Below are 275,702 nucleotides of genomic sequence, written 5' to 3'. Positions count from 1 at the left end.
GGATCACCATCCAGGACTGACTTTTGAGGAGCCTGAGAGTAGAAGCAAAATCTCTTGTTTTATGACCAGGAAAAGCAGAAAACAAAACAAAAACAAACAAACAAACAAAAAAGCAACTGGCCATACACTAAGAACAAGTCAATGTCAGAGCCAGAGCTAGTACTGAAGGCATCTAATATGTCTTCTATTGGTCCTTCTATGACCCTTAGTGAGCTAGATGTATGTAGTCATTTAAAAGAGGTCAGTGTCCTTATCAGGATTCTTTCAGGGACGGTGGATTTGGTATCCTTCCTGAATAAGGGTAGCGATGAAATTTCAGTGTTAAACCAAAGCTGAGAAGCTGTACCTGTGGTTTGTCACATCTTAGAATCAAACTTTTTACCGCTCTAAAAAAATAGAGATCTAATCATTCAAAATTGCAGCAGGAAAAAAATAATAAAACCTTGTGTTATGGGTTGGATTGTGGCTCCCCAAAATTCATATGTTGAAGTCCTAATCCCCAGTACCTCAAAGTATGACCTTATTTGGAAATAGAGTAATTGCTTGTAATTAGTTGAGGTCATACCAGAGTAGGGTGGACCTCTAAACCAATGTGATTGGTGTCCTTATGAAAAGTGGATATTTGGGGGGCGCCTGGGTGGCGCAGTCGGTTAAGCGTCCGACTTCAGCCAGGTCACGATCTCGCGGTCCGTGAGTTCGAGCCCCGCGTCAGGCTCTGGGCTGATGGCTCGGAGCCTGGAGCCTGTTTCCGATTCTGTGTCTCCCTCTCTCTCTGCCCCTCCCCCGTTCATGCTCTGTCTCTCTCTGTCCCAAAAATAAATAAAAAAAAAAAAAAAAAAAAAAAAAGAAAAGTGGATATTTGGTTTTTAAAATTTTTTGTTAATGTGTATTTATTCTTTGAGAAAGAAAACGCAAGCAGGGGAGGGGCAGAGAGAGGGAGACACAGAATCTGAAGCAGGCTCCAGGCTCTGAGCTGTCAGCATCAAGCCCCATGCAGGCTTCCAACTCATGAACCGCAAGATCATGACCTGAGTGGAAGTTGGACGCTTAACTGACTGAGCCACTGAGGCACCCCCTTTTGTTTTGTTTTGTTTTGTTTTTTAAGAGAGAGAGAGCACGAGACGGGGAAAGGGGCAGAGGGAGAGTGAGAGGGTGGGAGAGAGAGAGAGAGAGAGAGAGAGAGAGAGAGAGAGAGAATCTTAAGCAGGCTCCATAGCTCAGTGCAGAGCCCAACATGGGGCTCAATTCCACAAACCTGGGATCATGATCTGAGCTGAAATCAAGAGTCGGATGCTCAACTGACTGAGCCACCCAGGCACCCCATAAAGTGGATATTTGGATACAGACATGCACACAGGGAGAACACCATGTAATGATGAAAGCAGAGATTGGTACAATGAAGTAGAAGCCAAGGAACGCCAAAGATTGTGAGCAAACCCCCAGATGCTAGGAAAGTGGCAAGGAACAGATTCCTCCCTCGCGGCTCTCAGAAGGAACCCACTCTGTCCACACTTTGGTCTCAGGCTAGAAAGCCTCCAGAACAGTGAGATGATACATTTTTGCTGTGTAAGCCACCCAGTGTGTGGTATTTTGCCCCAGGAAACGAATACACCTGGTAAATTTTCTCTCCACCAATTCTGCTATTGCTCTCTGGAGACAACTTCAATGCTTTGTTTGGTGATTTGTTGGAATAAGGGCCAGGAACAATTTGAGGGGTGTGACAGATTTGTTGGAAGGTTTTTTGCCAGGTTGCGTTGGTAACCTAGGATTTGTAAAATACATAGGATAGGGATTAAAAGCATCCTGAAGTCAACACTGCCTGGATTCGAACCCAGTTCTACCACTTATTAGTTCTGTTACTTTGGGGAGGATATTTGATTTTTCTGTGCCTTAGTTCCCTTTTCTGTAAAATGGGTGGAATAGTACTACCTCCTTTAAAGGATGTTGTGAGGATGAAATGAAAGGCACATTGAGCTGCTTAGAATAGTACCAGAAACCTAGTAAGTATTCAATACATTTCTTCTTATTATTATTCAACTGTTCTATAATAGGTAAATGTCATTAAGAACCAAGAGAAAAGCAATTATTTCTTGTAGGGTGTGTATGTGAGAGAGAGAGAGAGAGAGAGAGAGAGAGGGAAACAACTTTTAACTCATTTGGTCCTAAAATTGGGAATAGGAAACACTTTTAAAATATTTGAAGCAACAGAAACTTGAGGTAGTTTAAGCAAAAGGAGTTAATTCTAGAGATACAGGGGTATCTCACAGAGGTCAATGACAAGAATGGACTTTATGAGAGACTCGGACAAGACAATGGAAATTCATTGGGAGTCTGGAGTATCACCTCTTCCTTGTCCCTGAGACAGCTCTTCATTCTTTTCCTGAACGTTCTCTTCTACACAGTCCACACTGTGGAAAACAGTTGCCAATACCTCTCCTCCTTTCAAGAGATCAAGCCAGGACAAGATTGGACTCTTAGTCTTAATACTGACAGGGATTCCACTTCCCATGCTAGTCCCTCAGCTGCGGTCATAGGGTGGGGAGGAGGTTCACACAGCACCTAGGTAGCTGCTAGAATCCCAGTTCTGAGACCCTAAGGCTGGCAGAGGTAAGGGTGGTCAGTGGGAGGCAGTCACAGGGAAGAGAGGCTGGGTACTCCACACACACTCACAAACGTGCTTTTATTTCAAAGTTTGGCCACGTAAAGAATAGCATTCTTAGGGATGCCAAGAGCAAAAAGGACAAAGGGGCTGAGAGGGAGGGAGAGGACCCGCTTCTTGCTGCCAGACTCAGCTCTGAGAAGCCACAGACTGGGCAGCAGGGGCTGCGTCTTAGCAGGAACGGGTCTGTTGAGTCAAGGGCGAGAATAAAAAGCTCAAGTCTTTTGGCTCTTTCAAAAAGAAACTGTTTCTTGCTTCAAGCTGCTGTTCCCTGCTTTAAGAGTGAGAGTAAAGGCGTGTGAGGTTGGAAGTTCAAAGGAAAGCCAGTTCGGTGGTTTGCTCTTTGTTTGGCTGATCTTGGGTCATTAGCAGCCCGCTGCTCATTTTGAGTATTAAAAATGAGGGTAATTGCATTGTTAATAAGTTGCTCCCTCTCTTATGGACATTATGCTTACATACTTCACTGGATTCCTTTCCGAAGAACCCAGAGCCTAACTTTAGTTGTTTTAGGGGTTGTGTAGTAAATCGAGGGTCACAGTCTGGAGGGGAGTTTGGTGGTGCAGTGAACTGAAGAAATATTTTAGGGAAAGGACAGTGTCTTAGATAGGGCTATGATATCAAAATATCACGAACAGTGTAGCTTATGAATGACAGAAGTTTCTTTCTCACAGTTCTGGAGACTTGAAGTCTGAGATCAGGGCACCAGCACGATTGGTTTCTGGTGAGAGCCTCTCTTCAGATTGCAGACTTCAGACTTGTATCTTCGCACGCGGCAGAGAGCAGGGAGAGGAGGCAAGCTCTCTCCTGACTCTTTGAAAGGCACTAATCACATCGTGAAGGCCCCACCCTTGTGTGACATCATCTAATCCTAATCACCTCCCAAAGGTCCCACCTCCTAATACCATCATATGGGGAGGAGCTGTAACATGTTAAGATTACAACACGTGAATTTTGGTGGAAAACATTCAGTCCAAAACAGACAGCAATGGGATTATGTCCAAGCCCTCTAATGCTACAACCAAGTGAAATACTGCCACTTCTCATCCAGTGGAACTTAGATCTACAGGTTTTGAGGTAGAAAAGGAGCTCTTGTAGGAAGATGGAGTCAGGCATCTGCCCAGAGGGGTTCAAGAAGATGTCCCGCACCCTCAGGACTCTCCTCCTTGCCCAAACCTGGATGTGTTCCTTGATTGCATGACCTATTGTGGCCTGGCATCCTTTGGGACCCCATGAGGAGTTCAAGGCTCTTCCCTGCAGGGGCCCCTCTCCTGAGGAAGCACAGGATATGGTAAGTGATAACAGCACCACAAGGCCCTGCTCTGTGTGCATCTCTTGTTAAGTGCTTCATCAGAAGTAGCTGGTGGAGAATTATGATTGAGGTTTTCTTATCTCTTTTTCCATCAGATCATGACTAACAGTAAGAATAAAATTTAAGAGTCTCTAGTGTAGATAATTAATAAAGAGCCCACCCCCCTCACTTGGATTGTTCATTTATCTCCCCCCCCATCTGTTGAGCACCTCTTGCATAGCACATACAGTGCTGTGTTAGAACTAGGACCCTGCACTCGGGTCCTCAGAGATGTGCTTAATATTTCTGAGCACCTACTATGTGCTTAACTTACATTATCTCATGTATTTATCACAATGTCTTGATGGCTTTTATTTATTTTTTAATGTTTATTCATTTTTGAAAGACAGAGAGAGACAGAACACAAGCAGGGGTGGGGCAGAGAGGGGGACACAGAATCGGAAGCAGGCCCCAGGCTCTGAGCTGTCAGCACAGAGCCCAACGTGGGGCTCGAACTCACAAACCACAAGATCGTGACCTGAGCGGAAGTTGGATGGTTTTCATTTTTTACAAGAGAGAAAATGATGTGCTCAGCGGGTAGGTGACCCCCTAATGTCACACGGCTTTAAGTTTCAGAAACTGGATTTGAACCCAGATCTCTGACTCAAAAGCATGGTCCCTATCCATTCAAGGGGGAAACAGACATTTCAGCAGATAACAAGGTGAGCGCTCTTAAAGAGGCAGACATGAGCAGTGGCAGTGGCTGGCTGCCTGGAGAGACTGGAGACACTGGCAAATGATTTATTCTTCAGGACTGGGAGGCATATGGGAACAACACCTATTCCGTTCCCTGAAGGCACATTCAGGGTCTGGACTAGCTCCTCTCTGTTTCCCTCCTCACCTCTGTGACCTAGTCCCTCTTAGTCTGCCTATTAATTATAATCAGCAATAACTACATAATCCCTGGCCTATGTCTGGCTTGCCAGATAAAATACAGGATGCCCAATGAAATCCGAGTTTCAGATAAATGAATAATTTTTTACTTTAAGTATGCCCCCAAAGTTGCACGAGATAACAATTATGCTAAACAATTATTCAGTGCTTATCTGAAATTCAAATTTCACTGGGTGCCCTGTATTTTTGCTAAATCTGGTGACTCTAAAAGCCATCCAGAGGCCTCTTATCTCATCCTGACTGTCAGCAGCCTTGTTAACCCTTGACTTTTCTGCACGTTGCATCCTGATAGCAGCCTGGCTGGGCTCCTGGTTCCCATCTAAGCACTCTTCATCTGTTGCCATACACGTCCCAGCATGACAGCTGGGTCTACTGCTGCGGCAGAGGAAAGTTTTCATCATATTTTCTTGCTTTGCTTCCTCGGAGAGCACCTCGTTGGCACCACCAGTCAGGCTGGCACCACAGGCTGAGCCTGAAGGTAGAAATCGGCAGAAGTTCATCTCAAAGGAAATGGCCCAAGAGGACAAAGTGTTGAAACAGCAGAATTTTGTGGCTTAAACTCAAAACATGGCCGGTTGTAAACATCCGTCACTTTGCACGTTGGAAAGAAACAGATGTTTTTAGTTACTTGATTCTTTCCTCACTTAGAGTTCTTGGCTTCTCTCCTCTCCCCTGTCCAGATACTTATTAAGGACCTACCATGGGCACCACATTATCAGGCAGGCAGAGAGACAAGTAAAGCTTTGCCCTTAGGGATCTCATGGCCCTGAAAGGAAGCCAAGACCTGTCTAAACACCTGTAACATGTGTTAGAAAATAAGGCCCAAGGAAAATGCAGAGAAAATGCTGTGGGACTTCAGAGAAAGAAGAGGGCATTTTGGGGGAAGGGAGGGGTTCAATCCAGGCAGCCTCAAGGAGGAAGTGTCATTTGAGGAAAGGATATTTATCTTTTGTTTTCTTTTTTCTTTTGTTTTAAAGTAGGCTCCACACCCAGCATGGACACCAACATGGTGCTTAAACTCACAACCCTGAGGTCAAGACCTGAGCTGAGATAAAGAGTTGGCCACTTAACCCACTGAGCCACTCAGACGCCCTGCAAAGGACATTTACCAAAGGATAAATAGTGTTTAAACATCTCTGAATTTGCTAAATATCAAATTGTTGAACACTGGCTCATTAATAGTAACTTATCAATTTGTCAAATGATGAGCTCACTAAAACCTCGTTTCTTTTAAGTATTTGTAGAATCTATAGCAATTTGGTTTTTTTCACCATGGCTTCCAAATAATGAATTTAGTCTTTTTTTTTTTTTTTTTAAATCTCAGGCCATGTTCACATCAAAAATATTATACAGTTGATTTCTTTCTTCCATCCAATCTAAACTCCATCCTGCTCCCTCCCTGGGTTTGTGTGACTGCACGGACTTCATTCTCATTGGTAGCCCCTGCTACTGACACATGCTGGAAACTTTCTCTATCCTGTGACTATTCCTTTGTAATTGTGATATCTTTGAAATAAACACAAGTAAAGAGAATAACGATAAACTTGTGCCCGCTGTTCAGAGGTAACAAATCTTAACATTGTCCCATATTTGTTCCAGATCATTTTTTCCCCAGAAACAAAAACTACAGATACAATTGAAGCCCCTATGGGCCCTTGCCTGTGATTTGATTCCTTTCCTTTCCCTTCCTCTCCAGAATCTGACAGTTCTCATTCCCATGTTTGTTCTTATTCTTTTCTACATATGCGTGATTCCATAAAGAACGTTTATTGTTTTGCATCTTTACAAACTATACGTATATAATACTGTTTATATCCTTCTATAACATTATATCCTTGTGATTTATCCATTCTTAAACATAGAACTGTTAATTTATTGTAAGTTACTGAATAGTATTCCATTTTACAAATATACTACAATATATTTATTCTTCTGTTGATGACCATTTAGGTTATTTCTCACTTTGTATTATTTAAAATATTTTCTTTGTTAATGTTTATTTATTTTTGAGAGAGAGAGACAGAGCACAAGCAGGGGCAGGCAGAGAGAGAGGGAGACAGAGAGTCCAAAGCAGTCTCTAGGCTCTGAGCTGTCAGCACATAGTGCAATGCAGGGCTCGAACCCACAAGCAGAATATATTTCTAGAAATGGCACTCTTGGGTTATAGGTTATGTTCAGCTTCACCTTTGTTAGATATTGCCTAACTGTTTATCAAATATTTGAAGCAATTACTCTCATGAGCAATATTTCTGTTTATCAAGCCAGGGGCAAGGGCAACTCCTACAGATAATACCCAATAAAAGCATGTGCCAACTTGCAGGTATAAGGGGATATATATAGTACCCCAAATTCTGACCATTTCATTGGCAAGTGCACTCAGGCCAGGCACAGCTGGATACACCATGTACTATTGCCTCACATGTTTTTAAAGGAGTATGGAGGAAATCAGGATCATCTGACCAAGCTGGCTGTGTGATTAAGGGGTCAGCCTTCCTGGCATGAGAAATGTGTTAGAAACAGGGGCGCCTGGGTGGTTCGGTCAGTTAAGTGTCCGACTTTGGCTCAGGTCATGATCTCGTGGTTTGTGAGTTCGAGCCTTGCATCGGGCTCTGTGCTGACAGCTCAGAGCCTGGAGCCTGCTTCTGATCCTGTGTCTCCCTCTCTCTCTGCCCCTCCCATGCTCATGCTCTGTCTCCCTCTGTCTCTCAATAATGAATAAACTTAAAAAAATTTTTTTTTAAAAGAAAAGATAAATGTATTAGAAACAGCCCAAATAATTCAGAGAATTTATAAGCCAGAGGCTTTGCAGCCCACGGCAAAGAGCCAGCTTATTGCTAGGCTGTCTGAGAGAGGCTCACAATGGTTATCCAGTTGAAAACCTGGTTTATCTCTCTGCATTATGCCTCAGCCCTGGGAACTTGTTAAATAGAGGCCTTCCAACCCAAGGTGTTTACTAGTTGATAACATTGTGATGTGTTTGCATCATGGGCTGTGAGAGGTATTTTTATAAAAAGGTATTTTGAAGGTTTGTCCTTTCTGTAATACAAAGGGAGAGTGTTTAAACATTTTTCAACATAGGTCTTCAATCTATCTAGAACTTACTTGTATTAGGAAGAAAGTAGAAGTTTCATTATTTAAAACAGTGAGATTAACTTTTAATCCTGTTTATTGAATGATTTATGCTTTGCTTTATCGACTTGCAATGCCTTCTCTGTCGCTTACCAATTTTCCATATATGCATGGGTCAGTTTCTGGACGCCTCGTTCTATTCTTCTGGTCTATTTATCTACACATAGGCTAACACCATCCATTCTTAGTTATTCTTACTTTATAAATCAGTCCTACCATCATTTTTGAAATAGCAACTCCCTCAAACTTGTAATTAAAAAAAACTGTTTTGATTAGGGGTAACTGGCTGGCTTAGTCAGTAGAGCTTGTTGTGAGTTCAAGCTCCATATTGGTTGTGGAGATTACTTAAAAATAAAATCTTTAAAAAAATGTTTTGATTATTCTTTTTTAATTTTTTATTTATTTTTTATTTTTTTAACGTTTATTTATTTTTGAGACAGAGAGAGACAGAGCATGAACAGGGGAGGGTCAGAGAGAGGGAGACACAGAATCGGAAACAGGCTCCAGGCTCTGAGCTGTCAGCACAGAGCCCGACGCGGGGCTCGAACTCACCGACCGTGAGATCATGACCTGAGCCGAAGTCGGATGCTTAACCGACCTAGCCACCCAGGCGCCCCTGATTATTCTTTTTTTAAATGTTTATTGATTTATTTAGAGAGAGAAAGCCTGCGTGCACGTGTGGGGGAGGGGCAGAGAGAATCCCAAGCAGGCTCTGTGCTGTTAGCACACAGCCAACACAGGACCCCATCCCACAAATGGTGAGATCATGACCTGAGCTGAAATCAAGAGTTGATTGCTTAACCAGCTGAGCCACCCAGGCACCCCGGTTTTGATTATTCTTGGCCCTTTTGCTCTTCCCATTTGATCGTTAGATGTAGCTTGCCAAGTTATCTGAAAATTCTGTTACGATTTGTATTGAAAGTAGAAAATATAAATCAATATACATATTAAATTAATAACCTTGGGAAGAACTGATATCTTTATGATAAAGAGTATTCTCATCCATTATCATGGTACATCCCACCATCTTTTATCTCTTTCAGTATTACCTTTGAGTGTACAATAATTAAATAGGATTCCCCACTTAGGTTTGGAACAAATTGAGGAAAAAAAAGGAATAGTACCTGGGAGGCCAGAATTTTACCTTCACTGCTGATAGAGACCATGTTGGAGGATGTGGCTTTAGGTTAGATAACCAAGTGATTGGTAGTTCAAGCCAACAAATATTAGTAAGCATTCAAAAGATTTATGCAAACAATATAATAGACTTAGCTATATATAGGACACTGTCAGCAGTTGCTCCCCAAGAAGAAGAAAAACAGAACTGAGCCTGGCATGCCCAGATTATTCTCCCTAAATGTACTATTTAATGTCACCCTGTCCTCCAAGGAGCAGAATGAGTAAAGGGGCAGAGAGACAGAGTGCAACACCAGTAGAATTCCTTTCAAATGTATGAAAATCTTACAGGTAGGGAAGAAGTATTCTTCCTGACAGGCACCTAGGGTGCTTGGTTTCATTAAATTAAGAATGGAATTTGTTTCCCATTACATTTTCTCATTGGTTACTATCAGCACATAGAAATTCTACTGGTTTATCTATGATGACCTCATTTTCAGCAACCTTAGAACAATTTTATGAGATAATACACCTTTATCATTTCTCTTCTATATGAGGAAGCTGAGGCGATGAAGAGTTTAGGTAGCTTGATCAAGGTCACAAGCCTAGAAAGTGGTAGAGACTGGCTCTGGTGTAGGCAGTCTGATTTCAGACTCATCACACTAAATCCCCAAAGATCCATTGGATGACCCAATGTTTATTTACCCAGTCCCTGCTGGTGGGCATTTAGCTCATTCTGTTTTTCCTTATTACAGATACACTGCAATAAATAACCTTGTACATGTGTCATTTTAAACACGTGGGATAGATTTTTGGCACATAGATTTGCCCTTATTCTTGAATATGTTTGACTAGTGAAACAAATTCTGAGTTAACAGTTCCTTTTCCTTAGCACTTTGAAAATATTACCTTATTATTTTCTGGCATGAATAGCTGGTAATAAGAAGTCTGCTGTCAGTCTAATTATTGTTTCTCTGTAGTTAATCTTTTTTTCTCTGATAGCTATTAGGATATTTTCTTTATCCTAATTATTCCACAATTCCACTTCAGTGTGCCCAGATACAAATTTGTTTTCATTTGTCTTACCTGGTACTCAGCATGTGCTTTTTAAAATAATTGAATATAGTTCACACACAATATTACATTAGTTCAGGTATACAACATAGTGATTTGAAGTTTATTTCACTATAAGTGTAGTTACCATCTGTCCCCATATTACAATGTCACTGGCTATGGGGTGCCTGGATGGCTCAGTCTGTTAAGCATCTGACTTTGGCTCAGGTTGTGATCTCACACTTTGTGAGTTTGAGCCCCGCATCCTGCTCAAAATAAATAAATACACATTTAAAAAAAAAGAATTAAAAAATACTTATAAAAAAAACCAATACCACTGACAGTATTCCTTATGCTGTGCATTTTATTCCCATGACTTATTTATTCCATAATTAGAAGCCTGTATCTCCCACTCCACTGCACCCATTTTGCCCAACCTCCCTCCCCACACCTTCTGGCCACCATCAGTTTGTTCTGTGTATTTATAGGTCTGATTCCTCAGCATGGACTTTTTATATGAGACCTTATGTTTTTCTTCAATTCTAGACAATTTTCAACTATTTTTTTTAACTTTTTTGAGATATAATTCATATACCGTAAAATTCACCATTGTAAAACACACAATTGATACTTGATTCCTTTTTATGTTGTATAATATTTCATTGTATGTACATACCGCATTTGTTTATCCATTCATCAGTTGATAGACATTTGGGTTTCCACTTTTTGTTTTGGTTATGAACACTTGTGTACATTTTTTTAAATGTTTTTTTCATTTTTTAGGGAGAGAGTCGGAGCATGAGCAGGAGAAGGGCAGAGAAAGAAGGAGACACAGAATCCAAGGCAGGCTCCAGGCTTCAAGTTGTCAGCACAGAGCCTGATGCAGGGCTCAAACTCATGAGCCATGAGATCATGACCTGAGCCGAAGTCGGACGCCTAACCGACTTAGCCACCCAGGTGCTCCTTGGGTACTTGTTTTTATGTGAATATATGCACAAACCTATGCTTTCAATTCCCTTGGTTGGAATTCTCTAGAAGTAGTATTGCTGGGCCGTCTGGTAACTCTATGTTTAAATTTTAAGGAATGGCCAGACTCTTTTCCATAGTGGCTGCACCATTTTACATTCCGAAGAGCAGTGTATCATGAGGATTCCAATTGCTCCACGTCCTTGTCAACATTTGCTTTTTTAATTTTTAAATTCTAGTCATTCTGGTGGGTATGGAGTGGTATCTTGTGGTTTTACATGATGTTGAACATCTTTTTATGCACTTAATTGGCATTTGTATATGTTCTTTTTTGAGAAATGTTTATTCAACTCCTTTGTCCATTTTTAAATTGTAAAATTTGTCTTTTTAATTGTTGAATTGTAGGAGTTCATTACATACCCTAGAATGATGGTGTCCTTTTGAAGTACAAAAAATTTTAATTTGGTGAAGTCCAATTTATCTGTTTCTTCTTTTATCAGTTGGACATTTGGTGTCATATCTAAGAAACATTTACCTAATCCAAGATCACAAAGATTTACTCCTTTTTTTTTTTTTTAAGGGCTTTATAGTTTTAGCTATTACGTTTAGGTCTATGGGAATTTGGAGTTAATTTTTTGTTTATGGTATGAAGTGGGGGTCCAACTTCATTCTTTTACATTCAGATGTACATGTGAACTATTAATTTAAAAAATTCTTCTTGGGGTACCTGGGTGGCTTCGTCGATTAAATGTTGAACTTTACCTCAGGTCGTGGTCTCAGCGTTCATGAGTTTGAGCCCTGCATTGGGGCTCTTTGCTGTCAGTGCAGAGCCTGCTTCAGATTCTCTGTCCCCCTCTCTCTCTCTCTCAAAAATAAATTAATATTAGGGGCGCCTGGGTGGCTCAGTCGGTTGGGCTGCCGCCTTCGGCTCAGGTCATGATCTCACGGTCCATGAGTTCAAGCCCCACGTTGGGCTCTGTGCTGACAGCTCAGAGTTTGGAGCCTGCTTCAGGTTATGTGTCTCCCTCCCTCTCTGCACTTCCCCCATTCGCACTCTGTCTCTCTCTCTCTCAAAAATAAAAAAAACATTAAAAACATTAAAAAATTAATATTAAAAATATTTTTTAAAAAGATATATTTAAAAATAAATAAATAATAAAAAATTCTTCACCGTTCTTTCCATTCTTTTCTTCTGAGACTTCTAAAAGAGATTACATTAGACAATCTATTCTTCATGTTACTTTGCTGTTATTTAACTTAGAGACAGAGACAGAGCGTGAGCAGGGGAGGGGCAGAGAGCAAGAAGGAGACATAGAATCCAAAGCAGGCTCCAGGCTCTGAGCTACCAGCACAGAGCCCGACACGGGGCTTGAACTCACAAACTGTGAGATTATGACCTGAGCCGAAGTCGGACCCTTAACTGACTGAGCCACCCAGGAGCTCCTATTTAAGTTTTTTTTTTTTTTTTTTTTTACATTTATTTATTTATTTTGAGAGAGAGAGAGAGAGTACACAAGCGGGAGAGGGGCAGAGAGAGCGGGAGAGACAGAGAATCCTAAGCAGGCTCCACACTGTCAGGGCAGAGCCCAACGTGGGGCTCAAACTCAGGAACCAGGAGATCATGACCTGAGCCAAAATCTAGTCAGATGGTTAACCCACTGAGCTACTCATGTGCCCTCCTTTGTTATGTTCCAATTCGTTTATTTTCTTTTTGTGCTTCTGTCTGCTGTATTTTTTAAAACATCGAATAAATATTATGTTCCCAAGATTTCGAATCCAATTTTTTCTGATTAAGAAATTAAACATTTAGGGGTGCCTGGGTGGCTCAGTTGGTTGAGCGTCCAACTTTGGCTCGGGTCATGGTCTCGCAGTTCATGGGTTCCAGCCCCGCTTCGGGCTTTGTGTTAACAAACAGCTCAGAGTCTGGAGCCTGCTTTGGATTCTGTGTCTCCCTCTCCCTCTCCCCCTCCCTTGCTCATGCTCTGCCTCTCTCTGTCTCTCAAAAATAAATAAATGTTAAAAAAAATTTAAAAAAAATAAATCAAACATTTAATTAATTTATTATTATGCAATATAAGCTTATACAAAATTCAAAAGATACAAAATATAACTAAGAGGTTATTGGGTTTTTAAGATATCTATCTACCTGTTCTTGTTTCATTTTTGTCAATTTTTGTTTCATAATTTTGTATCCATATAATGCACATAAGTCATTGGGCTGTTGGGAGGAAGGAGGAGAGAAGCATTGACACTGAAATGACAGTGGGAAGGAAAGGAGGGGCAGGGAGAGTTTGAGAACCATGAAGGGTTCAGGTAGATAGGAACACAGCCTGTGGAAAGAAGACCAGTGGGAGGCAGTGGCTGAAAAGGTAGGTGTCGGGGTCAGTCTGTGGACTTTGGAATAAAAAGTGAGAAAAGCATAGGTGAAGATTTTCAACACTATTTTCCTAGCCATGTATGCAGTCGATGAAGATTTTTTTCCCCACACAATAAACACTATGCTTTAGGAAAAGTAATATGTTTCAGATATGCCAAAGGGAGAAAATGGGTATTCTAGGCCTCATTAAAAGCCTTCGTCTTGGGGGATCTCTCCTCCTTGCTCTGTCTTGATCTCTTTTAATAGGCCTATGTACTTATCATAAGCCAGATGTTTCAGACACTTTACCCATTCGAGTGTTTCTGTATTTAAAATACTGTGTTTTAGTGTCTACTCCTTGGAGTATTTTAAATGCCCCTGATGTGGAAAGGCATTTCCTTCTAAAGCATTCTTCTTCCCTGGGTCCCGCAGGGTTCTCCCAGCAGGGGGCGGCAGTGGCACACTTCAGGTGCTATGGGAAGGGTGGGGTGTTGTGAGGTGCCCTGTGGGGAGGAACTTGTAGGAGGAAACCCATAGAGTGGAAAAAGTTAACTAGTTACTCAGTCCCACCTCAGAGCCAAACCCACACCCTGTGGTGGGTGACGCCACAAACACCATGTTTTCTGTAAAGCTGACAGTCTTTTCCTCTGGAGGGAAGAGAATGCTCTCAAAGGTTTTGGGTATGTAAGCAATGAATCACAGGAATCTACCCCCAAAACCAAGAACACACTGTATACACTGTGTGTTAGCCAACTTGACAATAAATTATGTTAAAATAAATATATAAAAGAAGAAAGAAAAAAAATAGGTTTGAGAACCTGACTTTTCGTTCTTTGCTTTTTCCTGACACTTTATCTTCTGCTTTTGCTCATGAAAGTTCTAGTTCCTCCAGCTTTCTTTCTCCCATTCTTTCATTTCCTCTATTTTCCCACTGCCATGATCATTAACCAATCTACATAATCACCTTACTGACACCCAGTCATTCTGGGAATGGAGATGCAGTGAGAGGGAGAGGCAAAGCCGGCTGCTCCCCTAGCTCTTTACCTCCCCCAGAAGTATCACATTTCTCTTCAAGACTCTAATCACCTCTATCAAAGGCCTTGGACAATCTCTAACACGTCTTCACTCACTTGCTGGATGCTCCACCTAGACGGGATGAGAATGTGGGGACCCACTTGCAATGTGGCCTGTAGCTTGGTGTACACATGCCGCGTGGGGAAGGAATCCGGGGGAGCAGCACATGTGGGAATCCTGGGGATCAAAGCACAGTAGTGAGGGGTGGTTTTGCAGGGATCCCAAAAGAATGTAACCCTCAGACCTTCTCACTGCTTTCCCCCCAAATCCACATTGCCCTTCTACATTATCTCTGTCCTGTCATATTGAAATAGAGGCAGTGTGGGGGATAGAAGTAAACACATGGGAGTTTGTCACCTGGGGGGTGTGGTAGGACTGGCCACAAGCCATACACTGATTTTACTGCTGTTGGTTTGGGCAAATCACTTACCGGCAAGCCTCAGTTTTCTCATCTGCAAATGGAAGTTAACAATGCCCTCCATAACTACCCACAGAATTGAGACAAGCATGTAAGATAATGATATGAAAAGGTTTTATAAACAATAGGATGCTTCCAAAACAACATATATTATGACTATTTGTTTTTCAAGTATTCTTTGGCTCCTGTTTCATGGGCACAGAGTCAGGTATTGGGACAAATTGGATTCTTGAAGGTTCCAGGGCTATTGAGAGGCAAGACAGGACAGAACAGAGTGGGAGTATTTCCAGGGACTTGGCTCCTAGCCTTCTGTGAGAGGAAGGGATTTCTTTTCTTCTTTTTCTTTTTTTTTTCCTGTGGCCAAGGAAATCTAATAGGGAGATCTACTTCTAGAATTCTGGTGTGGACAAGACCACCAGAGAGTCATCAGTCTTAGACCATTTCCCTGTCCCTCACTTAAGCCTGCATCTAAATTACACCAGATATGGGGCACCTGGGTGGTTCAGTCAGTTAAGCCTCTGACTCTTGATTTCAGCTCAGGCCATGATCTCACAGTTTGTGAGTTCAAGCCCTTCATCGGGCTCCATTCTGACAGCACCAGGGCCTGCTTGGGATTCTCGCTCTTTCTCCCTCTTTTTCTCTCTCTCTCCAAATAAGTAAATAAACTTAAAAAAAAACAACAAATAATAAATACATAAACTTAAGAAACAACAACAACAACAACTATACCAGATGGATAAGAAAGAATATGGCAGGTAGTCTGTTTGTTAGGTGTTTCCAGGGAAATTCCATAACCTCTCCTGGTAACTCAGAACAAAGTATATTTTACAGTGAGTCTGTATATTTTATTTTTGCCCTTTGGCTGCAGTTGAAGGTTTGGAAGGCTCTGAGGGAAGGAAAGCCTCTATTGATTTTCAGGTCCCATCTAATCCCAGCACAAAATGGCCCTGATGTTGACCTGATCTGTATTGTTCTGACCTCACCAGAGCTAGAAAATATACTGGTCTCCATCCTTGAAATATAGTATTTGCAAAGTTCAAAACAACCTTTGCAATAATTTGGCTTGCTACTTCTCTCCTAACTCTCCCTCCTTTGGGGACCAAGTGAGATACGAGTAGGAACTGGCAGGACTGAACTCCCATTTGTGATCAAGGACAGGCCCCATTATGGCTTGGCTTGGACTCTCCTCCCTTTCCTTATCGCATGAAATCAGCCATTGCAGGAAATTGGCTTCTCCAGATTGTGAGCGACAGGAAGCAACGCTAAGAAGCAGGGTCCAAGAGGGAAGCCAGAGATTTAGCACACGGTCCAGCCCCGTCATTGCCTGGCCCTGTCCCCACTCCTCCTTTCTTGCAGTTCTGTCTTGTTCTTCACCACCTCTGGCCTCACACACCCTTTCCCTGGGGCCTGGCGTGGGAGGCTGAAAAGGACTGTATAAGTCAAGGCCCACGCTCTCAAGTCTTCCAACATGTGCTGGACTCTTCCAGAGATGGGAGTTGTGCTCTTTCCCCAAGAAATCAGCTTCATTTTGCTTTTTATCCAGCTGACAGCTGCCTTTGTAGTCCTTACTGCCCTCTCTTCTCATGGGACAGCTCTTCAGGTGCCTTAGTCTCCAGGCTGACCATCCCCCACCTCAGGGAGATCCTGATAAAAGCTTGAGTTTCTCAGAAACTTAAAAACCCAAAGGGAGTCAGAACAGGAACCTAAGTGGGAAGGAAATGCTGAGAACAATGCCCTTAGTGAGCTCTTTCCTTGCTGAGGAGACCTGGGGTTTACGCTGATGTTTACTACAACTTTGACATACTGCCTTTTCCTCTTCCTGTGTGCCCAGTGTCTTCTGGGAAGATATTTTCCCCCCATTCAGCTCACTTTATTAATGTTTGCTAAAATATTTAAAAGTATTTTTAAAGACATCATGGCATTTTGCTCCTAAGTACTGCAGTATATGTCTTTAAAACATAAAAGGGGCGCCTGGGTGGCTCAGTCGGTTGAGCGTCCGACTTCGGCTCAGGTCATGATCTCACAGTTCGTGGGTTCAAGCCCCGCATCGGGCTCTGTGCTGATAGCTCAGAGCCTGGAGCCTGCTTCTGCTTCTGTGTCTCCCTCTCTCTCTGTCCCTAACCCACTCGCATTCTGTCTCTGTCTCTGTCAAAAATAAATAAACATTTAAAAAAAATTTTTTTTTAAAAAAACATAAGAATATTTTCTCGGCAGAACTGAAACCAAAATATAATACCTAGCAAAATTATTTACAATGATCTAATACTTAATCTATATTCATTTATTTATTTTTAAATGTTTATTTCTATATTTTGGGGGGAGGCAGAGAAAGAGGGAGAGAGAGAATACCAAGAAGGCTCCCCGCTGTTGGTGCAGAGCCCAACATGGGTCTCGATCTTCACAAACTGTGAGATCGTGACCTGAGCCAAAATCAAGAGTCGGAGGCTTAATCGACAGAGCAACCCAGGTGCCCCAATCTATATTTAAAATCAGACCAATGCTTGGATGTCTTCATCTTTGCCTTGCTCTTGAGAGGCTACACAGCCCTCAGCCAGCAAACTTGGCCAGTCATTGCTTTTTTCCTCTGCATGCTATCCCTTCGTGACCCAGACTGGTGTCCCTGAGACTTTGGGTCCCTCAGCTGGTTGCTTCCAGTCACGTGGCCCAGGAGCCAAAGCTCCTGCCAAGCTGAGCACCACGCCATACAGTTGTGCTGGGTCACTGCAAAGAGCACCAAGCAGAGGGGAGGAGCGAAGGCTCAAATCTGCCCACTCTTTTACACGTGGGCTGTGTCTGGCTGGAGGGCATTCCTTGTAACTCACACAGAGACACTGTATGGCAGAAGCCCTGCCCCTGGAGATGTTGGTGGTACTGCCAACCTAGTAGTTAATCCTTTCGCCAGTACTTCATTGTGCAATTTAACCTTCATAGAATCGTAGTCTCAGGGCTGAGGGGTTCCGAAGTTCTGAGCACTTAGTCTATCCCCAAAACCAATAAGGTGTCCAAATCCCTTCTGAATGAGGCATGGTATTTTGAATTCCCCAACCTCCCCCTCCCTTCAAGCACTTAGATTCTTACATTATGCCTGCAGCAATTCCCCCCCATCTCTCTCTCTCTCTCTCTCTCTCTCTCTCTCTCTCTCCTTCTGACTCATTGCTTACCATAGCCTCATGAATTCTCAACAAAATATAAACTACCTTGAATCTTTTATCCGGTTCATAATGACTATCACTGACAGACACAATCAACAGAACATGAAACTGACAATTGCTTATAATGAGACATTTAAAAAGTTGTAACTAAATACTGGAAATAAAAATTTTAACAAAATTTGGGCCTGCGAAATTTGAATCAGAAAATTTGGACTTCATAGGGGCGCCTGGCTGGCTCAGTCAGAAGAGCGTCCAACTCTTGACCTTGGGGTGGTGAGTTCAAGCTCCATGCTGGGTGCAGGGATTATTAAAAAAAATAATAAATGAATAAATAAATAAACTTTAAAAAAAGAAAATTTGGACGTTGTATACATAATGGCCATGTAAACAACTCACAGTGGTCATTAAGGTAATTTCAGCTGCAAGGAATAAAGAGTTCAACTGAACGGGCTTAAAAGGGGGGAGCAGAGAGGGGATTTAATGACTGTACAATAACCATAAAATCCATAAAATAGCTCTTTTAGATGTAGTTTGATCACTTTTGTTTCCATGGAGGCCCCTACGTCCTGCCCCTCTCTGTGTGCTGGTTTAGTCCTCAGCTGGTATTTCCTCATGGCAACAAAATGGCTGCAGTGATTCTAGGCTTCACATCTTCACACAACCCTAGGCAGAGGAAGAGAAGGGACCTGCTTTTCTAGAAGCCCCCACCAAAAGTCTTTTTCCAACCTCATTGGTCTGAATTAAGTCATGTCCTACATCCTGCCATAATAACATTCCAGTGCATCAGCCAGGAATGAAGTTAGCTTTCCTCAAAGTTCCTGGATTGCCTGGTGAAGATATGGTTCCTGGACAAAAGCTGGGGTTGTCACTAGGAATAAGGAAATAGATGTAGGGGTGGGGGGGCACGGAGTACAGTCACAATGTCACCTAATATGACAGAAACTGTGGTAAAATTTGATGTAGATCTGATACAGATAAAGAAACTGAGCAATGAGACAAAACTTAACTTAAAATTTTAAATGGAGAAGAATTGATCCTGGTGAAAATGTCTCAGCTGACTAAAAATAAAAACAGATAAAATGGAAATGTGTCAGTATCATAGAAAGATGAACAAAGAATTAAAGTGGCTTAGTGTTTGTTCCAGAAAACACAATCCTGATGAAAATTAATCAATGTTGGTAAAATTCATTTGAAGTGTTTGCATTGAAAAGCTCCTTGGGGACACGATGGAAAGGATCAAAATGTTCTCTAGCTTCCTACACCAGCTCCTAGTGACCACTGTCCCTTTGAGGTGCCCACGAACCATCTCATTAATAATCCATTTTGGTTCTGGGGATGGAAATAAACACAATGGTTTGTGGTGTGTAGAATTGAATTTCCTCACTGTTTTGAAAATTGTAATGTGTCTGCCTCCACAGGTCTGTCCCTTAGACAATGCTACAAGGGTAATTCATTTACAAGTCTTCCCAGACTCTGAAAGATAATTTGTTCTGGTCAGATTCCTGGAATTCATATAAAGTCACTGGGTTTGTCTCTTGCAACTTTTTCTCCCACCTTGGGTTAACTTTTCCTCTGGGTGTTTCTATTCTAAGAACATTCCCTTTGACAGAGAAAACAGAAGCAAAACACAAATTGAAGAGTTCTGCTTTCTCTTTGTCACCCACTAACATGACAACATTGACCACAAACAGTGTATCCCCTTTTTGCTTTGAATATGACTTTATGAAGCCCTTTATGGGTCTCTATTCATGTGAGGCTTTCACTTTCTCACAAGTCCATTGGGCATCCGTTCCATGTTTTTGTGTTTATCAGTGGATATGCACCTCTCTGTTCATCTTGGGCTTACTTTCTCATACAATCAAATAAACAAACATACATGCAACTGTTTGGTTTCTTTAAGCTCCTTTCCCTTTTTCACTGATGTGGGATTTTACAGGTAAAGTGAATGTTCCTAAGAAGTACTGAATTCAGGGTACCTGGGTGGCTCAGTCGTTTAACCGTCTGACTCTTGGTATCGACTCAGGTCATGATCTCACAGTGATGGGAGTGAGCCCTGAGTCGGGTTCTGTGCTGACAGCGAGGGGCCTTCTTGGGAGTCTCTCTCTCTCTGCCTCTCTCTCTCTGCCTCTCCCCTGAGCATGTGTGTGCTCTCTTTCTCTCTCAAAAATGAATAAACAAACTTAAAAAATAAAATAAAATCGAGGGAACACATCTCAGTGTGTGCTGTCATTTTTCTCACCACCACGAACTGCAAGAAGACACAGTTTCTTTCTTCCAAAGGTTCCTGTCACTTCCACTCTGCCAACCAATTCCTCCTTTTGGCCAAATTTAGGCTCAGAGTGGCAGTTCCCCTTATCACTTCCTCTGTGCTCTGGAAGATGAAATTGTCAGCAAGCAATAATAATAGCTAAGGTCTATTGAGTGCTTGCTGGTTAAGGGGCACCATTCCTATGGGGAAGCTGAGGCCCAAAGAAGGTAGGTGTCTGCTCAAGTTCATCCTCTTTGGCAGGTGCTAGAGCCTGGACATTAGAGCCAGAGTCTGACTCTAGAGCCCAAGTTCTGTCTCTGGTTAAAAAGCTTATCACACTCACACTTGGTCTTAGTTGGACAGACTTTTAGCCAGACTGACGATGTAAAGATCTCTTCATCAGCATCTCCCTACTTCTGGGCCATTTTTATGATGTGGAAAGGCTAGCGGTCAGCTTTCTGGATCTCTCCTCTCGTCCTACCCTCAGTCTTCGATCCTTGTGGCCTATAACCTGATAGCCTTTCCACTCCTGACATGGGTTCCTTGGTTACTTCCCAGGATGCCTTCATCTCTTCCCCCAACAAGTCAGGCAGAGAGGTTTCTTTAATTTTATTTATTCTTTAAATGTTTATTCATTTTTTGAGAGAGAGAGAGAGAAAGAGAGAGAGAATGAGCGAGGGAGGGGAAGAGAGAGAGGGAGACACAGAATCTGCAGCTGGCTCCAGGCTCTCAACTGTCAGCACAGAGCTGGACACGGGGCTCAAACCCATGAACCCTGAGATCATGACCTGAGCCAAAGTCAGATGCTTAACCCACTGAGCCACCCAGGCCCCCGTAGAGAGAAGCTTTTTTAAATGCCTTTGCTTCCTCCTGCTGACAGATCATCTTGCACTCCTCATAGACGTGGTAGGGGAAAGATAACAGGGCACACCTCTGGGGGCCACTTGAGGTTGTGATTCCAAGTAGTATGGCTATTCCTGTGACTCCTCCTTCTGCTCTTTTGTTTCTTTCTTTTTCTTTTTTTTTTTTTGGGACAGAGAGAGAGCATGAACGGGGGAGGGGCAGAGAGAGAGGGAGACACAGAATCGGAAATGGGCTCCAGGCTCCGAGCCATCAGCCCCAGAGCCCGACGCAGGGCTCGAACTCACGGACCGCTAGATCGTGACCTGGCTGAAGTCGGACGCTTAACCGACTGCGCCACCCAGGCGCCCCTTGTTTTTGTTTCTAAAGTTAGGTAGGTTGGAGAGTGTTGCACCTTTTCGGTTTCTTAAGTAACCCTGTTTCAGTTAAACTGCTGCCCAAGCCTGTTTCTGTTTCCAGTCATCAGGAGTACATCTGACTTTACCCCAAGTAATAAAAAGCCTAATAATCACAATCTGTATGATTGAAGAGATAAGATTGAAAGGAACATTTCATTGAAATGATCTCAGGGGCGCCTGGGTAGCTCAGTCAGTAGGGTGTCCGACTTCGGCTCAGGTCATGATCTCACGGTTCATGAGTTCGAGCCCCACGTCTGGCTCTGTGCTGACACCTCAGAGCCTGGAGCCTGCTTTGCATTCTGTGTGTGTGTGTGTGTGTGTGTGTGTGTGTTTGTGTCTGCCGCTCCCCTGCTCACACTCTGTTTCTCTCTCTCAAAAAAAAAAAAAGAAAAAAAAAGAAATGATCTTAATTCAGTATTGCCAAATTTAAGCTATAAATCACTATAAACTTAGAATTATTTTCTTGTTGATAATTCCAATTGTAATAACTGTGATCACAATTACATAGAATGATAATTTCAGAATAGTTTAAATAGTAATTATATAATAGTATATATTATATGTTATATATATTAATATATAATAATAACCCAAATCACAAGAATTTTTATCACATAATCATAAGCCAATCTTCTCAATTCTTAATTTGAGCTGATATTATTTCACCTGTAAAAATTTATTGGTTAGGAGTGCCTGGGTGGCTCAGGCAGTTAGTGTCCAACTTCAGCTCAGGTCATGATCTCACAGTTTGAGCCCCCCTTGTCTCCCTCTCTCTTTGCCCCTCCCCTGCTCACACTCTATCTCTCTCTATCTCTCAAAAATAAATAAATATTTAAAAATTTTAAAAAATATTGTTTATTAATGTTTCCACTAATATCTTCGGCATGTTTTATTTATGCATTTATTTATTTTTCTCCATATCATTGCAATTTTAGCATATGTGCTACCAAAACGAGCACTGGCATGTTTTAAATATGTTAGGTTTCCTGTATTATTATCAAGTTTTGGCTAACATTTAACTCTTGTTCTTGTATGTGTTTCCAGGCCTAACTCACCCAGAAGTATACCCCAAGACACTATTTCAGGCTATCAGACACACTCTCTCTGAAGACAGCTCTATCACTCACGTAACTCATTTCCTTCTAGGGTGGGGGACTCTAATTTTTGACTGGTGCCAGTTGGATTGCAGTTCATATTTCCTTGGGGTCCAGCAGCTTTGCTCACAGCTGCACATCATGTGGTCCTATTCTTTTTTTTAAATTAAAAAAAATATTTTTTTTAACGTTTATTTATTTTTGAGACAGAGAGAGACAGAGCATGAACGGAGGAGGGGCAGAGAGAGAGGGAGACACAGAATCAGAAGCAGGCTCCAGGCTCTGAGCCACCAGCCCAGAGCCCAACGCAGGGCTTGAACTCACGGACCGCGAGATCGTGACCTGAGCTGAAGTCGGAGGCTTAACTGACTGAGCCACGCAGGTGCCCCTCATGTGGTCCTATTCTAACAGGAGTTGTTGCCGTCATTGCTTTCTGCTAGTTCCAGGAAAATCCTTATTTTTACCTTTCCAAATCCCAATACCTCCTTCTCGCCACTGCCTCTCCTCTTTCCCCCATCAACTTTTCCAACTTACAGAGGTTTTTTTTGTAATCCCCTCCCCCCCACCATTTGGAGGGGTTCTTGAATGCAAGTGTTCCTGACTTCAACCAACAGAAACTGTGCATCCTTTGGGCAGGAAAGGAATTCTTGGAAGGACAGTAGGTAGGTGTCAATGTGAGGCTGAAGATCTTGGTGAGCAAATGAACAGCACCAAGGGGAGGTGGGCAGCTGTAAGCACAGCCGTGGTCATGCCATGGGGACAGCCTGCTTGGAAAGCTGTGTCACTGTGGCTGCTGAGCACTGCCCCTGGCACTGCTGCCATCATTGCCTCAGACATCAGAGGCTGCCGCTGTCACCTCTGGAGCAGTCAGCTTCTTTGCATCGCTTCCTCCAGACCCATGGTTCTAAGCACAGACTCAGATGGTTGAGCCTGGATCATGCAATCATACGCTAATTTCCAAGGCATGGGGCTCTGTTTCCTACCACGGCCGTGCAAAGAAAGACTACATAGTAAGGGGGTTTGGATGCTGACCACTTCTCAAAAACAACCCAGCAAATACTATTATAGATCCAAGTCTTAGGTAAATGGTGTTCTTTTCCCCAAACAGAAGAAGGGAGTCATTTCTGCTCTCAAAGGGATGAGTGTCCCTTTCTCTTTCACAAGGAATACCAGCTGCCTGTAGTTTTCTGATATATACTGACATATAATTAATTTTTATAGTTAAACGATATGAATTTGTAAATATTTATATGTTTATTATCTTTATATTACACTTAAAATAACTGGATAATATATTATATTAATATAGTATAATTAATCTATGTTAATGGTCTCCTTAGCAACCATCTCCAACATAGGATTAGGATAATTGTATTTTAAATAAGAAATGTACGGTACTCGCTCCAGCAACCCGTATGCTAAGATTGGAATGATAAATAAGAAATCTATAACTTCAAAATTTCTAAAACGTAACATTTAAAAACATTTAAACAGGGGTGCCTTGGTGGCTCAGTTGGTTAAGTGTCTGACTTTGGCTCAGGGCATGATCTCTCCGTCCGTGAGTTCAAGCCCTGCTTCAGGCTCTGTGCTAACAGCTCAGAGCCTGGAGCCTGCTTCAGATTCTCTCTGCCCCTCCCCCACTAGTGGTCTGTCAATCTCTCAAAAATAAATATGCATTTAAAAAAATGTTTTAAACCACATTTAAACAGATGTTAAAGGGAGTGTTCAATAGTAGGGAAATATTTTTGCTTTGGAAGGCTAAATGTATGTACTTGCAATACTCCACAGCTACAAAGAGAAACTCTGCACACTTTCAAGGATAGTGTGGTCAAATACTACGTCTGTCACTTAGCATAAGGTTTTTGAGCATTAAGATGTTGACAGTCGCTCTAATATCTCATCTGCTTTAGAGTGCAATAGTTAGGAAACAAGATGTTTTCCATAAATGTATTTTCCAGGTAACTGGGTATCAACCTCAGCACTGATTTTTTTCATTCTGATTGTTTAAAATTCTTTTTTTATGTTTATTTATTTGTTTTGAGAGAGAAAGTGTGTGCAGGCATGCTCACACACACAAGCAAGGGAGGGGCACAGGGAGAGGGAAAGAGAGAATCCCAAGCAGGCTCCCCACTCAGAGCCGAGCCCACGCAAGACTCAATCTCACAACCACAAAATCATGACCTGAGCTGAAATTAAGAGTTGGTCGCTTAACCCACTGAGCCACTCAGACAGAGGGTTCACAGAGTTGTACACCCATCACCACAATCAATTTTAGAACATTTTCGTCACTTCAGAAAGAAACTCCATACCCATTAACGCTCTCTCCCCAACACTCTTCAAGCCCCAGACCTACGTAACTGCTAATCTTTCCATTTTTATAGATTTGCCTATTCTGGACATGTCATATAATCGAATCATGTATGTGGCCTTTTGTGACTGACTTCTTTCACTTAGTATGTTTTCAAGGTTCATCTGTGTTGTAGCATGTATCAGAACTTTATTCTTTTTATGGTCAGATAATATTCCATTGTACAGATATACATTATCTTTCTACGTATCCTTCAATTTTGTCTTTCTATGTATCCTTCAATGGTTGTTTTGGCTGTTTCCACTTTTTGGCTATCGCAAATACTGCTGTTATGAACATTCGTGCATATATTTTTATATGGCCCTATATTTTCATTTCTTTTGGGTACCTACAAATGGAATAGCTGGGTCATGTGATAACTCCATGTTTAACCCTTTGAGAAACTGCCAGACAATTTTCCAAAGTTTCTGCACCGCTTCACATGCCTGACAGAGACGTGTGTGAGGGTCCCAGTCTCTCCCCATCTTCGCCAGTACTTGTTATCCGTCTTTTTATTTTAGCCATCCTGGTGGGTGTGAAGTGATATCTCATTGTGGTTTCGAGTTGCATTTTCCTGGTGACAAATGATGTTGAGCGTCTCTTCATGTGCTTATTGGTCATTTGCATATCTTCTGGAGAAATGTATGTTCACATTCTTTGCCCATTTTTTAATTGGTTTGTTTGTGTTTTTGTTATTGAGCTGTAAGAATTATGTAAGTTAGTCTGTTCTTGATGACCTAGAGCCCTGTTACGAGCATCAATGACTGAGGGTCACTGCGCATGGGTTATGGACCCCTGCAAGGCTGTCTGCCCTATTTTATTTATTTTTTTATTTAAAAAAAAATTTTTTTTCCAACGTTTTTTATTTATTTTTGGGACAGAGAGAGAGACAGAGCATGAACGGGGGAGGGGCAGAGAGAGAGGGAGACACAGAATCGGAAACAGGCTCCAGGCTCCGAGCCATCAGCCCAGAGCCTGACGCGGGGCTCGAACTCACGGACCGCGAGATCGTGACCTGGCTGAAGTCTGACGCTCAACCGACTGCGCCACCCAGGCGCCCCTGTCTGCCCTATTTTAAAGGGCAACATGGCATGGTCAGGAGGAACTAAAAGCAGTTACAAGAGCATGCCCTCGTATATTTATGTTTCTTTTTTTCTTACTCTCTGCCATCACCCCTTATTCTCAAAGGGGATAAATAAAGAAATATTTATTATTACTCTAGGTAGAGGCTGAGGATGACTCAGTTTATCCCATGTATGAGGTGCCCATCTTTGAGACAGCATTCTGCTGTGTTTTGGTTAATGATAGTTGCCAGAAATTTGATTTCTGGAAGAATTAGGTGGCATTTTACATAGGCAGAGGTAAGAAATTGAATGCGATGGGATTAATTAGGGCAGGGTTTGGGGGAGGTGAGTCTTCAGTGAAATCACTAAGGTAGTGATAATAACCTGGTAGAGAAGAGGAGATCCCTGCAGGAGGGACTTTGCAAGATGTGTATGGGAAATGCATCATGGGTGCAACAGATCTTGGTAACTATGGTGAGAAGCAATGAAGAGGAAGAATGTCCTTCAGAGTGGTGAAATTTGCCCGAATTCAGCCTTTGCACTCAGTAGTAATAATCGGTTCTGACAGGTCAATCATCCTCTTCTGCTAGTGTGAGGAAAAAAAAAAAAAAGATCACTCCTCCCTGTTTCCGCTCACCAGCTTCCCCTCCTCTGCGGACCCCACCCTGCCCCCAGCTTGTGGCTAAACTGCCCAACTGCCAATTAAAACCCACACTTCCCAGCATGCCTTGCACAACCCAGAAGCCCCCATCCCCACCATTCATTCTGTTTATCAGCTGAAAGCAGCCGTAGCAAATCAGCTTCCAGATTCAGGGCGCCTACCACAGGGCCTTTCGCTCTCTGGGGGCCTCTCCTCACTACCTCCCCTGACTGTGGCTGAACCTGCTACCACTTGATAGCAAACCACACTTGACACAGGAACAGGGAGGAGAATGGGGCCCATTGCTCTGCTCCTCTACAAAATCAACAAAGTTGTGCTTCTTCTCCTCCCACAACAGGCTGCTTCTGAGCCTTCCGCCCTTCCTTCCTCTCTCCCAGGGTCTCAGGAGGCCTGGCAGGGCCCCCAGTGGCAGTCTTCTTTTTGACGTGTAGAGCTTCTGGGGGTGGGTGCGAGTAAAATGAATTTGAGAGCTTTTGACTGGTGCTCTGTAGCAGTTTGTATGCGCTTTGCCCCACGCCAAGGCCTCTTGGGTCTCCAGAACCAGCACTTTCTTCTCTCTCTGGTGCTCCCTCCCTTCTAAGGAACCCGCTTCTTGTCCTATAGCTGACCTCCAGACCTGAACCCTCCCTGTTTGAGGAATCCCACCACCAATTTTTTTTTTTTGTTTTTTTTTGGATTCTTTTGCTTCCTTGAGCAGCCAGGACCTTGTCTCATGCTTAGGCCTTTCCTTCTCCTGGCATGCTAGAATGCCCTAGCTGTTGGGAAACACGGGCAGACTGTGGAGCAAGCCAGGCTTCAAATCCTGACATGAGTCCACCATTCTGAAATCTCTGAAAATCAAAGGTGTTTTTGTTTGTTTTGCTTTGTTTGTTTGTTTTTGGTGTCTTTTGTTTTGTTTTGTCTTGTTTTGGTGAGTTTGGCACAAACTTACTGGGTTGCAAAACCTGACCTGAACTGACAAAACCCTATTTTGCTCACTTTATCGTTTGCCCACTTAGTATAAATATTCATGTTTATTGAAAAAATATTAATTTGTTGATTTCGGGGTGTGGTTCTATACCCTGTTGAAAGAATTAGCTAGCATATGCACTGTGTTACCCTTGTAAATCATGAAAGAGCATGATTTTTTGAGACAATTTTGGCCCCAGAATTTTAGGATGGGTTATTTTGGACCTGTACTATAATGCCACACAGAAGAGGACTGGATAATTGTAGACATCCAAGTAAGAGAACACCACAGAGCTGATCAAAATCACAGCCATGAAAACTTAAGGGTATAGGAAAATAATTGCAATGCATTATTATAAATTATTTATGTAAATTTTTAAAAGAACACATGGAATCTGAACTTTATATTTATTTCTGAGAGAGAGAGAGAGAGAGAGAGAGAGAAGAGAGCGTGCACAAGCGGGGGAGTGGCAGAGAGAGAGGGAGACAAGGAATCCAAAGCAGGCTCCAGGCTATCAGTACAGAGCCCCATGCAGAGCTCAAACCCATGAATTGGGAGATCATGACCTGAGCTGAAGTCAGTTGCTTAACTGAATGAGCCACCAGGTGCCCCTAAACTTTATATTTAAAAAAACATATTACTTATGCATAGAAGAAGCTTGGAATGCAACATACCATAATGTTAATAGAGAGTTGTCTCTGTATTGTGCCTCCATGGTTGATTTTCTTCTTTTTAGCCTTTCCAGTGTCTATGTAATGCTGTTATAGTCAGCAATTTTTTTTAAAAAACCACTAACTTACTAAAAACAAGTTGGTACTAACACTTTTTACTTTGTGGCCTTGGGCAAGACATGTGACCAACCATATGACCCCAATTTTCTCATCTGTAATTTAAGACTATTAGTACCTACTTCACAGAGTTGTTGAGGGACAATGTATGTACCTAGGCAGGTGGCCATGATTTTTGGACCTCATGTCAAGGTCTGCTTTATCCTCCACCAGGCGTGGGCTGCCCATTGTTTTCTTACAATAGCACAGGGCAAGTTCCCCACACCTTGCCTGCTATGACTCCTTGTAAGCAAGGATGATCAATCAACAGTCGATTCAGGTCTGTCAGTTGCCTTGCCGTTGTTGTAGTCTTCTTCTTCTCCTTTTTCTTCTTCTTCTTCTTCTTCTTCTTCTTCTTCTTCTTCAAGTTTATTTCTTTATTTTGAGTGAAAAAAAGAGAGCAGGAGAGGGACAGAGAGGGGCCGAGAGAGAGGGAGATGGAATCCCAAGCAGGCCCCATGCTGTCAGCACAGAGCCCAATATGGGGCTTGAACTCACAAACTGTGAGATCATGACCTGAGCTGAACTTGGCTGCTTAACCGACTGAGCCACCCAGGTGCCCCACGTTGCCTTGACTTCTGCCACACGCAGAGGGTTTTCCACTCTGCCAAGTCTTATGCCAGTTGTGGACTCGATCCCATCTCTGCTCATCTCAATCTGATCCCTCTGCCAGGGAAAATAGATATATTTATATGACACCGCATGCTTTGCAAGAGATATTCAGCACTGACCCTTCCTTTCTTTCATTACCTTATTTCTTGAAAGAGCAGTTGTCCCTCCCTGTGTTTATTTTCATATGCCTAGGCACTAATTAACCAGCACCCTGGCTCCTGACCCCACCCCTCTACTTAAAAACTGCTGCTTTGAAGATCATTCATTCGCTAGTCCACGTACACATACAAGCACCTGATGTGTGTCAGCAGTGAATAAAAGTTCTTTCCTTCAGGGGCACCCAATCTAGTTGGAGAGGCAGACAAGTAGCGAGTACATTTATAAGATGTTAGCCAGTGACATGAATTTAAAAATGTTATGAAGAAAAATTAAAGTAAGGGAAAAGAAAGTGATGCAGGGGTGCCCTTTTAGATGCTATGTTCAAGGAAAGCCTCCTTGAGGAGGTGACATTTGAGCAGAGGCCTAAAGGAAATTAGGGAGTGTGGTGTTGGGCTATCTGGCGGAGGGAGAGGGCATTCCAGGCCTAGGAAAGAGCAAATGGCAAAAGCCCTGAGACAGAAGCCTGCTTGGCTCAAATGAGGAGCTATCAGGAGGACAATATGCTCTGCGTGGAGCAAATGAGGAGGAAAGTGTTAGGGTATGAAATCAGAAGGACAGAGAGGGGACCTGTAGGTTCACAGCCCTCCCAGGAGGGTAATCTGAAAGCCCTCCCTCGTGTAATCTGAAACTGGCCCCTGTACTCAGAGGGCAGGGAGAGACCTAAGAAAGGGCAGGCTGCTCAGGGTTGGTAGGTGGCAATGTTAATAATAGGTACGGGAACTTACATACAAGTCCTGTCCTGAGCAGCAGCAGCAGCAAGATGAATGGATCCCTGCACCCGCCCTCCAATCTGAAAAGTTTATAAGGAGGACCTGACTGGGCACATAGATACCATGCAGGTGTTTTCAACATCACATCACCATCTCAAGGCTCTGTCCTTGGAGGAGACTCTGGAAGTGGGAAAGGAAAGTGGAACCCATATTCCAAAGGACAGGGGAGGGAAAGAGGAGCCTGTGAGTGCCTAGGTCCAGCTCATGGGTCTGTCAGTGATCATGTCTTTTTTGATCACATTCCCCAACAGAACCAGATCACGCAAGGCATTGAGCCCATGATAAAGACTGAGATTTATTTTATTTTATTTTATTTTATATTTTATTATTTATTTTGAGAGAGAGAGAGGGAGAGAGAGAATCCCAAGCAGGCTCCACCCTGTCAGCACAGAGCCCAACGTGGAACTTGATCACGACCCAAGCCAAAATCAAGAGATGCTTAACCAACTGAACCACCCAGTTCCCCCAGTAAGGACTCAGATTTATATTCATCAATTGTGAAAAAGGATTTCTCAATGACCAATAAGTGACTTTTCTTAAATCTTCAACCTCTCCAACTGCTCTAGAGCAAATGACACTTCAACCTTCATTCATTTAAGAAATTTTCTGTTGCTAGAGGCACCTGGGTGGCTCAGTAGGTTGAGCTTCTGACTTCGGCTCAGCTTGTGATCTCACAGTTCTTGAGTTCAAGCCCCATAATGGGCTTGCTGTTGTCACACTGTCAGCACAGAGCCCACATTGGATCCTCTGTCCCCTTCTCTCTGCCCCTCCCCCACTTGCGCTCTTTCCAAAAATAATAATAATAAACATTAAAAAAAATTCTGTTGCCAAAAAACAAAACAAAGAAACAAAGGTTCCCCGGATGGTTCAGCCCATTGGGCATCAGACTCAATTGGGCTGGGGTCATGATCTCACAGTTCATGGGATAGAGCCCTGCATTGGGCTCCATGATGGCAGTGCAGAGGCTGCTTGGAATTCTCTCTCTCTCTCTCTCTCTCTCTCTCCCCCCACCTCTCTCTATGCCCCTCCCCTGCTCTCTCTGTCCCTCTCAAAATAAATAAGCATTCAAACAAACAAACGGAAACAGACTCATGCAGAAAACAATCTGGTGGTTGTGAGAGGGAAGGGGTGGGGCGATGGGAAAAATAGGAGACGGGATTTAAAAGGTATAAGATACATCAAGGAGATGTAGTGCACAGCATTAGGGAATATAGTTAACAATATTGTAAAAACTTCGTATGGTGACAGGTGGTAGCTAGTCTTCTCACAGTGATCACTTCTTAATGTATGTAGATATTGAATCACTATATCGTACCCCTGAAACTAATACAATATTGTATGTATTGTTCGCCAACAACACTTCAATAAAAAGAAAGAAAGAAAGAAAGAAAGAAAGAAAGAAAGAAAGAAAGAGAAAAACCTTTGCTGGGCACCCACTAGGTGCTAGACCAGGTATTGCTAGGGATGCATACCAATGTGAACAAACCATAGTCCCTGCCTGTCAGGACCCCCTGCCCCCGGAAAGGCAGAAGTGGAACAAGAACTGCCCGTGTGCAGCACTGGACAGAAGAACCTTGATCAGACTCCTGCAGACGTGCAGAGAGATGCCATCACCTCTCCTACAGTCTCTCCTTGGCATGACTTTATCTCATGCATCACCTTCCTGATCTCTCCTTCGGTCTTTGACCCCACACCCAGTCCCATCTTGTAAGCATGCAGTTCAGACGCTGCCTTTTCCACAAAGCTTCCTTTGGAGTCACCCAATAGTCATGCACCTTTCTCCCATGACTCTCCCAGCACCTGTCTTTCCATGATTCATTCCCTCCCAACTCTGCCCTGAACTGAACCATGCCTATCGTGTGTGTCCCTCCCCATCAATGTCACAGTGCTAGCTTCACCTTGGCACTGACAGGATACTTCTGCAGGAATCTTGTCATCTTTGCACCACACGAAATCTTTGATCATATGTTGATACTGTCAGTATTTCTAGAAAAGGAAGAGGCAGGGGCAGGGTCCACACGGAGGTCAGTTACTGGAATTAGTGGCTGAGTGAGGCCATGGGCTCATTATCCTAGGAGAGCTTTGTGAGTTGTGTAGGTCCCCACCTCGTAGGCAACAAGGAGCAAGAGGAGCTGACCTGAGGATTTGAGACCCACCCCCTCCCCCAACGGTTACAGCAGAGGAGTAAACAAGCCAAGAAGGACCTTCAGCCAAGCCACCCTCCCTCACCCTCAGTCGTTGCATTGAACCCTAAGCTTTTCTAGGACGGGCATCATGAGGGGTTGAGTGGTTCCACCGTGGGCGGTGGCCTCTCCTCTTTCCGTTTTTGACTTTTGGTTCTTAAAAACTACATTCCAAACGAGGGAAATGAAACTACTGAAGACTCTCCCCCAGCAGCCGGCTGATGTGGGGCAAGAGAACAATTCCCAGTTAAGGCCCCAAAGGAAATCCCCTCCCTGTCATGTGCCGAGGCCAGGAGAAGTGGGGGAGGCACCAGCTCATCGCTTGGCCAGGCCCAGCTACCAAGGTATAGGGCCAGATGGAAGGGCTGCCCTGTCTGTGGTTGGGGCAGAGAACCCAAGGTGGACTAGAAAACACCACAGGGAGATCTCGGTGGGGAGGCTTTGCAGAGGAGGGGAACCCAAGCAATGCCTTGGGGATGGGGAGGGTTGGGGTAGGCGGAGGAGAGGCCATTGCAAATAAGGGAAGCCTCTGACAGAGGGAATACAGAGTGGGAAACATTTGTTCTGTGTTTAGGGAAATTGTGAGCAGACCAGATTGGATGAACCCACTCTCTTCACTGAAAGGAAAGAAGGCTAAGAGGAAGAAGGTAGTCCCAGCCCCTGCTGTCGTCAAAACTCAGGAGGCCAAGAAGGTGGTCAATCTCCTGTTTGAGAAAAGGCCCACAAATTTTGGCATCAGATAGGACATCCAGCCCAAAAGCGACCTCACCTGCTTCTTCAAATGGCCCCACTACATCTGGCTGCAGAGACAAAGGCCTTTTCTCTAGAAACGTCTAAAAGTGCCTCTCATGGGGGTGACTGGGTGGTTCAGTCAGTGGAGTGTCTGACTTTGGCTCAGGTCATGATGTCTCGGTTTGTGAGTTCAAGCCCCCGCGTTGGGCTCTGTGCTGACAGCTCGGAGCCTGGAGCCTGCTTTGGATTCTGTGTCTCCCTCTCTCTCTGCCCCTCCCCCACTCGCGCTCTGTCTGTCTGTCTATCAAAAATAAATAAAATGTAACAAAAAAAAAATTTTTTAAGTGCCTCTCATGATTAACCAGGTCACCCAGGCCTTGGACCGCCAAACAGCTATTCAACTGCTTAAGCTGGCCCACAAATACAGACCAGAGACAAAGCAAGAGAAGAAGCAGATATTGTTGGCCTGGGATGAGAAGAAAGCTGCCAGCAAAGGGCATGCCCCCCCTCGGTGGCCACCTGTCCTTCAAGCTGGGGTTAAAACTGTCACCACCTTAATGGAAAATAAGAAGTCTCTGCTGGTAGTGATTGCATATGATGTGGATCCCATTGAGTTGGTTGTCTTCCTGCCTGCCCTATGTCATAAGATGAGGGTCCCCCACTGCATTATCAAGGTGAAGGCCAGACTAGGGCATCTTGTCTACAGGAAGACCTGCACCAATGTTGCCTTCACACAGGATAACTTGGAAGACAAAGGTGCTCTGGCTAAGCTGATGGAAACCATTAGGACCAATTACAATGACAGAAATGATGACATTCACTGTCACTGAGGAGGTAACGTCCTGGGTCCAAAGTCGATGGCTCACATCGCCAAATTGGAAAAACCAAAGGCTAAAGAACTGGCCACCAAACCGGGCTGAGTGTGTGCTGTTGAATGTTCTGTACATCAAAGTCATAAAGAGTTCTCTTTCAAAAAAAAAAAAAAAAAAAAGACTGGTTGAAACCCACTTGTAGACACATGTTGAAGTGTGGGAGGTAACAATGACGAGAGGCTGGAGGCAAGATCAGGCTACAGGAGGCACCTGGACTTTCTCCCCCAGTTGACAAGTGTCCAGCTTCTTGCTTTCACCTCACATCTCCTCGGAAACCCTGGTGTCCTGCTTGACACTAAATTTGGCTTTGTTACAGTTGAGCAGGAGATGGGTTCAAACTCACATATGGAGCAGGCTCAAAGAAAAAGGCTCAGAGTCCCCCAGACTGTCACCATCCCGAGGAGGGATGTGCTTGGCCAGGGCAGGGCTGGATGCACGGTTGAACTCCAGAGGAAGTACCCTGATCCCCTCTGCCTCGACCAGCCTGCTTGGGAAGGGGTCTAATCCTGGGCTCTGCAGCCAGGGCTACAGCCTTGCTGGCATGAAAAGTGATCTGTTTTCAGCTGCAAAGCAACATTGGTTTCAACTGGAAGTCTTAGGTCCTTCCAGCTCGCTCTAGAGCTGTTGGTACAATTTGCCAACAGACTGGCCTGTCTCCACACATCCATGAAGACCACTGGTTTTGTAACCGTTTTTGTTTTTGTTTTTTGAGGGGGTGGCCACTGCCTTTCTTAAGAGAAATTCTGTGAAGAATCTCAAAACATAAAACATTTAAAAGTGGAATTGTTTGGGATGAGGAGGTAATGAAATGCCCGGAGTCCCACCAAGCAGTCCTTAGGCGCCTCTGAGGAACCCCTAAACTCACTGAACCTGGTTTTAAAGTAAGAAAGGCAATGGCAAGCCGTGAAAGTGCTTTAAGCAGGGAGTGAGATGATCGGATACACATTTTAGAAAGATGCCTGTGGCAACTGGGTGGAATCTACATCGGAGACAGAGAGCCCTGACAGAGAGACAGGAAGCTACTGAAATGATCCAGACAGGAATTGATGAATCTAGACCCAGGACAGTGGCAGAAAGGATGAAGAGTAAGTTTGGATTGCGCGTTAGAATCAGTACGAATGGGTGGCCAATTGGCTGTGAGGGGTAAAGTCTTCCCATGAACAGTGACAGCCAAACAGGGAGAGAAACTGGCTGGGACAAAGGATAAAAATTCAGTTTAGGATATATTGCGTTGCAGCCACTATGGGAGGAGTTGACTGACCAGCAGACAGTTAAAAACAAAAGTCTGGATCCTATTGGGAAGATCTTGGGAGAGAACGTTGGAGCTGGAGATTGTAATTCAGGAGTTATCAACATACAGGTTGACACAAAAGACACATGAGTAGAAAATGCATCCCACAAGAAGAAAAAGGCCTGGAAGAGAAACTTCTTTCTCTTCCATTTGACTTTTATTGAGTTTTTTCATTAATGTCATCATTATTACCATTATGAATGAATATTTTACGGAGCAAAGACAATTTTCTGGGTATTTGGAGAAGGAACGACTTACTCTTGTTCTCTTAGGATGGACATTCCAAGAATAATAATGCCATACAGAATCACAAATCAACAGGCTACAAGAGATGAGAGCCAACCCTCCAGGACACTTTAACCCTCTAGCTCTGATGGGAAAGAACAGAACTGAAGATCCCTTCCCTGACTCCTACTGTGGTTGCCTGCATTTCTCACTTGGGATGCAGCAGACACTATAAATATTTTGCCTTCTCCACTAGATTCAAGTTCCTCGAGAACAGGAGCAATGAGGTAATGCACAGAAAGCTCTCAGCGTAGTAGTGCCTGACAGCCGATGGTGGCTATTATTAGCTCAATTATTCTTTTGACCTCTTGGCAAGAGCTAGCAGGGAAATTTGTACATATAAGGAAAAAAAAACTTAATCCATGCAACCTATGATCAAGAAGTTCATGGCACTTGATGGGGAACCTGGTGGCTCAGTCTTTGGCTCAGGTCATGATCTCACAGTTTATGAGTTTGAGTCTTTGGCTCAGGTCGTGATCTCGTGGTTCATGAGTTTGAGTCTCATGCTGGGCTCTGTGCTGAGAGCCTGCTTAGAATTCTGTGTCTCCTTCTCTTTCTCTCTGCCCCTCCCCCTCTCACATTCTGTCTCTATCTCTCACAAAGTAAATAAACATTAAAAAAAAATTTTTTTAAGTTCATGGTACTCAAAAGTTCACCACAAAACAATTTCTGTGTCTTTTTCTTTTTTTGATATGTGGGACACATAAAAGGAGATTATTAATAAACTATCTGAGTGGATGACTCTTCCAAAGGTGGACTCTCTCCTGATCGGAAAAAAATGCATATCCTACCCATATCCCAAGTCTGCTCCTGCTTGACCCTGGGCTATAACCATGGGGAAGAGTTTCTGGGTCAGCAGAGCTCATAGGAATTGGTTCACCACCCCTCAAAATCTCTAAGGCAAGAGAGTCAGAATGGATTAAAGACCTAAATGTGAGACCTGAAACCATAAAAATCATAGAAGAGAGCACAGGCAGTAGTTTCTCTGACACTGGCCGTTGCAACGTTTTTCTAGATAGGTCCTTTGACGCAAGGGAAACAAAAGCAAAAATAAACTGTTAGGACTATGTCAAAATAAAAAGCTTCTGCCCAGCAAAGGAAACAAGCAACAAAACTAAAAGACAGCCTACTGAATGGGAGAAGATATTTGCAAATGACATCTGAAAAAAGGTTAATATCCAAAATATATAAAGAACTTACACACCCCAACCACCCAAATAATCCAATTAAAAATGGGCAGAAGACATGAACAGACATGTTCATCATTACTTATCAGGGAAATGCAAATCAAAACTACAATGAGGTATCACTCATATCTGTCTGAATGGCTAAAATGAAAAACATACGAAACAACAAGTGCTGGCGAGGATGTGGAGAAAAAGGAACCTTTGTGCACTGTTCGTGGGAATGCAAACTGGTGCAGCCACTGTGGAAAATAGTATGGAGGTTCCTCAAGAAGTTAAAAATAGAACTACCCTATGAGCCAGCAAAATACTGGGTATTTACGCAAAGAATCCAAAAATACTAATTCAAAGGGACATATGCTTCCTAATGTTTATAGACTCATTATTTACAATAGCCAAACTATGGATGCAGCCCAAGTGTCCATCAATTGATGAATGGATAAAGATGTGGTATATATACCTAATGGACTATTACTCAGCCATAAAAAAGAGTGAAATCTTGCCATTTGCAACCACATGGATTAAGCTACAAAGTATAATACTAAGCAAAATAAGTCAGAGAAAGACAAATACCATATGACTTCGCTCATATGTTAATTTAAGAAACAAAACAAATGAGCAAAGGGGAAAAAAAAGAGGGAGAGGCAAACCAAGAAAAACACTAACTATAGAGAACAAACTGATGGTTACCAGAGGGGAGGTGGGTGGGGGAATGGGTGAAAATAGGCAATGCGGATTAAGGAGTGCACTTGTGATCACAAGGGTGATTAAAATAAAACTAAAAAAAAAAAAAAAAAAAAGGCTTTAAGGCAAGAAAGCCTGGGTAACCTTGGTTAGCAGTCCTGGGAGACCCCCCAAAACAACCAGACTCGTGGCTAACGTGCAGGCGGCCTGCGCGGGGTGGGGGGCCCTGCGCAGCCGCCCTCTCCCATCCCCCTGTCAGCACCGCAGGGCAGTTCCCTCTAAGATGCCTGCTCTTGCGAGTGCTGAGTCGCTGAGCAGCTTGCTCTCCATGTGACTTCAGTTTCCGTCCGTTCCTTCCGCAAGTGCTAAAATAATCTGATGCCCCAGGGAGAGGAGGCAGCCCAGCCCCGCGTTCGGCTGCTCTCGAGGAGTCCGAAGCCCCGGGAGAGGATGCACCCCGCGGAGCCGCCTGGGCCTGCGGGAGCCGTGAGTATTTCCTGCGGGACGGCCCTGCTGGGGTGGGCGAGCTGGCGCGCGGCTGGGTGGTAGGAGGTCAGCGTCCGTGGCTCGCAGCTCGGGACTGACCGGGAAGTTGTGGCTTGCTGCATCCAAACGCCACCGCTTTTGTGCTCGGTTTGGGGGCCACAGCTCCGGGTAGGTGAAGAAACCTCCTTCTGGGAGCACTTACAGCCGAAAAAGGTGGTGTGGTGCAGTGAAAGCAATAAAGGCTTCGGATTCCTCCTTTGGGGGTTTGAGTCGTGGCTCTCTGGGGAGAACACTTGAGCCTCAGTTTCTTCATCTGTGAAATGGGAACACTAATGCTCCCTTCCTGGGCTGAGTGACTGGAGGAGGTGATAAGACTCTACTGTGAACACTCAACATGCTGAGTGCTTGGACGGATCTCCTTTCTTGTCCCACGACGTGGATTGAGAATCACCATTTCATAGATGAAGGCACTGAGACTCATTTACAGCGACACATATTTATGGATGTCTTACATGTGTCGGTGCCTTCAAGGTATTGGGGATAGAACTCGAATAAGACAGGCAAAGCCCATTCCCCAGAGTTTTTGTCCTTGGGAAATTCTGTAGGGTGTTGTTACTCGGACCCACAGCTAGTAAGTATCAGAGGGAACCTAGATCCCAGGCTTTTCTGGCCTCTTGTCCAGTGCTCTTCTGTAGTAGCCCTGGTGGCCTATCCATGTGGGCCAGATTATAGAGGTTCAGCTTGTATCCCTGTGCACTTAGGAGCTGTCATAAGTAAGGAGCCACTGACCAGGCTTTACCCCAGAGAGAAGGTGGCCACGTGCCCAGCTATGGCTGGAACTATAGGAGGCTGAGCAGGATCTTAAGAATGGAGCCCCTGGAGAGGGCTAGTCCTGAGTGGTGCACTTCCAGGGGACCCCACTGGAGGTTTCTTCCCTGATGGGTGCAGCCTATTGGAGTCTGATGGGAGAAACATTCAGTACACAGAGCCGGTCCTGCGAGCCCCCATGTTGTGCCCCCTTCACCTACTGGCTGCGCTGCAGTAGACGCTGATGGTTTGCTGGGTTTTATAGCCCTGAGACTTATTTATTTTTCTTACACGCCCCATAGGTTTGTATATGTATGTCTGAGAGTTCCTAGGGTGATTAGAAAATCATGGGCCAAGAAAAAAAAAATAGAATAGAACAAAACAAAACCTTGATTATTGCCTTTAGGTTAAAAGAAAACAAAAGAAAAGTCTGTTTCACAAAGAGGGTGCTTCATCTAGTGGGTGCCCTTATAGGAACTTCATGAAAACCCATATAAACCTGATCCCACATAGTGCTTAAACCATTCATTCAAGAGCAGGGACTTCCCAAACAGAAGGCAGGGCCTGGGGTCTTTGGCCTGAGGCCTTTTTAGGAATGCACTGGCCTCTGTCGCTGTATTGTTTCTTCCTCACAGAAGAGTGATGCCAGTACCCGTTACAATTTTCATTCTGACTGCAGTGTGCATCCACACCACACAGTGTAAACTAGACTCTTGGATGGACAACTAGATGTACCTCACGCTATCCTCAGACCCACATTATAACCACAGAAGTTAGGGGACAGTGGGCTTTCAACCATGACTGAAAAACCTTATCTTGCTCAGGACATGCTATATGCTCAGTGATGCTTACTGACATGCCTGGATATTAGTGACGAATCTTTTTTGCCTTTGATAGAACTTCTTTACTATACTCATTTCCCACCCCTCAAACTATTCTTCGCAACATCACTGATAAAATGTCATGTGCTCAATGTGTAGGGGCTTCTGGGCTAGGTGAGGGGATGATCTCTGAAAGCTCAGAGAGGAGAGGAGAGGGAAAAAGGACACTGGCACTTGGATCTTGTCAAGCTTCACAAGCAACTGTAAACCTGAGTTCAGCGGTCTTTTAGTTAGAAATGACAAAAACCTAACTCAGCCTGGCTTCAGGGAAAAAAAAAATATTGTTTCAAATAAACAAAAAGCCTGTGTGAAATAGCTTCAGGCATGGCTGGGTCCAGGTGCTCAAACACTGCCAGCTTTGCCTTTTCCTGTTATTAGGCAGGTCCTAAAGTTGGTGGCAAAGATGATCCCATTCCTCCATGAATTCAAAGAACTACAGCTCCAAGCTTAGTTCCCACAAGTTTGGCATCTGAAGGCAAGAACAGAAAGCCTCTTTCCCAATAGTTCTAACAACAGTCCTTCTCTTGATTGTCATGGGCTTGTCATCTGTGATGTACCCAATGTGAACCCATCACTGTGGTTAGGGAAATAGGGGGCTCTGATGGGCCTGGTCTGAGGCCTCGTGCATAGGCCCCTCCTTGGAGCCAGGGATTGAGGTCAAACCCAAACAAATGTGGGCTTCTTAAGAAAGGAAGGGGGTTTGTTGCATGACAATGGAAATGTACTTAACACTATTGAGTTTTACGTTTAAAAATGGTTAATGGGGCGCCTGGGTGGCTCAGTCAGTTGAGCGTCCAACTTCAGCTCAGGTCATAATCTCCCAGTTCATGGGTTCGAGCCCCGCATTGGGCTCTGTGCTGATAGCTCAAAGCCTGGAGCCTGCTTCAGATTCTGTGCCTCCCTCTCTCTGTCCCTCCCCACCCGATGAATAAACATTAAAAAATAAATAAATAAAAATAAAAATGGTTAAGATGGTAAATTTTAGGCTATGAGTATTTTACAATTAAACAGCAACAAAATAAAAAAGGAAGAAAAAGGAAGAGGTGGTTTCCTCAAAGGGGAATTGAGGAGATGTTACCAGAAGGAGACATGAGTGTGGGTAGGAAAAACCAACTGATTTCCAGAGCAAATGGAGTCAGGTGCTGACACCAAAGCACATGTATCTTCTTGCTCTAATGCATGAGTGATTTCAGACCAACAAAGGGAATAAAGGAGGAAGTAGAACCCTGTCGTGTTCTCACCAGCGAGGTAGGCATAAGGAGCAGAGCTAGCGCCTATGATGGGCTGAATGTGGCCACAAAGTCCTGTGAGGACACAGGGATGCCCCACATCCAGCCCCGACCCAGAAGGTCACTGTAGTCAGGTGCTAGCTGTGTGCCCCAAGAAACTTTCTGCTGCCACCTCCAAGAAAAAAAAAGAATCAGGAGGGGATTTCTCCACAGAAGATAGCACTTGGGGCTCTGTCTTTTTCCCTTGACTCTGTCCTTTTACCTTTTTACCTTGGGGCTCTGTCTTCTCAAGCAGGACCTAAATGTCTGAGGCAGCCCAGCACCCACAGTGCCGGCAGGGGCTCATCTTGATGTGCACATCATGTTCTCCAGTAACTTCATGTCACTCCTTTCTAGATGTCAGGCTGGACACTGGTTCCTTCTGGTCCTTCCTGTTGTTACTCCTCGTCTAGACCAGCTATGGTCCCTTGGGTCTCTCCTGCCTTTCCAACGTCTCCTTGGGGGTCCTACCAGATGCCAAGGCTGAGCTGTCTCTCTCAGGTCTTTCCTGGGTTGGCCCTGGGTCACCTCCTTCAGCTTTCAGACACGCTAATGGTCTCCTTATCACTGTCTAGGCTGACAGCTGTAGACCTCCTCATGGGACTCTCCTGATGGCCTTTCTCTTGTTCTAGGTTCTCCAGACTTTCCCCAATCCCTGAACTGAAGCTTCCATTATATTTAGTAATACTGGCTTCTTGTTTCCTTCTAAATTCCCAGGTTTTTCCCAGGCTTTGTAGCTCCTTTTGCAAACCTGTAAAGGCCTTCACCTTTGTCATAGTTACACTTCATGGCATTGACAGGTTACCCACAGAAGACCATGGCCCCATGAACACTCAGGGGTACTTACTATTCAGAATATCAAACACTATGGCACAGGCACTGACCAATCAGAATGGACATTGTCATTAGAAGCAGAATCGTGGGGCCCATGTTGGGTCAGGTGTTAACCTCCCTGGCTGCTCGATCATGGTGGGGCCTGGAAGTTCCAAGAGAGGGGCCAGGCTCATGGGATACCTATTTGCCAACAAATACAAACTTGTGCAACCCAGCTGAACATTCACTCAACATATATTCGTCCCAGGCAGGTGCACATCCAGCACCTCCTACCTGGGCCAGAACTTGGGTTTTGGCTTGTTGAACAATTGATTTGGGTCTTTCTGAGCCTTGGACTTCTTATCTATAAAATGGAGATAATAAGCAGGGACTTGAACATAGATTTTCATTCCAGTATTCATAGAAGTCTTTTTTTTTTTTTAACATTTATTTATTTTTGAGATAGAGAGAGACAGAGCATGAATGGGGGAGGGTCAGAGAGAGAGGGAGACACAGAATCTGAAACGTGCTCCAGGCTCTGAGCAGTCAGCACAGAGCCCGATGCGGGGCTCGAACTCACATACCGCGAGATCGTGACCTGAGCTGAAGTCGGACGCTTAACCGACTGAGCCACCCAGGCGCCCCGGTATTCATAGAAGTCTTATTCACAGTGGCCAAAAGGTGGAAATAACCCAAATGTCCGTTGATGGGTGAATGGATAAACAAAATGTGATCTATACATACAATGGAATATTATTCAGCTATAAAAAGGAATGACATTCTCATACATGCTATGACATGAAGGGACTAGAAACCTGATGCTAAATGAAATAAGCCAGGCACAAAAGGGCAGATATTACATGATTCCACTTACACAAGGTACCTAGGGTAGGCAAATGTATAGATAAAGAAAGGACTGTGGGAGTACCTGCGTGGCTCAGTCGGTTAAGCATCTGACTTCGGCTCAGGTCATGATCTCACGGTTTGTGAGTTCAAGCCCCGTGTCTGGTTCTGTGTTGACAGCTCGGAGCCTAGAGCCTCCTTCAGGTTCTGTATCTCCCTCTCTCTCTGCCCCTCCTCCACTCATGCTGTCTCTGTCTCTCATAAATAAATAAACTTTAAAAAATTTTTAAAAAAGAAAAAGAAAAAAGAAAGAACTGTGGTTACCGGGAACTGAGGGGAGGGGGAATAGACAGTTCCTGTTAAGTGGGTACCGAGTTTCCATTTGGGATGCTGGATAGGTCTAGAGAAGGATTATGGTGAGATCTCATGGCAAAGTGAATGTATTTAATGCTACTGAGTTGTACACTCAAAAATGTTTAAAATGGTAGCTTCTATGGGTATTTTACCACAGTGAAAATGGAGACAGCAATGCCTATTTTATAGAACTGTTGTGAAGTACTAAACGAGATCCAAGGTCGGTAAGAAGACTTTGCAACTTCATGCTGTTATTGCTATTATTATTCAATAGTGTTAAGTTATAATCTAATTGTTTTGGCTTTATCCAAGAATCCCCTAAGAATCATTGGTATTGGGCACCTGGGTTGTTTATTCAGTGAAGGTCTTGGTTTCGGCTCAGGTCATGATCTCACCGTCCGTGAGTTTGAGCCCTGCATGGGGCTCCACGCTGACATTATGGAGCCTGCTTGGGATTCCCTCTCCCTCTCTTTTTGCTCCTCCCCCGCTTGCGGATGCGCTCTTTCTCTCTCAAAATAGATAAACTTGAGAAGAATATTATTTTAAATATCATTGTTATTTTTGGCGGAGGGGATTTCTTCTCTTAAAATCACATTATTCCCATTCCTCTGTGAATTCAAATAAGTTGTAGTGAAAAAAAAATCAGCCTTAGAACAGGCAGCCACCTTGTCAGTGCAATTTGGGGGATTTTGAGAAAGACAAAAATCATCTCCCCTACCGTCCTGAACCTACACCATGAAAACTTTATTATATTTCATCATTACCGATATAAAAGAGCCTTGTATTAAAGAGCATATCCGTGTAAAGAGCTGTGAAGTGTAAGATATCCATTAAAGAGCAGTGTATTAAAGGGATATCAGTCACTTACACTGCAGTGTAGACAGCTTTCCTCCTAATTCTGAGGACTCTAAAGCAGTGATTGTCAAATCTTTTTTTTTTTTTTAACAAGACAAACTTTTCTCCAAATAGCTGACTTTGCAATCTCGATTAAATTAATTAGATTGATCTAGAAGGTTGAACAAGTAGTAGCTTCATTTTTTGTTAAATCGCTTGATATGCATTCTAAAGTTTTTAGGGGGAAGTATACTGATGACTGCAATCTATATCTTTTTTAAAAGTTTGTTTATTTATTTATTTACTTATTGAGACAGCACAGGGGAGGGACAGAGAGAGGAAGAGAGAGGATCCCAAGCAGGCTCTGCACTGTCAGCACAGAACCCAATGCGGGGCTCGAACTCACAAACCATGACATCATGACCTGAGCCGCAGTCAAGAGTCCGACGCTTAACCCCAGTGAGCCACCTAGGCGCCCTGACTGCAGTCCATTTATGAATGCATCAAAAAATGAGACGACTTGAGCTCCTAGGTGGCTCAGTCAGTTAAGCATATGATTCTTGGTTTCAGCTCGGGTCATGATCTCACAACTCGTGAGTGCCAGGGCCATGTCGGGTTCTGTGCTGGCAGTGGGGAGCCTGTTTGGGATTCTCTGTCTCCCTTTCTCTTTGCCTCTGTCTCGCTTGTGCTCTCTCCGTCTCTCTCTCTCTCTCTCTGTCTCTCTCTCTCTGTCTCTCTCTCAAAAGTAAAAAAACAAAAGATCTTAAAAAAAATAAGATGAATTGAAGGCTGGATAGAAGGATAGGTAGATCGATAGCTATGTGATAAAAACAAATATAGTAAAATGTTAATAGCACAATCTGTGTGATGGGTATACCAGCAATCACTGTCAAATTCTTTCAACTTTGCTGTGTGTTAAAAATTTTCACAATAAAATATTGGGGAAATGTCAAATTACTCACAATACCTGGTAACTGCTCATTTTGCTTTTAATAAACATAAAAATCAAATAACAAAAATATCAAAAAACTTCAATAAGAGTTGTAACTCTATGATATATTATTATGTTATATGGATCATTGGATCATTGCTCGACTGAACTATTAGAATGAGATGAGGAGCGTGGGGGGCTCAGTCGGTTAAGCGGCCGACTTTGACTCAGGTCACGATCTCGTGGTCCGTGAGTTTGAGCCCCGTGTCGGGCTCTGTGCCGACCGCTCAGAGCCTGGAGCCTGCTTCCGATTCTGTGTCTCCCTCTCTCTGACCCTGCCCTGTTCATACTCTGTCCTCTCTCTGTCTCAAAAATAAATAAATGTTAAAAAAAAAAAAAAAAAAAAAGAATGAGATGAGGAGGTGACATATGCACTGGGCCTTGAAGGATGAATAGGAGTTTGGCAGCTGGAGAAGACCAGAAAAAGGACCTTTCCCACAAAGGAAACAGTGTGTGAAAATATACAATTTAGTCATGGATAGCAAGTATCCCAGGTGGCTGGGCTTGTGGCACTGGGTTGAATTTTGCTGGATTCACAGACTAGGTTTGAATCGCAGCTCTGACATTCTCTAACTATATGGCTTGAACCTTTGTGAGCCTCAGTTTACCATGTGTAAAATGAAGATGATAGCATTTATCTGCTAGGATTTTGTGAGGATTATTATATGTAAAGCACCTGGCATAGCACTTATCCCAAGGTGAACCCTCAATAAACATTAGCTATTGCAATTGAGAGCCTGGGAAGCAATTTGACAGCTTGAATACCACCCCACTGAGCTGGTCCGTTGTCTGGAATCTACATCATTTCTTTCCTCAGTTGGGCTCTTTTTCAAGGGAACCAAGGTTGGAGGGGCGGAGGCAATATAGTTCCACTCTGGGCCATAAGCCTTGGTTCTCACCTATAACCCCTTCCCTGCCTATAGTCTCCCACAGACTTTGGGTGGTCTCTCCTCTTCCGAACATCTCCAGATCCACACTCCACAGCTCAGACGGATGGGAGAAGGTTCTGCCACTCTTCTGTTTTATTTATATCAGTATGAGCTCCCTGTTTGCACAGAGGAATTCTGTGTTTAATTCTGACATGACCTTGTCTTACTAATGAAGTCTGCAACATTTCCTTATATTGACAAAGTTCTTCACACACATTCTCTCATTCGGTCCTGAAATAACCCTGTGAGGTCAGCAAGGCAGGTATTGTTGTCACCTATGACCACATTGGAGTGTGAGAGAGAAACCTGTGATATTGAAAGGAAATAACAAGTTTGAAACTAATGCATTGTTGGTAGGGTTCCTGTCCACAGAGATTACGTGGGTCTCTCCTAAACGAAGGTGACAACACATGCCCACTACCACTAGCCATGTAAGAGCAAGGTGTTATGGCCCCAGTGGGAGCATATTTGCATTTTTTAAAACCTGTGGTCATGGAACAGGACAGAGCGAACTGACCTCCATTGGTTCTAAAGGGCTGACCCTGACCACATAGGGAAGCCGGCTGACTCATTTATAACCCTGAGGCCGCAAAATCGGGCAGGATAGTGTTTAAGCAGCATTCCCTCCACACCGGCTGCCAGGAATTGGTTATAGGTAGAGCCCAAGAGAAGAAAAGCTGCTGTGGCCTCCAGCTTCCCTCCAGGCAGAGACAGAACCTAAGCCATTCCCAGATGAAGACCCTTCCCCCAAGAGTGGGTAAAGCTTGGCTGATCACGTGTGCTAGGCTGTGGTGCAAACAAGAGATCTATCTGTATTTTAAACCAGTGCTTGGAAACCACGGCACGGTGTTCCCTGTGGCACCTTGTCCATATCATCCCATCTCTCTGGCCTGAGTGTTCTCATCTCTAAAATACTGGCGGGTAGTTCCTTCAGAAATGCTACAATTCTCCTGAAGAAAAAAAAAAAAAGTCAGTTACTAGATTTGAACGAACATGCACGTGACAGAAGAGTCATGTGCAACAGAACTGTCCTTTCTCACATAAATTCTTGGGGCCACACATCCAAGGAGCATTCTAACAAATTCAAATGATACTCCTCGCTTATTTGTGCAGGGGATCACGAGTTCTAGAAGTGGGATCCGAGTTCTGGAAGCAAATGCAAGCGGTATTTGCACAACCAGCTGCTTACAAAGCAGTGAGCTCCCACCTTGGTTGTGTTTAATGCCACAGGCAGGTTGATTACCTGCCAAGGATGACACTTTAAAGATGACAAAGACTATTTTTGAACCTTCTTTTAAAACTTACCTTAATATACTAGCAACCCTACCACACAGGCATTATGATTCCCATTTTACTGGGGAGGAAATCGAGGCCAAGAAATTGAGTGATGTACTGAAGGTCAGAGCCAGGCTTTGAACCTGTTCCATTTGTCCCCTTAGCCTGGACTCTTTCTTCACCCTTACAGTCACCTTTTTAGAAGCTGGACTAAGAACACGCAGCCCAAAATCTAAATCCCTGAGGCCCTAAAAAAGAAAAAGAATTTCTATAAAACAACTTAGTTATTTTAGTTATTAGTCAATGATATTTTTCCTCCATTAACTCCAAATATCTCTTTAAGCACACTTACAATAATTTCAATTTTAAGCACCTATAAGAAATTCTCTATTTTTGTGATATTTGTTAGGCTCTGATTATAACATATATTTGAATTTCAATTAATAGTATATCGATTCTATTCTTTTAAAACTTGTCTTGGGGCACCTGGGTGGCTCTCAGTTGGTTAAGTGTCCAACTTTGGCTTACGTCATGATCTTGTGGCTTGTGAGTTCGAGCCCTGCATTGGGCTCCGCTCTGCTTGGGGATTCTCTCTCTCTGCCCCTCCCCTGCTGTCTCTCTCTCTCTCTCAAAATAAATAAATAAACTTAAAAAAACCCTTGTCGATATAGTAATTGAAGTTGATTGTTGGAAAATTAGAAAACACTAAGAAACAAAAATACAGATGTGGAAAAAGTAAATATTAGGTGCAGTTCTCTCCACTGTTGAGATTCAGCTGTGTACCCTTTCAAGTATTTTCCATGCACATGCACATGAGTGCAGATTCCTTTAGCACACTTGGGATTATACCATACATTCTGTTTTGCATCTTCCTTTTTTTCTTAATATTTTATTATGACCATCTTTCCATGTCGCTAAATATATTGCCACTGAAACATTTTGAATTGTATCATATGTTGTATCATAATGTATTTAGCCAATCCTTTCATTGTTGGACTTATAGATGGTTTCCGCTTTTTAAAATATTATCACTAATATCTCACTGAATATCTCAGTAAAAATATCTTTGCATACATTATAATTCCTTAGGATAAACCCCTAAGAGGGGAATTATTGAATCAAAAATAATCTACATTTTCAACGTCTTTGATAAATTTTGTAAAATTATCCTTCAGAAAAAGTGTGCCAATTTTCCCTCCCACCTTCAGGGTCTAAGACGATGCTGGAGGTGATGGGGACTCAAAAGCTATTGTGTTGCCTATGTTTTAACAAGTTCATTATTAAGAGAGAAAGCCAGAGAAGCAAATTGTGAGGTCTGAATTCACACATCACAGTTCTAAATGCCATGTTGCCCCAATCCTCAGTATGCAAGTTCTTTTTTAGATGTGTTCACCATCTGAACATTGATTCTATGCAAAATATAGGAATGTACTAATTCAACCAAAGATTACAGCTGGTTCTTCACTTTTATGACTCTTCTTTATTTTCTTTCACATATAATACCAAAACCAAATTTTAAAAAATCTTTGGATTTAAAAGTCCACTGTTTGGACATTTATCCAAAGATATAGAAATAAGTCAATAAAGCCATGTGACTGTTCAACATTATTAGCCATTGGGGAAATGCAAGTTAAAATCACAAAGAAGCCACCTCACACCTACTAGGATGGCCGGAATACAAACAACAGAAAATAACCAGTGTTGATGAGCACGAGAAGGAAATGGAACACTCCTGCCCTGCTGGTGGGAATATAAAGTGTGCAGAAACTGGAAAACATTCTGGCAGTTCTTCAACGTCAAACAGAATTACAATGTGACCCAGCAATTTCATTCCCAGTATGTATAGGCAAGAGAATTTAAAACATGGCCACACAAAGACTTGTACATGAATGTTCACAGATGCATTATTCATAATAGCCAAACGGTGGTAACAATTCAAATGTTCATCAGCTAATGAATTCATAAATGAATGTGGCAAGTTTGTCCGGACAATGAATATTATTCAGCCATAAAAAGGAAGGAAAAACCGATTAATATGTGCTGCAACATGGATGAACTTCGAAAGCATTATTCTAAGTGAGAGAAGACAGACACACATTGTATGATTCAATATACATAAAACATCCAGAATGTACAAATGCATAGAAATGGAAAGTAGACTAGTGTTTGCCAAGGGAGGGAGGAAGTGACTGCTAATGAGTAAAGGGTCTCATTTTGGGGTGTTGCAAATGTTCTGGAATTAAACAATGGTGATGGTTGCACAACGCTGTGAATATACTAAAAACCATTGGTGAATTACATAGTATGTGAATTATGTATCAATTTTTAAAGTATATCTGTGGCTTATTTGCAGGAAAAGAGAGCACAGAGTATCTTTAAACCTTTTTTAGACATGTTTAGCTTGATAGCTAGTTATCAAAGTAATCCAAACTCACTGTTCAAAAGTTGAATAGTTTTTATCTTGAATTTATGTGTTTGTTTGTTTGCTTATTTATTTATTTATTTATTTATTCATTCATTCATTAACTTACTTACTTATTGCCTCAATCAGAAGGACTCCCCCCCCCCCCCCCTTCGCCTTCTCATCTTGAATTTAAAGTTTGAATCAATGGGGCACCTGGCTGGCTTAGTCAGTTAGAGCATGTGACTCTTAATCTTGAGGTTGTGACTTTGAGCCCCACATTGGATGTAGAGATTACTTGAAAATAAAATCTCAAACAAATCAAAACAACAACAACAAAAAACCAACATAAAGTTTGAGCCAAAATGTCATTCTTGCTTTTCTTTTTTTTTTCCTTCCTTCCCTTTCTTCTTTCCTTTTCCAGACTACATTTTAAGCAATAAATATATCTTGCTAAACCATTTGCTTGGTGTCAGTACAATTCTCCAAGCAAAAGTCTTGCAAATCAAGTTAGTTTTATGTGCAGATTCTTATAAAACAGAAATAATGTCTATAGTCATCTAACATGATGATTTGTCAGTACTCAAAATAAGTCAGTTTTCCTGTAACAAGAATCTAATTAGTTTTGGAGTGCACTTTTTAAAAAATTTATTTTGAAAGAGAGTGGGGGAGGGACAGAGAGAGAGAGACAGAGAGAATCCCAAGTCAACTCCATGCTGTCAGTGCAGAACCCAACTGGAGGCTGGATCCCATTAACTGTGAGATCATGACCTGAGCAGAAATCAAGAGTTGTTCACTCAACTGACTGAACCACCCAGGTGCCCCTAGAGTGCACTTTTAAAAACCATTTGTGTTTTTATGTGTTAATTTTTCATAACTTTTAGCTTTAAGTTTATTTATTTATTTTGAGAGAGACAAAGAGAGCGCACGTGCATGCAGGAGCATGCAAGTGGGGGAGGGGCAGAGAGAGACTCCCAAGCAGGCTCCACACTGTCAGCCGAACTCAATAGTCAGACGCTTAACCAACCAAGCCACCCAGGTGCCCCCATAACTTTTATCTTTGAAGCCGTTTCTAACTTACAGAAAAATTGCAACACAACTAAAAGAATGCCCATAAATTCTTCACCTCTGTTCACCAATTGTTAAACATTTTGTCATATTTGTTTTCTTTCCCTCTCTCTCTCTATTTATTAAATATATATATATATATATATATATATATATATATATATATATTTCTGAATGATTTGAGAATAATGTTGCAGACATTATGCCCCTTTACTTCTAAATAATATAGTGGGTTTTTTTTCTAAGTATAAGGATAGTCTCTTACATAAATGTAATCAAAATCCAGACATTTAACTGGATCTCCACCATAAAACTGTTATTTTCACCTTTGCAAAATTAGTAAGTAATCTGTAGAGAGATAGTTTAAGACTACTGTCTTGTTTCCCAACAAATTTTTGCTCTTCAGTTTTCCTTTTCCTTGATAAGTCTTGCCTATGGATTGCACTTGGAAAAATACATTGCTAGCTTTCAGATTTCAGCCACTGTCTCTAATTTTCAGGTAGCATCATGAACCTTGCATGCATCTATTGTCCAGTTTTATCCTTTGGGTTTAAAACTTACTAAAGAGCAAGTCCTATTTTAGTTGGCTCCTTTTTGTTGGCAAGATGCAACAGTAGGGCCAGACTTTGAGGGGTGTTGTTGGGTACTATCATGAGAAAACATGGAGGTTGGAAATGGATCTGACCCTGCAGAGAACCATCAGGAACCCTAGAGGCAGCCTCAGAGCCCATTCTCACCACCCAGCCTGGAGGGCCCATCCTCCTGTCATTCTTCCTATCCTCCCTTCTCTGATCTCTGTTGAGATGAATGTTGACTGTTTTCATTCTTTTCTGTTCACACACCTTGTCATCTGACTCATAGCTTCTGCTTCCTCACAGCAAGATCCCTCAAAAATTCAATTCTACCTTCTCTCTGTGGCTTTTAGTTCCAATTTCCACTGCCAATGACCTAATTGTCTCCCTTGTCTCTGCATTGGGATCACACATAGGGTGCTGGCTGCATGTAAGGATTGACCTCGTCTGGTCAGATGCTTCCCCAAGATTCTATTAGCTTGTTGGAGGTGGAGGTGGAGGGATAGGTAGAGATGGAGGTGAGGTCATGTGTCTCCCTTGAGGGCTGCCTCGCCAGAGGGACTGTAGGTGTGGTGGACAGAGCTATCGACCTGGACAGTGGAAGTTATATTAGTACATCAGGTCAGAACACGTGATCTACCACTCTAGGGCTCTTTTCAGATAGGAGAGAAGCAGCCTGGAAGCTCTCGTTTGAATGTCAAATGTTCCAGTTTTCAGGATATCTTTAAGGTTGATGTGTATGTGCATTTTTAACTTAACAAATGTTTACTGAACACCTTTCTGAGAAGAATATTTGAAAAATATATGTTCCAGAAAATGCTGGGACAGAAAATTACCATAATTCTCCCTCTCCCTTTAGAAACCCCAACATTTATTTCATTTTCCCTATTAATTTTTATTTTGAAAAATTTCAAACTCACCGGAAGGTTAAAAGAAAGTATCATGCTAAATTTATCAGTTGGTAATATTTTCTTTAATTTTCTTCCTTCCTCTCTCCCTCCCTTTCTCTCTCTTTCTCTCTCAGGCCATTTGAAAGTAGGTTATATAAGTTGTAGACATCATGAAACTTCACCCCTAAATACTTCAGCGTGCATTTCCCAAGAATAAGAGCACTTTCCTACATGACCAAAAAATCATCACCGCACCTAAGAAAATCAGCAATAATTCGATAGTATCATTTGTACATAATACCATCTGAAAGCACATTATTCAGTACACATATTACCTCAGTTGTCTCAAATTTTTCTTTTAGAGATTTTTAAAAATCCAAAATCCACTCAAGGTACATGCATTACACTTGGTTATTATGCTCCTTTTTTTTTATGTTTATTTATTTATTTTGAGAGACTGAGAGAGCGTGAAAGGGGGAAGGCAGAGAGAGAGGGAAAGAGAATCCCAAGCAGGTTCCACACTGCCAGCGCAGACCCCGACGTGGGGCTCAGCCTCACGAACTGCAAGATCATGACCTGAGCCGAAATCACGAATGGATGCTTAACCGACTGAGCCACCCAGAAGCCCATTAAGCTTCTTACTCACTTGTAATCAAACCTCCCCCTTTTCTCCTCCACTGCCTTTTTTTTTAATTAAAAAAGTTTTTTTAATGTTTATTTATTTTTGAGAGAGAGAGAGAGACAGACAGACAGATCACAAGCAGGGGGAGGGGTACAGAGAGACAGAGACACAGAATCTGAAACAGGCTCCAGGCTCTGAGCGGTCAGCACAAAGCCCAGTGCGGGGCTTGAACTCACCCACTGTGAGATCATGATCTGAGCTGAAGTCGGATGCCACCCAGGCGCCACACCTCCACTGCCTTTCTTTCTGTTTCAAGACTTTGACTTCTTTGAAGGGCCCAAGCCAATTGTCTTATAGGATGATGTATAGCCGGGATCTGTCTGATTGTCCCCTCATGACTGGGTCCAGGGCAAACATTTTTGGCAAGCGTACTGCCAAGATGGGGCTCTGTGTTTCCCAGGGTGCCACATCTGGAGGCTCAGAGTGTCAGGTATTCTCACTACGGGAGATGCTAAGTTTGAACATTTGGTGAGGGCTCAAGTCACTTCAATTTTTTGCTATGATCAAAGAGACCAAAGCTGTTTGCCTGGGGCTTTCAAATACTTCTTGGTAGTAGGAATGATTTGAAGTGTTCACAGACTGGTGTTTCTGTTTTTTATTATCCATTCTCTGTGGTGTGTGACCAGCTGCCCTTCCCTCTCTCCCAGGACCCCAGGTGGGATTTGCTCTTTTCTTTTTAAACAAAGGCAGACTGCCTTCCTGTGGAACCCTCTAGCTAGCAACTGTACCTTTCTTCAAGGGTGTCAACGTCACACATTCACACCCCACGCTCTGCCTCTAGAGATTTCCTCCCCTCAGGCCAGTCTATAAATATTTGTTTCTGAGACCGGTACCTCTGAGAGTTACCATCTTTCTCCAAAGTCCTCTTTCTTTAAAGCATTTTCAGCTATTTGATTACTTTGAGGAGGAAATTCTCAATGACATGCTAATGTATGTATCACATTCTTAACACTGATAGCGCCTTTAGCAAAGAGCGCGCAGTGTGCAGTCGCAGCTCTGGGGGCAGCGGCTAGAGTAGCAGCGGTGACGGGAGGTGGGGAGGTGAGAGTGTGGGAGTGAGGTGATATTCGGGGTGTCCCTGAATGTTAGAAATCCAGCATCCTTGCCTGAAAATGAAGCGGAGCTCTCCCACATTCATGTCAGGGTTACTCCTTAGCATTCCCAAACTTTTCGTACGAGGAGATCTTTTTATGGACAAAAATACCTGTAGATTAGCCTTTACTTGTGGTTGTGTTTCACTCCCAGCTGGTTAAGACATTACATCACGACAGAAAGCTACTTGAAATTAATAACACTTAAAAAAAAAGTTTTATTTTTTTTTGATTAATACAGGAAAATCGACATGCATTTGGAAAACAAGCAGTGTACATATATGTTTAAGTGTTAGGGGGGTCTAATAATACTAAGTGTGCTGCTGCACCCCTGGATGATTTTGATTTTTGTGAGGACAGGGACATGGAAATTTCAGGACTTCCAGAAGCAGAGACCAGTCAAAAGATTTCACTCACCCTCTCCTTCTGTCCTTCGTAAAAGCAAGCAATCTCCCACACGTCCCCTTGCTGAAGCCATTCTTTGGCCTGCATGCCGCCACCTTCTTCCACTAAAGTCGTCCTGAGCCCAGAACTGATGTGGTCACAGGGATGGATATGGAAAGCGCTCACCCAGCATACAGTCAAGCTGCTGCTGGCAGGATCGGGACACCCTGTCCAAAAGGAATAAATGTTCCCACCCCTTTCAGCCCACAGGGCCACCTACTCAGTCTTCTTTGACCTTACTTGGCTCATTGAAGCAGGACCTTTTCCCTCCTACCTTGTGGAAATAGAAAAAGCGTTTGCTTTCTAAAACAAGGAGGAACTTTTACAGCTGATGTGCATTCTTCTTCCTCACTATTCGTGTTCTCTTGCTGTAGAATACAGTCTCGATTCATGTTGTTTTTGTGAAGTGGATCGGTTTTCACCACTTATTTATGTTCATACTAGGTATGAACAGAGAAAAAATAGACAAAAAGCCATATTGTATTTCTGCCTGAAAAGGAACACTGTGTAGGGTAGCCTGGCTGGCTCAGTCAGAAGAGCACGAGACTCTTGATCTCAGGGTCGTAAGTTTGAGCCCCACATTTGGCACAGAGATTACTTAAAATAAATAAATAAACTTGTTTTTTTTAAAAAAAGGAACACTGTATGCACATGGGATTGATGTGGGTTGAGTCACAGTTTTCCATGATAGCCGATTAGAATGCATAGTCTCAAGACCATTGGTTGCATAGGGGATGCCGTTAAGCATCGGAGGTCCTGATATTTCAAGGACTTCTAAGAGAGGTTTGTGATGACTGGACACAAACAGAACAGTTAGAAGATAAAGAAGAAATGTAAATTCAATACTACGAGGACTTCATTCTAACAGAAGGGTAGGATTTATAATCTCAATATCTCCAACTCAAATGTGTTACAGACACAGTACAGTACTTACGTCCTGCTAGCACCCGAGTCAATAGTGCCTTGTCTTTGAAAGCTTTTCACTGATTAGAAGCTGACAATCTCTGGCATTCCATGATCAGGAAAACCATGACTGGATAAGACATAGAGAGACCTTAGAGAAATTATTAACTGAATAAAAGAATGTAGGATTGTAGATTCTATATAGAAGAGAACCGGACTTACCATTTGCTGCCTCTACACTTAGAAGGAACTCTTCAATTTTGTTACCTGGCTTAAGAAGATATGAGCTGAGTCTGTTAATGCCATCTGCCTCTCATGTCAGGATCTCAGCTTTCATATAGGGGAGTTTCCCAGTGGTCACCCAGACCAGGAGACGTCATACTTATTCAGACCCTACTTAGGGAATGATTTGCAGTTTCTTATGGCTCCATTTCCTCTGTGGCTCCTCAGTGGTCATAGTCCATGAAATGGAAACCATGAATCCAGGACCTTTTAATTATAGTGAGGGGAGGTTCCGGGTTACCTCATTTAAATTATTAATTTCAAACGGCGCCTGGGTAGCTCAGTCGGTTAAGCTTCTGACTTTGGCTCAGGTTATCATCTCACAGTTTGCGAGTTGGAGCCCCGTTTCGGCCTGTATGCTGACAGCTCAGAGCCTGGAGCCTACTTTGGATTCTGTGTCTCCCTCTCTCTCTGCCCTCCCTCACTTGCGCTCTGTCTCTCTCTCTCTCTCAAAAATAAACATTAAATTTTTTTTTAAAGTATTAATGCCACACTCTTGTGTCCTCCATTATAATTATTTTCCTTTCACTTCCCTTTCTCTACCCAAAGTGTAGTTGAGGTGATTTGGCTTAAAAAATGGATGTATTTTCTAGAAGATGCCAGAGAGATTGGAGTGAAGTGGGACAGTTACTTATTTGCCACAAGCTTAGATGCTCTCTTATAGCTCACCCAACTAAGGTTAATTGTGAGGAGGGGAAGCAGTCCTGTGTACACAGCAGAGAGTTCATGCGATTTCCAGTGAGATTTGCCATCCAAACTCATCTTGTACTCTTTGCAGCTCCATGGCTCTGAGGAATCCTTCTGCATACTCTTGGAATAGCGTTTCTCAACCTGACTGGTTGAGAGAGAATAAAAAGCCTTTTATTCTTTTCAGGGTCACTATATACCTTTTTTGTTTAGGACTGATCCAAAGCCATTCTCACTTACATCATTGAATCTGCCAGGGTCCAACCAGGAAACAGAAACACCCAGATTATTTGTTAAAGAGAAAATTTAGTGCAGGAAATTGGCTACACATGAAGAGGCTAAGAAGCTAACCAGCAAATAGACAATCAACCCAGAGGTTAGCAGTTTCAGGAAGCTATGATCTTCACTAGTAGGGGAAGGATAAAGTAGGGAAAGGATGGTGTTACTAGAGTCTAGGAGTCACCAATAGAAGCTCAAGGACTTCTCAGTCCAAGGCAGGGAGAGATGGAAAGATTCAGTCCTCCTTCTGCTGTCTAACTTCCCATAGTTCCTCCCACTGACCAAACCAGCTGGAGGCCAGCTGACACCCAGAGCTTGGGAAATAGGCTTCAGAAGTCAGTTCCCTATGATACAGAGCAGGGTAAGGCATCTATCTGAGGACAAACAGCTCTCAACCAGCATAGTCTTCTGTTACTGGAATTAACCTTGTTCTGGAATTTATTAACATAGAATTTTTAATGCAATCTTCCCGCATACCTTTCACACACCAGTTGGTATAATGATATATTCATTCTTACATCCAGATTTTTCATTCTTTTCCCTTCTTTGTGTAACTCGAATTACCTTGGAGATGACACGTAACAGCCACTCAACCAGCTCAATGGTGTTTGAAACTCATAAATAATAATTATGTCATTAACTACCTTCACAGTTAATGAAGCACTTTCACATATACTGGTTGATCTCATAAAAACTCTGAATAGTTATTATTATCCCCATTTTATGGACATTGGAGTCTTGGAGGCTTTATATGAATTGAAAAACAAATCCTGGAGCCAGAATTCAAACCCTGGTCTGTCTGGCTCTAAATCTGATAATTTTTCCACACTGCCTCATGAAAGAAGGAGTTGCCCAGAGGGAACAACAGTAGTTTTTCTGGGCTGGTTGGCTGATTTTAGGAGGAAGGAGAAAATATATTTTAAATTTGCAAAAATTTTCTCATTGACCCAGAAATTAAAATTATGCTCAGGGCATGACTTCGGGCCTATCTAACATTCCAGTCTAAAGAATTATATTCTCCCTGAAGAAATCACAATCTTTCCCTGTACATATCTAGATTTGGCATTTCAGTATAAATTGAAATGGCTGTTCTAGAAGGGTCATTGTCACAGCAGCATGTACCATCCCAAGCCTGACAGAGGAGGTGAGGGAGGAAGGCAGTGGGGAAAGTCCTTGGTTTCCATTTCCCTGTCTGTTTTCAATAAAATATAGGACACCCAGTGAAATTTGAATGTCAGGTAAACAATGAATTTCTTTAGTGTAATTATGTCCCAAATATTGCATGGGACATATTTGCACTAAAAAGTTATTTATTGTTTATCTTACATTCAAATGGCATCTCGTAATTTGCTAAGTCTGGCAGCCTTATTTCCAGTTGGGCAGTGATCCCAAGGTTGTTTTGTGTGTGTGTGTGTGTGTGTGTGTGTGTGTGTCCTGTGCAGATCCTAAGGACAAAGCCCATATGGCTGTGCTTCTGCCATCTGTGCCCTGTACATGCCATGAGGTAGTACTTCCTGCACAGGTGCAGAAATGGAAGGAGGGCCGGGAAGGGGATTCCCAGTGTCCAGCAAATACTGATGAATTCTCAATTGGAGGTTCCCTTTGTGGTAAGGAGCGCTGACCTGACCTGAAGTGAAGGTTAAAGTTAATTTACCTGGTTTCGCTTTGCTTTTCTGTTAGTCTGTTTTCACTGGTGAGTATTAAAATCTGACCATGAAGTTAAAGTTAACCTCAGAGATGTGTAAACTTATTCAAAGAAAGAGGAAGAGGAAGGGGCCCAAGATGGCCTGGGTGTGTGAGGCAGAAAGGTCTGTGGGTCCCATGGAACGGGTGAGGAGGTTCATTTCAGTGCTGGTGCTGCTGGCCTGGGAGAAGCCTAGGGAGCAGGTCCTGTGGTCCCTTCTGGGGAGATGTCAAGGAGAGGATGGAGCAGAAGAAATGCTGGGGCCAGGCACTTGCATCAGTTTGTGAGGAAGCAGAGCTGAGAAAGGAATGTCATTGGGCTATAAGCCCTCCCAATAGGAGGGCAGTCAGTTCAGCAGCACCCTCAGGGAGAGAAATTATGCTGGTTACTCATCCTGGAGCTCAGGGGAGGGGACCTCGGTGGGGGCTGCTCTCAGCCCTGCTACTAAGTTGATCTGGAACCTTAAATAAGCCCTTAGTGTCTCTGGGCCTTTGAATGTTCTCCTGTAAAAATGCAATGGCAGAGAATATAATATATTTCCATTATGGTTTTGCTTAGTTCTAAAATTACATTGGTATATGTATAATTTTAAGCCTTCTCATGGTTCCTGTTCTGTGTTCACTGGCCAGGTAAGAGGGCTGGCAACCACACCTCATCAATAATCCTTATTATACCTGAAGATTACTTTTCATTTGCCCCTTAGTTTTTTTTCTCTTATTCAGGCAAACTATCAAAGTCCTTTTTTGCAAAAGGTTGTATTCAAATGAGTCAAAACCAATGAGACCTACCCTCCGAAAAGCCTCATGTCAACACAGCAATTAGTAACTCTACAGGACCAGAAGCTACAATTAGTATTTCAAACCCGGTTCACCATTCTTTTGTTCATTCATTCATTCATTCATTCATGCAGCAAATATTTACTGAGTTCAGGCAATGCATCAGGCAGATTTGAGCTTTGGGAGGAAAACTTCAACAGAACTACAAAATGTGGCAAACTCTGGGTGACCTGAGATCCGGTTCCTCAAGTCCTTTGCCTCTCTCTTCTGTTGGTGGGCTCTTAGAAGTTTCAGTATTCAGCCACCTGTCCATCAAGTGGTAGAGGCAAAACAAAAATAAGTTCTTGTCAACAGTTGTAGTGAAAGGTTGAAAGTGTTGGCTAACTTGAGGTATTTGAATGATCTGTGGGTTTCCACCTCCTGATAGCTGTGGGCCTCTAAGACCAGACATAGCTGGGAACTGGCTCCTTCTACCAAGAGTGCAAAGCAGCCCTCTGGGATGTCCTTCTCTTACTCACTTCTTCCTTGCCCTCTGTCCACAGTGCTGCACTTGAGATGGAGTTACTGCCCCTCTGGCTGTGCCTGGGTTTTCACTTCTTGACAGTGGAATGGAGGAATCAAAGTGGAATGGCCACAGCAGCTTCCCAAGGGGGCTGCGAGTTGGTGAGTTTTCCAGGAAACTCTGTCTGTTGGTTTTGTCCTGACAAGGTCTGGTCTATTGGAAGACTGATGTATTGTCAGTCAAAGAGGGCAGGGAATCAAAGAGTCTGAATCACTCTGTAGCTGCCTAGCATGAAGCCATGTGCAAGCTGCTCCTTAACCAAAGGTTCAGATGACACCTGAGAAAGACCAGGCAGTCCCTGCCTATCTTCCTCATACCTGCTGAAGCCAGGAGGCCCCAGAGACAGGCACAGGTTAGTCACCTGAAACAAGAGCACCCTGTTAAAAATCTGGATGATTGAGCTCTACTAATGGTATCAGAATCCCTGAGTAGGGCGTAGTAAAATTGGATAAGCCCTGACTCAGAGCTTGTATATGAGCCAATAGCAAATGCTCAAGCAGCTGTACTGCAGAGCAACATTCTTGATCACATTCAGGCTGAAGACGATCAAGGGAGTGGATATCTGAGCTTTTACAGTTTACCCTCTCCAGGGCTTTCAGCCTCTATCTGGAAACAGACCTGGCTCATAACAACTGGGCACATTTCTGGAAAATTTCCGCCTTGCCTATAAGTCAAAAGTCTGCTTGAGAAACATATATTTCAAAAACATTCCTTGAGTCCTATTATATACTAGGTACTAGAAAGACAAATTGGATGTCGGGGTTAATACCTACAATCAGAATTGTATTCTTAAAGCTGATAAATTTTAAAAAACCCAGTTGGTCATGGTTCTTAACCACCTTTAGTAACCTCTGACCACTATGCTGTAGTATACTCTAGTACAGAGTGGGGGTTATGAGCCAGACCAGGTTTAAATCCCAGCTTGGGGCACCTGGGTGGCTAAGTCGGTTAAGCGTCTGACTTCAGTTCAGGTGGTGATCTCACAGTTTGTGGGTTCGAGCCCCGCGATGGGCTCTGCGCTAACAGCTCAGAGCCTGGAGCCTGCTTCAGATTCTGTGTCTCCTTCTCTCTCTGCCCCTCCCCTGCTCGTGCTCTGTCTCTCTGTGTCTCTCTCAAAAGTAAATAAACATTAAAAAAAAATTGAAATCCCAGTTACTAGCTGGTGACATTGGTGGGGGGGGGGGCACTCTGTGTCTCAGTTTCCTCATCTGTAAAATATAGAATAGTGGCACCAACCAATAATACCATAACACTGCATTGCTATGATGATTAAATGAGCTAGTGTATATAAAGCACTCAGAACAGGGCCTTGTTTGTACTAAGAGCTATGTGTTTTATCTGTCATTATTGTTGTTAGTCTCTGTTACTACAGACTTCCATTAATTCCTTACAGAGGCTATTAAAAATTAACTTCAGGGCCTCCTGGGTGGCTCAGCTGGTGAAGCATCTAAATCTTGATTTTTGGCTCAGGTCATGATCTCACGGTTCATGGGATTGAGCCCCACATCGGGCTCCGTGCTGACAGCTCTCTCTCTCTCTCTCTCTCTCAAAATAAATAAATAAATATTTAAAAACAACATTTAAAGGTTAACTTCACAGTAGCTAAATCAAGAGGGAATCAGAAAGTATGAGTTCTTTGATAGCCTTTCAGGGTTCAGGCTAGACTGCCTGTCTGACCCTCTCCAGCCTGGTGGGCAAGAGCAGGGGTCAGCTGCCAGGGGGTTCAAAGAGTGGATCACCCACGGCTCTTGGAAGGCTGAGAGTTTGAGGGTCCAGGTATCTCCGGTGCCCCGCCTTGCCTAAGCCACATGTTATCATAAAGTGGACATGGTGAGATTTTCTTGGGCTCTGACAGCCACGTGGTCCTTTTGCAGCTCTTTGGTGGGGCCACAGGGAATTGCAGAGGTTGACCCCATGCTTACAGCAGCTGTGGTGAGACAGGGTCTCATGGCTTGAGGAAAGCCCCTCACCACAACATTCTCCAGAGAGTCCCTGTCAGGGGCAGACCAACACTTACACAAATAAAGAAATGCACCTTGTTTCTGCATGGAGGGATTCAATTTTGTAAAGATGTCAGTTATCCCCCAATTAACCCATAATTGTAATGTAATCCCTGTCAAAATTCCAAAGATTTTTGAGGGGAGGGGAAGTGTGAAAGGAAGTGGGCAAATTCACTCTGACGTTCATCTAGAAATTAAAAACAACTCAAACGTGCAACAACAGAGATTAACTAATCAGATCTTGCTAATCATTATAGCTAACATTTATTAAGCACTTATGTGCCGGGTTGTGTATTAAGTGTTTTTACGTAAACAATCACAAGGGGAAAAAAAAGCCCTTATGAGAAAATTACAAGTATAATTTCCATGTTACAGGTGGAGTAATGAAGGTCCTGACTGGTCAGGTAACCAGCCCAAAGTCACCCATTTGATAAAAAGCAGAACCAAACTGGACTGACCCTAGAACTCTTGCCTTTGACCACCGTGCTATTCATGCGACAAACTGATATAGAGTTATATAACAGGATGTGATCAAATGTATTTTTGTTGCCAAGACGCTATGTCTATACATATTATCAAAGGTGGTAAAAGTAGATCACTGGACAGTTTGCGGAGTATGGTCTCATTAAAAAACTTTTTTTTCGGGGCGCCTGGGTGGCTCCGTCGGTTAAGCGTCCGACTTCAGCTCCGGTCACGATCTCGCGGTCCGTGAGTTCGAGCCCCGCGTCGGGCTCTGGGCTGATGGCTCAGAGCCTGGAGCTTGCTTCCGATTCTGTGTCTCCCTCTCTCTCTGCCCCTCCCCCGTTCATGCTCTGTCTCTCTCTGTCCCAAAAATAAATAAACGTTAAAAAAAAATTAAAAAAAAAAACACAAAAAAACTTTTTTTTCAACAATCATTGACTTCGTCCTACTGACCAATCCTGGGAAAGGAATGTCATTATTCTTCTATCTGATCACTTAAAACTTTTTTCCTGGACACCTGACACCCTGTGACTGATTGTTTTTGCCAGTCTTGTAGAACATTGCGGTGCGTTAAAGCATCCTAAGGCCTGTGTGACCTCTGCTATGAGAACAGGGTCGTCCCATCCATCCTGCCTCCTTTTGTTGCACAGTTGTGGTAGAACACATCCAGGAAGAGCACTGACTTGGGCATTAGAAGTTCTGGACTCCTGTCCCTGCAATGCCACTGGCTCTTCGCTTCTCTCCAGACCCCACTTCTCTGTACAATTCAGGGTGATGTTGAGGACTAAAGTCCTTTTAAGCTGTAATATTTACCAACCCAGAATGTAGAGGAGCGTCCCAGGCAAAACTCCTTTGGGTGACATGAAGATGCCACAGCACGTTGGCTGTTTTGTGCTAACCCTGTTGGACACACAGGTGTTAGGGTAATAGCGATAACAATACAATAGCGACCCGTTTACATTAACGGTGTTTGCTGTGTGTCAGGCTCTGTGCAGCCTCTCACCTAATCTCACTGCAATCCTCTGGGCTAGCTACTCTCTATCTTCATCTCCGTTTTTTCAGAGGAAATAACAGACTTAGGTTAAGTTACTTGCCCAAGGTCACGTAGGAAACAAATGGCAGAGGTGGGATTCAAACCCAGATTCAAACCGGCAGACAGCCCTGGTCCTCAGTCCTTCTCACAGTTGAAACCAAACTGCAAGCACAGTTGTCACCATGCAGAACCCACGACACAGGTGCTCAGATTTTCTCTGACGTGAGGTGTGTTTTAAGTGAGGCCTGGAACTCAGCTCCTAGCTGACTATTTCAATGTGAAGGTAAAGAACAAAGAAAAGTTCCCTTTTGTTCCACATTTTCCTAGCCTTTGTTTTTTTTTTTTTTTAATTATGATCTCTAGAGTCACTCTCAGAAGCTGCGGTAAAAGTCAAGTGAATGAGTCACATTTCTGTACATAAACTTGTCTGCCTCGGAGGCCCTCCTCCCTGCTGACCAGTGTCTGTCTGATCCTAGGTTGATGGAGTAGCCAATTGCCGAGGGCAGAACCTTGCATCGGTGCCCAGCGATCTCCCTCCCTACTCCCAGATGCTCCTCCTGGATGCCAACCCGCTTAAGATCCTGTGGAACCATTCCCTCCAGCACTACCCTCTCCTGGAGAGCCTCAGTCTGCACAGGTGCCACCTGGAGCGCATCGGCCGCGGCGCCTTCCAAGGGCAGGCCCGTCTGCGCAGCCTGGAGCTGCCCGACAACTCCCTCTCAGAGAACTACAAGGAGACAGCGGCTGCCTTCCACCACCTGCAGGCCCTGCAGAGGCTGGACTTGTCAGGGAACTCCCTGACAGAAGACATGGTGGCCCTCATGCTCCAGAACCTCTCTTCGCTGGAGGCTGTGTCCCTGGCGAGGAACACCATCATGAGGCTCGACGACTCTGTCTTTGAGGGCCTGGGGCACCTCAGGGAGCTGGATTTGCAGAGAAACTACATCTTTGAGATTGAGGGTGGCGCTTTCGATGGCTTGACTGAGCTGAGACACCTCAACCTGGCCTATAACAACCTCCCTTGCATCGTGGACTTCAGCCTCACACAGCTACGGTTCCTCAACGTCAGCTACAACGTCCTGGAATGGTTCCTGGCGTCAGGGGGAGAGGCTGCCTTTGAGCTGGAGACGCTGGACCTCTCCCACAATCAGCTGCTCTTTTTCCCACTCTTGCCCCAGTGCAGCAAGTTGCACACGCTCCTGCTGCGGGACAACAACATGGGCTTCTACGGGGACCTGTACAACACCTCTTCGCCGCGGGAGATGGTGGCCCAGTTTCTCCTTGTGGATGGCAATGTGACCAACATCACCACTGTCAACCTCTGGGAAGAGTTTGCGTCCAGCGACCTTGCGGACCTACACTTCCTGGATATGAGCCAGAACCAGTTCCAATACCTGCCTGATGGCTTCCTAAAGAAAATGCCTTCCCTCTCCCACCTGAACCTCAACCAGAATTGCCTGATGACGCTCCACATCCGAGAGCACGAGCCCCCAGGGGCGCTCACTGAGCTGGACCTGAGCCAGAACCAGCTGTCAGAGCTGCACTTGGCCCCGGGGCTCCCTGGCTGCCTGAGGAGCCTCCGGTCATTCAACTTGAGCTCCAATCAGCTCATGGGTATCCCCACTGGCCTTTTTGCTGATGCCAGTAACCTCACTACAATTGACATGAGCCACAATCAGATCTCACTTTGTCCCCAGCCGGCTGGCTTGGACCTCCCGGCCCCCCCAAGCTGTGTGGATTTTAGGAACGTGGCGTCTTTGAGGAGCCTCTCTCTCAAGGGCTGCGGGCTGGGGGCATTACAAGACTGCTCGTTCCAGGGGACTGCCCTCACCCACTTAGACCTGTCTGGCAACTGGGGGGTTCTGAATGGGACCGTCGCCCCTCTCCGGGGTATCGCCCCCACGTTACAGGTCCTGTCTCTGAGGAATGTGGGCCTCAGTTCTAGCTTCAGGGAGTTGGACTTCTCTGGGTTTGGGAATCTGAGAGACTTGGATCTGTCAGGGAATTCTTTGACCAGTTTCCCACGGTTCAGGGGCAGCCTGGCCCTGCAGACCCTGGATCTCCGCCGAAACTCGCTCACAGCCCTTCCCCAGGGGGCCGTGTCTGAGCAGCTCACGAGAAGTCTGCAGACCATCTACCTCAGTCAGAATCCGTATGACTGCTGTGGGGTGGAGGGCTGGGGGTCCCTGCAGCGCCTGCACGCCATTGCCGATTCGGCCATGGTCACTTGCAACCTCTCCTCCAAGGTCATTCGCCTGATTGAGCTGCCCGGAGGCGTGCCTCAGGACTGCAAATGGGAGCGGGTGGACATGGGCCTGCTGTACCTCGTGCTCATTCTTCCCAGCTGCCTCACCCTGCTGGTGGCCTGCACCGTCATCTTCCTCACTTTCAAGAAGCCCCTGCTTCAGGTTATCAAGAGCCGCTGCCACTGGTCTTCCATATACTGACCTGGCCACGTGCCAAGGTTAGAAATGGGGTCTGTGCGTGCAAGAACCCTTTCTCTGCCAGATTTCCAGATCTGATGCAGAGAACAAATCCAGTGAATTGAGGTTTAAGTGAAAGTTTAAAATGTTTCCAGCCCTTAGTTGCCCCACATTCTTCTTCCATCGTTGTGAATCATCCTCATCATCCTGGTAAAATATTTATTAAGTGATGTTCTGTGAAAATAAAACACGTGTCTCATAAATATTTTTTAAATCAAACTCGCCTTGTGTTTTTTCTTTCTTTAATGTTTTTTGGTAGTTTCACTTAGATTACTTTGCACTGTCCTTCCCTTGGTGACATCCATGGAGCTGGCTAGAAAGGGTGCCAGTTCAGGCAGAAACAACCCCAAGAGCATGTCCTGTGGGTGGTGAGAGACAGTGCCCTGGGGGTTCACCAGTTCACCAAGAACAAGAATTTCAGAGCAGAGCCGGGAGTCTGAGGTGAGAATTCTCACCTCTTGTCTTGGCTTGCGTTGTCGCTGCAGCCAGAGCGGTCCTGTCTGAGTGCCCTGGGTTCACACCTGTGGTCTCTGCAGGCAGGCATGACCCTTTCTTGGAAAAAAGAGAACACCTGGGCCCTGAGTTCATTCGTGTAGTGAACTGAACACCAGGCGCAGCTCTTGTTTGAGCGAAAGTGAAGAGAAATGTAGAAAGGAGCGACTTCTGCTAACTTGTAGGCAGCCCCCACTCTTCACAAAAACCACAGACAACTACTCAGCCGACTTTGAGTATATGTGCACTCACTACATTCCTAGTTTCCTTCGCCTCCTTCCCTCAGTGAACAGGGAACGATTTCTGTGCTCCTCTGTGGGGAAAAGACAATGAAGACACAGGTCTTGCCCTTTAGGTAGTTTAGAATTTATGCTATCCTTGCACTTTTTATCCCTGTTTATCAAATCATAAAGGGGCTACATGCAGGGGTGCGGGGTGGGGGTGGGGGGAGGAGGTGGGGAGAGGATGGAAATCCCACGAGTTGATTACTATTACCGTGAAGACTACATGTCAGCAGAAATGTTTAGGCAAATCAGAGAGATAAAAACAGTGGTCTTAATTTGACAAAGCAGAAACTTCCCTTGGCCGCTCTACAAGGGCAGAAAAGGCCATCCCAGTCAGGCTCCACACCCAAGCACTGTGTCAGCCTGCGTTAGATGTTGCCGGTACTGCCCCTCCATCTCTCCTGCCAGTGTGCCTCTCTCCAGCCGGCACTGTCCCAGCCTCGAGCCTCGTATGTCCCTCAGGTCGCCTTGAAGCCTCCGTCCGGCGCTGTCCTGGGCGAGCCCCGTCACCCCATGTCCATAAGACCAGCCGCCCCTAATTTCTTCCCGCATCAACACAAACACTTTTTCCCCGGGGTTCTGCTGTTTCCTAGGGTGACAACTAGCTAATTAGACAAATGAGTCTATCTGCGGCTTGTACATTTACGGTTTCTCTTGAGCTAATGTGTCACCCCTCCTATCAGTTCATGATCTTAGTTTCTTGCAACTGAAGATGACTCTGATTTAAGCAGCATGGGGGTTCAGTAAAGGGATACTGGGAAGCTCCGGACTTTCTGGGAAGGCTGAGGGACAGAGCTGGGAAATGGGCAGAGACCCGGATGCTACACAGCCGTTCTGACTGCAGCCCAAATCATGCCACAGACAATAAATGTGAAGACATGACTGCGGCCACCCCTTTACTGCTGGGCACCACAGTTTGCCCTGCCACCACTGACCGCTCTGGACAGGGCCACTGCCACAGCTGCCACCCACTGCCAAAATACGTGGCCTCCCAAATTCTGCTCTCTTGTATCACTAGCTCCTGATGCACGGTCTGGAGCAAGTGGACCTGGTCGGTTGACCAGTCCTGGTATGCCCCTGCCCTGGTGGTAGAAAATGGGTTCTGCTTCCTAGAAGTACTATACAGGGTGGAGTTCTCAAAACAGGAAGGGAAGTTCAATGTTGAGAAGACGGAAAAAAAAAAAAAAAAAAGACAAATGTGCACCACACCCTCAAGCAGCATGTACATTTTAGCAGAGGACTTCTTTTTTTTAAAAATTTTTTTTTTCAACGTTTTTTATTTATTTTTGGGACAGAGAGAGACAGAGCATGAACGGGGGAGGGGCAGAGAGAGAGGGAGACACAGAATCGGAAACGGGCTCCAGGCTCCGAGCCATCGGCCCAGAGCCTGACGCGGGGCTCGAACTCACGGACCGCGAGATCGTGACCTGGCTGAAGTCGGACGCTTAACCGACTGCGCCACCCAGGCGCCCCAGCAGAGGACTTCTTGAAGCAAATTCTTAGCATAAAGGAATGACTCAAGTAATGGAAACTTCAGGGAGGCCTTCAGGCCAGCAAGGGAGATAGTCTGGGGTCTGGCAGGCCCTTTGAAGCCACTCAAGTCACACCGTGTAGCTCACCACCCACTCTACCTGTCCTTAGGGCCTAGTCTTGGAGAATGGCAAATTGCAAGGACGTTAGGACAGAGCTCTACTCCTGCCTGTGGTAGTAACTTCAGAAGGCTGTGGCCTTTTCTAAGTTGATTGGTCCATCGCTAGGGTCCAAAGGTGATTTCCTAGGTTTCTTTCAGTATGGTGAGAAGAATGACAACAGCAGGTGGATTTCCGCAGCCAGTCCTGAGCTATGATTCACCAGCAGATTCTGTATCTTTATCCTCTTTTGCCCACCTCTCCCTCCACCTGCAGAGAAGAGTATACTCTACTGTCCACTCTGGATGGGTGATAGGCACGAGGACCCACAGAGCCTGTTCTGAGTTCCCTGTTGGGACCAGAATGGTGTCTGCCTAAGGCCTCCCAGACAGCCAGATTGAGCACCAAGTGGTTCTTCCTCAGTGGATGGGAAGGGGGGGCCACCTACAGCTGCTACATGCCAGAATAGACAGAATCAAAGATACATAATGTCAGAGATTGGACTATTAACATGAGTAATAGTAATTTGGACTTTGAAAACTCAGTCATAAAAAAAAAAAAGCTTAAGATTTTTCTAGAGGCACAAAATGTTACTAGGAGAGGTCAACTGATTTTTTTTTTTTTTGAGGACCCTCATTGCAAAAAATTGGGTAAACTATAACCTTGTTTCATATCACTGGTCATCTTTGGTCATCGTTGATCCATACAGAGCCCACATTTGTTTGTTTAATGCGCCAGTTATCTTGCATTTGCCCTTCCAGATCCACTCACCACCCTTCTCTGTCCTGCCCCAGGAGGTGAACCTAATGGGCTTCCTTGCTCTCTGGTTTCCGATTGTACTTGGCTAAGAAGGAGCCTTGGCAGATCAGAGAGAAGGAAGATAGTGAGGTCAGGGTGTTCACTCTCCTGTCCATTCCCTATGGATTTGTCTCGAACTGGCTGCACTCAAAACCAAAGTTCATACTCCTCTGAAGGTGGTCCTTTCTACACAAACCTCTGCCTTGAGGTTCTAGGAGCCACCAGAGACGGGTAACAGGTTTGTCATTACCAGCCCTGTGTCATTGCATTATGTCTCAGGTTTGACTTTCCCTGCCTGTCCCTTTGTTTTATTTTTTAATTTTTTTTTTTAAAAAAAATTTTTTTTTTCAACGTTTATTTATTTATTTTTGGGACAGAGAGAGACAGAGCATGAACGGGGGAGGGACAGAGAGAGAGGGAGACACAGAATCGGAAACAGGCTCCAGGCTCCGAGCCATCAGCCCAGAGCCTGACACGGGGCTCGAACTCACAGACCGCGAGATCGTGACCTGGCTGAAGTCGGACGCTTAACCGACTGCGCCACCCAGGCGCCCCTATTTTTTAATTTTTTTAATGTTTATTTATTTTTGAGAGAGAGAGAGAGAGAGAGAGACAAAATGTGAGTGGGGGAGGGGCAGAGAGAGAGGGAGACACAATGCTAAGCAGGCTTAAGTTGAGCCTGATGGGGGGTTCAAACTCATGAACCACAAGATCATGACCTGAGCTGAAGTCAGACACTTAACCGACTGAACCACCCAGGAGCCCCTCTGACGGAAATCCACTGTCCCTTTGTAAGCAGTCTCCTTATAAATCCTCCTTCATTTACCCTTGTTTGAATATGGTTCCCACATTTACCCATCTGGTTTCTGTTGGAACCCTGAGCAATGCAGTTTGTTATTTTATTTAGTAATACTGAAGTAAAGAAGTCTCAGTACTTGTGTCAGAAACCCACAGAAGGCTAAGGATGCAGCCTGTGGGTATAGAGGCCAATCCTTTGGAGACAGCTGTCCTTGTGATCTGTTGTGATTGGACATGAGGAAGAAGCTGGACATGAGGAAGATGGCATACCTCATCATTTTACAAATAAATTCAGATGTGGCCCAGATTGGAGATGAAGTTTCCAGCCTTGGAGACCTTCTTTCAAAAGTATGAGTAGGAATGCCTGGGTAGTTCAGTTGGTTAAGTGTCTGACTTCAGCTCAGGTCATGATCTCACGGTTCATGAGTTCAAGCCCTGAGTTGGGCTCTGTGCTGACAGCTCGGAGCCTGGAGCCTGCTTTGGATTCTGTGTCTCCCTCTCTCTCTGTCCCTCCCTTGTTTGCACTCTCTCTCTCTCTTTCAAAAATAAATAAACATTAAAAAAATAAATAAATAGGGGCGCCTGGGTGGCTCAGTTGGTTGTGTCCAATTTCAGCTCCGGTCATGATCTCACGGTTCACGAGTTCAAGCCCTGAGTTGGGCTCTGTGCTGACGGCTCAGAGCCTGGAGCCTGCCTCAGATTCTGTGTCTCCCTCTCTCTGTTCCTCCCCTGCCCGCTCTCTCTCCCTCCCTCCCTCTCTCCCTCTCAAAAAAAAAAAAAAAAAAACAATAAAAAAATTTTAATAAATAAGATAAAATAAAATAAAAAGTATGAGTATTGTGATGGCATGGAGCCAAAGAAAACAGACAATGGGACTAGGAAATAAGTGTTATAAAGAAAAGAAAACGGAAAATACTCCTCGCTAACTAGTCATCTTCTATTCCGTTGTCACCCACAATTACTAAGTGTTTATTTTGTGCTAAGCTTTTGTAAGGATAATTTCTCTTCATTTGGGAAAACCTCAGACTGAGAGCAGTTGAAGTTTTCCCAAGGTCACACTGAACTGTGGAAAGACATTATTAGCATTAAGTTGAAGAAGAGAAAAGAGCTTCGGCAACTTTGTCTTTATCAAGTTCACCGAACTAAGGACAGCACCCCACAGGTGGCTGGTGGCTACTGACCAGCACAGGTTGGCTGATTAAGTGGCGGATGTGGGAGGTTCATATGGGGCATAGATGAGGAAGTCCACAGTGCTTGAAGACCTCCGAGTGCTCAGGCAGCTCTTGGTCTCAGCGTTCCCATGTGTGGTAGACAAGGGCCCCTGAACCCCAGAAAAGACAAACAGAGGAGAATTGCCACACTCAGGCCTCGACATTCCACATGGAGTCTCTCTCACATGATACTCATCAAGGGCTCTTAAAACATTTAGTGACTATTCCCAAGAGCTGCTTGTGTATTTTACACTTTTAACTGTCCCATCGTCATGTCAGTGCAATGACCGTCCTCAGCAGCCTTTTGGGCTGTTCTTGGTCCTGTGGACATTCCTCAGGTGCTCAGTCCTACACTCCTGCCACCTTCAGATCCCTTAATATGCCATATATGGAGGACTAGATTCCAAACTTCTATCCTATTTAAAATTCTTATCCCTGGACAAAACAGTCCCTCCCTTTGCTTATTTCAAGAATGTTTAGCTTATAAAGGGCAGCACATATCATTTTATGTATAAGAACATGCACAGCAATACTGATACCAATTGGGTCTGTATCACAATGATTAATCCCTAGTTACTTTAAGCAACAGTATCTCACATGTTGCTGAAACTGAGAGAAGTTTCTTCCATAATCTCACCATTTTAGGGGAGGTGGCATTAGCAGATCAGTTTGAAAACAACCTTCCCCACAGATGTCCAAAAAACATTACCTAAGAGGAGGGTTTCGGGAAAGTATACAGCCAGACCAAATTGAAATGGGGATAAAATTGGCTTGAACACTGGACTGGCCTGAAAAGTGCAACCCCAAAGGGGCCTCTAAGCCTCCAAGGGAGAAGGGGGGCCAACGTGGGGAGGGTGCAGAGGAGCAGGAGGGTCATGCATTCTGGAGGGTGGGTGTGTTTCTTTCTTTTCCGGCTACTGTTATCGATGCGGTAAGCACATCCCTTCAGCTGAATGCCCTGGAGAGGAAGCCCCGAGCTTCCTGTTGTCTTACCAGTGCTGCAAAATGCAATGTAGAAATAAAGAAAAATGGGGAAAAGAGGAAGAAATGGGAAGCTCCTCTGGCTAGGTCAGGAATTTCCAGGAGGAAACCTAGCTCCTCTTTTCCTGGAAGGGTAGAGGAAAAGGCACATCCTAGACGTCAGCTGCTTCTCACATCAGTCGGGATCCAGCAAATAATCTCTCTGTATAAAAAGGAACTTTATGAGGAACAACAGAATAGACAATAAAGTTGAAGATCTTGAAGGGAAGAATAAAGAAATGTGTATAGGGAGATACTGCCAGAAAAATATAGCCATCCCCTGCGTTAATGCCCTTAAAATCCCTCTGTTTGTGAGACTCTACTTCCAAAGTTTTACAGTGTTGGAAAGAATAGTTTTAATATCAGATTCCGTTTTGTTTTGCTGCAACAAGAACCTTAGCTATCTAGGACATACTTTGCGAGATTTAGCTGAAATAACACCCAGGCCTCCAGGGTGGATTAAACAGGTGGGGACAACAGGTTGTCATACACCTATCTATCTATCCATCTATCTATCATCTATTTGCTTATTTATATCATTAAATAACGTATCACTTAGCAAAATAGTCAACCCTTGCCAGTTTTATCCCCATGAAAATCTTTAGCCATGTACCTTCCCCAAGCCCTGCTCTTGGATAATGTTTTTTGGAGATCTGTGGGAAAGGCTGTTTTCAAACTGCGATTGGCTAATGCCACCTCCTCTAAGACTGGGATGATGCGAGGAACTTCTCTTAAACTTTTCAAGCCAACCCTGACTTTCCTGAACTAGATTTCTTTAACAATATTATCTTCCTCTATTGTCTGTGTTTCACATCACAGAACATCCTTCCTCTTAAAGAGATTAAAAACAACAAAAATTCCACTTTGATCAGAACAGTCGATTAGAAAAGGAAACTCCCTCCAGCTTTCTAACTTTTCAAAAATGTCATACTTTCCCCTTGAAATAGGAATAAGTTTTGCATCCCCAACTGCAAGTCCTACAGTTTTCCTAGCAGGCAAGTTAGGTGACACGTGGTGACAGAGGCAAAGGGGCACAGACATCTGTGTTGCTAACATCACGTTACTTTCTTTTTTTGTTACATCCAGTTTTGTTTCTAAAGACAAAGTTTTCCTACTTCTCTCTACTCTCTTTGACTAGAAGCTCCAACGGTATTTAAATGATCTTCTGGACTGACAGTTCTGAAAGATTATCAGATATTCTGCAATATGAATCACATCCCAGAGAAAAGACCTGATATATACATGTCAAGGGACAACCTGAAGTGCAGAGGGAGGTGCCCAGCTCTCTCAGCTGGTTCTCCTTGGGAGTGGGGAGCATTGCAACAAAGACTAAGTTAAGTTTTCCTTTCTTTTTCACTGTTGACACAAAAAACTGTCATGAATTGCAAAAATGGCTACAAATTCTGCTAAAGCATTAATTGAAACAAATACAATGCAAGTGGTTCCTTAAGAAAGGAAAGACTGTACGGATACAGGGATTGAAAGCTTCCATGATCATGATGTAGAAAAAAAAAAAAGGTGGAGCATCTGGGTGGCTCAGTGGGTTATGCATCTAACTCTTGATATTGGCTCAGGCTGTGGTCTCATGGTTGTGAGACTGAACGCCGCCTTGGGCTCTGCGCTGAGTGTGGAGCCTGATTGGAATTCTCTCTCTTCCTCTCTCTGCCCGTCTCCTGCTCGCACGTGTGCTCTCTCTCTCTCTCAAAATATATAAATAAACATTAAAAAAAAAAGTTTCACATTACGTGGATTGGGTAGTAATGAAAACACAGTGCAACCCATGAGCATGACAAATTTTGAGCAAAATCAGTCTATTTAATGCATCTAGAGAAAGTAGTTGCCCAAGATAAGGCAAAGTCACACAGGCCTTTACCTAAGTTCCGGTTTCACGTGGATTTCAATGCCATTTGGATATGTGTATGAGGATAGACAGATGAAGAAATTGCATGTGAAGACAAAATAAAAGGGGTGGGAAATGGGCTAGATGGGCATTGAGGAAGGCACTTGTTGTGATGAGCACTGGGTGTTGTACGTAAGTGATGAATCACTGAGTTCTATTCCTGAAACCAATATTATACTGTATGTTAACTAACTAGAATTTAAGTTAAAGGATAAAATAATTAAAAAAACAAACATAAAACAAAAACAAAACAAAAAACAAAAAATAGGAAGGTCCACAAATAGAAAAAGTGCGAGATCCCCATTTTATCAATATTAAAGGACAAAAGCTTAACAGAACAGTAGAAATTCAAAGTGTACAAAAAATATGAATAGTTCAGTGAAGATATTATCAATGGGACAAATTAATAACAAAAAAAGATGAAAAAGAGGGAAGAAAGTAAAAATATTCGATTTCATAAAGACAGTTTCATTCAGAAATGAAGGACGGTTTGCAAAAAGAATGTGTTCACAGGGGTGCCTGACTGGCTCAGTTGAAGGAGCATGGGACTCTTGATCTTGGGGTTGTGAGTTCAAGTCCCACATAGGATGTAGATTATTTAAATAAATAATTTTTTTTTAATCCTTAAAAAAAAAAAAAAAAAAGACCGTGTTCACAAACAAGAAGCTGGTATTTGTGAAGTCACTCCCTGAATAGAATCCTGGAGAAAGGCATTCCTGCCACTATTCAGCTTTCTCTACATTTGAGGGGCCCCAACGCCCTACCCACTTCCCGTAGGAGGTAGAACAACTTTGTACTTGAGTTTATTCAGACAAATGGTGAAATCTTTTGACAGCTGGATTTTATTTTCTTCTGATAGCTATTAACTTGAGTACTCCCCCTTTTTAGCATTTAAGATCTTGTATTATAGATACAATTCATTTCTCAGTCCTCAAAGGAAGAATATTGCTGATACTTGAATTATTTGAGAAGCTCAGCCTCTAGTCGCTGGCACTGAATTCCGTTGGGTCATCACTGAATTTATCATCTTTTCTCTTCCTGATTTATTTAATCTTCCCCCCCGCAGCCCCCAAGTTTGTACCTCCTCACTTCCCTTCTTTCACTGTTAGGTGCTCTTCTTGGGTGTATTTTTGTGACTTCATGACCAAATTTTGCTTCTTTTGGGGGGACTTAACTTACCAGTGTTGATTTATTTGTCCCATAATTGTAAGTATCTGAACCCTGGCAAAATGTTGGGCTTACTGTTTATTTTTGTATTTTGTTTGTAGCTTTAATCACTGAGTCATTCAGGGAGATGTATTTCTGTTGCATGGTTACCAAGATAGTGACTGTCATGGCTCGTTTGTTAAGACTTAACTGATGCCTGAACTTTCATGTCCGTAAAGTTTGTTCATTTTTAGAGGACAATTGAAGTTTGAGTTGGTAGATGAAACTACTAGTTCTCATATTACTGGGTTTCAATATTAAATTCTAGGTCCTGCTTAATTTCTGGTGGCGGATGACAGTGCTTGCTCATCACCTCCTTTGAGATGACAGTATAGTCTCTTTTGGGGGCTTATAACAAATGAGGGAGGGTTGCTGTTTGAATGATCCTGCTCCTTTGAGTCCTCGATGACTAACAATTTCTACCTTTCATGGGACGTGGTCTTCTTCCCAATCCCAACCTATTCTCTTCTACATAAATGATTTTTAAACTAATCATTTGATGATAAATTTTTCCACTGTCAGTTCCTGAGCTCTGATAGTAGGAAGGCAGGACAGTCTCAGGTCTGGCTGTTGAATCTACTTTGAAGTTATTCATGATAGAGGAGCAGTACTAGGATAACAGAGGAGTTTTAAACTCGGAGTTATAGCTGAGGTTATAGTCCCAGCGTGGCTTCTAACTCCACGTGTCCCCTTAAATCACATATTTCTCTCCCAGACTTCACCTTCACCACCTACAAAATAAGGAGGTTGAACTAGATTGTCTCTATAGTGCCTTGCAAATCTAACATTCCATGGTTCTTAAGGAGCTTTCTGTTGGACTACGTGAATGAATCCTGCAACTATTATATTTGTAGATAAAATATTAATTTTTACAATAAAATTAGCAACAGTGGGGGTCAGCTTAGGTAAGAAATGGAGTGATACAAAGGTGCCTGGTTTGCTAATGGCCCAAAGATGATAATGAAGCAGCCTTAGCTTCTGCTACACACTTTTATCTAATGGCATGTAACTGTGAGCTTCCAGAATTTTGAGAACACATGGATTTTTCTTTTCTTGTTGTCTATGAGCCTTTTGGCCAATTTTGATCCAGTAACCCTTTGAGGCTGGTGTGTCTCAGGTCTACCTTTCTCCTCAGAGTTCCAGGATCCACCTAAGGGATACTGACCAGAAACTTCCTGCTTAATGCCCCTAAAATGGGCCGGAATTCCCCTCTGCACACAAACCAACTGACAGCAACTGAGGAGAACAGGGCAAGCAAGAGGAAGGTTAGAAGTTACCAAGCATGACAAGGGGTGCTCTGCTAGAGAACTGCCCACAGGTTTCTTGGTATCAGTCAACTGGAGTTTAAAAAAAAAACAACAAAAAACAAAAAAAAACCCAGCTTCATCACCCCACTACCACATCCTTAAATTCCTAATTCCTAATAATTCCGAATCAGGGAATTATAGCTCAGTGTCTTCCCTATGATTTCAACATCATGGACCTTTTAGTTTTGCTAACTTTTAAGAATAGTCATTCATTTTCTTGGGGCTTACTTCAAGTTCAAATGCCCAGAGGAAATACCTCACTCCTTGTTCCATGCCCCTCAGTGTTCTACAGTGAAAGAATGGGCACAGATCCCCACGGCATTCATTTATTCAGCAAATATTTAGGGAGCCTCTGCTCTGTGCCAGGCATTACTTACTTCTTGGGATATATACAAAGCTATTTTTCTTCTCATTGGTTGTCATTTATAAATAATTTTCTTTGGGTGCCTGGGTGGCTCAGTCGGTTGGGCGGCCGGATTGGGCTCAGGTCCTGATCTCGCGGTCCGTGAGTTCCAGCCCCACGTTGGGCTCTGTGTTGACAACTCAGAGCCTGGAACCTGCTTCGGATTCTGTGCCTGCCCCCCTCTGCCCCTTCCCCACTCGTGCTCTGTCTCTCTCTGTCTCTCAAAAATAAATGTGAAAAAAATAAATAAATACTTTTCTTCACTTCCCTCTCTTCAGCCCTCCACTGTTCTTGACTCTCATCAGAATCCATGAGAGCTGAGTCCTGAACTATTCTGGTGACTACAGGGCTGAGGTACTCCTTGCTATATTTGGGCAGTTACAAAAAGAGAGTATCACAAGTGTAGTATACAGTCTTTTCTGTGTCTTCAGTTTTCTTAATTTAATGTGCTCCTGAAAGATGAAAGAGTTTCTGTTCCTGTGCCAGCCATTTATTTGCCACATAATACAAATCTGCACAGTGGCCACTTCTTTACTCTTGATTCTAAAGCTGGGGGACATAGACATTAACCCATCACAGATCCAGTCATCCAAAAGATACTTTAGCCCAGGCTCTGAGACTCAGAATCTCAAAGAAACTAGGAAACAAGTAATATTGGCTTGAGCCCTGGTGCCAGCCAACTGCTTATTTATAGTAGTTTCATATCCATTCTTGACCCTTCCCTGTTTTGCTCTGGATCTATTTGCACTAATATAAAGAAATGATTGAATACGTGAATGAAGAAGAGGAGATAAGTATTCCCCACAGAAGAATTCTAAATAATGCATGTAGATATACACCACTCCAAAAGGCAAAACTCAGCCCCCTCTCATCCCCCTTGCTTTTGAGTGTGGGCTAGCGTTAGTGACTGGCTTTTAAAGAAGATGGAGAGAGAAAAATAACAACTTTACAGTGGAGAGATGTGGTAGATATTACTTGAATCTGAGATGTGGTAGATATTACTTGAAGGGATCAAGGTTAACATCACCAGGCATGTCGTGTGGATATTATGCCTCCTCTGACATGGTGTGATGCAATCGGTACTTCATCTCTGTGGCGTTCTTTCCAAAACCCATAACTTCAGTCTAAACATGAGAAAAACAGAAGACAACCCCAGTTTGAAGAACGTTCTACAAATATCTGACCAGTAGTCTTCAAAACGTCAAGGTCACGAAAAATAAGTAAAAACTAAGAAACTGATAACTAAACACAATGTATTATCCTGGGTTGGATCCTGGAACAGACAAAGGTCATTAATGAAAAAGTCTGGTGAAATATGAGTCTGGAGTTTAGCTAATAGTAACATAGCAATGTTGGTTTCTTAGTTTTGACAAGGGGAAACAAATTTGAAGGGATATGGGAACTTTCTGTGCTATCTTCACAACTTTTCTTGCAAATCTAAAATTATTCCCAAACAAAAAGTTTACTCAAAGAGTTTTCTAGAAAGACTGATTAAGAGGAAAAAAGCACAGATTAGCAATATTGGGAATGTAAATAAAAATACTGCTACAGATACTACAGCATTCAAAAGATAGTAAGATGAGAAAACGATCTTTGTGCAAAAAATGTAATGATTTAGGTGAAATCAGCAGTCCTTGAAAAATACAAGTAAATAAAATTGTTACAGAAGAAAGAAAAAATCTGAATAGTCCTATCAATTAAATCTGTAATTAAAATATTCCCACAAAGGAAATTCCATGTCTAGATAGATGATTTCACCAGTGAGTTACTCAAAATGTTTATGAAAGATACAATGTAAATATTGTTTAAATACTTTCAGGGGCACCTAGGTGGCGGAGTGCAGGTTCAGCTTATCATGTTGGGGTCACCAATTGTGGGTTTGGCTTTCGGCTTTGTCCAGCAAAGCCCAGGACAACAGAAGGGATTACTCAAGACTCCATGCAAGTCAAGAGAGGTGAGAGGGAGGCTAAGGGAAGTCTCCCTGAGCTGCTCTCAAGCTCCCGTATTTATTAGGCATACATTATAGGGAAAACATTGCACAATGTTTTTGGTGACTACGTGCCAGTATGAATGTATAGAAAGTGTGCAAAACAACAACAACAACAACAACCAAACAAGGTGTTCCCAAGACTACAAAAGAGCAGATACCAAAAGCAGGGTGGAGAGCAAGATAAGATATTCCATAGATAATATGGTCTAAGGAATTCTTGAGCACAGGCAGGACTCAGTCCCTAAATATGCATTAACTAGATACCGGTCAGCTGTTTTCAGCAGGGTCAGAAAGCAGTGTAATAGGCTCCTTATAATCTCCTTAACAAGGATATAGCTATTTGATTTCCCACAGTTCAGTCAGACTCTTGATTTCGACTCAGGCTATGAGCTCATGATTCATGAGATGGAGCCCTGCATCTGGCTTTGGGCTGACAGTGCAGAACTTGCTTGGGATCTTCTCTCCCCCTCTTTTTCTGCCCCTCACGCACACTCTCGTGCATGTGCTCTCTCAAAATAAATAAACAAACTTAAAAAAATATTTTCAAAGAGTAAAAGAAAAGGGAATACTTCCCAATCTGTTTTATGATGCTAAGATAATCATGATAGCAAAAAAGGAAAATTACATTACATTACATAAAAGGAAATTTTTAAACATTAAATATATTTCATGAACCTAGATATAAATAGGCAAACCAAAATATTCACAAATAAAATCCAGCAATATACAAATAAATTATATCACATCTTAATCAGTAATGCCATGTTTATTTCAGTAATGCAAGATTAGTATAAAAGTTGCAATCAATTGATGTAAATTTTACATTAAAGATTAAAGGAGAATAACCATGTAACCATCTCAATATGCAAAAAAGTATTTGACAGTTAATGATAAAACACTCAGCAAGCCATTAATTGGAAAAAAAAACTTTTAATCTAATAAATGGTATCTACCTACACAAAGCCTATGAGTATCATCACTCTTAATGCTGAAATATTGAACACTTTCCCCCTGACATCAGAGACATGAATGATTCAATATTGTATTGGAGGTTCTAGCAATTACCATAAAACAAAATAACAAAGGCATACAAATGAGAAATAAAGAAATAAAACTGTGATTATTCACAGTTGACATGATAATATATGTAGAATATCTAAAAGAATCTGCCAATAAACTATTAGAATTCAAAAATGAATTAAGTAAAATTGCTAGATAGAAAAACAATCTGCAAAAACAGTTGTAGTTTTTTTGTCTTATTATTTTAGAGACAGCACTGAAGAGGGGAGAGAGAGAGAGAGAGAGAGAGAGAGAGAGAGAGAGAGAATCTTAAGCAGGCTCCAGGTTCAGCTCAGAGCCTGATGCAGGGCTCAATCAGACAACTGTGAGATCATGATCTGAACTGAAACCAAAAGTTGGATGCTCAACTGACTGAGCCACCCAGGCACCCCCCAGCTGTATTCTTATATGCTTCTACAATCAATTAGAAAGTGAAAATCTTAAAGATGAAACTTATAATAACATAAAAACACCAAACACCTAGAAATAAATATAATGAAGGATGTGCAAAAGCCCTATACTAAAACCTACAAAACATTGTTAAGAGAAATTAAAGACAACATATCAACGGAGAAATATACCATGTTCATGGATTGGAAGACTCATATTGCGAAGATGCTGCATCTCACCAAATTGATCTATAGATATAGTGCTATCCCAATCAAAATCCCAGCAAGATTTTTTTGTAGAAATTGATGGAAAGATTCCAAAATTTATACAGAAATGCAAAAGACCTAGAAGGGTCAATATATATTCAAAAAGAACGAAGTTGGATGAGTTATACTAACATATTTCAAGATTTAGTATAAATTACAATTAATCAAGACTGCATTGTATGGGGGTGAAGACAAACAAATTCATTCATAAGAGAGAATAGAGAATTCAGAAATAGACTTAACACATATACTCTCACTTGATGTATAACAAAGGCACCACTAAAATTTAATGGGGGAAAGATGATCTTGTCAATAAATGGGACTAGAGCAACTGGTTATTCTCACAGGAAAAAAAAAAAAAGATCCTCTAACTCACATCATCTATAACATTTCATTTGAAATAGATCATAGACCTGAGTATTAAAACTAAAACAATAAAATTTCTAAAAGAAATGAAAGCATATCATTATGACCTTGGGGTAGGCAACGATTTTTTTAGGCAGAACACACAAGGCAATAAACAAAAGAAAAAAATTGATGCTTTAGATTGATTAAAATTAAGACTGTTTATCAAAGAAATGCAGTTGAATGAAAATCTACTCTTATACTAGAGATTTTCACATTATGTATAGCCAACAAAAGACTCTTTATCAGAATCTAAAAAGAACTTCTACAAATCAATAAGAAAAAAACCCAACAATCTAATTTTTTTAATGGGCAAAAGACACACAATTTTACAAAAGAGGATATCCAAATGAACAATGAACACATAAAAAAGTTGCTCAGATAAGGAAAGTGCAATAAAGTCCACAATAATTTACTAATTGTCATTCACTACAATGGCTCAAATTTTTAAGAGACTGATAATACCAACTATTGATGAGTATATGAAACAACTGAACTCTATCCTAGTGGGAATATAGGATAACTTTAGGAAATTGTAGAGTAGTATGTACTTATGTTAATTGTATGCCTATCCTACAACCCAGCTATTCCATTCTTAGTATACATCCAAGGAACATCTCCACCAAAAGACATGTGCAAGAACATTTCTAGCAGTTTTGCTTATAAGGGCTGAATACTGGCAACAAGCTAAAAGTGTATCCATAAAGGGCTCTATAAGCCAATTGTGATATATGCATGCAGTGGAATACCACACAGCAATATAAAAGAAGAATTACATACCACAGTGGATTATTCTCACCACCCAATTTTGAACAAAGAAACCAGATGCTGAAGAGTGCATACTGTCTAATTCAATTATATTTAAGAAAAGATGAAAACCATCTATGGTGGTAGTGGTCAGAGTAGTTGTAATCTTTGAGGGGATTGGGTATTGACAAGGAAGGGGCATAAGGGAGTTTCCTGGGGTTCTGGAGATGTGCTACACCTCCATATTGGTGGTATTACATATGTGTATATATGAAAATATTCACTGAACTGCACATTTAAAATTGATGCACCGTGCTAAACTTCAATAAAATAAAAAGAACTATGGAACAACAATAGTAACCAATCTAGACAATAACAACAATATGGACAAGAGATAATAAAAGTCAGGACCAATGCAGTAGATGTGGTGGATGTTTAGGTGGGTGGGGGGCAAGTGTTGTAGTTTCTGAGTTGACGCTTCGGGATTTAGTAGTATCAACAGTAGCAGCAACTCCTTAGAAAGAAAGAACAGTGTGGAAATAGCCATCTTATAATGAGTAAATATATTTATTTCCTTTTCCATCGTATCTTGTATTTTAAGGGAGAATATTCCTTTAAATAGTTTATTTTTTTTCAAAAAATGAATTGCCAAGTGTTACAACGCAGCTTAAGAAAACTTGCCAAAGGGGGCATGTTAATTACCTAACACACATGCAACTCCCTGTGTGAGAAAACAAAAACAAAAAAGGAGGTGTGGGGATCAGGCCTCTGTATAACAGAGGAGAGAAAGATGTTTCCTCTGGCAAGTGGTGAAAGCATGGCGTTAAGTATGTAGGTGACGGCACTTTTCCCTCTTGCAAAAAGGAAAGAGATGCAGATATATTTGTGGAGGGGATTTTTTTTTTTCCCAAAGCAGGGTGTAAACAAGAATATTGTGAACCAACCTAAGGCAATTGGGCTGTTTATCATTATTAGGGTCGCTTTGGTAGATAAGAGATGAGGTTCCTATAATGAAAACAAGTCTCAACCCACAATTGGCCACACACACATAATGTTCATTATCAAGCAGGTTATAAAAGCAGTCTTAAAATTTGTTTCATGGACTTGATGAAGCCGCGGAGCTGTTCCTTTAAGTACCCCATTTCACTTGAAACATGTCAAATATTACTCTCCTGTGAGGATCCAGCTACCATCTTGTCAAACTCAAAGGGCCAGAACTCTTCTGAATCAGCAGCTGGATCACAGGACCACTTAGCAGACAAACCCAGAGTGCCATTCTATGGAGTCTGGGCCACCAGCCTGTGACCCTGAGCTTGCAGTGACAGAGACGCTCTTCAGTATTTCCAGAGAACCCACATCTACTTGGGACACGACTAATTTCAGCAGTGAAACGTTTCTTTCCTTCTATTTTTTTTTTTTTAAGTAGGCTTCACACCCAGAATGGAGCCCAGCGTGGGGCTTGAACCCACGACCCTGAGGTCAAGACCTGAGCTGAGATTAAGAGTCGGACACATAACCGACTGAGCCACCTAGGTGCCCCAGCAGTGAAATGTTTCTAACATCCATTATGCTAGTTGACAAACCTCTGGTGTGGTCTGGACACAGAACTATTGGAAGCCTTTGATGACAGGCTTTGCTCACCACCCCCACCAGGGTATGTGTTCTTGTACAGGACATCCAGCCATTCCTAGCATGTAGTTCAGTTCTAATCCACACATTTATACCATTCTGCTGAAGTCTCTAAAGTAAATCATAGACAACAGAACAGAAAGGATTTCTTAACTGAGAACAGAAAGGCGAGTTTAGTGGAAGAGAACAAGGCACTCTCTGACATTGGGCAAAGGGATGAAAGAATTATGAATGACAAAAATTAGGAATAAGTGAGAGAAAACAAGACACAAGAAGCAGGTATAGAAACATTGTTTAAAGTTTTCTTAATTTACTGCCTTTAATAAAAAGGGGTTGTAAACACTGGGGAAAAAATGTAGAAAACATAGCTACAAACTCAAGTGAATTCTAAAAGAGCCTCCTGGATGAATTACTGAAACTAGTGTTCAAATCCTACCTCTGCCACTCACACGATGCTAGGTTGCCTACTATTTACTTTGCTCTGCCTTAGTTCCTTAATCTGGATAATCCAAACAGAAATCCTTCCGGGAGGAAATTCTCTGAAAGTAAATCCAAACCCAGCAGAGTCAAACGTCTGATATTGGCACACTCCTGCCCCCTGGTGGTGATTTTTAAAACTATGTGGCTTGTGGTAAGGGCACAAATAAAATGCAAAAACAAAAATCATGAGATGTCTTCCTTGTAGTGCACACTAGCTTTTTGATTGTTAATTTTCTTGCTCCTTAGTGCTGTTTCCCTCCTAATACTGGTAGTCCAAACACACACTGCAGGAAATTTCCGGAGTCATCCAATTAGCCCAGAGGAATTGTGGTATATTTGTTTTCATTTGTATATTTGCTTCTCCTCCAGATCACATGGATTTGTGAAGCACAGCCATGTCTTTGTGCCATTAGCATAGCCTTTTTAGGAGGTGTGACCACAGAATTAAACAAAACCATGGGAGATATACAGAATCCACCTGGAGATCATTTAAATATGTAAAATGGCTGTGGCCCTAGCAGGTAGAGAGAATATGAAAAAAATTCAAGATTTAATGAATCAATAAATTGATGAATTGAATTTAATTAAGAATTGAAACAATTGAGTTATGGAACTTCACCCATCCTACTTTGGTGACAAAGTGAAAAGAAGTTCAAAAAATTACCAAGGCTTTTTTTTTTTTTTTTAATGTTTATTTATTTTGAGAGAGAGCATGAGAGAATGAGTGGGGAAGGGGCAGAGAGAGAGAATCCCAAGCAGGCTTCGCACTGTCAGCGAGGAGCCCTACACAGGGCTCAAAACAGGGCTCAACGTGGGGCTTGACACAGGGCTCCATCTCAAGAACGATGAGATCATGACCTGAGCCGAAATCAAGAGTCAGACGCTTAACTGACTGAGCCACCCAAGCGCCCAGAATTATCAGGGCTTTTATTGTACTTAAGGGAATGGGATTATAAATCTGACCCCAATGGTAGAGCATATTTCTTTTTATTTATTTATTTATTTTTTTAACATATTTCTTCTTTTTTTTTTAAGTGTATTTATTTATTTTGAAAGAGAGAGAGAGAGAGAGAGCACTAGCAGGGGAAGGGCAGAGAGAGAGAGAGAGAAAGAGAGAGAATCCCAAGCAGGCTCCACACTGTCAGTGCAGAGCCTGACTCCGGGCTCAAACTCAAAAACTGCGAGATCATGACCTGGGCTGAAATCAAGAATTGGATGCTTAACCACTGAGCCACCCAGGTGCCCCGCAAATTTCTTTTTAAAAATATGTCGGGGCACCTGGGTGGCTCCGTCAGTTAAGCGTACTACTTCAGCTCAGGTCACGATCTCGTGGTCTGTGAGTTTGAGCCCTGCGTCGGGCTCTGGGCTGATGGCTCAGAGCCTGGAGCCTGCTTCCGATTCTGTGTCTCCCTCTCTCTCTTCCCCTCCCCCGTTCATGCTCTGTCTCTCTCTGTCCCAAAAATAAAAAAACGTTAAAAAACTTTTTTAAATATGTATTTTCCTGCTTTACATGACTGTGAATGTGAGTTTGGAGTAAGAGCGGATGCAAAGACAGAAGGGAAAGGAGTAGGAGGAAGGTCTCAGAAATGGGGGTAGGGTGCTGGAAGGGGTGGGAGCAAAGACCTTGGCACTCTGGCCTTCTGGTTGACCAGTACTCCTGTCATCTCACCTGGATATCCCATCTTGGTCAGGACCTCATTGCTACCCTGAACATCTAGAGCTTTTATTGGCTAGACTTTCTTCCACCAGTGCTGATTCAGGCCTAGCCCTGGATAAGATTGTGATGTGGCTGAGGTATCTGGGTGTGATTCAAGAGTCCTGGAAGGAGAATTGAGAGTTTTGGCCTCCAGCTCCAACTTGATGATTTGCCAAACCATAACCTCCTGAAGACTTGATTTCCTTATCCGTAAAATGGATATATCTTTTTTTCTCTAGCTCATAAGAAGTTGTAAAGATCAAATGTGTAAAATACGTGGGCAAGTACTTATAAAAGGCAAGGCTCTTATCACTGTAAAGCAGCAGCATTAATAGCTAGTATGTGATAACCTGCTACCTCCAGCCTCCCCATATCAATTTTATGATATTCTCAGATTCTCCTTCCTGCCTGTCTTCCCCCTACCCCTCACACAGCCTGCTCTTTGTACATAATTGCCATCCATACCTAAATAGTATTAAATCAGAGATGTATACAATTAAATCTGAAGTAGTTACATCTTGTCCAGAAATATTTGGATATTAAACCTTATCTTTATTTGAGCAGTAAAAACATTTAGCCCTTGTCCAAGAAATGTTAATCAACAGTTTGTGGTAAGGAAGAGAAACAAGGTTTTCCTGTGCTCTGAAATCACTTATTTTATGCCTGAATTATCCTATCTAAGCTGGAATTCAGAGCGAACCTCTGGATCAGTATTTTAAAAGGACAGCTTTAGAGAACCTAAATTCCATTTTTTTCTATGCATATAGTTTGTTTTTTAGTTAGGATATTATTACACATACAGTTAACATGGTCCACTGAGAGATGTCCTGGTAAGAGGGCTTAGTGCACAAATTCTGGAGCCAGGTGACCTCAGTTCATATCCCAGCTCTTCCATTTATTACCTGTGTGGCCTTGGGTAGGCCATTTATTTTTTATTTTATTTTTTAACACTTGTCAGTGTTTTACTTTTATTTTCGGGGGGTAGAGGTGCAGAGAGAGAGGGAGCTGGCAGAGAGCCCGATGCAGGGCTTGACTCACAAACCGTGAGATCATGACCTGAACTGAAGTCGAACGCTTAACTGACTAAGACATTGGGTAGGTCATTTAAATGCTGTGTCTCAGGGGCACCTGGTGGCTCAGTTGGTTGGGCACCTGACTCTTAATTTTGGCTCAGGTCATGATCTGACAGTTTGTGGGATCAAGCCCCACGTTAGGCTCTGCACTGACAGTGCCCAGCCTGTTTGGAATTCTCTCTCTCTGCCCCTGCCCTGCTCTCTCTCTGTCAAAATAAATAAAATAAACATTAAAAACCCCCATAAATTTGTGTCTCAGTTTACTTATCAGTAAAATGGAGGGAATTGATAATACCTACCTCCATAGATTTATTGGGAAGATTACAGAAATCAATAGGTCTAAAATAGTGTCTGACCCTTCGTAAGCATTCGCTAGTATTTATTCTAAGTACATGTAAAATAATTCAAACTATTCAGAAATTCAATTTCAAAAATTAAAAATCGCACTTAGGCTTTCAAGCTCCCCACCTCCGGTGTTAACGTCGCTCCCCTTTACAGGAAACTGTTAACAGTTACCTTATGATCTTCTCTCAAGAGTTTTTACTGATACATTTTTTCAAATCATGGGATTATAATACACTCACTTTGGCAACTTGTTTTTCTCATTTCACTGTATAACCAGGAGATTTTTCCAGGTAACTATGTCCAACTCGACCTCCTTTTTCCTATGTGCTTCACACCATGCCACAGCATGGACTCTAAATTTATTTAACTAGTGTTACGTTACGTGATGCTATGTTATGATTTTTCGGTGCCTGCACAGGGACTTGAATAACCAATGTCTTGTTGAGGGGTGCTTATGGTGTTTCCACTTTTCCACTCTCAGGTTCACTTTTCATATATTCTTTACTTTTTGTAATTCAAAAACATCCAGCCGAAGCCCACGAGGGCTTCCTCATTTCACCATAGTAGCTCATTTCCTATTGAGCAAAACTTCTTCCTCAGGTCAGCTCTTGCCACACCCTGCAGGGGTGGGGGCTTTTCCACCGAAAGGAGAAGTGGAATCATCTATCCCGGGCTTTAGGAGTAAACACCCTCATTCCCTTAGTGGTGATGCCTGGGCCACACAGCAGCCCTGCCCCGGGGTGGGGGCTGCAGAACAGCTTAGCGGCCTGATAACAAAGTCAATGTCACTTCACCTCCAGTGCAGTTGGCTGCACTTAGTAAGTGATAACAGTCCTGGCCATAGACAGGATGCCTTCCCATAACAATGCTGCACCTCTTTGTAGAAGAGATGTGTGTGCCAGGGTGAGCCTGTTTCCTTAGTGTCATCCCAACACATGTTCCTGTTTTCAGGGGTCATTGGCTATTGGTTTCTTGTCGGAAAGGCTCCTTCCTTTCCATTCTAAACAGACAAATCTCCCTCTGAGGATGAACTGAAATCGGACCCCTTTTTTGAACATTTCCCAGTTTCTGCAGACTACACTAATCCTTCCCTTCTCTGAATTTCTTCAGCAGGAAGACCTTCTTGGGCACCTGCATACCTCAGTCGGTTGAGCGTCCTCTGACTCTTGATTTTCGGTCATAATTCATGAGATGGAGCCCCACATCGGGCTCTGAGCTGGCAGTGCGGAGCCTGCTTGAGATCCTCTCTCTTTCTCTCTCTCTGCCCCTCCTCCACTCATGCTTCTGCACGTGTACACTCTCTCTCACTCTCTCTCAAAATAAGTAAATAAACTTAAAAAAAGCAACATGAAAACAACTTATCCAGTTAACCTCCCAACCAGTGTCCTTAGACTACTTTTAGGGACAGCTAGATCGTTACTTAACAAAGTCATCCTTCCTATTGCTGGAAGTTTTGATCCTCAGAAAATTCTTCCTTTCATTAAGGTGAGACTTGCTTCTTAAACTTGCACCACAGTGCCTAGATTTTCCCTCTGGTAACACTGCTACATTTTTCTGTACAAAAATTCTTTAAATAATATGCATTAAGGGGCGCCTGGGTCGCTCAGTAGGTTAAGCCTCCGACTTGGGCTCAGGTCATGATCTCATGGCTCTTGAGTTTGAGCCCCGCATCAGACTCAATGCTAACAGCTCAAAGCCTGCAGCCCTGCTTCCAGTTCTGTGTCTCCCTCCTTTTCTCTCTACCCCTCCCCTGCTCATTCTCTCTCTCTCTCTCTCAAAAATAAACACTAAAATAAATAAATAAATAAATAAACTACATTAAAAACAATCTTCTCTTTTGTAGGCAAAAACCCCATCACATCTCCCCATAGATTCTCATGTGACATGGTCCAGTTTGTCAATGTCCCTTTTAAAATGAGGCTCCTGGGGGCGCCTGGGTGGCTCAGTCGGTTAAGCGTCCGACTTCGGCTCAGGTCATGATCTCGCAGTCCGTGAGTTCGGGCCCCGCGTCGGGCTCTGTGCTGACAGCTCAGCACAGCCTGTTTCAGATTCTGTGTCTCCCTCTCTCTTACCCTCCCCTGTTTATGCTCTGTCTCTCCCTGTCTCAAAAATAAATAAAACGTTAAAAAAATTAAAAAATAAAATAAAATGAGGCTCCTGGGGGCACCTGGGTGGCTCAGTCTGTACTTTGGTTCAAGTCATGATCTCACAGTTGGTGAGATCGGCTTCTGTGCTCAGACCCTGGAGAGCCTGCTTCAGATTCTGTGTCTCTCTCTCTCTCTGCCCCTTCCCCGCTCACACTCTGTCTCTCTGTCTCTCTCTCTCAAAAATTAATAAACATTAAAAAAGTAAAAATAAAATAAAATGAGGCTCCTGAAAGAGAACGTGGCTCCAGACAGGATTTGGCCAGATGGCATACAACAGGTCATTCCTTCCCTTGATCTGGACATTGAACCTCAATTAGTGCCGCATGGGATTACATTAGCTGCCTTGGCGCCCGCTGCAGTCTGTTCAGACTGAATCCACTGTCAATTAACCCCCCTCTGTTTCATGTTAATTGCTGTTAAGTGAATTCCATCCCAGCCTGTGCTCCTGCAGTTTATTTTTCTTAATGTAAGCTCTGGGCTCTACTTTGATCTCCATAATATTTCATCCTACTGGTATTAGTCCAGTCACTCAAAATATTATAAAATCATGATTCTGTTGCTCAGTGAGTTATTACTGCCCAGCCTCAGTTGCCTTGAATTTTAGTGTCACTTCTGTACATCTGGAAGACCACCCACCTGTATCCACAGCTTAGGAGAACAGCGGTAGAAGCAAGAGCCTTTTTTTTTTTCAGTTAAAAAAAATTTTTTTAATTGAAGTATAGTTGACACACCAAGTTACATTAGTTTCAGGTGTACAACATAGATATGACACGTCCGTATGTTATGCTGTGCTCACCACAAGTGTGGCTGTCATCTGTCACCACATCCGCTATTACAATAGCGCTGACTCTATTCCCTAGGCTGTACCTTTTCTTCCTGTGACTTATTCATTCCATTAACTGGAAGCCTGCGTCTCTCACTCCCCTTCACTCATTTTGCCCAACTCTCCACACACTTCAGCTCTGGCAACCGTCAGTTTGTCTTCTGTATTTATGCGTCTGTTTCCGCTTTTAGTTTATTTTTTGTTTGTTCCTTTTGTTTCTTAGATTCCACATATAAGTGAAATCATATGATATTTGTTTTTGTCTGTCTTACTTACTTCACTTAGCATAATACCCTCTAGGTCTATCCATGCTGTCGCAAATGGCAAGATCATTCTTTTTTGTAGCTAATACTCCATTGTATATCATGGCTAATATTCCACATCTTCTTTGTCCATTCATCTATTGGTGGACACTTGGGTTGCTTCCATATCTTGGCTATTGTAAACAATGCTGCAATTAACAGAGGGGTGCATGTATCTTTTCAAATTAATGTTTTTGTTTTCTTTGGGTAAATACCTGGTAGTGGAATTACTGGACCATATGGTATTCCTATTTTTAATTTTTTGAGGAAACTCCACACCGTTTTCCATAGTGGCTGCACCAGTTTACATTCCCATGAGCAGTGCATGAGGGCAAGAGACATTTTTTTAAACTTCCATTTATTGAATACTTACTCCTTGCTATATTTTGTACTATGCATACATTATCTTATTTAATCTTCACACTCGTCCAGTGAAAACAGGAATTAACATCTCATTTTACAAATGAGGAAATGGAGGGGAAGGGACAAAGATGAAAGTATTCTATTCTCTGACGGGTTTTTCTCACCCGTCATCAGTCTGAGAGACAACTAGGCACACAGGTGCTCCAACTTGCCCACACACCACGTCAGCCTCCCCCCAAAAGGAGGCTTGGGTTCAGCCGTGGTTGAAAAGTTTTGGCCACAGAGAGGGAGGGCAGAGAAACGAACTCCTGGCTCTTTTTCCTTAGGGTGACATCTCAATAGCTTTTTGAAGAAGATGAAGTTGCACATAGGAATGGACAAAAATTAGAAACAACTAGGAAAAGACAAAATTGGATTTAAAAAAAATTTTTTTTAATGTTTATTTATTTTGACAGGGGGAGAGAGACAAAGCATGAGGGGGGGAGGGGCAGAGAGAGAAGGAGACACAATCTGAAGCAGGCTCCAGGCTCTGAGCAGTCAGCACAGAGCCAGACACGGGGCTCGAACCCACGGACCGTGAGACCATGACCTGAGCCGAAGTCAGACACTCAACCGACTGAGCCACCCAGGTGCCCCCAAAGTTGGATTTTAAAAACAAAGTCTATTGGGCATATAATGCTATAAAATGTGACGTGATCTTGGAAATTGTATTCATGGCTTCATCAGGCTGACAGAATTTTTTCCCCCTTGTTTTCCTTTCTACACTCTGTAACAGTGAATGATGGTTAAGGGAAGGATCAACCCCATACAGCCCTACTTTAATTTACTTGCACAGCATTTATGGTCTTTAAAAAATTTTTTTTTTACAGCATTTATGGTCTTAAGATATGTTTCTTATTATTTCTCCCCACTGAAATGTGAGCTCAATGAATGCAGGGTTCTATCTGCCTTGTTCTCCTCCGTATCACTATTACCTAGAATCTAAGTATGACATAGAAATCCTACCACTTAAAAAAAGATTATTTGGGGCACCTGGGTGTCTCAGTTGGTTAAGTGTCTACTCTTGATTTTGGCTCAGGTCATGATCTCATGGTTTGTGAGTTCGAGCCCTGCATCGGGCTATGCACTGACAATGCAGAGCCTGCCTGGGATTCTCTCTCTCTCTGTCTCTCTCTTTCTCTTTTTCTCAAAATAAATTAATAAACTAAAAAAAAAATAAAAAAAGATTATTTAAAAACAATGTAAAGGCTGAGCAAGTTTCACCCCAGCATTCACTCTACATGTGGGTGTAGGCAAAGTGCTTAAATTTTTTTTTCAACGTTTTTTGGTTTTTTTTTTTTTTATTTATTTTTGGGACAGAGAGAGACAGAGCATGAACGGGGGAGGGGCAGAGAGAGAGGGAGACACAGAATCGGAAACAGGCTCCAGGCTCCGAGCCATCAGCCCAGAGCCTGACGCGGGGCTCGAACTCACGGACCGCGATATCGTGACCTGGCTGAAGTCGGACGCTTAACCGACTGCGCCACCCAGGCGCCCCAACAAAGTGCTTAAATTTTAAGAAAACTTTACTAACATCCTTCCAGCGCTAAGCCAAGCTGCCTTTTGATAGGTAACACACACACACACACACACACACACACACACACACACACACACACTGCCCTCTAATGGTAGTGGGTTTTTTTGTTTTTGATTTTAGCAGCAATAGTTGAATATTCTAGTTCCCTTAAGATGGAAGTATGGCTGTGGGTAATGGCAGAGCCAAAGAGTGGCCTGCGAGGGACTTTAAGATGCACAATGCACTTGCTATATATGTTCAAGACAATTCTCCTGTCTACTACCCTTTTCCCAACCTTTCCAACCAGATTGCTTCCCCCAGCAGTCTTATTCTGGAGTCCGACAGGTTAACTTGGCAGTGCTCGGGTAGGCCTACCCAGAGGTCGAGTCAGGAAGACAGTGACACAGCTTGCTTGCTAGGGCCAGCTGGGACACAAAGTGGGGTGACACTTCATATGGCAGTTGTCCTTTATTTGTTTGACTTCTCAGTTTGGCCTCTTCATCTTTTGCCTGTTTCCTATTCCCAGCTCCTCTCATAGGTGGAAATGTCAAAAGTTGAAAGTTTAAAATATGTCAGCCCATGATACCAAAAGTTTGTCCCCCAAAGACTACAAAGATGTTAATCTTCTTATCACATGGGCTACCAGGTGTCAAAGTATGATTATACAAATTTTTAAAAAGGGGGTGCAGTTGGTTAAGTGGCCGACTTCAGCTCAGGTCATGATCTTGCAGTTCGTGAGCTCAAGCCCCGCATCAGGCTCTGTGCTGACAGCTCAGAGCCTAGAGCCTGCTTCAGGTTCTGCGTCTCCCTCACTCTCTGCCCCTCCCCGCTCACTCTCTGTCTCTCAAAAAATGAATAAATGTTAAAAAACATTAAAAAAAATTTTTTAATGGAGGTGCATGGCTGGCTGTCAGCGGAGCATGCACATCTCAGTCTTGGGGTTGTGAGTTTGAGCCCCACATTGGGTGTAGATATTACCTAAAAATTAAAAAAAATTATAAATAAATAAATACATAAATAAATATTAAAAAATTAAAAACATAATCCTCATAGCAATATAAAATGAACACATGTTGGGGTGCCTGGGTGGCTCAGTCAGTTAAGTGTCCGACTTCAGCTCAGGTCATGATCTCACAGCATGTGAGTTTGAGCCCCGTGTCAGGCTCTGTGCTAACAGCTCAGAGCCTGGAGCCTGCTTGGGATTCTGTGTCTCCCTCTCTCTCTGCCCCTCCCCTGCTTGGCTCGGTCTCTCTCTTTCTCAAAAATAAATAAACATTTTTAAAAATTTGTTAAATAAAATAAAATGAAATAAACACATGTCTAAGATTTATTAAGTTATTGATGAAGGGGACCAATAAGATGGTAAATTAATTCAAAAAGTATTTTGAAGAACTAAGAATTTATAGGCTTCTACAAATTAATGTTAGAATAAGATTGCTAGGTTAACATCCTATAGGCAAATAAACCTATTGATTACCTTCTCTACTGGATGGAATTTTTTTCATTTTTATTTTTTAATTTAATTTTAGAGAGAGAGCACAAGCAGGAGAGAGGGGCAGATGGAGAGAGAGAGAGAGAGAGAGAGAGAGAGAGAGAGAGAGAGAAACCCAAGCAGGCTCCATGATCAACTCAGAGCCGGATGCTAGATTCAAGGACAAGACCCTGGGATCATGACCTGAGCTGAAATCAAGAGTCAGATGTTCAACTGACTGAGCCACCCAGGCACCCCAGAAATTTTTAATTAACATGTAAGTGTACCATATCTGGGCTTTAATCAAACAGTAAACAGCCAAGTCAAACACAAATACATTATCTTAGAAAATTAAGAATCTTTGGGAAAGCTTTTAAACAAGGCTGGCAGTATAATATCGAAAAAGATGAGTGGCCCTGTCCTTTCCCTTATTTGTAAGTTTTAGATAATTTTTAATGCAAGTTTTTATATTTTTCATATACATATGTATTTTTAATATAAATTTTACATTTTTTATATAAAGTTCTTATATATTTCTCCTGTTTGTCTTTTCCCTGTTTTGGAGTGTGCTAGGACTTCTCATATAGTAAATAGTGGATATGAGAAGGAGAAAACATAAATCTCTCCAAACTTCTCTTGTTGTAAGTTGATAACACATTTTAGGAAGAGAGTGTTTGTTGTTGAGTGGCAGAGATCAAGTGAGGGAAGAGATGAAAAGTTTTGGGTAAAATGAACTTTGAGGATTACAATGGATTTTAATGTATCCATTCTATTTTGTAGTTCATGATCAGAAATAATGAATACCTTCGAGCTTCTTGTCAGTGGAGAATGCATTAAATCAAAAATGTGAAAATTATGTAGTATTCAGTATTTAATAACAGGGAAGAAGGACAATGGGATTAACAAATATTCAACAGTGTGATGACAGATGCTTGACTCTGGTTAAAATTTCCTTTTAAGTATCAAAGCATATGGTTAAGGTCAAGAAGGCAGCCCTAATGGAACTTGCTAACCTAAGAGTTCTTACCAGAAACTCAAAGGCTCCTGCACCCATAATCATACATTAGGGTGTCCATATTTAGGTTAGGAACAAGGAGCATTCATTCAAAGAATATCCTGCCTGTGTTGAACATGCACTGCCAATTTTTTGTTTGTTTGCTTCCAGTGGAACAAGCATAAGAACTTTCTGGCTTAAAACAACAACAACAACAAAAACAACACCTAATCTTTTATCACCTTTTTCCTCTGTACTTTTTCTCTCCCTCTTTCTATACATCTACTATTCACTCTGTCCTTTTACATTTTCTTCTTTAAATTATTGATGTTGTTGCCCTGAACCATAGTAAGCATTTTATACCTAACCAATGATTTTAGGATCTGCCTAATTTTCTTCTGCCCTCTGCCCCTCATCAGTCTTCCCAGGACCTTTCAACATGTGAGCTATGGCCCCTCCAACTCTGTAATTTCACAAAAGTCCATAACTCTTTTGATGTTATGGACTTCCTTCTCTACCTGTTTTGGTCTGGAAAGTTCAAATGCTGGATCTCATCACTGCCAGCACTTGCTAAACTTCTGAGATCTCTTAACTCAGTACTTCACTTCTCTGACCCCATTGCTCTGTTTTCTCCCAAGCTCACCTGTCACTACTTGCCAAACTTGCCCTCTGATGCCACCCATTGTAGTACTTTTCATTGCTCAGCTCCTTTCCATTTGACTCAGTTTCCTTCTGCCTCCACAGGATTTCATCCAGCCTTACATTCCAAGGTCCGTGCTTTGTGTTCCCTTTGCCAGGTTCCTGGCCATAGTCAATCCTTTATGCTTTGCTGTCTGTTGTAGCAATCTCTTCCCAGAGATCTCTGGGCCTATCCTTGAAGCACAGGTGGTCCATATTGGGTCCAGAAATGAAAAAGGCTTGTTCCTTGTTAATGGGAGGTTTTTTTTACTGCAAAACCAGAAAAAATCAATTTAAATTGACTTTATTTTTTTTAAGTTTATTTACTTACTTAGATTGAGAGAGAGAGAGAGAGAGAGAGAGAGAGAGCACGTGAGCAGAGGAGGGGCAGAGGGAGAGGGGGAGAGAAAATCCCAAGCAAGCTCTGCACTCTCAGCACAGAGCCTGATGCGGGGCTCAAACTCACAAAGCATGAGATCATGACCTGAGCTGAAATCAAGAGTTGGACGCTTAATCGACTGAGTCACCCAGGTGCCCCAATTTAAATTGACTTAAAAAAAATTATCATTTCATATAATAAAATGTCCAAAGGTAGGGCAGGCTCCAGGTGTAGTATGCCAGGGCTCTGGCCCCCATCTTTCTGTGATTCCCTTTGTTTTGCTCTCATTAAATGGCTAGTGTTATCCTCAGGCTGGCCACAAAAGGACTGCAGTATTTCCAGCTGTCACATCCAGATATAATCATGTCCAGGGAAACAGAGAGGACTTTTCTTTTCTCCAACAGAGAACACCTTTTTCCAAGTCCTCTGGATTCTCTACACATGTTATTGCTATTACTGAGTAACATGCCCATCTCTAAACCAATCACAGACAAAGAAATGGGACCACTGGGATTTATTGAGACCAATCAAAATTTGCTTCTGGATCTGTGACTTATGTGGGAGGAATTATACCTGAACAAATAATATTGGACCTCCACAGGCAATGAAGAAGGGGAAAAGGATAATGGGTAGGTAACCCACAATATCTGCTATAGTGCGAAATGGTGAACCACTGACAGAAGGACTTTATGGCCATAAAAGCTAAAGTTTTTGAGCTTGAAGATTGATTGTCAATTTAGCCATCAACACGCTCATGGTGCACGTGGGTAGCTCAGTCGGTTAAGCATCCGACTCTTGATCTCAGCTCAGGTCATAACCTCAGCGTTCTGAGTTCAAGCCCCGCATTGGGCTGTGCACTGGGCATGAAGCCTACTTAAGAAAATAAATAAAAATAAAAACACTTTTGTAAATTTGACCACCAAAAGTAATTTTGTTTGTTCTTAGAAGAGAGGAAGTGAGGATGGGGAACATCATTTTGTAACTCCTAGATCGCAGATTTTTGTTCAACCTCCACATTCTACTTTCTCTATGTTGAACACAACCAACATTACCCTTCCATATGAACAAAAGTTCTGCTCATTTTCACCCCATCTCCTCAATCTCTCCTCTAGCTCCTCCTCACTATAATCGGATGGCTCTGCCAGGTTCATTTTTTTTTTTAAATATATGAAATGTATTGTCAAATTGGTTTCCATACAACACCCAGTGCTCATCCCAAAAGATGCCCTCTTCAATACCCATCACCCACCTTCCCTTCCCTCCCACCCCCCATCAGTCCTCAGTTTCTGCCAGGTTCATTAAAGAGAAGACCAAAATCATAAACCATAGTCTGCTCCATATCAGTCTTCTGGACTTCAGATCTTCTGTCTCTCTCTCTCTCTTTTAAGTTTATTTATTTATTTTGAGAGAGACTGAGAACAGGCAGAGAGAGAGGGAGACAGAAAGAGTCCCAAGCAGGCTCCACATTATCAGCGCACAGCCCCACGCAGGGCTTGAACTCACAAACTGTGAAATCATGACCCGAGCTGAAATCAAGAATCAGGCTCCACATTATCAGCGCACAGCCCCACGCAGGGCTTGAACTCACAAACTGTGAAATCATGAGCCGAGCTGAAATCAAGAATCAGATGCTTACCTGACTGAGCTACCTGGGTGTCCCTACACACATCTTTAACTCTCTTACTCATTCTTAGAACAAATGATCTGTTGACATTGATTCTACTCTAGTTCCTATTTTTTAAGAGCTTTATTGAGGTAAAACTTACATACCTAAATATATATACACCATAAAATTCACCTGTTTTTAAGAGCACAAATCTGGGGCGCCTGGGTGGCTCAGTCAGTTAAGCGTCCGACTTCGGCTCAGGTCATGATCTCGCGGTTGGTGAGTTCAAGCCCTGCGTCGGGCTCTGTGCTGACAGCTCGGAGCCTGGAGCCTGTTTCAGATTCTGTGTCTCCCTCTCTCTCTCTGACCCTCCCCCGTTCATGCTCTGTCTCTCTCTGTCTCAAAAATAAATAAACGTTAAAAAAAATTTTTTTAAAAAAAGAGCACAAATCAATTATTTTTAGTGAATTTTTAGAATTGTGCAAACATCACAAAATCCAGTTTTAGAGTGTTTCCATCACTCTTATCATCCATCCACTGACCCACGTGCCATCAGTTCCCATTCCTCAGCTCTATCCCACGCAGCCACTAATCTGCTTTCTGTCTCTATAGATTGCCTTCTTAGCTATTTCATGTAAATGGATCATATGATATGTAGTCTTTTGTGTCTGGCTTCTTTCATTTAGCATAATGTTTTATTGCTGGACAATATTCTATTGTGTAGATATTACATTTTTGTTTCTCCACTTGCCAAGTGATGGATATTTGGAGTGTTTCCCTTTTTTGGCTGTTCTGAACATTCGAGAACAATCTTTGGGTAGACATATGTCTTTATTTCTCTTACGTAGATACCAGGGGTGGAACTTCTGAGTAAGTTTTTGTGTAGCTTTTTAAGAAACTGCCAAACTGTTTTCCAAAATGGTTGTACCATTTTACATTCCTGCCAACAATGTTCTAGTTTTTCTGTATCCTTACTAATGCCTGTAATTATTTGTCTTTTTTGATTATAGACATTCTGGTGGGTATGAAGTAGTATCTCATTAGTTTTAATTTTCATTTCTTTGATGGTTGATGATGTTGAACATCATTTCAAGTGCTTATTAATCATATACATATCTTCTTTGGTAAAATGTCTATGCAGGTCTTTTGTTCATTTTTAAATTGGGTTCTTTCTTTTATTATTGAGTTGTAAGAGTTCTTTTTATATGCTGGATACAAGTCCTTTTTCAGATTATGATCTGCAGATATTTTCTCTCAGTTTGTGGATTCTTTTTTCATGTTCTCAATTTTTTTTTGAGTATAGTTGAAAATGTTCTCAATATTGTCTTTAGAATACAAAATTTTAAAATGTTGATGAAGTCCAGTGTATCAATTTTTCCCTTTTATAAATCAGGCTTTTGGTGTCAAGTATAAGACCTCTTTGCCTAAACCTAGTGTCATGCACTAAATATTTATGTTCTCCCAAAATTCACATATTGAAGCCCCAACGCCCAAAGTGATGGTGTTACAAGGTAGGGCCTTTGGGAAGTAATTACAATTAGATGAAATCATAAGGGTGGAGCCCTTATGAACAGGATTAGTGCTCTTAAAATGAGTCCCAAGAGAGCTATGCTCTGCTCTCCACCAAGAAAAGATACTACAAGAAGTGGATAGCTTACAACACAGAGGAGGATTCTTACCAAGAAACAAACCAGGCTGGCACCTGATCTTGGACTTCTAGTCACCAGAACTATGAGAAATAAATTTCTGTTGTTTAGAAGCCACCTGGTTTATGGTATTTTGTTATAATAGCCTAAAGTGAGACAACAAGGTCATAAAGATTCTCTCCTTTGTTTTCTTCTAAAAGCTGTAGTTTTAGCTTTTTCATTTAGGTTTATGATCTTGTGTTTCCTTCATGATATCCTGCAATTTCTATCCTATTCACTCCCTTAAAGTTTCATTCTTTTAAGTTTTATTATTTATTTTGAGAGAGAGAGAGAGAGAGAGAGAGAGAGAGCAGGGGAGGGCAGAGAGATGGAGAGAGAGAATCCTAAGCAGGCTCTGCACCAGTGAGGATTGATCTCACCAACCAGGAGATCATGACCTGAGCTGAAATCAAGAGTCAGACACTTAACTGACTGAGCCACCCAGGTGCTCCCCCCGCCGCCCCCCGCCTTTTTGTAAGTAGGCTCCACGGCCAGCATGGAGCCCAATGTGGGGCTTGAACTCATGACCCTGAGATCAAGAGCTGAGCTGAGATCAAGAGTCAGAAGGGTAACCACTGAGCCACCCAGGCACCCCTCAAGATTCATTCTTGAATATTAAGAGACCTAGCTACCAAATCCAATGGCCTTTCTTCAATTTTCATCTACTACTTTTATCAAAATATTCTGTAGGTGATGAAATAATTACAAAAAAACTTACGAGTAAAATAATTGCAGAAGTGCAAGGGAGACAGATCTGGTGAGACTCTCAGGACATGAGGTTTAAGGTGACCACTCACAGTACCTTGACATACAGGGTGCTTGATAACTCCTTGTTTAATTGGTAGATAGAAAAAACCCTTCAGCTTAATTCTTGTGCTGACCCAGGGATCTTTATACAATTTTGGGTTAAGACTACAGTACACTAGGGGCACCTGGGTGGCTCAATCAGTTGAGCGTCTGACTTTGGCTCAGGTCATGATCTCATGGCTCGTGGGATCAAGCCCCAAGCCAGGCTCTGTACTGACAGCTCAGAGCCTGGAGCCTGCTTCAGATTCTGTGTTTGCCTCTCTCTCTGCCCCTCCCCTGCTCATGCTCTGTCTCTCTCTCTCTTAAAATAAATAAACATTGGGGCGCCTGGGTGGCGCAGTCGGTTAAGCGTCCGACTTCAGCCAGGTCACGATCTCGCGGTCCGTGAGTTCGAGCCCTGCGTCAGGCTCTGGGCTGATGGCTCGGAGCCTGGAGCCTGTTTCCGATTCTGTGTCTCCCTCTCTCTCTGCCCCTCCCCCGTTCATGCTCTGTCTCTCTCTGTCCCAAAAATAAATAAAAAACGTTGAAAAAAAAGTTAAAAAAAAAAAATAAACATTAATCAACAACAACAAAAAACTACGGTAGATTAAGAGGTCCAAACTGAATTGTATTTCCAGGCTCACATGCGAACAAACCTACACCTGTGAATGAACCAGAGATTCTTAGAATAACCCAGGGCCAAAATGAACTATAAGGGCAGCTCTCAAAGTATGGAGTTTCATAGGCTAAGCATGCATCCCTAGTCTAGTCTAGAATTAGACTACAGCCAGATTTGCTCTAAAGGGTGTGGCGGTGGGGGAAGGGTTCAATTTATCTAACAACTAGATAAGCTATAATTTGGTTAGAAATGGTATTAGGTAAATAAAGACAAGGCGATGCGTTTTCTTGTTTTAATATGGCAGGGTCTTGTGCATGTTAACAGACTGCTGAGAATGAACCAGCAGAGAATGAAGCTGAAAATGGGAAAGACAGGGGTAGAGAGTGAGAGAAAGAATATTGGTGAAACAAGGTCACAGAAGATGGGCTCTGGAGCCCTCTAGGGAAGCCAGATTCTCTGCAGAGTGGGAATTGAGTGAAGTTGAGGGGAGAATTTTCCCATTTTACTTTTACACTCTGGTATTTGTCTATATTTTTAAATAATGGGTGTTGATTATATATTCATTTTATAATGAGAAAAAAATTTAAGAGCTCAACAGAATTAACTTTGGATAAGATACATAAAGAAAAAAAACCCACAACTGCTCAGCTCACATGATCTCCACCCCCTCCTGCTTTAGATAGGGTCTCTCTAGCTCATATATGCTAGTTTTGTTGCTTTGGCTAAACTATGTTAGTATCTCAAAGACAAAAGTTATGGCCCATTTTGCATCTTACTATAGCTCTTAATTTGGTGAATATGAGATGTGCTCAATAAACACCAAAAAACATGGATTGGGAAAGTGTGCTACAGATGACAGTAACATAATCAAAAGAGAAGTGTTTTGATACATATGGGAACTTGCACTTCAAATCACTGGGGTTGGGGTGCCTGGGTGGCTCAGTTGGTTGGGCGTCCAACTTCGGCTTGGGTCATGAGCTCACGGTTTGTGAGTTCAAGCCCTGTGTCAGACTCTGTGCTGACAGCTCAGAGCCTGGAGCCTGCTTCGGATTCTGTGTCTCCCTCTCTCTCTGTTCCTCCCCTGCTCACACACTCTCTCTCTCTCAAAAATAAATGAAGATTTAAAAAAATTTTTTTTAATCATTGGGGGAAAGATAGGTAATTCAAAATATAGTAGTGTTGGGACAGTTGGATGGGCATCTGGGAAGAAATAAAGGTGGGATTCACATCTTGTGTCTTATATCAAAATAAATCCTGAGTAGAAAAAATCATGGGATTAAACAAACAAAAGACAAAAAACCTGGGAGTGAGAAATGCCCGTGTATATAAGACAAAAATGCAGAAGCACAGAGAAAAATATTGATTGATTTGACTAGAAAAAATGTGCCTGGAAAAAATGGCATAAACAAAGTCAAAAAACAAATGACAAAGGTGAAAATACCTACAATTCATATCACAAACCAAGGACTATTTTCCTTAATAAAGAACCTTTTTTACAAATCAGTAAAAAGACCAGCATCACAGTAGAAAAATGAGCAAATGACATCTTATTTCATAAAAAATCTCCCTCCAGTGTATGAAGATGCTCAGTCTCCCTCGTAATAAAAGAAATGCAAATTAAAACTCCGAGCTACAAAACAAAAACAAAAAAAAACCCGTAAGGCTATGAGACACCATTTTTAAATTATAAAATTGGCAAAGATCAATGAGTTTGATAACACTGTCTGTTGAGAGCAGATATTCTCACGTACTGCTGACGATTTAAGTTGGGATGACCTTCATGTAAGTACTGTGCATTGGTAAAATACAGTCCAACCTCTCATCTCTTACCATTTTTCTCTTGTTCAATCCAAATTAGCCACAGTTGTGTCCTTGCTCCTCTTCAAATAAGCCAAGCACACTCCAGCCCTAGGTGTCTATGCACTTACCTTTCCCTACTACCCATGAAATGCACATCAATTTTTCCTTACCTCCTTCAGGTCTTTACTCAAATGTCACTTCTACAGGGAGGCATTCTCTGATCATTGTCAAAAAAAGTGGCTCTCAACCCCTCCATCATTCTCTTTTTACCCTGTTTTTAATTCCAGGCACTTAATATATGACATTATTCTACGTGTTTATTATTGCTCCTCTCCCATTAGACTGTAAACCTTGTAAAGGCAAGGACTTTGTTGTGCATACTGCTGTGTACATGGACTCTAGAATAGTACAGGCTCAGCTTGTAATAGGTGTTCATTAAGTACACACACTGAATGAATGAATGAGCAAACTTCTTTGAAGGACAACTTAGCAATTTCTACTAAAATTTAGAATAGAAAAAAAATTTAGAGTAGACATACCTAGCATTTCCCCTCTAGGCATTACATGTAGTTTTACAAAGGCACAAAGTAGAGAATGTACAAGGTTATTTGCTGTGGCATTATTTCTAATAGTGAAAGGATAAACAACCTAAGGTCAACTTTTAAAATAGATCATCTACATCTATACAATGGAATACTATGTAGACATAGAAGAATCTCTGATTCTGAAAATTCTCTTGCTACCTTAGGCAAATATTATACAGATATCACATGACCATCTTAACTCCCTGGTGATATCATTAAGAATGCTACCTGAAGGGCATCTGGGTGGCTCAGTTGGTTAAGTGTCTGACTCTTGGTTTCGGCTCAGGTCATGATTTCATGGTTCATGAGTTCGAGCCCCCTATCAGGCTCTGTACTGACAGTGTGGAGCCTGCTTGGGTTCTCTCCCTCCCTCCCTCTCTCTCTCTCTCTCTCTCTGCTCCTCCCACATGCACACTCCCTCTCAAAATAAATAAACTTAAAAAAAAAAAAGGAATGATCCCTTTAATGGAGTTTTTAATGGTAAAGAGGGTAGGGATAGACAGGTAGAAAGAGTGAATTTTTTAGTTTTATTTAATATTAATTTCCTTGCAGGAAACATAGAATATCTGCCAGTTAAACAATATTCTAAAAGAAGAAAGATGTAACTGTACACATATAACCTAGTTCAACAAAGATCTTCTCTTTGTAGATCCAAACTCATAAATAAGCCTAAACTGGCAATGCCTATTGTTCATTTTAGTATGGGTAGATTTCCCATATTACAAACAAACTTCTGTAGTTACGGGAAGAGCTTCAGGTTTTCAGAATGTCTTTAGAATGTATTTCCTGATCCTGGAGGGGCAGAATTCCCCAGCCATCCATCAGAAGACCTCAACGTGTGGCAGCCGGCGTCCTGCAGGGCTGCTCTTCTCCTCCACGGTTATACATAAAGACATAATGCCTCTGGAATAATCCCCTGTTAACCATTTATCCCCTCCAATCTTAGCAAACTATAATTTGCTTTCTGCTCCTCAAATAAAATATTCTCATCCCTATCTCTTTATCATTAACCTCCTCTTCTTTTTCTTTCTTCCAGTTTCTCTCATCTGGAATTCTATATAAACTTCTATCCAAATACTACCATTTCAAGGGCAGGCAAAGTCCCATCTCTCCACTAAAGGGCAGTCTTTCCTGACTATTCTACCCTATGGTAACCTAGGCTCTGGCCCTCTAACCTTTCTCAAGCATTTGGCTCTAATCTGTTTGCGCCTAATTCTGTTAATTAGCTTTTCACAAGTTTTTGACTTATCTTCCAATTAGATTGTAAGCTCCTTAAAGGCATATTTCTATATTCTGTTTCTCCTATATTCCTCATGCATCTACATAGTAGATAATCTAAAAGTCTCAGTTTTGAAAAGTAACATGGTCAATCCAAACATGACCCAACATGTACGTTTAGTGCTCTTTACAGATTTTTCTAGAGCCATGTTTATACATTCTTTGTATAATTGTATAAGTGTATAATATTGTATTATAAAATTATACAAAGAATGTATAAACATGGTTCTTCTACTAGCCCCATAAATTCTTTGAGTTTCTGGTATCAGAACTCGTCAGCTGACTCTGTGTCCCAGCCACAAGACTGAAGTTGTTCATCCTGTGGGAACTCAACCTCGAGGTCATAAACAAAATTTGGATCATCCTTCTTCTTCTGATTTTTCTCAAAAAGTTCATCCATGATGCTCTTTCTTTTGGCAAGTTCCTTGTCATCTAGTTTGTTCAGGTCTTCCTCAGGATCAATCGTTGTTTCCCGCTGAATTTGTTCCATCGTTTCTGCCAAACTTTGCCCCCACAAATAACCTCGTAAAAAACTGAATAACTTCTCTAGCTGCCTCAGGGACACTTGTTCCAGGTAATTCTTGTGTCGTGGATTATTCTTTAACTGTTCAGCAGCTCTGCTGCAATCTAGGAGGAAGAAACAAAACTATATACCACACATAACACATACACCAAAAATACTGATGTACCACAAACTACTGAAAGCATTACCTGCTATTACAGCCAAGAAGCGAAGTGGCTTTTTCAGAATGAATTATTTTGCAGAACTATTCCTTTATATTGGGATATGTGGGGGGGGGGGGGGAGGGATGTATTTTTTATTTCCTCAATCACTTTGAGGAGATTTTAAATATTTGCAACTGGAGAAAACATCTGAAATGAAAAGGTAGTATTATAGTTTTAGATATTAGTTCTGGTACTAATATCAACACTGCACATAAAAAACACATTTGGAGGGAGAGAAAAGAGTTAATATTACTGAATAATGCTTCTCATTTAACCCATATCCAATTCTGAATGGGTGGGATTATCAATTTCCTTTTACAGATCAGGAAACTGAAGCTCACTGAGAACAAGTGATTTAACTGGGTTCACACATCTACCCTGATAGTCAGGATTTGAAGCTAAGACTGTGTAACTCTGAAGACCATGTCACTTCATTATGAGACTCAAATCATTCTTATTAAGTGACTTAGAGAAGATTTAAGATAGGCAAGATAAAACATGAGATACCTGAAAACTTTGAAAAGTTTCGGATTGGCATGATGCGTTGGCGACTTTTCCCCTTCATTTCATTCTCATAGATTAAGATAATAGCTGGAGGCTGGAACCTAATTCCACATTTTTTGGCAATGCACATCATTTTCACATACACTTCAGGGTAAATCAGAGGAAGTCTGATGACAATGTGTTAGTCACATAATGACTTCCTGCTAAAGGGGAAAAAAACGTAAGTGTTGGATAAACCACACTCCCTAGTACCCCACCTCCCTAGCAGATCTGGCTCTAGTCCACTTCTAGGAGTGCATTCTTGGCCTATCAAGCCCAATACTTTGAGAGCTACTGTGAAAGTTCAGTTTGGCCCTCAGTTATCAGTAGTCTGTTGGGTCCCTGGTTCACTGAGGTGTGTAGGTTTGTTCACACACGAGCCTGGATATGCAGTTCAGTCCGGACCTCTTGGTGTACTGCACTCTTAATCAAAGATTGTAAATGAACCCCTGCATCAGCCCAAGAATCAACTTATAGGACCTTTTTTTTTTTTTTAATTTTTTTTTTTTAACATTGATTTATTTTTGAGACAGAGAGAGAGCATGAACAAAGGAGGGTCAGAGAAAGAGGGAGACACAGAATCTGAAACACGCTCCAGGCTCTGAGCTGTCAGCACAGAGCCCGATGCAGGGCTCGAACCCACGGACCGCGAGATCGTGACCTGAGCTGAAGTCAGGACGCTTAACTGACTGAGCCACCCAGGTGCCCCTAGGATCTTTTTTATTTACCAGTTAAACAAGTATGCATAAGTACCCCCTATGGCAAGATAGTAAGATTTTTTAACCTTAAACATTACGTCCTGAGAGGTTCACCCAACCAGATCTGTCTCCTCTGTACTTTCCTAATCATTTTACTCATCAAGCTTTTTATGATTACTCATTTAATCATTTACCTACCTGTCTTTCTTTTTTTCTTTTAAGATTTTATTTTTAAGTAATCTCTATAGCCAACGTGGGGCTCAAACTCACAACTCCAAGATCAAGAGTCACATGCTTGGGGTGCCCAGGTGGCTCAGTCAGGTAAGCGTCTGACTTCCTCTCAGGTCATGATCTCACGGTTCGTTGAGTTCAAGCCTCACGTCAAGTTCTGTGCTGACAGCTCAGAACCTGGAGCCTGCTTCAGATTCTGTGTCCTTTTCTTCCTCTGCCCCTCCCCCTCTGTGCTCTCTGTCTCTCAAAACTAAAAATAAACGTTAAAAAAAAAAAAAGAGGCACATGCTCTACTGACTGAGCCAGCTAGACATCCCTCTTCCCCCTTCTATTCTACATGCTACATGAGGTAAGCAACGTATCGATTATTCACCAGAACATCCCAGTATAATACCTGGAATGTAGTAGGCATTCCATACATACTTGTTTGATTTAATGTACTAATACAAGACACAGCCTCTGTACATCCTCTAAGTGTTCACAGTCTAGAAGTCTGATAAAAAATGCAGACTTGGGGTGCCTGGGTGGCTCAGTCGGTTAAGCGTCCGACTTCGGCTCAGGTCACGATCTCGCGGTATGTGAGTTCGAGCCCCGCGTCGGGCTCTGTGCTGACTGCTCAGAGCCTGGAGCCTGTTTCAGATTCTGTGTCTCCCTCTCTCTCTGACCCTCCCCCGTTCATGCTCTGTCTCTGTCTCAAAAATAAATAAACGTTAAAAAAAAAAAATTAAAAAAAAATGCAGACTTGATGCAGATTCAACCTCTACATATACAAGCAATAAAGTTTTACATGGTTTTTATTTCAACTCATTTGTCTCACTATATGTTTTTTCAGTCACAAGAAGCACAGCTATTTTGCAGTTAATACGTTCTATCCCCTCTTCCTGGTGCCCAGTGCCAAAATACACTTAATGATAGGGACTGCCTTAGATAGGACTATGACATTCTCAAGAAGACTTCAAAATGTCAAGGAACCTAGAGGTAAAGCAGCACAGGGTGATGATATCTCCATAAACTTAGTTCTGTTAGAGAATCACTTTAGGAAAATAGTACATTGTAGAAAACTGGGGGTTAGGTGGAAGAGGAGGAGGAGGAAACATATATAAAATAATTACCATTGATTCTTTCCAGTTTTTTTTCTACACATAGTTTTTTTAAATATAGTATTTTTTATATTAAGCATCTGTCTTCTGCCTTTTAAAGAAGGCTCCATACGGGATAGGCTCAAACTCACGACTCTGAGATCAAGAGTCTCATGCTCTACAAATTGAGCTAGCCAAGAGCCCCTATGTCCTGCCTTTTAAGTTTAACCACCTATGTGACTTTGTCATTAGATGTTTTACTAAAATGCAAATTTTTATGTGATAGCCAAGTGTTTTATCCTATGGACATACCATAATCTATAACATTCACCCCTTACTGTTGGACATCAGAATTTTTACTCTTAAAAAAAAATTTTTTTTTTAACGTTTATTTATTTTTGAGACAGAGAGAGACACAGCATGAACGGGGGAGGGGCAGAGAGAGAGGGAGACACAGAATCGGAAGCAAGCTCCAGGCTCTGAGCCATCAGCCCAGAGCCTGACACGGGGCTCGAACTCGCGGACCACGAGATCGTGACCTGAGCCGAAGTCGGATGCTTAACCGACTGAGCCACTGGCTCAGGTCGTGATCGCGCAGTGTTGTGAGTTTGAGCCCTGCGTTGGGCTCTGTGCTGACAGCTCAGAGCCTGGAGACTACTTTGGATTCTGTGTCTTCCTCTCTCTCTGACCCTCCCCCATTCATGCTCTGTCTCTCTCTGTCTCAAAAATAAATAAACATTAAAAAAAAATAAAAAAAAAAAGAAATGACTCATAAAGAACTGCTTTTTCAAATTACTGTGCTCTGCCTCTGATCTGATGTAATAATTTCACCCATCCCCTTCTTAACAAATACTACTCCCAGTTCATCTCACTAAAATCTAGCCTGTTAGTAAGCTTTCTAGGAGATCCCACTGAGCACAATATAAATCCCACACACTCAAGCAAATGCCCGTACTCATGAATGATACGCAATTGATAATAATATAGGGTTTTTTTTTTTATTTACTATAGAGTCTTTTCTTTTTAAAATTTAACTTTTATTTGTACTAAAGTAATGTCTCTTTTCTGTTTAAAATGTAAAATAGCGATCGCTATCAAAATAACACCAACAGTCTTCACAGAGCTAGAACAAACAATCCTAAAATTTGTATGGAACCAGAAAAGACCCTGAATAGCCAAAGCAATCCTGAAAAAGAACACAAAGCTGGAGGCATCACAATTCCAGACTTTAAGCTGTGTTACAAAGCTGTAATCATCAAGACAGTGTGGTACTGGCACAATATTACTGGGTGATTAAAAAGAATGAAATCTTGCCATTTGCAACAATGTGGATGGAACTAGAGTGCATTTTGCTACGTGAAGTAAGTCAGAGAAAGATAAATATCATATGATTTCACTCACAAGTGGAATTTAAGATACGAAACAGATGAATATAAGGGAAGGCAAGCAAAAATAATATAAAAACAGTGAGGGGGACAAACCATAAGAGACTCTTAAATACAGAGAAGAAACTGAGGGTTGCTGAAGGGGTTTTGGGTGGAGTCTAAATGGGCAAGGGACATTAAGGAGGACACTTGTTGGGATGAGCACTGGGTGTTATATGTAAGTGATGAATCACTAAATTCTATTCTTGAAATCACTATTGCACTATATGTTAACTAACTTAACTAACTTTACATTTTTAATGTAAATTAAAAATAATAAGAAATAAAAGAGTGGTCAGAGAGAAGAGTAAGATTATGTCAGGACAAACATATTCCTGCTACAGAAACAGAAACAACCCCCTCCAAGTATATATCAAGTTCAGAACTCTGCTTTGAAGAATAAACAGGAGTTAAACATAGGAGGTGGAAGGAATTCCAGTAAAGGGAATAGCATTGGTTATGCCAAATGCATAATTCTATGGCATTCATTATTGTTGTAACTGAAACATGGATAGGCTTGAGATAATAGGTCAGAATCAGGCAGTAGTAGTCACACCATTCAGAGCTTTATGGTTTGATCTTACTTGGAAGTTCGAGCTTTACCCTAAAAGTTCTGGGGAACTCTCAAAGGACTGGAATCAGAGCAGAAGTGTGGTTCCAGATTGGAGGAGGATTACACAGAGAGCTGGGTATTGGGAGGGATAGTAGTGACCCCAAGTGAGAAGGCTCTGCACTGAGACTGGCAGGGGGTGTTGAAGATTCAATTCCAAAGGTGCTAAAGGGGTAGCGTCTGCTGTCTTGGTGATGTGATTGATTAATTGACTGGATATGGGGATTGAGAGAGAGAAAAGTATAAAAAAATTCAAAGGTTAAAAAAAATAAATCAATCAGGAGCCTGGGTGGCTCAGTTGGTTAAGCAGCCGACTGGCTCAGGTCATGATCTCACAGTTTGTGGGTTGGAGCCAGGCGTCGGGCTCTGTGCTGACAGCCCAGAGCCTGGAGCCAGCTTCAGATTCGGCATCTCTCTCTCTCTCTCTCTCTCTTCCCCTCCCCCTGATGCTCTGTCTCTCTCTTCCTCAAAAATAAATAAACATTAAAAAATAAATAAATAGGGGCACTTGGATGGCTCAGTCGGTTAAGAAGTCGACTTTGGCTCAGGTCATGATCTCATGGTTCATGGGTTGGAGCCCCACATTGGGCTGTCTGCTGTCAGTGCAGAGCCTACTTGGGATCCTCTGTCTCCCTCTCTCTCTCTGCCCCTCCCCCACTGGTGCTTTGTCTCTGTCTCTCAAAAATAAATAAACGTTAAAAAAATTAAAAACAATTAATAAATAAAAGAAATAAAATATAAGACAATTCTCTGAGGATTATAACAAATAACTGCTGTCCTCTGCCCTTCCTCTCTTTACAGGCAACCAGTTTCAATTCTTTTAAGTGTTTCTTCCAAAATCTATCTCCATATTTCTTTTTTTTCAAAAATTTTTTAATGTTTATTTTTGACAGAGAGAGAGAGAGAGAGAGAGAGAGCGCATGAGCAGAGGAGGGGCAGAGAGAGAGGGAGACACAAAATCTGAAGCAGGCTCCAGACTCAGCTGTCAGCACAGAGCCTGACGCGGGGCTCGAACTCACACACTGCGAGATCATGACCTGAGCCGAAGTCAGACGCTCAACTGACTGAGCCACCCAGGCGCCCCTGTATCTCCATATTTCTTTAAAAATTTTTCTTTTAATGTTTATTTTTTATTTTTTAGAGAGAAAGAGAGCATGAACATGGGAGGGGCAGAGAGAGAGAGAGGGATACACACAATCCCAAGGAGGCTCCAGGCTCTGAGTTGCCAGCACAGAGCCCTACCGGGAGGGGGCGGGGCTCCAACTCACCAACTCGAGATCCTGACCTGAGCGGAAGTCCGATGCTTAACCAACTGACCACCCAGGCGCCCCTCCATATTTCTTAGTAGCATGCTTATACTGCTGTTTTCAGTATTTGACAGAACATTCTGGCATCTTTCCTCTTGCAGACACCTGTCCTAGAAATGTCTGTTCCGCTCCAATCTGCATCTAGGCCTACTTGCAGATTCAACTTAATTCATGAAGACAGACGACACATTTACCTAAGTCTTCCACTTAGGCATTAACACTTTTCTCCCCGGGGATCAGTGACTGCCATGACCTTGCTAAACATCCCCTACAGCACCTAAAAGTGTACCGATTCTGCCAACAAGTAGACGATCCTCTCCCTACTCACGTCCCCACCAGGGCAAGGCTGACTTTCTTACCCTTAGAGAAGTACAGAAAGTGCATCTTCTGCAGGGGAAGATCTAAAACCGCCGTGAGGGGGTTGTTTCCACCCAACCGCTGTGCACAGAGGAGCACTTAACTCGACTTTGAGGCCGGGCGCTGCAGGAAGAGTCGACAGCCACAGCCCCGCAGACGTGAATTTCCCTGCAGGAGGCCCGAATCCGCAAGTACCAGTCAGTGCCGGTGGAGACAGGGAGCTCCCGGATCCTGCTGGAAGGAATGCGTCCGGGGTTCGGGGTCTGGATGCAGGCCCAGGCAGGCGTTTCAAAGCAGTAAGACCTGGCATACGTCACGGCGCCTGCGCCGCTCTTCGCCCCGCCCCCGACCAGAGGGCGAGGGGCGGGGCGGCGACGGAGTGAACTAGGCTGACCGTGCTGCAGCCTTCCGCGACGCCGGAACTTTCGGGGGTCCACTGCTGCGGGAAGCCGGGGAACGGCAGGACCGCAGGCGCGCGTCACTGAGTCTTCCGTCCTGGTCACCAACTCCGTGGCAGCACTCTCTAGGAGCGGCGTGAGGCGTGCGCAGGCTCCTCCGTCCGCTAGCTCCTCTGTCTTCACACCGTCCGCACGCGCTCCTTTGGGGAGCGCGTTCTCCAGCGTCCTGGCTGCCAGGGCCGTGGGCGTCCGGGCGGTGGCCTGGCTGCTTCTCTGGGAGGTGGCTGGATTCACTAGCATACCAGCCACGGCCTTCTCTGCCGCTCCCACCGACACTGGTAAAGGGAGGGGCGGGGCTGCGGGAGTGGGGAAGTACAGCCATCAGGTGTCTTGGGATGCATGAAGCTTGTGACCACCAAGGCCACAGTGCCCTGTGGGGTGTGAGAATCCCAGTCCAGAATACAGAGCCTGCCGGGGGTGGGGGCGTGGGAAGGGGAGGACAACTAGTTTTGTTTTACAAATATTTTTTGTAATAGACTGGATTGGGCTGCGGTTTTTCTTATGACTCCGGGCTGGGCAGACGAGTTGATTTCATTTCTTTGGGCCCGAGTTGGGGGCCGCAGTGCTGTGCTAGGTGCTGTGCAAGGTGCTGTGCAATAGTCATGAGAGGGAAAGTCAGTACAAATCAGGTTAGTTTCTCCATCTGTAAAATGAGGATATTAGACTAGTGTCAGTCACTGCTTTTGTGTCTTCACATATTAGGTTTCCAAGTTTATTTGAAGTATTATGAAGCTAAAATGAAGTTTTAAACAACTGGTCTTGGTGATCTTTAAAGACTCTTCCACCACTGATATTTTATAATTAAAAAGAGGTCAATTTCCAGAGCCAGTTCAGGCAACAATAACCAAATAAAGTAATATTTAAGAGGAAAACTCTTGAAGGTGAATTCACATGCAACAACTTCATTTTGAAAATGGTATTTTTGCCTTAAAAATCACAAATAATAATAATATACTATCAGTAAATCAGCCTTTCTTCCAACCCAGGTGAATATGATTTACTATTCTCTAGTGTATATCCCAGTAGAATTTAAGCCGATTAGTATGAACTTTTTTTCCTAATTTAATCTATAGGTAGATATAAACACCTACTCCCCACCCCTATTAAAATTAAACATAATGAAGAAACATCTGAATTTGTACAAGAGATACCTAAAGTTATTTGTGTGAAACAAACAATGGAATAATTTGTTCCCAGAGCAAATACAGATTTCTTTAAATAGCTAGGAGGGTGGAAATATCTTAGGCTTTAAAAGTCAGGCACATCTTGCTTCTAATCAGTCACTTACTTAGTGGTATGGCCTAGAGTCAGAACTGTTTATTTTTTATTTATTAAGTTTTATTTATTTAAATAATCTCTACACTCACTGTGGGGCTGGAACATATGACCCCGAGATCAAGAATCTCATGCTCTTCAGACTAAGCCAGCCAGGCACCCCAGAATCAGTTTCCTTCTATGTGCAAATGGCAATAATTTTGCCTGCATATTTTGCTGGGTTGTGAAAATTAAAGCTTGCGAAAGCCCCAAGTAGATCTATGATATGGATATTATTATTTTTTTTTAAATCTATTTTTGAGAGAGAGGGAAAGAGTGAGCACGAGCTGGGCAGGGGCAGAGAGAGGGAGACAGAGGATCTGAAGCGGGTTCTGTGCTGAAAGTCTGATGTGGGGCTTGAACTCAGGAACCGTGAGATCATGATCTGGGTGGAAGTTGGAAGCTTAACCAACTGAGCCACCCAGGCACCCCTGGATATTATGTAATAAATATTAACCTATACTTTTTTTCAGTCTTTTAATTTTCATAAAATTTTTTCATGTGTCTTTTCAGGAATACATCTAATGGATTTAGCAACACATGATGTTTTGTGGTTTTCTTTGTGTTTGTTTTAATGTTCTTCCTACACACTCCCATCTTTTGAAAATGGAGTAAAATTCCACAGCAAGGTGCCTGGCAGAGTTGATGATCATTAGTTACTGAATTTTTAATTTTATGATGTTAACACCAAGTAATAGTTTTAATATCTAAATTCTGCATGATGTCAGTACAGTGAGATTTCTGGTTATTCTAGGTTTATAAAGGAACCCTTTGAATCTTTGAAAAGCCTCTGCTTTTTGTTTCTCTGTTTTAAACATTCCCAACATCTTCACAGGGCATGAAAGTACCATCTTCTCAGTTTTCCAGGTGCGGATGGTGTACAGAAGTTAGCAGTATGTATCAGACACACAGTTTCAGTGAGCTAGGATTAAAACTGAGATCTCCTGGCTCTTTAGCCATTCTGTTCCTTTTGGTGTCCTGGGATCATCTGAATAAAGTAGTATTAATAATAAATGCCTAGGGGCGCCTGGGTGGCTCAGTCGGTTGAGCGTCCGACTTCTGCTCAGGTCATGATCTCACGGTTTGTGAGTTCAAGCCCCGCGTCGGGCTCTGTGCTGATGGCTCGGACCCCGGAGCCTGCTTCAGATTCTATGTCTCCCTCACTCTATGCCCTTCTGCCGCTCACACTCTGACTCTCTCTCTCTCTCAAGAATAAATAAACATTAAAAAAAAATTAAAAAAAAAAATAAGTACCTACAGTGAGCTCTGTTGTGGTAAGCCCTGTTGCAATTTATTACGTTTTCATGACAACTAGCAGAGAGAGAAACTGTCTTGTAGAAAGTCACATAGCTATTAAGTGACAGACTGGGATTTAAAAGTAAGCTATCTAACTCCAAAATCAATGTTCTTAACCCCTGTGCTGTACTAGAAGTAGCTTTTTTAGGTAGTTTAAATTGCTTAAGTTTTAAAAGCTTTTGTTTATAGGTTGGTTAGATTTTGCAGGCAAGTGAAACCTATTCAAACAATTACTTTCTAATTATTTAAATTTTCTTTCATAGTATGCTTATTTAAAAAAAAATCTTCTGGTTCTTATAGGCATAAGGGCCACTTGTTCTGAAATTATTTTGAGGCAAGAAGTTTTGAAAGATGGTTTCCATAGGTAAGTTGCCCATTGACTTCTACTTACATCAAAATACTGTTTTCATATAATTTAGAGCAAAATCAGTAACTGGAAAATGGATGAACCAAAAATCACTTGCTTTCTTATATTATAAATGACAGGTTTGTCATATGTGGTTCACAGTTTGAAATAGTTAAAATAACAGAGAAGAAAACAAATGTTTATTTTTTTACCATACATGTATATTATATATATATAATACATATATATAACATATATATAATATATATATAATACATATATATATTATATGTATATATAGTACATATATATAATATATAGCTAGAAACTATGTACATAGTATTCATATAACATTCACAATGGATGTGAGATAGATGATACCTTTCTTGCTTTTCAGATGAGAGAACTAGGGCTCAGAGAATTTAATTTAGTAGAAGTTAGGTTGGTAGAGCTCTGACTCAAATTTATGACTGTCATACTCCAAAGCCATGCTATCAAGTACTAAGATGTTATGTCAACCTAAGTCACTGTTTTTGATTTATAATACTTGGTTCCAAATGACCAAGCTGTTTCCAAAATAGAAATTATTCTCAAAAATGAATATTTGCCAGGATTGAAGATATTTAAAAAATGGTTAAAAAGTTGTAGAAGCTGTTCTTTAAGAAAACTTCCCAAACTTTAAAAGCTTTTCAAGGTAATTAATTTGAAATGATTCTCAAACACTTGATTTACAAGTGCTGATACATTTTTGTACATACATTCAGAACCACTGAATTTTATGTCACCTTAAAATGAAACATCTCAGTTTTCACTGTCTTCAAAGTTAGCCTACATATGACTGGCTAGGAGGCATAATGGAAAAAACTTGTTTTTTTGTTTTGTTTTGTTTTTTTGTTTTTTGTTATTTTTTATTTTTTCTATTTTTGATGAGCAGGGGTGAAGGGCAGAGAGAGAGAGAGAGAGAGAGAGAGAGAGAACGAGAACCTTAAGCAGGCTCCATGCTGAGCACAGAGCCCAACACGGGACTCAACGCGGGGCTTGATCCCATGACCCTGGGATCATGACCCGAGCCAAAATCAAGAGTTGGATGCTCAACCAACTGAGCTACCCAGGCACCCCTTGTTTTGTTTTTTAACTCAGACAAATTTAGGCTCAGAGTGTAGCTCTATTATTTAGTAACTGTGTGGCCTTAGTCAAGTTTATTGAAATCTTTGCTACCTTACCAGTAAAATTGGATAATGATAGTATTTCCTCATTAGGGTTGTGAGGATTAAATCTGAGAATATAGGAAAGCCTCTTAATGTAGTGCTTGTCACATAGTACATCCCCAGGAAATGTTAGCTTTGATTATTAATAATGAGATAGGTGGGGGCACCTGGATGGCTCAGTTGGTTAGGATCTGACTCTTGGTTTTGGCTCAGGTCATGATCTCACAATTTGTGAGTTCGAGCCCCACATCAGGCATGCTGCTTTCAGCACAGAGCCTGCTTCGAATATTCTCTCCCCTTCTCTCTGTTCCTCCACGGCTCGTGCTGTCTCTCAAAAATAAACATTTAAAATTAAATAAATAAATAAATAAATAATGAGATAAGTGACCAAGGTAGGCAATACAGTTTCTGTAAAAGAAGAGATGTGACTATAAAGTTGTAAAACTGATTTTGGGAGGGAACTCACTCCTAAAAGGCATTTTTGGCCAAGTTTCAGATATATTTTAGGCAATGTCAGGGTAATTATGCCAAGTAATTAGGAGGGTGCCTGGGTGGTTCAGTCAATTAAGCCTCTGACTTTGGCTCAGGTTATGATCTTGCGATTTTTGAATTTGAGCCCTGCATCGGGCTCTGTGCTGATGGCTCAGAGCCTGGAGCCTGCTTCAGATTCTGTGTCTCCCTCTCTCTCTCTGCCCCTCCCCGACTCATGCTCTGTCTCTGTCTCTGTCTCTCTTTCTCAAAAATAAATAAAAATTTTAAAAAATTTAAAGTAATTGCGATATATTCTCAAAGGGAATGGGAAATACTAAATAACACTTGACAGTGCAATCATAAATGATTCCAATGAGGAATAAAGAAGTACCTGAAGAGGCTGTTGTGACAGCAAAAGTAACTGTCCAATTAGAAGTGCTGAAAATAAAAACTGGGACATAAAACTAAGGGTGAAGAGTGATAGAACCCACAAGAATAACTTCAGAAACTAGAAATCTCAGAGTTATTTGAGACCTTCAGAAAATTCCATAGATCTTTTTTTTTTTTTTTTTTTAATACTTACTTATTTTGAGGGAGAGGGGACAGAGAGAGAGAATCCCAAGCAGGGTTCAAGCTCAGCCAGGAATCCGATGGGGGGTTCAATCTCATGACCTGAGCTGAAATCAAGAGTCAGATGCTTAACAAACTGAGCCACCCAGGTGCCCCACCAGTAATCATTTTTTTAAAAAGGCTTTTTAGTTATTAGAGCAGGTGTAGTCTTGCTGTTAGGGTGGAGGAAGAAACATTAATAGATTATAGAAAGTAAAATTATTTCTGTCCTCTTGTTCAAGAAGTAGTAATTCTGGAGAGGGCCAAGCAAATATTGTTAGTAGGAAACAAGTGCAAAATATGGAAGGGAATTATATAAAAGGACCTTACTATTATAAATGAGTTTAGGGTCTCGTGTGATGAACTATATCTTAGTGCCATACAAGAATTTTCTTAAATGATTGCTGAACTTCTGTTTGTAATCCTTGGATAATCTGGGACTTAGTTGATGTAGATTCTGGGCAAAATTCTAGCTCTGATTATTAAAAGTATGGTTTGTGAACCCAAAAGAGGAAGTGGTGGTCTCTGGGAACCAGCATGATTTATTACAAATTTATGTCCTTTATAGAGATCACTAGATAGGTAGATCAGAGAGTCTTTTCTGCAAGACTTTTGATGAAGTTTTACATGTTGTATTTGTGAACAAGATAAAGAACGTGAACTCGAAAATAGAACAGAGAAATGACTTCATAAAGATTAACAAAATAAAAAAAAAATAACAGATTCATCCAACATGTTCTGATTAATGGATTGAATGTCATCTTGGAGGGAAGTCCTGAAGAGTCTGTCTTTTTTTTTTTTTAATTTTTTTTTTTTTAATGTTTATTTATTTTTGAGACAGAGAGAGACACAGCATGAACGGGGGAGGGGCAGAGAGAGAGGGAAACACAGAATCGGAAGCAGGCTCCAGGCTCTGAGCCATCAGCCCAGAGCCCGACGCGGGGCTCGAACTCGCGGACCGCGAGATCGTGACCTGAGCTGAAGTCAGACGCCTAACCGACTGAGCCACCCAGGCGCCCCGAGTCTCTGTCTTTTTAAATACATATATATTTTTCTAATTATAAAATAGTACATATATTCATAATTACATATACATTATCTGGAAGAAAAATTATAAGTATGTTCTACTTTTATAGAGGTGAAGTGATATAGTGCTAAGAATGTAGGGATTAGAGTATAACTACTGGGGTTTGAATCTTGACTCTTGGATAAATTAGTTTCTTAGTGCTTTGGTTTTCTTTGCTTTTTTTTTTCTTTTCTTTTTTTTTTTTTTTTGAAGAGGGAAAGTATTTTTGTTTCTTCCCATGTAAATACAGAACTTTGGGATTTAATTGATTTGCATATTTTATCCTTAGATTTTATATTACTAGAAATGATATTTTTTAATGAAAATAGAATATAACAATACCACAAATATTATTCAGAATTCTTTTAGTGAATACAAATTATTAGGAAAATAAAATGCTATATGTAAAATTACCTCAGGCTATTTGGAAGAATATAAGCAAAGAAACAAAAATCTCTGTATATTTAGCTGCTGTTGATAATCAGTTCTTTATATGCATTCTTTTTTTTTTTTTTTTAATGTTTATTTATTTTTGAGAGAGAGAAACAGAGTGCAAGCAGGGAAGGGGCAGAGGGAGAGGGAGACACAGAATCCAAAGCAGGCTTCAGGCTCTGAGCTGTCAGCACAGAGCCTGACGCTGTGAGATCATGACCTGAGCTGAAGTTGGATGCTTGACCGACTGAACCACCCAGGTGCCCCTTCTTGTCCATGTTTAAACTGAATGGCTGGTTTGTCATCTTATTATTGGGTTGTAAGAATTCTAATTTTGATGGAGTCCAGTTTATCATTTTTTTTTTCTCGTAGTTCATCGTTTTTGTGTCCTAAGTAAGAAATCCATGCCTATTCCAAGATCATTGAATTTTTGTGTATACTATTAGGTTTTTTTCCTTATGGATATCCAGTTGACCCAGCATCATTTGGTGAAAGGATTATTCTTTCCTCATCAAATTACTTTGACACATTTGTTGAAAATTAATTACCTTATGTGTGAGGATCTATCTGTGCACTCTATGACGCACAAACATTTGGCTAACTGGCTCAAGGCCAAATCCTGCACATGGCTTATTTTGTACTGCCCTTGAGCTTAAAATGATTTTTATGTTTTTGAAGGTTGTTGTTTTTTTTTAAAGGCAAAGAAAAATATGTAACAAATTTTGTAAGGCTCACAAAGCCTGAAATATTTACTGTTAGGGTCTTTACAGAAAAAGTTTGCCAACCCCTGGATGTCCATCCATATGCCACTAATGCACCACCTTGGTAACTATAGCTTGATAATATTATGGCTTCAAATCAGAACGTCGGAGTTCTTCAACTTTTTTTTCCAAGTTGTTAACTTTTGGAATTAATTTGTAGATCTCTTCAAAAAAGCTTCATGAACTTTTCATTAGGATTCTGTCGAAACTCTAGATCAATTTGTAGAGAAGTGATATGTTACCATTCATGAGTATTCCGGTGCATGAATATGGCATCTTCATTTATTTAGGCTTTATCAGTTATCTTAACAACACTGTAACTTGCAGAGTATAAGTCTTGCATATGTTTTGTTAAATATACCCCTAAGTTTTTTTTAATGTAAAAAATATTGTTTTAAAGTTTTTATTTCTGGTTGGTTTTTGCTGGTAATAAAATACAGTTGACTTTTGTATGTTTACGTTGTACCCTAATTCCTTATTGAAATCATTTATCAATGCCTGTGGCTTTTTCATGGATTCCTTAGGATATTCTACATAGGTGATCATGGGTTTGCAAAAGAAAGGCAATCTGTATGATTTTTTTTAAATGTTTATTTATTTTTGAGAGAGTGAGAATGTGCGTGAGCGTGAGTGGAAGAGGGGCAGAGACAGAGGGAGATGGAGAATCCCAAGCAGGCTCCGTGCTGTCAGAGCCTGTCCTGGGGCTCAAACTCATGAACCGTGAGATCATGACCTGAGCTGAAATCAAGAGTTGGACATTTAACCAACGGAGCCCCCCAGGTGCCCCTGTATGGTTTTTATATCCTTACCTTTTTGAACTGGCTAGAAACTCTAATACAATGTTGTTGTTGTTGTTGTTGTTGTTTTAATTTTTGTACTTTTTAATTTATTTTTTCCTAATACAGTATTGAATAAAACGTCCTTCCCTTTCCATCCATCCTTGTTTCTCATCTTAAATGGAAGGTATCCAGCCTTTCACCATTAAATATGGTATTTATGTTAGATATTTTTGTAGGTGGCTTTTATCAGTTGAGGATGTTCTTTTATGTTCCTAGTTTCCTGAAACTTTTTTTCATGATTAATGTTAAGAATTATTAACAGCTTTTTCTGCATCTATTATAAGAGAATCATATGATTTTTCTAATTTATTCTGTCAATATGGTACAGTACAAATGTTGATAATTGGAATAATAAACTTCCCCCTTGGTCGTGATGTATTATTATCTTTTTGAAATATTACTGGATTTGATATGCTAGTATCTTGTTAAAGATTTTTTACTTCTGGGGCACCTAGGTGGATCAGTCAGGTGGGTGTCCAACTTTGGCTCAGGTCATGATCTCACAGCTCATGAGTTCGAGCCCCGTGTCGGGCTCTGTGCTAACAGTTCAGAGCCTGGAGCCTGCTTCAGATTCTGTGTCTCCCTCTCTGCCCCTCCCCCACTTGTGCTGTCTCTCTCTCTCTCTCTCACTCTCAGAAGTAAATAAACATTTTTGAAAAAGGTTAAAAAAATTTAATTTAATTTAAAAAATAAAAAATAACAAAACAAGATAAATAATTAAAAGATTAAAAAAAATAAATTTTAAAAAAGGGATTTTTTACTTCTCTGTTCATGAGGAATATTGGTCTATACTTGTCTTTTGTTGTGATGCTTTTTTCGGGCTTTGGTGTCAGGCCAGTGCTGTCCTTGTAAAATAAATTGGGAAATATTTCCTTCTACTTTATTTTCTGATTGTGCAGCATTGGTATTATTTCTTTTTAAAATATTTAATAGAATTAAACAATAGAGCCATCTAGGGCTGAGGTTTTTCATGCGGGAAGGCTTTAAACTTTTTCTTTTAATTACAAATTCAAGATACAGAGATATTTAGATACTCTATTTTTTCTTTTGTCAGTTCTTGTAATTTTTTCTTTCCAGGAATTTAGCTATTTTAAGTTGTTTAATTGGAGTAAAATTATTCAAGTATTCCCTTATTGTCCTCTTCATATGTAGAGATTGTATAGTAATGTTTCCTCTTTTATTCCTGATATTGGTGATCTGTGCTTTTTCTCTTTCATGATCAATCTAGAGATTTGTCAATGTTACTGATTTTTGGAAAGAAAAGGTTTCATTGATGTTTCTCTGTTGTCTACTTTCTGTTTCATTGATTTCTGCTCTTTATTATTTCTTTCCTTTTTGCTTTAAGTTTAATTTCCTTCTTAGTTTTTTTTTTCTTAAATTTTTTTTTTTTAAACGTTTTATTTATTTTTGAGACAGAGGGAGACAGAGCATGAACGGGGGAGGGGTTAGAGAGGGAGACACAGAATCGGAAACAGGCTCCAGGCTCTGAGCCATCGGCCCAGAGCCCGACGCGGGGCTCGAACTCACGGACCGCGAGATCCTGACCTGAGCCGAAGTTGGACACCCAACCGACCGAGCCACCCAGGCGCCCCTCCTTCTTAGTTTTTTAATGTGGTGGCTTAGGTCATTGATTTTAGAGTTTTTTCCTTAATAAAAGTATCTTTGCATTTAAGGCTATGTTTCCTTCTATGCAGGACTTTAGCTGTATCCTGTAAGTTTTGACGTGTTTGTTTTCATTTTCATTTAGGTCAGTATATTTTCTAATATCCTTTTTGATTTCTTTTCTTACATCAGTTATTTAGACATATGTTGTTTGATTTTAAGGTTTTGGGGGATTTTCCAGAAATTTTTTACTGATTTTTTGTTTTTTTATAGTAACTATTTATTCTAACCTGATCACCTCAAAATAAACTGAACACTAGTGAAATGTTTTCTTTACCAATTTGGAATTATTATAAATGTACAAGTTCTGCTAGCTGTTCAGCACTCAAATAGGTTAGATCATCCTTGACACATAATGGAAATACCTAAAACAATTAGTGCAATATACTGAAGTGGTCAAAATAAAATGAATTCGGAAAATAAGGCTGCAAGATTATTACCAACATATTGCAGCACTTATATTATAGATTACAGGTATGTTGTTTACGATGGTTCTAGCCATACAGGAACAACTGAAGCCCTCTTCCTTGCAAAGAAGGAGAGAGGAAATAATTAGCTGTTTTAGTAACTGTACAGTTTACATACTTTCAAACAACTCTTAATATTGTAGAAAAGTAAACAATATGGACACTACAGTCCAGTACCTTACTTCCAATACAGTTGAAGATGGAATTTAAAATAAGTTTGGGGTGTCTGGGTGGCCCAGTCGGTTAAGCGTCAGACTTTGGCTCAGGTCATTATCTCATAGGTCATGAGTTTGAGCCCCGTGTCGGGCTCTGTGCTAACAGCTCAGAGCCTGGAGTCTGCTTCGGATTCTTTTCTCTCTCTGCCCCTCCCCTGCTCACAGTTTGTCTCTCTCTCTCTCTCTCTCTCTCTCTCTCTCTCTCTCTCTCTCTCTCAAACATAAAGAAACATTAAAAAAATTAAAAAAAAATAAAATAAGTTTGAATGTACATATTGTTAGTGCATCGACTATATTACATCCAAAGGGAACAAAAGCCCCTTTTAGCCCCTAAACGACAAAGCTAGTAGTAATTAAACAGATTCACAGACATCTGGTTTGTTTCATTTTTGTTGAAGAGCCCACATGTTTGCAGGGAGTGCTGTTCATTAAGATGCATTTATCAGTTTCATATTCCTAAATTTAGATGTGGTTGCACTTGATTTTTTTAAGTCTATTTAAAAAATAACAGGACTGGCTATAGTTTAGATGTCATTGATGTTTATTTTTTTCCCCTGAAGATATAGGACTGTTTTCTCATGGCTAATTTGTTAAAATGTGGAATATACACTTTAAATGTAGATACTAGGAGAAATTATCGTTTGTCTGAATTACTGTAGCAAAGTAGAAGTATCTTTAGATCATCCTTTTTAAAAAAGAATGTTTTGGGGTGTGTGGGTGGCTCAGTCTGTTGAATATCTGACTTTTGATCTCGCAGTTCTTGAGATGGAGCCTTGTGGGCTCCGTGCTCATAGCGCAGAACCTGCCTGGGATCCTGTCCCTTTCTCTCTGCCCCTTCCCTGCACACACGGCCTCTCTCTCAAAATAAATAAATAAACTTAAAAAAAAATAGAAATAAATAAAAAAGAATGTTTTTGCAAAGCCTAAGTTAATGAGTTACATGCCTTTTTCATAGAACTGTGGTTAACTATGGGTCCAAATAGTATTTTGTTATATCTCTGGTGATAAGAAATGATTTCCTCTAACCTTCCAATAAAGCAGTGGACAAATCTAGAGATTTGTCAATGTTACTGATCTTTGGAAAGAAGGTATTTCATTGATGTTTCTCTATTATTTGTCTAGTTTCTATTTCATTGATTTCTGCTCTTTATTATTTCATTTATTTCTATTGCTGAACAGAGGGACACGTGTGTTATTAAAAATTAAGTTCAAAACACTTAAAATAATTCTGTATTAGAAACTTGACTCTATCATAAATCTCTTTTTGGAAATCACATTGGACCAGTTAAGTGTACCAGTTTCAGTGTTATTAACATTTAAGGGAAAAAAAAAAAACATTTTAAGAAGCAGAAGAATATTCCAGCTAGCTCAAACTGGAGGTTTAATAACTACAACACTGACTCCTGGTTGGCTGTGTGAGTTCAATAAATTCTGCTGCTCTTCCTCTGGCAGAATTTGCTCCTGGATTTTGTGCTCCATTATTTGGCAGATTTTTTGCTATTACTGTAAATATTTCATTTACATTCATTGATGTTTTAGCTGATGTCTCCATGAATATTAATTTTGTCATCTGCATAGGACTGTGCTTCCTGGAAATCTACAGCTCATTTATTCTAGGTCAGCTTTGTTTCCTGGTAAAGCTATGACAGTGTTAGGACTTGCTTGCCTCTGAACTTCTTTAACCCAGTTTTTTGCTCTTGCAAAGAACTCCTCATTTGAGATCTCATATTCAGGTCTGGCTACCTGTGCTTCTCTGTGGTACATTGGTGCTAGGCTATAGTATGATTCTTGACCAGCTGCGTCCCCTACTTCAGACTTCACAGTTGTATTATCAAGCTAGCCAATTTGGGTTACAGAAGCAGCCACAGCAGTATTCTCTTGAAATTCATGAAACTGGCCCTTCACAAAACAAAGAACTAGGCTTGATTTGCCAAGGGCAGACTCTTCCAGAAGTACTAGTTTGAACTGGCATATTGTATCTACAGTATTTGGCCTGTTGGGTCTTGTTGCTCCTCCATTAGCCATGTCCACATTTGAAAGAGGCCCTAATTTCAATCTCCTAAATGAATTTCCAGGATGCAAGGTGTCCATTTTTTTCTTTCTGGTGGTAAAGAAACCTAAGACTACACATGTAACTGTGAAGCCAAAGCTTCCTGGCAGCAGATCCCAGGCAGAGGCAAAGGAGGAGACTGAGCCTGAGGCTGTGGCTTTGGTGAAGGCGGTTTCTCCTCCTCTTTTGATTTCTAACTCAATTCCCTGTGGTTAGAGACTATACTCAACAAGAGTTCAGTCCTATGAAAACTTCTAGAGACTTCTTTTATTGCCCAGCATATAGATTTTTCTAGTGCAGTGTGCTCATTTGGTAGAACAGTCTATTAATGTCAGATAAACTTGATTGAAGATTGTGAATGCCTTCTATATCCTTACTGATTTTCTACTTATTCTATCCATTATTGAGAGAGGGGTATTAAAATCTCTGGCTGTAATTGCAGACTTGTCTATTTATCCTTGAAGCTTTACCAGTTTTTGCTGTGAAGTAAAATACATGAACATTTTGAAACACTGTTTTTAGATGTTTTATAGCACATTTAGGATTATTATGTGTTCTGATGAATTGATCCTTTTATCTTTTTGTAATGTCCTTCTTTATCCCTGACAATATTCCTTGTCCTGAAATCTGCATTTTTGATGTTAATATAGCAATATTTTTATTATTATTATTTCACTATTTTTATTATTAATGTGTGTCTTATAGATAGCATATAATTGTTGCTATTTTATCCAGTCTGTCAATCTCTACATTCTAATTGGAATGATTAGACCATTTACTTTTTTTTTTTTTTTTTTTTAATGTTTATTCACTTAGAGACAGAGTGTGAGTGGGGGAGGGGCAGAGAGAGAGGGAGACACAGAATCTGAAGCAGGCTCCAGGCTCTGAGCTGTCAGCCCAGAGCCCAACACGGGGCTGGAACTCATGAACTGTGAAATCATGACCTGAGCTGAAGTTGAACACTTAACCAACTGAGCCACTGAGGAGCACCTAGACCATTTACTTTAAAAAAAAAAAAATTCTTAAGTTTATTTTGAGAGGGAGACAGAGACAGAGTGAGCGCACATGTGTGCTTATGTGAGCAGGGGAGGGACAGAGAGGGAGGGAGAGAGAGAATTCCAAACCGGCTCTGCGCTGACAGCACAGAGCCCAACATGGGACTCAATCCCACAAACCATGAGATCGTGACCTGAGCTGAGGTCAAGAGTCAGAAGCTTAACTGACTGAGCTACCCAGGTGCCCCTGGACCATTTACTTTAATATAAATATTTATTTGTTTGGTTTGGTTTAACCCTATCCATTTTGTTACTGTTTTTATATTTGTCCTAGCTAATCTTTTCTCTCTTTCCTTGCCTTATTTTAGATAAATTGAATATTTTTTAAGCATTCCATTTTATCTCCATTTTTGGCTTACTAGCTATACCTCTTTCTTTTTCTAATTGGTTGCTTTAGACTTTATAGTGTACAATTTCAGCTTATCATAGCCTACCTTCAAATATTATTCCACACTAAGAATAATGTCCGCATCTTAGAATCATTCATTTCTTTCTCCTCTTTCTCTTCCTTTTTTTTTTTTAATGTTTATTTACTTTTGAGAGAGAGTGCGCATGCTCAAGCAGGGGAGGGGCAGAGAGAGAGGGAGAGACACAGAGTCTGAAGCAGGCTCCAGGCTCCAAGCTGTCAGCACAGAGCCTGACATGGGGCTGGAACTCATGAACCACTAGATCAAGACCTGAGTCAAAGTCAGACACTTAACTGTCTCAGCCACCTAGGCATCCTGATATGAGCATTTTTGAGTGTGTGGATTTTATCTTCCTTTGAAGGGCATTGGGCTTATTTTTTCTATTAGCAGTTAAATTAACTTGTGTATCAGCTTGATCCTCTTAACCTTTTTTTGTATAGGTCTAAAATTAAAGTGGCCTTTACTGCAAGGCTAATTTAGCTGCAAAGGCCTTGTCGTATTGGTATCTTTACCAAAAGCTATGGTCTCTGTACTTTGGTTGGTTGGAAATGCAGATTTCTCCCAACTTGTGTGAAATTTTAGAATTTCTTATTTTTCAGTTCCCTGGTTATTCTTTGCCCAGTCTCGTGGAATTACACTTTACTCATGCTTTACTTAGTATTCAGAAAAAACTCAAAGGGAGACCAATTCAGATTTATAGAACTCCTACATAGTACTGTCCTCTCTGGAATTTAGCACCTTATCTTCCAGCTACTTCAGTCTCCCTTAACTTGTTGTTGTTGTTGTTGTTGTTGTTGTTGTTTTTTAAGTTTATTTATTTTGAGAGAGAAAGAGAGAAAGAGAGAATTCCAAGTAGGCTATGCACTGGCAGCGCAAAGTCCAACATGGGGCTCAAACTCACAAACCTTGAGATCATGACCTGAACAGAGATCAAGAGGTGGACGCTTAACGGACTTAGCCACCCAGGCGCCCCTCCCTTTACTTCTATCTCTGTTTTATAATTTAAGCAAAACCACTGTGTTGTGCTTTGGGTTTCCTTCCCCATACTTGGTCCAACATGTGCCTTCAGACAGAAAGCTGGGACAATTATACATTTAGGTTTATAATCTACTTCAAATTAATATTTGTACGTGGTATGAGTTTGAGATCAAGGTTCATTTTTTTTCTGTGTAGATTTCTTGTTTCAGTACTACTTGTTGAAAAGACTCTCCTTTTCCTATCAAATTATATTGGCACCTTTATTGCCTATAAACGTGTGTGTCTGTTTTTGGACTCTATTTCTTTCCATTGATCTTTGTTTTCTACTAATACTGTACTGTGGCTTATGACATAAATTCATAAACAATCTCATGAGTGGTTCTGACATGATATAAATACTTCATTTGACTTTATGATTTTCTGAAAAATGAATTTGAAATGCAGTGTTTTTACTAATTCGAATGTAATGTTATGCTATTTCATTTAACAATTGAATGGAGAGATTTATTTTAAATGTACTTATCTTACAGAGACCTCTTAATAAAAGTGAAATTTGGAGAAAGCCTTGAGGACTTACAGACCTGCCGACTGTTAATTAAACAGTACATTCCATCAGGACTTTTTGTGGATCCATATGAGTTGGCTTCATTACGAGAGAGAAACATAACAGAGGTATAACTATTAGAGAATTTTTTTGAGAGAGAAATTATTTTAGGGATGCTATAATTTGGATTAAGGAAAAATAATAGACAAAGCAACATTGTACGCTTTATTCATTTTGTTAAAGCATATAAAGTAATTTCTTTTAGGTAGGATAGGAATATTCTTTAAAAAATGAGTGATAAAGGGGCGCCTGGGTGGCGCAGTCGGTTAAGCGTCCGACTTCAGCCAGGTCACGATCTCGCGGTCCGTGAGTTCGAGCCCCGCGTCAGGCTCTGGGCTGATGGCTCGGAGCCTGGAGCCTGTTTCTGATTCTGTGTCTCCCTCTCTCTCTGCCCCTCCCCCGTTCATGCTCTGTCTCTCTCTGTCCCAAAAATAAATAAAAAACGTTGAAAAAAAAAAAATTTAAAAAAAAAAAAAAATGAGTGATATGTGTCAAACTTGTCAGTAATAAACCAACTAAACTGAACTAGTTAAATGCTTTTTGTCAGATTGGCTCCTAGTTTAGTGACTATTATATGTTTTTGTGAAGATTAATGGTTAATAAATACTGCTTCAGCATTTAACAGTATCGTTAGAGTGACATATACCCTAACATCTGTATAATTTGAATGTGGGAGGATATTGGATATCTATATGCCAGATATCTTCTTTTTTTTTTTTTTAAGGAAGCAAGGTATATTAAGCATTAGAGAAATATGATGTCCCATACCTTCTGCACAGATCAATCTTTATAAAAACCCTAGAAGTATTATCTTTCCAACTTTATAGATAAGGAACCTGAGGCACAAAGAGGCCAAGTAACTTATCCAGGATCACACAGGTAAATGGAAGAGCCAAGAGATAAATCCAGGATTGTCTAATTGCAAAGTTGTTGCTCTTTCCAGAAATGAATCTTATTCCTTAGTTAATGGTTTCCTTAACTTTTGGTAAGAATTACTTGGGGCTGCTTTTTGTGCAGATTATGTCTTTCTGGGAAATCTTAATTCAGTAGATCTAGATTGGACCAAAAATCTGTTTTTAACAACTCAGATGATTCCTATTAAGAAATTTTGGGAAATCTTTGTTCGTAAGATTATAATCTCTATATAAATATAGGAAAGGTAAAATAAATATACTATACTTGGAGTCATATATAATGACATTTTATTTCTAATTGTGGTTTAGGCCAGTTTCTTCATCTGTTTTAATTACTTACTTAAATTTCTTCTTGAATAGGTAATTATATTCTCATGGTTCAATATTCAGGAGGTATGAAAAGGTGTATAATGATGAACTTCCACCTCTCTCAACCCCCATTCACGAAATTTCTTCCTGTGTTCTGTTTTTTTTACACATATATAACAGTTTAGATACACATGTTCACATATATGGCAGTGTCAGTACATATACACATGTGGAAAGACCTCATTGCTTTTTTCCTCATCTGTTTCCTTCACTGAGTCATGAATTTTGAATGAGGCTTTTGAAATTTTAATAATAGGTTTCAAATTTAAACGCAGTTCTTGGCTTGTAGTGACATGGATTGGAATCATATTTAAATTTCCGTAATAAAATTGCCTACCATGTTTTAAGAAAATGGAATTATTTTTGCACAGGAGTGCCCAAAAAGAGGTCACATGCACACCCTCTTGGTAGGGATGAGATTGGGGTATGTGCAGATGATTGTAGCAAGAAAACTGGGCAGGAACAGGATGCCACTCTAGATTGATTGACAAGTTTCTCTTTATCTTGATTTTCTGTTTCCTATTTTTTTTCTTTTTTTTTGGAGAGAGAGTGAGTGAGCTAGTGGCAGAGAAAGAGAGAGAGAGAGAGAGTCCCAAAGCGGGGCTTGAGCTCACCCCAGGCAGGGCTCGAGCTCACCCAACATGGGGCTCAAGCTTATGAACCATGAGACCATGACCTGGGCCAAAGTCAAATGCTTAGCCAACTGAGCCACCCAGGTGCCCCTTGTTTCCTAATTTTCTAATCCTTAATTATAAGACTTTTAAGTGAATTTACTTTTTCATTTGGTAATTTCTAGAAAAATAGATGTCTCATTTGTGACACATAGCTAATTGGAAGTTGATTTCCTGATATATGAGATGTTATTTCCTTCTGCCTAGCTGGGTTGAGACTGTGGCCCAATTATTTGTGCAGAGAAACTCTGTCACAAGAAGTGGTATTAAATGATGAGTATAACTGGATAGAAGTTAATTTATATGTAGTAAATGATCAATGCTTATATATTTAGATAGAGATCTTGACTGTTCCATGAGATAAAATGTGTGACTGCAGCAAATAGAACAGTGGGTTCAAATTAAATGAGTGATGTGTGGCAACAAAATGTTTTGTAAGGAGTTTGTGATGGTTTATCAGCAATTTGAAAATAAAGACAAGCTTTAAATAGGTACATTGGATAAGGCACATCAAATGAATCTCATTTCATTTTTAGATAGGGCTATTAGATATACTTAAAATCTCTCACATTCTTTGAAAACAGCATAATATTAGATTGAAACATTTGAAATTGCTGTTCTTTAGATCAAAATGTAAATGCTGTGTTTTTGAAATCAAGTTTTAATCAAAATATGTAGTATTAGGTTCTATGTCCTGACCAAGTTGGAGGACAGCAACCAGATATACTCTCTCACGTGAAATAACCAAGAAGTAGACAAAATATATGAAATGATGGAAAAGATCATTGACTATCAGACAATGAGGGCAGTGATATGTGAAGTAATTGGGCAATTAATAAGGTGAGCTTTACAACCATCCCAGCTTATTGCTTTGGAGAGTTTTCAGACTATAGCATAGGGAGCAGGAACCCAAGCAGAACCTGGTAGACTTCTTGAATTGAGATGAAGGTGAGATTCTGGGGAGACTGAGGTCAGCAGAATTCACAAGACAGCATGGTAGAGAGGAGAGAATTGCATAGAGACAACTCCAGAGATCCATAAAAGATTCCCCTCAAGTACATAGTTGAGTATTGATTAGTGCATGCATGTGAGGAAACTACTTGCTGCTGGGAAAAGAACCGTATGAAAAAATTAGAGGTTATAGTGTCTGGTACTCGCATAAGGCCAGTAGTAGTGTCTGCTCCCAGCAACCAGGCTAGGAACAGCCTCCTGATTCACTGGGCATTAGATAGAGTAAATAGAAGAAATTTTACTCAGTAGTGGGAGATACTTAGCCCTAGGCTGAACATTATGGCAGTTCTGTTTAATAAATCTTAAAAGCAAGACCTTCAGAAAACCAAACTGTTTGTACGTGACTTTCCTGCATACAAACAAAACTCAAGAATACTTATAGGAATACAGAAGTATCCAGCACCCCATAAGATCAAAATCACAATGTCCTGATTCTAATAAAAAATTAGGAGGTATGAAAAGATGGGGAAAAATATGACCTGTAATGAGATAAATGAATCAATCAAAACCAATCTAGAACTGGCCCAGATAGTAGAATTAACAGACAGGACGTGAAAACAGTTATTATAACTGTATTCATATGTTCAAAAAGGTACGTAGAGACGTGGAAGATATATAAGAGGGCAACATTGAACTTGTGAAGAAAGTAATGGCATTCAAGGATTGCAGAAAAATTAATAAACTTGAAAACATAGTAATAGAAACCACAAAAAATATAAAACAGATTAAAAAATAGAAATGTAAAAAGTAAATGGAGCAGTAGTGAGTTGTGGGACAACTTCAAATGGCCTACTGTCCTGTGATTGAACTATCTTGAAGGGAAATCTCTACCCCATATTCCTTGCAGCATTATTTACAGTAGACAAGCTATGGAAACAACCTAAGTGTCCATCAACAGATGAATGGATAAAGAAAATGTGTGTGTGTGTGTGTGTGTGTGTGTGTGTGTGTGTGTGTGTATACACACACACACACACACACACACAATGGAATGTTACCTATAAAAAAGAAGAAAATCCTGTCTTTGCATCAACACACATGAACCTTGAGTGCATCATGCTAAGTGAAATAAGTCAGACAGAGAAAGACAAATCTCACTTATATGTGGAATCTAAAAAAAACTGAACTCAGATTGGTAGACTGGTGGTGGTTGCCAGGAGCAAGAGTGTGGGAGGAATAGGTGAAGGTGGTCAAAGAGTACAAACATCCAGTTATAAGATGAGTAAGTTCTGGGAACTAGTGTAGAGTATGGTGACTGTAGTTAACAATAATGTATATTTGAAAGTTAACAGAAAAGAGTATACTTTAAGATTTTTCATTGGGGGCGCCTGGGCTGGCTCAGTTGGTACAAAATGTGACTTTTAAGTTTGTTTATTTTGAGAGAGAAAGAAAGCGTACATGGGGGAGGGGCAGGGAGAGGGAGAGAGAGAGAATCCCAAGCAGGCTCTGCACTGTCAGCACGGAGCCCAACTCAGGGTTTGACCTCATGAACCATGAGGTCATGACCAGAGCAAAGTGGGATGCTTAACTGACTGAGCCATTCAGGCACCCAGGAATAGATCATTAAAAAAATGTATGGTTAGAATTAACATCTCAGTGTCAGAAAAGTATTATACCTTTAATTTTTATAAAGTTTTACATTTGTAGATTGTAGAAGTTGTTCAAAGCCACCACTTACTATGCCTTAATTGAGAAGTTTTTTTGAAGAGCTCTAGTTCATGAGAGAAAGATATGGCAAATGTTATTGATATGGCACAATTTCATAGCTTAATTCATTTAACTTAGCTGCAGTGGTTTGTGACATATGTAGTCATATGACAACACTCAACTATTGTCATGAAAGAGTATAGATCCATGTCTGTTAACCAGTGTATGCTCCTTTTGGATTAATGTTTGATGTATAATTTCAGTTTTTTGATAATACATTATTGCTATTTTATCTGCAGTGAAAATGGAATAACAAAATATTTTTTGCAGATCAGTATATAGTCACTAGGCTTTTGGGGGTTGCACTGATAGTTTAGGCACATATTTGGGAAATCTAGCATCCATCCATTGTCCAGATTACTTTTGATTGTCAGGTTATGATATCCAAAAATATTTTTCTCTTGTTTTACATCTAAAGTGATATACACACCTCCAGCTGTCTGAGGTTTTGGTTACCTGTCAATGCATGTACCTACTTGTACAATTTTTTCCCTTTCCCTGTTGTAGGTCAGTTTTAAGAAACTCCTAGCCCAAACTCCTAAATCACCTCTAAGACCTCAAGTTGTTGTTTATGGGTTAGCTTGTGTTGATTCTTAATTGATCTCGGTTTAAAATGGATTTAGGTCTTTGTTGAAGTTCGTGTAAAAAAAAAAAAAAAGATTCTCATTCTAAGAATTGAGATACAATTCAAATCACAAAATTCACCTTTTTGAAATATACAAGTTAGTAGTTTTTAGTATATTCATAAAATTGTACAACCATCACAACTATTCTAGAATATTTTCATTATTTTCCAAGAAACCCTTAAAAGGCTAACTTTTGAGTTTCAATGCCTAGTGTAAAAGTTTTTGAACCATTACCAAATAACTCTTCAACCAACAGAGCCCTCTCTGAAGGCCAAATTGTTATTTCTTCCTGCCTCATTTTCATTATATCCCAGTTTCAATGCACGTTTTAAAAATTCTCAATTCGGAGAACTTACCATATATTTATTTCTATGGGAAAAATAATAAGTAAAAAAACAATATTTAGAGAAGTTGAAGATCATCGTGCCATCATAAATTCTAAGTATCACAATCAGGAATATACTTTATATCAGTTTTACTTATGCTTAATTTTCAGCTACAGGCATATCTCATTTTACTGTGCTTCACTTTATTGTACTTCACAGATACTGTGTTTTGTTACAAATTGAAGGTTTGTAGCAACTCTGTTCAAGCCTATCAACATCATTTTTCTTTTACTTTTTTTTTTTTTTTAACATTTATTTATTTTTGAGACGGAGAGAGACAGAGCATGAACGGGGGAGGGTCAGAGAGAGAGGGAGACACAGAATCTGAAACAGGCTCCAGGCTCTGAGCAGTCAGCACAGAGCCCAACGCGGTGAGATCATGACCTGGGCCTTAGTCGGACGCCTAACCGACTGAGCCACCCAGGCGCCCCTCAACATCATTTTTCTAACAGCATTTGCTCTCTTCATGTCTCAGTATCACATTTTGGTAATAATATTTTTAACTTTTTTATTATTATATTTGTTATGGTGATCTGTGATCAGTGATTATAACTTGCTGAAAGTGTAGATGCTGGTTAGCATTTTTTAGCAATAAAATATCTTTAAGGCATGTACATTGGGGTTTTTTTTAAGGCATAATGCTATTGCACACTTAATAGATTACAATGTAGTATAAGCATAACTTTTATTTGCATTGGGAAGCCAAAGGATTCATTTGATTTGCTTTATTGTGGTGATCAAGAACCAAACCCACAGTATCTGTAAAGAATGGCTGTATTAAATATTAGTTTTTTTGTTTAGTTTAACCTAATTGAATAAGGGAGTCCGTGTGACCTGGCTTTGAATCTTGGCTCCTCTACTTATTCTTTATATTGTTTATTCACTCAGATACTTTGTTTGCTCATTTATATAATAAGGCTAATAGTTCCTACCAGATAGGGTTCTTGTGAAAATTAAAGGAGATAATGTATATAAACCACTTAATGAAATACCTGTCAACATAGTAACTACTCAAAGAAAGATATGTTTATTATTATCATGTCATACATACATAAGATAGATAGAAGGGGTGCCTGGGTGGCTCATCGGTTAAGCATCTGACTTTGGCTCAGGTCATGATCTCACAGCTCGTGAGTTCAAGCCCCGTGTCAGGCTTCGTGCTGACAACTCAGAGCCTGGAGCCTGCTTTCAGATTCTGTGTCTCCCTCTCTCTCTCTATCCCTCCCTCATTTGCTCTGTCTCTCTCTCAAAAATAAATAAACACATTTAAAAAATTTTTTTTAAAGATAGATAGAAAATAAGATGTTCATAAGATAAGACAGAAAATTTTGGGCTGTGTTTTTATTTACACTTAGTTGTATCCAAGGAGAGTTCATTAATAAATTTCTAGCAGGAGGTGTCTAGTAATATTCCTTAGGACTTTGCTCTTGATCCTCCTGGTCAATATTTTTATCCTTAAGTGAAAATACAGAAGACATAGTTACCAAATTCATAAATGTTACATAAATGTTGGTTGACAGGTTGAATTTCAATTAAATCTCAACATCCTGGAAAAAATAGACTGTAGCCAGGAAGATAAAATTTAATAGAGATAAATCTAGGCCCTTCATTTAGTTAGTAATAAGTCAATTATTTGAAAAAATAGTATGGGAGTTTCTTGAATGTTTTTGCAAAATTTTCAAATGAAAGATATAGGGACGAATAGGTGGAACACAGGGTCAGCGAAACTACTTTGTAGGATGCTGTAATGGGAATTTATGTCCTTTTACATTTGTCAAAACACATAGAATCTACAACATAAAGATTGAACCCTAACTTAAATGATGGGCTTTAATTTGTCAAAACCGGCTTATCAATTGTAACAAATGTACCATACTAATGTTAATAGTAGAGAAACCTGTAGGGTGGGGGGTGATACATAGAGATGCTGTATTTTCTGCTCTGTTTTCCTGTAAACCTGAAACTGCTCTGAAAAATAGTCTTAATTTTTAAAAAAAGTACATATATCTTCTATATATGGATATATATCTCACTGAAATAAGGCTGCTAAAATAATCTTACAATTTTTGACTGAAAGTAATATTGCTACTATATACCCTGAGTGTTTCTAAAGGTAACTAATATGATGAATGATTCGGAAACCATATCATGAGAAACCAAGAAAGCTATGAATGTTTCTCTGAGGAAGAGAAAATTTAGTGGAAATGTTTGAGGGACCCTTAGTGAAATAGGGAACAGTTTTATTGTAGGTATTGTAAGCAAGGACAGTTGTGAATGTTATATACCAGAGCATCAAATTTCTACGCATAAAAAAAGAATAACCTAAAAAAAAAAAAAAGAAAAGAATAACCTTTTAACAGTAGATAAAATGAGATGACTTAAAGCAATAAGCTTCCTTTTAGTCATTGAGAGTATTCAAGCAGTGACTGGATCCTTGAACAATGCTCTCATTGGGACAGTGGTTTAATTTGATCACCTTTAAAGTTCATTATGACTCATAAGATTATATAACTCCTTGGCTTTTGCCAGTGAGTTGTTTTTTTCTTATTCCTGTGATAATCAGAGAAGGAAAAACATGTGAAAAAATAAAGTACTTGGTGCTTCCATCAAACAGGAGAATTAGGATGTTTGCCATGATGGGAAGAAGTTAATTCTGTTTTTTTCTATGAGATGTATCTGGGCTTCACATAGAGAATCTAGAGACAAGTTGTATGTGTGTAGGTCTGTACACACACATACACATACACACACACTCACAGATTATGTATAGAGTGCCTATATATGTGTACATATATGTGCATGTGTATATGTGTGTTTATACATAAATGTGTGTGGATGGATATATAATATATACACACACAAACATTATAATTCAGGACTAATTTCGGCAACATATGCATTTTTGCTTTTGGTGTAGAATATCTATTTTAAATTGTTTTTTACCATATTTTTTTAAAGAAGCATTTACTATTTTTCTATTAACTTTTTATACCAAATATGGAAAGAGTGCTGACCTTTGCTTTGACTTCCTGACCACAGTACTCTGTCTTACTCACTGCCATCTTAACTTCTCTGAAGAACAGGAAATTACCAGAATGATAGCAATCATTTCAACCCAATACTGGGTTAACTGTTTTTGTCATAGTTTTCATATTTATTAAATGCTATATTCCCAGAATTTCTCTTTTTTTGGTACCTGTTTTGTCACCCAAGCAAGGTTGATAAAGAAACTACAAATAATTTTTATTATGGGGAAAGTTCACACCCTAGAGTATAATTTCCTCAGTTTACTTTTAGTAAACAAACTTTTAGAGCACATCTTGTGTTTTGCGGATGGCATGGAATGGAAATTGTTTATAAGGGGGGGATTAGACATTTCTGTTCATCTGTATAGCAATCTTCTGGTTTTATTTATTGATCTTCCTCATTCATTTCTTCTTCTGGATTAATATTTGCTGTTTTTTTGACAGGCAGTGATGGTTTCAGAAAATTTTAATATAGAAGCTCCCAATTATTTGTCCAAGGAATCTGAAGTTCTAATTTATGCCAGACAAGATTCACAATGCATCGATTGTTTCCAAGCTTTTTTGCCTGTGCACTACCGCTATCATCGGCCAAATAGTAAAGATGGAGAAACCGTTATTGTGGTCAATAACCCTGATTTACTAATGTATTGTGACCAAGGTGAGGGTTGCAAGTCTTTTCTGAAGGTTGAAAATAAAAGTAAAGATGTGGTGGCAAGTCTGAAGTCAAGGGCAAGGATGACAAAAGCATGTTTCTTTTTTCTTTTTAATTTTTTGATTGTAAAATAAACCATAGATATAGAAAAACTTCACAAATAAATAGTAAATTATTATAAGGCAAATACCCTTGTAATTACCTCCCAGGTAAAGAAATAGAACTTCACCAGTCACCCTAGCAGCAGCTCTGTGTGTCCTGTCTCAATCATTGCTTCCTCCTTTCCTCTAAAACTAATCTACTATCCTGACTTTTAATCACTTCCTTATGTTTCTTTATACTTTTTTTTCACCCAAGTGGGCATTCTTAGAGAATAAAGCTTCATCTTTTCCATTTAAATAAATGTATTACTGTTAAATCTCTTAATTTACAGATTCCTCCTCTTTCCCTTTCTTTTTTTGAAAATTCCCCTTTTGAGGAGCACCTGGCTGGCCCAGTCAGTAGAGCATGAGACTCCTGGTCTCAAGGTTGTGAGTTCAAGTCCCATGTTGGGCATGGAGCCTACTTAAAACAATATAAATAAATAAATAAATAAATAAATAAATAAATAAATAAAAATAAAAGTTAAAATAAAATAAAAATTCACCTGTTGAGAAACCTGGATTTCTCATAGTTGGGGTTGGTGATTACACATTACACTCATGCTGTTCATCTAGCCTCTGTTTCCTGGAAGTTGGCCACTGGCTCCAGATGTGTGATCAGATTCAGCTTTGATTGTTTTGACAAGACTAGAGGTGGTGGTGTGTTCTTGTATGATTAGGCATATAATGTCTAGTGTATTTCTTTTTTCAGCCATTGATCCTCTGTCCCTTTGCTGCTTTCTGTTTCTTCATGCTGATTTGCAGGACTTGCAGCTATTGGTGTTTTGTATCCACTGGCATGGATTTTTGTACTTGGTGGGGATACTTTATCATCTAGTTTTGTTATAAATGTTGGCCATGACTTTTTGGTTTGGGGAATAATTTTTCTCTCTGTTTTACGTTAAAAAATTTTTTTTAAGTTTATTTTATTTTTGAGAGACAGAGCACAACCAGAAGAGGGGCAGAGAGAGAGGGAGACACAGAATCCAAAGCAGGCTCCAGGCTCTGAGCTGTTAGCATAGAGCCCAGTGCAGGGCTCAAACTCATGAACCGTGAGATCATGAGCTGAGTTGAAGTCAGCTGCTCAACCGACTGAACCACGCAGGCATACCAGTTCTTTCTGTTTTTATGTGTGATTTGTGTAAATTAAAACTATGCTTTCCCTATTTGTAGTCTTCCTAGAATCAAGACTTTAAGAAGCTCCTTTCAGATTTTGGCTCTTTGTGTCTCCAAATTTGGGTTGATTGGAATAGTCACAAATTAGTAGCACTAAAGACTGGGAGATTGGAAGTTTTTAATCCTACTCTGCTGCCATCATATTTTTCATGATGAAAAAATAATAAAGTGTTCAATTCTGCTAAATTTGTTCATCCAGCCTAGCTTACTTTCTTTTAATTACTCTAAAGTTTGAAAAAGTGCCCTTTTTAAAAAATATTTATTTATTTTTGAGAGAGAGTATGAGAGTGGGCAAGAGCACATGTATGGGGAAGAGGCAGAGAGAGCATGGACAGAGGATCCAAAGTGGGCTGCATGCTGACAGCAGAGAGCCCGATGTGGGGCTCAAACTCATGAACTGTGAGATCATGACCTGAGCTGAACTCAACCAACTGAGCCACACAGCTGCCCCGAAAAAGTGCCCTCTCTTGAGAGAGCATCTAGGATTCTGGTATTGTTCATTGTTTTTGTTTGTTTGTTTGTTTTTAGTCTGAATGCTCTTTTATATGGGCTTGTTTACTCAATGGAAATTTTTTTGGTTATATGCTTAGTATCTATTCATTTTTCTGAATATATGTTATACTTCAAAAAAATTTTTAATATTTATTTATTTATAAATTTTATTTTAGATTGAATGGAGGAGAGGGGCAGAGGGAGAAAGAGAGAATTCCAAGCAGGTTCCATGCTCAGCACAGAGCCCGTTGTGGGCTTCGATCCCATGACCCTGGGATCATGACCAGAGCCAAATCAAGAGTTGAACGCTCAACCAACTGAGCCGCCCAGGTGCCCCTACATTAAATTTTTAAAATGTGGTACCTACTGTAATGGGATTTGTTAAGAAGTCATGCTTAACTTCTGCACAGTCTTAGTAATTTTGTAATTCCTTAGCATCCATGTAGAGCAGGCTGCTAAAATAAAACAGCATGTGATAGATGGATTCAGGTCATGTACATTGTGTATTAAAAGTTTGAATACTGATATCTCAACATGAAAGACTGGCCTCACCTCTATCTAGTCCAGATGCAGGTTTTCTGATATAATGTTCTACCATTTCTTCTCAGAGTTTCCAATTTTGAAATGCTGGGCTCAGTCAGAAGTGGCCGCTCCTTGTGCTTTGAAGAGTAAGGATATCTGCCAATGGAACAATATGAAATATAAACCAGTGAGTTAATAGTTTATGTTGTTTTTAGATCATGCTGCCTCATTTAAAACTCATAATGTTTCTGCCACATTTAAAGGATTAGCATTTTATATTCTACCATAGAAAGCTGTGTTTGGTTGTTCTCAATGTTTCTTTGCTACTAGTGGCAACAGTGGTTCCTCATTAGAGCCAGAATCATTTAATTTGGGGGCCAGATATTAACGTTAGTTCCATGCCTCATTGGTCCAGAGTTTAAGTATAACTAATATGCTTTTTTTTTTAATGTTTATTTATTTGGAGAGAAAAGGGGGAAAGGGGGGGAGAGAGAGAGAGAGAGAGAGAGAGAGAGATCAAGTGGGGGAAGGGCAGAGAGAGAGAGAGAGAGAGACAGAATCCTAAGCAGGCTCTGTGCTCTGTCAGCACAGAGCCCAATGTGGGGCTCGAACTCACGAACCGTGAGGTCATGACCTGAGCCAAATCAGGAGTTGGATGCTTAACTGACTGAGCCACCCAGTTGCCCCCCCCCCTTTTTTAATGTTTATTTTGAAAGAGATGGAGAGAGAGACCCAAAATTATAAGATTTATTAATTTTTAAACAACAAAATGAGTTAATTTCACTATATTGCACAGAACAAGTGAAAAAAGGAAAATAAGACTCAAAGTAGTATTTCAACTGTGATAAAGTTTTAGATCATTGTATTGCAATTTGTATATCTAAATCTAGGTCGTTGCTGGCCATTTTTATAGTTTTGACCTCCCAACTTGATTTCAGCTAATAAATTAGGTTAAGTATTCATACTTCATTAACTTTGGCTTTGTCTAAGGAGTGTACAGTTTTCTATTTACCTTTAGTTAACATGGTCTACTTCTTTCCTCTCTTCGGAGTGAGTAGTTTTATATAATCCATCTCTTTTCTTTCTCTCTTTTTTTTTTTTTTTCCTGTCCTTTCCTTCCTCTTTTATGGGCTGCATTTTAACTGATGGTTGTAATAACTGTGTTTCTCTTTGTCTCTAATTCTCTTTAAGGCCTGCTTGCTTTGGTTGAGTAGCACAATCTGTGCCATCGTTTTCACAATTTACTTTTACAAGGAGTCAAATGGATTTGCAACCGAAGTAAAGTAAATTTAAAATATTAGGTAGCCTGTGAGTCAGATAAACATAAAGCAGATTTGTTCATATGTTCAATTGTGGATATTTAAATTTGAAGTATTTTCCTTGGAGTTGTGCTTTGAAGTCTGTCTACCAGCTAGCTGAGAAAATAACTACTTAGAGTGCAGGCTTACTGCAAAGCACTGCTATTTTGTTGTGGAGAACTCTCTTAGAACTGACAGTTGGTGAGATGCATGACTGTGCCAATATCTTTTGCAATGTAGAGTTGCTTTTGAGTAGATTTCCATTACCATATGGAACCCAAATTTTTTTTCAAACTCTAAAATATATCTGGAGCATTACATTTGATTTTTTAAATGTGAATTAAGAGTATAATCAGTGTTTATTTATGATTTATTAATTTAAGGGGCACCTGGGTGGCTCAGTCAGTTGAGCGCCGGCTTCAGCTCAGGTCATAATCTCACAGTTCATAAGTTTGAGTCCGCATCGGGCTCTGTGTTGACAGCTCAGAGTCTGTAGCTTGCTTTGGATCCTCTGTCTCCCTCCCTCTCTGCTCCTCCCTTGCTCATGCTCTGCCTTTCTCTCTCTCAAAAATAAAATAAACATTAAAAAAATTAAAATATTGGTAGTGTGTTGGGAATGTAAGCTGGTGCAGCCACTCTGGAAAACAGTATGGAGGTTCCTCAAAAAACTAAAAACAGAACTACCCTACGACCCAGCAATTGCACTACTAGGCATTTATCCAAGGGATTCAGGTGTGCTGTTTCGAAGGGACACATGCACCCCAATAATTTATAGCAGCACTATCAACAATAGCCAAAGTATGGAAAGAGCCCAAATGTCCATTGATGGATGGATGGATAAAGAAGATGTGGTGTAGGGGCGCCTGGGTGGCGCAGTCGGTTAAGCGTCCGACTTCAGCCAGGTCACGATCTCGCGGTCCGTGAGTTCGAGCCCCGCGTCAGGCTCTGGGCTGATGGCTCGGAGCCTGGAGCCTGTTTCCGATTCTGTGTCTCCCTCTCTCTCTGCCCCTCCCCCGTTCATGCTCTGTCTCTCTCTGTCCCAAAAATAAATAAAAAATGTTGAAAAAAAAATTAAAAAAAAAAAAAAAAAAGATGTGGTGTGTATATATATATATATATATATATATATATATATATACATACATACATACATTGGAGGTATATATATACTTGGCAATCAAAAAGAATGAAATCTTGCCATTTACAACTACATGGATGGAACTGGAGGGTATTATGCTAAGTGAAATTAGTCAGAGAAAGACAAAAATCCTATGACTTCACTCATATGAAGACTTTAAGAGACAAAACAGATGAACATAAGGCAAGGGTAACAAAAATAATATAAAAACAGGGAGGGGGACAAAACATAAGAGACTCATAAATATGGAGAACAAACAGAGGGTTACTGGAGGGTTGTGGGAGGGGGGAAGGGTTAAATGGGTAAGGGGCATTAGGGAATCTACTCCTGAAATCATTGTTGTACTATATGCTAACTAATTTGGATGTAAATTTAAAAAAATAAATAAATAAAATGCAGTTCAAACTTCAAAAAAAATATTGGTAGTGTGCATTGCTACAAAATAAGTAATTACCTTATTAAAACATTTTGAATTCAGTTCTTTTAGACCATGTAACTTGAAATAAGAGGTCATAATTAAGCCCTTTGAATGTGTGTGTGTGTGTGTGTGTGTGTGTGTGTGTGTGTGTGCATGTGTGTGTGTTAGTATTGCTTGTTTATATATACCAGAAAAATAGGTGACCATTACTACAATGGTGATCTATACACTAAGGCTTGTTGGTTTAAGACACCATTTTTTTGGTAGGGTGGCTTTGTTACAGATTATGTTGGTAACTTTTTTTTAATGTGAAGTTATAATCCAGATATTTATAAAAAGAAACCAAAAATAAAAGTATTCCCAAGGTACCTAAATTTTAATATTTTTAAAAACTATTTTAACCTATAAAATTTACTAGAGTTTCTAATTGAACCTCTTTATCTTCAAAACTAAATAGAAAATAGAAACTAAGTTGAACATAGGACTTTTGTATTACAGGTTAGTAGGACAACAGATTTGATGTTGTACCAATAAAAGACCCATTCAATTGTGTAATTTGTGAATAACAGACTTTTAAAAGCTATTTTGGTGGAAGAAACAAAAAAACAGGAGTAAATGCATACTTAGCTTTATTGTTTTAATGTTTTTTCTTTAGGGCTTTAACTGTGAGAGAATTCTGTATTCTAATAGGAAACAGAGTAAGAGGAAGTAAATGTTTATATTGATTACAGAGGTGATGATGGGAGATAGCATCTGCAGAAAGCAGAAAAAGTCAAAACTAAGGAGAATTTAAGGATTATTGTGGGGATTGAGTCTGATTCTGTTATATTAAATAAAATGTTGAATACAAAAGAATCACTCAAATAGTAATGTTACATGTAGTGTAGCACTGGCTGGAAGATATTTAAAAGAAACAAATTAAATCAAAAAATTAAAGAAATTGTGGTTTCACCTTAAGGTGTGCATTTTAAATATCTCTAACTTCTCTTTCTTTCTCTCTCTCTCTTTCTCTATAGGTATATAAGAATGTGACTCTACAGGTTCCAGTGGGACTGACTATACATACCTCTTTAGTATGTTCTGTCACTCTGCTCATTACCATCCTGTGTTCTACTTTGATCCTTGTGGCTGTTTTCAAATATGGCCATTTCTCCCTATAAGTTTTACCGAGTTAAGTGCTTTCCATAAACCTAAAAAAGACCTATTTACTTGTGACTAGAAGTGTTCTTCTAGAATTATGTCACTATTTTTGTCTTCATTTATGACTAAAATTATGTCTACTAGAGGAAATTTTGGATCATTTTCAACTAATTCCAAAATTTAGTGCTCTGTTGTATAGACCTTTGGTAATCTTCAAGCTAGTGCCAATAGAGGAAACTTAGTTTCGTTAAATTAATATTTATTTTGTGAGAAGTGATTTTATCTTCATTTCTTTTACAAAAATGGGTACTTTATGTATTAGAGACAAATTATTCTCATTGTGAATAGAAACATTTAAATTTCAGCTAAAAATTGAGAAAATCATTATAAATAAGAATAAAATATTTTGGATGAATCAGTTTATTTAAACGTAAATTTTATGAGAATATTAAAGTTACTTATCCAGAGTTTAAAGAAAATAAAGTAGGAGAGCTAAGAAATTATTAATATCAAAATTGATTATTCCTTAAAGCAATTCCACACTTCTTTTATATTTTATTATACTCTTCTGAGTATATGAATTTACAAAGGGCTTAATGAAACTACGTACTAAGATTTAGTTTTGATTTAATACTGAATTTGTCAAGAAGACAATTCAGATTGTCATTTTAAAGAGTATATTTTATTAAGTTGTACCTGTACAAAAAATCTTTTTTGCATCTTCACTGATTTTTTTTAAACAAAAGCTCTTGATGTACTGTTTTTCTTGGGAAAAAAAGTAGAAAATAAAGTAAGTGCCATAAGCTAGTTAAAAAATAAAAAAGGCAAGCATGTTCTTCTGTTTATTTAGGGCAGTGCATTTAGGACAAGCATATTCCGAAACAGAAGCCAATAAACCAGGGTATGTTGGCAATGTTTGTTTTATATTGAGTAATGGAATGATAAACATTTATATATATCACTGCTTAATTTCCTAAAACATTCTGGTGTTTTTATAGGAATAAATCTTTTGTATTTTGACATGTATGACTTGACCAGTCAAAATAGTTCTTTTTAAAGGTGTGTTTAAGAACTTAAATATTGAAAAAAGCAACCAAGTGCCATAAAACAGAAATATTAGAGATCGATAAAATTTCAACCCGGTCTAATTTTATACTTGTTTAATGTTTTCTTATAAGAAAGAACTCCATGCTTTTTACAAGCATTTCTTTCATACTGGGATTTATATAGTGGCATTGAAGTAAAATTATATGTCAGTCAAAATTCAGTAACATCAACAGACAACATTTTGAAATATGGAGAGGGGAACATGGTACCTCTTAAGAGTATATGTGGAGTAGAGGGCAGAGTGTACATATATCTTTATTTTCTTTTGCATATTAGCACCAAGTTTCATCAGTATTTAAACAAGTTTTCAAGTTAATATTTGAGATGGTGGTTTGGAACATGATTCAGCCACTTACGTATTTATACAGGTATTCAGAAGTGTAATAAAAATGTGAAAGGAAGTGAAGAGTACTTTCATATGACTCTTCTTGCCTAATAAGTGGTTGCTAATGACATTACTTTTGATACAGTGGAACATTTCTGGTTTTGAACTCTTTATATTATCTTCTTTGGATGCTTAAAAAATGAGTAAGCACTTTATTTTTTGTAATTAAAAAAAATTTTTTAAATTAAGCTCTATTCCCAAGGTGGGGCTTGAACTGAGGTTGAGAGTCACATGCTCTGTCTACTGAGCCAGCTAGGTACCCCTAAGCACTTTATTTTATTTATTTGTTTGTTTGTTTGTTTTTATTTTTGAGAGAGTGAGTGAGAGTATAAGAGGAGCAGAGGGAGGGAGAGAGAGAATTGCAAGCAGGCTGTGTGCTGTCAGTGCAGAGTCCAACAGGGGGCTCAGTCTCATGACCTGCAAGATCATAACCTGAGCTGAAATCAAGAGTCAGAAGCTTAACCATCAGAGCCACCCAGGAGCCCCTAAGCACTTTACTTTTGTAATCAGTTTTGTAATTCAGTGTATGGTCTTTTTTGTTTAAAGCTAGGAAAATAGGTACTGTCCTATTGGTCATTCTGTTCCAGTATCTGCTCCACTTTTATGGTTTAGTTTTCTTAAAGTAGTATGTTCTTTTGGATGAACCTAACAGAGACGTGGGTTACCTCAACTGAGGGTGGTGATGGGGCAGAGATTATTTGAGTGTGTGTGTGTGTGTGTGTGTGTGTGTGTGTGTGTGTGTGTATCTAAGCCACTCTACCAAGAATTTACATTATTTAGCTAGATCTCAGGGAAGATGGTATAATATATGACTTGGGAACTGGAAAGATCTATGGCAGCTCTTAATGATTTCAGAATATAATGAGTTTAAGGACTGTTCTAGTAAGATATTCTATTTCAAGCTACTCACCTATATTTTCATAATTAGTGCTTATTGGTAAGATGAGATAAATTAGAGGTGACCAATACCTATCTGCATTATCCTCCAAACTTACAAAATATTCGTTTGGCAGGTTGTTGAATGTAGAGTTGAGAGAATGAAATAATGTGGATTAAGTATGTTCTTCAGGATCATCCTAACCAGTGATGGGATGAGTAGGTTTAGCTATCTACCTGATTTGCATCTTAGACCTTACTTCTAGAATCTGTTTCCTCCTGAAGTGTGTCTTTTTAATGAGTTCCTTTAGTAGGTCCCTGTTGTTGACAACATCTTTTTTTTTTTTTTTTTTTTTTTAGTTTAAGTATAGTTCACACACAATGTTACAGTTAGTTTCAGGTATACAACACAGCTATTCCACAAGTCTATATTTTATGCTATGCTCACAAGTATAGGTACCATTGTCGCAATACAATGCTATTACAATACCAGCAACCTTTTTGTTTGATGATATCTGTATTTTACCCTCATATGACCAATAATTTTGCTACACATACACTTCTAAGGTTGGTTATTTTATCTTGGTGTAATATTTTGGTCATCTTGGTAAATATTTTTCCATTGTCAACTGGTACACATTGTTGCAGTTGAGAAATCTTCAGAAGTTCAATAGTTATTTCTTTGTAGGGTAGGTCTTTTCTTTCTAGTTGCTTTATTTTTGGTATTCTCCAGTTTCATATTGACATGTTTGAAAAGATGTCTTTTCTTTACCCTGGTTGGGCTTCACTTTGCTTCCTGAATCTAAAGGATCTTGTCTTTATTCAGTTCAGGAAAATTCTTGGCCATTATCTCATTATATACTGCCTCTTTTGTCTTCTCTCAGAGTTCTTGCTAAGCATATGATAGACCTTCACAATCCATCCCCATGTCTCTTGATCTTTCTTTCATATTTCCCTTGTCTCTGGGCTATTCTCCATAATTTCTTTAGATCTATGGTCCAGTTTAGTAATTCTCTCTTCAATATATAATCTGCTATTTAACTGAAACATTGGCTTTGATTTCAATTATTAAATTCTTTATTTTTAGAAGTTCTACTTGGTTACTTCTCAAAATTGCCTGGTCACTTTTAAAAAAATACTATTTTGTTTCGGGGCACCTGAGTAGCTCAGTCATTTGAGTGTCTGACTTCAGCTCAGATCATGATCTCATGGTCCATGCGTTCAAGCTCAGCATCAGGCTTGCTGCTGTCAGCGTAGAGCCCACATTGAATCCTCTGTTCCCCTCCCCATCTTGCATGCTCTCTCTGAAAAATAAACATTAAATAAATAGTATCTTGTTTCTTGCTCCTGTATTATTTTGTTTAATCAGTTTAATAAACTCATTGTCTATTCTGTAACCAATAATTCGACTCTCTAAAGTTCAGACTTCATTATTTTGTTCACAGTTTCTGCTGATTCACTTATGGTGCCTTATTTTCTCAGGTATATTGTAGTTATATTTTGGGTGCTCATATTTAGCTTTTGAAATCCTGTTTATCTTTGGGAATCCTTTGAGTCCTGGGTTAAGAGTGAACCTGTGTGGTGAGGATTTGTATTTGTTTCTTCCAGGCCTCCAAGCACTACCAGCCTGGGACCACTTTCTTGTCCTGAGGTTTCCTGGACAGTATAGGTAATGTCAGTTTGAACTTTCAAACACATGTGAGGGAAAGTTTCTGGTTTTGAATTCTAAAGAGAAATTGTTTCCCCCTCCATACCAAGTCCAGACAAACATACTAATGTCTGCTTGTCTCCCAGGGCTGGTGCAGGGGATATTTTTTATCCTCAGTCTATTCTTGGAGGGCATAGCCCTTTGAGTTTCCCAGTCTTATGCAGGATCAATGTCCCAGCTCTTTGTACAGCCCAAGGCCTTGTCTTTGCTCTTCTGTCCAGCCAGTAAAAAAACCAAAACAAACAAACAAAAAACAAAAACAACCCAGAAACAAACAAACAAAAAACCATTTTCTGAGATAAGTATATACCCTCAACACAACCATAGCTTCACTGTCCTGCTTACTACTCAGGTTTTTTGCTGTCTCTTTGGGTTGAGTGTGGGGTTTGGAAGACTGTCAGAGGTATTCCTCCTCCTTTCTTGAAAGCTTAGTTATGCCTTCGAAAGGATGTTCTATTTTATCCAGCATTTCGGTGTGTTTAATAATGGGGCTGTTTTTCAGGTTATCTAATAATAGTGTGCCATATTGGTCTTTGATTCCTTTCTCTCTATATCAGTTTGTATTCTACATGTATAGATAAACACAGTCTAGCTACCTTTTTCCAGTTCTGCTTTCTTAGTATCAGTCATGATTACAGACTTTCTAGTTTATTTCCTTCTATTCTTGCATCTATATACTCCATTCGCCACATAGCAATCTAGTGATCTGAAAATGTAAGCCAGATAAAATCACTTCCCTGCTTAAAACTCTTTAGTAGCTTCTTGGAATGAATCCAAATTCTTTAGCATGGCATTCAAGATTCTTCTTGACCTGAATCTTGTCTACTCTACTGTTTTATCACAGTACATTACTCTTCTTGCTCTAAGCTCAAGCTATACAGGTCTTCATAACTGACCATAGCAAGTCCTTTTCTTCCTCCTGCCTATAATGCTTTCTCCTAGGGGCTTTTCATAGCTCTCTCCTGTTCTCAGCTTAAATGCCCCCTCCTTAAAGATGCTTTCTCTGGCCACCAGATCCAAAGTAATCTCCCCAGTTGTCTCCTCATACCAGATATCACTAGTTTAATAATTGTGCTTGCATATTTGTAAGCTGCACAAAGGCAAAGTGACTCATGTTCACCCTTGTATCCCTGATACATTTTAGATGCTCAAATGTTTGTAGAGTTACTGAATACAATGATGAGCTCCACTGTGGATAAAACATGAAGGCCTTGATTTCAAGGAGATGGGACTTATTTTAGCAGCAAGACATAGTAAGAGTTTGTAAGTAAAATGCAAATGGGTAATGGATGAGTTCCCAGAAACAAATGTTCTGGAGCAGGTTTATGTAACAGCAGTGTCAGTCAGCATCTTTGGTTGGCACAGACCTGACTGGAGACCATGCTAAGTTAAACGAGGAACTGGCTCTCCTTCTCAGTTTAAAGAATATTCCCTAAACCCCGTCCCCAAAAAAAAGAAAGAGAAAGGCGAGAAAAGCAGACTGTACGTCTCCAAACTACGAGTCCCAGCAGCCCCGGGCGAGCCCGCCCAGCGGGAGGTGGTGCCGGTCTCCACCCCGTGGAGCTCGGTGCTTGGGCCGGCGAGGGGGCGGAGTTCTGGCCCCGCCCCTACCCGCTCCCCGCCGTCGCCCTCCCCCAGGGTTGTGGCCACGCGCAGCGGCGGCGGTTGTTCCGCTTCCCCTCTGGCCCGGGCCGTCGCCATTGCCGAAGGCTCCCTGCCCTCCCCTCCCGGCGCCCGCGGGGCTCGGCTGCCGCTCGGCCTTGCGGTAGCAGCGGCTGCGCTCCAGCGCGGCTTGTCTTCCCGCCCCGCTTCCCCCTCCCTCCCCGCCTGCCCTGCGCCTTGCGCTTGCCCGGGGCGGTTCCAGAGCCCGCCGGGAGCTCGGACCGAGGCGCCTCGCTGGGGCGGGGACCTTCCCTCGCCTGGGGTAAGTGTGCAGGCGGGCCGGGACGCGGGCCGTCGCTCTCTTCCTCCTTCTTTCTCCGCGGCCTGGCCGGCGCCAGCGGCCCGCGGCAGCCTACCTGCTCGGAGCAGCGCCGGGGCAGCCGCCACCTGCGTGCCTGGAGCCGTGGCTCCCGGGGCGGTGGCTCATTGTCTGCTCCCTAGGGCTGTTTTCTTCGGCTTCAGCCCGAAATGGGAAGCTTGCTGGGCTGGCGAAGTCTGACTCTTCCTGGACCCAACCCTGCCCAGGGCCGTGTCGCGCCACAGGCTCTGCCCACTCTCGGTCTCCCTTCCCTAGCCTTTCAGCTTCCTCCTGTTCTCAGTTTACTTTAGTGTTCGACCTAACGACTCAGGTTTTAGTCCTCGATGATTTTTCCTGAGTCCCAGCTCCTCCTTGCTACCTCTCTGGTCATCATAGTTTCATTGCTTAGGCATATATGGTCTCTAGTCCCTTTACTCTTTTCTAAACGACAATGTGAAATCTCTTCCATATTTCTATTGGTAGAAACATAGTTTTCCGAGAGTTTGAGGGCCTCACCTAACAACCGAACTTTTGGGTCTTCTCGTGATTCTTGTTTGATCTTCAGCCAGGAGGTGAATATTTGCTTCTTTAGGTAATTTAGGTGAAGGTTGGCTTTTCACCATGTTTGGCTTTCTTGAAATCAAGACACATACGACATTGCTGCAACATCCTCGGTGGACTCAGCCTTTTGAGTATTTCTTTAAAGTCATCCCAGAATTAAAGTATGAGAAGTAATTTCTGTTGTCGGTTGGTGTGGGGCTGTATCCTCCTTGTATCTTCATTTTAATTGGAATACTCTAGGCAGTTGTGAGCGTGATTTGTTTCCTCTTTGATAAATCATGTACAACTTCCATTGATAGTTATTTCATTTCTCCTTTAAAAGTGATCTATAGTTGTTTTTTTCTTTTTAACCTCTGTAAAAGACAATCAAAATGGTTAGGCCTAAAATTAGACTCCGACGAACTGTGTTTTGGATCAAGGTTGTGCACGTCACGTTTTTTCCCCTGCTCTGTTAGACTCTTCCGCTCTTATAAGTAGGCAGGATATTGAAATGTACAAGAATTTGCTTGGGGGGGTTTTAGTTTTGTAGAGTTATCCAAAAAAATAACATTAAATAAAATTAGATTGGGTTGAAGGCAGTGAACAGTAATTTTTAAAGCAGGTTACAACTTGTCAACTCTGCCAGAAACTCTGTGGCATTTGTAAAACACACTCATACTAACTTCTAAATGTTTTTTATGTGTGTATATGTATATACACACGCATACACATATTATATACACACTTATAAGTGGAAAGCTTTGTTCATGTTCTCCTATTAAGCTATTAAGGGTATTGATTTGAGGCAATTCTTTTGCCCTTGGCTTTTAAATCTGTCTAGCTATTAATTATACAAGAACACTGATGTACATTAGGGAAAATGAACCTTAAAATGTTTTTGAACTGTAATATATGTAGGTATTAAGCCTACTTCCAGGTTTTGTTGAAAGTGGTTGATGTAAATTCAGTGAATTTTGTTTTCATTAAATACTCCATTTTTACCTAAGTGTTAGTACTGAGCCTTAATACTGTCATCATTTGATGTCAGTTGTCCTTAACTTAATTGAGAGGTCTTGTTGCAGGTATAAAAATGATAGAGTGTATAATTTGGTGTATAATGCCAGCTTTTCTGCCCGTTTCTATAAGCAGATAGTTGGGTTTTTTTTTTTTTTTTAATATTTATTTATTTTGAACAGGGGGTGGGCAGAGAGAGAGGGAGACACAGAATCAGAAGCAAGCTCCAGGTTTTGAGCTGTCAGCACAGAGCCTGCTATGGGGCTCAAACTCACGAACTGTGAGATCTGTGAGATCTGTGAGATCGTGACCTGAGCCAAAGTCCAATGCTCAACTGATTGAACCATCCAGGTGCCCCTATAAGCAGATAATTTTTACCAAGGAAGAGTTCCTTATTCCTCTTCCCTTAGGGCCTTGATTCCTGGTTTACCATTATTCAAAAGGAGAGTTACTCTTCTCGACTTTGTGACGTTCATTACTAACCTTGCAAACCTAAAATTGTAAACTAATGGTAAGTTTGTACTTGAGGTGTATCTACTAAACAAATGAATTGGGGTTCCTATGGTTCTCTGATCTTTATGATAGGCAGGTTTCCAAGTAGACGTGATTAACAGTGGTGTATATTTCTTTTTTATTATACTTTTTTAAAGAAAAAACTTAGACCTTGTTCAGGTAACTAAGGATAAACTTTCAGTTATTATTATTTTTTTTTAAAGAGAACTTGTTCATATAGACAAAAATAAAATAAGTAGGTACTTTTAAATCCTTATGTTTGTTCTGTCAATATTGATAATTCTAATATTCAAGTATGTTTCTTTTGATTAAAACTTGAAACTGGACCTTGTTGAAGGCTTTAAGCCTTTGAGATTCTGATGTTTGTTTTCAAAAGCCCTCCCAGTTAGAGAGCTAATTCGAGGCTAGTCAGAGGGCTGGTTAAGTTGCTGACAAACCTCGGTTGTCCCTTGTATCCTTCTGGTACCTTGGTAGAAACTGAAAGAAGGAAAAATAGCCCCCTTGGCTTTGAAGAAGTACTGATTGTTTTCTTCTGTGAACAGAATTTTCACTGCTTCTTCATTTTAGGATCACTAACCTATTTAAGAATAGTCATTCCGAACATTCCTGCAGGATTTCAGAGTACTAGCCTATTATTATCTCTGAGGTACATTAGCACTTACCATTTCATGTATCTCAGACGGTTAGATGCTGGAGACCTGGGTTTGAATCTTGGCTCTTCTAGTTGACTCTGGGTAACACATGTTCTCTTTTCAAGATTTGGTTTTCTTCATCTATAAAATGGGGATTGATAGTAATAATCATATAATACAAATTTCATGGGGCTATTTAAAGTAAATGAGATAATGCCGGTAAAGTACTTTGTGAATGTAGTACTTAAGTTCTTTATAGAGGTTAGTTAATATTCCATTCTAAAATAGGCTTTACATTTAATTTCTTCTGTAACAAGCTCCCAAACTTAAGTTTAAGAATGCTTTCTGGAAGAGGTTGGAATCTCAGGACCAAGTTTCTGAAACCATAACTGTTAAAATTATTTTTTGGGAAAAGTTTTGCTACAGATATAAAATATAGGTTTTCTAAGTACATGTTTTTCAGATTTTAAAAAGTATGCATATTTCTCATAGAAAATTTGGAGAGTAGTGAAGATTGTTAAGAAACAGGACAAAAATCACTTTAGCCTCAGATAACCATCATAACAGACTAGTGCTCTTTCCCTTATTTTTAAATTCCAGAAGCGGTTTTTGCTTTTTATAAAAGGTTCCAGCAATTCTGGGCGCCTGGGTGGCTCAGTTGGTTGAGCGTCTGACTTCGGCTCAGGCTCAGGTCATGATCTCTCGGACCAAGAGTTTGAGCAGTGCCTAGAGCCTGCTTCAGATTCAGTGTCTCCCTCTCTGCCCCTCCCCTGCTCGCATTCCCACCCTCCCTCCCTCTCTCCTTCTCTCTCTCTTTCTCTCTCTCAAAAACAACTCAACTATTTACAATAAAAAAAAAAATGAACATTACTCTTTCCTCACTGTCTAGTCCCATTCCCTACAGGTACCCCTGCTAACAATTTTGTTTTCTTTATGAAGTTAGGAATAAGCATTATGTTTGTGGGTTTAACCAATTTTTTTAAAATAAAAGATCTGGTCATTATATTATCTTTTCCGTCCCAATACACATAGCTGTACTTCATCTTTTTAACAGTCATGGTGTAGTCTATTGTATGGTTGCACTTTATTCATGGTAATTTATGTTACAGTGGTCCCCCCTTATCCATGGAGGATACGTACCAAGACCTCCAGTGGATTCCCGAAACCAGGGATAGGCTGAACCTTATATATACCATGTTTTTTCCCATGTATACACATCTGTGGTAAAGTTTAGTTTATCATTTAGGCACAGTAAGAGATTAACAACAATAACTGATAATACAGTAGAACAGTTATTACAGTATGCTATAATAAAAGTTATGTGAATGTGGTGTATCTCAAAATATCTCATTGGACTCTACTAACATTTCTTGTGATGATGTGATGATAAAATGCCTATATGATGAGATGAAGTGAGGTGAATGGTGTAGGTAGACACTGTGATGTAGTGATAGGCTATTACTGACCTTCTGACCAAACCTCGGTAGTAGGATCCAGGACTGCGGTTAGACTGCTGGCAACTGAAACTGTGGAAAGAGAAACCGTGGGTAAGAGAAGACTGCTGTGCAGATCTTCATCAACTTACAATGGGGTTTTGTCTCAATAAACCCACTGAAAGTTGAAAACATTGTACGCCAAAGCATTATAGCTCAGTCTAGCCTACCTTAAATGAGCTCAGAACACTTAGGTTAGCCTACAGTTGGGCAGACCCCTCTAACACAATGCCTGTTTTATACTAAGGTGTTGAATACTTATGCACTTTATTGAATAGTATACTGAAAGTGAAAAATAGAATGGTTTTAAGTGTTTCAGTTGTTTATCCTCTTGATCACATGGCTGACTGGGAGCTGCTGCTTGCAGCTACTGCCCAGTGTCATAAGACAGTGTGGTACTGCATATTGCCAGCCCAGGAAAAGAGCAAAATTCGAAATATGGTTCCTGCTGAATGTAGAAACTTCACTTTCATACCATCGTAAAGTCAAAAAACTGTAAGTTGAACCATGAGAAGTCAGGGACAGTCTGTACTCTCAATTTTGAGCAAGTAAAACTGGAGCCTTAGTGAACTTACTGTATCTTTGTGCACATGTGTGTATACACAAATATTTCCTTAAATAAGATTTTTAAGTGTGCATTTTAAGTTTCGATTGATGCCAAATTGCCATCCTAAAAGGCTCTATCAATCTATACTCCTTAATTGAATTGTTGAAGCTTTTCCTACATAATAGATAATAATCTTTTACTTTCTGTTTAAGCACTTTCCCATTGCATGTTTATCAAAAACATTCTTCTTAATAATTGTCGTATTGGGGTGCCTGGCTGCCTCAGTTGGAGGAGCATGCAACGCTTGATCTTGGGGTCATGAGTTTGAGCCCCATGTTACGTGTAGAGTTTACTTAAATATATAAAACTTTAAAAAAAATAATAATTGTACTATCCTTCTGGAATTAGTGTCTGTGCACAATAGGGGTAAGGAAGAGTTTTAACAATGTAAAATAGCTTGGCTATTGAAGTGAAATATGGGCACAGAAAAAATTTTAGGAGTTTTAGGTTGCTGTGAAAATGGATTATAGAGATTCAGGGTGTAATATTGTAATGGTTTTATTGTAAGCATCACATCTGAAAAGCAAACAAACAACCAAAAAGCCCTTTTATCCCCATCTTTTGTCCTCTACTGATTTCATCCTCATCCTTCAAATTTCCACCTGTGTGTGTAGCTCTCTTTGGCAGTTTTTCTTGAGCTCCACTCTGGTTTAGGTATTCTTACTGTTCTTATATATTTTCTTAACATGTTAATCCATAATCTTTATTTGCAGTGTGGGGAAAGCCTGAGTTATTCTTCTAGAAATGAGAGTTATTTTTCAATTTTTGCCAGTTGAAACTAATCAAAGAGGGAGGTGTAAGGAAGAACTCACTAGTGTTGGTTAAAAGTAATACATGTACTGGAGCCCCTGGGTGGCTCAGTCAGTTAAGCATCTGACTCCTGATCTCAGTTCAGGTCATGATTTCACAGTTCATGAGTTCACGCCCCCCATCCTCATGGGATTCTGTCTCTTCTTCTCTTTGCCCCTCCCCTGCTTGTGCGCACACTCTCTCTCAAAAATAAATAAACTTAAAAATTCTTTTTTTTTCTTTTTTTACATTTATTCATCTTTGAGAGACAGAGAGAGACAGAGCACAAGAGGGGGAGGGGCAGAGAGAGAGGGAGACACAGAATCCAAAGCAGGCTCCAGGCTCCGAGCTGCCAGCACAGAGCCCGAGGCGGGCCTTGAACTCATGAGCCGTGAGATCATGACCTGAGCCGAAGTTGGACGCCTAACTGACTGAGCCACCCAGGCGCCCCCCCAAAAAATTTTTTTAAGTGCTACATGTACATATGCATGTAGAGCACTTTTAGCTTGCACTACTGAGTTCTTCCTCACATCTTTCTGATCAAGCTATTGGTAATGTTTTTTCATGTGAATGTTTAATAGGTTCTGGAAAGCTAGAAGGTTTCATTTTGGCCTTTTATTTCATTAGGACAAGGTGATTTTAAGGTGTATTCTCAGCTTTGAAATTTTTAATTTCTGTTCTTAATTTATAGGCTTGTGAACAAAACAAAATTATTATATAATAAAAATATGAGCAGCAAAAGGTGGGTAAAGCATTTAAAGAAAATTTCAGGTGCTCTAAAGAGTAAATTATTAAAGAAGGAAAAGTTACATTGGCACATATAATAGTGGAAATAGAACTAAATGTTTGATAAAGTATCTCTATTGTAAATTTTAAATTCTTACTGAACTTTTTTCACCTTCCTGATTAAATACTTGAAAAGAATAAAGTTGCTTTTTTTTAACCCCTTATTCCATTATGTATGGATATCAAAATACTGTTGATATTTTGTTATGCTTCCTGCCACTATATGTATATGTATACATACACACACAAATATATATACACGCATATACACATATATATATATACACACATGTATACACGTACCTATATATGTGCGAGAACAGTTATATATATGTATACACACACATGTATACACGTACGTATATATGTGTGTGAGAACAGTTACTTTTATAAAATTGGAATCCTGGTTTTTATAATTTGTTATCTTGCTAAATCTTGAACATTTCCCTTTGTTCTTAAGATCATTTTTTAATGTGGGGCGCCTGGGTGGCTCAGTCGGTTGAGCGTCCGACTTCAGCTCAGGTCATGATTTCGCAGTTGGTGAGTTGGAGCCTGGCGTCGGGCTCTGTGCTGACAGCTCGGAGCCTGGAGCCTCCTTCGGATTCTGTGTCTCCCTCTCTGCCCCTTCCCCGCTCATGCTCTGTCTCTCAAAGATGAATAAACATTTAAAAAAAAAAAAAAAAAGATTGTTTTTTAATGTTTGCCTAAACATTCCATTGCACAGCTGTGCTGTATTTGTTCTTTTCCTATTGCTGAATGTGTAACTTATTTCCTCTTTCTCTTTCTGCCCCTCCATTGTTGGTGCTCTCTCCCTCTCTCTCTCTCAAAATAAATAAACTTAAAAAAATGTTTAAAAAAATTTTTAAAGAAGAGAGGTAATAATTGTTATTCTTAGAATGTCTCTGGTATTTTTACAATTAAGGATGATGGCAACTGTTGGTTTTAGAGAGATAGTGTTATTTTATTCTGTTCCTACCTTACAACAATAGGAATGGCTTCTGAATTTTAGCAGATGTTTTTATGACACTTTTTAGGTGTTGATAAGGTTTTCCTTCTTTTAACTACAAATAAGTGTACATATCATAAATTTGCTAATAGCCAAAGGTATCCAAAGGGACATGTTATGAGGAACCAAAACCCCACTCATATTAGTCAAATGTGCAGAATTTATTGAAAGAGTAGAAAAGAATCTCAGAAATTTAGTTTAATAGTATACAGGCCAAATGGTAACTTACATAGTTACTTCTGTAGAATCTTGAGGAATCCTTTCTTTTTCATGAGTCAGTTTTGATAATTTGTATTTTCCCATTTTATATTTTTAAGATTTTCAAATTTGTTATTATATGGATGTATGTAATATGTTATAATTAAAATCTGGTATTTCTACCTTTTTATTAGTGATTTTGTTATTTTTCTTGATTTGATTTGCCAAATGTTTGTCTACTTAGTTATTTTTAATAACCAACTTTGAGGTGAATTCTTTTGGTTTTCTGATTTCCTGATTTCTACTTTTCTCCTTATTTTGATTTTCTTTTTTTTTTTTTTTGAGCTTTTTCTACTCAAGTTCTTAGTTCCTCTTTTTTTTTTTTTTTTTTTTTTTTAAATAATGAAAGCATTGATGCTCTTAATTTGCTTTTGAGGACTGCTTTGGCTGCACTCTAAAATTTACATGAATCATGTTCTTATATTCATTACTTTCCGAATAGTAGCTCTAGTTTGATTTCCTCTTTGACTCAAGTGATATTTAGGACAGTTCTATTCACTCTGTTTTTATAGTCTTTTAAATTATTTTTTAAGATTTACTGGGGCACCTGGGTGGCTCAGTCGGTTAAGTGTCTAACTCTTGATCTTAGCCCAGGTCTTGATCTCAGGGTCATGAGTTCAAGCCCCATGTTGGACTCTCTGCTGGATGTGAGGCCTACTTTAAAATAAAAAATATATATATTTTTTTGATTTACTGAGTTTTGTGCATGTGTGTATGATTTAAAGGATAATCCAATTTGGTGAATGTTCTGTGAAACTTAAAAACATTTTCTGTTTGGGGTACCTAAGTGGCTCAGTTGGTCTCACAGTTTGTGAGTTTGAGCCCATATCAGGCTCTGCGCTGACAGTGTGGAGCCTGCTTGGGATTCTCTCTCCCTCGCTCTGCCCCTCCCCTGCTCCCTGGCACTCTCTCTCTTTCAAAGTAAATAAGCTTTAACAAAAAAAACCACTTTCTGTTTTCAGAGTATATATGTAAAACTTTATTCAAATTCTCTTATTTGTTTTATTATTCCTTCTTAATAGTTCTTATTAATTATAAAATTTAGTCTTCATTAATTTTTAAATCTTAATATGTCAAAGACTGACAGGGTAGCATTGTTTTTAAGAGCCTTATTTTCACGTTGGGACTTTTACATTTTTGTTTCTTCTGCCTGAATCTTCCCTTCATACATTACTGTTTTGAAGGGGCCTTACCTGATCAGTCTACTAGAATAGTCCCCACCTAGCCCACTTGGTATCTGTCTTCTTGCCCTTCTGTGTCTTGTTTTGTTTTGTTTTGTTTTGTTTTGAACAGTAGGCTCCATGCCCAATGTGGGGCTTGAGCTCAGGACCCTGAGATTAAGATTCACATACTCTACCGACCGAGCCAGCCAGGCATCCCTTTTTGTCTTTCTTTATAGCACTTTCATCTGAAGTTATTTGGTTTCTTTCTTTTTCTTGTTTCTCTGTTACTTTGCTATTCTACTTAGAACACATGAGCTTGCAGTAAGTACATGTTGGTTGGTTGTCGGTTTCTTTCATTTCTAATGATTTTTAATATTTAAGTTAATAGACTTTATATATCAATTTTAGGTTCGTGGCAAAATTGAGTAAAGAATACAGAGTTGCCATATACCCTAAGCTCCCCTGTACTGCCAGCACTCCTTCCCCGACAGTCAACATCTTGCCATGTGTGGTATATTTGCTATAATTAATGAACCAACATGGACACATCAAACAAAGTCCATAGTTTACATCAGAGTTCACTCTTGATATTGTACATTCAATGGGTGTGGACAAATGGTGGATAATGACATGTATCCATCAGAAAAACAGAACAGTTTCCCAACCCTAAAAATCGCCTGTGTTCCACCTATTTATCCCTCCCTTCTCCCTAATTCCTGGCACCCACTGGTGCTTCTACAGTCTCCATAATGTTGCCTTTTCCAGAATATCCTATAATTGGAATCATATAGTACGTAACCTTTTCAACTTGGAATATGCATTTAAGTTTCCTTCATATCTTTTCATGGCTTAATAGCTCATTCATTTATAGCACTGAATATTATTCCATTGGATGTACTACAGTTTGTTTATTCATTTACCTGCTGAAGGATATCTCAGTCGCTTTCACATTTGTCATTTATAGAGTTGCTATAAACATCTGTGTGCATTTATTTACTTATTTTGAGAGAGACAGAGCATAAGCAGGGGAGGGACAGGAGAGAGGAAGAATCCCAAGCAGGCTCTGTGCTGTCAATGCAGAACTTGACACTGAGCTTGACCCCAAACTGTGAGTTGAAACCAAGAGTTGGTCGCTGAACCAACTGAGCCATCCAGGTGCTCCTGTGTTTGGTTTTTGTATGGATAGAAGTTTTCAGCTGATTTGAGTAAATACCAGGGAGCACAGTTGCTGGATTGTATGGTAAGAGTATATTTATTTTTGTAAGGAGCCTTTAAATTGGTTTTCAAAGTGTCTATACCATGTTGTTTTTCAACCAACAGTAGGTGAGAGTTCCTGTTGCCCAACATCCTCATGAGCATTTGATGTTGTTAGTGTTTTAGACTTTAGCTATTTTAATAGGTGTATGTAGTGGTATCTCATTGTTTTGATTTGCAGTACTCTAATGATTGATGTTGAGCATCTGTTTTGTTTGTTTTTTTTTTAAGTTTATTTATTTTGAGAGACAGAACGTGAGTTGGGAGAGGGGCAGAGAGAGGGAAAAAGGGAGACTCCTAAGCAGGCTTCAAGCTGTCAGAGCAGAGTCTGACCTGGGCCTCAAACTCATGAAACTGTGAGGTCATGACCTGAGCCAAAATCAAGAGTTGGATGCTTTGGGGCACCTGGGTGGTTCAGTCAGTTGAGCATCTGACTTCGGCCCAGGTCATGATCTCATGGTTTGTGAGTTCAAGCCCTACTTTGGGTTCTCTGTTGTTAGTGTGGGCCCACTTCCACCCCTCCCCTACTTGTATTTTCTCTCTCTCTCCCACAAAAAAAAGTCAGATGCTTAACCGACTGAGCCATCCAGGTGCCCTGAGCATCTTTTTACATGCTGCTTTTCCATCTCTGTATCATTTTTGGTAAAGTACCTCTTCAGATCTTAGGCCCATTTTAAATTGGATTGTTAATTTTCATATTGTTGAGTTTTAAGAGTTCTTTGTATATATTCACTAACTGTCCTTTATATATCAGATGTTTCTTTTGCAGGTATTTTTCTCCAGTCTGTGGCTTGGCTTCTCATTCTCTCAACTCTAATGATTTTTATCATGTATTTTGATGCAGTATTATTTGATGCATGTGTAAGTTCTCTACTGCTAAAGATCTTCATTATAGATTACACTTAATCAAAAATAATCACCCTGCTTTCTGAGTCTTGTATTTTACTTAAATTGCTGTCTGTCCTAAATTTCTTTGTTCAATAAATTACCCAGCTTTCTCATTCCATGCCATTTTGTTTTAGTTGTGTCTCCTTTTTTTTTCTTTTTCTTTTTTCCTTTAAAGTAGGCTCGAACTCAATGACCCTGAGATCAAAAGTTGGATGCTTCACCAACTGAGCCAACCAGGCACCCCAGCTGTGTCTCTTTTAAATTACATGTGGTTTGTTTTTGTTTTAATTCAAGGTAAATGCTTAAAGTTAGTTTATTGTCATAATGAATTATGTTGGGTGTGTTTCTATTTTATTTTTAATGCTTTTGTTTTTAATGATTAATTGCTGCTTTAATTGTTGTAAAATACACATAAGGTAAAATTACCATCTTGACCACTTTATATAAATCTTTGACATTAAGTACATGTACATTTTGTACACCCATCATCACCATTCATCTCATCTTCCCCAACTGAATCTCTTATACTCATTAAACACTAACTCCCCATTCCTCCCTACCCGCAATCCTTAGTAACCTATCTGTGATCTACTTTATGTCTCTTATGATTTTGCCTATTCTAGATGATTCATATAAGTGGAATCATACAATATTTGTCCTTTTGTGTCTGGCTTATTTCACATGCCATGTATAGCGTGGATTGGTACTTCATTCTGTTTTAAGGCTAATACTCCATTGTATATATATACTTGACCCTCGAACAATACGGGGATTAGAGGTGTCAACCCCCCATACACAGTTTGCATCTCACTTTTGACTCTCCCAAAATTTAACCACTAATGCCCTACTGTTGACCAGAAGCCTTAACCACTAATAATACCCTACTGTTAACTGGAAGCCTTACAAATAACATAAACAATGATTAACACATAATTTACACATTAAATGTATTATAGATTACATTCTTATAAAGGAAGATAAAAGAAAATGTTACAAAGGAAATCATAAGGAAAACATATCTATTGTACTGTACTGTATCAAAAAACTGGCATATAGTGCACAGTTCAAACCTGTGTTGTTCAAGGGCCAGCTGTATACCATATTTTGTTTATCCAGTTGTCTGTTGATATTTTCTGTCTTTTGCATTGTAAATTATATTTGGGTTGCTTTTATCTCAGATATTTGGAATTTATACATCCTGTTTTTAAGTCCACTATTTTATAGTTTATATGAATTCAAGTGTAAATCTAGGTTAAAAAAATAAACCTATCTGCTTTTTCAGTCTGAAAAAGAAAATTATACTTTGACTCCTTCTATATTAGAAGACTAGCTTCTCAACTCCTAACCCACTTTCACTTTATCTGTGTTTTCACTCTATGGTGAGCATGGAACTTCATATAGTTAGTATATTTTTTACCCATTTCATGTTTTTAACTTATCTTTCAAGACTTTTCTCTTGGTAATTACATTGAATGTTAACACAAATTCTTTAAGTTTTATTTAAATGGAGTTGGTGCTCATTGCCAATTTTCTGTATTTTTTTTTTTTAAGTTTACTTTTGAGAGAGAGAGAAGAGGAGAGAGAGAATGCCAAGTGGGCTCTGTGCTATCAGCACAGAGTCCCATGTGGGGCTCAGACTCACGAACTGTGAGATCATGACCTGAGCCGAAATCAAGAGTTGGACACTTAACCGACTGAGCCAGCCAGCCACTCCAACCAATTTTGTCTTAACATTTAAGTTGATTGATCATGTATGTCAACCAGAATTTTCAGCTAATATTTTTAGTAAGAGTAACTAGAAGACATATTTAATAATTACTAGATCACTAACATCCTCAGAAGTTCTGTAGGTGTCGTTCTGTGTTGTCTTGCATTAATCATCTTGCTTCAGAGTTTCCTGTGCCTGGTGGTGATAAAGATTTTTCTTTTTACTGAAATGTTTTGACAGATTATATCTTTTATAAATGTTCATTAATATTGCCTGATACGTTAGTGCCTTATAATCTTTGTACTTCATTCTTTTTTCATTTCCAGATATGTTTTTGGTTATTTTGATCTAGTTCTGTTTTCTTTCTTGAAAATACTTGTAATAATTAGGCTGGCTTATCATTTCTGTCTTTTCCATGAGCTTCTCAAAATGTTTGTCCTTATCACTCATTTAATTTTCCTTTATCTCTTCCGATGTAGGCTTTATTTCTGCTAATGAAATTTTAGCTTCTTTACATCCTTTAAAAATTTGCCCTACTCCCTTTTCTTCTTACTCTGGTTTTATCATTGTCTTTTCTCTCCATATATGCCTGTTTCATAGAGTTTGCCAAACTGGAAGTTAGTTGCGTCTTGAGGTTATTTACCATCTAAATTAGGCTCTGCTTCTATGTGATGGGTAATTATCTCTTGTGCTACATTATTTTTTGTTGGAACCAACAAAAATTGTTGAATATATTTTCTGCTTCTTCATCTTTGAATTATAACAGTTATATAGTATCTGATATGCATTTGTTAGAAATGTTTGTGAATTATCCTTGCTATAGTTGACTGGGATTCTGGTTGAAACCTCTTCTTAGGTGTATTGCTGAAAGATAACACAGCTCCTACTCTGAGTTCCAGTGATTAGTAGATACTCATCTAATATGATAGTTCTGGTGGGATCTTACCCTACCCTGGTTTCTAATATGTACTGTTAGGGCTCTTTTTGATTCTAGCATTCTACCCACAACACAACACTTTGCTTATATAGGACTATACCTCCCAGGAAGCCATGCGCCAATCCATGTTTCTCTGTACTTACACAGCTCCACCTGAACCTTACATGCATACACACAGGCACATAGACACTTCTTGCTTGTTTTCTGGAACTTGCATGGTAGTTTCCTAAATGCATGTAGAAAGATCAGACAGGAAAATGAATGCTGGCTGCCACAAAACCCACCTCTGCATAGCAAGAAACAGCTTAACTAGACTGGCTGATTAGTTTGTTTCTTTGAGGCCGACTTTGGGTCTCTAAATAAAAGGTGTCTTACAGAGAGGACAAGATATCTTCATGTTTTCTCTTAGGCAGATGGTTGAACTTTCTTATATGAAGCAGAGCATGGCTGGGTCATGAATCTTTTCTCAGTTAAGATTGACCTTATAGCTAGTGGAAATCCTTCAGAGATCTGATATAAATTGTTTTCATGGAAATTTGGGATAGACTACATGGGTGGCTTCTGATTTGATACCATTTTTTATGAGGATAAGCTGGCTCCAATTTTTGTTTAACTTAGATAACCACCCAAGGAATTGAGTAAAATCAGTCTGCTATTGACCATTTTTCAGTAAAAGGTCTTATTTTAGATTGATAGATTATCACTTTGATGGTAGGAAATGGTATCTTGTTCCAGTTTGCATCTCTCTTTTCATATATTTATTGCCCTGCTCTTTTTTTTTTTTTTTTTTTTTTTGCTATTTGGTGTTTGTGACCAAAACTTTTTTTCTTTTTAAAGTAGTCTTTGTTGTTCCTTACTTCCCCATTCTCTACCTTACAGGCTTTTTGAAGCATTTTCTGAGTCTTGACCCTTCTTTCATGTTTGGTCACTGTTTCACTTTTTTAGTGTGGTGATTGGGTGAAGGCCTGGGGGAAGAAAAAAAGGATCACATTTAGACTACAACATTTCTTTACATCCTGCTTCCTCTGTGTATAGAGACCTTCCTCTCTTTACTTGCCTGGCAAATTTCTTCTCATCTTTCAAAAGACAAGTCTGATTTCTTGGCCTCATTACTCATATGAATGGGAGCTGTGGGTCCTGTTTTCCATTGCATTCCACTCATCCCTATTGCTCTTACCTTACTTCACAGTAGTCATCTTGTTATTACTTTTCCCACTGACGGCAAGCTCAGAGGGGACACTGAATGGTAGTTATCTTTGATCTCTAGCATCTGACACAGTGTAGGCACAAAATAAATATTTGAATGACTTAGGAGAGCCTGAGGGTGTTTTTCCTTTAACTGTGTCATTTCCCTGCTTCTAGTGTGAAAATATAAAAAACAGGTCTTTCTGGGAAGTGGAATTTAGATTTTATTCTGGTCTGGGTTTTTTTTGTAATGATCATGTACTACTTTTGAGAATAAGAGATGAAAAAAAATACTTTTTTTTTAACTCATTTTTTATTAAAAAATTTTTTTTAATTTTTTTTTTTAACATTTATTTATTTTTGAGACAGAGAGAGACAGAGCATGAATGGGGGAGGATCAGAGAGAGAGGGAGACACAGAATCTGAAAACAGGATCCAGGCTCTGAGCTGTCAGCACAGAGCCTGATGTGGGGCTTGAACTCACGGACCGCGAGATCATGACCTGAGCTGAAGTCAGACGCTTAACCGACTGAGCCATCCAGGCGCCCCTATTACAATTTTTTTTAATGTTTATTTTTTTGAGAGAGAGAGAGAGAGTGTGAGCAGGGGAGGGACAGAGGGAGAGGGAGACACAGAATCTGAAGCAGGCTCCAGGCTCTGAGCTGTCAGCACAGAGCCCGAGCAGGGCTCAAATTCGTAGACTGAGAGATCATGACCTGAGCCGAAGTTGGATGCTTAACTGACTGAGCCACCCAGGTGCCCCTAAACTCATTTTTTTAAAAAGTTTATTTTGATAGAGTACACACGTGTGAGCAGGGGAGGGGCAGAGAGAAATGGAGAGAGAGAATCCTAATCAGGCTCGCACTGTCAACATGGTGCCCAACGCGGGGATCCATCTCATTGTTCAAGAGATCATGACCTGAGCTGAAATCAAGAGTTAGATGCTTAATCACCTGAGCCACCCAAGCACCCCAAGAATAAAAAATACTTAAAACCAAATTTCTCAAACTTCTGGTGCTCCCAGTTGCCCAGCACCTGTGACTTTTTGGCCCCATTCAACAGTCTGACCTTTCACTACTTGCTGCCATATGTCCTCTTGTCTCTTTGCTGTCCCATAAATTAGATCATACTTACATGTTCATACTTGTTCCTTTTGCCTGGAATCCTACCTTCTGAGTAGGAATATGATCTGTTGTAAATTGAGGAATTCTTGTAATAGGGATTGAATCGTGAGAATTTAGACTGTTTAATGTCCTGCTGGTCTTATCCTGAATATATATGGTTGTTAAGGTGAGATTCCTAGATCAGTTTTATCAATTGTGAGGATCAGAATAAATAGAGCGTTTAATTAATTGTCTTAGTTTTCTAGAATAATGACCTGAAAGAAGACAGAATAGTGACTGTATCTTCAAATTTTGCTGGGTCCCTTCTAGCCTAAAAAGGAAAAAACCTTTACTTGACTCTGATGCCATCATAGATAAAACTTTCATTGGTTTATTTATTCAACAATTACTCATGTAAACAGATGAACTGGACACGATTTTAGGTGATGAGGTGGTCAACAAAATAATGGATCCGTGCTTGTGGAGTTTATAACATAGTAAGGGAAGACAGACATTAAAAAGGCAAATCCAGTGTGATGAATGTTAACAAACGAGATAAAATAAGATACATGGGTTGGGAGTGAAGAGATGTTAGAGAAGGTTTTCTGAGAAAGTGACCTGTATGCCAATACTCGACAGGCAGAGGTGGTAGACAGAAAATAGGCTGACCAACTCAGTTGCAGTTTGCCACAGGCTTTCTTGGGTTTTAGTATTGAAAGTCCCATGTCCCAGGAAAGCTCCCTAGTCCCAGGGAAATTAGGATGACCGTTCAGTGAACAAAAAAATCTTCCTGGAAGGTCATGTGTAAAGGCCTGAGATGGCCGTTAGAAAAACTGGAAGAATGGATAAAACTTAAAGCCCGTAGAGGGAAAGACTACAAAGAAATGAGTCTGGAAAGTTAGGGACCTTATCATGCATGTATTGTTGGGCTTTATCTTCAGTATCCCACTTGAAGGCTTTAAATAGGACACTGAAGTGACAAAATTTAATGTACTTCAGGGTTGCTCCCTACAGTGTGAAGATTAGACTGGGAGGGGCTGAGAGTGCATTTAGGGATAATAACTGATTAAGTCATGGGCTGCAGTGACTTAGAAGTTTTGAGAGGCATGGATGATTTTGAGAATTAGGGTAACAAATGATTTTCAAAATTGTTTTCCTCCAAGAACATTAACTTCTTAAAGGAAAAACTGAACATTTTTACTTCCATATTTTTATGTCACCTGATAGAGATTTTACTAGCAGCACACATAATCCAGACAGCTGTTATTTTTTGGTGTTTTTGTTGTTGTTGTTGTTTTGTTACATGATAACTATCAGTCTTTTTCTCACATATGAAGAACAGTAGCATAGAATGTAGGAGGCATGGCTTTGAAGTTACAATGATTCATTTTCTGAACATGGCAAGAAGTGTGACTTTAAATAGTTTTGTCTCCTGGAAAGCTGTCCCATTGAAAGTCTGTATGATCATTCCAGTGATGTTTCTATTCTTCAAATCATTTGTTTAGAAGTCTTTTTTTTTTTTTTTTAATTACTCTAGGAGGCTGCAGCAATTTCTTCAGAGTAGCTTCTTTACCAGAAGTAAACCCTCCATCTCTGCCTCTGTTTCTGTTATTCCCTTTCTGCATCTATATGGCTTCTTTTCCTTTAAATTAAAAAAAAAAATGAAATATAATTCATCTATGATAAAATCCACCCTTTAAAGGGTATACATTTAAGTGGGGGTTTTTGTGTGTTATATATTTTAACTGTATTCATAAGGTTACCTAACCATCACTACTTTTTAATGTTTGCATTACCGCAAATAGAAATCTTGCATCCAATAGCAGTCACTTGTTTTACCCTAACTGCTCCCCCCTTGTCCCAGGCAACCACCAATATGTTTTCTGTTTCTATAAATTTGTTCTGGATATGTAAGTAGATTCATGGAAAATGTCTTATGTGGTTGGTTTCTTTCATTCTAGCACAGTGTTTTCAAGGTCGATTTATATTGTAGTGTGTATGGCTACTTCCATTTCTTTTTATGGCTAAATAATATTCCATTGTATGGGTACACCACATTTGATTTATCTACTCATCTGTTAATGGAAATAGGGCTGCTTTCACTTTTTGACTGTTAGACAAATAGTGCTTCTGTGAACATTTGTATATAGGTTTTTGTGTGGACATACTTTCATTTCTTTTGAGTATATACATAGGGATGGAATTGCTGAGTCATAGGGTAACTCCATGTTTAACCTTTTGAGGAGCTAACAGGCTGTTTTCCAAAGCGACTCTTTTGCAATCCTGCCAGCAGTGTGTGAGAGTTCCAATTTCTCCACATCCTCACTAACACCTGTTATTTTCTTTTTGATAGTAGCCATCCTAATGGGTGTGAAATGGTATCTTGTGGTTTTAATTTGCATTTCTGTGATGGCTAATGACATTGAGTATCTTCCAATGTGCTTATTGGCCATTTTTATATCTTTTGAGAAATATGTATTCAGATCTTTTGGGAAAATATCTTGTGTTCAGCGTTGAGTGGTTTAGAACAGTGCCTCTCAGAATCTTTTGGTACTGGACTAACAACTTTTGTAAAATACTATACAATGGAAATGAAAGAAAAATTAGACATACAAAATACAAGCCCTTTTTGTTGTTGTTAGTGTCAATAGCAAATTACTGTGAGAGTTTCTAAATTGAGTTTCTCTCAATTTTTGTATTCCATTGAGTACTGGTAGAAAACAGTTAGTGTAACTCTTTTTGAGTGGTACTGTTTTACATTACTAAAAGGCATTTGAAAAGTCATGCAACTTTTTCTGTGTTTGAACTCAAGGCAATTGCATGTTTCTTATATTTTCTGTACTTCCAGCTATGACTCCCAATTCTAACTTGCTACTGAGGTAATCCCACAGAGGGCTGGTTTTGAGGCTTGAGGAAAACACGCATTTCATACAGATTTTACACAAGCTAGTTACATTTTACTGGGATAAGCTAGAGTGTACCGTTTCAGCAAAGATCAGGCAAATTAAGTTTGGGGCCAGTGAGGATAGCCTTCTGACCCTTTCCCACTTTCCCTCATAGGACATACTCTCAGTGTTGATGATACTGTGCTTGTTAGAGGGGGGTTTCTGCCAGGTTTCCAAAAGCACAGAAGGCAGCTTTACCATAAAACCTCATCCTCCTTTATTTTACATCCAACCTTATCACCCTGAAATCCCAATGCAGTTATGTTACTTGTTTGTAAATAACTTGTCACTTGGCTGTTTAACATCCTTGTTCTGAGCATAATTTTTTACCTTATTGTTTCACATTTATACAAAAATAAGCATTATTCATCCTCAGTCTCTTTCTGACCCTGTAGCCATGAATAGTCTGTGAGCATGAGCAGTTCATATCTCCTATCTTACAGGGCCTAGGAGGTCTAAGCATGTTGGCTGTTCCAGTCTCTGAAACCTTGTAGTCTAGGGACACCAAGGAGTACATTCTTATGCTATCCTGATTATTTATGGTTTGGTTGGTGAAATTCTGAAACCATTGCGGATCATTAAAAAGTGTTTATTTGTTTATAGCGGTACTAAACTAATGAGGGTGTATAGAGTATTTATGAATCATGTGAAGTGAGTTTAAACATTTGTTAGTCCCTCTGTATTAAAAGAATTATATTGGACAGCATCAGATTGATGCAGCAAATTAAGAAAAATGTTCCTTGCCAGCCATGAGTTTAAAATCTTATAGAGGGGCACCTGGGTAGTACAGTCAGTTAAATGTCCAGCTTTTGATCTCGGCTCAGGTCATGATCTCACAGTTCATGAGTTCGAGTCCCACACTGAGCTCTGTGCTGATGGTGCAGAGCCTGCCCTGCCTGGGATTCTGTCTCTCCTTCTCTCTGCCCCTCCCCTGCTTTTGCAGTCTCTCTCTCTCTCTCTCTCTCTCTCTCTCAAAATAAGTAAATAAACTTAAAAAAAATATCTTACAGAAAGAGAGAAGAAAAGTTAGATGCCGGGTGATTGAAGTTCAAAGAAGTGTGTAAGTGTAAAACTTACAGATGGGACTCTTTCATTCTGGGTCCAATCAGAAGAGAAACCACAGAATCATTTGAACGTGGAATGAATTATTGATTATAACAAGAGGGTAGAATAATGACACGTGAGCTAGTAAGAAGTAAATACAAGTCTGAAGAATATAGTAATAGATATAAGGAACAGCTGCTACCTAGGGCTCATAGCTCACTCGGCACCTAGGAAGGAACCCTCCTTCCCCCAGAGCGGAGATCTAGACCTTGTTGGAGACAGCATGCCTGTGGATACCTAAATAGCAGTGGTGCTGTGTGGGCAGAACTTGCCGAACGTCTGTTCTCTAGGGTACCAGAGAAAGCTGTTGACAGGGAGGTGTTAGTTAACTCCACTACAAAAGCTCCCAAGAAGAGAGTAGGGGGAACCTGGTGGCTGCTGGGTATGCTGCTGGTCACCTTGCCGAATACAAGTCTGATGCTGGAGGAGTCTGGTGAGCAAACACACCAGAACCAGGAAGCAAAACTTTTCTCCTACAATGTCTCTCCTGCGCCCTCTACTGATAAAGCTTAACATCGTGCCCGCTGGCCAAGGAAAAACTTTAAAAGTCCCAGGTCTATTTTCAGAATAGACAGACTGGATGACTTGGAATTGAGAGGCACTAAATCAGTAACCAGCAAGGGAATGGTATTAGTGCTGTCAGAGCTCATAGGAGTAGAGCTTCTATGAGATTATGACAGTTGAAGAAGTAGTAGTATATGAGCAGGGCGCCTGGGTGGCTCAGTCAGTCAATCCTCTGACACTTGATTTTGGCTCAGGTCATGATCTCACGGTTTGTAGGATGAGTCCCACATCAGGCTCTGTGCTGACAGCTTGGAGCCTGCTTGGGATGCCCTTTCTCTCTCTTTTTCTCTGCCCCTCCCCCATGCTCACTGTTTCTCTTAAATTAAAAAAAAAAGTAGTAGTATATGAAGCTCTTGTAAGATCAGTAGGGTTTTTTTTTAATTCAGCTATGATTGACATACAATGTTATATTGGTTTCAGGTGTACAGTATAGTGATTTGACAATTCTGTATATTACAAAATGGTCACTACAATAAGTGTGGTTACCATCTGTCACCATACAGTGTTATTATTACAATCTTATTGACTATATTCCCTATACTGTACTTTTCATCCCTATGACTTATTTATTTTATAACTGGATGTTTGTACCTCTTAATCCCCTTTACCTTCACCTATTTCACCTAAAGTTTTTATTTTTTTAATTGAAGATGACAGCTGTTATTCCTCATTACAAAAACAGTACATGTTCATTTATAAAAATTAGAATATAGAAAAGTATTTTTCTCCTTGTGTATTGTAGAAACATGGGAAAAACATTCAGGTCTATTACTCTTAAAAAGAATCATTGTTAATCATTTGATCAAATATGGCTAGGTAGAGGAGATAGTTGGGAGGGAAAGCTTTCTGTGGTGGTGCTTGCTGCTGCTTTTGTATATTTGTTTACAGAAGAAATTGGCTTTGAAATATAATGCAAAATGGTATATACTAGCATTTGGAGGAACTTTATCTTTGATGTTTATGCAAAATTTATTTATGTAAGTACTTTAAAATTTTTTTATTATATTTTTTGTATTATTATTTTTAATTCCAGTATAATTAACATACAGAGTTATATTAGTTTCAGGTGTACAGTATAGTGATTCAACAATTCTCTGTATTACTCAGTGCTCATCACAATAATCCCTTTCACCTACTTTACCCATGCCCCCTGCCCCACCTCCCCTCTGTTGACCATCAATTTGTTCTCTGTGTTTAAGAGTCTGGCTTTTTGTCTGTCTCTTTTTTGTTGTTTGTCTGTTTTGTTACTTAATTTCCATGTATGAGTGCAATCATAAGGTATTTGTCTTGTCTGACTTAATGTACTTAGCATTATATCCTCTGGATCCATCCACATTGTTGCAGATGGCAAGGTTTCATTCTTTTTTGGGGGGGTAATATTCCATTATATTTATATACCACATCTTTATTCATCTGTGTAAAAAAATTTTTTTTTAATGTTCATTCTTTTTTTTTTTTTTTTAATTTTTTAATGTTTATTTATTTTTGAGAGAGAGAGAGAGACAGAGCATGAGCGGGGTAGGAGCAGAGAGAGAGAGGGAGACACAGAATCAGAAGCAGGCTCCAGGCTCTATGCTGTCAGCACAGAGCCTGACGCCGGGCTTGAGCTCACAAACCATGAGATCATGACCTGAGCTGAGGCTGGACGCTCAGCTGACTGAGCCACCCAGATGCCCCAATGTTCTTTCATTTTTGAGAGACAGAGTGTGAGCAGGGAAGGGGCAGAGAGAGGGAGATACAGGATCTGAAGCAGGCTCCAGGCTCTGAGCTGTCAGCACAGAGCCTGATGTGGTGCTCAAACCCACAAACCGTGAGATCATGCATGACCTGAGCCAAAGTTGGACGCGTAACTAACTGAGCCACCTAGGCACCCCATTCATCTATTGATAGACACTTAGATTGCTTCCATATTTTGCTATTGTAAATTATGCTGCAATAAACTTAGGGGTGCATATATCTTTTTGAATTAGCATTTTTTATATTCTCTGGGTAAATACGCAGTAGTAGAATTGCTGGATCATATGGTAATTCTATTTTAATTTTTTGAGGAATCTCCATACTGTTTTCTGTAGTGGCTCACCCAGTTTGCATTCCCACCAGCAGTGTACAAGGGTTCCTTTTTCTCCATTCTGACAGGTGTGAGATGGTATCTCATTGTGGTTTTGATTTGCATTTCCCTAATGAATAATGATGTTGAACATCTTCATGTACATCTTCATGTGTTCTTTTGTTCATGTCTTCTGCCCATTTTTTAAATTGGATTATTTGGGTTTTTTTGGGTGTTGACTTACATAAGTTCTTGATATATTTTGGATACTAACCCTTTATCAGTTATGTTATTTGCAAATATCTTCTCCCATTCTGTAGGTCATCTTTGTCGTCTTTTAGTTTTGTTGTTTCCTTTGCTATGCAGAAGCTTTTTATTTTGATGTAGTATTTTTGTAACTTTTTATAGAAGCTTGTCAAATAGACAATCTCTAGACATTACTTTGGTGTTCTTTAAATGACCATCAGGAAGTTAATCACATTGTAGTTGCAGTGTAATCACATTGATGAAATGTTGCATCTTAGAAGTCCATCATGCTTTTCTCCTCTTTGCTCAAAGATTTTCATATGAATGCGCCTCTTAGTAAACAGGGTTCTGGCAGACTTAATCTGGGAAAACAAATTGAAAACTGAATTTTGCCTTTGTTGAGGTATAGGAATTAATCCTTGCCTAGATGTCAAAGACTGAAGGATTCTCATGAAAGAAAGCCTTTATAATTCCATATCACTGTTTATTGGCATTTACACTTTAAAAGTTGGACAGTAATTCTAAAGAATGAAAGCAAAGTTCTTGGGTGTTAATTCACAACTGGGCTTATATAAATAAGTGGCCAGGATATATAATGTTAGGCCCATTTTCAGAGATATATTCTATACTACTAAATCTAGACTGGTTCTTGTTGACTTGTCAGCCTTTTAACCAAGTTGGTACAGAAGTGAATTGTTTGCTTTCCATTTTTGATAAACTTAAGAAAAACATTAAAACTTTATACTAAAGTTTAGTTTTTAAACCTTTTCGGTATAATCTTGACTTAGAAATATCTAATATTAAAATAACCACTCTTCCTCTGACTGTGTATGAGTGGTTGTATAGAAGGATTTAGAATAGTGCTGTTCAACTTGAACTTGTTGCCATGATGTAAATGTTCTATATCTCTGCTGCCCAATATGGCAGCCACTAGCCACATGTAACAACCGAGCATTTGAAATATGGCTAGTATGACTAAGTATCTGAATTTTATTTCATTTTAATTAAATAGCCATATATGTCCAGTATATCCACCCATATTAAATAGCGCAGTTTACAGAATGGTACGTTCATACTGAAACAAGTTTTATTTACTTTTTTTAAAGATTTTATTATTGTTTTAAGTTTATGTATTTATTTTTGAGAGAAAGAGAGTGGGGGAGAGGGACAGAGAGAGTCCTAAACAGGCTCTGTGCTGTCAGTGTAAAGCCCCATGAGGGGCTAAAACTCACAAACTGTGAGATCATGACCCTAGCCAAAATCAAGAGTTGGCCGCTTAACCAACTGAGCCACCCAGGCGCACCAAAGGAAAACTTTTCTAAGTATTTAGTTGTTGTTGTTGTTGTTGTTCTTTTTCTTTGTTTTTAAGTAGGATCCACATGCAACATAGAGATTAATTTCACAACCCTAAGATTAGAGTCATGTGCTCTATGGACTAAGCCAGCTAGGTGCCCCTTGAGTGTTCAGTTTTTTAAACCTCTGTATGTAATTTGATACTGCTTAGGAATATATATGTAATATATATATTATATATATCTCCATCATTTTCCAAAAAACATTTTAAAAAATTATTTTTTTTAATGTTTATTTTTGAGAGAGAGAGAGACAAAGTGTGAGCAGGGGAGAAGCAGAGAGAGAAGGAGACAAAGAATGTGAAGCAGGCTCCAGGCTCCCAAGCTGTCATCATAGAGCCAGGCAGGGGGCTTGAACCCACGAACTGTGAGATCATGACCTGAGCCGAAGTCGGACATTTAACCTACTGAGCCACCCAGGAGCCCCAAAAAACATTTTTCTTAAAGCAAGGAGAGATTTTTTTTGTCTGTCTTTGCTGGATTATTTTATTTCATACCCTCCCAGAAGTGGAATGCAGCCTCAGAATTCTAATCACAGCCTACAGGAAGATGTGGCAGCCAGCCTCTCAGGATCATTCACAATCAGTCTGTGAGGTAAAGCCTGTTCACTGCGATCTATAGGTAGTACTGGAGTATCCTTCCCCCATTTTTTATCTGTGGAAACTGTCTATCTTTTATGTCATTTAACAAGTCAAAGTCATGCACTTTCACAAATCATTTTGAGATGGTAAAAGTGATCTCTTATTCCTCTGTACTCATGCATTCATTCAACAGATATTTATGGATTGCCTTGCATGTGGCAAGTTGTGTTGAACCATGAGTAAGGTATGTGACTTGTGGACTGAGACAGTTAAAAGCCCACATGCTCCCTTAGTCTCTCTCTTCCATTTTGGTGACAACTTGTTAAGATAGTAAACTTTAGAATCACAGCAGCCTAGATCCATAAATTATCTTAGGGAAAGATAACTTCCTCAAGCTTAGTGTCCACTAGAAATAAACTTTCTTTGTGTTAAAACATTAAGATTTTGCAATGTTTGTTATCAGCACATAGCCTGGCATATAAAGGGTTGTTTTTGGTCTTTTATTGGTATGACAGTACTACTATAAATATTCTTACAATTTGCATACGTGCAAGAGTTTCTTGGATTTATATCCAGGAATAAAACTGCTAAGTTGCAGAATGTAAAGGCAAACAACTTTACAAGCTAATACCAAATTGTTCTCTGAAGTAGTTTTGCTACTTTGCGCTCCTGCCAGCAGTTATAAAAGTCCTCTTTGCGTCTTGGTAGCATTTGATTTTGGTCAGCCTTCTTAATCGAGAAGATGTAAAATGGTATCTACTAATGGCCTTAACTTACATTTCCTTATCTACTACTGGCCTTAACATTTCCATGATTTTTTATGAGGTTGGGCATGTTCTCATGTATTTTATTCACTTGTCATCTTCCATGAAATGCCCATTCATGTCATTTGCCCATTATTTATTGGGTTGTTTGTCTTTTACTTATTTCTTTTTTGGGGGGTGCTATTTATTCATGACAAGTATCTCACATCCATGATCTTTAGTCAGAAGTTCTTTGAAACGATGCCATCGGCCTTGACCAGAGTGGGGTCGTTTCTCTCACCCATCCTATGAATGGCGCCACAGATAGCGTAGGTTTTAAACTGGCCATTGAACCTGCCCGTCACCTTGTCAGCTTCAGCCGCTTTCATGTGAATGGATGCGTGGTCCTTGGTGCCGATGATGCAGTTGCTAGAGGAGCATTTTCACAGCACATATAGGTCCACGAACTCGCTGGCATCATTTTGCCTGCCAAGGGTGCACCTGCTGCCACTGCCACTAGTGCAAGTACAGAACGTATTTCTTTATAAGAATTCTTTCTATATTCTGGATACAATTTTTGTCAATTTACTTCTGTTGCAGATATCTCCTGGTTTATGGCATGTCTTTTTATAGTATAGAATGTAGTCTATTTATCATTCTTTTCCTTTAGAGTCATAAAAGGTATTCTTCTACATAAAGATATCCTCCTATATAATTTTCTAAAAATGAGAATTTTACGGGGCGCCTGGGTGGCTCAGTCGAGCATCTGACTTTGGCTCAGGTCATGAACTCGCTTTTGTGAGTTCAAGCCCTCCATCAGGCTCTGTGCTGACAGCTCAGAGCCTGGAGCCTGCTTTAGAATCTGCGTCTCCCTCTCTGCTCCTCCCCTTTTCGTGCTGTCTCTCTCTCTCTCTCAAAAATAAATACAGATTAAAATAATAATAATAATAATAATAATGAGAATTTTCCTTTCACGTTAAATCTTTAATCCATCTAAAATTTTATTTGGTATGACATAAGGCAGGGATCTTTCTTCGTCTGGATTCACCAGAAGGCAGAGCATGCAGCAGGAGGCTTATGTATCTTTTCATTATTAGGAAGAATATATCCCAGGGAGCAGAAATAATGGGAAAGAGGGAGTGGAGCATACGTAGAGTGGTAGCCCATATGGAAGTGTAACTGATTGCTCAATCCCATTGTACTGTCCTCCAGGAAGTTATAGAAAGCTTGTCACAGGATCATCCAACACAGGATAGAAAAAGGATCTGTCTAATGAGATGGGATGTCTTCTCATCACAGATAGTTATAGGTTCACCCCTGCACTACCAGATTGCACATGGGTGGGTGGCAATGTACGCAGCTCAGGAATGAAGTGAGGCACTGTTATGTTGTGTATGCATTTAAAAAATGGCCACGTCCATTCCTCAAAAACCTAAAAATAGAACTACCCTACAATCCAGCAATTGCACTATTAGGCATTTATCCACGGGATACAGGTGTGCTGTTTCGAAGGGACACATGCACCCCCATGTTTATTGCAGCACTATCAACAATAGCCAAAGTATGGAAAGAGCCCAAGCGTCCATTGATGGATGAATGGATAAAGAAGATGTGGTATTTATATACAATGGAGTATTACTTGGCAATCAAAAAGAATGAAATCTTGCCATCTGCTACTACGCGGATGGAACTAGAGGGTAATATGCGAAGCAAAATTAGTTAGAGAAAGACAAAAATCCTATGACTTCACTCATATGAGGACTTTAAGAGACAAAACAGATGAACATAAGGGAAGGGGAAAAAAATAATATAAAAACAGGGAGGGGGACAAAACAGAAGAGACTCATAAATACGGAGAACAAACTGAGGGTTACTGGAGGGATTGTGGGAGGGGGGAAGGGCTAAATGGGTAAGGGGCACTAAGGAATCTACTCCTGAAATCATTGTTGCACTATATGCTAACTAATTTGGATGTAAATTTTAAAAAATAAATAAAATTTTAAAAATGATAGAAAAATAAAAAATGGCCACATCCAGCATAGAGCTGGTTGCTGGAGTAGCAGCTTGAATAAGAGACAGGTGAGGCTAAAAGGATTGGAAAATATGCATAAGTGGTGTGGTATCTGGTACAGGATCCAATTTCTTAGATAAAAAATGTCCATAGCAGGGCAAGTCTCTCCACATGATTCTATTTTGGGAGTGTCTTTGCTACTCCTGAGCCTTTGTTCTTCCATATAGATTTTAGAATTAGCTGTCTAGTTTTTCATAAAACCCATTTGGGATTTTGATTAAGATTACTTTGGTATTTTTTGTTTTGTTTTTAATTTATTTTAGAGTGAGTGCATAAGCAGGGGAGAGAGAGAATGAATGAATGAATGAATGAATGAATGAATGAATATCCCATTCAGCATGGAGCCCCACACAGGGCTCAATCCCACAACCCTGGGATCACAACCTGAGCTGAAATCAAGAGTCAGACGTTCAACTGACTGAGTCATCCAGGTACCCCTGATTAAGATTACTTTGAATCTGTAGATTAATTTGAGGAAATTTGGCATCTGTACAGTTTTGAGTGTTAAAATTCGTAAACATTAGTATCTCTCTCCATTTATTAGTTCTACTTAATATCTTTGAGTATATTTCCCCTCTGTGTAAACGTTCTAATTACATGGTTCCCAAACTGATATCCCACTGAGCTCAGAGTCACCATGGGATTTTAAATATTAGAGGGTATCGGTGATTGACATCTGTTGAGCACTGTGTGGACTTTGAGCTCTTGGGAGTTCACAGTTTCAACATTAAGTTGTGATACATTTGATAATGTCTGTCTTTATGAAGCAATTGCTGAGATTAAAAGTACAAAGATCAGCATGGAGCAGGAAATGAGTGTGGGCAGTGTCTGAGGTCTTGAGTTGTGCAGTGCCCATCAGGTGCATGTTTCCCAAAGTTGTTTGGACCTAACTACTAAATAAATGAAACCATTTGGAATTTCTTTTGTCATTGTTGAATAATTACTGGGAATAACAAGGGCACCATGAGTTGAGAAGATTTGGGAACTTCTGTTCTAGGAACTTGGTATTTTTTTATTATGTTATAAATGGTATCTTTTCCCTTTCCCATTTCACTTTGGGAAATGCAGTTGAGTTTTGTATATTCCTCTTTATCTTGGCAAAATTTGTGTTTACCTTAATAATTTATCATAGTTTTGTTGACATTTTGTAGACAATCTTTTTAGTTGCAATTAATAACACTTGTTTCCTCTACCATAGCAAAACCATTGGAGGAAAAGAACTAAATGGTAATAAACCCAGATAAAAACATTTTCAAAGCATTTTTCACACCCTGCAGTCCCCTGTCCCCAGTCACTTCAAAAATAGTAATTCAGGTATTAATACATTTTATAGGTAATTGAATTGAAGGACTAGAGAGATAAGTGAATTGTCTTTCAGTAGTCAACTTGATTAGTTGCAGTAGTTTACTTGCCTAAACTGGCTAACATTGTTTATGTAGGTGAAAAACACATTTTGGTATTCTATGATGTTGACGTATACGTATATAACACTTTGCCAGGTGCTGTTGGGGAGTAAAGAGAGAGATAAAATTAGTACCTTCTCACAAAAGGAGTTTGGTAGAGGAAATATGATACATCATAATAGCTCATAATAGAAGCAGTGTCATAACCTGGTTAATGAGTATTTGCTAAATGTGTAACACATAATGAAGTTCCCATTGTAGATGTTGTAACCCCGAAAGATGTAATAACAGAAGAAAATGGGAATTTTTAACCTCTGCCAAATTGCATTTAATTTTGTACAGTGGTCTTTGTTTCACTTAATAGTAAAGCTAAATAAGTTTCACGTATTGTCTGTGAAGTGAAAAATGTGAGGACATTTTTAGCAGCCAATGGATTATTAGATTGGGTCTCTGTGGTATCTTATTTATTTCAAGTAGTGGTATTCATTCTACTTTTGTTGGTAATTTATTGAGGGGGAGAGAGAGAGAGAATCCCAACCAGGTTCTGTGCTGTCAACTGTGAGATCATGATCCAAGGCAAAATCAAGAATCTGCGCTTAACTGACTGAGCCACCCAGGTGCCCCAGTCCCCCCCTCCCCATTTTGTTCCCTTCCTCCCCCCACAGTAACCAATCGAAGGTTTATCCTTCAATTAAAAAGATAATAAGCATGTGTTAGTGCATATGTGCATGCCTATGTGTTGACATGCCTTTTCTTTCCCCTTAGATAAATGGTAGCATATGATACTTCTATTTTTCTCCCATCTTTGATTTTCATTAGTAGCGTACCCTGAGATCACTCCATGATAGAGTGATTTTCTCATTCATTTTCACATATAATACTTTAGTGGGTGATACATATAGCTAATTAAACCAGTCTCCTATTTATTACTATTTGAGATGCTTCCAGTCTTTTGCTGTTACAGGTAATGCAACCCATTATTTATATATAATAATGTATATTTATATTTTTTTATATTTGTTTATTATATTCATTATAAGAAATAAAAGGAAAACTATAATACACATTTGTAAATACTTGATCACAACTACTCAAAAAATCAGTATGAAGTACCTGTATCTATCTATTCATAGGCTTGACCTAATGCAATCTCATGTAGATGTACTGCCATTGATTACTCATCCAGCATGAGCATGTTGCTTTAAGTGATATGATATTACAGATGGTGAATAAACATCTCAGTAAAAGTGAACTGAGCAAAATGAAGGTCAAGGTCCTCTTGGTTTCATAGTGGTTGCATGGCTGGAAAATTCAGTGAGAGTTAAAACTGTAAAAAATATATTTTAGGGGCACCTGGGTGGCTCAGTCAGTTTAAGCATCTGACTTGGTTTGTGGGTACGAGCCCCACATCGGGCTCTGTGCTGACAGCTCAGAGCCTAGAGCCTGCTTCCAATTCTGTGTATCCCTCTCTCTCTCTGCCCCTCCCCTGCTCAGGTTCTGTCTCTCTCTGTCTAAAATGAATAAACGTTAAAAAAATTTCTTAAAAAATATATTTTATATGTAAAAGAGAACTATGCTCTAGGTTCATATATATATACACACACACACACACACACACCACACACACACACACACACACATATATACGTATATATTTTTATATATAACTAAACCATTGCACAGTGGGACATTCAAGAGTTATGAGGACTTGCTGGCCCATTGCAAAATACTGGTTATCTGTGATCTCTGCTAACTACCAGTAGAACTCCTTTTAATTCCTATGAGTGTTTATAAAGTAAAACTTCAGAACTCTAAGTGTCCTTAAGTGCTTTAATCACATCCGGCAAGTGTGTGTGTGTGTGTGTGTGTGTGTGTGTGTGTGTGTGTGTGGTAAAATATACATAACATAAAACTTAACATTTTCAAAACTTTTCTTATCCCAGACAGAAACTCTGTACCCATTAAACAAGAAGTGCTTATTTCACTCTACCGTCAGGCCCTGGTGATTTCTATTCTTTCTGTCTATGAATTTGACTACTCCAGATGCTTCATGGAAGTGAAATTATACACTATTTGGCCTTTTGTGTCTGGCTCATTCTACTTAATGTTTTCAAAGTTGATGCTCATTAGAGCACATATCAAATTTCACTTCTTTTTTATAGATGAACATACTCTACACTAGGTATATACCACAGTTTGTTTATCCAATCCTCTAAATTTTGGTACATAGCTTTGTCACTCTCATTCAGTTCTAAGTATTTTCTAATTTCCATTATATCTTTTCTTAACCGTAAGTTTTTAGAGATGTTTTAAAATTTCCAAAACTTAAGGTATATTTTTCTGGTTTTCTTTTTGTTCGTGATTTCCAACTTGACTGATTTTGGTTAAGAGAATAGTGGAATTCTAATCTTTTGAAAATTTTCTTTGTCTCAAATTATTTTTATTTTGTCCTCATTCTCAAAAGAGTTTTGTTGAATTGAAGTACGTTGGCACCTTCTCTCTGGACATTGAGAATGTTCCAATGTTTTTTGGCTGTTGTTGGTATCAGGAAGTAAGCTAAAGTCCAATTGCCCTTTTTTCTCCTTTGGCTGATTTTTGGAACTCTTCGCTCTTTGATCTTAATTTCACTCTGATGTGTCTTTACTTTGGTGTGTGTAAATTAATTTTATCCTGCTTTTGATTTATTAAGTTTCTTCATCTTATGGATTTTGTGTCCTTCATCACTTCTAGAAATTTCTCAGCTACTAATTTATCTGGTAAACCATTCCTTCATTCATTATGTCCTTTCTTCTGAAACTCCAAATAGTTATATCTTAGGTCATCCAACCTACTCATCTTACTTTTCTTTCATATTTTCTCTTTGTGTCTATGCAGCATTCTAGTTACTTTCTAAAGAGACCTACCTCACCCAGTTCACTAATTCTTCCTTCCACTAAGTCTGCACTCTTTTTTACTTCAAATGTCAAATTCAAATATTCAGGTATTATGGGTTTTTTTTTAAGTTTTTATTTTTTTTTAAATTTTTTTTTTTTTCAACGTTTTTTATTTATTTTTGGGACAGAGAGAGACATAGCATGAATGGGGAAGGGGCAGAGAGAGAGGGAGACACAGAATCGGAAACAGGCTCCAGGCTCTGAGCCATCAGCCCAGAGCCTGACGCGGGGCTCGAACTCACGGACCGCGAGATCGTGACCTGGCTGAAGTCGGACGCCCAACCGACTGCGCCACCCAGGCGCCCCTTTAAGTTTTTAAATTTGAGATTGAGAGAAACAGAATGGGGTGGGGGTGAGCGGGGAAGGGCGGGGGGGGGGGGGGGAGAGAATCCCAAGCAGGCTCTGCACCGACAGTGCCTGTTGAAGGACTCGAACTCCCGAATCATGAGTTCATGGCCTGAGCCAAAGTTGGACACTTAACTGACTGAATCATTCAGGTGCCCCTTTCCAAAAGTTTTGTATGGTGGTTTTTCATATTTGCTTTTTTTCAAACTTCTAATACATATTCTGTGTCAAATCATTCTACATCTATTTCACCAGTCTGTTTTGGCTAGTTCTGTCATGGTGCTTTGTTTCATTTTCTGAATTTTCACTATGAGATGTTCCTTTTCCTTAGAATTTTATCTTTGGGTATTATTTGAGATCTGAGTAGTACCCAAAAAGATCTAAAGTTCTTGTCGTTTGATTTTACCATTCACTAGCATGACCATATTTAATTAAACCTATTTGGGGGGCGCCTGGGTGGCGTAGTCGGTTAAGCGTCCGACTTCAGCCAGGTCACGATCTCGCGGTCTGTGAGTTCGAGCCCCGCATCAGGCTCTGGGCTGATGGCTCGGAGCCTGGAGCCTGCTTCCGATTCTGTGTCTCCCTCTCTCTCTGCCCCTCCCCTGTTCATGCTCTGTCTCTCTCTGTCCCAAAAATAAATAAAAAACGTTGAAAAAAAAAATTAAAACAAAAAAAAAAACCTATTTGGGAATTTGGGGGACCTCAGAGGTGGGATGAATTCATACCAAAAAACGTACATTTTGTTGTTAGGATTTCTCAGAGATCCTCACCCCCAGCCCCCACTCCACAGTATCACTGGACTCAAAATACTGAAGGTTTTCTTGTTCCGTTTGGCCCAGAGGGATTCATTCCTGATTTACTCTTGAACAGGTTATACTTTTTAGGTCCTGGTCTTGTGTGGAAGGGGCTTCTATTAGATTTTTCAATTCAGGCAGACTTGGCTTTATCACCTGTCCCCTGTGACAGCCATCAAAGTGGAAATTTAAGGTCTCCAAGGGTTAGTCAAAAATCCTTCAAGAATAAATGGATTGGTAACTTGCTTACTCTTTGTTCTTGGTTTCACTTTGCTTTGGGCTCTATGGAAACATCCTTTTCATCTTAACTAGCCTATCCTTACATTTTTATAGATTTGATATATTATCCACTCCTTCATTTATTTGAGTTTGAATCAGAGTTTCTTTACACTTCTTTATTCTTTTCTAGTGTCCCAGTTGTCTTCTGTATCTCTTCCCCACTTTCCTTTTCCTTTCTGGCTTTGCTACTAACAGACCTGATGTTATGGCCATTGCCACCAAATAAAAACACTCCTTTCCTTTTAATTTGTGAACTTGCCTTCCATAGCGTGTGTTGTACATTTGAGGTGATTAGTGATATTTTTAATCGATACTTTCTCTCTCAAAAGCTTTTGAAGCTTTTGTGAGGTGGGAAGGGAGGAGAGGCCAGTGTTTTGGGAGCTCTTATAGCTTATTGAGAGATTGCTAGAAGTCTATCAAATAGTGTTAGATTTTATTTTTAAGGTACTGAAAACTTAAGATTCATTTGTTATTTATATAAAATGTAAGTAAAAAATATAAAGCAAGTTGTGCTTTTCAAATCATTTTTTAGTAGTGTATGGTTTGTACATTAAGTACCATAGTTGATCCAAGTTAGATTTTAAAAAAACTAACGATTTTTGCTAGTTAAGACTGACTAGTTCCAGACACCACTCCTTTTTTTCATTTCTGTCGTATATTTAGCTTCCCCTGGTCTCCTTCAGTAGACAATTGAGGAATTGTTTGTTTTTAAGTCGTGTCACAATTAAACAATGGGCCTGTTAGAAGAGTACAGTGTGTTTTGGGGCTTTTTGTTTCGCCTACTTGTTTTTCACTGAAAAGTAGCAAAAAGTGAACAGATTTAGAGAGAGGCATTATTATCATTTTTTTTTAAGAAAACATTTTTGGGTAATGATGGAGCAAAACACTGGTAAATCAGAATTTTATCATGAATTGTTTTTATATTGTTTCTGGCTAAAATATAAGATGTAAAGAACCTTATCACATCGTCATTTAGCACTTTTTAGGCATTTGACACCATCAGTAGAAGCACCACACAGAAAAAAATAACATTGTTTTATGGAAAAGGATTAAAGACTAACGCCATGAATTAGCTATTAGAGGAAAAGTGTAAATATTTCCAAAGATATTTTTGTTAATATAGGGTAGTTTATATGTTGTGTAGTGAAATGCTTTTTGATAGAGAACTAATAAATTTGGTAAGAATATTTCCTCTGGTGACAGAGTATATAGTACCTTAAATCAGTAACTATTACTGTCTTAATACATACAAGGATCTGTGTTAAACATTAATGCCTTAATACATGCAAGGATCTGTGTTAAAGATTAAAGGAGACAGTACAATATATAATAATAGTGGTGGTGGTGCCTTTCAATTGCTTGAAGTCTTGAGCAGGAAAGATACCTAAAAGAATAATTAAGGATGCACAGTTGTAACTCATTGCCAGAGTCCTTTAAAGGTTTTATTTTTAAGTAATCTCTAGGGGTGCTTGGCTGACTTGGTGGAACTTGTGACTCTTGATTTCGTGATTGTGAGTTCAAGCCCCACGTTGGGTGTAGAGATGACATAAAAAAATCATAAAGTCTTAAAAAAAATCTTTACACCCAACATGGGGCTCAAATTTACAACCTGGAGATCAAAAGTCCTATGCTCCACCGACTTAGCCAGCCAGATACCCTGAGAGTGATCCAATATATTAACATGATTAAGAAAAAAACAACAATGTGAGATTGAGTTGTTACTGACCTTGAATTCTGGTCTTAGTTTGTTAGTAATTAAATTCAGCCTACTTATTTTGGTGGGTGTTGGTCCTTCGCATATAAAATAAGAAAGAGGGGCGCCTGGGTGGCTCAGTCGGTTAAGCGTCCAACTTCGGCTCAGGTCATGATCTCGAACTCTGTGAGTTCGAGCCCCGCATCAGGCTCTGTGCTGACAGCTCAGAGCCTGGAGCCTGCTTCGGATTGTGTGTCTCCCTCTCTCTCTGGCTCTCCCCCCATTCATGCTCTGTCTCTCTCTGTCTCAAAAATAAATAAACGTTAAAAAAAAAAAAAAAGAAAGATGGACAGGGAAATTCTAATCCAGCTTTATTACTTTCTGAATTAGTTTTCCTGTGTAACTTGTATTCAGAGGATGTGAGGGGCCTGTGTGGAGGTGGGGGGGGGGGGTCAGTCTTGTTCAGAGGATTTGAAGGATCATTTTGAACAAGGATAGACAGGAATGATCTTACATAGGAAATAATTCTTGCTGAACATTGAAAGATTTGGTTAGATACAGAAAATAGTGAAGAAAGTTTAAGAATGGAGAAATTTATACACAAAGATGAGTTAGGCCAGAAAATTCTTTGGTGTATTTGGGTAAAATGAGGCATATGATTTATGTGGTGCATTCATGATATCAGATCAATTCAGTAGTAAATGTCCCTAAATATCAGAGTTTAGTCCTCAGTCTGTTGCTTATAGGTACCTCTAAGTAAAACCTGAATGCATGGAAACTCTTTAGGAAGCTGGTTAAAGCTTCTAACCTCTTCCTCTGAGCAGCAGTTGAAGACATAGATACTGGTTAGAGAAATCTTGAGATGAAGTGATGAAGTCCTCAGCTAAGCTGATGTCATAGTATCAAGGATTGTCATGCTTGTATTTACTAAGATCTAATCACTTATGAGGCATATTACTTAGAATTGTTGCTGTCATATTTGTCATCTTGAGTAATTTCATTAAGGATATCTGTGACCCATACGTTTAATGTTAAATTTGGGGGTTTATTTAGACATGTGTTGCCTGTAAGGTAATAACATCATGTTAATTGGGATTTCCTTGAGATAGCTAATTCAACTTTACCTGTAATGTATAATCACCAAGAAGAATGTTGTGAAACAAATAATCTATTAGCTCCTCTTTAGTTCTGTTGGACTGAATGTATGCAGCAAATTAAAAAGCTACTGTGTAGTATATTAAAATAGAGCAGTAAAGAAAATTTTTTGGGTGAACAAAGTACTGTATATGGAAAGGCTGTGTTTTGAAAGAATGAATAAATATGTGTCTTTTGCCACCTCAGTAAAACAATAATTGGCGTATGAGGGTGAAGCGTAGAGCTGGGATATACTTTAAAGCAGCAGTTCTCAATGTGGTACGTGGTACCACTGGGGTTTATGAAGTCAAAACCTATTTTCATAATAATACTAAGATACTCTTTGCCTTTCATACTGTTGACACTTGCAGTGCTGGCAGGTAAAACAGCCTATATTTTGGCACAGATCGAGGCAGTGGCCATACACTTGGAGGGTTTTTTTTTGTTTTTTCTTTAAAACCAGTTTCACTTAAGAATGTACTTCACGTTTGCAACTACGTAGGATAAACTGGAGAGTGTTATGCTAAGTGAAATTAGAGAAAGACAAATATATGACCTCACTCGTGTGGAATTTAAGATACAAAACAGATGAACATAAGGGAGGGGAAGCAAAAATAATATAAAAACAGGGAGGGCGACAAAACATAGGAGACTCTTAAACACAGAGAACAAACAGGGTTGCTGGAAGGGTTGTGGGTGGGGGGATGGGCTAAATGGGTAAGGGGCATTAAGGAAGACAATTGTTGGGATGAGCACTGGCTGTTATACACAGGGGATGCACTGGAATCTACTCCTGAAATCATTATTGCGCACTACATGCTAACTAACTTCGATGTAAACTTATAGATAGATGAAATTTTTAAAAAATGTACTTCATGAAATCAATAAAATGTTTAATTTTGTTGTATCTCATTTTTTATTTTTTTAAAAAATTTTTTTAACTTTTATTCATTTTTGAGAGACAGAGACAGAGCATGAGTTGGGGAGGGGCAGAGAGAGAGAGAGAGGCACAGCATCCAAAGCAGGCTCCAGGCTCCAAGCTGTCAGCACAGAGTCCAATGCGGGTCTCAAACCCACAAACCGCGAGATCATGACCTGAGCTGAAGTCGGCGCTTAACCGACTGAGCCACCCAGGTGCCCCTCTCTTATTTTATTTTTGTTTTTGTTTTTGTTTTTATCTGGGGAAGGGGGGCAGGAATCTCAAGCAGGCCCCACGCTCAGCATGGAGCCCACCCCAGGGCTTGATCTCATGACCGTGAGATCATGACCTGAGCTGAAATCAAGAGTCAGAGGCTTAACTGAGCCACCCAAGCACCCCTGTGTCTTTACTTTTAAGTTCACTTTTAAAGTATTTTATGTAGCAGGGTGCCTGGGTGGCTCAGTAGGTTAAGCGTCCGACTTCGGCTCAGGTCATGATTTCATGGTTCTTGAGTTCAAGCCCCGCATCGGACTCTGTCTCCCTCTCTCTCTCTGCTCCTCCCCCACTCGTGCTCTGTCTCTCAAAAATAAATCATTAAAAAAGATTTTTTTTTAATTTGAGATAGATATTCACATAGCTGAAACTTACCATTTTAAACTGCAATTAAGTGGTTTTAAGATATTAAAAAGGTTGTGCAATGTCTGATGTCTAATTCCAGAACATTTTCATGAAATGGCATTCAGAAAGAAACGCCATACCCATTAGTAGTCACATCCCATTCCGTTCACCTCTTAGTGACCACTAATCACCTGCTGTCTTTGTGGAAATATTTGCATGTTCTTGACATTTCATATAAATGGTATCATACAGTATGTGGTCTTCTTGTGTCTTTCTTTTTCCACTTATGTTTTAAAGGTTCAGCCACGTTGTAGCTGGTATTAGTACTTCACTCCTTTCCGTGGCCAAATATTCCATTGTATAGATATGCTACATTTTATCTGTCCATTTGTTGATGGATATTTTGGGTGTTTTTTTTTAATCTTTTGGCTATTATGAATAATGCTATGAACATTCATATGCAACTTATTTGTGGACATATGTTTTCAGTTCTCTTAGGTATATACTGAGAGTGGAATTGCTAGGTCATATTGTAGATAATTCTATAACTTTTAAAGGAACTTATTACATAATTCATTTTGAAATAGACTTTTTATTGTGGAATAATTTCAGATTTGCAGAGGTAGTAGATTTCCTGTATACCTATCACCTATCTTCTAATGTTAACACAAACCCTAAAATGTCTGTCAAAGCAAAGAAGCCAACATTGGTACATTACTGTTAACTAAATTCACCAGTTTTTCCACTAATGTCCTTTTTTTGCTACAGAATATAACATTGTCATGTCTCTTTAGACTCCTCTGCTCTGTGAACAATTTCTCAGTTTTTCTTTGTTTTTCATGTCTTTGATAGTTTTTTTTTTTTAATTTTTATTTTTTTAATGTTTATAATGAGAGAGAGAGAGAGAGACAGAGTGCAAGCAAGGGTGGGGCAGAGAGAGAGGGAGACACAGAGAACCTGAAGCAGGTTCCAGGTTCCAAGCTGTCACCACAGAGCCTGACGTGGGGCTGGAACCACAAACCACGAGATCGTTACCTATGCCCAAGTTGGATGCTTAACCAACTGAGCCACCCTGGTGCCCCTTTAAGGAGTATTGGTCAGGAATTTTTGTAGAATGTCCCTCAGTTTGGGTTTATCTGATGTTTTTCCCATAGTTAGACTGGGGTTATGGAATTTGAGGAAGAATACCATAGAGGTAAAGTAGGTTTCTCATCACATTCAATCAGGTGGTGAGTGACGTCAGCATAACTTATTACTGGAGATGTTAACCTTGATCACTTGGTTAATGCAGTGTTTGCCACATTTTTCCACCATGAAGTTATTTTTCCCTTTCCATACTCTGCCTCTTGGAAATGAGTCACTAGATCCAGCATATATTCAAGTGGGGAAGGAAGTTAAGTTCCAACTCCTAGGAGGGGATGTAGCTACAATTATTATTTGGAATTCTTTTATAAGGAAGATTTGGCACCCCACCATTTTATTTATTCATTTGTACTGATATGAACTGTATATATTTATTTTTTACTTTGGGTTAAATATAATGCTACTTTATTTTTCTGCTACATTCATTCTAGTATTGGCTTTTGGGAACTCTTTCCTGTGTCCTTATCCTTTTTAAGTACTTTTTTACCTTCTGACAATATAAGATACTCTAGGCTCATCCTTATTTTCCCTGTCCCAGGCCTAGAACCAGCCATTTCTTAAAGGATCCCTGACTACAGTTAAGTAATTTAATTTGCCCAAGGTCACACACTTAAATAAATGGTGAAACCAGGATTCCGACTGAGGGAATCTGATTCCTCAACCCATGCTTTTAATCATAACTTTGGACAGCATGCAGCTGAAGGTGCACTGGCAGTTTCTAGTCATGTTCCATCTGTGAACCAGTCTTTTTTTTTTTTTTTTTTAATTTTTTTAGTTGTTTTTTTTTTTTTTTTTTTTTTTTAATTTTACTCATTTTTGAGAGAGCACAAGCAAGGGTGGGACAGAGAGAGAGGGAGACACAGAATCTGAAGCAGGCTCCAGGCTAAGCAGGCTCCAGGCTCTGAGCTGTCAGCACAGAGCCCGATGCGGGGCTCGAACTCATGAACCATGAGATCATGACCTGAGCTGAAGTCGGACACTTACTTAACCGACTGAACCACCCAGGCCCCCCAAGTCTGTGAGCCAGTCTTAAGGATACAGTTGATAGTCATCTCACCCTAAATAATTATTAAGCCCTGTTTTATATTGATTTTTTTTTTTTAACCACAGTTGTGATGGTTGTAATCAAGCTAAAAATTACTTGTTAGCCACAGTTAACTACTGTTAATATTTTGGTACATTTCTTTCTTGAAATGCATGCAAATGTATTTTGAGATTTTGTTATATTATCCTAATTTTTAAATATGCACAAATATGAAGCATTTACAGTGTAACCAGAATCTGAATGTGCCATGTCTGTTTTAAGTGGTGATTAAGATGAAAGTGAGCTGCTATAGAGTCATTCTGTTTTGCCTTGATGTTATGGTCACATAAGAGATAAACATCTGTCTTGATTTATCAGGTTCTCAAGTAATCTTCCAAGTGTTGTTCCTAGCCTTATCTTTCTTCCATTTCTAGCAACAGATAAGTCCTCTCTTGTGATGCACACCTGACAGTCCACGCTTAACAGCCAGTTGCATCTCACTCCAAAGCAGAACAAACCCCACATGTTGTGATCACTTGGTTTGGAAGAATCATCTGACTAGGTCATCTGCGTGACATTCTTAGATTCCACCCCCGTTTCTTCTTTTGACCACCAATATTGATTTCAATTCAGGAAGTCTTTCTCACACACACAGATCTTTTTTTACTCTCTTCTCCCAGCCATTCTCTAGCTAGTTATCCCCAGAAAAGTTTATTTTCCCCCTTTACAGCCTCTCCTTCTTCCTCTTTTGTAGGCTGAAAAGTAATTGTCATTATGGAAGACAAAATACACAGTGGTTTTGGGGATGCCTGGGTGTCTCAGTCGGTTAAGCGTCCAGACTCTTGATTTCCACTCAGGTCATGATCTCACAGTGTCTTGAATTTGAACCCTACATTGGGTTCTGTGCTGACTCTGCAAAGCCTGCTTGGGATTCCCTCTCTCTCCCTCTCCCTCCCTCCCTCCCTCCCTCCCTCCCTCCCTCCCTCTCTCTCTCTCTCCTTCTCTCTCTCTCCCCCCCTCTCTCTCTCTCTCTCTCTCTCTCTCTCGCCCCCCCTCCCCTGCTCACGCTCTCTCTCTCAAAATAAATAAACTTAAAAAAATTATTTAAACTATTCTCTCTCTCTCTCTCTCTCTTTCTCTCTGCCTGCCCCTCTACTCCACTTGTGTGTGTGCTCTCTCTCTCAAATAAAAGAAATTTTTTATTCATTTTTAATTTTATCTAACTATAGTTGGTATTCTTTACATTGTATATATACAAAATTTTATTCACTTAAATGCAATAAGTAGCTATAATAAAATCAGGATCTAATTACCAATTGAAATCTTGTTTAGTGAGGAGATGTGTTGTTTCCTAATATATACTTTTGTATCAGACCTCATCTGGAAGTTAGGCATACCCTCCCCTTTACTGCTGACTTTAAATGTATATAATCTACTTTTTGTAAAAGGACTAAAATATATAAATATATATGTAAATATGTATGTAAATAAGGTTTATGTGATATTAATGTTTATATATATAGACAAGGTTGACGTTTTCCACTGAATTAGTCATGTGGATTAAGAGGGGTTACTTGACTGCCTGGACAGGGCATCACATGATGACAGAAACTTGAGATTTGGCCATACTCTGGTTTTGAGCCAAAATCTAGATTTACTTTTGAACTAGATCAAGTTCTATGGAACTGTCTGCAAAGCTTGCAAGAGACTAACACATGTAGTTAGAACGTCACATTTTCAAAGAAACCATATATTACATCAGTGGCACATTCTCATCCTTTAGGAGAGTTTATATGAAGGCTAAGTTGTAATCACAAGGCTAGGGAAGCATGGACTCAGATTCTTTGTAAGGAGTGGTGTTGGTTGATATATTTAATAGCAAGCATTCTATCTTTGCTACAGAAATGGACCTGTCAGGCACCTATCCTTTGGCTGGTTAGAACATAATCTTCCTCTTTGGAATTCTCTTTTTTTAAGACTTCATGTTGTCTGTCTTTTCATTGGAATATTTACTCTTAGAATCAACTGATTAGGTGAATATCTTTTGATACGTTACTATCGTCATGCTTTCCCAAAACTTACCCTAGTCCTCTTAACTGGACATGGCTTTTCAAACATTCTCTCAGCTAACCATTTACCACCTTTGTTACGGGAGATTACCTATATTAATAACCAGTTTCGTCTCTTATTCATTTAATTTTATAAATTTTGCAAACTTCACTCTAAATGGATAACATTTTCTAATTCACAGTTGAAAAGAGGACAATTATTACTGTTTCTGCTTGTCTGTACTATTTTTTACTTTGTTATTGACTGTATGATTTTTGCCTATCTATTTCAGGCCACATCATAATTCCGAATCATGTCTGATAACGGAGAACTGGAAGACAAGCCTCCAGCACCTCCTGTGCGAATGAGCAGTACCATTTTTAGCAGTGGAGGCAAAGACCCTTTGTCAGCCAATCACAGTTTGAAACCTTTGCCCTCTGTTCCAGAGGAAAAAAAGCCCAGGAATAAAATCATCTCTATATTCTCAGGCACAGAAAAAGGTAAATAGCTATTGTGGCTTCAAGAGTCTCGGTTATTATTATAATTTTTTTTTTAATGTTTATTTTTGAGAGAGAGAGAGAGAGAGAGTGTTCGGGGATTAGGCAGAGAGAGAGAGGGAAACAGAGAATCCAAAGCAGGCTCTGAGCCCAACGTGGTGCTTAAACCCATGAACTGTGAGATCCTGACCTGAGCTGACATCAGATGCTCAACCAACTAAGCCACCCAGGTGCCCGACGAGTCTCAGTTGTATTTTATGTTACCGATTTTGATATCTTTTTTTTCTCAATTATGGTATCTTTTTAATTAAATTATAATAAGTTGATATTTTATGGTGAGAACAATAACAGATCTAAGAAAACAATTGATGGTGGTATATAGGCACTATTAGAAAGGCTAGTTTCTCTTAACTCTGATAATAAAGAATAAAACTAAGTTTTTACTCATATACTTGGTATATCAAATGAATTTCTCTAATCCTCTCCTTCATTTTCTAAGACGTGAGCTTCCCAACGTGAATGAGATTTGGAGATTTGAGAAAGAACTCATTGAGAGAGTTTGTGATTTTTCAGTAGTAGTAATACTTAGAATTTTTTTTTAATCTTGTATTCTGTTAATGCCCTCCAAGGCAGCACTCCGTGATTAGTACATTAATGTGTCTTCTGCAAACATGAGTCTGGTCCAAGGTTTGTCAATCTCAGTAAGATTGACATTTGGGGGCCAAATAACTTTGATGCAGGGATTGATCTTGTGCATTATAGAACATCCTATAAGCCATTCCTAGCTTTTACCAACTAGATGTCAGTAGCACCTCCCACCCAGCTATGACAACTAAAAATGTCTCCAGACATTGCTACATATCCTCTGTGGAGCAAAATCACCTCCAGTTAACAACCACTGGCCTAGTCACACAAGCTGGGATAAAAACTATAAATAGTCATCTCCTATAAATTGAAGTCACTAAATTTGTTTTGGTGCCAAGCCTCAGGAAAGAACTTGTGGTTTTCAGAGCTTTTTGGATTTTAGAATTAGATAGGCATTATGGACTGGTAATGGGTTTTAGAGTAAGAATTAGGGATTAGTTTATTTAATTACATTAAGCATGGCTATATGGCTCTGATAGCTAATAATAGATATAAGTGTAGATAAGGATATATTTCCACTCATTGATAGCGAAGTTAACATGGTGAAGGAAATCCAAATGGAAGAGGAGTAGGGCTTTGTATATAATAATAAATATACAGGGCCTGTTGGCGTGGCCATGGCAGGTTTGCTGAAGAAGACTACTGGCCTTGTGGTTTTGGCTTTGTGTAAGTCCACACAAGAGGCTAAGAATATTGTACACAACGATTCTTTTTTTTTTTTTCAACGTTTTTTTATTTATTTTTGGGACAGAGAGAGACAGAGCATGAACGGGGGAGGGGCAGAGAGAGAGGGAGACACAGAATCGGAAACAGGCTCCAGGCTCCGAGCCATCAGCCCAGAGCCTGACGCGGGGCTCGAACTCACGGACCGCGAGATCGTGACCTGGCTGAAGTCGGACGCTTAACCGACTGCACCACCCAGGCGCCCCTGTACACAACGATTCTTGATGTTCTTGAGCAAATTCCTAAAAATGCAGCAATAGAAAGTATACAGAACAGATTACAAATGAGAAGTTGAGTATGGTTAAAGTGTAACCAGATGTTAAGAAATTAGAAGACCAACTTCAGGGTGGCCAACCAGAAGAGGTGATTCTTCAGGCTGAAAATGAACTAAGTCTGGCAAGAAAAATGATACAGTGGAAACTATGGGAGCTTTTAGTGGAAGAGCCTCCTGCCAACCAATGGAAATGGCCCATGTAATCATCATTAAATGACTGTTGTGTTGATGGGGAGCTAATACAATTAAATTTTCTGTTACATTAATGTTTCCATATTATTGACATCTTAAAATCAAGAAAACATACAGGACATATTTAGGAGACTTGTTAAAATTGATGACTATGGTAATAGGGATTTGTGACTCCATTTTTTTATGTAAAGCATTCACTTGAGTTATTTCAAAGATGTTTTTGGGGGGGTTGTTTATTTTTTTAACAGGTTAACAGATTTGAAAGTTAATTGGAAAAATTCCTATAGATTTTCAATGCAGAGGTCATAATCAAAATGTGAAGTCATTTTAGTGTTTTTATATCATTTAATGTTTTTTATCCTGAAAAAAACAGGAAAGGAATTTAATTATTATTTTTTAGACAGATTTATAGGTCACTGAAGTGAAGTAGTAAGAGTAAAAACCATCAAATGATAAGGTGAAGAAATTGATTTGGTATTTCAAAGAAAGATTTCTTATTTGCAGTGGTAATTGGAAAAACTTTTCCTTTTGTCTCATTTAAAGAAGTTAGCTTTGTGTTCCTTAGCCTTTAGCTTTCTTGATCAACCAAAGTACATCAGGATAGAGATTGAATTTATGTAAAAGAAGAGACAGCAAAAGTTTAAAATTTATCTGATATGGTGGATAGGCTTATATTCAGAACATCTTTGTCATAGGGTTGTAACTTCAAAGTAGAATGACTGGTAGTTTTCACTAAGTTTCGAGTATGAGTGCAGTTGGGTATAAAACCGAAGATAAATACTATTCAAGGAAAGAAACAGTTGGCGTAAATTACTTTTCATGTGTCCTCACCCTTCCTTCCTAGACCCTGTCATTTCTAAATACTTAAACTTGATATTTTTAACTTCGAAGATAGTACTTTTGTGTGTGTTTGTATGCATGTGTGTGTGTTGCTATCCCTTATTGCAAAGCAAAATCCAGAATTTTCAGAATGAGAGAATTGTCTTTTTTTCCAATATATTTCTCCCCTTACAGAGCTGTAAATTGAATGGTAACTGAATAGTAAATGAAAAAATAATACACATTTTACTTGAGAGTTAAGAATACATAATCAATGAAAATTTACATAGATTGAAATGTACAGAAATTAACTGTGCAGTTTTGACCAGTGGGTACACCTGTGAAAGCCATAAAATCGTTATATCACCATATCACATTATACACCATTTTTATCTCCCCAGCCTAGAACTTTACATAACCCAGCCTAGAATTTTATCAATACCTCTGAAGCCCCCATCTGCCACACCCAATCTCTCTTTTCTCCACCTCCCACCAATATCTACCCTCTTGAATTATGCAGTTTTTTTCCCTTGCTTTTTATTATAGTTTTACAACATAATATCTCCAAACAACGTATGGTTTAAGCTTGCCTATTTGGGAACATTTTATAAATGGAATCATAATGTATGCATTTTTCCAGGACTTACATTTTACATTTTTCACTCAACTTTATGCTTTTGAGATGCATTTTGGTATACATAGCTATAGTTCATTTTCACTGTTGATGTTGTTATATGCAGCTGTGTTTTGTTCATTTTCACTGATGTATACTAGTACACTGTATAAATATATGGCAATTTAGTTAGCTGGTCTCCTATCAAAAGACATCTGGGTTGTTTTCATGAACAGTGCTGCTCTATGGGTAATCTTGAGGGCATGTGCAAGTATTTCTCTATGGCAGTGCTTATTAAGCATCAGGTGACCCATTAGTTTAGTTCTTGATTCTCATTGCTTATTAGAATCTCTTTTTGGTGGGGGAGGGACTTAAAAAAATAAATCTATGTCCAAGCTCCATCTCAGACCAATTGAATCAGTCTTCAGGGACTTACCTGGGCATCAGTTTTGTTCTTGTTTTTAATTTTTTAAATACCTCTGGTGAATCTAATGTGTATCCAATGTTAAGAACCACTGCATTAGTGTCTTGTGAAATCTATATAGTAGGTATAATGTTGAATGAAATAGAAATAATCAGAGTATGTCGCACACTGTGCAAGAGTTGTGTCATGGGGGCACCTGGGTGGCTCAGTCAGTTGAGTGTCTCTCTCTCTCTCTCTCTTTTTTTTTTTTTTTTTTTTAGTATTTATTTTCGAGAGAGAGAGTGACAGAGCACGAGCAGGGCTGGATCAGAGAGAGAGGGAGACACAGAATCTGAAGCAGGCTCCAGGCTCTGAGCTGTTAGCACAGAGCCCGACCTGGGGCTTGAACTCATGAACCATGAGATCGTGACCTGATGAAGTCAGAGGCTTAACCAACTGAGCCGCTCAGCTGCCCCTAGCGTCTTACTCTTGATTTAGGCTCAAGACATGACCCCAGGGTCATGGGATGAAGTCCCAAATTGGGCTCCATGCTGAATGTGGAAACTGCCTGGGATATTCTCTTTTTCTCCCTCTCTCAAAAAGAAAAAAAATGTTTCATGAATTCATGAAACTTTTGTTTCAGTTATGTGTGTATTAGGTCAGAACGTAAACATATTGATGTGGGTCTTGGCCAAAGATTTAAAAATTGCTCTGAGATGTATACTTGGGAGTAAAATTGTAGGGTTACAGGGTATTCCCACGTTTGTCTTGAGTAGGTTTGTCAGATTGTTTTCTGAAGTCTTTTTAGTGTTCATTCTTACCCACAAAACATGAATGTTTGCTGAACATCCTTGCAAATTCCTGTTTTACAGGACTTGAATTTTTGCCACCTTGGGAAGTATGAGATAGTATCTCATTGTGGGTTTAATTTCCATTTCCCTGAAGACTTGGGAAATTATTTTTTCATATGTTAATTTACCAGTTATTTGTGTTTTCTGTTACATCTATTCCTCAGTCCATTTTTCTGTGGAGTTGCTTTTTCCTTCTTTATTAATAAACATTTCTTTTATTTATTTATTTATTTATTTATTTATTTATTTATTTATTTTTATTTTTTGGGACAGACAGAGACAGAGCATGAACGGGGGAGGGGCAGAGAGAGAGGGAGACACAGAATCGGAAACAGGCTCCAGGCTCCGAGCCATCAGCCCAGAGCCTGACGCGGGGCTTGAACTCACGGACCGCGAGATCGTGACCTGGCTGAAGTCGGACGCTTAACCGACTGCGCCACCCACGCGCCCCAATAAACATTTCTTATTGTCTGTATACTAATCCTTTGTCAGCTAAATGTTATTAAATATAGTTTTCCAAGTGGTGATTTGCCTTTTCACCCTCTCAGTGATATCTTTTGTTGAATAGAAGTTACTAATTTTGGTGTAGTTAAATCGATCAATCCCTTTATCAAATAAGAGCTTTTTGTGTTTTAAGAAATCTTTGCCAAACTATGGGTCAAAGATGTTTTCTTATATTTTTCTAAAGGTTTAACAGTATGCCTTTTATAATTTAAACCTTTGAACTGTCTGGATTTGGTTTTGGGGTATGTATAAAGAGAGATCCATTTTCACTTTTTTTGAACCAGTGTTCCCAGCCTTTCATTGAAACTTTTGTCATTTCCCCACTGACCTGCCATACTAGCCCTTATCTGTCAGGTTTCCCAGTATGCCAGGGTCTGTTTCTCTATTGTCTACTTTATTGCATTGGCTTATTTGTACCTGAGCTAATACTGTACTGTCTTAATCATTATAGCTTATAATTCTTAATGCCTGAGAGAGCAAACCTGCTACCAGGTTCTTCTTTATGATCTTTTGTCCTTTTGCTCTTCTCTTTAAATTTTAGAATTTGTTTATCACGTACTTTAAAAAACAAAAAAACAAAAAACAACCAGGGGCACCTGGGTGGCTCCATCGGGTTGAGCGTCTGACTTTGGCTCAGGTCATGATCTCACTGCTTGTGGGTTCGAGCCCTGCGTCAGGCTCTGTGCTGACAGCTCGGAGCCTGGAGCCTGCTTCGGATTCTGTGTCCCAGTCTCTCTCTCTGTGCCCCTCCCTCGCTCATGCTCTGTTTCTCTCTCACGAATAAATAAAACGTTAAAAAAAATTTTTTTTTAAAAACAACCTGCTGATGTTTTCATTAGATTTGCATTGAATTTGTAGAGTGAGATGGGAAGAATTGCATTCAGCTTTATTGTTAAGTAAGAGTAGAGCTCCTGCAGTCTCTGTGTAGCCCAGTTGTAGAGAGAGAAGGAGAAAGAAAGATGGAATGTTTGGAGGGTAGGGTGCTCCTTAATTCTTCTCATTCTCTAGGGTTCTTCCCTCCCTTTCCAACCCAGCCTCCCTGCACTTTTGTTTCTTCCTAGAAGTTGTCACCTCCTACATTAGTGTGACCTGAAACTTTGAGGGTTAGGAAAAAGGGAGAACCCTGTGTGTGTTTGTGTGTGTGTGTGTGTGCGCGCGTGCGCATGTGCGCGCATAATCATGCTTCTATGAACACAGAGATCTTACCTGCTTAACTAATCCCGACATTTCTGAACTGGCATTCTCCTGCCTACATCCTGAGTGGCTGTTTCTCTCCCATAGTTTTATCTGAATTGCTTTTCATCTTTAGGCATTCCTCACTGATTTTGTTCCATGATAAATAAAGAGATTTGACCAGGAAGGGGAGGGCTACAGTATGTGGTTAGTCTTGAAAACAATCTAGAAGGGAAAAATTGTATTTTTATTTTAAAAAAATCATAATTACCGTAAGATTTTTGCCATCTCTAATGTCCTAATCTAGAAGTACTCATTTTATTCGTTTACATCCCTCATTGGTGTCCTTACTAACAGGCAGCTAATGTTTTCATTAAAAAAAAAAACAAAACAAAACCCTGGCCTGTTCTCAGTGATTCATTATTGGTTAATCAGTGTCACTGGAAGAGTTAAGAAAATTAGAAATTCTACTTTTTGCTACTTTTTTTTTTTTTTCCTAAAATGTTTACTCCTTTTTGAGAGGGGGAGAGCCCATGCAAGTGGAGGAGGGTGGGGAACAGAGGATCCGAAGCGACAGCAGCAAGCCCAGTGTGGGACTCGAACTCACGAACTGTGAGATCATGACCTGATCTGAAGTCAGACGCTCAACTGACTGAGCCACCCCGGCACCCTTAGAAATTATACTTTTTATGACAACTTGATTGAACAGATCTCTTCACATTTTGATACATACATATCATGTGTACCCTGTGAGTCATCAGAGATAGTGATAAGCAAAGCAGATGGTATCCCTGCTCTCATGACATACCAAAAACTATAACATGAAGTTACAAACTATGAAAGTGGTAATAGGATTAGTACAAGACGTCTGTCCTCTCCGGGAAGGCTTCCTAAAGAAGTGACAATAGACCTGAAGAAGACTAAAGAATGAATAAGTGAAAATAATTAGGAAGATTTTGATAGTTAAATGTGTGTTCTGTGCCTAGAAAAGAGTTTCAGACGGATCATAGCATATTCATGGAGCTGAGTACAATGCAGCGTGACTCTAAAGCAAAGAGAGGGAAAGAATTCTAGTATGATGTATGGAAGAAACTACAGACAGCAGAAGCAGCTGAAGAGGTGGGCAGGGAACAGGTCATAAAGGGCCTTATATTCCATGCTATAGAGCTCAGATTTTATCCTGTTTCCTAGGGAACCATTACAGAATTTTAAACATGGGAAAGACATGGACACATTTCTGTCTTAAATAGGAGAGACTAGTAGCTGTATAGAAAATAAGTTTTGTTGGAGGCCTAAGACTGAAGTTGGAAGCTAGTTAGGAGGATTTTGCAGTAGTCCAGGTGAACAATGGCTTAACAAGTCTAGTAGTTTTGTTAATAAAAATGGCAATGAGCCACTGTCTTGGCTTATTTTTAAAAGCTCTATTCAGTTAGTTAGTGTTGAATGGTATGGTATTTATTAACCAAGGCAATTTTCTAGTTATTCAGTCTGTATGCACCTTTACTTCTGGACAGTGATGAAGATGATGGAACTGTGAATATCCCTTCTGGTTGAAAAATTGAATTCTAACTTTAATAAGAGTCGCCCATACCCGTCTTCCTATTTGCTAGAGAATACTCTTCTTTGTCATGAAATAAAGTTGGTTTCACTAATTTGAAGTTGTTCTGGGTCAAAGGAACAAAAGGGTAATCACTGATTCAGTTAGAGTAGAAATAGAAGAGTCTCCCTTTTAAGGAGATGGGGGGTGGGGCGGTGTCGAGCCTTATATTCTGGCTCAAATGTAGCCTAAAAGGTGGTGGCCTTAAAGAATGTGGCAGTGACATACTTATGACTCTTTTTAAGTACATTCTGTGTAACACATGACTCAGGGGCCCCACCTTTTGGCCGAAAGTTGCTGCTGGCCTGCTTGTTTTGTTCTATAATGACGAAGTTGTGGGTTTTATTTCTGAGAGAAAAGCGTTTCTTTCCCTGATCCATTACTTCCAATCTAGTGATTCAGTTGCCTGGTGGATATCTGTAGATAGAAGATGGGGGGGGGGGTTTGGTGGTGGTGGTGGTGGTCCTTGTAGTTCTTGGTTTCCAGAGTCATAAAGGAATGACTCTGTTTATGTAACAATATCCTTCTAGCACATTGTTTGATTTGAAACATGCTTCACTATCTTTTTTTTTTCTTAGATATTTTTTTAAGTCTCTCCTTTCCTGAGACAACTAAAATACAAGAAATACATGTATGTATGTATGTGTGTTATATAAAAACAAATGGAATTAGGGGCGCCTGGGTGGCGCAGTCGGTTAAGCGTCCGACTTCAGCCAGGTCACGATCTCGCGGTCCGTGAGTTCGAGCCCCGCGTCAGGCTCTGGGCTGATGGCTCGGAGCCTGGAGCCTGTTTCCGATTCTGTGTCTCCCTCTCTCTCTGCCCCTCCCCCGTTCATGCTCTGTCTCTCTCTGTCCCAAAAATAAATAAAAAATGTTGAAAAAAAAAAAAAATTTTAAAAAAATAAAAAATAAAAAAAAAAACAAATGGAATTAAACAGCTTTTTAGGGTACTGAGTCATTTCTTTTATAGTGGATTAATGTATGTACATGTCTTAAGTTCTGCTTGTTTTTATTTAACTTTTTATTCTGTACTCCTAATACATATGAAACTTTCTTTAATATGTGTCTCTAAACTCAACATTCTCAAATTAAAAAATATGGCTGGGTCTTAGGCACAAATGGAACCAGGAATCCTCTTCCTACATGTCTTTCTTTATTTTGTTTTAGACAGAGAGTCCAAGCTAGGGAGAGGGGCAGAGGGAGAGAGAGTTTTAAGCAGGCTCCACACATAGCACGGAACCCAATATGAAGCTCAATCCCACAACCCTAGGATCGTGACCTGAACCAAAATCAAGAGTCAGACGCTTCACTTACTGAGCCACTCAGTCACCAGATTTTTTTTTTCTTAAATTTTGTTTTAGTTTATTTATTTATTTTTTTGAGAGAGAAAGAGAGAGAAAGAAAGAGGGGAGGAGGAACGAGCAGGAGAGGGGCAGAGAGAGGGGGGGAGAGTGAGAATCCAGGCAGGCTCCTTACTGTCAGTGCAAAACTTGACATGGGACTCAGTCTCAACAATTCTGAGATCATGACCTGGACGCCTAACTGACTTGGATGCCTGACCAACTGAGCCACCCACTCGACCCTCTAAGCAGATTTTTTTAAAAGAAGAGGAGGGGCACTTGACTGGCTCATTCAGAAGAGCGTGCAACTCTTGATCTTGGGGTTATGAGATAAAGCCCCATATTGATTGTAGAGATTACTTAAAATCTTTTTTTTAAAGGAGAAGAAACAAGTACTTTGTAGTACGTGAAATTATGTATTTTGCTGTCATCAATTCAGAGTCATATAAAAAGTAAACTATTGGTTTATAGTTGGTTAATAAATATTTCTTCTGTATTCAGGATACTTATTTAGAAATCTAGGGACTTCTGAAGAGTCTTCTAAAGAGAAATAGAGGGCATAACCTCAGAATACTCATAGTGTAGTGGAAGATGAGAGGTTTTTGGTTTTGGGGGTTTTTGGGTTTTTCTTTATCTTTCTTTTTTTTTTTTAACGTTTAATTTTTTTGAAGGAGAGAGAGACAGAACGTGAGCGGTGGCGGGGCAGAGAGAGAGGGAGACACAGAATCCAAATCAGGCTACAAGCTCTGAGCCATCGGCACAGAGGCCAATGCAGGGCTCAAACCCACGAACTGTGAGATCATGACCTGGGCCAAAGTCAGACGCTTAACCGACTGAGCCACCTGGGCGCTCCAGGGTTTTTCTTTTTAAGTTTATTTATTTTGAAAGAGACAGAGCATGGTGAGGAGGGACAGAAAGAGGGAGAGAGAGAATCCCAAGCAGGCTCCATGTTGTCATTACAGCCCAATGCGGGGCTCCATCTCACAAGTTGCAAGATCATGACCTGAGCCAAAATCAGGATTTGAACACTTAACCAAATGCTTAACTGACTGAGCCAGCCGGATGCCCCAAGAGGTTGTTTATGATAGATGGGGTTGTGCATTTCAGTAAGGAGAGCAAAATTTATACTCGGCTTTAACAGTTCCATTTCCCTCTGCTCCTTGCCACATCTAATGGGCCCTGCCCTCTTAATAAAGTAAGATCTCAGGCACCTGGGTGGCTCAGTCAGTTAAATATAGTCAGATCTCTTGTAAATAAGTATTCTATATGTCAAGGAGACCTAGAAAGGAGATGGACATTTGAGCATAAATCTGTCACCACTAGTCAAAAAAATATATGTATTTCCTTCTGATGCTAGGTCAGTAGCGTCTTGTAAACAAAGAATAGTATATGGTAACATTCCAATTGTAGATATGTAGACCTATCAGACAACACAACTTTTAACTCTTTTATACTAGAATTTTCTGGTTAACAAAGCAAATTGACCACATCTTGCTGTCCCTCCCCAGACCCAAGTAAAGTGATAGTTAAAAATTTTTTTTTAAATATCATAAGGGCAAAATGAATAGGAGACAGTAGTGTACAAAAGATTTCAATACATATTTGGAAGATGAAAGGGTGGAAAAGTGGCAGCTGAGTAAACTGAACAGATGAAGACCTATCCTAAGCATTTGCAGAGGGAACGTCTATGAGAAGTGAACCAGTTTTCGTGTAAAAATCTCAGAGGCTTAGAATTTAGAGGCACACATCATGTGTGGTGGGGTGGGAGAGCTATAATATACAAGTTGAAAATGGGTGGGGGGGATTTAGTGGAAAATCTATGTAGGAGGTGTCAGGCCCCTTAGGGCTCCTTCTTTATCCTATTCAGCCAATGAAATGCTGTAAGTCCCATCTTCTGGTAGAACAAAAGAACAAACTGATGCTGATATGTATTCAAGGAGAAATTAAACCTCAGAGGCCCCTCATTCTTGTTGGAGGAGTCAGTGAAAGATGTAGCACTAAAATAAGAAAAGTAGATTCAATGTAACTTAATATAATAAACTTCTTTTCTCTACCCTGTCTTCAGAATACTTAGAGCTTGACTCAAAGCCCTCAGACTAGAGATTAGAAGATTTTTCAAAATGTAGGTACCCCCCGTCCCTATCTTTAATGAAAAGGCTGACTTATTTCCCAGTTAACTTTTTAATACTTTGCTATATGAAGAAAACCAGCCTATACACACAAGTGAACTATATATAATCAAGAAGAAGATAAGTGGCATCCATGAAACAAGGAAAGTATTCTCAGAGAAAGATCAGATCAGAGAACAATGAGAAACAATTCTTGGAAAATCAACATTTAAGATTACCAAAACAAACAAAAGATATCAGTAGGTGGAAGATTGGAAGATAGTCAAGAAAATTTTCCCAGATTATTAAAAATGCAAAGATGAGAAAAATATAACAGTTACAAGATCAGACCAAGATGTACTGATGTAACTAATAATGAACAAAGAAAATAAAGTGAAATAATCCAAGAAATAATAGAAAAGTTTTCCCAGATCTGAAGAATATAATTTCCAGACAGAAAGGATGCACCGAGTACCCAGCCCAATGAAAGAATAAAGACCACCTCAAATCATATCATCCTGAAATTTCATAATAACATAGCTAAGACAGCAAAACCTGTTGTATACACAGTCCAGATGGAGTAACAGTGACCAGATTTACCCCTCCACCTGAGAGAACTGAAATAGAACTGGGGGGGAAATACGCAAAACAGTGGTTTTCATGATATTGTCCATCAAATAATGAAGAAAACCAACCCCTAAGAGATAGGAAATGATTGAGGTGAGCCCTACAATTGATCCAGCTTACTTCCTGGCAAGAGTTCCCAGGCTGCAGCACAGGGAGGGACAATTAGGTGGTCTCCTAGAGCTAAGAAACAGAGCTGGGAGCTGGGAGATGTCAAGGCAGCTAGTTTGTATACACACACCAGAGAGGGAGAAAGATCTGTAGAGATCCCCCTTGAGTCTTCAGTAGCACATGCATGTGAGATAAGTACCCAGAGGTGGAAAAAGCAGCCACTGGAAATGATGAGAGGAAGCTGTCCTCAGTGCTCACACAGGGCCCAGAATATTTCCTAGTCCCACCATTCAGAATAAGAAACATAGAGAGGTCTTGCCTCAGTAATGGGACAGAATTAACTCTAGATTTAATGTTGCTCCAATTTTGCCTAACAAAACTTTAATTCCTAAAAGGATCAACTCTTTCTAAATTTGTTTCTTTCCTATATAAGTAAACAGCTTAGAATCACCTATGTGTGTCTCAAAACAAAGCTCACCAATATTGATAGGAATACAAAAATATCAGGCACCTACCACGGAAAATTTTTGATGTCTGCCATCCAGTCAATATTTTCCAGGCATGCAAAGACCCATAATGAGTAAAATCAATCCAGAAATGACACAGATGATAGAATTAGTAGGCAAGGACATAGAAATAATTATATTCTATATGTTGAAGAACCCAAAAGAAAGATTCAGCATATTTTTTTTTTTTAACATTTTTTTATTTATTTTTGGGACAGAGAGAGACAGAGCATGAACGGGGGAGGGGCAGAGAGAGAGGGAGACACAGAATCGGAAACAGGCTCCAGGCTCCGAGCCATCAGCCCAGAGCCTGACGCGGGGCTCGAACTCACGGACCGCGAGATCGTGACCTGGCTGAAGTCGGACGCTTAACCGACTGCGCCACCCAGGCGCCCCAAGATTCAGCATATTTAGAAGTAGCGATGGAAGATAAAGAAAAGAAAAAAATTTTAGAGATGGAAAATACAAGGGATAAGAATCACAGATTAGGCTTGCAGAAGAAAAGATTAGTGAATTTGAAGACCATGGGAATAGAAACCATCTACAACGATATTTTAGAGAGGGGCACCTGGGTGGCCCAGTATATTAAGCATCTGACTCTTGATTTCAGCTCAGGTCATGATCTCACAGTTCGTGGGTTCAGGCCCCATATCGGGCTCTCTGCTGAGGTTCTCTCTGTCTCCTCTCTATCTGCCCCTCCCCTGTTCATGTGCACGACTGTGCACGCATGCTGTCTCTCAAAATAAGTATTTTTTTTAATAAAACGAAAGAGGAAAAATCTGAAACAAAAGTGAATAGCTGTGGGATAACTTCATGCAGACCTGATACAAGTGTAATTGAAGTCTCCAAAGAATGGGAGGGGGAAACAAAAAAAAAAAGTACTTTTTAAAAAGTGGCTGAAAACTTTACAAATTTAATGAAAATTATAAACCCATAGATTCAAGAAGATAGTGAATTCCAGGCACAAAAAATATGATGAAAACTACACCCTGGCACATAATCAAATTGTTTAAAACCAATAATAAAGAGAAAATCTTAAAAGCTTTCAGACCTTGGCTCAATTTTCTGTGAACCTAAAACTTCTCTAAAAAATGAAGTCTGTTAAAAAACAAAAAACCTTACTGTTGTAAGCTGAAAAAATAAGCTGCCAGAAAGAAAAGACACACATGTATAGGAACAAAAAATGACAGCGGACTTTATGGAAGTAATGGTGCATCCCAGAAGACATGGGGCAATATCTTTAAAGTACCGAAAGAAAAGTCTGTTAACTTGGAATTCTCTGTCTTGTGAACGTATCTTTCAAAAGTGAAGGGGAAACAGGCTTTTTTAAATGTGTAAAGGCTGAAAGAATTGATCACCAGCAGGCCTGCACTGTAAGAAATGTTAAACCAAATCATTCAGGCAGAAGGAAGATGTTGTCAGATGGAAATGTGGATCTGCATAAAGGAATGAAAATCACTGAAAATGTTTTTTCTTGTCTAAATCTCTGAAAAAATAATCAAGTGTTTAAGAAACGAAGTACTGATACATTCTATCACAGATCAACCTCAGAAACTAAGTAAAAGCCATTTACACACATGTTATGTGGTCCTTTTTTCTTTTTTTAAGTTTGTTTATTTTGAGAGTGACAGAGACAGCACAAGTAGGGGAAGGGCAGAGAGAGAGACAGAATCCTAGGCAGGCTCCATACTATCAGTGCAGAGCCCATCACAGGGCTCGAACTCAGGAAACTGCTAGTTCATGACCTAAGCTGAGCCAAGAGTCAGACGCTTAACCAACTGAGCCACCCAGGTGCCCCCATGTGGTCCTATTTATATGAAATGGCCAGAATAGGCAGATGTGTGGTGACCAAGATTAGTGGTTGTGTAGAGCTTGGTAGGGGGAGAGGGATTAATGGGTAGTGATTGCTGATGAGTACAAGGTTTCTTTTAGGGATGATGAAAATGTTCCACGGTTGGATTGCAGTGATGGTGGCACAACTCTATATATAAATAAAACCCAGATTAACTTTATGGCATATAAAGAGTTACCACTTAAAAAACCAACAAAGGAGGGGCTCTGGGTGGCTCAGTCCGTTAAAGTGTCCGGCTCTTGATCTCAGCTCAGGTCTTGACCTCAGCGTTGTGCGTTCAAGCCCCATGATGGGCTCTGCACTGGGTATGAAGCCTATTTAAACAACACAACAACAACAAAAGAGATAAAAGGGAATTATAAAAAATACTTAGTTAATCCAAAAGAAGAAAAAGAGGAAAATGTAAACAAAGAATAGAGACCATTAGAAAATGAATAATAGAATAGTGATTTTAAACCCAGCTGTATAGGTAATCACATTAATTGTAACTGGTCTAGACACCCCCAATTTAAAAGCAGAGTTTGTTAGGGGCGCCTGGGTGGCAGTTAAGCATCCAGCTTCAGCTCAGGTCATGATCTCACAGTTCACAAGTTCAAGCCCTGCATCGGGCTCTGTGCTTACAGCTCAGAGCCTGGAGCCTGCTTTGGATTTTTAAAGTATGCTAACGGTGAAAAGAAAACCTGTACTGACTGATGTTAGATAAGGTAGACTATAGAGCAAAAAATACTGCTCTAAATATTTAAGGGATAAGGATAAGAAATAGGTTATTTTATAATGGTATAATGTCAGTTCATCAAGAGGATATAATAGATGTAAACATTTATGCACTTAATAATAGGACTTTGAGGGGCGCCTGGGTGGCGCAGTCGGTTAAGCGTCCGACTTCAGCCAGGTCACGATCTCGCGGTCCGTGAGTTCGAGCCCCGCGTCAGGCTCTGGGCTGATGGCTCGGAGCCTGGAGCCTGTTTCCGATTCTGTGTCTCCCTCTCTCTCTGCCCCTCCCCCGTTCATGCTCTGTCTCTCTCTGTCCCAAAAATAAATAAAAAACATTAAAAAAAAAAAATTTAAAAAAAAATAAAAATAAAAAAAATAATAGGACTTTGAAATACATGAGGCAAAAACAGATAGAATTTTAAGGAGAAATAGATAAGTACACTTACAGTTGGAGATTCCAGGATACTTTTTATCAATAATTGATAGAGCAAATAGATAGAAAAGTGCTAAAACTATCAATCACCTTGACCAGCTGACATTTATAGAACACTCCACCCAGAAGAATACATATTCTTTTCCAAGTGAACACAGAACACATCCTGAGATCATATTCTAAGGAGATTTTTAAAACCTAACAATTCAGAAGAATTTAAATCACATGAAGTATATTCTGTGCCCACAATATAATTAAATTAAAAATCAGTAACAGAGAAATTTCTGGAAATATTTTAAAAGTAAAATAACAACAAAAAAACCCACTTCTAAATAAAGAACTCAAAAGATATTTAGGACGTATATTAAACAGAATGAAAATTCAAAGCATCAGTATCTGTATGATGCTGCTAAGATAATACTTAGAGGAAAATTTATGCCACTAAACACCCATATGAGAAAAGAAAAAGATTTCAAATCAATGACTTAAGCAAAGCTGTCTTAATAAACTAGAAGGGAAGAGTGAGTGAGATCCAAAGTAGTAGAAGAAAAGAAATAACAAAAATTAAAGTGGAGATCAATAAAATAGAAAAATCAGTGAAACCACAAGCTGATTTATTGAGAATATCAATTAAATGAATAAACCTCTAGGCAGACATAATGGTGAGTAGGGTGGGGAGAGAAGACACAAATTACCAACATTGAGAAAGAAAGAGGTGGCATTTAAAAACAATTTTTTTAATGTTTATTTACTCAGAGAGCAAGTAGGGGGGAAGGGCAGAGAGAGAGAATTCCAAGTAGGTTCTGCACTGTCTGTGCAGAGCTGGATGCAGGGCTCGATCTCATGAACCCATGAGATCATGACCTGGGTTGAGACCAAGAGTCAGATGCTCAGCCGACTGAGTTACCCAGGAGCCCTAAGAGGTGGCATTTTTACAGATACTAAAAATGATAGGTAACAAATTCAGCATGTTAGATAAAGTGGGTAAATTTCTTGAAAAACACAAATTTTCAAAATTCATTCAAGAAGAAATGGGTAACCTAAAAGCACTATCTCTTAGGAAAATTTAGTTTGTAGTTATTAACTGTCCACAAAGAAAATGTCAGACCCAGATGGCTCCATTGGTGAATTCTACCAAACATTAGGAAGAAATGTCAACATTTCTACATAATCTTCCAGAAAATTGAATGAGAAGGAATACTTCCCAACTTATTTTGAGACCAGCGTTACTCCAATGCCCCAACGAAAGATATCACAAAAAAGAAAGCGACATACCAATGTTTCTCATTAACATAGATGGAAAATCTTAGCAAGATTTTAGCAATTAGAATCTCACAGTATATGAAAAGCATAATAGTACATACTGTCCAGGTGGATATCATTTCAGGAATGCAGGGTTGGTGCAACATTTGGGAATCAGTCCATGTAATTTATTATATTAACAAAATAAGAAAGATAAAACATGTTCATCTCAGTAGTTACAGAAGAAGCATTTGACAGAATCTAATATTTGTTTCTGATAAAAACATTCAGCAAACTTGGAATAGAAGGAAATGCCCTTAACCTGATAAAAAGAGCATCTTTGAAAAACTTACACTAGTGTCAAACTTAATTGTGAAAAAAAAAAAAAGAATGTTTTTCCTTTAAGACCAACAGTGTACTAGAGGTTGTAGCCAGTGCGGTAAGATAAGAAAAAGAGATGAAAGGATGTCAGAATGAGGAAGAAGTAAACCTTTATTCACCAAAAACATGATTGAATTTTTATATGAAATCCTGTAATAGCTACAAAGCTGTCACTGGAACTAAAAAGTAGACATTGTAAAGTTTCAGGTATAAGCTCTATATCAGGGTTTCTCTGTGCTGTCAATGAACAGTTGAAAACCAAATTTAAAAAGCTGTACCATTTGTGGGGTACCAGCAGGCTCAGTCACTAGAACATGTGACTCTTGATCTTGGGGTCACAAGTTTGAGCCCCATGTTGGGGATAGAGTTTACTTTAAAAAAAAAAAAAAGTGACCTCCGACTAAGTGCTTTTACATAAAGGTGCCTTGGCAGGAGAGAAAGAGTATTTTTCACTAGTAAAACATACTATCACAGTTAACCAGAACACCTTTTCAAAGTTCAGTAAGTGCTAGTATCTTGCATTGTAAGAACACTCCTTCACTAACTGGCTTTGCCATTAAAGCCACCAATGCCTGGAGTTATATAATAAATAAATAAAAAGTTGTACTATTGCAATTGCAACAGAAATTTTTAAATACTGAGGCAGAAATCTGACAGAAGCAGTGACATCTATACACTGGTAACTGAAATATTGCTGAGAGAAGTTAAAGAAGTCCTAAATGAATGGAGAGATTTGCTGTTTTTCATCAATTAGAAGATTCAATATTGTTAAGAAATCAGTTCTCCCTGAATTGATCTGTAGATTCAGTGCAATTCCAATCAAAATCTGAGGAGGATTTTCTGTAGAAATTATCAGGCTCGTTCTAAAATTTGCACGCAGGAATGCCTAGGTGGCTCAGATGGTTAAGCCTCTGGCTCTTGATTTTGTCTCAGGTCATGATCCCATGGTTTTGAGATCAGGCTCTGTGTCAGGCTCTGGCTGATAGCTGGGAACCTGCTTGGGATTCTCTCTGTCCCTTTCTCTCTGCCCCTACCCCACTCACACGCATGTGCACTGCGCTCTCTCTCAAAAATAAATAAATAGGGGCGCCTGGGTGGCTCAGTTGGTTGAGTGTCCCACTTGACTTAGGGCGTGATCTCACGGTTGGTGAGTTTGAGCCCCACATCGGGCTCTCTGCTGTCAGCACAGAGCCCACTCCAGATCCTCTGTCTCCCTCTATCTCTGCATCTCCCCTGCTTGCTCGCTCTCTCTCTCAAAAATAAAATAAAACATTTTTTAAAAATGATTATTCATTATTTTTGAGAGAGAGAGACAGAGTGCGAGCATGGGGGAGGGGTAGAGGGAGAGGAAGACAGAATTTAGAGCAGGCTCCAGGCTCTAAGCTGTCAACACAGAACCTGATGCGGGGCTCAAACTCACAGACTGTGAGATCATGACCTGAGACGAAGTTGGACGCTCAACTGACTGAGCCACCCAGGCGCCCCTAAAATAAAACATTTTTTTTTTTTTTTTTTTTTAATTTTTTTTCAACGTTTTTTATTTATTTTGGGGACAGAGAGAGACAGAGCATGAACGGGGGAGGGGCAGAGAGAGAGGGAGACACAGAATCGGAAACAGGCTCCAGGCTCCGAGCTGTCAGCACAGAGCCCGACGCGGGGCTCGAACTCACGGACCACGAGATCGTGACCTGGCTGAAGTCGGCCGCTTAACCGACTGCGCCACCCAGGCGCCCCTAAAATAAAACATTTTTAAAAAATTTTAAATAGACATTTAAAAACTTAAGTAAAATTTGCATGGAATTGCAAAGGACCTAGAATAGCCAAACAACTTTGAAAAAGGAAAAAGTGGCAAGGCTTATACTATGTAGTTTCAAGTGTTTATTTTTAAACTACAGTAGTCAAGGCAGGCTGGTATTGGCATAAAGGTAAAGATATCATTGCAACAGAGTTGAGCATCTAGAAATAGACTCAGGCATATTTGGATAGTTGATTTTCCACAGTGGTTCAGAATGGTATTGGCCTTCTAAATAGCAACGCTGGAAATTAGAAGAAATTCCAAGGGGGGGGGGGACATTTTCAACCTAAATATATGTAGTCAAAAATTATCAAGGGGTAAACTAAGAAGAAGGAAACAGAATAATCCAGAAAATAGATTCTAGCACAGGGTGAAAGTTTAGGAATGTCCTAGGACAATAGCTAGGCCAGAAGCCTAGGCATAAACTGCAGATTAAAGCAGGATATAAGAGCAAGGCAGGTGGGAGTGGGGGGGGGGGGGCAGGGGTAGGGAGGAACAGATGTGTTTAAATTATAGAGAATATTATTTTTTTTTAATGTTTATTCGTTTTTGAGAGAGCATGAGTGGGGGAGGGGCAGAGAGAGAGGGAGACACAGAATCCAACGCAGGTTCCAGGCTCTGAGCTGTCAGCACAGAGCCTGACACGAGGCTTGAACCACGAACCATGAAATGACACGAGCCAAAGTCTGACACTTAACCACCTGAGCCACCCAAGCGCCCTAAATTACAGAGGATATTACTGATGTGTGTCAGAAATGTAGCAAAAATAATTGGTACAGCCACAGAAACACTGGAAAGTGTTAAGATGTAACAGTTATTAACCTTATAAAAAGGAAGGGTTAGCGTTGCACAAGAGGCATGCACATAGACTCTTTGTCTATACCATCATAATAATGTAAGTTCTTTTGGGATGAAGATAGCCTGATGGAAATAGACATTGTTTTCTAGTTTGCTCAGTGAACTGAAGTGTAGGCTTTTATGAGAACCAGTGTTCTAAAGGGCTGTGTCTTCTGCCCTGTGCTCTTTTATTCAGGCCCAGTGCTGGGTCAGTCTTTGTACCTCTTTAATCAGGCCATTGTCTGGTTGTCCCCACCTCTGCTTGATGACAGAATAGGTTACTTTACTTCTTTTATCAGTTTTCTATCAGCCAGTGTCTTTAGGGGAAGTCTCTTCTAGAATAACTTTGTTCCTGATCTGGTTTGGGGAAAAACCTGATTATGAGTACCTTTATTAATCTTGTTTAAATAGACTGATTCTTTTTTTAATGCCCTCTAGGAAGTAAGAAGAAAGAAAAGGAACGGCCAGAAATTTCTCCTCCATCTGATTTTGAGCACACTATTCATGTTGGCTTTGATGCAGTTACTGGAGAATTCACTGTAAGTTTACCAGATTGGGACTCGTTTATGTCCTTGCACCTAAACCTTTCCTTGCATCATTATGTTTCAAGTTAATTTTTCTGTCCACATGTTAACTGTGAACTTTTAGTGCTTTTCTCTTATGAAAGTGTTTGTGGTTGGATGTATCTTTCTTCTAGGGAGCTGAGCCCATTAGTTAAAATTATGCAAAATAGACTTAGAAAAATTGACCTTTAGAAAAATAAGACCTACAATTTAGTCAGGCCTGCAGTTATGCAGATTGACTTGTTTTTTATGTATCTTGTCATTTTCCTCTGGAAGTTGATTTTATTAGAGCAACTCAAAACCACTAATTTCTTAATATCTTTTTTGTTAGGGCATGCCAGAACAGTGGGCTCGATTATTACAGACCTCCAATATCACCAAACTAGAGCAAAAGAAGAATCCTCAGGCCGTGCTGGATGTCTTAAAGTTCTATGACTCCAACACGGTGAAGCAGAAATATCTGAGCTTTACTCCTCCTGGTAAGATGTCCAGCAATGGTAAAAGGCTGATTCAAATGGGATTGCAGAATTTTGAAGCACACCTAGATAAAAAGATTGCTTCTGGAAAAATAAAAACCTAAGCTATGGTTCTTGTCTCTACTTTTTCCCCTGCTCTAGATCTGCCTTTTGTAAACTGATTGGAGCAGCTCTCATGCATAATTTGGAGTCTGGGGAGTATGCTATTCTCTTAGTTTTGCCAAAAGTGGATGTTTTGGCCTATTGTTTGTTTTTTCTTGTCACTGCTTTTGAATGACTCCCAGCAATAGAAGAGAAAGATGCTGATTTATAGGCATGTTCATACTAGAAATATATTTATTGTCAGTGGGACAGGAGGAGGGTTGTTTTCCTATATTAAACACAGACTATGAAGTAAAAAAATGTTTAAGTCATTCAAAAATTTGAAATTGGTTCAAAAATATATGAATATAAAATAAGCATTAGAACTTAAAGATTTTATACCTTGGAATTAAAATCATTTGGTAAGAATTGGAGTATAGTGGATTTTTAAAAATAGTTTATTTGTTCAAATCAGGATCAGAATAAAGTCCATACATCACTGTATCTTTTGAATCTCTTTCGATATTTAGGCTTCTTCACACTTATTGTTAGATTCTCTTTTCCTTGCATTTTATTTGTTGAAGAAACAGGATCATGGGTCCTATTTCCTCCAGTGGATTTTGCTAATTACATCCCCAGGGAGTCATTTAATATGTTTCTCTGACCCCTAAAGTCATACATGTACTTTTAAAAATTTTTTTAATTTTTAAAAAATTTTTTTAATGTTTATTTTTGAGAGAGACAGACAGAATGCAAATGGAGGAGGGGCCGAGAGAGAGGGAGACACAGAAAGAATCTGAAGCACAGAGTCCAGGCTCTGAGCTGTCATCTCAGCACAGAGCCCGACGCAGGGCTTAAACTCACAAACCAAGAGATCATGACCTGAGACGAAGTCAGACGCTTAGCTGACTGAGCCACCCAGGCACCTCCATACATGTACTTTTTAAAAACATGATTGAGCTAAAATTCACCCATGTAGTTTTAATTAATTGTACTTAATTTGACTGCATTTTCACAGAAATAAGGGCTATGTTCAAGGAAGAAATAGAGACCACTTGGCCAAATGATCTTGACTTTTTTACCTAGATCTTGACCTTTTTATCCTTAGCAAAAGGTCAGACTTGTCCCTAGAACTTTTGTGTCAGCTAGTAAGTCTGTGTAAATTAGTATTTTTTTAAATCAGTGTTTGACCAGAAAATGGTATATTCTTTTCACCCTATATATATCTTTAATATATATGTTAAAGTCACATTAAATATATACCTTTAATATAATCACATTTATAAGTTACACTTATTTATATAATATATAAGTATGTTTTGTATATTATGTTAATTTATAATGGTAATATATTAATATATGTTAAATAACATGTTAATATATGCATAATGTGTTCGCATATTATTATATATTATTACATATGCATATGTATAAAATGTAAATTTCCCTGGGCCTTTTGAAAAGTAAAACAAAACAAAACTTGCTTTTCTAAACTCCAGAATGAATATTTTGACATTTAATGTTAATGAACTGTGTTTTGCCTTCAGGAATATGCTTTCTCATTTTTAAAAAAAAATTTTTTTAATGTTTATTTATATTTGAGAGAGAGAGAGAGAAACCATGCATGAGCGGGGGAGAGGCAGAGAGAGATGGAGACAGAATCAGAAGCAGTTTCCAGGCTCTGAGCTGTTAGCACAGATCAACACATGAGCCGTGAGATCATGACCTGAGCTGAAGTCAGAGGTTTAACCAACTAAGCCACCCAGGCACCCCAAAGGAAAACTCTTGACATAAATTTTGATCAAAAAGAAAGCATAGGGGCGCCTGGGTGGCGCAGTCGGTTAAGCGTCCGACTTCAGCCAGGTCACGATCTCGCGGTCCGTGAGTTCGAGCCCCGCGTCAGGCTCTGGGCTGATGGCTCGGAGCCTGGAGCCTGTTTCCGATTCTGTGTCTCCCTCTCTCTCTGCCCCTCCCCCGTTCATGCTCTGTCTCTCTCTGTCCCAAAAATAAATAAAAAACGTTGAAAAAAAAATTTAAAAAAAAAAAAACAAAAAAACAAAAAGAAAGCATATTCCTGGGGCACCTGGGTGGGTCAGTCGGTTAAGCGTCTAACTTCGGCTCAGGTCATGATCTTGGAGCTGGTGAGTTCAAGCCCCTGAGTGGGGCTCTGTGCTGACAGCTCAGAGCCTGAAGCCTGCTTTGAATCTTTGTCTCCCTGTCTTTCTGCCCCTCCCCTGCTCATTCTGTCTCTCTCCGTGTGTCTCAAAAATAAATAAACATTAAAAAAAGAATTTTCCTTGGGGTGCCTGGGTGGCTCAGTTGGCTGAGCCTCCAACTTCCGCTCAGGTCCTGATCTCGTGGTTTGTGGGTTCGAGCCCCACGTTGGCTCTGTGCTTGCAGCTCAGAGCCTGGAGGGAGCGGTTTCAGATTCTGTGTCTCTGTCCCACTCTGCCCCTCCCCCACTCGTGCTCTGTCTCTCTCTCTCTCTCTCTCTCTCTCTCTCAAGAATAGTAAAAAAACATTAAAAAAAAAATTTCCCTTTGTACAACTGCCATTGTCTGAATAGTAGCTTTAACTTTCTCAATAGTTTACTGAAGAAAGTATTGCTATGAATAAATTTGTTTTATTTTAATTACACTTTGACAAGTTTAGTTTCAGATATGTTTTTAATAACTTTATTAAAATCATAGTTCACATGCTATAAAATTCACCCATTTGAAGTATATACATCAGTGATTTTTAGTAAATTTACAGTTCCATTAAGATTTGAGATTTTTTTAGCACAATCTTGTGTAAATTCTTATTTTAATATTGATACTGTCATTTTTCTGAAGACTTAATTCAACTTGAAATCAGTCTAAGAACATTTTACTTGCTCTGCTTTGTATTTTCTTCCTTTATTATATAGAAGTTGTTTTATTTTTTGAGTTTGTTGACTTAGCATTATTTTCTGTTCCACATTCAGAGAAAGATGGCTTCCCTTCTGGAACACCAGGAGTAAGTTAATACGTTACTTCTTGTAACTCTTTTTCTAACTTACGTTACCCAAAACAAATCTCAGTTTTTATTTTGCTTTCTAAAATAAATTACAGCCACCAGAAAAAAAAGAACTACTTAACATGTCTTATTTATTTATTTATTTATTTATTTATTTATTTATTCATTCATTTATTTATTTTAAATATGTTTTAAGCTAGCTGCTTGATTAAGCAAATAAGGAAGCCATATTAAGTAAATAGAATTTCCTCAATTGGGAAGAAACAGTCTCCTAGAGTTATGAAGACTAAATGAGGTAATATGTAAAGTACCTACTTAGCACATATCTGGCATATAATAATAAACTCTGTATAAAGGTTAACGTCTTCCTTTATTTGATTAGCCACCATTTTTTATGGTGATAATCTGGCTGTTTAAGATGACCAAAAATGACTCTGACTTATGTAAAGCCTAGAGGATCTTTGTTTTTGGTCTTAACAAATAAAGTGATTATTTCCTTTTAAGACTTGTTTAAAGGGTGTAAAATTCTTCATATAAAAGGTATAAATTTTCTTTTAAGAAAACTTGATATTTACTGTAAACATTTATTTCATAAACTCAATTTCTATAAGTTATAGAATTGCCTTTACTCTTTAAGTGATTATATTAGAACCAGTGAGGTTTTATCATTTTGAAATGAGGTATTAAAGAAATACATTTTTTCAAGTATGTTAAAAAGAGAGTCCTATTTTAACATATTGTTGTATTTGATGTATCTTCCTTACTTTGCTCATGTGATTAATACAGCTGAATACCAAGGGGTCAGAAACATCAGCAGTAGTAACAGAGGAAGATGATGATGATGAAGAGGCTGCCCCTCCTGTTATTGCCCCACGACCGGATCATACAAAATCAGTGCGTGTCTGATTATTAATTGGACTGTGGGTGTCTGGGCATGTGTGTTTAAAAAAAAAAAAAAAAGTAGCAGTCTGTATTTGACTTCCAGTGATGAATTTTCAAAAGCCCTCAGTATGGGGAAATTTGACTAGGAGATCTTTACCTAAAATCCACTGATCAAAAAACTAATTTTTTATTGAAAACTTAAATTGAATGACTTCCTTAAAAGTTAAAATACTCATTGTTTTTTCTTTCTGTATTACACCTTCTCTTCCAGAGAATTCATCTATTTCCCTGACTTTCTCTGTTTATTTCAATGCAGATAACTACTATATCTGAAACCTAACTCTTAACTTCTTACCCAGATTGTGTACATTATCTCCCATTTTACATTTCTCTCAAGGTCTTGATGTCATTCAGGAGGCTGCTGTGTGTGAAATTCCCAACCGGATATGGGAGAATTTAATGACCTCAGATAGAGGCAGAAAGAGTCCTTTGCCTCCCCCTGTACTAGCACAAGGGAAGTGTGGGGAAGGTGCCGTGTTGTGGAACGCTGGCACACTTGACAGGAAGGACTCTGAGGACTGCCACTGGATCCTGATCTAATGAGAGAGGCCTCTGATTTCTTTGTTGACCTCCTAGAATTGGCTGCTTAAAATGAAATAGTAGAAATCATCTTTCGGTAAAAGTTTTTGTGAGAATTAGTAGCTACTAAGACAAATCTGAAAATATTCTCATTGTTTAGAACAACTGGAGAAAATTAGTTTTGGTTAGAAATCAAAGAATTGAGGGGCACCTGGGTGGCTCAGTCGGCTGAGCAACCGACTGGATTTTGGCTCAGGTTACGATCTTGCATTGGGCTCCATGCTGGAGCCTGCTTAAGGTTCTCTCTCCCCCTGCCCCTCTCCCTTGCTTGCTTGTGAATGCTTTTTCACTCTCTCTAAAATGAAAATAAAATAAAAACAAACAAAAAATGTATCTTAAGTCAAAGAACTGAATAGTGTGCCAGTAAGAATACCTAAAAGTATTTTTCCTCAGATCTCCGTTATTGACTCTCTCTACAGATTTATACACGGTCTGTAATTGACCCTATTCCTGCACCAGTTGGTGATTCTAATGTTGATAGTGGTGCCAAGTCTTCTGACAAACAGAAAAAGAAGACCAAAATGACAGATGAAGAGATTATGGAGAAATTAAGTATGTTACCTACATTTTACATTATTCTTAAATTGCTAATAGTTCTTGAAACATTTGGCTCAGATGGGTTTTAATTTATACCTTATATTTTGGCTTAAGACATAAAAAATAGTTTTCTTCTAGGAACAATAGCTTTAATTAAAATCTCCTGAAGCCAATCATACTCTAATTTGCTTGTTTATTATGTGTTGACTATTGAGTAATGTCTTTGCAATGGTCAGTACCTTTGGGAGCAGTACTTTTTCCCAAAGGGCCAAATCTAAGGCTCATGATTAGAGACCTTATTGAAAGAAATTTGTCTATATTTATGCATACTTCTAGCTTCTCAGTATGAAAATACAAAATGTTCCCAAATAACTAAACAATATGGCATTCCTGTATAGATATATGTGTAAACATTAAATATATTTTTTTCTCTTTTCCCTTTAAATCCATCAGCTGCCATTGGCCTGAATCAACCATTGGAAATAATGTACACAGTGCCAGGGACAGGGTAGCAGTAATGTCTGGTCACAAGTCTACAACAGCTGTAGTTATAAAGAGCACTTTATATAGAGAGGGATCAAGGAAAAATACTACAGCTATAGTAGCTCTAGACCTAAGATTGGGTACCTATATAAAATTGGATTATTTGTGTGAGTTTCCTTGATATGATCCTATCTCCTTTTACCTTAAGCAAGTGAAGACTTTGTGTGGTTTTCTCATGTTTTGACTTAATGATAGTAAGAATATAAATTATAGTTTTATATCCAAATCCTGATTTTAAAACTGTTCGTTAGTTGTGACTTTGTGAACCTTCCTAAAACAGATATATGATTAGTTCATACTAAAGTAATCTTTATAGTAATAAGTGGCTTTCTAAATATATTGGAAGGTAGAAGATATATGGGAAGAGTCAGAAAAGCCATTTAGGTTTATTCACTTGGATATCATTTATGTATTATTTCTGATAGTAGTTTCATAACTTATTAGTTTAATACATTTCAGTATATTAAAGGATACTCATCCTTACCCAAGAATTTTCCAATTAAGACTGAATCTCCCACATCCTGAAAACCTCTTACATTCTTAGGCAGACTAACACAGTTGGTCATTTTAAAGTGTGTTTATTTTTGAGAAAGTGATAGGATAATTAAGACATTGGTTAGGAGGTCCAACCTAATGTAAATAATATGTTCTTGCTTCTGATAAGTTTCATTAGTGTTTTGCTTTTGAAACATACATTATTTTTAAAATTTAGTGTTATGTTTGAAAGCTAATATTCTAAAATCAGTAGAGTTTATTAGGAATAATGATGGAATTAGTTTACAAATTTAAAATACTTGACTGAGTTTCCAGTGTTTTGTTTGTTTTTTGTTTAAAATAGGAACTATTGTGAGCATAGGTGACCCTAAGAAAAAATACACAAGATATGAAAAAATTGGGCAAGGGTAAGTATTCATGAATATATTATACAATATTTAATAATTTTTGGGTATACAGTATGATACCTCTTTTTTTTTGCCTGTTGACATTGAACACTTACAGTATTCTATGAGTGGTATTTTTGTAAGTAATGCATTTATTTCTACATGCTACTAAAAACTTGTGCCGTTTAGCAATAATCTTACATTGCTTTTTCTTGAATGTTATTTCCCATTGGTTGTTAAGAGATTAGATGGGGAAATTGCCCTGCCCATCAAATACATTTAAAAGATAATAAGAACATTTACTACAAGATTATAAGCAATAAAAGCATGTATTTAATCACATCACTGAATATTGGTTTTTGAGTCTGATACCCTGATTTTGTCCAGTAATTTGTCATTTTTACATTTTTTTTAATGTTTATTTTTGAAAGAGAGCATAAGCGGGGGAGGGGCAGAGGGAGAGGAAGACAGAATCCGAAGCAGGCTCCAGGCTCTGAGCTGTCAGCACAGAGCCGAATGCCAGGCTCAAACCCACAAACTGTGAGATCATGACCTGAGCTGAAGGCTGGCGCTTAACTGGCTGAGCCACCCAGCCGCCCCCAGTAATTTGTATTTTTAAACTATACTTGGGACTCCTCAGTCGGTTGAGCACCGACTTTGGCTCAGGTCATCATGATCTTGCGGTCCGTGGGTTCCAGCCCTGCGTCGGGCTCTGTGCCGACAGCTCAGAGCCTTGGAGCTGTTTTGGATTCTGTATCTCCCTCTCTCTCTCTGCCCCTCCCCCACTTGCTCACAGTCTCTCTCAAAAATAAATGCCAAAAAAAATTTTTTTTTAAACTACACTTTTTTTCTGTTGCTTGGGAGCAAATGACCATCTTCAATTTTTAATTTTTTTTAATGTTTATTTTTTGAGAGAGAGAGTGCATCTGCATGAGTGGGGGAAGGGCAGAGAGAGAGGGAGACACAAAATCTGAAGCAGGCTCCAGGCTCTGAGCTGTCAGCACAGAGCCCAGTATGGGGCTCAAACTCATGAACTGTGAGGTCATGACCTGAGTGGAAGTCAGATGCTTAACCAACTGAGCTACCCAGGTGCCCCAACCATCTTCAATTTTTAATGTTATTAATCACTGGAAAAGTATTCTGTGAATTTAGAAAGAGAACTTAAGTCTTTTTTGAAAACTTACTTATGAATCTGTTTGTATATATGAATTTCTTTTTAAAAGTTAAATTTAAGTGGTGCCTGGGTGGTTCAGTTGGTTGAGTGAGTGACTTGATGTTAACTTGGGTCATGATCTCAGGGTTTGTGGGTTCCAGCCCTTCATGGGGCTCTGCACCGATAGCTGGAAGCCTGCTTGGGATTCTCTCTCTCCTTCTTTCTCTTCCCCTTCCCCTCCCCCACTTGTGTGCACACATTCTCTCTCTCTCTCTCTCTCTCTCTCTCTCTCTCTCTCTCTCTCTCTCAGAATAAATAAACTTAAAAAAAAAAAAAAAAGCTAAATTTAGGGGCATGATCCCAGAGTAGTGGGATCAAGCCCCATGTCGGGCTCTTCACTAAACGTGGAGCCTACTTAAGATTCGCTCTCTCCTTCTGCCCTTCTCCCCTGCTTATACTCTCTGTCTAAATTATTTTAACAAACACAACTAAATGTAGTTGCATCACTGGTTTAATTACAAAAATTTTAAATCATCTTAATATTCTTGAGCATGATAATGGATAAATTATATTGAATAATATAAATAATTATTATTATGAATGAATAACACCTATCCCAAATCCAATGTTGAATTAACATTAAATCACATGGGGTACCATGGGGGCTCAGTTGGTTAAGTGTCCAATTTCAGCTTACATTATGATCTCACAGTTTGTGAGTTTGAGCTCCCCATCAGGCAACTCTGCTATTAGCTAGTGCAGAGCCTGCTTTGGATCCTCTCCCTCCCTCTCTCTCTGTCCCTCCCCTGCTCATGCTCTTACTCTCCCTCAAAAATAAACATTTAAAAAATGTTTTAAAAATTGCAGAAAAATCTATAAAATGAAACCCTTAGTAAGAAATTTAAAAAACTATGTTAAATGTATTTTATAGTGATACACACCTATGTCCTTTATAATTAAAGTGTAGGAATGTGCTTGGAAATGGTGCACATCAAATACAGACTACTTTTGGGAGAAAGGAGGATGCCTTTGTAAAGTGCACACAAGGACATTACAAATTTATTTGTAGTTTTTTTGTTTCATAAGCAGGGAAATGGATCCATGAGTATCTATCACTTTTATCTTTCTTTTTATGACAAATTTCTAACATAAGTTTTGGCCACAGGGATTACCTTTTTCTTATTTTTCCCCCTTTTGTTTTGCTTTTACTCCTGTTCAAACATGTTAAGTCTAGGGGCGCCTGGGTGGTTCATTCGGTTAAGCGTCCGACTTCGGCTCAGGTCACGATCTCGCGGTCCGTGAATTCGAGCCCCGCGTCGGGCTCTGTGCTGACTGCTCAGAGCTTGGAGCCTGTTTCGGATTCTGTGTCTCCCTCTCTCTCTGACCCTCCCCCGTTCATGCTCAGTCTCTCTCTGTCTCAAAAATAAATGTTAAAAAAAATTTTTTTTAAATAAATAAAAAATAAACATGTTAAGTCTTGGGGTGCATGGGTGGCTCAGTTAGTTAAACATCCTACTCTTGATTTCAGCTCAGGTCATGATCTTATGGTCATGGGGTTGAGCCTGGTCGGGCTCTTCACTGACAGCACGGAGCCTGCTTGGGATCCTCTCTCTCTCTTCCTCTGTTCCTCCCCTGCTCATGCTCACTTATGTTGGTGTGTGTGCGCTCTCTCCCTCTCTCAAAATAAACAGATAAATAAAAGATGTTTAAGTCTTAAGTGTACTTTAATCCTTTTGTAATTGTTCTAAGTATAAAGTTTTTAGATATATAAATGATAGTGATTTAGAAACCTTAAATCTGGTTGTGTCTTTTTTCCCCCTAGGGCTTCTGGTACAGTTTTCACTGCTACTGATGTGGCATTGGGACAGGAGGTAGTTTCTTTTTCATACTTTGGGTGTTACCATTAGCTTTTAGTGTAGGAAGAAACTAGACACATCTGTGAATAATCAGTAGGAATCTTTTTTTCAGTTGAATATATTGGAAGAATTACTTTATGTAATTTGGTAGCACTTTTCTTAATAAGGAAAAAAAAGAAGGAATTATGCATTGAGTTTCATAAATGAGCAGATATTTTAAAAATTATTTTCCCAGCTTGGAAAGAAAAGAGGATGCATTCCTGGCATTGGTATGACCTTGGGCTGATTAATCAGGTTTAGAGAAAATACAAAACTGGTTAGGTTCTGTGTATTACAGAGCATTGTGCATTGCCAGTGTGGAAGTAAAAGTACTACCTGTGAGTAAGCTCACTGATAATATAATAGATACACAATAAATTAAATTATTACCTGATTGGTGTTTGTAATTTTCTAAGAGAGTTAGAAAACTTGTTCTGATTTTTCTTGTTTCTCTTTCCATCATAGGTTGCTATTAAACAGATTAATTTACAGAAACAGCCAAAGAAGGAATTAATCATTAATGAAATTCTAGTGATGAAAGAATTGAAGAATCCCAACATAGTTAATTTCTTAGACAGGTAAATATGAGTATTTCAAGTCTCCTGGTGTTGGGGGCTAGCCCCTTGAGTTAAGACTGAGTAGAATGTCAGTGTTGAAAAGTAAGCTTGAAGGAGGAGGAGAGGTAAAAAATAACACATTGTAGTTTAGCAGGCCTTTTTCTACATATATCTCACTTGGCAAGTTAGAGAAAGCAGTTAAATGAAGGACATTGCTGCTGGTGCTTGTATTAATTATAAATGATCACAAGCAGCAACATTAATGGAATGAGTTGTGATTAATGTGTTGACTAACAGGGGTGCCTGACTACATGGTTTCTAAACTTACATCAGTTTTTATTTTAAATGCTGCCGGTCCGTGAGTTCGAGCCCCGCGTCAGGCTCTGGGCTGATGGCTCGGAGCCTGGAGCCTATTTCCGATTCTGTGTCTCCCTCTCTCTCTGCCCCTCCCCCGTTCATGCTCTGTCTCTCTCTATCCAAAAATAAATAAAAAAAAAAAGTTGAAAAAAAAAAAGTTGAAAAAAAAAAAAAATGCTGCCTTTCATGGGCAGATAGTGTGTCAAAACCTCATTTAATTTTGGAGTTGATGTTAAATAGCAGAACAGAAAGCAGAATAGAAAATTATATATTGTACCATTATGCAATTACATATATGTGAATGAAAGAAGAATAATAGAAAAATAAACAAAAATTAAAATAGTGATTATATTGGAGATAGAGGATTATAGATGACTTTCTTAGTGCCATATTGAAGTTTGTTTAGACTGGGGAAAAGATAACACATTTTTAGATTTCAGCCCTAGTGATAGGGGACATGTTCATAAAAATCCACTTCTTAGGTATATTTCCCTGCTTTTGGAAATACTGTTTCAAGTCAGTCTAGCATGGCAGGTAAGATAAGCCATAAGGTTTGGAATTAGTTACACTTGGCTTCAGATTCTAGTTCTGTCACCTACTAGCTATGTGAACTTAGATGAGTAGCTTCTCCAAGCCTCCATCTCTTCATCTGTAAAACAGGACTAATAATTACTGCCAAACAGTGTCCTTTTAATTGGAATGATCTATGTATACACTCAAGCCACAATTGGGGGCAAACTTTCAAGTCACTCAGGAAAATCATAATGACCCTCAGTTAATTTTCTGTGCTGTTGCATTGCAGCTTGCCAGTTTTCTCCCTGGCTCTCAAAACTTCCAACTTTCTAGTTTTGTTATTAGGGTGCCTGGCATTTGAATTCTTCAACACAGAGTGGTGGTGAAATAAAAATGTGAGTGTATTTTGTGTGTTCATAATAATTTTAGCTACCTGATGGGAGATGAATTGTTTGTGGTAATGGAGTACCTTGCTGGGGGATCACTTACTGATGTCGTGACGGAAACCTGCATGGATGAAGCACAGATTGCGGCTGTATGCAGAGAGGTGAGTGTGTCCCCTTTTGGATAAGTTACAGCAATGTGTGGTTAAGCAGGAGGTAAAAAAAAAAAGGGGGGGGGCGGGAGCTTTTTGCACAGGTAATTTTTACTATGTGAAATACTCACTCCATGTGCATTATTCTTTGCAAGCGGCAAGCGTCTCCATACCATTTTATCCTACATGAGAGTTTAAACCCTTTCTTATGTATAAGATAATTCTGAAATGGAACATAGTTTTTTGAAGAGCCCAGCTCACAGGTAAATTTCAGCAGGGTGATCATTAAAATTTAGCATCCAAACAGGGTACTTTTAAGAGTGAAAGGGAGGGCCAGTCAACAGTAGAAACATGGACTGTCTCAGGCAAAGCAAGACACATGTTTACCTTAAGTGTTAAGTTTGCTTCTGGCTTTATAAATTTCATCGAAGGTGAAAAACTGGTTGTTTCTTGATATTCATTAATGAATTTTTAGACATACTGTTGCTTCAGCCAATAGAATTCTGCCAAATTGCCCAATAAGTCCAAGCCTTTGGTTGTTTCAGGAGAAAAGGAAATAAAAACTCTTTAATAGTTATAAATATTATATTTCAATAATATGATATCTCTAACAAAGAATGTTTGATCACTTAAAAGCTAATAAAAACTTAAGAATTTATCTATTAATGGGGCACCTGGATGGCTCGGTTGAACATCTGACTTTTGATTTTGGCTTGGGTCATGATCCTAGGGTAGATTCAAGCCCTGAGTTGGGATTCTATTTATTCTTCTCTCTCTGACCTTACCCCACTCACACTCTTTCTCTCAAAATAAATAAATAAACTTAAAAAAAAAAAAAGAATTTGCCTATTTATATATAATTTGTTTCTCCAATTTCTTTTCATAATTGTTTTAAAAATTCTTTTAGGGGTCCCTCTAATTGGCAACTTAGAGAAAGCAGTTAAATGAAAGACAAATTTGTTTCTATTCATTTGTACCAGTGTTATGGGGAGGATTTGTTCTTTTCAAGAATCTGCTTAAATGCTTGGTAAATGTAATACAGTATTACACAATTTATCTGTTTTTCCTTGAATGAATAGTAGAATATTTTGAATGAGATTTTTAGTTGTTATTCATAAAGTACATCCTTTATTTGTTGTTTTCCTCTTTTGGGGGTAAGAAATAAAAACAGCTTTTTCCATGTTTATAATTTATACTCAGTTTATATTCAAAAACATAGGGGCAAGCAGATTTTAAAACTCTAATGTTCCTGTATTTAAGGAAGGAGTAAGTTTTTCCTCACTTCTGACTCCATGCTTTCTGAAACATAGCATAAGAGGAAAGTTATTCTTTTATCATTGGTGTCTAGGTTGTGGATATAGCTTTATGTAAAATCCACTGTAAAAGAAATGGGAGAAAACATCTTACATCACATTAGTGAGCAGCTGGATGGAACTAGACCTCCCAGGATCTTACCTACTTTTCAGTGGCTAGATTAGACTTCTGAAGTCATGCTCAGGCCATAAGTACTGTGTGTGAACTTCCTTTGGACTTTCCAGGGACTGTTTCATTGATACGTGTTTTTCTTGTTTAGTGTTTACAGGCATTGGAGTTTTTACATGCTAATCAAGTGATCCACAGAGACATCAAAAGTGACAATGTGCTTTTGGGGATGGAAGGATCGGTTAAACTTAGTGAGTACAAATGAAGAAATAACATTTATTTGTTATACTTCTGCCTTTTGTTTAAGTAAAAAAAACAAAAAACCTATTGGGGCACCTGGGTAGCTCAGGTGGCTGAGTGTCCAACTCTTGATTTTGGCTCCTTCACAATCTCACAGTTCGTGGGTTCAAGCCCCACATTGGGCTCCGTGCTGTTAGTGAAGAGCCTACTTGGGATTCTCTCTCTCCCTTTCTCTGCCCCTCCCCCACTCACTCACTCACACTCTCTCTCAAAGTAAACTTTAAAAAATTAACCTATTAATATTTTTATGACTTAATATATGGAGGAGGACAAGGGAAAGAATGGTAAAGAATATGAGCTCTCAACTGGACAGCTTGGGTTTAAATAGCAGATAAGCTACTAGTTGCTGACTAATTTGGGGTGAGTTACTTAATCTCTTTGTGTTTATTTTCTCAATTATATGATAAGGAAAATAAGATTAAGTGAGAATTTTTCTGAGGATTAAAAATGTAAAGCACTGAAGAAAAGTGCCTGGGACTGTTGTAATGTTGGTGCTGCCTTCCAAAGATAAACTAAAATTTTCTCTGTTGTCTGTTAGGGTAGATCTTTCTTATTAATGCTGTTCAGCTTTCTTTGGATTTGGTAAAGCATGGCCTAATTGAGGGAGGGCTATATGACCCTGACCTGAGAGATGACAAGGGAAAAAAAACTCTTATAAACCTCTTTTCCTAATTATCTTCTGTATCAGACATGATAGAGTCATGGAGGAAAAAAATCCTAGACTTCCTTTTCCTCTGTTGGCTATAATCTGTCAGTTTCATCCAGGCCCTCTGGAGGATTCAGGAACAACTTCTATTGAGTTTCCTGCAACTATGCAAAATTCAAGGCATTTCTTGGATCAAGAAATCAAAAAGTTTTCCTTCTGTTCTGCTAGAATGTTTGGCTCCTTTTTCAACATCTCTTTTTAAAGATACTTCCTCCAGAGAGTATTCAACCACAAGAAAGAGGGTTCTGTTAGATGGTCAAAAATATAAGATTACTAATCTTAATCAGCAGGCAAATTACAAATGGACATTCTCCTACTGTTTTGGTGGATACACATGTAAACTGAATTAGACTTTTTTGGATAATATTTTATCCTGGCTCTTCCACATACTAGATGAATGATCTTGAGCAAGTTACCTAAAAATATGTATGCCTTAATTACCCAATTTGTAAAATGAGAATAATATTAATAAATATGCCTATCTCATAGAGTTATCATAAGGATTAGGTATGTTAATTCTTATAAGATACTTGGAACAGTCCCTGGTTGTTAGAAGTACTCATTTTAGCTATAAATATTACGATTTGATGGAACAATTGCTTTTAGGATTCTTTTCTATAGGTTTACTGAACATAAGCACAACAATAAACACAAAGTTGTTCTCTGCAACACTGTAAAAAAAAAAAAAAACCTTAAATGTCAAGGAGCATAGGAATGATAAAATAAATTATAAGCCTTTTTATTTTGTAATATTGCATATTTACAGTAATGAGGTAGATCAGTGTACAACTATGGAAAAATCTCTCAAAATAAATTTTAAGAAACAATATACTGGAGCACCTGGCTGGTTCAGTTGGTGGGGCCTATGACTCTTGATCTCAGGTTTGTGAGTTAGAGCCCCACATTGGGGGTAGAGATTACTTTAAAAAAATAATAAAAAGCACTTTACAAAGTATCCTAACTTAGATAAAATAAACCATGCAGTTCATGGTAATTTTTGTACCTATGTAAATTCATAACAAGAAGTCTAAAGCTTAAGAACTTAAATGTTAATAGTTACTTTTTAAATAGAATGGGTCTGTAGAAGGGAGGAGAAAATTCTAGATTCTCATCTTGATATTCCCACTAAATAAACACTGAGTGCTAACCTAGGCTTTCTGCTCCTGTTATAAAATAAGGTGGTTGGAGTGGAGTGATGCTGGCAAGGACTTTGTTAGGTATGGCTGTAGTTAAAGCTGTTCCTTTTCTAGAAGTCTGCTAAGTCAGATATGTAGTAATTCTACCTTCTGTTTATTTTCTTCAAAATTAGTTCCCACCTCCTGACCTTTACCTGTTTTATAGAATTTAGTTTTGTTCACCTTTGATACCTTTTCCTTTTAGACCTTTTTCAACTTCTTTAAAATTTTTAGGATAAAAGACCTGATAATTTGTCCTTTGCTTATGGGAAGTAAAAGTAAACAAGTGAAGAGTATGTAACATCATCAAAATATTTGTAAACCCGTTCTGGTTTAGTTGTTGTTTTTTGTTTGTTTGTTTGTTTGTTTTAATGTGAGCTCTGTGCCCAATGTGGGGCTTGAACTCACAACCCCAAGATCAAGAGTCATATGCACTACTGACTGAGCCAGCCAGGTGCCCCTGGTTTACTTTTTTTAATACATTAAAAAAAAAAACACACAAAAACTGGGGTGCCTGGGTGGCCCAGTCAGTTAAGCAGCCAACTTCAACTCAAGTCATGATCTCACAGTTCGTGGGTTCAAGTCCCATCTGTGCTGACAGCTCAGAGCCTGGAGCCTGCTTCAGATTCTGTGTCTCCCTCGTTCTCTGCCCCTCTCCCACTTGCACTCTGTCTCAAAAATAAATAAACACTTAAAAAAAAAAAAAAGAGGCTGAACAGTCCATTGTAATTGTCATCTATCATGACCTCTTAGATGGAACTATCCATGACACCATTAACTCTAGATATGGTTTTTTGTGTTGTTTTTTTTTTATAGCTGACTTCGGTTTCTGTGCCCAGATCACCCCTGAGCAGAGCAAGCGAAGTACCATGGTTGGAACGCCATACTGGATGGCACCAGAGGTGGTTACACGGAAAGCTTATGGCCCTAAAGTGGACATATGGTCTCTGGGTATCATGGCTATTGAGATGGTAGAAGGAGAGCCTCCATACCTCAATGAAAATCCCTTGAGGGTAAGACCAATTAAACACCAGCCTTATTTTTAGGAAAATACATTTCTTTAGAACATTTATTTAGAATCTGATTGTGCCAGGCACTTGCCAAAAATTTAAGATACAAAGTTGGTATAACCTAGTCTCTGCCCTCTGTATCTAAAAATTATTTGCTTCTGGGTTATTGAGTTGAATGTGTGAGGTAAAGAGTTTGTAGAGTTTTAGTAAGCTGTATGGTTTTAAAGTTTGCACATAAGAATTTGCTCACTTTTGTACAAGTGTCCCTAGATGTACCCTTCAGATTGTCAACTTTGAACCTTGGCTTCTATACCAAGTGCACAGGAGAGGAAAGCAAGATTGCATCTGTGAGAAAACTGTGTAGATGGTGATGTTAAAGGTCACATTCAAACAAAAGAGTTAGGGTCCTGAGTTAGAGATGGGGTCAGTAGACTTTAAACAATTAGATATTCCAGTAGCTGAGGTGAAGAGTTTAGGAGTTTGTTTTTTCCTTTCTCCCCCCCACCCCCTCTCTCTCTCAGGTGAAGGGTTTAGGAGTTTGTTTTTTCTTTCTTTCTTTCTTTCTTTCTTTCTTTCTTTCTTTCTTTCTTTCTTTCTTTCTTTCTTTCTTTCTTTCTTCTACTTGTAAATTACCATATATGGCTCAATATCATTAGTTATTAAAGAAATGCAAATCAAAACCCAAACAAGATACCACTTCACATCTTCAAGAATGACTATAATCAGGGCTCCTGGGTAGCTCAGTCAGTCAGGCACCCAACTTCGGCTCAGGTCATGAACTCATGGTTTGTGGGTTCAGGCCCCACATTGGGCTCTGTGCTCACAGCTCAGAGTCTGGATCCTGCTTCAGATTCTGCGTCTTTCTCCCTCTCTGTCCCTCCCCTGCTCATGCTCTCTCTCTCTCTCTCTCTCTCTCAAAAATAAATAAACATTAAAAAAAAATTTTTTTTTAAAGAATGACTATAATCAAAAAGATGGACAATAAGTGTTCGTGAGAATGTGAAGAAATTGGAACCCTGATACGTTGCTAGTGGAACTGTAAAATGGTGCAGCACTTGGAAAACAATTTGACAGCTCCTCTAAAAGTTAATGTTGAGTTACCATATAACCTAGTAATTCCACTGCTAGTTACATACCCAAGACAATTAAAAGGCACCTGGGTGGCTCAGTCAGTTAAGCATCTGACTCTTGATTTTAGCTCAGGCCATGATTTCACAGTTAGTGAAATTGAGCCCCAAGTTGGATTTAGGACTCCAGACTGACAGAGTGGATGGAGCCTGCTTGGAATTCTCTCTCTTCCTCTTTGCCCCTCCCCAACTTGCCCACACGCATTCCCTCTCCTTCTCTCTCAAAATAAAAATACTTTTTTTAAAAAAAAGTTTTTATCCACATAAAATCTTGTACACAAATGTTCATAGCAGCATTATTCATAATAGTCAAAAGGTAGGAAAAACCCATATGCCTATCACCTGATGAATGAATGAACAAAAGTGGTATCCCACTACAATGGAATATTATTTAGTCATAATAAAAGTAGTGAAGTACAGGTATATGCAACATTAAACATGAAAGCATTTTGCTAAATGAAAGTCATACACAAAAGGTCATATATTGTAGGATTCCATTTGCCATCGATTTTTGTTATTCAGGTTTTGCAAAGCCGCAAACACTGAATTAACAAATTCTGAACTGTTGTTTTTAGGGGAGATACAGGGTTGGGTTCTTGCAAGCCTTTGGTCACATTTCTGTCAACAGATCAATACATAACCTTGCTTTTTGTGTGTTTCTGTTTAAAGCCATTTAAAAAAAAATTTTTTTTTTGAGAGGGAGTGAGCAAGAGCCACGAGCGCATGCACACAGAGATGGGGCAGAGGGAGGAGAGAGAGAATCTTAAGCAGGCTCCATAGCCAGCACAGAGCCCAACTCAGGGCTTGATCCCATCCATGACCCTGGAATTGTGACATAACCAAAAATCCAGAATCCTTACTGACTGAGCCACCCAGGTGCCCCATGAATTGTACACTTTAAAAGAGTGATTTTTGAGGCACCTGGGTGGTTCAGTCGGTTAAGGATCTGACTTTGGCTCAGGTCAGTCTCATAGTCCCTGGGTTCAAGCCCTATGTAGGACTCTGTGCTGACCCCTCAGAGCCTGGAGTCTGCTTTAGATTCAGTGTCTCCCTCTCTGTCTACCCCCCCCCCCCCGCCACTGCTTGCACTCTGTCTGTCTGTCTCTCTCTCTCTCTCTCTCAAAACTAAACATTAAAAAGAAAATAAGGGTGATTTTTATAGTATGTGGATTGTATCTCAATGAAGCAATTTTTAAAGTTTTTAAGTTACCATATGAGTATAGGCTTATTGCCAGAAATTGTTCTTTTCTAATTTTTTTCCAAATAAGTTGGACTTGTTATAAAATGGACTCCAGAGGCCAAGGTAATGAGTATTTGTGGGAGGGGCCCTGTCTGGGTGGCTTTGGATTTTGACGCTCTTTTTTCCTGAATGCTTTTGCAAAGATTCCAGTTCAAGCAAGCAATTACAGTACTTTAATAGAAGTGATTAATTTTAGAACACTTTGGAACAATTTTTAAAATCCTCTAATTTCATTCATTTGTTTAACAAATATTGATTCAAGTACCTGCTCTGCAGTAGGCACTATACAAGGTGCTGTCCACCGACAAAAATTCCTGCCTTCATAGAAGGTAGAGAGAAACAATAAAATAAGTAAGAATAGTATGTAATATATTAAATGATAGAGTCTAAGTGCCCTGACTGGTAGGAGGGATTCAGGAGTGTTTGATTTCACAAGAGTGCTTGAGAGGGCTTCACTGAGGTGACATTTGAACACAGGAGATAAGAAACATAGGAGGTACCTAAGGGAAGAACATTCTAGTCAGAAAGAACAGTACATGCAAAGGCTGTGAAGCCGAAGCATTCATGGTATATTCAAAGACCATTTAAGATTCCTCCATAGCTAGTGTGCAGGGAGCACACAGTAGGAGAAAAAAGATAGGTGAAGAAATGGGACCAGACTGTATAGTGCTTTATTAGGCTTTTATAAGAATTTTGGTGGCACTTGGGTGGATCAGTCAATTGAGTATCCAACTCCTGATTTTGGCTCAAGTCATAACCTCATGGTTCATAAGTCTGAGCCTCGTGTTGGACTCTGCACTGACAACCTGCTTGGAATTCTCTCTCCCTCTCTCTCTGCCCCTCCCTGACTTGTGCATGTGTGCATGCACTCCCTCAAATAAACATTAAAAAAAAAAAGAATCCTGGCTTCTTCATAAGTGAGACAGGCAAACCATTGTAGAGTTTTGAGCAGAGATGTGAAATGGTCTTATTGACATCTTAACAAGATCACTCTGGCTACTTTATTGAGAAAAGATTTTCAAGTGAGGTAAAGATAGACACAAGAAGACCAGTTAGAAGGCTATTGCAATAATCCAGGCAAGACATGATGGTATACTAGACCAGAATGGTATCAGTAGAGGTGGGGGAAAAGTAATTGGATTCTGGATGTATTTGGAAAGGAGAGCCTATGGTGGGGGTGGGGGATGGGGGGTGGGGGGGGTGGGGTGGGGGGGGAGGTCATATGACCCAAGAATTTGGGCTAAACAACTGGAATGGTGAAATTCAAGTTCACCTTAACTGAAATGGGGAAGACTACAGGTAGAGTGGCATGTGGGGTGGCAGGTGGGAAATCAGGAGGTAACATTTTAGCATATTTTAGATATGTTCTATTAAGACATCCAAGTGGATATGTTGAATAGGCTGTTGGGTATGCCAGTCTAGGATTAGGCCAGAGGTGTAAAATTGAGACTTAGCTATAGAAATTATTTAAAGCTATGCAGCTAGATAAGATCACCAGGTCAAGTGGGCATAGACAGACAATAGAAAATTTTCAGCTTGCATCCTGAGGCATTTGTTCCATAGTTAACAGTTGATGTGGCAGACCAGCAAGGAATGGCTGGAGAGGTACATAAAACCAAAATAAACACATGCCCTTGAATCCAAAAAGTGGGGGAGGCATCAGCTTGTCAGAAACTACAGTTACGTCAAGTAAGATGAAGACTGAGACTTGATCATTCAAGTTGGCAATGTGAATGTAATTGATGGAAACTTGGCAAGCAGGAACTTCTCCTGTCAACATGGAATAACAGGTACCAGATTAACCACCCTTGCCAAAAGGAACAACAACAAAAAAATGAGAATATATGAAACAATGGTTTGCAAGACCCTGGACATCAAACAATGAAGAACAGTGATCTCCAAAAGTGGGAAAGGCTTGAGGTGAGCCCTGTGGCTGCCTCCAGCTTAATGTCTTAAGAGAATTTCTAGGCCTTGTACAGGGAGGAAGGGCCCAGGTGGAGCACAGTGGTCTCACTGAGAGTCTGGGGAGAATAAGGCAGCTGGAGTTCACAAGACAGAGAATGGGAGAAGAGAAAGCTTCATAGAAGATTCTGGAGATCCGTGAAGTCCCCTTTGAGCATTAGGTAGAGATTGGTGCATCTGTGTGAAGAGTCTATCCAAGGTCAGGGGACCCATCTGGTAAGATTGGAGTAAACAGTTGCTTGGTGCTCACACAGAGGCTGGGAATAGTTCCTGCTTTTGTCAGCCACAGTGGAAAACCTTGTAATTCACAGGATATGGAATGGAAGACTCAAAAGAGTCCTGCATCAGTGATGGGAAATAATTACCCCTAGACTAAATGCTGCTATGGTCCCACCTAATAAATCTTAAAAACAAGACCCAAAGAGATCTTGTTCCCAAGTAACTGCATTGCAGAGCAAAACTCGAATATTTATAGGAATACAGAAATATCCAGCACCCAACAAATGCTTAAATATCCAGTCAGAGTTCATCAGAGAGGCAGAAGAGCAGGAAGGTACAACCCATAATGAGAAAAATCAATCCATTGCAACAGACCAGAACTGACACAGATAAAAGAGTACATAAAAGCATTAAAGCAGTTTTTAAGAGCAGAGGCATTTTAAAAGAATATTTTTTCAAAACCCAAATTGAAGTTATAGATAGAAACTACAGTGTAGTTCGAAGGTTTATAGTTTGAGATTGAATTAATAGCAAGTGATACATTGCAGAAAAAAATGATTAATGATAATCATAGACCAAGTAATAAAAAGCTATCCAAAATAGACATAAATTTTTTTAAGAAATGAAATAGCAATAGTGAGCTGTGAGATAACTTTAAGTGTTCTAATATATGTGAAATAAGTTTTGGGGAAAAATCAGACAATCAGGAATTCTGCAGCCAATGAATATCTTTTTAAAATGAAGGCAAAATAAGGATTTTTCTCAAACATAGACACTGAAAGAATTTATCACCAGCAGATCTACACTACAAGAAATAGTAGAAGAAATCTTTCAAGCAGAAAGAAAATGGTAATATGACTCCACACAAAGAAATGAGGAGTATTAGAAATAGTAACTGTGAGTAAATAAATCCAATTTTTTTTTCTTATGTAAATATCTTTAAAAGATAAAACTGTTGGGGCACCTGGGTGGCTAGTTGGTTAAGCATCTGACTTCAGCTCAGGTCATGATCTTGAGGTTCGTTTGTGAGTTCGAGCCCTGCATCAGGCTCTGTGCTGACAGCTCAAAGCCTGGAGCTTCAGATTCTGTCTCCATCTTTCTCTGCTCCTCCCTCAGTCACACACTGTCTCTCAAATATAAAACATTTAAGTAAGTAAATAAATGTTAAAACTGTTTACATCAAAATAATAATGGGAAGGGGAAGAAAAAAAACATGTACAGGTAAAATGACAACAAAAGCATAAGGCTGAGGAGGAGAACCATAAGATTGTCGTAGTCTGGTGTAATATTGTGATGATTGTGAAATTGAAAGATGTATGCCCCTTACCTCTTAAGCAAACCCTAAAATACTGAAAGAATTACACCTAATAAAATTCAACTAAGGACATAAAGCAGAATTATAAATAATTCTGAGTTAAAGAGAAGACTCCACATGGATCGGTTTGTCAAAGGGGTAAGGTGCCAATGAAAAGAGCTCCAGTGGCCAAAGATGCAACAATTTGAACAAAATAAAGTTGTAGGGGATAATAATCTAAAGTATAAGATAATATGTATGTGTCCTTGCTGGTATAAGTAAGTAATTGAATAAATAAATCGGCAGGAGAGACAACTCTTATGCAGAAAATTTTCAAATAATTTGTGTGGATGTTCCGCCCTAAGGGCGATGGAGCATAACTCCGTACTCCTTAAGTATAGACTGCACATAGTGATAAGAGCACAGTAAGAAAAGAGAGGAAAACTAACTTTGCAGTAGAAAAACCTGACAGGCACCGCCTTAGCCAGCTGAAAAGGTCAACATCAACAGGCATAAATTATGTTGATAGTATATACTTTTGATATGATGCAATGAAAGTGGCACTCTAACTGTGATGTTGCTTCCCAAAGCACATATTCTCATTCTAATCATGAAGAAAACATCAAATTCCAGTAGAAGGCATTCTGTAAAATAAAACCTGACCAATACTCCAAACTGTCAAGGTCATCAAAAGCAAAGGAAAGTCTGAGAAATTTTCACTGCCAAGAGGAGCCCACAGAGACATGACAACACGATGTAATGTATAATGAGTGTCCTGAGACAGAAACTAGGATGGGAGGAGGAGTGAAATAGGGAAATCTATAGTACGAATGCTGGAGGCACTAAGGGCCTCTATGAGGTTAATGATGCCAGTCCACAGGGATCTGTTTCTTCTGCTGTCCTTAGCTGTGGAGGTACAAGCAAAGAGCAGGCAAAGTTTGATATGTAGCAAAGTGATTGCTATGAAGTGCAAGAGGGTCGAAGTGATTATATGGAAGGAATGATGAACAACTGGAAGATCAATGGGATTTATTTAAGTTTAGTGGAGTCAAAGGATCACGGTGTTGAGGTGTTCACAATGCAGAAGGTAGGAGGTGGACAGCAATAGTGATTTCAGCGTTGCAGTCATGGGTACTGATGAGGCACAGGCTGTGACCATGAGCTTGTGTGACCAAGGGAGGCCAAAGCACAAAAGCATGGGAGAAGAGGAGGTCAAGGAACTGTTACTGGCACCTCTGTAGCTACTGAAATCGCTCTGAATTATGAGCAGTGTTAGAGATGATAACAGTGTTTGGTAGATATTTGAAACAAAGTAAAGTAGATGTGAGTTTGAAAGCCTGGGACTTCCAGAAGAGGGAGGTAGATATCTCCGGCAATGAGGAACCACCAGGACACTCCTTCTCTAGGTACAGTGGTACAAAGGGCTAAAAGGGACTGGCCTACTCCTAGAGAGCACTGTGGATGAGGCAGTTCATCAGGGGAGAACGGTTCATAAACGGCGGGGCAGTGGTGGATGAAGAAGTGAAGGTGGAAAGGGGAGCATGCAGAGCCAAATGGGCATGAGAGTACAGAAGCTGCGGGAACAAGCAGTCCCGGTCTCCTTGTAATCACTAGCATAAATGCAGATACAGAGGGTAATAAGATTTATTTCAAGGTAGAAAAATGGCTGTTAAGCGTTTGGAGAGAAGGCATACTTGACAGGAGTGCTTGTTTTTATGGGCTTCCCTCTTAACCCCTTCTGATGGAGTATGGGGCTTAGCAGTCTGAGGATCTTCACTTGAATTGCTCTCTCAAGTAATTTCTTAGCATGGCATTTGTAAATGAAAATTTTATCACATAAAGAGAAGTGAGCTCAGGTGGCAAAGAAATGGGCACACTCATGTCCTGATTTTTTGAGTGTCAGTATCCTTTTTTATGGCATTTTGGTGATACAGCAGAAACGTGAAATAATTCAGGAAAAAATTTAGGTGACCTTGGGTTTGGCAGTGTTTTTAGATAAAACATCAAAAAGCATGATCCATAAAAGAATAAATTGGACTTTATTAAAGTTAGAATCATCCTTTCTGACAAAAACACTATTAAGAGAATGAAAAGATAAGTCACTCACTGGGAGAAATAATTTCCAGAACACCCATTAGATGATCAAATGTTGTCCAAAATATATAAAGAACTCTTCAAACTTCAACAATGAGAAAATAAACAACCTAATGCAAAAATGGACAAAGCATCTCCACAGACAGCTAAAGAAGATACACAGTTGGCAAATAAGCATTTAATAAGATGTTCAACATCGTGTTTATTAGGGAACTGCAAAATTAAAACAACACAAAGATATATACCTATTAGAATGGCCTTAAAAAAAATTTTTTTTAATGATGATACCAAATGCTGATGAGAATGTGGAGCAGTAACTTTCTTTTGTTGCTGGTGGGAATTGAAAATGATACAACCACTTTAGAAGACATGATTTCATCTATAGAGTTAAAAAGATCAGTGGTTTCCAGGTGTTTGCAGAGATGAGATGGGGAAGAAGAATGGGTGGAGCACAAGAGATTTTTAGGACAGTGAAATTTTTCTGTAGCATACTATAATGTCAGAAACATGACCATGTGCATTTGTCAAAATCCATACAACTATACACGGCAAAGAGTGGACCCCAGTGTAAGTCATAGACTTTCATTTAGTGAAAATATATCAATAGTGGTTCTTCGCTTGTAACAAGTGTATTAATGTAATTAATTAATTACTTTGTTGAGTGATTGATGTAATTAATTGATTGTATTAATGTAAGGAACCATCCCCATTATCAACATCCCTCACCAGAGGGTACATTCCACAATCCATGAACCTGCATTAGCACCTCGTTATCACCCAGAGTCCATACATAACATTAGGGTGCACACTTGGTGTGCAATTTTATGGGCTTGGACAGATGTATAATGAAATAGTAACATATGTCCATCACCATACATAGTATTTTCACTGCCCTAAAAATCGTCTATGTTTTGCCTGTTTCAATAGCTTTATAGATACAGCTCGTTTAAAAAAAAAGTTTTCAGACTTCAACCTATATTACAAAGCTGTAATCATCAAGACAGTATGGTACTGGAACAAAAACAGACACTCAGATCAATGGAATAGAATAGAGAACCCAGAAATGGACCCACAAACGTGTGGCCAACTAATCTTTGACAAAGGAAAGAATATCCAGTGGAATAAAGACAGTCTCTTCAGCAAGTGGTGCTGGGAAAACTGGACAGCGACATGCTGAAGAATGAACCTGGACCACTTTCTTACACCAGACACAAAAATAAACTCAAAATGGATGAAAGACTTAAATGTAAGACAGGAAGCCATCAAAATCCTCGAGGAGAAAGCAGACAAAAGCCTCTTTGACCTTGGCCTCAGCAACTTCTTACTCAATGTCTCCGGAGGCAAGGGGAACAAAAGCGAAAATGAACTATTGCAACCTCATCAGAATAAGCTTCTGCACAGTGAAGGAAACAATCAGCAAAACTGAAAGACAACCTACCAAATGGGAGAAGATATTTGCAAATGACATATCAGATAAAGGGTTAGTATCCGAAATCTATCAAACTCAACACCCAAACAACAAATAATCCAGTGAAGAAATGGGCAAAAGACATGAACAGACACTTCTCCAAAGAAGACATCCAGATGGCCAACTGACACATGAAAAGATGCTGAACATCACTCATCATCAGGAAAATACAAATCAAAACCACAATGAGATTATCACCTCACCCCTGTCAGAATGGCTAACATTAACAACTCAGGCAAAAACAGATGTTGGCAAGGATGTAGAGAAAGAGGATCTCTTTTGCACTGTTCATGGGAATGCAATTGGTGCAGCCACTCTGGAACAGTATGGAGGTTCCTCAGAAAATTCAAAATAGAACTACCCTATGACCCAGCAATTACACTACTAGGTATTTATCCAAGGGATACAGGTAGACTGTTTCAAAGGGGCACATGCACCCCCATGTTTATAGCAGCACTATCAACAATAGCCAAAGTATGGAAAGAGCCCAAATGTCCATCGATGGATGAATGGATAAAGAAGATGTGGGGTGTGTGTGTGTGTGTGTGTGTGTACACAATGGAGTATTACTCAGCAATCAAAAAGAATAAAATCTTGCCATTTGCAACTGTGTGGATGGAACTAGAGGGTATTATGCTAAGAGAAATTAGAGAAAGACAATATCATATGACTTCATTCATATGAGGACTTTAAGATACAAAACAGGTGAACATAAGGGAAGTAAAAATAATATAAAAACAGGGAGGGGGACAAAATATAAGAGACTCTTAAATATGGAGAACAAACAGGATTACTGGAGGGGTTTGGGAGAGGGGATGGGCTAAACGGGTAAGGGGTATTAAGGAATCTACTCCTGAAATCATTGTTGCACTATATGCTAACTAACTTGGATGTAAATTTTAAAAAATAAGTAAAAATAATAAATAAGTAAATAAATAAATAATAAACTGAAACAAAGTTTCAAGAAATCCTGTTTTGAAATCTGATGTGACTTGAGAAAAAAAAGCTTGAGAAAGGTAAATGGATGTTATATGTTGATATTGGAATTGTGCTCATTTTTCTTTCGACCCTTATGTATTATAGTTCTTTTATCAATATGTATTACATTTAGTATAACCCCTCTTCAAAAAGATGAAGCTAATTTTTGAAAAAGAAATTAGGAGGGACACTGGAGTGGCTCAGTCACTTAAGCATCCAACTTCAGCTCAGGTCATGATCTCACAGTTCGTGAGTTCAAGCCCCACATCGGGCTTTGTGCCGACAGCCCAGAGTCTGGAGCCTGCTTTGGATTCTGTGTCTCATTCTCTCTCTTCCCCTCCCCCACTTGTGCTCTGTCTCTCAAAAATAAATAAACTTTTAAAAAAAATGTGAAAAAGAAATGAGAATACAACATCTAAAAATAAAGGGAAGGGGCGCCTGCGTGGCTCAATTGGTTTAGCATCTCATATGAGATCGAGCACCTTGTCAGACTCTGCACAGGGTGTGGAGCCTGCATGGGATTATCTCTCTTTCTCTCTCTGCTGCTCCCCGTGGGTGCTCTGTCAAAATAAATAAATAGACATTTAAAAGTAATAAAAGCTAAGGGAGAATATATGAAACAAATAGGCAGAAATAATACTAAACCTTAATTTAGTGTTTCTGGTGATTGTCTTCCCCCCACCCCCACCCCAAGAGACCACACAGGGGAGGGTCAGAGAAGAGAGAGAGAGAAAACAGAATTCCTAGCAGGGTCCCAGCTGTCAACACAGAGCCAGCCCTACATGGGGCTCGAATTCACGAACCCTGAAATTATGACCTGAGCCAAAATCAAGAGTCAGACGCTCAACTGCCTGAGCCACCCAGGCATCCCAATAAATAAATCTTTAAAAAAAAAAATTAAGCAAAAGATCCATAAACTTTTATAAAGTGGTGTCTCACTTTGTTGCGCTACCTTAAGTATGTCAAAAATGTTCTTCTGTTTTTAGGCCTTGTACCTGATAGCAACTAATGGAACCCCAGAACTTCAGAATCCAGAGAAACTTTCCCCAATATTTCGGGATTTCTTAAACCGTTGTTTGGAAATGGATGTGGAGAAAAGGGGTTCGGCCAAAGAATTGTTACAGGTGAATTTGGAAATAATACTATTTTTGGATAAGGTTGACTTTTTTGAGTAAGCAACAGAAAGTTTACATAGGGTTAATAATTACCATTTTGCTCTTCATTTATCACCAGCAACATTGTAGCTGCTGCAGTTTAGGATTGTATCTGCTAGGAATAAAATAGCTATAACACTAAAATTAGGTATATGAGTTTTTGCATGCTGTCAGTTGTCAGACAAGTCCATTGCTGGTGTGGGTATCTGGGTCATTTAGGTGAGCTTTTATAATATTAAATAGACTAAAAAGACTGATTTCAACTATAAAAGTGATATATTGATTATGTTGACTTTATACACATACTGAAATATGTGTTTGTTAAATAAATTCTAATCCGTAAAATAGTCTTTGGGGTTTAATTGAAAGGAAATTTTTAGCTTCTAAACTAGTGACATTCATGCATCTTTCCCCCTCTTTCTGGCAGCATCCCTTCCTGAAACTGGCCAAACCATTGTCCAGCTTGACGCCACTGATCATGGCAGCTAAAGAAGCAATGAAGAGTAACCGTTAGCATCATTGCCGTGGCCTCGTATTCTTTCTTCCATTTTCTAAAAGAAATCTTTTAATATATGAAAATTATTACTCTTTGGGGCTTAAAGAAATGGTCTGTATAACATGGAGGAAAAAGCAAACTACTGCTTCCTGAAGACAACCAAGAGAAAATTACAAAACGGAATGAAAACTTTCCATTGAATCCCTTCTTTATAGGGTCCAAAAGGAATTATGGACTGAATCACTAGCCATCTTTCAGCAGACAGCCCATCAGGGCCATTTATCATGCTTGAGATTTGCATTTAATTTTGCTGATTTCACTGTAATGGATCCCATTCATTGTCCCTTTTGGGCGGGGGGGGGGGGGGGGGGGGGGAGGGTATTTTCAATACTTGAATGGCAGATTCGAGTTTTTCAAGAGTATTTGTTTCATCTGCTAGTCTTTTCTCTCCATAGCCTTTTTTTCCCTTGACATGCTCTTTTTGAGTTGCTTTGAGAAATTTTTCTGAAGCCTAAATTTGAGGCAAATGTAATAAAATTATGTAGTTCCTTATATTGGCAAAGGAGCTCAGAATCGTTTAGCTTTGTATAGAAGTTAGGGCCAGCTATTATTACACGTAGTATTTCAGTTCATAATTTGAACTGAAGGAAGGGAAGAAAAATATGTGAGTTTTACCTTTTTTAATAATGTGAAAGTCAATTTTAGAAATTTCATGGTAGTGAGTTGTTTGGCATTTGTTACATGTATAATAGAGAGACTAATAATCTATATTTATAACTAAATCATTGAGACAGAAAAAGAATCCCATTGACTATACAACCTTACAATTTAATTTCCTTTCTAAGTGTATCTTCAGATTGGGCTTTAGGAACCAAAGTTATTTGCTCTTTCTTCTTCCAACTTGGGCTTTGTGACTGGTTGGTATTGCTACTTTGCCCTTCCCCCTTTTTTCCCTTCATTTTGGAAATAAGTTTCTGTATATGTTGTAATTTTAGTTAGTTTGTTTTTTAATTAACCCTCGCACCCTACTCCACCCCCTCCCTTTGGTAAATAATATAATAACCATTGAATTTTCAGAATTTAAAAGTTAATTTTTTTCCCATTTAAAGAAGAAAAATACTCGGAGCTAGCAGAAACAAAGCGAGAGACTAGAACTCTAAAATAATTAGGTAAGATTATATTCATGTAAGAGAAATGACGGTTACATAGAGATGCGGCTTCTGACCAGTAAACTGTGGAGATTTGTTATAAACATTGTTCCCAACCCAGTACCAACATTTTACTAGCAATGAGAACTTAACATGACAAAGTTCTTGATAAATTCATTGATTATTTGAGATGTTGAGTTACTCTAGATTTTTTTCAAAAAAAATAGTGTGTAAAAAAAAAACTAGAGAAAGGAAGAAAAATGAAATATCCTTGTTGATAGCAATACTTTTTTTATTTTAAAAATTTTAAGAAGGTCTGTGACCTGTAGCATTAATTATGAGAGTGCCCTCTCTTCTCCCCTCCTATTCTCTCCTTATTTTTTATTTTCTTATGGAAACAGTGTCGTCCCTCAAGCCACATTAAAGAAAACAATCTGGTTTGGTTCAGGCATTTTGTTCCCACCACCACTCTTAATTAACTTCACACCTACTTGCCGTCAGTAGTACAAACTATGAATAAAAATAATTTTGAGTACATTAAGGGAACTAATAGAATTTTATGTCCTATCATTTTCATCACATCTATGTTAAGATATGAGGATAGAATGCCTGTTTTTTATTGATAATGCAAGGTTTTCACAAAATGTGTAAAATAATTAGTGGAACTTTTACGTAGAGCACTTAATGATTTCTGTTTTCAGTTTGATTTTTTTTTAATTACAAAGTTTTTTTTAATGTTTATTTTTGAGAGAGAGAGAGACAGAGTGAGCAGGGGAGGGGCAGACAGAGAGAGGGAGACACAGAATCTGAAGCAGGCTCCAGGGTCTGAGCTGTCAGCACAGGGCCTGACGTGGGGCTTGAACTCAAAAATGTGAGATCATGACCTGAGCCGAAGTCGGGCACTTAGACCGACTGAGCCACCCGGGCACCCCCCAGTTTGATTCCTGATTTCATTTTTCTTTGGATTATATTGACCACCTACAGCTATGACTAAATTACCTTACAGAAACAAGCTGGTTTATTTCTGATGAAAATCTACAGTGCCTCTTGAGTTTCAGATTTGAACATTCTGTGTAAATAGTTGTTTGGATGGATTACGATAAAGAAGATGCTACCAATGAAATAGAAAACCAACTAGATGTTAAGACTGTGATCCTCATGACCACTCTAGAAGGCCCTTCCATACATATGTCATAAAGACCATATTCCTTCAATTTAGTGCCAATGCCCCATTTTTATGCCTGTGACTCAACAAAGGTCTTTTCAATTTATAGAAGCAGTCTGGGATTTGTATTTACAACTTCTTTGAGGGTTACCTGCATGTCCATTGCTGGCAACGGACTTTGTCATTAAAACCTGACTCCTAGGTTAAGGGAGCTACACTGTGGTTTATTCTTTACTTACTTGGATAAACTAACTTGTAATAGAAATATACTTTGGTTAATTCTGAAATGTGTCATTTTTAAACAACGTAATCCTAAAAGCAATATGGAATTGTGGTTTATTAGTTAATTTTAAATTAAAATGTTCAGATCTTGTTGAAAGAAAAATTATATCTGAATCAGTTCATGTTTTTTTAATAACTACCTTTTGTAGTCACCCTTTTTGTCCTCACTTTAGAATGAAGATTCCTGTTTAAATCTAAAAGTTACCTTAGTTGTCCTCTTGTGTTATTAAAACAATATTACTATAGTACTTATTTATTATATTTCAGATTTTCTGGTGGTCTTAAAGTTTCCTTCTCCTCTTGTTCCTTTTGCTGCTTTTAAGGGACAGTTAAAACCGGGAAACCATGAAAATATTGAATTTTTTAAACAGAGTGGTTGTGATAGCGTAAGAAACCAAAGCTAACACAACTGTCTTTGTGTGTTGAGTGCCTGGCACATAGAATAAATTCTCTTCCCTTCCACACATAAACATTAAGCTGCTTAATATGTATCTAGTTACCACCAGTCCTAAATGAAACTGTGCCTTTCATAAGCAATTTAAAACTACCTATATGAGTATTTCTTTATAGGGCTCACATAAATACATGTCTGTTTCTATATACTGTATTCTAGCCAGAACAATTTTAGATCTGATTGGGCTGTAGGTATAGTTAGAAAAAAATGAGAATTTGCATCAGTTTTCTTAATTTAAAAACTTTAAATATAATGAGATCCATATCCAGTGAAATGTCAAAAAATCATTATAGAATTATAGCTAAAATCCAGATTCATATTCCTTTTGGGTTTTTTATAGTAGAATTTCATAGTTAAGTAAAGTGAAGATTGTCTTCGGTGTTTCCATTGCTTCCACAATAGATAAGCTAAACAATTAAAATTCGTTTTCCTGCAGTGTATGTATATGTGTGTGTGTGTAAGAAAGGCAAACACACACACACACACACACATACTTTTTTTTTTTTTTTTAATCAACACATTTACTGACCACTTTGGCAAAGACACTGTGGTATATATTGTGGGAATTACAAAGGAGAATCAAGCACTGGACTGGCCTGGAGAGAGTTGAAGTCCTTTTATTCACCATTCTGGAATGTTGCTAAATGAAAGGGAGAAAGAAATGTATAACTCTGTCAAATTTTCGTTCTGTATTAAGAAAAGCAAAGGATTATATTTGGAATTGGATGTCTTTGATAGGAATGTGTTGCCTTTCCCCCCACCCCTTATTTTGATAGATAGAAATGGAATTAAGTGAAAGTAGCTTGTCTTTTCTGTTTTGTCTTCAAATTTTATATTGACTTTTATTTTTAATTTAATCCCGTTCAATTATTTAATTGTTACATTGACATTAACTGCTGTATTTGATGACTTTGTTCAGTAATTTTGTTCTTTCAGGGCTAGAAATAAACATTTTTTTTTATGTTCATTTTCCCCTTTCCTAAACTTCAGTTCTTTCTTTAGATCAGAATAGTTTAAAAGAACAATAGATTTTCAAAAAGCATTCTAATATTTTTAAGGATAAGGGTTTTTTAAACATGGCACCATTCAGAATGTATTACAGAGCTCCCAATTAGAAAAGTTTCCGGAAATGTATGGATAGTAAGCATGAACCTTCTCTCTTTTAAGTCAGGTTTAGGATACGTTTCTTTTTGTTTATATTGAGAGAGAGCAGAAGAAGGACGGAGAGGGAGAGAACAAGCAGGCTCTGCTCTGTGAGCACAGAGCCCAACATGGGGCTCGAACTCATAAACCATGAGATCATGACCTGAGCTAAAACCAAGAGTTGGATGCTCAACTGACTGAGCCACCCAGGAGCCACTAGAATACATTTCTTGTAAGTGTTCAGGCTCTCAAACCCAGGGAAACATTTCTTACCCATCTTATTCTATAACTTGGCCTGAAATTCTAATGCTTACCTCACTGAAGTAATAATATTACCAGCATTTCTGTGTTAAATACACCAAGAGATCTTTTTTTATATATGTTTATTTATTTTGAGAGAGCACATGTGCTCACGTGGGCAGGGAGGAAGGAGCAGAGAGAGAGGGAGAAAGAGAATCCCAAGGAGGCTCTGTGCTGTCAGTGCAGAACCCAACTGGGGGCATGATCTCACAAAGTGCAAGATATGACCTGCGCCAAAATTAAGAGTCAGATGCTTAACCAACTGAGCCACTCAGGTGCCCCATTTTTTAGCATAGGGTGGGATATAGGTAATGACTGCTTAAAATATATTTGTTATTTTACAAAAATAACCAGCTGAGCATCTGGGTGGCTCAGCTGGTTAAACATCTGGCCCTTGATCTCAGCTCAGGTCTTGATCTCAGGGTCATGAGTTCAAGCCCCACATTGGGCTCTGCACTGGGTGTAAAGCCTACTTAAAAAAAAAAATTATATATATATATATATATATATATATATATATATATATATATATATACACACACACACACATACATATACATACACATATATACATATATGTATATATATATACACATATATATTACACTATAAAGCTGTTTAGTGCTATTCTAACATTTGTATATCTTTATAGCAAATGTTTAAAACATTTGCCTAAGAAAGGTTCAGAAATGCCTGGATGACTTAAAAAGCACTATTCTTAGGAGGGGCATGTGGGTAACTCAGTCGGTTTAGCATCACAATCTCATGGTTTGCGAGTTCGAGCCCTGTATTGGACTCTGGGCTCGGAGCCTGGAGCCTACTTTAGATTTTGTGTCTCCCTCTCTCTTTCTCTCTGCTCCAATCCCGCTCGTGTTCTGTCTCTCTCTCTAAAAAGTAAACATTAAAAAAAATTTTTTTTAATGAAAAAACACTATTTGTAAAAGCTTCATGCTTTACTACTACCTTGATACTTTTGATATTTGTGGCTTTTTTAATTAGAGAGTTATTTTTTATGCTAAATTAATAAGTTTCATCTTTCAAAAGGAGAACATGAAGGGAAATGTCTTTTTAGGCCTAATTATTCTAGGTTTTTAACAAAGCGATGTACATAGATTAAAAATCCAAATAAGGGAGTTGTAATAAATAGTACCAGTCTCCAGCTTTAAACTCCCCACGGCTAAGTCCAGCTCCATGAGGATTCCACTTTTAACTCTGAGCTGTTCGTAGCAGGCATTAATCTTCACATTTTTAAATTATATACTTCTGCAAGTATTTCTTGACATTTCTATATTTTACTTTAGCAACTTATTAACGCAGTTGAGAATTTGGGTACTGTCATACCAACTTACTGTCCCATTTCACTGCATCTAGTCTCCCATTTAAGAGAGGTAGCAATTTTCTCTTAAGTTTATTTATTTCTGAGAGAGAGAGAAAGCATGAGCGGGGAAGGGACAAAGAAGGGAGAGACAAAATCCCAAGCAGGCTCCCCACTGTCAGCACAGAGCCCGACTCAGGGCTCTGTCTCTCAAACCTTGAAATCATGACCTGAGTTGAAATCAAGAGTCATGCTTGACCAACTGAACCACTCAGGCACCCCAAGAGGTAGCAATCTTTGTTTATTGGAGTAGCAGTCAGTTTTTACCTTATGACTATGTGGGAATGTTGTTCACTTAAGTAATTTATTATCGTCACATACCATTTATTGTACAACTCTTTGCTTTTCCTGTTGTTCATTTTCTTGTCTTACTGTGTCCTTTGAAAGTTTCCTGTGTTCCTATTAACTAAGTTATCCCAAACTCGCCACAAAATTGCAAAAGCCCTCGGAAGACTATTTTCTGTGCAATTAGGCATCTCAGGTAATGACAGTTCCTTTTTCTTTCCTGGAACTTGAACTTGCATGTCTGAAAATGTTTCACATTTAATTGATATACAGAATTTTAGGTTAGAAATCCTCTTCCTTGAGAATTTTGAAGTCACTACTTCATTGTCTTATAACCTGACATTTCTGATGGTTATATGTAATCATTTTTCTGCTTCAGAATGTTCTAAAATTTTACTATTAAGTGCCTTGATGAGGGTGTATATATTTTCATTGGCTTTGTGCATATGCCAAGCCATCTTGATAACAGACTCCTTTCCTTCAGTTCTGAGAAATTCTTGTATTATTTATTTAAAAATTGCTACTTTTCCCCCTGTGGTTTCTAGAATTCCTGCATTATTTATCTTTTTCTTACCTTTTGCTTCTTTTTTTCAAAAGTTATTACTTTTTTAATGTTTTATTTATTTTTGAGAGTATGAGTGGGGGACGGGCAGAGAAAGGGGGACAGAGAGGATCCGAAGCAGGTTCTGCAATGACAGCAGTGAACCCAATGTGGGGCTCAAACTCACAGACCTTGAGATGGTGACCTGAGCTGAAGTTGGCCGCCTCCCAACTGACTGAGCCACCCAGGCACCCCGAACTTTTTTTTAATGTTTATTTTTGAGAGAGAACGAGACACAATGCAAGTGGGGGAGGGGCAGAGAAGAGGGAGACACAGAATCCAAAACACCTCCAGGCTCTGAGCTGTCAACACAAAGCCTAACTCGGCTCAAACTCACGAACCCGTAAGATCGCGACCTGAGCCAAAGTCAGATGCTTAACCGACTGAGCCACCCAAGCACCCCAACTATCAGATTTTTAATTTCCAAAAGCTCATTCTTTCTGATCTTTGTTTTCATAGCCTTCTGCTCTTGTTTCATAAATCTAATATCTTTCCTAAAGTAGTGTGAGTTTTTAGTTCAGGCTATCATAAAATATGATAGCCTGAATGATTTAAACAACAGAAATTTATTTCTCACAGTTCTGGAGGCTCAGAAGTGCGAGACTGAGATGTTGGACAAGGTAGGTTTCATTCTGAGGCCTTGGCTTCTAGGCTGCCACCGTCTTGCTGTGTTTTCACAGGACCCCTTCTTTGTATATGCACGTGGGGAGGGAGAAATCTTTCTGGAGTCTCTTTTTAGAAGAACACTAATCCCTTCATGAGGCCCCATTCTCATGACCTTATCTGACTATAATTCCCTCCCAAGGTCTCCATCTCCAAAATACCAATACAGTGGGTGTTAGGACTTCCAACATTTGAACTTGGGTATTACAAACATTCATGCTGTTCTATCTCTGGATTGTGTGTTTTTGCTGGGTTCTTTTTTGCTTTTGATTCTTTCACATAGGCTTTTTACAGATGTCTGGTACATATTTGCAGATTAATACTATTTGTGGAGCAACCCTAGGATTGTGCTGTCTGGCACTGCACTAAATACTCATTTACACATTAACTTTTCTCAGTTCTTAGCTGGGCTCTCCTTGATGTTCGATCATTCATTTTAGTCCTAGATCCTTTTTTTTTTTTTTCTTTTTCTCCAACCTAGTTCATGATTCTCAACCCCTTTATCCCACCATCTCAACACTTTCTTCCACCTTACTGCTGAAATGTTCTTGGTTTCTATCTTTGATTTACTTTTGGTCTCAGTGCAGGATGTTCTTCCATCTCCGCAGCTAACCTCACTAAGGACCTGTTTCCATATTTCACCACCTGCCAGGTCCTCAGTCCCTCTGACTTATCTTGGCTCTCCTCTACCTGCAACCTGTAACCCTCAAGCATACTTGCGTATCCTCCTTTTAAAACAAATTTGATTTCTCTCAGCTAAACTTCTAGAAAGAGGAAACTAAACTTACTGTTTTTCTCTTCATTATCATATTACAAATGCTCTCAACATATCGTTGAAACTAAATATCACCAGTAACCACTGAATGTCCAGGCAATTCTCACAGTATCAAAAAAAAAAAAAAAAAAAAAAAAAAAAAGACCTCTTCAACTGGTAGCTAGTGTGCCTGCTGGGATTTTTTGAGAATTCCTAAAATCCTACTTTTTTCAGACTTCCTCGTTGTGGGATAGAGGACTTTTATTCCTAGCTTTTAAATGCTATGGCCAGACATTTATTTTGGGCTAAGGTCTAGAATATAATGTAGCTATGGATTTGGTAAACTTCTAGTCAGTAGGAGTCTATTTTTGCCAGTGAATATATAATATGCAAGAAGCTCTTGAAATTATCTTTAAAATCTACCATTTATAATAGACCAAATGTATGAAGTATCTAGAAATAAGTAATACCAAAAAATTTTTATAAAGACAAAGATTTTATTGATAGATTTTAAATTTGGGTTGGGAACTGCTTTATGGATAGGATAGTTTCAAATGTGCACATTGAAAAGAAAACTTAAAAAGTGTGAAACAATTTGATTCAGTTTAACCCAGATTGATGAAACATTGGTTCAAAGTCAGAAATGCATATTCCCCTGAATTTTGGTATAAGGTGACACTTCTTAGAAGCCATCACGTGGCTTGTGTACTAATCTAGCCCTTTTGTATAGTAGTTTTGGTTTGTGTATGCTTCCAGCCTAAGGAATGTACCCACCCATTTTGTGTTCCTGTTCTTGGGGGAAACTGGTTTCTGCAGAGCTACATTTTGTTGACTGCTAACCATCCTTCCAGTCAAGAAACTTGATTAAATTCTGGAAGCCTCTTTTCACTAAGGCCCTGAGATGACCTTTGGCTAAATAAGGAGAGTTGAAGGAATGATTAATGAAAAACAATTGCAGATATTTTCCTCTGGTGTGGGAGTGTTGAAATTATGTCCCAGTACATTTAATGAAGAAGATATTTGTTTAGATTATGAGCTTTTCTTTGTTGCAAATATCCCCTGAAGGATTTATATCCTTTTGGTGTAAATTTCACTAATCCATTAATCTAAATTCTAGCTGAACCTTCGTTAATCTCTCAGAGGATGGATGAAAAGAATTGTGGAGTATGAAAGGTCATCAAGATAAGGAGGATCTTGACAGTACTGGGTGTAAGTCAGAGGATGAACACAGGACAATATTTTTGAAAAACATGACAGGGGATTGACCAATTTTGCTTACTTCTTGAATTTGCTTAGGTAGGATCTTGGCTTGGTGTCAACAGTTTTTAAAATGGGAATACTTTGAGAGGTTGTAAATTTCAGTCTCTCCTAATTCAGACTGCCATGCTATTCAGGTACTGCCATGCTATTGCTGAGAGGGAGAGTAAAAGGAGTCAAGTCGGGATGAAAGGATGTATATCACTCCTCCCTGCCCTCCTTTCAGGATGATATAGTGCAAACTTTTAATATTTCTAGTTCAAAAGATCTGTGGTAATATAACTCCTAAATGTGCTAAGGGCCTGTTGCAATACTTTAGTCAGCATTGGATTAGGGTGGATTACTGGATAGCGAAGGATAGAACAAAAGGCAGTTTTTAAAAACTGACCCTGTTCAGGATTGCAGAGTACCATGGACTTCCATAATGAAGATCTTCTATGATTAAGTAGACTCAACTTTTGGAGAGAGATGAACTAGAAAGGGATAAAGAAAAGCATGGCTTGCATATTGTTGCAAATTGACCTAAGCCAATTTGTTTCTGTACTACTCATAGGTTCTTTGGATAAAGCTAGCCACCCAAAAAATTTGAAGTGGTAAGGGGTAACTAACCTCACCACCAGTCTGGTGGCCAAATTGTAAGCAAGTCTCAAACCAAGCTGTGCCATGCATCTAGAAGCTAATTAAGCAAACATTTATTAGCAAAAGCATTCATTTAGTCTGTTCTGCAGTTCATCGTAATCCTTGCTGTCTGTCCTGTTAAGTGCTCTGTCCACACCTTGCATGAAAGGTTTCACTTCAGGCAGAGAAGGAAACATTCCAGAGAGCAGGACTCTGTTACCCTTAAAGATGCCATCATGGAGCCAGACATCCTCCTAAACAGTGTTAATTTAGAGGTAGAGCTTTGAGGGCCACCCTTTATTTTTTATGTTTATTCATTTTTGAGAGAGACAGACACAGAGTGCAAGTGAGGGAGGGACAGAGAGAGAGAGACCCAATTTGAAGCAGGCTTCAGGCTCTGAGCTGTCAGCACAGAGCCTGATGTGAACCCACGAATGGGGAGATCATGACCTGAGCTGAAGGACAGTTAACCAACTGAGCCACCCAGGTGCCCTGAGGGCCACCCTTTAAAGACTCAGGTTGCAGTCCTCATTAGATTCTTTTTCTTTTTTAATTTTTTTAAAGTTTTGATAGAGACAGAGCACAAGTGGGGGAGGGGCAGACAGAGAAGGAGACACACAATCGGAAGCAGGCTCCAGGCTCCGAGCTGTCAGCACAGAGCCTGACGTGGGGCTCAAACTCAAAAGCTGTGAGATCATGACCTAAGCCAAAGTTGGACACTCAACCGACTAAGCCACTCAGGTGCCCCAGTCCTCATTAGATTCTTAAACCCTGTTCATGCAAGGCTACAGTTCCTCTTAAATTACTTTAGCCAATCCAAATAGCTTGATCACCCTTAATTTCACTGATAAGAGCCCATTGCTAACTACCAAGCAATGAATTTCACAGAGAAACACCCATCTCTCATCTCCATTTGACTTGTTAGCAGAGCTTTAGGTGATGATTGAGATAGGGATACAGAAGTGCTTGTAGGGGGCACCTGGGTGACTCAGTCGGTTGTGTTGGACGCTTGGTTTCGGCTCAGGTCATGATCTCACAGTTGGTGAGTTTGAGCCCTGTGTGGGGCTCTGCACTGATTCTCTCTCTCTCCCTCTCTCTCTGCCCCTCCCTTGCTCACTCTCTATCTCTCTCTCTCAAAATAAACATTAAAAAAAAAAAGAATAGGTGGAACTAGAGGGTATTATGCTAAGTGAAATTAGAGAAAGACTAACCATATATCATACGACTTGACTCATATGTGGAATTTAAGATACAAATGAACATAAGGGAAGAGAATCAAAAATGATATAAAAACAGGGAGGGGGACACAACATAAGAGACTCTTAAATACAGAGAAACTGAGGGTTGCTGGAAGGGTTGTGGGGGGGGGATGGGCTAAATGGGTAAGGGGCGTTAAGGAAGACACCTTGTGAGCACTGGGTGTTATACACAGGGGATGAATCACTGGAATCTACTCCTGAAATCATTATTGCACTATATGCTAACTAACGTGAATGTCAATTTAAAAAAACAAAAACAACAACAACAACAAAACGTGTTTGTAGTAGCTGTCCATAGAGTATGACCTTTCTGACTAGGAACTGACCCCACCTTGTGTGTGAATGTCCTATTAGAACAACACACACTGTCCTTGCTAAAACATTTTAAATTACAGATGTTGTGATACAGATAAAGTTCTTGACATATACAGTTTAATATTTATGAATTTAAGTGCTAATTAGCAGTCATCTATGGTTGCTCATCATTTCACTAAAGTAAAATGACTAGAAGGCACAGGAAAGAGGGGCATTTGGCTGGTCAATGATTTTAGTCGGTCACTCTTTATCCACATTTTCTAACTGGCATGGAAGCACTAACTTATATGGCTAAAAGGGCCACTTAAATTTTCAGTTCTACTTTAGTGCTTTTTTTATTCTTTGAGGGACATTATGCTATTTAGTGCTGTTTGGGAATTTATGATGATATCAGGATGTCAGAGATATACTGCACCATGTAATGTTGCCTATGGCAGATTGTGCCTCCAGTCTTAGTCCCAGAAGTCCAGTCAGGTGTTACTTCCACTGAATGCAATTCCAGTACAGTGTGACTGAATCTACATAATCATATCTCAGGATCCTTAGATGTTGATAGATAGTTATTGGAGGCATGGAATGCAACCCAATTAAAAGTTCCACAAGGCAATGAGAGCTTTCCCAAAGACAGAATATTCTAATGACTGGATTCTTTAGAGATTTTTAGTTCTGCCATAGTTATGTCCTAGTTAAGTCTATCTTTCAAGTTCATACTTGGGATGCCCAATATAGGACCTATCCACTTTTGCCTACATACCAATCTTAAATCTCATAGGATATAGGGAAGAGGAAAGAGCTTCTACACCTTCTCCTTCCTTTTGTTAATAACCAGCTAAATTCTACTTTCTGCAGGGCATGAGGAAAGGACTTTGCAAGAAACTGTCTCCCCATGCTCACTCTTTTCCTGTTCAATGGAGTATTCTGATGCATTGTTAGTAGAATGGCCTAAATCTTCTTCCTACACCTGTAAAATGGGGTCAGTAATGCTGACTTTGTGGATTGTTGTGAGGATTATTTGAAATAATTCACTTAAGGTGCTTAGCACAGTGCCTAGCACGTAAAAATCCCTCAATACATGTCATTATTTTTTTTAACGTTAAGATAACTTTAGGTTTGCAGAACAGATAGTACAGAGATCTTATTTACCATTCATTCAGCTTCCCCTAATACCATTTTACTAACCATGGCACATTTGTCAAAACCAAACAATTTGGTACGATAATGTTAAACTACAAGCTTTATTTGGTTTCACCAGTTTTTCCATTAATGTCTTTTTTCTGTTTCAGGATCCAATCCAGAGTACCACGTTGCATTTAATATTATGTGTTCTTTCATTTTTTGTTTTTGTTTTGTTTTGTTTTTTTAGAGATAGAAAGCACGTGAGCAGGGGAGAGGGGCAGAGGGGGAGAGAGAGAGAATTTTAAGCAGACTCCACACCCAGCACAGAGCCCAACCTCACAACCACGAGATCACGACCTGAGCCCAAATCAAGTGTCAGATGCCTAACCAACTGCGCCAACCAGGCACCCCGTAGTATGTTTTTAAGTAAGAAAATTTTATTTTCTCAGCTCATCCTGATTCCCAGGTGTTCAGCATTGTAACACCATCAGGCCCCTGGGAGGCATTCAAGATATTCACCTTAGGGGTGCCTGGATGGCTGAGTTTGTTGTGTCTGACTTCAGGTCATGATCTTGGGGTTCATGAGTTTGAGCCCCACGTTGAGGTCTGTGCTGACAGCTCCGAGTCTGGAGCCTGATTCAGTTTCTGTATCTCTCTCTCTGCCCCTCCCCTGCTCGCACACTGTCTCTCTCTCTCTCAAAAATAAATAAACATTTAAAAAAGAAAAAAGATATTCACCTTAATTTTCTGGGACTTCCTTTGGGCCTTCGTCCACATAGTGTAACTCTTCCACCCAAACAAGCTAGGTAGATGTGAGGAATTGTTTTATTCACTGTGATTCTCAAGGGCCTTTGAGGAGATGGTCTCAGATGCTGAAAGAGCTCAGGGCTGGGCAGGGGCAAAATTCCAGGATCTGGTCTGGGGGTTGGGGTGAGGAACTATTTGTTTATGGAGCTGTGGTAGCTACAACCAAGGGAGCAGCATGGGCAGGAGTGTCTCACAGAAGTGTCATATTAGGGCCAATTAGCTAATGCAAAACTGGGTCACTAGCCCTCAGTGGTTAAGAGGGGATGTCCAAGTACAAAGAAGAAAAACATAGTTCAAAAGAACTTTTGAGGGGTGCCTGGGTGGCTCAGTCAGTTAAGCATCCAACTCTTGATCTTGGCTCAGGTCATGATCCCAGGGTTCATGAGATCAAGCCCCATGTCAGGCTCTGAGCTGAAAGTGAGAAGCCTGTTTGGGATTCTATCCCTCCCTCTCTGCCCTTCACCCACTTACATGTGCTAATAAATAAATAAATAAATAAATAAATAAAAAATAAATAAATAAATAATAAATAAATAAATAAAACTTAAAAAAAGAAAATATTTTGAGATAAATGAAAGCAAAATCAGAATATATCAAAACTTACAGGACATGACTAATTCCATGTTTAAAAGGAAATCTATAACTGTAATGACCATATGTGCATGTGTGTGTGTATACACGCACATACATATATATACACACACATGTATACATATATATATATATATATATATATATATATGTATACATGTATGTTTACTTATTTATTTTTAGTAATTTCTACCCACAACATGGGGCTTGAACTCATGACTCCAAGACCAAGAGTCACATGCTTTTCTGACAGCCAGCCAGATGCCCCAATGGTTAGATATATATTTTTTTCCTCTCTAACACTTTTTTTTTTTAATTTACATCCAAATTAGCATATAGTGCAACAATGATTTCAGGAGTAGATTCCTTAATGCCCCTTACCCATTTAGCCCATCCCCCCTCCCACAACCCCTTCCAGGAACCCTCTGTTTGTTCTCCATATTTATGAGTCTCTTATGTTTTGTCCCCCTCCCTGGTTTTTTTTTTAAGTTTTTTAAATTTATTTATTTTGAGAGAGACAGGGAGCATGAGAGAGTGGAGGAGGGGAAGAGAGAGAGACTGAGAGAGAGAGAAGATCCCAAGCAGGCCCCACACTGTCAGTGCAGAGCCTGATGTGGGGCTTGATCTCACGGACCAGGAAATCATGACCTGAGCTGGAATCCAGACTTGGATGCTTAACCAGCTGAGCCACCCAGGCGCCCCTCCCCCTCCCTGTTTTTATATTATTTTTATTTCCCTTCCCTTATGTTCATCTGTTTTATCTCTTAAAGTCCTCATATGAATGAAGTCATATGATCTTTGTCTTTCTCTGACTGACTAATTTCACTTAACATAATACCCTCTAATTCCATCCATGTAGTTACAAATGGCAAGATTTCATTCTTTTTGATTGCTGAATAATACTCCATTGTATATATATACCACATCTTCTTTATCCATTCATTCATCGATGGACATTTGGGCTCTTTCCATACTTTGGCTATTCCATACTTTGGCTTTCCATACTTTGGCTCTTTCCATACTTTGATAGTGCTGCTATAAACATGGGGGTGCATGTGTCCCTTCAAAACAGCACACCTGTATCCCATAGATAAATGCCTAGTAGTGCAATTACTGGGTGGTAGGGTAGTTCTATTTTTAGTTTTTTGAGGAGCCTCCATACTGTTTTCCAGGGTGGATGCACCAGCTTGCATTCCCACCCAATGGCTATATTTAAAAAAAAACTCAAATCAATAACCAAACCTTCCATCTTAAGAAACTAGAAAAGTCATCTAAATCCTAAGCAAGCAGAAGGAAAGAAATTAAATAAAGATTAGAACAAAAATAAATGAACTAGATAATAGAATAGAGAAAATCAACAAAACTAAAGGTTGGTTCCTTGAAAAGATTGACAAAATTGACAAATCTCTGTGTAAAATGACCAAGAAAAAAAAAGATTCAAATTAGTAAAATCAGAAATTAAAGAAGGGACATTACAATTATCCTTACAGAAATAAGAAGAATTATAAGGGAATACCATGAACAATTGTATGCCAACAAGCTAGATAACCTAGACAAAAATGGTCAAATTCCTAGAAAGATGGGTTGGTCTAACAAAAAAATCATTCAAATTCATAGAATAAATATTAATAGAGCAAAGTAACAAAACCACATTGCAATAGATGCAGAGAAAGACTTTGACAAAATTCAACATCCCTTCATGACGAAAACACTAAAAAAACTAGGAAAAGAAAAAGGAACTTCCTCAACCTGATAAAACCATTTATAAAACCCACAAATAATATCATACTTAATGGTGAAAGATCAGGAACAAGACATAGATGTCCATTCTTGTCATTTCTATTCAACATTGTACTAGATGTTCTAGCCAGGGTTAGAAAACTATGTCCATTCTCAGATGACATGACCTTAGGAAATCCTAAGGAATTCACACCAATACAAAAATTTTAGAATAAATGAGTTCAGCAAGGTTTCAGGATCCAAGAACAATATGCAAAAAGGAATAGTAATCAATAAAGTGCGGTAATGGCATAAAAACAGGCATAAGATTAATGGGATAAAATTTAGAGGCTACAAATCAATCTTCACATTTGTGGCCAATTGATTTTTGAGAAGGGTGCCAAGACAATTCAATAAGGGAAAGAATAGTCTTTTCAACATATGGCACTGGAACAACTGAATATCCATGTACAAAAGAATGAAGTTGGACCCCATCTTTACACTATACACAAATATTAATTCCAAGTGGATCACAGATGTATGTGTGAGAGATAAAACAAAAACCCTTTAAAAGAAATAATAGGAGGGGTGCCTGGGTGGCTCAGTCAGTTAAGCATCTGGCTTTTGATTTTGGCTCAGGTCATGATCTCATGGTTCATGAATTTGAGCCCCACGTTGGGCTCTGTGCTGACAGTGCAGAGCTTGCTTGGAATTCTCTCTCCCTCACTGCCCCTTCCTTGCTCGCTCCCTCTCTCTCTCAAAATAAATAAATAAACTTTAATAAAGAAATAGAAGAAATAATAGGAATAAATCTTTATGATCTTTCAGCGGAGCAAATGGTTTCTTAGATAAGACTACAAAAGCATGTGGGGCAAAATAAAATAAAAGGATAAATTTATTCAAAATTAAAAACTCTTATGCTGCAAATGATACCATCAAGCCCACATAATAGGGAAAATATTTGCAAATTGCATATTAAGGTATTTGTATCCAAAATATGCAATTCAATAAAGCTATAGTAAAGAAATAAGGCTGGCTCCAGACTTCTTATAGCAACATTCACCACTAAAAGATTGTATTAAGTCCTTGAAATCCTTAGTGTAAGAAAATGTCACCCTAGGATTCTATACCCAGGGAAATTGCGGTAGGGTCCCTCCCTAAGGAAAGAAAAACAAAAAAAACCAAAAAAACCTCAAGGTAACCTGGTTATATGCTCACGGGACAACATCGCTCACAATCTTATAACATGAGACCACTTAATCAGGCTACATGTTTGTATGTTACCATATATGGGAGATAAAAAAGTGGAAAATATATAAAAAAAACTATACCATGTGACGTTCGGGGACTCAGTTCTTCAGGTAGGAACCCAACTGAGTGGTGTTGGCCTCCGGAGTAAAGTTGCTTCCTGGAAAGAAAAGCCTCGGTGTCAGGACTCTCTGTGTGAGAATCCTGCTACATTACTTGGGGGCTCGTTTGGGGGCTCATCTGGGATTTGGAGCTGGTGCATTTCCATCTCCTTTGCCACTGGGGATACGAACCTCAGGGCACTCGGAGAGGCAGCTCACCTGATGGGCCAGCAGACCACTTGATTCGCAGGAGACTAGCCGGGAGTGAGGACCCCATGTGTTCCAATGGAACTGGTGAGGCCCAGGAACCAGCTCAGACAGCGCTGCCCTTCAGACTGGTAAGAATCCAGGTTTGTTTTGGCAAACCTGCCCCTAAGATGGAGAAGGGGAGCCTGATCACTTCCCAGAGTTGCTGGAAAGAAGCTGCAACTCTAAGGAACTGGGTGCTGGGCGGTGGGTTGGAGTTGCAGTGTGACTGTGTGTGGGGACTTGTCTAACATTCATTGCCTCGGTCAATGGACTATGGTAATTAGAGCCAACTGTCTCTGGTTATTCTACCTCAGAACGGGGACCTTAAGGAATATTCCCAAGCAACTGCCAGAACTCCTTTTGTTTCAGGGAAATTCCCTGCCTTCTTCTGACTGACTTGGGACTGCCTAATGCCACTAGTGGAAAACAAAACAAAACAAAAGAAACCTGGAGTCTACTCCTCTCTCTGAGCTGACAAGATTTAAAACTCAGAATTCTCTTTCTCTGCCTTCTACTGACACCTCTCCTTTTCTGCCTTCCCTTCCCGCCCCCCTCCTTTTCTGCACCACCTGGGGGTGGCCTGCACCACTGGCTCCTCAATGCCTCAGGCACCATCAGCTCCTCCTCCCACCCTAGAAGTCAAGGACCACGAACTTCGGATTTTCCCACCAACGTCCCAGGTGAAAGTTAACCATGGGGAACAAATTGTTTGATGTAGACCCAAGTAAAACAAACGTATTTAGTGTTTAAGCTACTTTAAGTTTGATGGTTTGAGACAGACAATGTTTATCAACATTAAAAAAACTTTTATTCTACCTAGATTTGCTGAAGGTCAAATAAACTCAGGTTACCTCTGTGCCAATTTGTTAACAAAAGGATGACTTAAACTAATGTTTTTTCTTTGTCTGTCTCATAGTTTTGGGGGGGGGGTAATTGTTAAGATCGCTTTCAAAGTCTCTGTTAACCTAAAATGTTAAAGTTTTTACTTGCATAATAAGTTGGGATTAAATTCATTGGATATCTAACAAGATAAGAGGCTAGAGCACTAATTATTAGATGTAGGTCTGTGCTTTTGACTTATTGCAAAAAACTAATGATATTTGGATCTGTTGAAAAACATGGTTTGTGCTTAATGGATTCATAAGTTTGCCTTCTAAAATAATTCTGATGTAACATTGAGTTCACAAATGGTTACTACTTAGTTTTCACTGGAGACTAAGGTTTCTAAGAGTTAAAATTCTGCTAAATGTAGTTAAAACTTAATAAAATAAGAAAAACAACTCTGTATGCTGTATGCTCTGTATGTAGAAAAGTAGGAGATATGAAAGATATAAAAAAATAGAAATATATTTTTGTTAAAGGTAAAAGAAGGTAATTTTGTCCTAAATGAAACTTGTTATTTGGGGAGAAATGGCTTGGGACAAAATCTAAATGCAAAGAAAAGTTGTAGAAGGTTCCTGAAGGAAATATTTAAAAAGAAATTTTATGTGTGGTCAGGATGGACTAAGGTTAAAATAAATGGATTTTAAAGGTGCACTGGGTTAAGATTAAAATTCCTTCTACTTTGATCCAAAGACTGGGAAAATGATGGCAAATACCCTTGGAGCCAGCCTCCAAATCCTCCACATTTGTGTTGTTCCTGTTTAGCAGAGGAACGGATGCCTCTGCCATATGAGGGATGGATGGTATATAAAGGGCTTTTACTAAGATACATGGGAGCCATTTTACTAAACTTAGCCCATTGTGTGTCACAAATGGATATCCACATGGCTAAAACATATTTATGTGGGCATTGTTGAAAAAGGCAGAATAGACCTAGACTTTGGCCCTTTAACTCCCTCCCTCAATGGCCAATGATCATTCTTTTTTTTTTTTTAATATGAAATTTATTGTCAAATTGGTTTCCATACAACACCCAGTGCTCATCCCAACAGGTGCCCTCCTCAATACCCATCACCCACCCTCCCCCCCCCCCCCCCGCCCCCAACCCCCCATCAACCCTCAGTTTGTTCTCAGTTTTTAAGAGTCTCTTTTGTTTTGCTCAATGGCCAATGATCAATATGTAAGTTACTGTTGGGCCAAAATAAAATTAGTGCATCCTACAACAACCAGGAAAGTCTTGCTTGGTCACAGTCCATACCCCCAAAGTCCTGCAGGTGACAAACGGAGGGGTAAGAAAAAATAGGAAAGACCAGGTCAGCTCTCGGAGGTAGGGTCAAGCCTGGGTAAGAACGACTACTCCCAGCACCTCGCAAGACTGACAGGGCTTTTGGCTGTCAGTCCCATACCCAGCCAAAATGCACGGGGCCAGGAGATGAGGTTTCTCCTGGCCAGCTCTAGGAAATTGAAATAAGAGACAACTTTCTTCCTTTTTCCTATAGTTGGGTAACTCCCCAACCAAAGCCATTACTCCTTTGGAATGCATTATGATTCATTTTCTTTTGCCCAAAGGCTTGGCCCCAATACAAATTGGAAGAGGGAACCTGGCAGCCAGAGGGAAATATCAGTGACAGTATTATCCTATAATTGGACTTGTTTTGCAAATGTGAAGGGAAATGGGGAGAATTCCCCTATGTTCATGGTTTTGGGGCCTTAATAAAAAAAAAAATCAAGATATATGTAAGCAATGTAAGGTGGATGCTAATTTAATGGCAACTCTTTCTAAATTCCAGCAATCAGGAGGGAAAACAATTAAGGGCCCCTTACCTGTATCCAAAACAGACCTAGAGAAGGAGGAGAGGGATCTTCATCCTCCTCCTCCTCGGGTCCTCAATCTATATATATAAAAAATTACAATTTTGCTCCTGCTACCCACCTTATCCAGGCCCTCCCCATAATGTAACAGGCATGTTTCCCTTATAAGAAGCTAGAATGCCAGAAGAAAAAACCTTATTAAGACAGGTAAAAGGGGATCTAGGTAAATTTTCTGATCAGATAAGTATATAAAGGCTTTTCAGAATATTACGTATATTTTGAGTTGACCTGGAAAGATATAATGCTTTTGTTAAATTAGACCCTTAGTGAGACAGCTGTTTTGAAAAAAAATTAAGAAAATCTAAGATTTAGCCCTTAAATTATGCTAAATTAGCCACTATTTTACAAACACAAAATGAGAGCCCAATGGCATTCCCGGAGAGGTTGAGAGAGGCTCTCATTAAATATATGGTTATCTCCCCTGAGACTCCTAAGGCTGAGATGATTTTAAAGGACAAATTTATCACTCAATCAGCCCTAGATATTCAGAGAATATACAAAAATTGGTTGTTGGCCTTGAAGGGACCCTGGGAGGAGCTCTTAGGAGCTACCAAATGGGTATATTAATGAGAAGAAAAGCTAGTAAAAACAAGATAAAAGGGACCAGCCAGATGCCCGAGGCTGCATACTTTTGGCTTCTGTAATCTTGTTTGCCTCCTGTGTCCACCAACTGCCCAGATAGCACCACTGATAAAGGCCCCCTCCCCTTTTTCTTTTGTCTCTCAACCCCCAACCATCCCAGCCATAAAAGGAGGCCGATGCCAAGGTTTGGGACTCAGCCTTTGGAGGTGACTCCCCTGGCCTGGCACTGGTATGCAATGAACAGTCTTTTCTGATTCCCTGAGTGCATATGGCTTGTCTCTTCCTGGGCGCCAAGTACTTGCTATAACATTTGGTGCATGGGCCGGGAAACTCAACAGCCATGCTGGCCCCTCGAGCCACCGTTGTGGGAGGCTAGCAGAGAGTCCAATCTTCGAAGGCCCTACGATGGAAAGGAAGGCATGCCATGTGATTTCACTGGACCCTGACCCTCGCTGGGCCTGGCAATAGTCAGTCCCTGCTGTACTCGGATGGACTCCAAGGGGAATCAGAAAATTCTGCCAGGATGGGACGTCGGATCGGGTAAGTGTCCCCAGGGACCCAAGACAGAGTTCAGGCCCACCCTAGAGGCAGAAGAGGAGTCTGATCACCTCCTGGGTGACACAGTCACCACATAGGACAAGGAAGTCTTGGGTGGAAGCCTGCAATCTGTCTGAATGTATGTGTGAGTGCCCATGCTCCACCGTCTCGGCTACGGAGCTTGAGTGGGTCCTACCTTGCGATTCTGATTCCTTGATGACCTCATACGGCTCAAGGCAGAATCAGGTCCTCAGAGGACTGATCCAGGTCAGGGGTTTATACTGACCTGCCAATGCTAAAGGGTGTCTAAATCCCTGAGAGGGGAGTGGGTAGGCAGAAAAAGTGACCTCTTCCCTCATGTTTGTCCTATGACACTGTACATTGGGAGGGATCTATCTAGGATACCACGATGGAGAGAGTTCCTCAAAACCAACTGTTTTGGAATGTATGATTAAGAATTTTAAAAAGGGATTTTTCAGGTGACTATGGGGTCAAATTGACCCCGGGGAAGTTACACACCCTCTGTGAATTAGAACGACCCATGTTTGGTGCAGGCTGGCCCCCTGAGAGCACCCTAGATGTCCCCACAGTTCAAGCTATTTTTAAAGAAATTAGTGGAGACCCTGGCCACCCAGATCAATTCCCATACATTGATCAATGACCGGACATAGCCTAAGTCAAGCCTCCTTGGGTCCGGTTCTGCATTAATAGTAAGGAACAGTGTAGGGTCACAGTGACACAGGCCAAGAAGAAGACTTCACAGCAGAAAAACTGCCCCCCATCTTCCAAGAAAATTCAGAAGAAGTCCTTCCATTTCTGCCACCATATGCCCCCAGCAACCCATCAATCGTGGGAAGGGAACCTCGCCTGCCTGATAGTCCACCTCCATCAGTCATGCCTCTGCCAGCAGCCAGCCTACCCCAACCAGGGACACCTGAACCAGTAGAAAGATGCCTCAGGTCTGAAGCTCAAGGTCCAAGCCCCACAATGGCAATGCAGATGCCATTGCAGGAGACAAGTGGTCCCCAGAGAATAGGCCCCAACGGGACCCTACAAGAAGGGGCATCGGTTTTCTACTAACAACTGTTCTCCACACTGACTTCCTCAACTGGAAACAGCACACGCCACCCTACTCTGAGAAACCACAAGCGATGATAGATCTCCTAGAAGCTATAATTCAGACTCACTGTCCTGCCTGAGTCAACTGTAAGCAGCTTCTTCTTACCCTTTTCAACACAGAAGAGTGCTGACAAATTGTCAGCGAAGCCAGCAAATGGCTCCAGACTCAGGCACCAGATGGGAATCTAGACTTTGGAGCTTGGGTATGGGAGGCTATGCCCGAAGAGGAGCCGCGCCGGAACCCCAACACAGAGGTGGGAAGGGCCAGATTAGAAAGTTACTGACTCGCCTCCCTCCAGGGGGTAAAAGCAGGGGCCAAAAAGCCCACCAACACGGCAAAGGTATCTGAGGTCCTACAAAAACCAGAAGAGAGTACGGCTGATTTCTGTGAAAGATTATGTGAAACCTACAGAGTTTACACTCCATTCTACCCAGAAGCCCCTGAAAATCAGCACATGGTCAATGCTGCCTTTGTGGGACAGGCCCAAAGTGACATTAGACAGAAGCTCCAAAAATTGGAAGGATTCACTGGAAAAAAAGTCACTGAATTATTGGAAATCACCAACAAGGTTTTTGTAAACCAGGATCAAGCTGCCAGAAAGGAGGCAGACCAAAGAATGAAACAAAAGGCAGCTCTCCTGCCACTGCTTTGGGGCGACCACCCTCTCCAGAAGGGCCCCCACAGAAACCATGACAAAGTCAAGAACAAAAACGAAGGGTGCCACTGGGACGTAATCAATGTGCCTACTACAAGGAATGTGGACACTGGAAAAATGAATGTTCCAACCACCAAAAAGGGAAAGCAAAAACCACTCCACCCAGCCATTACCAACCAGGACCACCTGAGGCTGACCCGATCAAACTGGAGTGGACTCCAAACTAGGAGTGGACTCTGATTAGGAAAGACCAGGCTCTATCCAACTAGGCCCTCATGAGCCCATGGTCTAAATGAAGGTGGTGTGTGTGTGGGGGGGGGGGTGGTGGTGAGGGGGCCAAACATTAGACTTCCTGGTTGACACTGGGGCCGAACACTCTGGTGACACACAAGGTGGCACCTCTGTCAGGTCAAGAAGTCACCATTGCAAGAGCCACAGAGGCACAAACCTGAAGGCCATTTTGCGGTCCCTGACAGTGCCGGCTCGGGGGGTGGGGCGTCACCAAGTAGTTCACGAATTCCTGTATCTACCTGACTGCCCGGTCTCACTGTTAGGTAGAGACCTCCTAGCCAAGTTGAGGGCAGAAATAGCCTTCTCCTCAGATGGACAGACACAATTGTGCCTAAACAAAGAGGCCCAACCCATGATTTTGTCCCTGACGATTCCATGGAAGAGGAATGGAGATTATATACTTTCCCTCCCACTGAGCCAACTGTGGCCCCAAGGCTAGAGGCTGAATTCCCTTCAGTTTGGGTAGAAGGGAAACTCCCTTGGTCTGGCAAAAAACCACCCCCTGATATTAAATGACCTAAAGCCTGGATCTCAACCTGTCGAAATATGCCAATACATGGTCCCATGGGAGGCACACCTGGGGATCCAGACACACTTCAACAGGCTACACTCTACTAGGACTCATACCCTCGGAAGCAGGATGGTTCACATGCCTAGATTTAAAAGAAGCCTTCTTCTGTCTCCAGCTAGCATCTAATAGCCAACCCCTATTTGCTTTTGAACGGGAAAACCCTGCCACAGGGGCAAAGGAACAGTTCACTTGGACTAGGCTGCCACAAGGATTCAAAAATTCACCAGCCTTATTCAGTGGGGCTCTGGCATCTGATTTAGCCAGATTCCTGGGATGGGACCTAGGATGCGTCCTCCTCCAATATATGGACGATCTTCTGCTAGCCAGTCCCACAGGGACCCCAGTGCTAGGAGGGAACCAGGGCCCTACTCAGGCTACTAGCAGAGGCAGGATACCGGGTGTCAAAGAAAAAAGCACAGATTTGCCAACGGGAAGTTAAATATTTGGGCTTTAAAATTACCCAAGGCAAACGGATGCTGTGAGCCGAAAGGAATCAGGCAGTCTGTGCCATTCCGGTTCCCACTACCCACCAGCAGATCCGAGGGTTCCTGGGAGCAGCGGATTCAGTCGAATATGGATCCCATGGTTCTCGGAGTTGGCCAGACCTCTATACGAGGTACTAAAGGGGCAAGAGAGAGCACCCCTTTTCTCGGGCCCTAATCAAGAAACTCCCAGATGTATCACAAGATTTCAACCTGTTCGTACATACAGAAGAATGGGGTGGCCCGGGGGTTTTCACCCAGGAATTTGGACCTTGCCAAAGACCAGTGGCATACCTTTCAAAGCAGATTGACTCCGTTGCGGCAGGATGGCCACCCTGTCTGAGGTCACTAGCAGCCACCACACTTTTAATGAAAGAAGCAGACAAACTCATGTTGGGGCAAAATCTAAATGTTAAGGTTCCCCATTCTGTTATTACCTTGATGGAGGTCAGAGGGCAACACTGGCTAACATATGCTTGGATGATACAATATCAGGAACTGCTCTGTGAGAACCCATGAATAAGACTGGAAGCTGTAAAAACTCTAAAGCCTGCCACTTTCTTGCCTGCAGCGGCGGGGCTCCCAGCGCACAATTGTCTAGAAGTACTTGATGAAATCTATTCTAGCCAACCCGACCTATCAGATAGGCCCTCGCAAAATCGTGACTTCATCCTGTACACCGACAGCAGCAGCCTTCATGAACGAAGGCAAAATATATGCTGGTTATGCAGTAGTCTCTTATTTTGAGGTCACAGAGGCAAAAGCCCTTCCACAAGGATGGTCAGCCCAAAGAGCAGAACTGTGGGCCCTAATAAGAGCACTAGAACTCAGTAAAGACAAATGGGCCGACATACACACTGACTCACACTATGCCTTTGCCACTCCACATGTACATGGGGCTCTATACAAGGAGAGAGGACTTTTGACCGCAGGAGGAAGAGAAATAAAAAATCAGGAAGAAATCCTAAAACTATTAAGGGCAGTCTGGGAACCAAGGGAGGAAGCAGTCATCCACTGCAAGGGACACCAAAGAGAAAGGACTCAGTGTCAGAAGGTAACTGATGAGCCGACGCCACAGCTGAACAAGCAGCAGGAAAACAAACAACACCCTCAAAAATCATGCTGGCCCCACAACTGCCAACTTGCCCAAAGTGCACAATCCGAGAAACAAAATGGGGCACAATAGGAAAAAGGAGGCCAGACAAAAGAAGGATGGTGGGTACTTCCAGACCAAAGAGCTAGTCCAACAGGTGGCTCTCCGACAGCATGAGTTCACCCACCTAGGAAAAACTGCCCTTAAAACCTTATTAAGCCATTACTATGTAATTGCTCGACTCCCGTCCCTCTGTGCCTCAGTCTCTCAGTGATGCCTCCTCTGTGCTCAAAATAACACCAAACAAGGCCCCACTGGGCCCATTGAATCCAATGCTGTGGTCAGGCACCCTTCGAAGATTTAGAGGAAGACTTTACTGAAATAAGACCCAGTAAAGGATGTAAATATCTTTTGGCATTCATCTGCACGTTTTAAGGCTGGGTTGAAGCCTATCCCACACACACTGAAAAGGCAAGAGAAGTAACCAAGGCCTTGCTAAGGGATACCATTCCCAGACATGGTATGCCGTTAACCATAGGCTCAGACAATGGCCCAGCTTTCATGGCCGAGGTGGTGCAGCAAGTAGCCAAAGTCCTAGGCATCCGATGGAACTTACATGCAGCCTTCCGGCCCCAGAGTTCAGGGAAAGTGGGATGTTTGAAACGGACCTTTAAATCAGCCACGGCAAAACTATGTCAGGAAACTAACTTGCCCTGGCCAGATATACTACTCCTAGCTCTTCTCTGAATACACTGAACACCCTGGGCAAAAATAGGATTCTCCCCATTCGAGATCCTATGTGGAAGACCCCCTCCACTAGTCAAATTCAAGGGGGACCTGACAGAGCTAGGGAATTTAGAAACACAAAAACAACTACAAGGACTAGGGAAAACTGTATTTGAGATACATAGATGGGTGACAGACCAGATACCTATTTCCCTAGGAATACCTGTACACCCCCACAAACCTAAGGATCAGGTTTGGGTAAAAAATCGGAAAAAGGAACCACTTAAACTACCTGGAAGGGACCTTATTTAGTTGTGCTAACCATGCCCACAGCTCCCAAGGTTGCAGGTCTAACTGCCTGGATTATTCTTTTTTTTTTTTTTTTTTTTAATGTTTTTAAATTTATTTTTGAGACAGAGAGAGACAGAGCATGAACAGGGGAGGAGCAGAGAGAGAGGGAGACACAGAATCCGAAGCAGGCTCCAGGCTCTGAGCTGTCAGCACAGAGCCCAACATGGAGCTCGAACTCACAGAGTGTGAGATCATGACCTGAGCTGAAGCCGGATGCTTAACCAACTGAGCCACCCAGGCACCCCAAGGATCCACCATTCTTGAGTAAAGGCAGCCCACCTGTCACCTGACAACCACTTGAAATGGAAAGTAACTGCTAATCAGAATAATTCTCTACGAACCATCCTTAAGAAGATAGCAGATGATAAGCGGTCTGCAGCCAATACCTGAGAACTCTCTGTAACCAGAAGCTTGAGGAAAATCACGAAGCAACTTAAATGAACCATAACAAATTATTCTTTCTCAGATTTCATTGTCATCCCCTACCTATTTCTCTTTCTATACTTCTTGCTATACTCTGCTGTCAGGCTGGACCTGCTAACCCACGAAAGGAGAGGACTGTCTCTTCCTAAATGAAGAATATTGCTTAAAAGTCAATCAACCAGGAATAGTCTGAGATACGGTCTAGCAGGTAAGGGAGTGAATCAACAAACGAAGACAGGAACAAATGAAGACAGACTGGAACTCTTGAGGCAACATAAGAATAGGGAATCTTGACTCCTCCCTTCAGTGGGTCCTCTCCTAATGCTTTTCATAGATTGGTCCTTGCATTCTTTTTTTTTTTTTCATATATATATATGTTTTATTTTTATTTTTGAGACAGAGAGACAGAGCATGAACGGGGGAAGGGCCAGGGAGAGAGGGAGACACAGAATCCGAAGCAGGCTCCAGGCTCTGAGCTGTCAGCACAAAGCCTGACACGGGGCTCGAACTCACACTGCGAGATCATGACCTGAGCCGAAGTCGGACGTTTAACCGACTGAGCCACTCAGGCGCCCCGGTCCTTGCATTCTTAATATGCCAACCAGGTTTGTTTCCTCTCGTCTAGAAGCTATAAAACTCCAGATGATGCTCCAGTTGGACCATTCTAGCTGTCGCTACTCTCCTTTGGATGACGAAGAACCCTAGCTGCCTCACCCCTCCCTTCGACATCCCTGTCCAGCAGGAAGAAGCCAGAATGGTCTTCACCCCTCCTCCCATGGCGGCAAAGGGTTCCCTGGCCCCCACAAACTGATTCTCTCTACGTCTGCCACAGCAGCTTGAGAATCAAGAGGGGGGAATGAGAAGAAAAGCTGTAAAAACAAGATAAAAGGGGCCAGTCAGATGCCCAAGGCTGAATTCTCCCCTTGCATACTTTTGGCTTTTGTAATCTTGTTTGTCTCCTGTGTCTACCAACTGCCCAGAAAGCATCACTGATAAGGGCCCCCTCCCCTTTTTCTTTTGTCTCTCAACCCCCTACCATCCCAGTCATGAAAGGAGGTGCCTTGGAGGTGACTCTGCTGGGCCGACACCAATGCGCAATAAACAGTCTTTTCTGATTCCCAGGGTGTGTGTGGCTTGTTTCTTCCTGAGCGCTGAGTACTTGCTGTAACATTACAACCAAGATCAAGAGGAGAATAAAACAAACAAACAAACAAACAAACATATAAATGAAAAAGAGGCTTAAAGAAAAAATCTGAGGCCTTAGTTGTGGCCTTACTACTATGTCAGACCAGACTTCCTGAGGTCCTGGCACCAAGTGCCATTTACATGACCATTCAGAGCACTAAAATGAGAACGTCCTGAGAGAGGACAACCGAAATTAAAACCCCATAAGCCTTGCCCTTATGTGGAGACAATCACTGGAAATCTGAATGCCCTTGGGGACCTCTATCTGTGAGGGCTCAGATAACCAATGTCCCTGGAAGGGACTAATGGGCCTGGGGCTCTTCACGGTGGCTCCCCTAAACCAACTGTCTATCAGAAACTCAGAGCCTTGGGTAACTCTAAATATAGAAAGAAAACTGGTTGATTTCCTTCTTAACATCAGAGCTACCTTTTCGTCCTCCTTTCTACCCCAGGCCAACTATCCAAATGCAGCATGATGGTTAGAGGCATCTTCAGAAAACTAACTAAATTTTTCTCTCAGCCTCTGGGATGTATATGCGGACACCTAATTTTTTTTCATTCTTTCCTGATAATGTCAGAGAGCCTTACTCCCTTTCTAGAAAGGGACATTATAACTAAATTAGAGACTATGGTGGTGCTAACGCCAGGACAGAAAACATTTATGTGAGTTTTTGGAAATTACTGGATATTGTAGGCTATAGTTACCAGGGTTCAGGAAAATAATTTGCCTGCTATATCATTTATTAAAGGAGACTCAATCCCACCTACTCTCCCCTCCCCCCAAAATAAACTGCAGTCTGACTCATAGACACTATTTGCAGCCGTTGAATGATTACAAACAGAACAGGCCAGTTACTGTTACCAAGCTCACAGAGCTAAAAGATCATTAAAAGACAGCATCAGGCCTTTTATTTAGGGAGGGACAAAACGTATCAAATGGTCCAAAGGATGTTTACTGGAAAAGAAGTTGTCAAGGACAGTTCAGCAAGTAGTATCAGCCTGTGAAGTATGTCTTAGAAACAATCCTCTCAACCACAAACTTGCTCTCCCAGGCAATCAAGAAACTGGAGGCTATCCAGGAAAGACTAACAATTAGGTTTTACTCATTCAAGGTCAAAGAGATTCCAACATCTGTTGGTATGGGTTAATACTTTTACTAATTGGGTAAAGGTCTTCCCTTACAAAACAGAAAAGACACAAAAAATAATAAAAATTCTGCTTTATAAAGTAATACCCGGGGCGCCTGGATGGCTCAGTCGGTCGAACGTCCGACTTCAGCTCAGGTCGTGATCTCACAGCTCATGGGTTCGAGCCCTGCGTCGGGCTCTGTGCTGACATCTCAGAGCCTGGAGCCTGCTTCCGATTCTGTGTCTCCCTCTCTCTCTGCCCCTTCCCCACTCGCATTCTGTCTCCGTCTCTCTCAAAAATAAATACACATTAAAATAATACCCAGGTTTGGCTTACCCAAAAATTTGCAAATTAATAATGGTAAATGGCTGCCTGACTCTTTCTCTAGTAGAACCCCAGGCTCTTGGAAAAGTTTTACACCTCAAAATAAAGCAAACTGTCTGCTTATACTCAGCAAAACTCTAAATAATAGCTAACAAGCATTAGATGCTTAAAATTTTCTTTTAATTAAGTTAGGGCCAAACTCTTGGAAATAGAGCCACCATTGATTACTTACTGCTCCTACTCCTCCAGCACCTGGGGTATGAGAGATTCCCTGACATGTGTCACTGACAAAGTCAGGGTCTCTCCTAGATTGTTTGACAGGTTTAAAAACTGGAGACATTTTAAGATGCCATCTTGTTGGTCAGTATAATCTCTACTTTGTGTTTTTCTCTTTATGTCTGCTAATGTTTATGCCGCCTCATGCCTGCCAGCCTTCCTGTAGAACCACACCGTGGGCCACTCGACTGACCCTAGGGTAGACTCTAACTGCTGTATCCCCACACCATCCCTTATCAGCTTGAAGGAGCCAATACGGTCATCGTCCCTGTTCCCTAATAGCAGTTACAGGCCCTATTCCAGGGGAGAAATACATAAGAAAAGGGTTAACATTAGGCAGGGAGAGATAGGGACCTTCAGGGAGGCAGACGGCAGGTGTAAGTGGGAGGCTAAAGAAGCAGATGGGATTCTCCCTTTATAAAATCCTTTATGGGTGCCCTCCCCCCATTATCAAGGGCATAAGGGGGGGCATCTAAATGAGATAGGCAAATTAACCCTAAGGCAACAGATGCGGGCCTTGGCTCTACCCTAACCACCTTATACCACTGGGTCAGGGAGCAGTTACCTGTGAGTCTGACCACAGACGCTCACCTCTTTAAATCAGGAGATGCTGTATGGGGGAAGGAATGGAATGTCCAACCCCTAAAGGGGCCTGTTCACTGTCATTTTGTCCATCCCTACTCAGTAAAGGTAGCCAAAGTGGGTCCCTGGATTCACTACAGCAGAGTAAAGCCGGCATCTCGAAACTGGGAGTGCATTCCTGATCCATCAACGCCATGCAAGCTGACCATATGGGAGAAGCAGTCTGCAACTCCAGAGGCTCCAGGAGACTGCAGCCTTGCTTTAGTCACTCCAGAAGCTGACTAATCTACACGTGGCAGGAGCTTGACAGTTTCAAGCTGTCCGATGAAACAAAAGACTGTCCTTATTTTCTATATGTTTCCTTACTGTGATGCACTGTCGCGCCTTGTTTCTCATTATTATTATGATTCTTGCTCTACTCTTTGCCATAGGATTGCCCAAGGCCACCCTGCCTGGCTGAAAATGTAGTGAGAGGTTTCTGTTAACACTCACCTTCTTTTTGTGGATAGGATACTTCGTTGGTACCAACATGAGGAAACAACGGCCATAAGAGACTAGAAAATTAGATCCCCACAAGCCTTATGGTAAAACAAAATACCCCAGTTCTACTACTGGGGTTTGGCTTCTCAAAAGCTCAATTATTGGGAAAAACTGTTTTCCCTAGCAGGGAAAAAGTTCACTGTTGTCTTTGTTAAAAACTTAACATGCCTAGGCCAAAGATTTTGTAACTCAACTGCCAAAAAAACCCGATGGTGGGGGACCCCAGATCACCTTGAGCCAGATCTCCACCCCTTGTCTAACTTCTCTCATCTCTAAGAGGCCTGGAACAATGTCAACGCAGCCATCAAATGGCAGGCCCCAGGTGGACCAAACTAATATGTGGAAGGACAGCCTATATAGTACTTCCCTCAGTCTGGTCAGGATCATGCATGTGTGCTGGAAACTATTCGTCCATCTTCCAGCTCCCACTTGCCTGAGGGAAACATTTGGGAGGCTTTTTTTAAATTTTTTAAAAATTAAAAAAAATTTTTTAAAATATGCAAGAACTCTAAAGTATTTTGTTCTTATAAAATCTTCCTTTTTTTTTCTGTAAAAATCTAAGAGTAGAGCTTTCCAGTAAAACTTTCTGCAATGATGGAAATGATTTATATTTTTGTCTTCCATTATGGTAGCCTTTAACCACATATAGTTATTAAGCATAAGAAATGCACCTAGTGTAACTGGGGAACTGAATTTTAAATTTTATTAGTTTAAATTAAAATAGCTACATGTGGCTAGTAGCTATTTTTTTTATAGTACAGTTGTAGAGTATTTAACCCTAAAGGGAAAGCAAACTAGTATTTTTTTAGGGACTTTAAGATCGGATGGATCCCACTACATGGCTCTAGTGCAAGTGTATGGGGACAGGGAGACTCAAAAAAAGCGGCATGTCTTACAAATCGGCAATTAAAAACATGATAAATGGCCTCCCGAGCATATAATCCAATATTATGGCCCTGCCACCTGCGCAGAGGATGGGTCCTTGGGCTACCACACTCCCATTTACATGCTAAACCTCATAATCAGACTACAAGCAGTTATAAAAATTATAACCAATAAAAGTGCCAGAGCTCATAACTTACTAGCCAAGCAACAAACCAAAATGCACAATGCTGTTGATCAAAATCGCTTGGCCTTAGATTGCCTACTTGCTTCTGAGGAAGAAGTTTGTAAAAAGTTTAACCTAAGCAACTGCTGCCTACAGATAGATAATGAGAAAAAAGTCATAGAAGATATCACAAGTCAAATGAAAAGAATTTCTCATATCCCTGTCCAGACCTGGAATGGTTAAAAACCCAGGCAGTTATTTAGAGAATGGTTTTCAACTTTCAGGGGATTCAAAACTCTCTTAAAAAAATTATCCTGGGAGGTTGCTTAATCTTACCTTGCTTAACTCCCCTGGTTGTATGGTCTGTCTTGTCTCATTGAGGCCATAATTTAAAAAGAATGGCCACTCAGGTAAGTCTGTTATAAAAATATAAACTCTAAACCAAGATGATGCTCTTTGACCCAAAATAGAGGGGTCAGAGCATCAAAGAGGAGAATGTGGTAGAGACCCCTCCCTAAGGAAAGAAAAAACAAAAAAACAAAAAGAAACCTCAAGCCACCTGGTTATATGCTTCCGTGACAACAGCCCTCACGAGCTTGTAACATAAGACCACTTAATCAGACTACATGTTTGTATGTTACCATATATGGGAGACAAAGAAGTGGAAAATATATAAAAAAAACTACACCACATGGCATTTGGGGCTCAGTTCTTCAGGTAGGAACCCAACTGAGTGGTGCTGGCAGGAATAAAGTTGCTTCCTGGAAAGAAAAGCCTCAGTGCCACGACTCTGTGTGAGAATCCTGCTACAAAATCATTATTTAAAAATAAAGGCATGCGGGGCACCTGGGTGGCTCAGTCGGTTAAGCGTCCGACTTCAGCTCAGGTCACGATCTCACGGTCTGTGAGTTCGAGCCCCGCGTCAGGCTCTGGGCTGATGGCTCAGAGCCTGGACCCTGCTTCCGATTCTGTGTCTCCCTCTCTCTTTGCCCCTACTCCGTTCATGCTCTGTCTCTCTCTGTCCCAAAAAAATAAATAAACGTTAAAAAAAATTAAAAAAAAAATAAAGGCATGCAAAAAAATTCAAATAAAAAAATAAAGACATATATCACAAATTTTTTTTTAATGTTAATTTTTGAGGTAGTGTAAGTGAGGGAGGTGCAGAGACAGAGGGGGACAGAAGATCTGAAGCAGGCTCTGTGCTGATAGCTGAGAGCCTGATGTGGGGCTCCAACTCATAAACCCTGAGATTATGACCTGAGCCTAAGTCAGACACTCAACTGACTGAGCCACTCAGGTACTCCAGATCACAAAAATTTTTTAAAATATGCAAGAACTCTAAAGTATTTTGTTCTTATAAAATCTTCCTATTTTTTTCTGTAAAAATCTAAGAGTAGAGCTTTCCAGTAAAACTTTCTGCAATGATGGAAATGATTTATATTTTTGTCTTCCATTATGGTAGCCTTTAACCACATATAGTTATTAAGCATATGAAATGCACCTAGTGTAACTGGGGAACTGAATTTTAAATTTTATTAGTTTAAATTAAAATAGCTACATGTGGCTAGTAGCTATTTTTTTTATAGTACAGTTGTAGAGTATTTAACCCTAAAGGGAAAGCAAACTAGTATTTTTTTAGGGACTTTAAGATCGGATGGATCCCACTACATGGCTCTAGGCCTATGACTAACTCTACCTTCTGTCTTTTCATTTATAAAAACAGAAAAATCCCCATATCAAGGGTTTGTTGTCAAAGTAAAATGTTATATCCATGAAATGTTGAGTACATGGTAAGAGCTCAATAATGGTTATTATTTTTTTTAATCTCCTAAAAAGTCTACCAAATCATGGATGGAAAAAATTATGCAGAAGGGTTTTGTAGTGAGGAATGAATCTATATAAATGTCTAGGTCTAAAGAAATGTGAGGGTTTTGGTTAGAAACTGAAGGTATCACTTATACTTTGGGCATTGTAGACATGCTATAACTAAGTTTTACAAGTGACCTTTCCTTCCAAATAGGACATAGTAGGTTGTAACAGGACAATTTTCCCGCTACAACAACCTTAGAAAATGCAGAATAAGTTAAAAATATCATAGTTTAAAATGTATCAGAGAGCTGTGAAGTAAGAAGGACTTGTTACCTAAGTTGAGGTAAACAAAAACTCCAGAGAGGGGAGAGCCCTTGTAAGGTGAGTTGATAATCACTAGCTGTTTTATTTTCTGGAAACATTTGCTGATTTTAGGGACAGGCTGGGAATCAGTCTTAATCTAGGCAGAGGCAGCCTATGGGGGCAAAGAAAACCCAGAGGAACTTTTAGTGGGCTACTGGGACTGACTGAAAGCAGAAGCGCCCCCATGCGTGCCTAGTTTTCCACGTAGGGCATTTTCTGAGTTGAGACCTGCTTGGGAGGCTATGGGACTGAACCAAAACTTAAAAAAAAAGTCATGGTACTTAGGAAACCATACCCCATTAGAGGGACATGGCCTCCTCAAACACATGGCTAATTTCTCTCTCTCTCTCTCTCTCTCTTTTTTTTTTTCCAGCTCAGCAAGACATTTCTCATATTTTGAAGCACAATTGGTTGGAGGCTAAAGAACTAAGCTCAAAGCCCCAGAGGAATGAACTGGAAGTACTATAGTCTTTTAGGGCTGAGGAAACAGATTTTCTATCAAAAACTTGAGCTACATCTGAGGGATGAACAAGAGGTAGAATGAGTATAGGAAGACAAACTTACCAAGACCCATCTCAATCCCTGATTAGACTCCGAGGACTAGCCCCTCTCTACCAACCTAACAGAGGGAAGGGGGAATCCTCACCAGTAGATGATATCATGTGGTGGCTCTGCAATCCTTTTATGTACACAAGAAAATATTACCTACCGAGCATGTGAAGTGGCAGGAAAATATGACAGATAATTAAAAGAGAATAATGAATCACTGAACTAGACCAAGGATGATCAAAACATTGAAGTTAGCAAACGAGGACGGAGGGAGGAAAAAACAAACAAACAAAACATGATAAAGAAAACAGAAGAAATGAACAAAATGAAAAGCTGGAGATTTTAATCAGATATAAAATCTACATAAAATTTATAAAACAATCAAAACCCTCAATATACATTATTAAAAATTAAGAACTCAGTGTATAGATTTGACAAATGACTGAAGATCACAGAAGAGAGAATTAGGAAACTCAAAACAATAGGACAATAGAAAACATTCAAATTGAAGCATCAAGTGAGAAGAAAGATGGTACAGAGTGTTAGAACACATGATGTACAAGGTCAAATAGTCTTACACATGTAATTGGAATCTCAGAGGAAAGGAGGGAATGAAGCAAACACTCCAGTTGAAGAGACAATGCCTGAGAATTTCCTACGGGGCGCAGGGCCCCAAGCACCCCACCCTTAATACTCATTTGTATCCCTCTCCATTCTATTCCAAATCGAACGTCCAAAATTGAATTCACTTTCCGCTATACATCTGCTATATTTTCTGTCTAGACATTGTATTATCCATTTACGACTCCCCACAATTAGACTGCGGGCTTGCAAGCTAAAGACGTTAAAAAAAATGTTGAGTGACTAGTGCCTCAATATACCAGGCTGAAGCCACTTTTCTCTCTCATAAGAAATTAAGTAACAGTTTTACTGAACACCTACTAGGTAAGCACTTGTAGGTCAGACACTGTTCGGTGCTGGGGCTATAACGTTAATAAGACCCGGCTCTGCTCTCCAGGGGAAGTGTTCCCTCAGAGGCGGAGCACAGATGAAGAGGCACATTACTATACCAAGGGGTAAGATCACGGAAAAACCAGAAAAGCAAAGCTTGGGCCAAGCCTTAAAGTGCATCCAGAGCAGGAATGTGGTCTTTCGCTTTGGGCCAAAGGGAAAAAGGGATTAGCGGAGGGAGCGGCCATATAGTAGTTGTG

The 275,702-nt window shown here is 40.0% G+C and overlaps 4 protein-coding genes, 1 long non-coding RNA gene and 3 pseudogenes across 10 annotated transcripts; 4 read left to right on the top strand and 4 right to left on the bottom strand.

The window, feature by feature from the left end:
* Positions 1-32,896: 32,896 nt before the first annotated feature.
* LOC131513150 (large ribosomal subunit protein eL8-like) lies at positions 32,897-34,023 on the top strand (annotated as a pseudogene).
* Positions 34,024-37,594: 3,571 nt separating this feature from the next.
* Positions 37,595-65,385, top strand: NRROS (negative regulator of reactive oxygen species). Of its 2 annotated transcripts, XM_058730973.1 has the most exons (3): positions 37,717-37,872; positions 59,169-59,289; positions 63,160-65,385. In XM_058730973.1, the coding sequence occupies exons 2-3, from the start codon at positions 59,182-59,184 to the stop codon at positions 65,128-65,130; spliced, it is 2,079 nt and encodes a 692-aa protein (XP_058586956.1). In that variant the 5' UTR covers positions 37,717-37,872; positions 59,169-59,181; the 3' UTR covers positions 65,131-65,385. The 2 variants fall into 2 exon arrangements, with proteins under 2 accessions (XP_058586957.1, XP_058586956.1); XM_058730974.1 differs by lacking the exon at positions 59,169-59,289 and having other exon boundaries at positions 37,595-37,872.
* A 37,216-nt stretch (positions 65,386-102,601) lies between these two features.
* On the bottom strand, positions 102,602-110,739 carry CEP19 (centrosomal protein 19). 5 transcript variants are annotated; one of them, XM_058730966.1, is made up of 3 exons: positions 110,344-110,739; positions 104,600-104,799; positions 102,602-103,993 (listed from the first exon to the last, which is right to left on the bottom strand). In XM_058730966.1, exons 2-3 carry the CDS (start codon positions 104,727-104,729, stop codon positions 103,632-103,634), a joined length of 492 nt encoding a protein of 163 aa, XP_058586949.1. In that variant the 5' UTR covers positions 104,730-104,799; positions 110,344-110,739; the 3' UTR covers positions 102,602-103,631. The 5 variants fall into 5 exon arrangements, with proteins under 5 accessions (XP_058586949.1, XP_058586951.1, XP_058586952.1 ...); XM_058730968.1 differs by having other exon boundaries at positions 104,600-104,796; XM_058730969.1 differs by having other exon boundaries at positions 104,600-104,792; positions 110,441-110,739.
* On the top strand, positions 110,735-142,680 carry PIGX (phosphatidylinositol glycan anchor biosynthesis class X; the record flags this gene model as incomplete). The annotated part of the gene is made up of 6 exons (XM_058730971.1): positions 110,735-111,077; positions 113,710-113,773; positions 126,506-126,647; positions 135,734-135,947; positions 138,358-138,458; positions 142,142-142,680. Coding segments are annotated over 6 exons (1,008 nt in total), but the record flags the coding sequence as incomplete, so codon positions are not given.
* Positions 122,466-124,517, bottom strand: LOC131512384 (ras-related protein Rab-5A-like; annotated as a pseudogene).
* Positions 142,681-147,971: 5,291 nt separating the features above from the next.
* PAK2 (p21 (RAC1) activated kinase 2) lies at positions 147,972-239,952 on the top strand. The gene is made up of 15 exons (XM_058730965.1): positions 147,972-148,265; positions 190,457-190,664; positions 210,837-210,937; positions 211,293-211,440; positions 214,484-214,515; positions 215,302-215,409; positions 216,456-216,588; positions 217,955-218,018; positions 220,973-221,021; positions 221,511-221,623; positions 222,902-223,019; positions 224,581-224,680; positions 227,427-227,623; positions 238,989-239,126; positions 239,584-239,952. Exons 2-15 carry the CDS (start codon positions 190,478-190,480, stop codon positions 239,668-239,670), a joined length of 1,575 nt encoding a protein of 524 aa, XP_058586948.1. The 5' UTR covers positions 147,972-148,265; positions 190,457-190,477; the 3' UTR covers positions 239,671-239,952.
* LOC131512387 (uncharacterized) lies at positions 148,542-152,586 on the bottom strand. Its single transcript, XR_009262117.1, has 3 exons — positions 152,467-152,586; positions 151,031-151,141; positions 148,542-149,215 (listed from the first exon to the last, which is right to left on the bottom strand). It is a non-coding gene; the product is annotated as an uncharacterized LOC131512387 (long non-coding RNA).
* LOC131513149 (small ribosomal subunit protein eS21-like) lies at positions 174,002-179,506 on the bottom strand (annotated as a pseudogene).
* Positions 239,953-275,702: the final 35,750 nt, after the last annotated feature.

The sequence above is a fragment of the Neofelis nebulosa genome, chromosome 5 (assembly GCF_028018385.1).
Source record: "Neofelis nebulosa isolate mNeoNeb1 chromosome 5, mNeoNeb1.pri, whole genome shotgun sequence".
NCBI classification, from domain to species: domain Eukaryota; kingdom Metazoa; phylum Chordata; class Mammalia; order Carnivora; family Felidae; genus Neofelis; species Neofelis nebulosa.
The sequence above is the reverse complement of the archived record's forward strand: the minus strand, read 5'-3'. Positions and strand labels throughout refer to the sequence as shown.

Excerpts from the sequence above, each read along its gene's own strand:
- NRROS (XM_058730974.1), top strand. The coding sequence starts at position 37,765 with ATGCCCCAGGGAGAGGAGGCAGCCCAGCCCCGCGTTCGGCTGCTCTCG. Across the intron at positions 37,873-63,159 it reads CGCCTGGGCCTGCGGGAGCC|GTTGATGGAGTAGCCAATTG; the intron begins GTGAGTATTTCC and ends GTCTGATCCTAG.
- PAK2 (XM_058730965.1), top strand. The coding sequence starts at position 190,478 with ATGTCTGATAACGGAGAACTGGAAGACAAGCCTCCAGCACCTCCTGTG. Across the intron at positions 210,938-211,292 it reads CAGTTACTGGAGAATTCACT|GGCATGCCAGAACAGTGGGC; the intron begins GTAAGTTTACCA and ends CTTTTTTGTTAG. Across the intron at positions 211,441-214,483 it reads TCTGAGCTTTACTCCTCCTG|AGAAAGATGGCTTCCCTTCT; the intron begins GTAAGATGTCCA and ends TTCCACATTCAG.
- CEP19 (XM_058730966.1), bottom strand. The coding sequence starts at position 104,729 with ATGATGTGCATTGCCAAAAAATGTGGAATTAGGTTCCAGCCTCCAGCT. Across the intron at positions 103,994-104,599 it reads AAACTTTTCAAAGTTTTCAG|ATTGCAGCAGAGCTGCTGAA; the intron begins GTATCTCATGTT and ends TCTTCCTCCTAG.